Consider the following 285,863-nt stretch of genomic DNA (forward strand, 5'->3'; position numbering starts at 1 on the left):
CTGCTTCTAGCTTCTATGTATTGGGTTTGTGTCTGAGCCACCTACATTCCCTGTTCAGTTACTCTCTTCCTGGCTACCCTTGTTACAATCTGAGTTGGACAATCAGTTGCTGCTTGTGGGACACTTTCCTCCACAGCAAACACTGAGGGTGGCATGGCGGTTAGCACTGCTGCCTCACAGCACCAGGGACCTGGGTTCAATTCCCAGTTGGGTCACTGCCTGTGTGGAGTTTGCATGTTCTCCCCATGTCTGCGTGGGTTTCCTCCGAAAGACGTGTTGGTTAGGTGTGTTGGCCTTGCAAAATTCTCCCTCAGTGTACCTGAACTGGTGCCGGAGTGTGGTGAGAAGGGGATTTTCACAGTAACTTCATTATGGTGTTAATGCAAGCCAACTTGTGACACTAATAAACTAATTTAAGCTTAAATTTAAAAAAACTGAAGTCCTCCAGCTTCACTGATAGTTTTTCTCACAGTTGCTATGGAAGATCCCATCTGACAAACAGGCCCATCCCAATGTCAGCAAGTCCGGGGGCAGACTTACAGACCCCCAAACAGTGAAGTTACTGCTCACAATCCATTCTCTCTCTGAGCACTGCTCACCAGACCCCCAACTTGTGATTTACACATTCTCCCCATGTCTGCGTGGGTTTCCTCCGGGTGCACCGGTTTCCTCCCACACTCCAAAGATGTGCAGATTATGTTGACTGGCCATGCCAAATTGCCCCTTAGTGCAGGAAAATTAACAGGGTAAATATGTGGTGTTATGGGGGATAGGGCCTGGGTGGGATTGCTGTTGGTGCAGGCTCAGTGGGCCTCCTTCTACACTGTGGGGATTCTATGCTTCTATGATTTGATTTATTATTGTCCCATGTATTAGTATTATTTCCTGTATTATTTCCTGTGTATTATTATTTCCTGTGCACAAAGCATACCGTTCATAGAGAAGGAAAGCAGAGGGTGCAGAATGTGGTGTTGCAGTCATAGCTAGGGTATAGAGAAAGGGCAGCTTAATACGAGGTAGGTCCATTCGAAAGTCTGATGGCAGCAGGGAAGAGTCGGTTGGTACGTGATCTCAGACTTTTGTTTCTTTTTCCTGATGGAGGAAGGTGGAAGAGGGAATGTCCGGAGTTCGTGGAGTCCTTGATTACGCTGGCTGCTTTGCTGAGGCAGCAGGAAGTGTCGGCAGAGTCAATGGATGGGAGACTGGTTTGAGTGATGGACTGGGCTCTGTTCACAACCCTTTGTAGTTTCTTGCGGTCTTGGGCAGAGCAGGAGCCCATACCAACGTGTGATACAACCAGAAAGAATGCATAGGGTCAGATTGTAACTTTCACAAGCTCAGGGGGATGGAGTGAGCTTGGGGAAGGGTGAGATGAGGAGGGAAGTGAGGAGAATGGAGGATGGTGTTGAGGAGATTTGCCAGAATTCCTGATTCCAGGAATGAGGGATTTCAACTACACTGTTGGGTTGGAAAAGCCAGAGCTGTTCCACTTGAAGCAGAGAGTGAGGAGAAATCTAACAGAGGTGTACAAGATTATAGCAGGTTTTTATGAGGTAGATAAAGGAAATCTGTCTCATTAGCTGATGATAGAATTACCTGGGGTCAGTGATTAAATGTTTTGGGCAAAAGAAACAGTGGGACTGTGAGGAAGAATTTGTTTTGTGTAGTGACCTGGAACTAGCAGGGATGGGGGAAGCAGAGATAAGCAATGATTTCAAAAGGAAATTGGGTGGGCATTTGAGGGACTAAACTAGCAGCAACACTGGCCTAGAGTGAAGGCTTCAGGGCTGACAGGATTGCTCGACAGTAACCGGGATAGGATTTGATGGGCCAAATAGCCTCCTAATATGTCAAAATGGCTCCCCAGAACCTTCTCAAGGGCAGTTAGGGATGGGTAACAAATGCTGGCCTAGCCAGTGATGTCCACATCCTGAAGTTCTGGATGTCGGTAAATGAAGGGTTCTCGGGTGAAGGGAGGGCAATTGAAATCCACATTGGACAAAGGCAAAGCCAAACTATACAGATATCTCAGCAGTGTGGAGACCCCCAAACACACATTGGGGGTAGCTGCACTTGTGGAGACACCCTCCACACTCTCGCTGTCATCACACTCTCACCCACCCCTCCCCATGCTTTGCCACATGTATCTCAATAACTCAATTACCCTGGTTACCCTCATTCCATCACTGCTGGTCACTCATTCATAGAATTCTTACTGGAATCATAGAATCCCTACAGTCCAGAAGGAGGCCATTCGGCCCATCGAGTCTGCACCAACTCTCTGAAAAAGCATCCCAAACCCTATCTCCATAACCCCACTAATCCCCTCTAACCTACCCATCTAAGGGATAATTTAGCACGGTCAATCTACCTATCCTACACACCTTGGGACACTAAGGGGCAATTTAGCATGGCCAGTCCACCTAACCTACATATTTTGGGACAAAGGGACAATTTAGCCTGGCCAATCTACCTAACCTACACCTCTTGTGACACTAAGGGACAATTTAGCAAGGTCAATCCATCTAACCTACTCACCAAAGGGCAATTTAGCATGGCCAATCCACCTAAATTGCACATCTTTGGACTGTGAAAGGAAACCAGAGCACCCGGAGAAAACCCACACCGACACGGGGAGAACGTGCAGAATCCACACAGGCAGTGACCCAAGCCAGGAATCGAACCTAGGACCCCAGCACTGTGAGTCAGCAGTGCTAACCACTGTGCCGCCATGCCTCTCCATTCAGTGCCTACGCCCCTGTACTCTGGAGATCCCTGTTATTCCTCTGTCTAGCTGCCTCTCTGCCCTGTCTGCTTTGAGAACCTCTCATTTGGGTTGGTCTTCTATCCCCATCTCCCTTCCTTCTTCCAGCTCCGCCACCACATTTTGCCTCCGATACATTTCGGCGAACATCACTCAGAAAGAGTTATACAACACCTTTTACCACCTCGGCACTCCCTAGAGTGCTTCGCAGATCAACCCTTGAAGTGTAGCCACTGCTGAAATGCAGGAATATGCAGCAAGATCCCACAAATAGCAATGCAATCACAACTGGGTCATCTGTCCTAGCGGTGCAGATAAATATGGGCTGAGGACGTGATTCCTTTTCTTCAAATGAATGCCACGGGATCTTTTACACGGATGGACCTTACGGGGCCTCAGTCTCATCTAGATGTGCAATATTCCCCTTGGCACTGCACTGGAAACATCAGCCCAGATTACCTCAAGTAACTGGGGTGGGGCTTGAACCCACAACCTCCTGACATCGTCGAGGGTGTTACCAGCTGAGCCCACGGCCGCCCACTTAGGTTTCGGGTTGGGGGAGATCATTCTGGGAAGAGAGGGGTGCAGATCGGCCGTGATATCTCTAAACAATCAGCGCGAACATGAGCGTCCGTCCATTGGCGAAGCGTCCGTTTTATGTCGAGCCACTTTTTGACCTCCGTGCTGGCAATGCGGCCATCGGCTTGGGGCCTGGATGGTTCAGGCTGCCCGCCAACCTGTGCCTGGCCTCACATCCCGCCGCGTAGCCCTGGTGCAGCTTACCCACCGAGTTCTCCAGGCACAGTGCCGCCACGGCCGAGGTGTGGTGAGTTTGGACCAGCTTTTCCAACCGTTTGATTATCTCGTAGTCAGGGAGTGCAAGAGCGTTTACGTTCAAGCCGAGCATCCGTGACACGACCTCCCTGAAATCCAGTAGCTGAAACAATAAAACGTTGCATTAATCGCCAGTTGACCAATACACCTGTTTAAAAATCTAAGATGGGATTTTCCAGCCACGCTTGCCCCAAGACTGGAAATCCCCATCCGAGGTCTTCAGCATGGTCTGCTGAAATTTCTGTCTCGCCCGCTATGACTCCCGAATCTTTTCTTCGTTCTTTGATGGGATGTGGGCATCACTGGCAGAATTTGGCCAGAATTTGTTGCCATCCCCAATTACACTTGAACTAGGCCATTTCAGAGGGCAGCTTCAAGTCAACCACATTGCTGGAAGTCACATGTAGGCCAGACCAGGTAAGGACGGCAAATTTCCTCCCCTAAAGGGCATTAGGGATCCAGGTAGGGTGTTTTTTTTACAACAATCGATGATAGGTTCATGGTCATAAATTTATTAACAGAGTTCAAATTCCACCGTGAGCATTTGGGTGACGCAGTGGCACAGTGGTTAGCATTGCTGCCTCACAGCACCAAGGACCCAGGTTCAATTCCAACCTCGGGTGACTGTTTGAGTGCTGTTTGCATGTTCTCCCTGTGTCTGTGTGGGTTTGCCCTGGGTTCCTCCCATAGCCCAAAGGGTTAGGTTGATTGGCCATGATAAATTGACCCTAGGATCAGGGTAAATGTGTGGGGTTATGGGAATAGGGCTTGAGCGGGATCATGGTCAATACAGACTCAATGGGCCAAATGGCCTCCTTCTGTACTGTAGGGATTCTATAATTCGTTGTCCCCCGAGCATTAGTCTTCACCTCATGAATTACTAGTCCGGTGACATTATCAAAATACCACATCTCTCCAGAATAATTTTAGACCAAGTTACTGTCCAAATGATCAGGGCACACTTAAAGTGTACACCCCTTTCAAAGTGTATTCAAAGTAGCATCAGAGTCAGTTTCTTTTGAAAATGAAATGGAAATAACCAGAACAACTGCTTGTAATTATATACTGCCCAGCATTGAATCGAAGAAATTTACAACATGGAAGGAGGATATTCGGCCCATCATTTGGCAGCATGGTGGCTAGCACTGTGACCTCATAGCGCCAGGGACCAGTGACTGTCTGTGTGGAGATTGCACATTCTCCCCGTGTCTGCGTGGGTTTTCTCCAGGTGCTCCGGTTTCCTCCCACACTCCAAAGATATGTGGGTTAGGCTGACTGGCCATGCTAAATTGCCCATTAGTGTGGGGGAATTAGTAGGATAAATAGGATTATGGTGATAGGGCCTGGGTAGGATTTTGTCGGTGAAAGCTTGATAGGCCAACTGGCCTTCTTCTGCCCTGCAGACATTCTATGTCCACGGCAGCCAATGTGCTAAAATGTGTGCCATAGTAAAGCATCCCAAAATGCCTTACAGAAGTATTATCAAACAAATTTTGACACATTGACGATGAAGGAAAATATCAGGCTAAAAGACGAGTCTTAAAGAGAGAGGGAGAGAGTCAGACAGGTTCAGGGAGGAAATTTCAGAACTTATGGCCTAGATAGCTGAAGGCATGCCCATCAAGAGTGGGCAAGTGAATCGGGGATGAACGAGAGAGTAGATTTGGGGGAAAGCAAGAGATCTCGGTGGGTTGTAGGAGGTGACACGGACAGAGAGGGCGCAAGGATGGTTCTGGATACAAGGATGAGAATTGTAAAGATGAGGCACTCTCAGATCGGGAGGCAATGGAACTCAGTGAGCACACAGGGGGGAAGGGGCCTGGCCTGAGTTCTGAAATGGGCCGCAGAGTTTTATACAAGCGAAAAGCTACAGAGGGTGAAAGATTGGAGGTGGGGGGGGGGGAGTTGGTGGGCAGGTACACTCCTGCAAGAAGGTACTTTTGAAGAGGTTTGTGAATATTTACTCAGAGTCAGACTGAAGAAAGAAAGCCGACAAGAATCATTTTTGAGATACAAAATATGGGTGAAGCAACAATGAGATACCGGGAAGTTTAAGAGGGAAGATAATGAAGGCATTCAGGATAATGAAGGATTCGGGAAAGGAAACTCTTAATGAATATCCCCACTAGGTAGTGAATTGGTGACAAGACTGCACAAACTAACTAGAGAACTTCAAGTTTTAAGTGTCCAGATCACTGCCAATCTGTCCTAGTTCCCCCATGCCGACACTTTAGTTAAGAAAGTCCACCAATGCCTCTACTTTCTCAGAAGACTAACAAAATTTGGCAGGCCAGCTACGACTCTCATCAACTTTTACAGATGCACCATGGAAAGTTTCCTTTCCGGATGTATCTTGGTATTGGTTGGAGCTTGATACGGCTCCTGCTCTGGCCAAGACCACAAAAAACTACAAAGGACCATGAATGAAACCCAGTACATCACTCAAACAAGCCTCCCATCCATTGATTCTGTCTACACTTCCCACTGCCTCGGAAAAGCAGCCAACATAATTAAGGACCCTATGCATCCTGGACATTCTCTCTTCCACCATCTTCCATCGGGGAAAAAGATACAAAAGTCTGAGGACATGTACCAAGCGACTCAAGAACAGCTTCCTCGCGGCTACCATCAGACTTTTAAATAGACCTACCTCGCACTAAGTTGATCTTTCTCTAAACCCTAGCTATGATTGTAACACTACATTTTGCACTCTTTCCTTTCCTTCTCTATGTACAGTATGCTTTACTTGTGTCGTGCGCAAGAAACAATACTTTTCCCTGTATACTAATATATGTGGCAACAATAAATCCAGGGGAAGTGATGGCCTAGTGGTATTATTGCTATGCTATTAATCCAGAAATTCAGCTAATGTTCTGGCGAGCCAGGTTCAAATCCCACCATGGCAGATGGTGGAATTTGAATTCAAGAAAAAAAATCTGGAATTAAGAATCTACTGGTGACCATGAAATCATTTTTGATTGTTGGAAAAACCCATCTGGTTCACTAACGTCCTTTAGGGAAGGAAATCTGCCGTCCTTACCTGGTCTGGCCTACATGTGATTCCAGAGCCACAGCAATGTGGTTGACTCCCAACTGCCCTCCAAAGGCAACTAGGGATAGGTAATAAACACTGCCCAGCCAGCGACGCCCATGTGCCATGAATTAATTGAAAAAAACAAATCAAATGGAAGAACGAAGGGAGAAGTTAGTAGAAGTGTTACATCCAGAGGGTTAGGAAAACAAGGAACGCTTTAACGCAAGGAGAGACGGACTTATTTAAAAGTATTTAGAAAGGAATTGGATAAATACTGGGAAAGTAAAGAAAATTATAAGCTAAAGGAAAAGGAGAGTGCTATGGAGCTAAAGTGGTCAACTCCAGTTGAAGGGTTAGCAGAGGGATGGTGGGCTGAATGGTTCCTTCCAAAGCAATTCCGATGGTTCGTCTTCAGTCACCAGATCAAATCTGAAAAGTGTGGAATGATAGGTGGAATGGAAGTGAAGTCCGAGTACTATGTGTGTGCGTCAGGGACCACGATGGGAGAATCAGTGAAACTCACGGAGAACGGGCGCAAGTGGCCATTTGATGAAGTGGAATTTGCGACAATGTCCATTGGACATTCAGGGCCCACCTGCCGATAATAACAGCCGGTGAGACAAACAGGCAAGTGACCCACGTTCCTCAAAAAACTCAAACACAGGAACCTTCCCGGAAGGATTTCCCCCATTTTAATCTCGGCAGTTTCCTACCCTACCAGCGAGTCATATTTTCAGGAGTTGAAGAAAATTTCCTCGAAACTCAGAAAAGGGAACAGGGACTTTTACCACCCCGCCCGCCAAGGGAATCAGAGTGGGCGAGGGGGCAGACCAAGGAAAGGTCCATTGACCCCGGGCAGGATTTGGGACGAGGGAATCCCACTCCAGGAGTCAGAGAAATATTTAGCAATCTGTTGGACACATACAAGACAGCTGAGGCACATCAGAACTGTGGAAATGGCAACTCAGGGCATTGTGGTTTGGATAGGAATGCAGAACCTCAGATCTGGGAGAAGTATTCCAAGTATCTGGCAGGGGAATGAGGAGAGTATTAAAAACAAGTCAAAGGAAGATAAAGAAAGAGAGAAGCGTAGAGAGCAGCAAGCATCTCAAGTTTTGAACAGAACGTTTGATATTTTAGCATTTAAGGGTGTCATTCCTCCATTCCCACTCCTGTGCCTACAGTTAGGCAGCCATTGCAGCAGAGAATCATGGGATTGTTACAGTGCAGAAGGAGGCCATTTTGCTCATCTGCACTGGCTCTCCAAACAAATATAATGGGGGGAATTTTTGCGTCCGCCCACTACGGGAATCCTAACAGGCGGGAGTCCGGGAAGCGGGGGTAGTGTGAGGGGAAAGGGTTGTTCGTGCAAAGGTTCATTGACCTCGGACAGGATTTTCCAGGCGAGCATGGCCAGAAAATCCCGCTCCACCACTTGATGCCTTTCCCCTACCTTTCCCCCACCGTACCCCAGCACATTGTTTCCGTTTAAATAATCATCCAATGCCCTCTCTAACGCCTCGATTGGACCTGCCTCCACCACGCTCTCAAGGCAGTGTATTTCAGTCCCCAACAACTCCCAAGTTTCTCATCCCATCACACTTGCTCCTTTGGTAGATCATTCTAAATCTGTGCCCTGTCATCCCTGATCCTTTTACGAGTGGGAACAGCGTCTATCCCAGCCCTCCTCATGGTTTTGAACACCAAATCTCCTCTCAGCTTTCTCCCCTCAAAGGAGAACACTCCCAACCTCTCCTCGTAGCTGAAGTTTCTCATCCCTGGGTCCATTCTTATAAACTTCTCCTGCGCTCTCTCCAGTCTGTTCATGTCCTTCCTATAGTGTGACGTCCAGAACTGTAGATAATATTCCAGCTGAGGTCTAACTCGTGTTTTGTATAAGTTCAGCACAGCCTCCTTGCTCTTATACTCTGTGTCCCAATCAATAAAGCCCAGAATATTGCTTCAGCTGACCATCCCCCTCTTCACATTTCCCCAGATATTCCTTGATATCACTGGTATCCCAAAATCCACTGGTTTCTGTCTTGCACGTGCTCAGTAATTGAACCTCCGCAGCCTGCTGGGGTATGGATTTCCAAAGATTCATCTGCCGGAATTCCGAGTGAAGAAATTCCTCCTCATCCCAGCCTTCACTGGCCTTGTTTTGAGACTGTGGCCGGAATCTTACCACCATTCATGGGGATTTTCCCATCCCGCCGCAGTGAACGGAGATTTGGCTGGCCACCAGATTCTCCAACCTCGCTGCGACAGGGCACGGAGCACGAATGAGCGGTAAGATCGCGCCCCGTGGCCCCTGGTTTTAGACTCACCAGCCGGGGCTGGGGGGGGGAAACACCCTTTCTACATCTATCCTGTCACGTCCTGTCAGGATTTTATAAATCACCTTTCATTCGTGGAAACACTGGAGAATAGAAGCTTCCTCCATCGCACCTTGTAAGACAATCCCCAACCTCAGAGGGCCAGTACAGACACGAGGGGCCAAATGGCCTCCTTTGTGCTATATGAGAATAAACTAAAACAACGGAGACAAGAAAATAAGGCAAAGGGAACACAAATGAGAAGATTTTGTGGGATTACCAAAAAACTATAGAAGGGTTACTAATCCACAAGGGTCACAGAGCCCGAGGGTGGAGATTACGAAAGAGGCTCGCGCTGTGGATGATGGGGAACATGGATCAGTGAATCAGGCTTAAAAACCCCCAGGCCATTCGAGTGAAGTCCCTGAAAATAGGGAGCAGTGCTAATGGGGGAAAACATTCTGGAGACCCGGGTTCGAATCCCGCCACAGCAGATGGTGGAATTTGAATTCGATCAAATAAACACATCTGGAATTAAGAGTCTACTGATGACCAAGAAACCATTGTCAACTATCGTAAGGGGAGGAACTGAGAGATCGGAGCAGGCCAGCCATCGGGGGTTGGAGGGGGTTGGTAAACCTGTGATGGGGACTGGAGGGACTGGTCAGCAATCGGGCTGGCCGGTGACCTGGCGACCAGCCACTACACATGCATCAACCTCGGCACTGACAGATCGGCACACGCACCCACTCAGCGCTATGCTGCCAGACTCTCCAGCAGGAATAGGTCCCACCCCCCCAGATTTCCAGAGTGAATCCCACTGGGGCACACTGATGCACAGATTGTCAGGGATTCATTCTGGAAATCACGCTCACAGAAAAACAGCAGGATATACTCACATTTTCCCACACGTTGGGGACTTAGAATATTTTTGGGAGAATCCTGGCCGTAGAGTCATAGAAATACACAGCACGGAAAGAGGCCCTTCGGCCCCACTCGTCCATGCCAACCAGGTTTCCTAAACTGAACTAGTTCCCTTTGTCTCCATTCGGCTCATATCCCTCTAAACCTTTCCCATCCACGTACCCGTCAAAATGTCTAAATGTTGTCATTGTACCCGCCTCTACCACCACCTCCGGCAGCTCATTCCACACACGCACTGCCAAGTTGTCCCACAGGTCCCTTTTAAATCTTTCCCCTCTCACCTTAAAGAAATGCTCTCTAGTTTTGGACTCCCCTACCCTGGGGAAAAGAGCTTGGCTATTCGCTTTGTCTATGCGCCTCATGATTTTATAAACCTCTATAAGGTCACCCCTCATCCTGCTACGCTCTAGGGGAAGAAGTTCCATCTATCCAGCCTCTCCTTATAATTCAAACTTTCCAGTCCCAGTAACGTCCTTGTAAATCTTTTTTGCACCCTTTCCAGTTTAATAAAATCCTACCTACAGCTGGGGTGACCAGAATTGTACGCAGTACTCCAAATGGGAACAGAAAACTCAAGCCGCAGAACAAAATATTGACTGAGTCCATTTTAAGACCATTATGTTTTTTTCTAATGTGTGTGAACTCGTTTGGGGCAGACATCATGTGGGCAACATCACATTGGGTGTGAAAGTGCATTTTCCAATTAATGAGCACATTCGATTTTATCATCTCGCTACTGTGTCGGGGAGCTGATGACAATTGAAGAGCCGACATGGAACATTTCAGCCTCCACAAACATTGTGTACCTGTGAAACGTGGGAGTTGAACTTTTGCAGATACCACAGCAAAGTGCAAGGAGATTGTGAGGCCTCAGGGTGTTTGTGTGCGGTCTGCAAAATAATTGAGCTTCCTTCTCCAGGCAGACACACTGAATCATAGAATCCCTACAGTGGAGAAGAGGCCATTTGCCCCATCGAGTCTGCACCAACTCTCTGACTTAACTGGGTCCTATCTGACACCCTATCCTCGTAGTCCCACACACTTCCCATGGCCAATTGACCTAACATGCACATCTTTGGACACTAAGGGGCAATTTAGCATGGCCAATCCATTTAACCTAAACACCTTTGGACATTAAGGGGCAATTTAGTATGGCCAATCCACCTAACATGCGCATCTTTGGACACCAAGAGGAAATTTAGCATGGCCAAACCATCTAACCTACATCTTCGGACACTAAGGGGCAATTTAGCACAGCCAATCCACCTAACCTGCACATCTCTGGACACTAAGGGGCAATTTAGCATGGCCAATCCACCTAATGTGCACATCTTTGGACACCAAGAGGAAATTTAGCATGGCCAATCCATCTAACCTCCATCTTTGGACACTAAGGGGCAATTTAGCATGGCCAATCCACCTAATGTGCACATCTTTGGACACCAAGAGGAAATTTAGCATGGCCAATCCATCTAACCTATATCTTTGGACACTAAGGGGCAATTTAGCATGGCCAATCCACCTAATGTGCACATCTTTGGACACCAAGAGGAAATTTAGCATGGCCAATCCATCTAACCTCCATCTTTGGACACTAAGGGGCAATTTAGCATGGCCAATCCACCTAACCTGCACATCTTTGGACACTAAGGGGCAATTTAGCATGGCCAATTCACCTAATGTGCACATCTTTGGACACCAAGAGGAAATTTAGCATGGCCAATCCATCTAACCTCCATCTTTGGACACTAAGGGGCAATTTAGCATGGCCAATCCATCTAACCTACATCTTTGGACACTAAGGGGCAATTTAGCATGGCCAATCCACCTAACCTGCACATCTTCGGACACTAAGGGGCAATTTAGCATGGCCAATCCACCTAACCTGCATATCTTTGGACACTAGGGAGCAATTTACCATGGCCAATCCACCTAACCTGCACATCTTTGGACACTAGGGAGCAATTTACCATGGCCAATCCACCTAACCTGCACATCTTTGGACACTAGGGAGCAATTTAGCATGGCCAATCCACCTAACCTGCACATCTTTGGACACTAGGGAGCAATTTACCATGGCCAATCCACCTAACCTGCACATCTTTGGACACTAGGGAGCAATTTACCATGGCCAATCCACCTAACCTGCATATCTTTGGAGTATGGGAGGAAAATGGAGCAGAAACCCACGCAGAAACGGGGAGAACATGCAAACTCCACAGAGACAGTGTGGAGGTCGGAATCGAACCTAGGTTCCTGGTTCCGGAAGGCAGCAGTGCTAACCCACTGTGCCACCGTGCCGCCCTTCTTTAGGGTCATCAGCTCATTAACATACCGCACAGATGGAGTCACCATGAGCAACCACATTGGAATCACATCGGGGTGGCTTTTGACCCAGGAACACGAATAGTAAGGAAACTTTATAATTATGTTGAAATGTTCGGGGAATCTGTAATTTTTTTTAAACAGATGTTTAAAAAGGATTTTTAAAAGTTTGTATCACTTGAAAAGGGATTCATTATAATTTCTGGAGAATAAAAAGACACTTTTCAATATGAGCTGGTGACCCCGGACTTGGGAAGGAAGTTAAAATACAGAGGCTGCATGGCAGACAGAAAAGAAGGGGGAAGAACGGAGAGAGGGGGCAGTTAGCGAGTCGGAGAGCTGGATTTCTGACCAGTGGGGAATCTCAGTTAGGACTATTGCCACTGTTTCATTCACTTAAAAGCCCAGAATCTGCCATACCTCCGTGCGAAGGCCAAAGGCACTTCTGTTCGATCCATGTGGCCACAAATAAGGGCAGCTGAGAAAGTTCTGGAAAATTGTGTGCCATTGCATAAAAGATCGCTCAGTTTACATGGAAGCTGCTGACTAAGGAGAATCGGAGGAATCCTTGAAGGAAAGGGACTGGAATTCTGCCCAAGGAAGTTGGGCAGAACTTGTGGCCAAAATTAGTGCCATACTGGCAGAGCACACTTCCTAGGAATTCTGTGAGATCTCTCATTGTTATACTGGCTATTCCATCTGTAGTATATAATTCATACCAATTTGCCTGTTAAATTGTGTTAATTTAACTTCATGTTAAAATGAGAGTTACAAAAAAAATGAAACCTTGGCTGCGATTCTCCCATCACGATGTACAACTTTTCTGTCAGTGGGGATGGGAGGTGGTGTCTCCGGCCTTGTTACGGGATTTGCGCATGCGCCAGGAATGGATGCGCATCTCCCAGCGCTGGCAAACAGTCACCCATCAGACCACGCTGGAAACTGGCAGAAAGGTAGCTAAGTGATTTAAATCCATTTTTTAAATGTATGTTTAATATGTTTAGCAGGTCCATAATCGGGAACTTTCAGGTCCTGATAGAATCTCCCATCCCACCAGGAGTACTTCCTTCTGGCAGGGTTCAGACCGGCTCCTCACGTTCGGGGAACTCGTGGGACGCCATGTCAGAATGAAGGGGGGAGGGCAATCGGGCTCCCCCCAGGGGGCCAGGCAGCGGGAGATGGTGCCCCCTGGGCATGGCCATCCTGACAGTCATGATGTGGGAATGCCGGCGTTGGACTGGCGTAAACACAGTAAAAAGTCTGACAACACCAGGTTTTAGTCCAACCGATTTATTTGATAATATACTCACAAGCTTTCGAGGTTTCCCTCTTCGTCAGGTGAATGGAGAGTTCTGGCCTCAGACAGAGCATATAAAGCACAGACAGTTTAGAGATTACTGATTAGAATGCGAATCCTTACACCTAACCTGCTGTTCAAGACCTGAAGTGGCCGACAATGTGAGTGGAAGGAGCACTGATCACAGGTTACAGAGATGTGTATTGTCTCCAGACAGTACAGTAAGTGAGGTTTTGCAAACCCAGGCAAGTCATGGGGGTTACAGATAGTGCGACATGAACCAAACATATCATTGACGAAGACGAACATCTCGCCAGGGCTATCCCCACACCCCCACTTCTTGCCTTCAGACAACCACACAACCTCAAACAGACCATTGTTCGCAGCAAACTACCCAGCCTTCAGGAGAACAGTGACCACAATTCCACACAACCCTGCCACAGCAACCTCTGCAAGACATGCCGGATCATCGACATGGATACCATCATCACACGTGAGAATACCATCCACCAGGTACATGGTAAATACTCTTGCAACTCGGCCAACATTGTCTACCTGATACGTTGCAAGAAAGGATGTCCCGAAGCATGGTACATTGGGGAGACCATGCAGACGCTACGACAACGGATGAATGAACATCGCTCGACAATCACCAGGCAAGACTGTTCCCTTCCTGTTGGCGAACACTTCAGTGGTCACGGGCATTCAGCCTCTGACCTTCAGGTAAGCATTCTCCAAGGCGGCCTTCACGACACACGACAGCGCAGAGTCACTGAACAGAGACTGATAGCCAAGTTCCGCACACATGAGGACGGTCTCAACAGGGATCTTGGGTTCATGTCGCACTATCTGTAATCCCCGTGACTTGCCTGGGTTTGCAAAACCTCACTTACTGTACTGTCTGGAGACAATACACATCTCTTTAACCTGTGATCAGTGCTCCTTCCACTCACATTGTCAGCCACTTCAGGTCTTGAACAGCAGGTTAGGTGTAAGGATTCGCATTCTAATCAGTAATCTCTAAACTGTCTGTGCTTTATATGCTCTGTCTGAGGCCAGAACTCTCCATTCACCTGACGAAGAGGGAAACCTCGAAAGTTTGTGAGTATATTATCAAATAAATAGGTTGGACTAAAACCTGGTGTTGTCAGAATTTTTACCATCCTGACAGTGCCAGCCTGCGCCGCTGGCCCTGCCCAAGGGGCAAGGACGCCTCACCCCCACCTTGGCACTACCCATCAGGCATCAGGCAGTGCCAAGGGGGCAGGGGGTCTTTTGTGGGTGGGGCCTTGGGGCGACCAGTGGGGGGGGGGGGGGGGGAGTCCCGCTGCCACTCTGAAGACAGGGTTGGTCTGGGATGGGCAGCGATTGGGGCGAGCTGGGGGGTGGTGGTCTGTTAGATGGGCCTGCCTCTGGGAGGGGGTCTGACCCTGTTCGGGGGTGGGGGGGGGGGTGCGGTCAGCTGGGGGTAGAGGGGTCTGCCAGGGTGGGGGGATCGCCATTGCTGGGGGGTGGTGGGCTGGACATCAAGGCACTCTGAGTTGTGGGGGGGAGGGACACTGCTGGCCCGGGAATTGCTGTGGGGGGTCACAATCAGGCCGTGGGAGGTGGCTGGAGAGGCAGCACTGCGGGGGTCCCGGGCTGGCCAGCAAATGGGGAGACTGACAGACTGGGGCCACCGCGCATGCACAGAGTCCCAGAACTGTCAGGCTGTGTGACCAGGCCCTGCTCCCCACTGGGTTTTTAATGAGATTCAGGACTGGGACCTCTGCAGCGCTCGGAGTGCGGAGATTCAAGTGAGAGTTGAACTGAGAAAACAGTCGGGATCCAGAACAGTTTTCCCGCCAATTCAGCGCTTTTGGGACTATCGCGGCTCTTGTTCGGTAATTCCTTCATTTGGGGGCGTTTGGGAAATGTGGTTCATTTGGTTTGTGGGCCCCCAAAGGGATCGTAACAACATGGATAGAGTGCAACCTATAAGCCGGACAGGTGACACTGTGTTAAGGGGATAGACAGGATGTCATTGACCATTTTATAAAACTGCGCCTCCACCATGAAGTCTTGCCGGCAGGGAGTGCAACTCGAACATCCCATCCGATGATCACCGTGTGTACCCGATACACTCCCTCGCGGTGAAAAGATTTCTTCCAGGAGTCGGGCTTTGTGAAGTTGCCCTTACTGTTCCCTTCAAGCCTCCCCACCCCTCCCCACCCAACCAAGAACTAGTTAACTGCTAACTGGCAGTGAATGAAGTGATCTGAAAGTGACCCGAATGCCAAACAGAAGAACCTGTACTGAATCAGGCTACTGCTGTCTTTGAAATGCTTAAAATTAGATGTATTCAAAATTGCTGCTTGCCATTTTAACACACGATCCTGCTCCCATGCCCACGTGTCTGTCCTTGGCCTGCTGCAAAGTTCCAGTGAAACTCACCACAAACTGGAGGGACAACATCACACCTTCCGGCTGGGCACTTTACAGCTTTCCAGTCTCAATATCGAATTCAACAACTTAAAATGATGAGCTCTACCCCACCCCAACCCCTTTGTTTTCATCTTATTTAATTTTTTTACTATTCTCTACCTTTTATTTCTTTATTGTCTTTCTTCATTTTTCTTTCCCGCATACTCTTTCTCCTTACTTTATCTCCCCTTTCCTTCCTCTCACCCCCTTTTTCTCAATTTTACCTCTCTCCCACCCATCTCCCCCCCTCCCCCCACACTTTCATCTGCCGCAGTTTACCCTCTGATTTCTCTGCCGTTTGGCCATTCACACCTTCTATTCTCTCTGTGGGCTGCCATTAGCAGCCTTTCCCCTTGTTTTTGCGGCTGTGCCTCATCTTTCACTCCCACACCCTGCAGTATAAATAATCTCCCATTTTCTATGCCTTTTAGCTTTGACAAAGGATCATCTGAACTCGAAACGGCAGCTCCTTTCTCTCCTTACAGATGCTGCCAGACCTGCTGAGATTTTCCAGCATTTTTTCTTTTGTATTCAGTTGGACATTGTCCTGATTTCTAGGTACGCATCAATCCTATTTAGGGGACTAACCTCCCATGCCTGAATCCCTTCTGAAACCATTGTGAATCAGGCGCAATATAGGGGTCCTGAGCAACCTCTTAAAACAGGCCTGGTCCCAAGAATAGCTTAGATGGGGACATAGTATCTAAGCATAGAATCCGAACTAGAAATTGGTTAGCCCTGAGGCAATGGTGGTCTATTCACCCGCCACATTCCTCTAGCTATCCCTCCCCCAATTTCGTCAACCCCGGGTCACCGAGGTTCAGCCTCAGAATAGAATTTCATAGAATCCCAACAGTGCAGGACGAGGCTATTCAGCCCATCGAGGGGTCAGGATGGCCCAGTGGTCCCAGGCACTGCGTTCAGGTCGTAATCTCCTCTGGTATCGTGGGTTCAAATCCCACTCCTCACATTGATTTGGGGCAGCACGGTGGCACAGTGGTTAGCACCGCTGCCTCACAGGGCCAGGGACCCCGGGTTTGAGTCACTGTCTGTATGGAATCTGCACATTCTCCCCGTGTCTGCATGGGTTTCCTCCAGCTGCTCCGGTTCCCTCCCACACTCCAAAGGTGTGTGGGTTAGGTTGATTGGCCATACTGAATTGACCCTTAGTGTCAGAAGGATTAGCAGGGTAAATATGTGGGGTTATGGGGATAGAGCCTGGGTGGGATTGTGGTTGATGTAGACTCAATGGGCCGAATGGCCTCCTTCAGTACTGTAGGGATTCTATGATACTTAGAGTATTTAACCCAGCCCTATCCCAATAATGCTACACGTTTACTGTGGCTATTCCATCTAATCTATACATCTTGAGACACTAATTTTACCAGGGCCAATCCACCTTTCCTTGGAGTGTGGGAGGAAACTGGAGCACCCGGAGGAAGCCCATGCAGACAGGGGGGAGATTGTGCAAACTTCACACAGTCACCCAAAGCCCCGAGGCAGAAGATCTCCCACGCTACCCACCAATTCTCAAAAATGGCCTTAAAACATTCACAGTCCCTACTGCCCCTCCTGTTCCCCTTCTCACTGTGCAGGGGGGAATTGTACAAATGCTCCCTCGGGGTATGCCTGCGTGTTAGCCTGCTCCATAGTGAACTCGGGGCTAGTGTTTTGCAGCAAAACACTCCCTCTTCTGGGCAAGTGGGACAGGTGAGAAAATAGCAAGGGTACCAACTCCAGCACAGAAGAAAGGCCATTGGTAGAAGTTACATGGATGGTTCTAGAACAAGTGTGTAGTCATTCTTCAGAGTTTGGGTGCTATTGGTAAAGTATTAACTGAGCATTTTAATTTCCCTCTGTGATTATGGAATGCGTTCAGGCACACTGGATGTATACAGTCACCATGTAGACACTTTACTCATCCTCCATTAAAAACCCTGCTCTTTGCTAGGAGTGGGGACAGGGACAGGAGGAGGCCATTCACCCCCTTGGCTATTCAATTAGGTTGTGGCTGACCTATACCTCAGCTCTGTTTCTCCACCTTACCTGACGCTAGCGCAGTGGTTAGCACTGCTGCCTCACAGTGCCAGGGACCCGGGTTCGATTCCTGCTTTGGGTCACTATCTGTGCGGAGTCTGCACATTCTCCCCGTGTCTGCTTGGGTTTTCTCCAGGTGCTCCGGTTTCCTCCCACAGTCCGAAAGAAATGCTGGTCAGGTGCATTGGCCATGCTAAATTCTCCCTCAGTGTACCCGAACACCAGGGGATTTTCACAGTAACTTCATTGCAGTGTTAATGTAAGCCTACTTGTGACTAATAAACTTCACTTTATTTCTTGTTTTTCATATCTTGCAAAAATCTACCTACCTCAGCCTTGTGGCACGGTGTTTAGCACTGCTTGCTAGCAATTCTGGGGAGGAATCTTACACATACTTGATGGGCTGAGAGGGCAGTCAGGGCAAGGGTATAGCTGTCAGTAAGCCTAATTAAAACTGCGCACCCCCCCCAAACCCCCACACGATTTTCTGAGGAATGTTAAGGAGGGTTGATTTAGTGGACAAACCCGTGTTGGATTGTTGGCCTGCCCTCCCCCTGGGCACAGGCACCCTGGCAATGCCAGCTGGTAGCAGTTAACACAAAAATGCCATCTGAGCCACTTGAATGTGCTGCTCCCTGCCACACACTTCTAGCTTCTGCATGCGGAGGGTGCCACGCTGGCACAGTGGTTAGCACTGCTGCCTCACAGCGCCAGGGACCCGGGTTCAATTCTGGCCTCGGGTCAGTCAGTATGCGGAACTGCACTTTCTCCCTGTGTCTGTGTGGGTTCCCTCCCACACTCCAAAGATGTGTGGGTTAGGTTGATTGGCCATTCTAAATTGACCTTAATGTCAGGGGGATTAGTAGTGCAAATGTCTGGGGTTACTCGGGTTTGATTCCTGGCTTGGGTCACTGTTGTGCAGTTTGCACATTCTCCTCGTGTCTGCGTGGGTTTCCTCCAGGTGCTCCGGTTTCCTCCCACAATCTGAAAGATGTGCTGGTTAGGGTGCATTGGCCATGCTAAATTCTCCCTCAGTGTACCCGAACAGGCGCTGGAGTGTGACAACTCGGGGATTTTCACAGTAACTTCATTGAGGTGTTTATGTAAGCTTACTTGTGACACTAATAAATAAACTTTAAATGGTCTAGCAAGCCACTCTCAAGGGCAAATAGGGATGGGCAATAAATATTGGGCTAGCCAGGGACACCCACGTCCCGTAAATCAATTTTTATAAAGTCTCTAGTGGGGCTTCAACCTTTGCATTCAGAGGTAAGAATGGTAACACCTCTCAGTACTGCTGGGAGTGGGAGCTATTCCATTTTCCAGATATGCCCCTCTTCATCTCCATGAGTGCAGGAATGAATAACCTTACCTGTGGAAGGGTTATCTGTGGAATTCACTGCCCCAAAGTGTGGTGGATGCTGGGACAGTGAGTAAATTTAAGAAGGAGTTGGACAGATTTTTAATCAGTAATGAGTTAAAGGGCCATGAGGAGAAGGCAGGAAAACAGGGATGAGGAACATATCAGCCATGATCGAATGGCGGAGTGGACTTGATGGGCCGAATGGCCTAATTCTGCTCCTGTATCCTATGAACTGAACTACCTGTCTCTCTCTTTTGCCCACTTCCTCCAGGGTTTGTTTGAGTGTCTTCAGCTCACTGCCCACAGCCTCCAGGACGTTCCCAGCTCGATCTTTCTCCTCCTTTGCCTCGAACTCAGTGAAGTGCAGCTCCGACTTTGTGGAGTTTAACTTTGCGATCGCCGTCTCCTTCAGCTTCTCCAGCTTCTTGACGGATTTATTCAGCTCCTCGATCGTTTTACCTTGCTCCAGTGTTTTAATCTACGGACATGGTGGAGGAGGAGGAGAGTTCCATCAGTTGGAATTGAGCAGGCTTTAGAGAGAATGAAACAACAACTCAACTTGCAATGAAACGGAAGGAAGTTCGTAAATGTTCATTTGACGTCCCAGTGTGGAGGGCAATTAGCATCTCTGCATGATCAAGGTTGAGGAGGTTTAGCCCCTCAGTTAGTAATCCAGGGAGAGCTGCCAAAATTTTCCAGGCATTCTCAACAGTGGGGTCTTCCAGTGCCACCGATGTTGACCCACCCCCTTCACCACGGGTTCTCCAGCAGTGGAAGGTGGGAATATCAGGAAAACCCGTTGACAGCAGCGGGACAGGAAGATCCTGCCACCACCCAATGGCATGTCACCCCCACAAAATCCCACCATTGGCTGGTTCCAATCCCGCCATGGCAGCTTTAAACACCAATTAGGCTTTTATGAAAAACAAGTATTGGTAAGAGCGGCCATGGTATAAAAAGCCAATCGATTCGTAAATGTCCTTTAGGGTGGGAAACCTGCCATCTTTACCCTGCCTCGCTTTGTGTGAGTCGGACATGGTTAACTGCTTTCTGAAGTGGCCAAGTAAGCGTACAGTTGTATCATCACTTTCCCAGGGATGGTCAATGAATATCGGCCTTGCCAATAATAGCGCCCATGGCCCCTGACTGAAAAACAAAAAAAAACAGTCTTGTGGCACAATGGGTAGCACCCCCACCTCTGAGCCAGGAGCTCCAGGTTCGAGTCCCACCCCAAAACTTGATGGCCAAAGAAGGTATTCATAACATGGCCAAAACAGGGTGGGTATCGACCTGAAATATCTTTCCAAACACGCCAATGGCTGGCGGGGGAGAGATTCCTGGTTAGCCATGCTTAGTGGGACTGGCACCCCTCAAGCTATAAGCAACAGGGTAGTGATCCGTTCCGGGAATTACTAGCTATGGATAAAGGCTAAAGTCTGCCCTAGTGCACCATTGGGCGTGAGAAGAGAATTGGGAATCAGGGTTATTTTTTGAATTTCTCATTATCTGGGCCTACTTACACGTACATAATATTTACAAGCCAAGGAGGCGATTCACTAATCTAATGTTCCCAGTGAGGGACTGATACAATGGGTTAGTGTAAGGTGTCCACTGTGCAGCAATGATTCTGTCACTCTCTACAAGGGCAGATCAATGTACTACTCATGTTAGGATTGATAAGTTCACCTGATCACTGTGAAACCATAGGAGGCCATTAGATATGGGATCAGAATTAGGCCATTCAGCCCATCGAGGCTGATCATGGCTGATATGCTTCTCAACCCCATTCTCCAGGCTTTTCGCCATAACCTTTGATCCCCTTCCCAATCAAGAACCTATCTATCTCTGTCTTAAATACACTAGGGAGATGCGATGGCCAAGTGGTATTATCATTAGATTATTAATCCAGAAACTCAGCTCATGCTCTGGGGGCCCAGGTTCAAATCCCACCAAGGCAGATGGGGGAATTTGAATTCAATAAAAAAAATCTGGAATTAAGAATTTACTGATGATCATGAAACCATTGTCAATTGTAGGAAAAACCCATTTGGTTCACTAATGTCCTTTAGGGAAGGAAATCTGCCATCCTTACCCAGTCTGGCCTACGTGTGAGTCCAGAGCCACTGCAACGTGGTTGGCTCTCAACTACCCTCGGGCAGCTAGGGATGGGCGGTAAATGCTGGCCCAGCCAGCAATGCCCATGTCCCGTGAATGAATTTTAAAAATGGCCTGGCCTCCACAGCCTTTTATGGCAATGAATTCCACAGATTCCCCACCCTCTGGCTAAAGAAATTCCTCCTCATCTCAGTTCTACAGGGTCGTCCCTTCATTCTGAGGCTGTGCCCTCGGATCCTAGTCTCTCCTACTAATGAGAAGATCTTCCCCACGTCCACTCTACCCAAGCCTTTCAGCCTCAGTGAGGATACCCCCCATCCTTCTAAACTCCGATCGAGTACAGAGCCAGAGTCCTCGGACACTCCTCAAGTGGAGGAACTTGGTGACTAGTACAGAGCCAGTTAACATCCACCATCCACAAATACCAGCTTTTCAAGAGCAAATCATCCAACCTAACAGAGTTGAATGTTGGAAGCCCTATTCCACTGCCCCACTCCATTCACAGGATGGCCACTGGTTGTGAGGTAGTAACTCCACAGGGCAGAACATTAGAACGTGGGTCAATGGTTAAGAGGTTCTGGGCTTTTGGAGTTACCTTAAGCTCATGAGTGTCAGAGAGCTTTGCTTTCAGATCCATGCTGGAGGTTTGTGTCTTATGCAGCTCCTTCTCAAGGCGTTCCACCTTTTTCTGAAGCTTCCTCACCATTAAGTGGGCCTCGTCCCTCTCCACCGCCAGCGCCGTTTGAGTCTGTTTCTCCACATCCAGCTGAGTAATCTTTCTCCTCAGCAGGTCCATGTGCAGCTCTTTGCTAACCAACTTCTCCTTCTGGGCTTTCAGCTGGAAGAGTTAGGGAAACGAAGGAGTTAGTCTCGACAGAGGAAAGTTACTGCGGGTGCTGGAATCTGAAACAAAAACAGAAAATGCTGGAAAATCTCAGCAGGGCTGACAGCAGCTGTGTGGAGAGAATAGAGCCAATGTTTCCAGTCTGGGTGACCCTTTGTCAGAACATCAAAGAAAATCTGACAAGATTTCTACTATGAGGGGAGGGGTACGGTGGCTCTAAGTGGACAAAGGAAACATAAATGATGATGATGAAGGCTTAGAAAGAAGCTAAAAGCATCCATTAAGCGATCAGAATTTGTGAATGGCAGAACAGCGGTACACATTGTCAAAGGACTATCTGAGGAATATGGCAGGTGGCCCTGCGGGAGGGGTGGAGAAGGGGAAGGGAGGATGGAGGTTTGGAGACAGGAGAACGATATTGGGGAAGTGGAAAAATGGAAGGGTGATAAAAATGGTTGAATGAAGTGAAAAGGAGAACTGAAATGAAATAACTGGGAATGGGGTGAAGGTGGAGGAGAGAGTTCATGCTCTGAAGTTGTCAATGTTATGTCTGGAAGGTTGTAAAGTGCCCAATCGGAAGATGAGGTGCTGTTCTTCCAGTCTGCGTTGGGGTTCACTAGAACATTGCAAAAGGCCAAGGACGGGCATGTGGATAGGAGAGCAGGGTAGTGTGCTGAGTGGCAAACGACAGGAGGGTCTGGGTCCTGCTTGCCAACAGACTGCACAGCGGTCATCCAGTCTGCGTTTGGTCTCTCCGATGTACAATACACAGCACTGGGAGCAGCGAATGCAATAGACCAGATTGAAGGAGGTGCGTGTGAAGCACCTGGGACCTGGGACGGTGAGCAAGGAAGGGGGCAAAGGGGCAGGTGTTGCACCTTCTACAATTACACGGGGAGGTGCCATGGGCAGGGGGGGTGAGGTGTTGGGTGTGATGGAGGAGTGGAACAGGGCATCACAGAGAGAATGGTCCCTGCGGAATGCTGATTGGGGGAGTGAGGGGGAGATGTGTTGGGTAGTGGCATCATGTTGGAGTTGGCGGAAATGGCGGACGATGATTCTTTGTATGCAGAGGCTGGTGGGGTGAAAAATTAAGACAAGGGGGACCCTACCCTGGTTCAGTGAGGGTGGGTAGGGAGTGGGAGCAGTGGCCCAGGAGATGGATTGGACATGACCCAAAAGAACTAGTCTCTAGTTATCATCATAGAAGCCTATTCCCATAGAATCCCCACAGTACAGAAGGACATTCGGCCCATCAAGCCTACATGACAAACCCACTCTATCTCCATAACCCCATGTATTTACCTTGCTAATCCCCCTGATACTAAGGGGCAATTTAGCATGGCCAATCAACCTAACCGGCACATCTTTCCGCTGTGGAAGGAAACCCACGCAGACACTGGGAGAATGTGCAAACTCCACACAGACAGTGAGCCAAGCCAGGAATTGAACCCGGGTCCCCGGCGCTGTGAGGCAGCAGTGCTCACCACCGTGCCACCGTGCCGCCCCCAGTTCTTGACCTCACACAGATTAAAAGCGATTTGCTCTTTAAGACGTCAGCCCAAGCTCACTGGGTGCACCCTAGGCTTGGAGTCAGAAGGTTGTGGGTTCAAATCCCACTCCAGAGACTTAAGGATTTTCACAGTAACTTCACTGCAGTGTTAATGTAAGCCTACTTTTGACACTAATAATAAACAAAATAAGCACATAATCATTTCAAAAGTGCTTCATTGGCAAGCAAAGTACTTTGTGATGTTGAGGTTTCTCCTTCTTTAGGACTGAGTTTTACTGACCATCTTGTCTGCGCTGTTCCTGACACAGGGAATGTTCGATACTGAGATGAATTCCAGTCTCCAGCATCAATATCCCTCAGCTTCACCAGCCAGCACACTCATCTCCCAAAAGGAGGCTGTGGCAAAGCTTCAGGTGAAAATGAATTTACAAACCTCGCTGCGATCCAGTGTAAATAAATTCCCACCCCGAGAGCCTCCTGATTGCTACTTTTCCCACACACAGTTATAGTGAACAGATATTGCTTCAGATCTGGGTGTTAAATCAAAATCAGTTGGACATAACAGTAGCCTGCAATTTCCTGTCCTCAGTGCTGAGCTCAAGTCAAATAGGGTGATTAGATGATTAGGAATTGAGGAGATTGGACAGATATTTCCAATCTAAAATGTAAGCAATAATGGGTGTGAAAGTCAACCAAGTAAAGTTTATAGTTTAAGTTTAAAGTTTATTTATTATTGTCACGAACAGGCTTACATTAACACTGCAGTGAAGTTATTGTGAAAATCCCCTAGTCACCACACTCTGGTGCCTGTTTGGGTACACTGAGGGAGAATTTAGTACCTCTTTCAAGCTCGGAAACCAGGGCACCTGGAGGAAACCCACGCAGACACGGGGAGAAGGTGCAGTTTCCACACAGACAGTGACAAGGCCGTGAGTCAAACCCAGGTCCCTAGCACTATGAGGCAGCTGTGCCACTGTGCCGCCTCCAATAAGAACCTAACAGTGAGAACTGCTAGGTCAGAATGCTGGGAGTACAACTGGACTTGGCTGCACAAAGCACCGGCTCCGGTTCACACATGAGGGACTGGTTAAGTGCACTCCACATGATATGAATGGGGATGGTGGCCATCTGAGACTGTACACTCTCCCCTACCACAGGCTCCACACACTCACTCAATCTCCTTCTCAAACCCATTGCACCCTCCACCCTACCATAAACCCTACCTATTCAAATACTCAGACTGTAAGTTCATCGCTACTGAGGTAAAGGTGATGGGGTCAGATTTTTACCTTTGCTGCCTGGACAGTAATTTCCTGGGAAGGATTGCCTCAACCCTCGGATTTTCATCCCATTGGAATCAATACAGGGAAAATCATGGGATTCTTTGAAGAGGCCAACGTGCTGCCCACCCCCCACCCTGCCCGGATTATTACCCTAAGCGGGGAGGTGAAAATCTATCTCATAAAGGGGCAGAGAGGCTGGTGGATTTTTTACAAAGTCATTCACAGTATGTGGGTGTTGCTGGCTAGGCCATCCCCGGTTAGCCTTGGGAAGGTGGTGGTGAGCTGCCTTCCTGAATTGCTGCTGTCCGGAGGTGTTGATAACATAAGAACATAAGAACTAGGAGCAGGAGTCGGCCATCTGACCTCTCGAACCCGCTCCGCCATTCAATAAGATCATGGCTGATCGTGGACTCAGCTCCACTTACCCACCCGCTCACCATAACCCTTAGCTCCTTTACTGTTCAAAAATTTATCTATCCTTGCCTTAAAAACATTCAATGAGATAGCCTCAACTGCTTCACTGGGCAGGGAATTCCATAGATTCACAACTCTTTGGGTGAAGAAGTTCCTCCTCAACTCAGTCCTAAATCTGCTCCCCCTTATTTTGAGGCCATGCCCCCTAGTTCTAGTTTCACCTGCCAGTAGAAACAGCCTCCCTACTTCTATCTTATCTATTTCCTTTATAATCTTATATGTTTCTATATGATTTTCATCCTTCTGAATTCCAATGAGTATAGATCCAGTCTACTCAGTCTCTCCTCATAAGCCAACCCTCTCAACTCTGGAATCAACCTAGTGAATCTCCTCTGCACCCCCTCCAGTGCTAGTATATCCTTTCTCAAGTAAGGAGACCAAAACTGTACACAGTACTCCAGGTATGGCCTCACTAGCACCTTATACAGCTGTTTTTAAAATCCATCTCTAGAATGAAGGACAAAATTCCATTTTCCTACTTGCTACACCTGTAAACCCACAGTGCTGTGAGAATTCCAGGATTCTGGCCCAATGGCAGTGAAGGAATGACGAAATATTTCCCAGGATACTGAGTGACTTGGAGGGGAGCCTGTGAGTGGTGGCCATAGGTAGGCTGGATAGAGCAAGACAGTCCATGATAAAAGTGGGGAATGAAATATGAATAAAATAAATATAATACAAATAGAACAGTACAGGCCCTTCGGCCCTCGATGTTGTGCCGAGCTTCGTCCAAAGCCAAGGTCAAGCTATCCCACTCCCTATCATTTCCCATGTGAAATGTCAGCACAGTTCCAGAGGCTGCTCTCCTCATCGAGGGAGAGTGATTTTACCTGAGGGTCACCACACCTCTGGCTGGGGAGGGGGCTTACAATGTTGAGAAAACAGGATGGATTCTCTCAGCCTGGGGCGGGAATTGAAAAAAAACGCTGTTGCCGTCGCTTTGCGTCCTGAATCAGCCAGCCAACTGGGGTAACCGAGCCCCACCCTGATAAAGTACTGCGCAGTGGATTGGGTAAGGGTTCATGAGAGGTCAAAGTATGGAAGAATCATGGCTGCAGAGCCAATTGGCTGTTTCCTGTTAGAATCATAGAATCCCTACACTGCAGATGGAGGCCATTCGGCCCATCGAGTCTGCACTGGCCACAATCCCATCCAGGGCTTATCCCCATAATCCCACACATTTTTCTACCTAATCCCCCTGACACTCAGGTCAGCGGAGCTCCCTGTGGTAGGGGAGAGTGTATGTTTTCGGATGGCTACCATCCATTCACGCCAGGTGGAAGCGCATTTAACCAGTCCCTTATGTGTGACCCGGAGCTAATATTTGGCCAATCGACCAAACCCACATATCATTAAAGTTTATACATTGGGATGGCATGGTGGCACAGCGGTTAGCACTGCTGCCTCATAGCACCAGGGATCCGGGTTCGATTCCCAGCTAGGGTCACTGTCTGTGTGGAGTTTGTGTATTCTCCCCGTATCTGCGTGGGTTTCCTCCAAGTCCTCCAGTTTCCTCCCACAATCTGAAAAACATGCATTGACCTGAACAGGCACCAGAGTGTGGCGACTAGGGGAATTTCACAGTAATTTCATTGCAGTGTTAATGTAAGCCTTACTTGTGACTAATAAACTAACTTTAATTAGTGTCACAAGTAGGCTTGTATTAACACTGCAATGAAGTTACTGTGAAAATCCTTTAATTGCCACACTCTGGTGCCTGTTCGGATACACTGAGGGAAAATTTAGCACAGCCAATACATCTAACCAGCACGTCTTTTGGACTGCGGGAGGAAACTGGAGCACCGGAGGAAACCCACACAGACACGGGAAGAATGTGCAGACTCCACACAGACAGTGACCCAACCCCAGGAATCAAACCCAGATCCCTGGCACTGTGGGAAAAGCAGTGCTAACCACTGTGCCACCGTGCCACCCCTGTTCATAACATCAGTGCTTCAACATTCACTGTTGTACACAGAAATCAGATTGAATGGGCAATGCCAAGAATTGGATGTCTCAGATGATTCTACCTTTCTCTTCAGGTTGTACGTAAGAGTCTTGTTCTCAACGATGGCCTCGTTTTCCATTTTAATCAGCTGATCAGTTCGGGCAAGAATGGCCTCCAGTTGCATATCGAAACCAATCTCTGCTGTCATCCTCTCCAGCTTCATCTTCTCTGCTATGTCCCCCAAGAATTTGAGGTACTTCACGAGAAAGGAACATGTGAATTATTTTGCACGCATTCGTGGTTGCAGTCTCAAAAAAGATGGAGAAATGTTCAGTTCACATTGTCCCACATTTAGCTCTGACATGGATAAACATCACAGAGTCCCTACAGTGCAAAAGGAGGCCATTTAGTCCATTGAGCCTGCACCAACACCAATCCCAGTCAGGCCCTATCCCCACACATTTACCCTGCTAATCCCCCTGGCACCAAGGGGCGATTTAGCATAACCAATCATATTTTTGGAGAGTGGGAGGAAACCAGAGCATAGAATCCCTACGGTGCAGAAGGAGGCCATTTGGCTTATTGAGTCTGCATCGACCACAATCCCACCCAGCCCCCACAGAACTGCACCCGGAGGGGGAGAATTCCACACAGTCACCCGAGGCCGGATTCGAACCCGGGTCCCTGGCGCTGTGAGGCAGCAGTGCTACCCACTGTGCCACCGTGCCGCCCATCGTTTACATAAAACCTGGGCTCTGACCGGTACAAATGCCACTGTCACCTCTCCCAAACACCAAATCGTGACACATCCTGAAAATCCAACTACGGGACCCGACCAAAAACAATGAGTTCAAGGAATGGACACGGCAAGCAGACGCATCTCGTTTCATTCCCTGATTTTGGCAGTCCAGGGAAGTTGGTGCCCGTGTAGGAGGGGCAGCTATCCCGTGAGAAATCCATCCTGTGACCAGGGCTGAATCTCACTTACCAGTCTACTTGTGAGTGGCCTTCCCAATGCCCGCACGTTTATCTGAATTAAGAACACAACAGAGAGGAAACCGAAGGATAGCTGGAGAGCGGAGGACGTTCACATTGTACTTGGGCCTCAGTTTTAACACTGGCATTCAAAGATGCCTAACCTCAGTGGGTAAAATGTTCATGACCGAAGCAGGAGGGGGCAGGTTTAAAAAGTGCTGAATAAATTCAGTAGGTTTGGGACCGTCTGTGGAGCGAAAAGATGGAGTTAACAGGTGAAACCTTACCAAAAAAAAAATGGCAGAATTCTACCGCCCACCATGGAGTTGGAAGGGGGGCAAGGTGCGGACAACGGAAATGTCCTGTTGACCACAGGCAGAAATATCCGGTCTCCCTCAGGCAACACCGTAACATCCTGTCCAGAGTGTTGTTTCTGGTGAGAAAATCAGCAGAGGGGTGGGTGGGGTGGGGGGACGCCCTGGAGAGAGACTGCTCGCTAATGACGTGCTAATGTATTAAAATGAGCTTCCTGAGGCCCCGTGACATGTTTCTCGTCACTCCATCAAAGATCGAAACTCGGAAGCAGATCGTGCTGTCTGGGTCTCTCAGGATATTGAGCGCACGTGGTCAATCCCGCAGATGGAGAGCGTGGGCTCAAAACTGCCCCCCCAACATTTTGAGTCTGCATGTCTCTTCTACAGGACTGTACTTTGTTAACTGTGTCTCTCTCCACAGAATTTATCCAGAGTTCCACAGATCAGCTGAGTTTTATTTCCAATTTCCAGCATCCGCGGTATGTTGCTTTGATTTGAGGGAGTGTTTTATAGGACGCCCGGACTGATGAGGTGGGACAGCGAGCAAAGCGTCTGCCAAGCCAGAGAACTCTGTGGCCTCCAGTGTGCTGAAGCTTAAGGAGGAGAAAGGTGAACACTAAAGTCAGCAGCTTGGAAGGAAACCAAGAGAAATATGATAACCCCATTCCGTTCCCTCCCATATTAATGGGCCAATACTTTCCATTGAGTGTTATAAAGGAGGCAGTGGTTAGGCGCATTTTCACGGCACCAGTAATCCGGAGTCCCAGGGTAATGCCCCTGGAGGCCTGGGTTCGAATCCCACCCAGACAAATGGTGAAATTTAATTTCAATAGGAGCCTAGAATTAGAAGTCTAATGATGACCATGAAATTAGAACATAAGAACATAAGAAATAGGAGCAGGAGTAGGCCATCTAGCCCCTCGAGCCTGCCCCGCCATTCAATAAGATCATGGCTGATCTGTCGTGGCTCAGTTCCACATTCCCGCCCTCTCCCCATAACCCTTAATCCCCTCACTTATCAAAAACCCATCAACCCGCGTCTTAAAAATATTTAGCGAGGCAGCCTCCACCACTTCAACAGGCAGAGAATTCCAGAGATTCACCACCCTTTGAGTGAAGAAGTTCCTCCTCAACTCCGTTCTAAACCGCCCCCCCTTTATCTTGAGGCTGTGCCCCCTAGTCCTACTGTCCTTTCTGAGCGGGAAGAGTCTCTCCACCTCTATCCTATCCATCCCATTCATCATCTTATATGTCTCAATGAGATCTCCCCTCATTCTTCTAAACTCTAACGAGTACAAGCCTAGTTTATTCAGCCTCTCCTCACAGTTCAACCCCCTCAGCTCCGGTATCAGCCTAGTAAACCTCCTCTGCACTCCCTCCAAGGCCAAAATATCCTTGCATAAGTGTGGCGACCAAAACTGCACACAGTACTCCAACTGCAGCCTCACCAGTGCGCTATACAGCTGCAGCAAGACCTCCCTACTTTTATATTCAATCCCCCTCGCTATGAAGGCCAGCATCCCATTTGCCTTCCTGACCACCTGCTGCACCTGCAGGCTGGGTTTTTGTGACTCATGCACAAGGACCCCAAGGTCCCTCTGCACCGTCGCCTGCTGCAGTTTTTCGCCACGTAAGTAATAGTCCTTCCTACCATTATTCCTACCAAAGTGGACCACCTCGCACTTGCCAACATTAAATTCCATTTGCCATTTCCTGGCCTATTCGCCCAGCCTATCTAGATCCTTCTGCAGACTCTCCACACCCTCTGCACAATTTGCCGTTCCACCAATCTTGGTGTCATCAGCAAATTTCGACACCATACACTCGGTTCCCTCCTCCAGATCATCTATATAAATGGTAAATAGCTGAGGCCCCAGCACCGACCCCTGGGGCACTCCACTAGTCACCAACCGCCAATCCAAATAGCACCCATTGACCCCCACTCTCTGCCTCCTATTTGACAGCCAATCCCCTATCCATGCTAACACCCTACCCCCAACTCCATGCCCCCTGACCTTCTGCAATAACCTCTTGTGAGGCACCTTATCAAACACCTTCTGAAAATCAAGAAAGACCACATCCACCGGCTCTCCTCTATCCACCGCCCTAGACACATCCTCATAGAAACCATTGTCAATTATTGTGAAAACCCATTTGGTTCACCAATCAGACAATCCCTACAGTGCAGAAGGAGGCCATTTGGCCCATCGAGTCTGCACTGACCCTCTCACTTGAATATCTTACCCAAACCCTTAACCCCCGCGCCCCTCCCCCATCCTTGTAACCACACACATTTACCATGGCTAATCCATCTTGGGACACTAAGGGGCAATTTAGCATGGCCAATCCACCTAACCTGCACATCTTGGGAAACTAAGGGGTAATTTAGCACGGCCAATCCACCTAACCTGCACATCTTGAGATACTAAAGGGTAATTTAGCATTGCCAATCCACCTAACCTGCACATCTTGAGATACTAAAGGGTAATTTAGCATAGCTAATCACTCAACCTGCACATCTTGAGATACTAAAGGGTAATTTAGCATTGCCAATCCACCTAACCTGCACATCTTGGGATACTAAAGGGTAATTTAGCATAGTTAATCACTCAACCTGCACATCTTGGGACACTACGGGGCAATTTAGCATGGCCAATGCTCCTAACCTGCACATCTTGGGAAACTAAGTGACAATTTAGCATGGCCAATCCTTCTAACCTGCACATCTTGGGAAACTAAGTGGCAATTTAGCATGGCCAATCCACCTAACCTACACATCTTTGGACTGTGGGAGGAAACCAGAGCACCCAGAGGAAACCCACGCAGACACGGGGAGAATGTGCAAACTCCACACAGACAGTGACCCGAGGCCAGAATTGAACCCGGGTCCCTGGCGCTGTGAGGCAGCAGTGCTAACCCACCGTGTTGCCCTTAATGCCCCTTTAGGGAAGGAAATCTGCCATCCATTGCCAGTCTAGCTTACATGAAGACTCTGAATTGACAGCAATGTGGTTATTTCTTAAAGGCCCTCAGTTCAAAGACAATTCGGAATGGCAATAAATACTGGCTCACATTCTATAAACAGATAATTAAAAAAAGATTCATATAAAAGCAACTTGGATATTGAAACAGTGAGAAAATAAACTTGACCCAGCTGGGTGCCATACTTTCTGTTTGTCCAGGTTTAAGCTATCACAAAGCACGTCTCCAGTCAGGAGATTTCCCTCCAGGTGCTCAACTTTCTCCTGGAGTTCCAGCAGCCTCTGCTCCGCCTTCACCGAGCGCTGCAGGGCAGCTTGGTTCAGGTCCACCTGCTTCTCCAGTTGCTCCATTAGTTTGGTCGTGTTGTCTTCCAGCTGTGCCACCATCTGCCAAGGATAAGAGAAACACGCAATTAAAGCCGCAATTGGGAGTGAGCTTTGTTGTCCCGTTAGGTTGTCCTATTTAGTCTCTCTTGATAGGACAACCCTCTCTCATCCCAGGAATTAGCTTGGCGACTCTCCTCTGGACTGCCTCCAGTGGGTGGCACGGTGGCAAAGTGGGTTAGCACTGCTGTCTCACAGCACCGGGGACCAGGGTTCAATTCTGGCCTCAGGTCGCTGTCTGTGTGGAGTTTGCACGTTCTCCTTGTGTCTGCGTGGGTTTCCTCCGGGTGCTCCGGTTTCCCTCCACAGTCCAAAGATATGCAGATTAGGTTGATTGGCCATGCTAAAATTGCCCCTTAATGTTAGGGGGATTAGCAGGGTAAATAGTTGTGGTAAAGGGGATAGGCCCTGGGTGGGATTGTGGTCAGTGCAGACTTGATGGGCCAAATGGCCTCCTTCTGTACTGTAGGGATTCTATGATTACTATATCGCTTTTTAGGTAATGGGACCAAAACTATACTCAGTATTCCAGGTGATGCCTCACCAATGCCTTGTACAATTGCAACCAAATCTCCCTAATTTTAAACTCCAACCCCTTTACAGTAAAGGCCATTTGCCTTCTTAACTACTTGTTGGACCTGCTTGCTAGCTTTTTATGATTCATATATCAGAACAGCAAGTCCCTCTGTGCTTCACTCACCTGGATTCTCTCTCCATTAGATAATAATCTGCTTTTATATTCCGTCTACCAAAGTGCATGACCTCATTTCCCCATATTAAACTCCATTTGCCAGATTTTCACCTAACCTATCTGTATGCTGTTGCAGAATCACAATATCCGCATCACAATCTGCCCTTCCATCTATCTTCGTAACATCTGCACATTTGGGAACCTTACATTATGTTCCTTCCTCCCCATCATTAATGTAAATAGCGAACAACTGGAGGCCAAGAACTGATTCCTGCAGTACTCCACTAGGTACATATCTCAACTCTGGAAAGGACCCATTTATTCCAATTCTGTTTTCTATGTGACACCCAATTTTCAATCCATGCTAACACATTTCCTCCAATTCCATGGGCTTTTACTTTATGCACCAGCCCTAAATGTGGAATCTTGTCAAATGCCTTTTGGAAATCTAAATGTAGTACATCTACAGGTTCCCCTCTATCTACTATCTCTGTTGCATACTCAAAGAATTTGAGCAAATTTGTCAAATATGATTTATCTTTTGTAAAACCATGGTGACTATGTTTGATTATATTCAGCTTTCCTAACTGATTAGCTATTTCCTCTGTGATTATTGACTCCAGCAACTTGCCAATAATAGATGTTAAATTAACTGACCTATAGTTACCTGTCTTCTGCCTCTCTCCCTTTTTGAACTAGAGGGTCACATTGGGCAGAATTTTACCCACACGTCTGCCCGAGGTTCATACGATCTCGCCCGAGGACAATGGAGAATGCCGTTCTCCGAGTCTCGCCCACCCCCGGAAGTGGGGCAGGCATACGGGTAAAATTCCTACATTGGCTGCTTTCCAATCTCCTGGTACCCTAGCCAGAATTTAGCAAGTTAGAAAAATTGCAACCAATGGGTCCATTATCTCTGCAACTACTTCCATTAAAATCCTAGTCTGCAGTCCATCAGGTCCTGGCGACTTGTCCGCCTTTAGCTCCTTGGGTTTCTCTAATACTCTATCCCTTGTGATTGGGATTTTTGTAAGCTCTATCATGTCATTTGAAATCAGCCCATCTGATATCTCAGGAATATTTGCAATGTCTTCTACGGTGAAGACTGATGCACAAAATGTGTTTAGCGTGTCCGCCATTTCTTGGTTTGCTGTTATCAGTTCACGCATATCATGGGCATGTCAGCCTCATTCAGCAGGGGTCCCACATTTACCTCAGCCACGCGCTTTCCATTTGTATATCCATAAAAACTCTTAGGGCGGGATTTTATGGTCTCACTCATCCCGAACCCGTAAAATCCCACCTGAGGTGAATGGACTTTCCCATTGTCTGCCCCTCGCCCATTCCAATTCCCATTGTCTGCAGGGGGAGGGGGTAACATTCCAGCCTCACTGCTTGTTTTAACACCGTATGCAGGTTTTCCCTCAAAATTCTCCCTTCTTTTGAGCTTTTTCGTCTTTTGCTGCTGGATCCTAAAGGCTTCTCAGTCTCTGCTCTACCGCTATCCCTTCCCACTTTATATATCCTGCTTTTCAATTTAACATTATTCTTGATCTCATTTGTTAACCATTGATTTTGCCTCTTTCACATGGAATCCATCTTTTTGATTGGGATAAACCCTTGCTGAGTGTTTTGGACCAGTTTGAGTATCTGTGACTGCTCATCTACTGAGCTGTAACCTAGCTTCTTTACCTAGTTTACCTGAAACAATTCCTCCCTCATCCCATTATAACTGCCCTTATTTATGTCAAAGACACTGGTTTTAGACCTTTGGTAATCACCCTCAAACTGTATCTGGATTTCTATCATATTGTGATCACCGCCCCTTTAACCACAAGATCCCTGATTAATCCTCCTTCAAATTGAGGTATACAAGATGATAAAAGGTACGGATAAAGTAGATATGGAGCGGATGCTTCCTCTTGTGGGGACATTCTAGGCTAAGAGGTCATGGTCTTAGGACAAGGGATAGCAAATTTACAACAGAGTTGAGGAGAAACTACTTCTCCCAAAGAGTGGTGAACCTGTGGAATTCGCTACCCCAAACTGCAGTGGATGCTGGGACAGTGAGCACATTTAAGGAGGAGTTAGACAGATTTTTAATCGGTAACGGGTTGAAGGGGAGAAGGCAGGAAAATGGGGATGAGGAGCATATCAGCCATGATCGAATGGCGGAGCGGACTCAATGGGCTGAATGGCCTAACTCTGCTCCTATTTCTTATGAACTTATGACACAAAATTGAATCTAAAACTGCCCGTTCCTGAGTAGGTTCCACAACACACTATTCTAAAAGGCAATCCTTGATACAATCCACAAGTTATTCTATGCTATCCTTGCTGATTTGGTTTGTCCAATTAATATGCAGATTAAAATCTCCCATGACAATTACAGTTCCCTCTGAATGTGTCCTTGATATTTCCCCATTTAAGCTCTGACTTCTTGAGAGGTCACATTTGGGGGTCTACAGACAATTCCCATCCTTGTCTCCCTTCCCCCTGCTATTCATGCTTTCAGCATGATGGCACAGTAGTTAGTACTGCTGCCTCACAGTGCCAGGGTCCTGGGTTCAATTCCGGCCTCGGGTCACTGTCTGTGTGGAGTTTACACATTCTCCCCGTGTCTGCATGGGTTTCCTCCAGGTGTTCCAGTTTCCTCCCACAGTTCAAAGATATGCTGGTTAGGTTGATTGGCCATGCTAAATTGACTCTTAGTATCAGGGGGTTAGCAGGGTAAATATGTGATGTTACCGGAATAGGGCCTGGATGGGATTGTGTTCGGTGCAGACTCAATGGGCCAAATGGCCTCATTTTTCACTACAGGGAATCTATGATTCTATGAACGCAACCCAATTCTACATCATATAGGTAGATAAATCCCCGGGGCTTGATGAGGTATATCCCAGGACGTTGTGGGAGGCTAGGGAGGAAATTGCTGGTCCTTTAGCAGGGATATTTGAAGTCCCTGAAGATTGGAGAGTGGCAAATGTTGTGCCTTTGTTTAGAAAGGGCTGCAGAGAAAAGCCTGGGAACTACAGGCCAGTGAGTCTCACATCTGTGGTGGGTAAATTGTTGGAAGGTATTTTGAGAGACAAGATCTACAGGCATTTAAAGACACAAGGACTGATTAGGGACAGTCAGCATGGCTATGTGAGTGGAAAATCATGTCTCACAAATTTAATTGAGTTTTTTGAAGAGGTAACCAAGTAGGTAGTTGAGGGCAGTGCAGTTGATGTTGTCTGCATGGATTTTAGCAAGGCCTTTGACAAGGTACCGCATGGTAGGTTGTTGCATAAGGTTAAATCTCACGGGATCCAGGGTGAGGTATCTAAATGGATACAAAATTGGCTTCTTGACAGAAGCCAAGAGTGGTTGTAGAGGGTGGTTTTTCAAACTAGAGGCCTGTGAGCAATGGTGTGCCTCAGGGATTAGCGCCGGGTCCAGTTATTTGTCATTTATATTAATGATTTGGATGAGAATATAGGGCACATGGTTATTAAGTTTGCAGATGACATTAAGATTGGTGGCATAGTGAACAGTAAAGAAAGTTATCTCCAATCACAACGGGATCTTGATCAATTGGGCCAGTGGGCTGACGAATGGCAGATGGAGTTTAATTTAGACAAATGCGAGGTGATGCATTTTGGCAGAATGAACCAGGGCAGGACTTACTCAGTTAATGGTAAGGCGTTGGGGAAAGTTACAGAACAAAGAAATCTAGGGGTATACGTTCATTACGCCTTGGAAGTGGAGTCACAGGTGGACAGAGCGGTGAAGAAGGCATTCGGCATGCTTGGTTTCATCGATCAGAACATTGAATACAGGAGTTGGGACATCTTGTTAAAGTTGTACAAGACATTGGTAAGGCAACACTTGGAATACTGTGTGCAATTCTGGTCACCTTATTACAGAAAGGATATTATTAAGCTAGAAAGAGTGCAGAAAACATTTACTAGGATGCTACCGGGGACTTGATGGATTGAGTTATAAGGAGAGGGACTGGGACATTTTTCTTTGAAGCATAGGAGACTGAAGGGTGAGCTTATAGTGGTCTATAAAATAATGAGGGGCATAAACAAGGTAGATAGTCAATATCTTTTCCCAAAGGTAGGAGAGTCTAAAACTAGACAGCATAGGTTTAAGGTGAGAGGGGAGGGATACAAAAGTGTCCAGAGAGGCAATTTTTTCACACAGAGGGTGATGAGTGTCTGGAACAAACTGCTAAAGGTAGTAGTAGAGGCGGGTACAATTTTTCTTTTAAAAAGCATCTAAATAGTTCCATGGATACGGTGGGTATAGAGGGATTTGGGCCAAATGCGGACAATTGGAATTAGTTTTGGGGTTTTAAAAAAAAAGACGGCATGGACAAGTTGGGTCGAAGGGCCTGTAAACCTCTATGTCTGCTTTTATACCGTGACTCTGCACTGCTCTGAAGCCTTCCGTAATTAACAGCGATACCACACTTCCTTTCCCCTTCGGCCTGTTCTTTTGGAACGTTATATACACTGGAATGTTGAGTACCCAATCCAGATCATTCTGCAATCACATTTCTGTAATACACCATACTCCTCTGTTTCAATCTGCGCTGTGAACTCATCTACCTTGCTGTATATTCCTTGCACATTTAGATAAAGTACATATAGCTTCGATATTTTTGCAGTTGTTTATAACTGTGGTTTTGCTCAGTGTTGTATATTTTTGGTTATTTCTCCTGTCCCAGCCTGTCACACAATGACAATCAAGGTTTCCCCTCAGCCTAAATCACCAACAACCTGTCCTGGCATTGAACTCCCAACGTGACTGGTGAATGCGTGGATTCTCTCCCCTCCCTCTGCACTGTTCCCACCCTGATTAAAATGCCTTCTTATTGTTCCATCTTCGATGTGGAGATGCTGGCGTTGGACTGGGTTGGGCACAGTAAAAAGTCTCACGGACAAGCCTCCATATACAAAGGATCTGCTCAGATGAGGAGGAACGCAACAGAACTGTATTCATATATGCCCTATATATGCACTGCAACCCAACCCCCTACTCACCTGATGAAAGAGCAGTGCTCCAAAAGCTCATCCTACCAAATAAACTTGTTGGACATTAACCTGATGTTGTGACACTTCTTACTGTACCATCTTCAGTTCTGATGCAAGGGTTAACAGAGTGCTTAATGCTGCTACCTCACACAGCCAGGGACCCGGGTTAAATTCAGGCCTCAGGTGACTGTATAGAGTTTGCACATTCTTCCTGTGCCTGCATGGGTTTCCTCCAGATGCTCCAGTTTCCTCCCACAGTCCAAAGATGTGCAGGTTAAGTGGATTGACCATGGTAAATTGCCCCTTAGTGTCCAAAGGTGTGCAGGTTAGGGGGATTGCCCATGCCAAGTTGCTTCTTAGTGTCCAAAGATGTATAGGTTAGGTGGATTGGCTATGCTAAATTGTCCCTTAGTGTCCAGAGATATGTAGGTTGGGTGGATTGGCCATGGTAAATTACCCCTTCGTGTCAAAAGATATGTAGATTGGGTGGATTAGCCATGCTAAATTGCCCCTGAGTGTCCAAAGATGTGTCAGTTGGGTAGACTGGCCATGCTAAATTGTCCCTTCATGTCTAGAGATGTGCAGGTTGGGGATCGGCCATGCTAAATTGCCCCTGAGTGTCCAAAGATGTGTGGGTTGGGTAGATTGGCCATGCTAAATGTGACATGGGTGGTTCTGGGTAAAATGCCCTTTCAGAGGGTCAGTGCAGACTGAATGGGCCAAGCTACCTCTGTCTGCACTGCAGGGATTCCACGGTACAAATCGGAAGCATCAACCTGCCCGCTCCCCCTTCACCCAGTGAGCAAAGCCCTGGATTGCCTGCTTTCGCTTGGGGTTTGCACATTCGGCTGTGGTTCCATTGAGTTTAATCCTGCTGTGAAATACTTCAGTGGCATTTATGAGCACTTAAGCGCTGTCTGGCTGAAGAGGGGGCTAACATCCGGCTAACAGCCTACATCTGGGGCACTCCTACTTCCAGAGCGCTGAATAAATAAATCCAGCCCTCTCCCAAACATTGCGTCATTGTCACAAAATAATGCTGAGATTGTTTTTGTTTCAGTGACCATTCCCGCCCCCTCCACCGATTCGAGACAATTTATTGGCACCAGGCAATCAATAAAGATTTGCCAGGTAATAAATGTCCAGCATGGGCAAAGACAGTCAGAGATATAAAAACGCTGACTCATTTCTTCTGTTTGGCCATTTTTTGCGGTTGTTGGTACCACTGGGATGGTTTTAAGATCCCTGCCCATCGGAAGGTTTTTTTTCTGGGCGGGAGGTTTGGGATGAAGATGGACCTGGATTCCCGATCCCAGGGGACAAGGCACTGAGTTTGCAGTGTCACTCTGTCCGAGCTACGGGGAGACTCCAACTCCAAGGTTGGTAAAAAAAAGTTGGCTTGTTCCGAACACCAGAATTATAGGGAGTGGGATAGCTCGATCTTGGGATTGGACATAGCTCGGCACAACACTGAGGGCCAAAGGGCCTGTACTGTGCTGCAACGTTCTATGTTATTTCTATAAACACCGTCTCTCCAAGGCTGATCGGAGCCCGCGCTCTCATCACACACATTTGTAAAGCGTGGTGCGCCATTAAGCAATCCGTTTCAGGACCGCTCCTTTCATAGGTAAACACTGAGCTCCGCAGATTGGCTCCAGAGATTAGTAAACTCAACGCCCACCCAGAAATAAAATACAACACTACAATAACACTACTATTCATCAAACCATTCATCTCGCAGTTTCTGTCAACCACTGGGCTTGTGCAATTTGATGAGGTCCGGCCTGTTTACAAGGTCTCTGCAGACAAGAGATAACTGAAAAGAAGGCAAAGGGGAAGGAACGCATAGAGTCGTGGAGGTTTACAGCATGGAAATAGGCCCTTCGGCCCAACTTATACATGCCGCCCTTTTTCTTAACCACTAAGCTAATCCCAATTGCCCACATTTGGCCCATTTCCCTGTATACCCATCTTACCTATGTAACTGTCTAAATGCTTTTAAAAATCAAAATTGTGCCCACCTTTACTACTGCCTCTGGCAGCTTGTTCCAGACACTCACCACCCTCTGTGTGAAAAAGTTGCCCCTCTGGGCCTTTTTGTACCTCTCCCCTCTCACCTACAACCAACAATAAACCTATGCCCTCCAGTTTTATATCTAGCTGATCTGTGCCCCTCATTATTTTATAGACCTCTATAAGGTCACCCCTCAGCTCTTATACACCAGAAAAAAAAGTCCCAGTCTATCCAGCCTCTCCTTATAACTCAAACCATCAAGTCTCCTTATAACGTAAACCATGTATTTCACCCTGCTATTCCTCTGATGCCAAGGAGCAGTTTTATAAGAACATAAGAAATAGGAGCAGGAGTAGGCCATCTAGCCCTTCGAGCCTGCCCCGCCATTCAATAAGATCATGGCTGATCTGTCGTGGCTCAGTTCCACATTCCCGCCCTCTCCCCATAACCCTTAATCCCCTCTCTTATCAAAAACCCATCAACCCGCGTCTTAAAAATATTTAGCGAGGCAGCCTCCACCACTTCAACGGGCAGAGAATTCCAGAGATTCACCACCCGTTGAGTGAAGAAGTTCTTCCTCAACTCTGTTCTAAACCGCCCCCCCTTTATCTTGAGGCTGTGCCCCCTAGTCCTACTGTCCTTTCTGAGCGGGAAGAGTCTCTCCACCTCTATCCTATCCATCCCATTCATCATCTTATACGTCTCAATGAGATCTCCCCTCATTCTTCTAAACTCTAACGAGTACAAGCCTAGTTTATTCAGCCTCTCCTCATAGCTCAACCCCCTCAACTCCGGCATCAGCCTCGTAAACCTCCTCTGCACTCCCTCCAAGGCCAAAGGCCAAAATTTTGCAAGGCCAATCAACCTAACCTGCCCATCTTTGGAATGTTTGATTTTGATTTGATTTGATTTATTATTGTCACATGAATTGGGATACAATGAAAAGTATTGTTTCTTGCGCGCTATACAGGCAAAGCATACTGTTCATAGAGAAGGAAACGAGCGGGTGCAGAATATAGTCTTACAGCCATAATTAGGGTGTAGAGAAAGATCAACTTAATATTGGGTAGGTCCATTCAAAATCTGAGGGCAGCAGGGAAGAAAATGTTCTTGAGTCATTTGGTATGTGACCTCAGGCTTTTGTATCTTTTTCTCGATGGAAGAAGGTGGAAGAGAATGTGTCCGGGATACATGAAGTCTTTGATTATGCTGGCTGCTTTTCCGAGGCAGCGGGAAGTGTAGACGGAGTCAATGGATGGGAGGCTGGTTTGTGTGATGGACTGGGTTACGTTCACAATCCTTTGTAATTTCTTGCTCAGAGTAGGAGCCGTTCCAAGCTGTGATTCAGCCAGAAAGGATGCTTTCTATGGTGCCTCCATAAAGGCTGGCGAGACTCGTAGCGGACATACCAAATGTCCTAAGCTTCCTGAGAAAGTAGAGGTATTGGTGGGATTTCTTTACTGTATAGAGTGTAGGAGAAAACCGGGGCACCGGAGGAGATCCATGCAGACAGGGGGAGAACGTGCAAACTCCACACAGACAGTGGCCTTCCAGCAGCAGCACTAGGAACCTGGCTACTTGTGAAGTTCCACAGCCACATCAGGGATTAAAATCATTAAAAAAAAACTGCAAATAGTCTTGGAATATTTGTCAGTCTTTCCAAATCCTCCAGGCAGGGAGAAAAGAGCTAACAAAAGTAGATGAGCAAAGCAATTCAGAAAACAGCAACAGAGGTTGGTGAGAACTTGAGTCCCTGCACAGATATTTAATAATGTCCTTTTATCATTCAGTTTGATAACAATTTTAGGTCTAAGTTGCAGTCAGAGTTTATTGTGGAATGGGGATGTCTAGGTGTAAATCCTCATGGAGTTGTACCACCGTCTGAGTGTGATACACTAGGCAGCTGGCTGGCCAGCATTTTAAAATTTATTTATTAGTCACAAGTATGCTTACATTAACACTGCAATGAAGTTACTGTGAAAATCCCCCAGTCGCCACTCTCCAGCGCCCGTTCGGGTACACTGAGGGAGAATTTTGCATGGCTAATCCACCTAACCAGCACGTCTTTCGGAGTGTGGGAAGAAGCTGGAGCACCGGAAGGAAACCCACGCAGATACAGGGAGAATGTGCAGACTCCGCACAGACAGCGACCCAAGCCGGGAATCGAACCCGGGTCCCTGGTGCTGTGAGGCAGCAATGTTAACCAGTGTGCCACCATCCCTAGTTGCCCTTGAGAAGGGTCCAAAGATTTGGAACAGTCCAAAGATGTGTGGGTTAGGTTGACTGGCCTCATTCAATTGACTCTAGTGTAAGGGGGATTGGCAGGGTGGGATTGCGGGATTAGGGCCTGGGTAGGATTGTGATCGGTGCAGACTCAATGGGCTGAATGGCCTCCTTCTGTACTGCAAGGATTCTATGATTTCTATGATAGCTATCAGTGTGTAGACCGATGTCAGCAATCACAATGCCACCTTCCTATTTTCCCCATTCAAAAGGATGCAGGGACACTGTGTATGAGGTGTATCTGGCACTGTCCCTCAGCATAAGTTGGGGCATAGTCACCAAGTGTAAGATAAATTGGGAATCCTTCCCTCCAACATATGGGGCAGGATTTAATGTGCCCAATTCCTAACCCACAGACCACAATCAGTAAGGATAGGCAACAACACCTCCTCCACAATTAGCCTCAACACCAGTGTCCTTACTATATTTCTTATGCACTTATGACTGTGCGGCCAAATTCTCCTTCAACTCCATTTTCAAGTTTATTGGTGACACCACCGCAGTGAGTCAGATCTCAAACAATGATGAGACAGAGTACAGGAAAAAGATAGAGAACCTGGTGAACTGGACAACAGTAATCTTTCCTTCAATGTCAGTAAATGAAAGCAAAGGAGATAGTCATCGACTTCAGGAAGCATAATGGAGAACATGCTCCTGTCTACATCAATGGGGATGAAGTGGAAATGGTCAAGAGCTTCAAATTTCTCGGTGTCCAGATCACCAACAACCTGTCCCGGTCCCTCCACGCCGACACTATAGTTAAGAAAGTCCACCAACGCCTCTACTTTCTCAGGAAGAAATTTGGCATGTCAACTACAACTCTCACCAATTTTTACAGATGCACCATTGAGAGCTTCTTCCCGGATGTATCACAGCTTGGAATCACTCCTGCTTTGACCAAGGCCGCAAGGAACTACAAAGGGTCGTGGATGAAGCCCAGTCTGTCACGCAAACCATTCTCCTATCCATTGACTCTGTCTACACTTCCCACTGCCTCGGCAAAGCAGCCAGCATAATTAAATATCCCAAGCACTCTGGACATTCTTTCTTCCACCTTCTTCCATTGGAAAAAAGATACAAAAGTCTGAGGTCTCATATCAACCCATTCAAGAACAGCTTCTTCCCTGCTGCGTGGGTTTCATAGGATCATAACAACTCTATTGTGCAGAAGGAGGCCAATCAGCCCATCAATTCTGCACTGACAACAATCCCACCCAGGCCCTATCTCCATAACCCCATATTTTTGCCCAGCTAATCCCTCTAATCTACAGAGCAATTTACTAAGGGGCAATTTAGCACGGCCAATCAATCTAACCTGCACATCTTTGGACTGTGGGACGAAACAGGAGCACCCGGAGGAAACCCACGCAGATATGGGGAGAACATGCAGATTCCATACAGACAGTGACCCAAACCGGGAATCAAATCCAGGTCCCTGGAGCTGTGAGGCAGCAGCGCTAATCACTGTGCCACCGTGCTACCCTGGGTGCTTTGATTTCCTCCCACAGTCCAAAGATGTGCAAGTTAGGTGGATTGGCCGTGCTAAATTGTCCCTTAGTGTCAGGGAGATTAGCAGAATAAATACATGGGGTTACAGGGATAGAGCCTGGGTGGATTGTCATCGGTGCAGGTTTGATGGGCTGAATGGTCTCCTTCTGCACTTTAGGGATTCGAACTCTTAACTGCCCTCTGAAATGGCCGAGACAACAACTCAGTCCGAGGGCAATTAGGGATAGGCTACATTTGCTGGCGTTGCCATTGATTATTTGAAATCAGTGCAGCGTCAGTGCCAGGGAAGGTGTGATGGGATCTTTCACATTCACCGGAACAGGCAGATGGATGGGGCCTTGGTTTAACATCAGATCTAATACACCGCATTCACCTTCCTTCAGATGGCACTGATATCAGCCATGGTATGGGCCCCTAACTTCATCAGAGTGGATCACCAGCAGATTGCCTCTCCTTTCAACCTCTCACTATTTCTAGTTTGTATTTGATGGCAGTTATGCATAAATAATCTTATTTCAGTCTTTAGCATTCCTTGCATTGCGTAGCAACAATCTTATTACTGTGTGTGCACATGTGTTCCTTCTATTCTTCCCCTTTTCTCCTTCATTTTCAAATGATTCATGCTCCCTCTTTACACCCCCTGATAGCTGTCCATCTCCAGCGTCTGTGCTTATTCCAGTGCTTGCTAATGTTATTAGTGTCTCCGTGCTTTGCAGCAACACCATGTGGCAACAAAATGACTAGCAGCAGAGGCATTACTTACTCTTGAGTGGTAAAACACAAGCAGATATCATTCCCTTAAAACTACACGTGAAGATGGAAAGACAGCTTAGTCTGGATTCTCTTGGAGATTGAAGGCTGTGGACTGAGATGCCTAGGGAAGGTGGAATTAAAGTAGGTCCTCGAATGGGACAACAAGAGGGCCTCGCATTAAAATTCCATCCATTTGGGAGTGATTTCAGGAAACATCACTTCACACACTGGGGAGGGACAATCTGGAACTCTCTCCCTTACAAGGCACAGAGTTCAATATCCAAGAACAACATCAATAAGTTTTTGTTGGTCAAAGATTTCAAGGGACACGGAGCAAACTTGGTTAAATGGGATGGAGGAATAATTCTGAAATGGTCTCTTTCAGAGTTTCCCAAACTTCTCCAGCCACGTAACCCTCCCAGAGCACTGACAGAACCCCTGAGAAACATTCTCATTACTTTGAAGAATTAAATCACTAAAGCTGATTATTAAGGTGCAACAGGTGCAAACTTACAAAAACAAACTTAAACCTGTTGCTGTCTTATATACAGCCATTTATTATAAAATAAAAAAGTTCTGTTATTCAACAAATACTTCCAAGTCTTACCTTCTCTTTTGTTATTTTTAATCAGAGCATCTGCTCTTCCACTCACACACCCACCCACCCACATTCACACCCACACTCACTCACACACCCACCCACCCACATTCACACCCACACTCACTCACACACCCACCCACCCACATTCACACCCACACTCACTCACACACCCACTTATACATTCATACACACACAAACACACTCACTCACAGACACACCCACCCCCACACACACACACACACACACACACTCCAATACACCCATACACACACCCACTCACACACACCTACCCACTCATACACACTCACTCACACACACTCATACACACACACACACACTCCAATACACCCACTCGCACACCCACCCACCCACACAGTCACACACAAACTATTCACCCACTCATATACTCACATATACCCACACACACATACACACCCACTCTCTCACACACACACACACTCATACCCACTCACACACACACCCATTCACAGACCCACACACACCCCCACTCACACACACACCCACTCATACACACCCACACACATCCACAATCACATCCTCTCACACACTTACCCACTGACGCACACCCACCCATCACATTCACCCACCCACACACATCCACCCACTCACACACACACACACACACACACACTCAAATGCACACATACACCCACACACACACCTACTCTCACCTTTACCCACTCTCACCATCACACACTCTCACCCTTGCCCACTCAAACCCATGTCAACTCTTAGCCTCACGCAGTATCGCTCACCCTCACCCTTGCTAAGTTTCACCTTCACCCACTCCCTCACAGTTGCCCACCCTCACACTCGCCCACCTTCACCCTCGCCCACCCTCACACTCGCCCACCTTCACCCTCGCCCACCCTCACCCTCGCCCACCCTCACACTCGCCCACCCTCACTTCACGAAACTCCGGGACCCCTGGAGCAGTCCTGCAGAGCCCAGTTTGGGACCCCCTGATCTAACTGATTTGCTGAACAGTCTCAGCAGGGTGAATCGCCTGCTCCTATTCCTTTGTTCCCTAACCTGCCACTTCACAAATAGAACATACGAAACATTCCTGGATATACTCAGTCTTACATTAACCTCGAAACTCCTCTCACTGCTCTGCTCCTGTCCCAAATCCTGCCATTTGGATGAAAACATTCTGATAATCTCAGGGCAGCAACATGCCTCTCCGTATGGGAGAGCTGAAGAGAACTCAGGCAATAAATGCTGAGTGTCACCATTGAGTATTCAGTAATGTACAATAGGGTGACACGGTGGCACAGTGGTTAGCACTGTCGCCTCACAGCGCCAGGGACCTGGGGTCAATTCCCGGATTGGGTCACTGTCTGTGTGGAGTCTGCACATTCTCCCTGTGTCTGCATGGGTTTCCTTCGGGTGCTCTGGTTTCCTCCCACAGTCTGAAAGACGTGCTGGTTAGGTGCTAAATTCTCCCTTAGTGAACCTGAACAGGCGCCGGAGTGTGGCGACTAGGGGGTTTTCACAGTAACTTCATTGTAGTGTTAATGTCAGCCTACTTGTGAATAATAAGCTTCTCACTTGTGTGATTTCAAGAAGAAATTAGATATAGCTCTGGGGCTCAAGGGATATGGAAGGAAGGGGGGATCAGCATATTAAATTTGATGATCTGAATAGTGGAGCAGGGCCGAATGGCCTACTCCTACTTCTAGTTTTTACGTTTCTATGATAATGATGTTGGCTGAGGGTAAACATTGGCCAGAATATCAAGGAGAACCTCCTGCTTTTCTATGGCTAGTGCTGCAGTAAAAGGTTCTGGCATTTACAGGGTTAATGTGGGGCTGAGTAGAGAAACGCCCACACAATGACATGAGACCTAGACGTGGGGTCAGTATGACGTTGGCCAGGCATTTAAGCCCCAGGATGGAGATTGCACCTTGCTAGACTCTTTATTATATATTTATAAATAGTTGTAAATAGGTAGGTAATAAAAACTTGCTATTAACATACAAAAGACTACAAAGATTTCTTTAACAGGCAAGTTCTGTAAGAAATACCATCCCAAAAAGTGCCACAGGATCTTTTACTTCAACTTGAGATGTAAGACAGAGCTTTGGTTCAATATGTCACCAAAACAATGCAGCACTCCCTCAATACTGCACTGTGGAGAGTACCTCACTTCCCAATTTCCCAAAGCCTGTCCATCATCTACAAGACACAAGTCAGGAGTGTGATGGAATACTCCCCACTTGGCTGGATAACACTCAAGAAGCTCAACACCATCCAAGACAAAGCAGCCCACTTAATTGGCACCCCATCCACAAATATTCACTCTGTCCATCAATGACGCACAGTGACAGCAGTGTATACCATCTACAAGATACACTGCAGCAACTCAGCAAGACTCTCCAATAGCACTTTTCAAACCTGTAACCACTGCCACCCAGAAGGGCAAGGGCAGCAGGAAGCACCATCACCTGCAGGTTCCCCTCCAAGCCACACAACATCCTGACTTGGAAATTTATCACCATTCCTTCGTAATCGCTGGGTCCCTAGTCCCCCCCAAACGGCACTGTGGTGTACCTACACCACACAGACTACAGCAGTTCAAGAAAGTGGCTCACACACACACACACACACACACACTCGTACACACACACTCACACATTCACTCTCACACACACACTCGTACACACACACACACTCACACACACACACACACACTCACACATTCACTCACACACACACACATGCACTCACACACACACACACACACACACTCATACCCACACACACACTCATACCCACACACACACTCATACCCACACACACACACACACACGCGCACACACACTCAAACTCACATCTCACAAATTTGATTGAGTTTTTTGAAGGGGTAACCAAGAAGATAGATAAGGGTGGTGCAGTTGATGTTGTCTACATGGACTTTAGCAAGGCCTTTGACAAGGTACCACAGGGTAGGTTGTTGCATAAGGTTAAATCTCACAGAGTCCAGGGTGAGGTATCTCAATAGATACAAAATTGGCTTCTTGATAGAAGTCAGAAGATGGTTGCAGAGGGTTGTTTTTCAAACTGGAGTCCTGTGACCAGTGGTGTGCCTCAGGGATCAGTGCTGGATCCATTGTTATTTGTCATTTATGTTAATGATTTGGATGAGAATATAGGAAGCATGGTTATTAAGTTTGCAGATGACACCAAGATTGATGGCCTAGTGGATAGTGAAGAACATTAACTCCAGTTTCAATGAGATCTTGATCAGTGGGCCAGTGGGCTGACGAATGGCAGATGGAGTTTAATTTAGAGAAATCCGAGGTGATGCATTTTGTTAGATTGAACCAAGGCAGGAATTACTCAGTTAATGGTAGGGCGTTGGGGAGAGTTACAGAACAAAGAAATCTAGGGGTACATGTTCATAGCTCCTTGAAAGCAGAGTCACAGGTGGATAGAGTGGTGAAGAAGGCATTCAGCATGCTTGGTTTCATCAGTCAGAACATTGAATACAGGAGTTGGGACGTCCTGTTGAAGTTGTACAAGACATTGGTAAGGCCACACTTGGAATACTGTGTACAGTTCTGGTCACCCTATTATAGAAAGGATATTATTAAACTAGAAAGAGTGCAGAAAAGATTTACTGGGATGCTACCGGGACTTGATGGTTTGGGATTATAAGCAGAGGTTGAATAGACTGGGACCTTTTCCCTCTGGAGCGTAGGAGGCTGAGGGGTGATCTTACAGAGGTCTATAAAATAATCTAGCAGATCAGCTAGATAATCAATTTCTTTTCCCAAAGGTAAGGGAGTCTAAAACTAGAGGGCACAGATTTAAGGTGAGAGGGGAGAGATGCAAAAGTGTCCAGAGGGGCAATTTTTTGACACAGAGGGTGGTGAGTGTCTGGGACAAGCTGCCAGAGATAGTAATAGAGGCAGATACAATTTTGTCTTTTAAAAAGCATTTGGACAGTTACAATGGGTACAATGGGTTTAGAGGGATATGGACCAAATGCGGGCAATTGGGTCTAGCTTTGGGGTTTAAAAAAAAGGGCGGCATGGACAAGTTGGGCTGAAAGGTCTGCTTCCATGCTGTTAACCTCTTTGACTCTATCTATGACTCTGTGACATACACACACTCATACACACATTCACACACACACACTGACACACACACACACACTCAGACTCACACTCGCACGCTCACACACACGGACACACACACACATTCACACACACACAGACTCACACTCGCATGCTCACACACACACGGACACACACACACATTCACACACACACACACAGACTCACACTCGCACGCTCACACCCACACACACACTCATTCACACACACTCAGACTGACACACTCACACACACACTCTCACATACACACACACACACACTCATACACACATTCACACACACACACTGACACACACACACACTCAGACTCACACTCGCACGCTCACACACACGGACACACACACACACACACATTCACACACACACACTCAGACTCACACTCGCACGCTCACACCCACACACACACACACTCATTCACACACACTCAGACTGACACACTCACACACACTCTCACATACACACACACACTCATACACACATTCACACACACACACTGACACACACACACACTCAGACTCACACTCGCACGCTCACACACACACGGACACACACATTCACACACACACACTGACACACACACACACACACACACTCAGACTCACACTCGCACGCTCACACACACATGGACACACACACACACACATTCACACACACACACACTCAGACTCACACTCGCACGCTCACACCCACACACACTCATTCACACATACTCACACACTCTCACACACACACACTCAGACTGACACACTCACACACACACACTCTCACATACACACACACACTCATATACGCATGCACTCACACACACACTCACACACACTCAGACTCACACTCATTCACACACACACACACTCACATTCACACGCATTGACACACACACACTCACACACTCGCGCCCCGATCTGAATTTTGTTCACTTGGGGAATTGTGAAGTAACCCAGCAGATCCATGATCCACCCGCGATTCCTCCCCACTTTGACAGCACATTGGGGGTGGTTGTGGGGAACACTGGCTGGTCTGGTGCCTTACAGCTAAACAGCACATTCCACTGCAGGTATCTGTTCAAGCGTGACATGCAAAGTTTTCCCTTGATTTGGATCAAGGTCCGTCAGCCGAAGCAGAATCTCCCGATAATAACACCATTGTTTGGAGTTTTAATGCAATCACTCCATCAGAACGCAAACAGGAACCAATTCCTCCAGTCACATTTACAGCGTTCCAGGCATTGTACGCGAATGAGCTTTCTTAGTGTTTCTTTTGTCCTTTTATCGCCATAAACAAAAAGTGAATTGGTCACAGTAACCTCTGAAACAAGCGGGTTAGCATGAGGGGAAGGTTCATATTTAAAATCAAACAAAAAGATCTTTAGAGATTCTTTCTCACCAGAGCCAATGCTGAGAGAAAACTGTTCTGGGGTTCATGTTGCAAAGACAATATTGAGTGTAAAAATAATCCAGGAAGGATCATGCCAGAACTGAGAGGTTGGCCAGAATTTTACCCTCCCGTCTGCCACGGGAATTGGAGCGGGCGAGGCACAGACCACGGGCAGGTCTGTTCACCTCAGGTGGGATTTTATGGTTTCCGGCGAGTGAGGCCATGAAATCCCACCCGCACTCACCAAATCGGGTGAGTGCGTCAACCTGCCAAATCCTTCCAACGTGCCGATGGCTGGCGGTAAGAGTGGGCGAGACTCCCGGTCAGCCATGCTTGATATGGAGTGGCGCCCCTCAAGCTAGAGGTTCTGGCGAGAGACAAGTGACCTGTTCCAGGGATTACTAGCTATGGAAACAGGTGCCTTGGTGCACACCAGGTCCAGGAAGAGAATTGGACTTACACAGTTTTGGGATAACAAGGGCCATAAATATAAGAGCTAATCACTGATAACAAATTCAGGAGAAACTTCTTTACTTAAAAACAGCAAATGCTGGAAAATCTCAGCAGGTCTGACAGCATCTGTGGAGAGAGACCAGATCTGACGAAGGGTCATCCAGACTCGAAATGTTGGCTCTATTCTCTCTCCACAGATGCTGTCAGACCTGCTGAGATTTTCCAGCATTTTCTGCTTTTGTTTCAGATTCCGGCATCCGCAGTATTTTGCTTGAACCTCTTCAATTCTGGCTAAGTCCTGGGGACCCCTGCAAACACTGACTGACCCCCTTTCTTATGGAAAAAGGGGAAGGGTGGGGTAAGTTACCCAAATACAATCAGAGTTACGTGGACAGGAATGCTTTCATCGGGGCAGAGCTGATATTATTAATACAAAGTAGAGAAACTTGCTGATTGAGGGACAGGAATCAAATGATGGAACTCTCAAGGAAGCAGTTTTAAAACCTCTGCCTCGAATCTAAACAAATTCCAGTGGTTAATTTGGATTGTCATCAGGAGATAATAAATCCAGGATTGGCAGCACGGTGTGGCACAGTGGTTAGCACTACTGCCTCACAATGCCAGGGAACCGGGATCAATTCCTGGCTCCGGTCACTCTCTGTCTGGAGTTTGCACATTGTCCTCGTGTCTGCGTGAGTTTCCTCCAGGTGCTCCAGTTTCCTCCCACAGTCCAAAGATGTGCTGGTTAGGTGGATTGGCCATGCTAAATTGACTCTTAATGTCAGGGGGGGACTAGCTAGGGTAATAGAGGGTTATAGAGATAGGGCCTGGGTGGGATTGTGGTTGGTGCAGACTCGATGGGCCAAATGGCCTCTTTCTGCACTGGAGGGATTCTGTTCTAAGGATTATTCATGACTTTTGTTCACCCAGCACTCAAATCTTTTTAAACTCTGCAATTAATTCAGAAATATCAGGCATGCTCTATTTTGAGCCAAACTTCCAGTGGATATACTTAACAAGACAGGCACGTCTGTAACCCTGACTGAATGGTGACACCTAGTGACAGAATGCCCCCATTGCAACAAATATGGAATCAGTACTCCGTGCTATTTCCCCATTGTTTAAAGTTTATTTATTAGTATCACAAGTAGGCTTACATTAACACTGCAATGAAGTTTACTGTGAAAATCCCCCTAGTTGCTGCATAATAGTGCCTGTTTGGGTACAGTGAGGGAGAATTTAGAATGGCCAATGTATCTAACCAGCACGTCCTTCGGACTGTGGGAAGAAACGGGAGCACCCGGAGGAAACCCACACAGACACGGGGAGAATGTGCAAACTCCGCCCAGACAGTGACCCAAGACCGGAATTGAACCCGGGTCCATGGCGCTTTGAGGCAGCAGTGCTAACCACTGTGCCATCCTGAAATGTAAATAGCAGAGAGTGGTTGATTGAACTGAGGAAAATCACCACAAGACTGAAAAAAGAGAAAAAACAGCCTTTAGGCAGTGCCTTTTTAAAGTTTATTTATTAGTGTCACAAGTAGGCTTACATTAACACTGCAATGAAGTTACTGTGAAATTCCCCCAGTCACCACAGTCTGGCGTCTGTTCGGGTCAATGCACCAAACCAGCACGTCTTTCAGACTGTGGAAGAGAGACACCGCTTACCTTTCTGCTACTTTCCTCGCTGCTCGAAATTTCACAGATCCTTCCTTTGATAGCATCTTCAACAGGCTGGATGACTACATCCGCTTTGCTGAGCAGCGACGCCAGTTGATGCTTGAATGCTTCCAATTGACCATGAGTGGCCTTGGCCTCGCACACACTGGTCTGTAAGTTCCGATCCAGCTCTTTGGAACGCTGTTCCCAGCTCCCGGTCTCCAACTTCGTGGCTTCCAAGGCCCTTTGCGTTGAATCCAACCTGTCGTGTAGCATCCTGTTCTCTCTCTCCAGGTGGTGTTTAGCATTCAGTGCGTTGTCTAATTCCTGAGAGGTTGTTCAAAAAAAGAAAATCAAATATACACACAGCAACGAGAAGCTTCAAATCTCCATGGGAAACAGAGACAATCATTGGACAAGCTTTGAGGGTGTTTGAGATGTAGGGAGGAGCAGTACCAGTGGGATGGACTCCAATAACTGGAGTGTGACCAATGCCCTAATGACGAGGATCCATGGGGAAAAGGCTTTGAACTAGTAAGATAGAGTTAGGGATCCACAAGATCTCTAGAACTGGGTGGCACAGTAGCACGGTGATTAGTACTGCTGCCTCACAGCACCAGAGACCTGGGTTCAATTCCCAACTTGGGTCAGTGTCTTTGTGGAGTTTGCATGTTCTCCCCGTGTCTGCGTGAGTTTCCTCCGGGTGCTCCAGTTTCATAGAATATAGAACATCACAGCGCAGTACAGGCCCTTCGGCCCTCGATGTTGCGCCAACCAGTGGAACCAATCTAATGACCCTCTAACCTAAACTATTCCAATGTTATCCATATGCCTATCCAATGACTATTTGAATGCCCTTAAAGTTGGCGAGTCCACTACTGACACATTCTGAAAGATGTGCTGGTTAGATGCATTAGCCATGCAAAATTCCCCTTTAGTGTACCCGAACGGGCACCTGAGTGTGGCGCCCAGGGGAATTTCAGAGTAACTTTGATGCAGTGTTAATGTAAGCCTTACTTGGGACTAATAAACAAACTTTAAGAAATGAAACAAGGCTAAGTGTAAATGAAACAGGAAAGGAGAGCATTGAACAGGCTAATCTAAGACAGGACGGAAATGGCCAAGGAGCAAATAGGATTAGGGAGCAGGAGTGTAAAAAGATGGTTAAAAATAGGGGGCAACGAGAAGACAACATAACCAGAAGATTTATAAAACATTGGTTAGGCCAAATTTGGAATACTGTGTCCAATTCTGGACACCACACTATCAGAAGGATGTGGAGGTTTTGGAGAGAGTGCAGAAGATGTTTACCAGGATGGTGCCTGGTATGGAGGGCATTAACTATGAAAAGAGATTGAATAAACTGGGATTATTCCCCCTGGAAAGACAGAGGCCAAAGGGTGACCCAATAAACATACAGATAGGGTGAACTGTTGGAAGCTTTTTCTCAGGGGAGAAATGACAATTACAAGGGGGCATAGGTTCAAAATAAGGAGGGAAAAGTTCAATGAAGGTGTACGGGGGAAGCTTTTGTACACAGAGGGTTGTGGTGGCTGGAAGACACTGCCAAGTGAGGTGGTTGAGGCAGATAGGGTAGCGACATTTCAGACTTATCTGGATAGGCACATGAACAGACGGGAAAGTGATGGATATATAGGTCTAGATAAGACAATGTGATCAGCGCAGGCTTGGAGGGCCAAAGGGCTAGTTCCTGTGCTGTACTGTTCTTTGTTCTAAGATGTACATAAGAACATAAGAACATAAGAAATAGGAGCAGAAGTAGGCCCATTGAGTCTGCTCTGCCATCCAATGAGATCATGACTGATCTGACAGGATAATCCTCAACTCCACTTTCCTGCCTGATCCCCAAAACCCTCGATTTCCTTACTGATTACAAATCTGTCTCTCTCAGCCTTGAACTTACTTAAGGGCCCGGCCTCTACCCAGCCTCTGCAGTAAAGAAATCCACAGTTTCACTCCCCTCAGAGAAGAAATTCTTCCTCATCTCTAAATGGGTGACCTCTTACTCAGAGTTGATGCCCTCTGGTCCTAGATCCTCCCACAAGGGGAGCATTTACCTCACCGTCTACCCTATCGAACCCCCTGAGAATCCTATAGTCTCAATAAGGTTGCCTCTCATTCTTCTAAACTCCAATGAGTACAGGCCCAACCTACTCACTCTCTCCTCATAAGAAAATCACTCCGCACCGTGGATCAACCTAGTGAACCTTCTCTGAATTGCTTCCAATACCAATATATCTTTCCTTGATTAAGAGGACCAAAACAGCTCACAGTATTCCAGGCGTGGTCTAACTAGTGCCTTGTAAAATTTTAGCAAGACCACCCTGTGTTTATACCCCACTCCCTTTGAAATAAAAGCCAACATTCTATTAGCTTTCCCTGTTACCTGTTGAACTTGGATGCTAACTTTTTGTGATTTATGCAAAAGGGCCCCCAGATTCCTCTGTGCTGAAGCTTTCTGCAGTCTCTCTCCATTTAAATTACATTCACTCCCTTTATTCTTCCTGTCAAAGTACATAACTTTACATTTTCCTACATTATATCCCACCTTCTACGCTTTTGGCTGCTCATCTAACCTGTCTCTATCCTTCTTTAGACTCTTTGTCACCAGAACGTTCCCATCTTGCCCACTACGAATTCTGGGGGCACAGGTCCGTCGATCTCGGGCAGGATTTTCTGGTTTTGGGGTGAGCGCAGCCGGTAGATCCCTCCCTGTGTCATCCTCACCACTTGTGCCATCTGCAAACTTGGCAACCGTACATTCACTTCCCTCATCCCAGTCGCTAATGCATACTGTAAATAACTGTGGCCCCAGCACTGATCCCTGTGGCACTCCACTAGTTCCAGGGTGCGATCCTGAAAATGCCCCTCTGAGGTGGAACTTGCCCGTCCCGCTCACCACGGGAATCAGAGCGGGCGGGACAGAAAATTTGGCGGACTATGCAAAGGTCTGTTGACCTCGGGTGGGAATTTCCAATCTTGGGGGTGAGCGCAACCAGAATACCACACCCTATGTCTTTTATTAATTTGCCAGTCCTCTGTCTCTGCTAATATACCTTTCGCAACACCATGGGCTCTTATCTTATTAAACAGCAGTGCCTTATTAAATGCTTTTTTGAAATCCAAATATATTACATCTACTGGTTCCCCTTTCTTTATCCCACTCACTGCCCCCTCAAAGAATTTTAATAGATTTGTCAGGCACAATTTCCCCTTCATGAAGCCATGCTTGATTGTATTATGTATTTCTAAATTTTCTGCTATTACATCCTTTATATTGGAATCTAACATTTTCCCAACAATAAATTTTAAGTTAACTGGCCTATAATTACCTATTTTTGTCTCCCTCCCTTTTTGAATAAGAGTGTGACCTCGACAGTTTTCCAATCCTTTGGGACTTTTCTGGAATTTAATGATTCCAGGAAAATCAATACCAACACATCCACTATTTCTGTAGCTTCTTCCTTCAAAATCCTAGGAAGCAACCCATCAGGGGACGTATTGGCCTTTAGCCCCATTAGTACGCCTAGTACTGTTTCTCTAGTGATAGTTATTGTAGTCATTTCCTTCCCTACTCGATTAGTTAGTATTTCTGGAATTTTGTTAGCATCTTCTACCATGAAGACTGACGCAAAGTATTTGTTTAGCTCCTCTGCCATTTCCTGATTCTCCATTATTATTTCTCCGGTCTCATTCTCTAAGGGGCCTATGTTCACTTTGGCCTCTCTCGTCCTTTTTATAAAACTGTCTGTTTTCATACTACTTACTGATCCTCATAGTTTATCTTCTCCCTTTGTATTACTTTTTTGGTTATCTTTTGTTTTAAAACTTTGAGTACAAGAGTCAGGATATCATGTTGCAGCTTTATAAAACCTTGGTTAGGCCACAGTTAGAGAATTGCGTTCAACTGTGGCTGCCACATTACAGGAAGGATGTGGAGGCTTTGGAGAGGGTGCGGAAGAGGTTTACCAGGATGCTGCCTGGATTAGAGGGTATGAGCTATGAGGAGAGGCTGGACAAACTAGATAAAAGAAAATTAAAAGTTAAAGTTTATTTATTAGTCACAAGTAAGGCTTACATTAACACTGCAATGAAGTTACTGTGAAATTCACCACACTCCAGCACCCGTTCCGGTCAATGCATCTAACCAGCACATCCTTCAGAATGCAGATGCTGGAATCTGAAACTAAAAGAGAAAATGCTGGAAAATCTCAGCAGGTCTGGCAGCATCTGTAAGGAGAGAAAAGAGCTGATGTTTCGAGTCCAGAAGACCCTTTGACAAAGCTTTGACAAATGCTGGAGATTTTCCAGCATTTTCTCTTCTGGACAAACTAGGGTTGTTTTCTCTGGAGTGACAGAGGCTGAGGGGGGACCTGATAGAAGTCTATAAAATTATGAGAGGCATAGATAGAAGGGACAGTCAGAATCTTTTTCCCAGAACTGAAATGTCTAATACTAGGGGGACATATACTTAAGATGAGAGGGGGGCAGTTCAAAGGAGATGTAAGGGGCAAATGTTTTTACACAGAGTGGTAGGTGTCTAGAATGGGCTGCCAGGGGTGGTGGTGGAGGCAGAAATGTTTAAGCTGCTTGTAGATAAATGACTAAGATCAAAAACCCTCTGAACACCCCAGTCAACCCCTTCATTCTTACGTTTCACTCATCGACATCGTTTTCTAATTAAGGTTTAATAAATCTCTTATTATTTGGTCTGAAGAACACGTCACTGTCATCTTCTTCTTACCTTATGGATAGTGTCCAGTTCCTGCACATAGGAAGCGGCAGTTTTCTGTTCCCTTCCCAACTCAGAAACCAGTCTCATGATTGTTTCCCGGCTCGCCTTGGATTCCACGTCCTGGGCATTGACAGTCTCCTCCAGGCTCCGAACCTGGAGAGCTTTCCTGGAGTTCTCCTTGTACGCCTCGCCCACCTGAGGAAGGAAGCACATTGAGCAGCAGAAACCGGCTTCGTAACAAAATCTCACCCACGTCACTGATAAATTTAAGGAACAGTTTGGGCCGGACTCAAAAAACATGTTGACCGGAATTCTCCCACCTTGCCCGCTGCTGGGATTTTCCGGTGCAGTGAATGGGAATTTGATCGAGCGCCGGATTCTCCATTCTCCCCGGCATGGGGAAGCAGGGTGTACGAGGCCAGAGAATTCCAGCTGTTGTTTCAGAAAATGTGTGCCTGTGGATTTCAGCTGGTCGGGGTTTTGCGTCACATCTAAAAGATGCTTTACCACGCGAGCAGAAAGTTATCTGCGCTCCCTGGGAGTTAGAATCATAGAATTCCTATAGTGCAGGAGGCCATTCGGCCCATCGAGTCTGCACCGGCCACTATCCCACCCCAGCCCAACCCCCACAATCCCATGCATTTATCCTAGCTAGTCCCCCTGACACTAAGGGGCAATTTAGCATGAACAATCTACCTAACCCGCACATCTTTGGACTGTGGGATGAAACCAGAGCACCCGGAGGAAACTTGCGCAGACACAGGGAGAATGTGCAAACTTCACACAGACAGTGACCCAAGCTGGGAATCGAACCTGGGTCCCAGGTGCTGTGAGGCAGCAGTGTTAACCACTGCGCCACCATGCCACCCATTTGCTGACAGGCCTTCCCAAGCCTAACAGTAAAGGCCCCCTAACCCATGATAGCTTCTCACTGTAGTGCACATTGCAATTGTAGGATTTTTTCACTGATGCCTCCACCCATCCACCCTCTGGCTGACTGGGGAGTCTCTGCACCTAATTTTTACCACCAAAGTGGTGAGCAAGCAGCTTGTTATGCACATTTTGGTTGTTCTACATGACAACAGTGAGTGTTCAGAAGTATTTCATTAGTTGTAAATCACTTTGAGCCATCCAGTGGTCATGAAAAGCATTGCATCAACACAAGGCTTTCTTTAGTGCAGAAAAGATTTCCTAGGGTGTTACAAGGACTTGATGGTTTGAGTTATAAGGGGAGGCTGAATAGACTGAGGCTTTTTTCTCTGCAGCATAAGAAGCTGAGGGGTGATCTTATAGAGATCCATAAAATAATCTGAGGGGCATAGATCAGCTAGATAGTCAACATCTTTTCCCAAAGGTAGGGGAGTCTAAAACTAGAGGGCATAGGATTAAGGTGAGGGGGGAGAGATACAAAAGTATCCAGAAAGGTAATTTTTTCACATAGAGGGCAGTGAGTGTCTGGAATGAGCTGCCAGAGGTAGTAGTAGAGGTGGGTACAATTTTGTCTTTTAAAAAGCATTTAGACCGTTACGTATGTACGATGGGTATAGAGGGATATGGGCCAAATGCGGGCAACTGGGACTAGCTTAGTTGTTAAAAAAAAGGGCAACATGGACAAGTTGGGCCAAAGGGCCTGTTTCCATGCTGTAAACCTCTATGACTCTAACCTCCTGGACAGGATATAAAGATTGGCCCATGAGGTAGTAGTCTGGTTAACCATTATCTGGATTATTAACCCCTTTGCATTAAGCCTGATCGAGATACCTGTGAAACCAGCAAATCCAGATGAAGTTCGGTCCCTCGGGAATCGACATTCATGGCACCAGCCAACTTCTCCAAAAATTCATCCTGTTCTTTCAGTCTCCTTGTGTCTTCCTGCTTGCTCTCATTCCACTCTGTTAGATATTTCCTGACAAGCGAATATTAGACAGCACTTTGTGTTAAGGTTTGTAAATCAAGTCTTTGATTTCTTAAATTTCATGTCTAAATATATGACACTAATGTAACTGATAATTTGACTGATTACATATCATCTACATCTAGATCTCATATATACTCATATATTTTCTCTATATAATAGGCAACTGCAATATCTGTAATTCGAGTGGTTCTTAAGGGAAGGCAAAGAACAACACAGCACAGGAACAGGTTCACCAAACCTGCTCCCATTCCAAATCCTTATTTAGACCCACTATTTATTGCCCATACACGGTTACCATTCTTCTGCCTGCCTCCCATTCATGTCTCTATCATGATACGCCTTGAATGTTGCTAATGTGCCTGCTTCCACCACCTCCATTATCAGCTTGTTCCAGGCGCCCACCACCCTCTGTGTCAAAAACCTTCCCCACAAGTCCAAAGATGTGCGGATTAGATTGATTGGCCATGCCAAATTGCCCCTTAGTTTCAGGGGATTAGCAGGGTAAAATATCTGGGGTTACAGTAATAGGGCTTGGGTGGGATTGCGCAGACTCGACGGGCTGAATGGCCTCCTGCGGCAGTATAGAGAATCTATGATTCACACGTTGCCCCTAAACCTTCCCCATCTCACCTTGAAGCTGGGCCCTCTTTTAGTTGAACTTTCCACCCTAGGAAAAAGCCTCTGACTGTCCACTGTATCTATGCTTCTCATAATTTTGTAGACTTCTATCAGGTCCCCCTCAGCCTCCATCTTTCCAGGGAAAACAATAAATCAGAGAATAATATCTCACATCTTAGTCTTCTCTTGGTTTTTCACTCTTTGTCTCTCTCTCTCTCCCCTTCTAGCTCGGTCTCTCTCTTTTGTTTCTTTCTCCATCACTCTTTGTTTTTTATTCCTGACATTTTCTGCTTTCCTCTTCTATTGTTGTGTTTTTCTGTTCTTTGAGGTGTAAAGTAGTGGATGGTGTGGCAGGAAAAGGTTGCGTTTGCCAGTCATGCATTCTGGGGTTAATCCATGCCTCAGACATTCCATGCTTATCCTCGCACCATCTAACATTCCTCTCACTTGCATCACATCCCCTAACCCTTCATCTAACTGTTACCCCTTCCCATCCCATCATTCCTTCAGTTCTGGTGATTGCCCATTCATTCACCTTACTTCCTCTCCTCCTATCCCTTTTAACCACCTTCTCGAACCCAGTAGCCTCCTATCCAATTGTTGCACTGTCGCTCAGCTCACACTGAGCCATCTATGCCCCCCCAACCTCATTCCCACAACAAGTCATTCAGTCACTGTATCCCATTCCCAAACCCCTCTACCACAGCCTCTGTATCTGCTTTCTCAAAAATAAATCAATGACCTTCCCTCCGTCATAAGGCCCAAAGTGAGGATGTTCGCTGATGATTGCACAATGTTCAGCACCTTTCACAACTCCTCAGATACTGAAGCAGTCCATGTTCAAATGCAACAAGATCAGGACAATATCCAGGCTTGGGCTGACAAGTAACATTCACGCCACACAAATGCCAGGCAATGACCATCACCAATAAGAGACAACTCTAACCACCACCCCTTAATATTCAATGGTGTCACCATCACTGAATCCCCCACTATCAACATCCTTGGGGTTACCATTGACCAGAAACGCAACTGGACTCGCCACAAGAGCAGGTCAGAGGCTAGGAATACTGCAGTGAGTAACTCACCTCCTGACTCCCCAAAGCCTACCCACCATCCATGAGACACAAGTCAGGAATGTGATGGAATAATCCTTACTTGCCTGGGTGGGTGCAGCTCCAACAACACTCAAGAAGCTTGACACCATCCAGCACAAAGCAGGTCGCTTGATTGGCACCACATCTACAAACATCCACTCCCTCCACCACCTACGCTCAGTAGCAGCAGTGTGTACTATCTATAAGATGCATTGCAGCGATTCATTCTTAGACAGCACCTTCCAAACTCATGACCACTTCCACCTAGAAGGATAGGGGCAGCAGATAGAGGGGAACATCACCACCTGCAAGTTCCCCTCTAAGTCACTCACCATCCTGACTTAGAAATACTCGCTGTTCCTGCACAGTCACTGGGTCAAAATCCTGGAATTCCCTCCCTAACGGCATTGTGGGTCAGCCCACAACATGTGGACTGCAACGATTCAGGGAGGCAGCTCACCACCACCTTCCCAAGGGCAACTAGGGATGGGCAATAAATGTTGGCCAGCTAGTGATGCCCATGTCCCACTTCCGAATAAAACAAAATAGGCTGAGGAAAGATGTTGGGTGTTTCTGTCTCTCTCACTGTCTCACAGGGTGTGTGTTGCTAATGTTTACACACATATTGGCAAAGTACAACTGACATAACCAGAGGCCTTCAGTTTTCTTCTAAATTTTTATTGTGCTTTTTGTAAGAAGTGTACTGAAATTAGGATGAGGAAAGACACTTTCTCTCTGATTTAAAGGGGTTTGATTGCACAGCTCCCATCCATAATTACTCTGTACCTGTGCAAGGTGACGCAGACAGCGTGCCAATCTCGAACTGCCTGCCCATCACCATGATCAGAGCAAGCAGCCGGTGCCAGCTGTGACTGCATAAATACCCAGGGAGCTGTTAATTGTGTTTTAACGGGTTTAATGTGAAAATATCTTAAACAAGTTAAAGCTGGCCTGGACTACTTAAAGCTGGCCTGCGCCTCTTAAAGAGAATTGCATTGTAGCTAGGGCAGGTGCTGGTCTGAGTGATGGACTGGGCTACCGTTCACAAGTCTTTATAGTTTCTTACAGTCTTGGACACAGCAGGAGCTATACCAAGCTGTGGTACAACACAGAAGGAATGCCTTGTGTGTTGCACCTGTAGAAGATGGTGAGGCTTGTAGATGACATGCCAAATTTCCTTAGTCTAGAGAAAGTAGAGGTGTTGGTCCTTTGACCAAAGTCAAAAGTAGAGGCTCTTCAAGCCTGCTCCACCATTCATTATATTCATGGCAGGTCATCTAATTCAATATCCTGATCTTGATTCCCCCCATTTCCCTTTAGCCCCAAGAGCTATATCTAATTTCTTCTTGAAATCACACAACGTTTTGGCCTCAACTGCTTTCTGCGGTAGTGAATTCCACACATTCACCACCCTTCAGATGAGAAATCAAACTGAAGCCCTGTCTGCTTCCTAAGTGGGTGTAAAAGGTCGCAAGACAACAGGGGAGGTAGCCCTGGAGGTAGCCCTCCTACATGGAAAAAGACAGAATAATGGCACAACACGGGAGACGGTGGATTCCCAGGTTTTTGGACATGGTACTGGAGGCCTTGCTGGAGTAAGCTTGGAAAGCGGCACGGTGGCACAGTGGCTAGCACTACTGTTTCACAGTGCCAAGGACCTGGGTTCGATTCCTGGCTTGGGTCACTATCTGTGTAGAGTCTGCATGTTCTCCCCATGTCTGATTGGGTTTCCTTCGGATGCTCCAGTTTCCTCCCACAGTCCGAAAAGCATGCTGGTTAGGTGCATTGACCATGCTAAATTCTCCTTCTATATACCCGAACAGGTGCCGGAGTGTGGTGACTAGGGGATTTTCACAGTAACTTCATTGCAGTGTTAATGCCTACTTGTAACACTGATAAATAAGCTCTAAAAGAATAACGTCAAAGATGTGAGGTGACTGAGGAAGTGGCCTACCTGAGTTTGCTCTCTAATTCTGCATTCCTCTGTTTGAGTTCTTTGCTCTCATTTTCTAAGACCTGTACGGTTACTTCTGCCTCGGTCTTTGCAGTAAGAAATGTCCCAGACTTCTCCTCCGATTCCAGGATCCTTTCTCGCAGGCGGCCAATAAGAGATTGCTGCCTTGTGTGGTCCACCTTGTAGCTTTCAGCTTCTGCCTTTAGTTCCTGGATGTAGCCCTCTCGAGAGGCAAGTCTCATACACACGTCTGTAAGCTATCAGGAGAATCTGTCAGCGCTCTCTCACATTTCTACAGGTCTCATAACAATTAATGACCCTTATCTTTTGACAATGTTACCAAATGTCAAGTAACGATTGCCATATTACTTCAGTCAAGATCAAGTTTAAATCAGTTTGCTCTCTGCATTGCATTAGCATATGTCTAGAGAATAATTTAAAATTAATTTTGGCAGTCATACCTTCCCGATTATTACCCATCAATGCAGCAGTATAGCTTTGCACAACTTAAGGGATGAACCTGCATTTATATAGCACCTTTCACAACTGCGGAATTTTCCAAAGCGGTTTACGGCTGGTGGCACCAATGGTTAGCACTGCTGCCTCACAGCACCAAGGACCCAGGTTCGATTCCTGGCTTGGGTCACTGTCTGTGCGGAGTTTGCATGTTCTCCCCGTGTCTGCGTGGGTTTCCTCCGGGTCCTCCAGTTTCCTTCCACAGTCTAAAAAATGTGCTGGTTAGGTGCATTGGCCGCGCTAAATTCTCCCTCAATGTACCCAAACAGGTGCCAGAGTGTGGCAACTTGGGGATTTTCACAGTAACTTCAATGCGTATGAAATCCTGATGGGGCTTAACAGAGTAGATAGTGAGATGTTTTCACTAATGGGAGAGTCTCAAACAGGGCCGGACATTTAAAACTGAGGTGTCTCTTGATAGGACAACCCTTACATCCCAGAATTAACCTGGTGAATCTCCTTCCAGCCTGCTCTCCTCCTGGAAGCCCGTGTGTAACTCAATAAACAAAATGGGTCGAAATAGATTAAGACCTGTGACTTGACCTGTGGGTTGGCATGGTGGTACAGTGGTTAGGACTGCTGCCTCACAATACCCAGGGACCCGGGTTCAATTCCAGCCTCGGGTCACTGTCTGTGTGGAGTTTGCACATTCTCCCCATGTCTGCGTGGGTTTCCTCCGGGTGCTCCGGTTTCCTCCCACAGTCCGAAAGATGTGCGGGTTAGATTGGACATTTCTTCTCACAGAGGATGGTGAATGTCTGGAATTCTCTGCCTTGATATTGGAGGTTGGATCATTAGACTGGAGATGGAGATAGATCAAGGAATAGAGAGAGCTATAGGGAACTGGCACAGGAAAGGAGTTGAGGCCAGCATAGATCAGCCGTGAATGGCAGGGCAGGTTTGAGGGGCCTGATGACCCACTCCTACTTTATTTCTCGTGTTTAAAATACTTGCACTCTTCAATGTTGAACAGAAGTGTAGGAGAGAGGGCCTGAGGGGGACAGTTACGATATTAAGTGGAAGTGAAATGGTTAAACCATGATTGCACGACAAGGGGGACACAGGTATGCACTGGGGTAAGGATGGTCCAGGGCCCATAGCTCAGGAAACACTCTAGGAGAGGTTGATCAATGGGCCATGAGTTGAGGAGTGGAGGCACAAAAACCTCCAACAACATACACGAGGCAGCGAGATGCTGCAAAGAGGAACTCAATGTTTCAGACAGGTGTTGATCAGATGGGTCCAATGGCCTCCCTAACGTGTGTCTGAAGTTCTCCCAAAAATACATGAACAAGGTTCAATTCTGATGAAAGCGTCCTCAAGCAGTTAGCCTTCATTTCTCTGCCATTTCCTTTCCTATTTACATATTCTATCATTGCTGATAGAAAGATGAAGAAGAACGTAGGAACTTGGAGCAGAAGAAGAAATGTCCACGCACCTCAGTTTTAAGTGACCAGCCTTCTATCTTGTAGCGATGTCCCCCTGTTCGAGACTCTCCCACTAGTGAAAACATCTCACCATCTATCCTGTCAAACCGCCTCAGGATCTTATATGTTTGAATAAGGTCACCCCGCATTCTTCTAAACTCCAAGGAATACAGACCCAAACTATTTAGTGTCTCTTGATAGGACAACCCTTACATCCCAGGAATTAGCCTGGTGAATGTCCTTCGAGCCTGCTCTACTCCTGGGAGCGTGTGTGTAACTCAATAAACAAAACAGGTCAAAACAGGTCAAGACCTGTGACTTGACCTGTGGGTGGCATGGTGGCAGCTGGGTTAGCACTGCTTCCTCACAGCGCCCAAGGACCGGGGTTCAATTCCAGCCTCAGGTCACTGTCTGCGTGGAGTTTGCACATTCTCCCTGTGTCTGCGTGGGTTTCCTCCGGGCGCTCCGGTTTCCTCCCACAGTCTAAAGATGTGCGGGTTAGGTGGATTGGCCAGGCTAAATTACCACTAGACGTCAGGGGAACTGGCCAGGGTAAATGCATGGCATTATGGGAAAGGGGCCTGGATGGGATTGTGGTTGGTGCAGACTCGATGGGCCAAATGGCCTCCTTCTGCACTGTAGGGATTCTATGAATTGATCATTACACTTTATACTTTCCCGAACGTTAACAGAAATCTCACACCCAAACACAAGCCCCTTCCTGCCTCAGGATTCCCGATTACCTCAGCCTGGCTGCTTTTATATTTGACCTGCAATGCAGCCAGCTCACTCCGCGCTGTTTCGGATGATATCCGATAATGATTCAGCTGCTCCCGCAGGAGTGGAATTTCTGCCATTTGTTCAAAGGTTCCCTGGAAGATGGAGAAACAGACTGTGTGAACTTCACTTGCTACACACACTTCACCCTGACAGATGAACGCCGAATGTCACTAAACACCTACCTATTTTGAGCTCGCTGTAATTTACATGGTGGTTGGCACTGCTGCTTCACAGCACCAGGGACCCAGGTTCAATTCCTGGCTCTTGTCTGTGCAGAGTTTGCACATTCTCCCCGTGTCTGTGTGGGTTTCCTCCAGGTGCCCCGGTTTCCTCCCACACTGCAAAGGTGTGCAGGTTAGGTTGATTGACCATGCTAAATTGCCCTTTAGTGTCAAGGGGATTAGCAGGGTAAATATGTGGGGTTACAGGAATAGGGCCTGGGTGGGATTGTGGAGAGTGCAGACTCAATGGGCCGAATGGCCTCCTTCTTCGCTATAGGGATTTTATGATTCTATTTGCAGCCTGGACAGGTTGGACAGTGGAGGGGTGGAAAGTGGGTGCTGGTGAGTCGGAGCTGGGTGTTTTTCATGAACATGTGGAAAGCACGTTCTAATAGGTACCCTAAGAATGATTATTATTAGCGTTGGCAGACAAACGGGGTTGGAGGTGTCCCTATCACATTTCACTGTGAGCTATATAATGCAAGAATAAACTCACACAAACATGCTAGGAAATAGGCGTAGGGCAGAATTTCCCCATGCCGCCTGCCGCGGGAATCATAGCGGGCAGGACAGAAAATTTAGTGGGCCATTTCAAGGTCCAGCTGGCCATTTAAGGGTCTGTTGGTCTCAGGTGGGCCTTGGGCGCACGTGGTTGGAAATCCCACCCATAGTTTTTGGGAATTTATATTTGCATGTGTGTGTTTTGAGCATAACTTTAAGCTCAATATATTCCTGTAGCTCTGTCTTAAGGAGATTTGAGTTTTAGCCTCACATTTAAATGGTGTTTGCATTTTAATGAGGTTTTATGACCCTTAAGTAGAGAAAAACTGTATGTTGTTACCCAGGGGCAAAAGCAGTTTCAGTTGATGATTCTGTTGCTCTGAGAGACAGAGAGCAGTTTAAGTCTCTCTCCAACTGGTTGCTAAAGAAAGTAAGTCTAAGAATCTTTGATGAGTTGGAATAGAATCCCTATAGTGCAGAAAGAAGCCATTCGGCCCATCGAGTCTGCACTGACAACAATCCTACCCAAGCCCTATCCCTGTAACCCCTACATATTTACCCTGCTAATTCCCCTGACACTAAGGGGCAATTTAACATGGCCAATCAACCAAACCTGCATATCTTTGGACTGTGAGGGGAAACCGGAGCACCCAAAGGAAACCCATGTAGACAGGGGAGAGCGTGCAGATCCCACACAGATAGACACCTGAGACCGGAATTGAACCCTGGTCTCTGGAGTTGCAAAGCAGCAGTGCTAACCATTCTGCCACCATGCTCGAAAGTTAAAGTAACAGTTAACTTCAAGTGAGTCCTGGGTCTCAGAGGCGATACCAAGTTGACAGCAGTCTACTGGGAGAGGGAACTACAAGGAGCAGGTCCGAATGGAAGACACTTAAGTTTAGGAACAAGAATAGGAATCTCAAACAGATCCTGTTCTAGAAGGTGAAACTAGAATGCATGTGTCAACCCGGGGAGAGAAACATCAGATGGAGAGGTTGAAAACCTGGAGGCTGATCCTTGGTGAAGACATCCAGGGAAAGTGTCATTTGGGACAAGATTCCAAAGTGAGGTCTTCGAGAGCAGAAATTGGAAACCTTTGTGTGAAAGGTGAAGATCCAATGAGACTAATTGGCCCACGGTGTGACGAACATCTGGGGAGGAATGGATGGGAAATCCTTAGAAGTTGTTTGGGTGGCATCTGCCACTTGGTATCAGAGTGTGGGGTGTCTGACCACAGGTCATCTATTGGTTTACATGGACTGCATACTTATTGTGAACGTTAGAGTTTAAGAGAAATTTTGTAACTTTACCCTTACAAATCTGTATACATCTGTACAGGTATAGCTGGGGTGAAGGAGTAGTGTTTTATAGTTCATCTTCCCTTGCTTAATAAATGTTTTATTCTTTGTTAAGAGTACATCAGCAGTTGTTGTCACTCTATTCAGTAACCACCCACTCCGTTTCAAAATTAAAAATGAAAGTTGGGATCTACAAGCTGGTTGCACCCTGGCATTTGACTTGTCCAATGATAATATCAGCTGCAATCATAACAGACATTGAATAGTCTTCTAATATCGTCAATTGCAACTTTCAACCCAAACACTCACCTTTTGAGTTTCTAACCTGTTCCAATTCCTGCAGCGAGAGAAGAATAAAGCATACATGAATACACAATAATTATTGGCTGCAGTGCCTGAATACCAAACTCATGTCAACATTACAGATTAAAATGAACACAGAACTATTTCTTTCTAAAATAGGTCTTTAAAAGCAAATGAGTAGAAGTATATCAGTTGGAAATGCTATGAAATCTTGAAGATACTATCTAAAAAAAAAGAACATACCATGCATAGAATCCCTACAACGCAGAAGGAGGCTATTTGGCCCATCGAGTATGCACCAACCACAGTCCCACCCCGTAATCTCATTTACCCTGCTTATCCCCCTGACACTAAGGGACAACTTAACACGGCCAATCCACCTACCCCACACACCTTTGGACTGCGGGAGGGAAACAGAACACCAGGGGGAAACCCACGCAGACACGGGGAGAATGTACAAACTCCACACAGACAGTGACCCAAGCCGGGAATCGAACCCGGGGTCCCTGGTGCTGTGAGGCAGCAGTGCTAACCATTGTGCCACCAGGCCACTCGTTAATCTGAATTTTATGAACATCCAGACAAATTAGGGGCAGAAGGAGGACATTCAGCCCCTCAGACCAGAGCCTACCATACATATGACCATGCATACAAACCAGGATTAGAAGTAGGCCATCCAGCCCCTCAAGCTTGCAATCCCATTCATTAAGATCGTAGCTGTTACATTTGGTATTTCGGGTTATACATTCCCATCCGGCCCCCCGATAACCTTTAATTCCGTTGCCTTGCCAGAATCTATCTATCTCCACCTTAAAAATATTCAATGACCCTGCACTTCCCCCTGGAGCCCTGCCCCTTAGGGGAAGGGAAACGGCTACATGAGATACGGTGGCATAATGTCAACGTTACAGTCCCGTCTTGAAAGTTTTATTTCTTTGGCCCTAAGGCTGTTACAAATGTTGTTTCCGGCCTTGTCATTCTCTCAGTTTACAATCCATCTCTCGTGTTGACACAGCCTTATCCCTCCTATTCAGCAGTTCCATTTGGCAACCTCATGAAACCTGACTCAAAGGTGCAAATATAAGACACTCTGGCTGCAAGTTGTGAATACCAGAGTTGCACATTAGAATCCCTAAAGTGCAGAAGGAGGCCATTGGGCCCATCAAGTCGGCACTGACAACAATCCAACCCAGGCCCTGTTCCCGTAACCCCACATATTTACCCCACTAATCCCTCTGACCCATGCATCCCGGGGCACTAAGGGTCAATTTAGCACATAACTCGCACATCTTTGGACCGTGGGAGGAAACCAAAGCACCTGGAGGAAACCCACGCAGACACGGGGAGACCGTGCAAATTCCACACAGACAGTGACCCAAGTAAGAATTGAACCCAGGTCCCTGGCACTGTGAGGCTGCAATGCTAATGCCACTGTACTGACTTTGTGCATGCTTTTCCAACCATCTGTAAGGCAGAGCTGATAAATGCACCGGTGATAACAAAGACATGGCAACATAAAGAAGGTGCTTACTTCTTGAACAGGTCAAAGACCAACTCCACCTTTTCAAGGAAAACTAAGGCTTGGGTGATAAATGTAAGCCATGTTCATATTCTAACAATGAGGATTTTTTTTTAAATTCCAGAATCCTTTCTATGAAACAGAAAACAACATTACGCATCACACAATCCCTGAGTAAACATCCCAGTGTTAGTTCTCCTTTGACCAACCTTAGCATACTATTGCGTATTAGGTCAGCCCTCACAACTGATTCAGAATACCAGTACCCAATCCTGCCTCCTTGGTGTAACTTCACAGAATTCTACAGTGCAGAAGGAGACCATTTGGCCCATTGAACCTGCAGCAACAACAATCCCACCTATACTCTATCCATGTAACCCCCACCTTGCTATTCCCTGACACTAAGGGACAATTTAGCACGGCCAATCAACCTAACTCTCACATCTTCGGAGGAAACCCGAGCACCCAGAAGAAACCCACGGGGAGAACGTACAATTTCCACACAAGTTTATTCATGTCACAAGTAGGTTTACATTAACACTGCAATGAAGTTACTGTGAAAATCCCCCTAGTCACCACACTCTGGCGCCTGTTCAGGTACACTAAAGGAGAATTTAGCCTGGCCAATGCACCTCACCAGCACGGCTTTCAGACTGTGGGAGGAAAGTGGAATACCTGGAGGAAACCCACACAGATACAGGGACAAAGTGCAAACTCCACACAGACAGTGACTGGAATTGAACCTGGGTCCCAGGCACTGGGAGGCAGCAGCACTAACCACTGTGCCACGTGCCACTTGAGTGCAAGTTGACAGCTTGTCCTCCATCTCCTTCCCTGCTCATGGGCTAGTCAATCGAGCTACCCTCTCCCTCTGGGACACAGGCCCTGTGAATGAACACTTGCTGCGTACACATGAATTCCATTATCCCAATTTCTCAATGGTGAATGTCCACCAGATTTACCCACAGGAGGGTAGTTGCAGCTACTGCTCTCTCCAATGATGAAGGGGCACAGCTTCAACAGTCAGTCCCAAAAGCCCTTTAGCATTCCAGTCCCCTCTTCAACACAGAGGCTGCCAGAGTCTTCATCCCAACCACACGATATATGAACCTAACCATCTCCCAACTCCACACCTAACCATGACAAAATGCACCCAAAATCACAAGAGAAGCATTTCCAGATATGTTGCACACTAATATTAAATTCAGATTTGAGGACACGCATGGTGGCACAGTGGTTAGCATGTTGCCTCATGGCACCAGGGACCTGGGTTCGATTCCTGGTTCGTAAGGTATAGGAGCAGAATTAGGCCATTCGGTCCCTCGAGTCTGTTCCGCCATTCGATCATGGCTGATATGCTCCTTATCCCCATTTTCCTGCCTTCTCCACACCCTTACCCCAGTGGGGGACTCCCTGCCTCTGTCAAAGAAGCTCCGGGTTCAAGTTCCACCCCAGGAATTGACGGCCAAAGAAGGTGCATTCATAACCAGGTCAAACAGGTTGAGTGTCAACCTGTAAAATCCTTCCAAACATGCCAAAGACTGGCGGTAAGAGCGGGAGAGACTCCTGGTCAGCCATGCTTGATGTGGAGTGGCGTCCCCTCAAACTAGAAGCCCTGGTGACAAACTAGTGACCTGTTCTGGGAATAACTAGCTCTGGAAACAGCTGAAATTTTGCCTTAGTGCACCATGAGGTGCGGGAAGAGAAAAAGGGAGTGTTCTAACCCTCAGATCACAAGATTACCCATTCAACAATAAGAGTAAGCTCCTATTCAGAGGGTATTTCAGGGGCAATTAGGAAAATGACCCATGATGTTGAATTCAATGGTGCAGACCTGATGTTTGTAACAACTCCACTGTGACTTTTTTTTTGTTATCTGCTGTAGTTTTTATTTCTTTAAACCGATATTAATATGGATAAGTATTCCTCTGGATTGTTACACCATCAATCCCAGGTACTGATCTAACACATCATACCCAAGATTTACCACAGTTCCCTAAGGCGGGGTATCAAACTGGGTGCACTACATAAAATTATTCACTTCAAAAATATATTTTATATATACCACCGAGAAAAAAAATACCAAATATTTAATCTGACACTCGAAAGCCAACTAATGAGCAAATAAAAACTGCGCAACACATACATCTCCCTGAAGTATACAGCTTTTAACAGGCCTATAATCAATTGCATTGTGTTAAACGTTGCGACTGGGCCATTTCCGCCTATCAATCAAAGGGTTTAATCCTAGAATCTCTGCAGTGCAGAAGGAGGCCATTCTGGCTATCGAGCCTGCACTGACAATAATCTCACCCAGGCCCTGTCCTCACATATTTAGCCTGCTAAGCCCTCTGACGCTAAGGGACAATCTAACATGGCCAATCCACCTAACTTGCACATCTTTGGACTGTGGAAGGAAACCCACACAGGCATGGGGAGAATATGCAAACTCCACACAGACAGTGATCCGAAACTAGAATTGAACCTGGATCCCAGGCACTGTGAGGTGGCTGTGCCAACCACTGTGCCACCGCAGCACTCCTAAGTTCGAGCTCCACCCCGGACCTCAGTATAACACTCAGGGGGTGCTGCATTTCAGATATTATGTTAAGCCGAGATCCAACCTGACACTTCAGGCGGATGGAAAAGACCCAGTGACAAGACCTGAATAAGAGGAGGGAGCTTGTGCTCAATTCCTCTTACTAAAAGCGGATTAACTGGCCATTCATTTCGCTGCTTGTGGCACTTTGCTTTGTGCAGTTGGTTGCTGTTTACCGACATAGCAACAGGCAGGGCTCTGCAAGAGTAAATATAACAACAACAACCTGCATTTCTATAGCTCCACATTCCTGTGAAAGGCTTTGAAATATGTGCTGGAATTTTACCGACACGCCTGCCCGGAATTGCCCCGCAGAATGGCATTTTCTGTTGGCCTCGCCCACCCCCTGAATCAAGGAGTGCGGACTGGAATTCTCCATCGGCCTTGGGTGGGATTTTACGAGGGGGCTCATGCAACACTGGCATTTTGAAAGTCAAAATATGATCTCCTCGCTGCAGTTCTGGCGTCACATGACCTTGAAATAACGCCTGCAAAATATATTTCTGAATCATTTTCTCATCTGTAACAATCACGGGCTGCATTTTACAGAGGGGGGAAATCATCTGGCACAGTAGCACAGTGGTTAGCACTGCTGCTTCACAGCTCCAGGGACCTGAGTTCGATTCCTGGCTCGGGTCACTGACTGTGTGGAGTCTGCACGTTCTCCTTGTGTCTGCGTGGGTTTCCTCCGGGTGCTCCGGTTTCCTCCCACGGTCCAAAGATGCGCAGGTTGGGTTGATTGGCCATGCTAAAATTGTCCCTTATGTCCTGAGATGCGTAGGTTAGAGGGATTTGCGGGCAAAATATTTAGGGAAATGGGGCTAGGGCCTGGGTGGGATTGTGGCCAGTGCAGGCTCGATGGGACGAATGGCCTCTTTCTGCACTGTAGGATTCTATGATTCTTAAAAAGAAATTAAACCAACACGCCATAACGCAGCCCGCTCTGCTACCATAACTCACTGAGAGCAGGACTTTCACTCCTTACTGGGAGGGGGTCTGGCCCTCAGGCACTGCTGGCCAATCTGATTGGTCAGCAGTCCCAGCAGGGCCAGAGCTCAGTAATGGCCGCCACTGGGAACGGACCAGGATGGAGAACTGGCTGCTACAGAAAAGAAAGTCTCAGGCTTTTAGGACAAGGAGGGACCCAGTAGCCCAGGGAAGGGGGTTAGGGGATGATAGAATCCCTATAGTGCAGGAGGAGGCCATTTGGCCCATTGAGCCTGCACTGACCATAATCCCATCCAGGTCCTATTCCCGTAACCCCATATATTCACCCGGCTAATTCTCCTGACACTAGGTTGGGAGTTGCACTTTTGGAGGGCAGGCGATGAGGAAGGGAGGAGGGGTGGGGTGGCATCTTTGGGAGGGAATGTTGCCCCCGGTGCACACTGGCTATCCCAATGCACACTGGGCACCCCCAATTCACTGTGGTTACCCCAATGCGCATTGGGTGTCCCAATGCACACTGGGTGCTTCCAACGCACACTGGGTACCCCAATTCATACTGGGTACCTCAATGCACATTGGATGGCCCCAATGCACACTGGCTACCCCCTGCATGAAGTGCCCCCTTCCCTCCATGGTTCCTATCTGTTGTTTCTCGTCCAGGCCATTAAAAGCTGTCGACCCACTCCCGCCCATGCCAAATGGAGAATGGAATAGATTTGCTAACAAGCCTAACTGACCATTAATTATTCATTTCAATGTGATGGTGGTGGGGAGTGGGGAGGTGGGGGGGAGTGGGGGGGGGATGTTGGTGGGGGGGGTGGGGTGGCTGCTGATTGCAGCACCCGATCACAGTCTATTCGCTGGGTCAGCTCCAGGCTGGGCAGGAAGGCAGTGGGCTAGCAATACTATATATGAGATATATGACATACCCTTCCTCACGATTCGCCCCTCCCCATCTCCAACCTCCCTTTCACCTCCAGCGATTTTTGATCACCTACTGCCTCCCAAATCCGTGCCCATCTTTCCGGGAATTCCGATGTTTGAGTCGCTCCCATCAGGCACAGCTCTGAAATGGCTCTAAGGAAATGGACAAATGGCACCTTATGTGACAGTGTCAAACTATCTCTTCTCATCCGCCTCAGCCTGTCTCCACCCCGGGACACAGTTGGGCACATCATCCTGCTTCAGTGTCCCTCCAATGTTGCCCAGCTGGCTGGGACTGCACTCGCTTACATCCATTCTTATCTATGCAAAAGTCACCAGGCAATCATCTATAAAACTCCTCTTCCCCTTCCTGCACTGTCACCTCTGCTTTCTGCCCAAGGATCTATTGTAGGCCTCTTCCTGTTTCTTATTCTTTTTGTTTAGTGTTGATGAAGCCATTCGGCCCATTGAGTCTGCACCAGCTCTCCAAAAATATCTTATCCAGGCCCTTCCCCCCATCCTACCCCTGTAACCCCACACATTTTATGGCTAATCTCCCCAACCTACATGTCCTGGGATACTTACGGGGAATTTAGCATGACCCAATACACCTAACCGGTACATCTTCGGAGTGTGGGAGGGAACTGAAGCACCCAGAGGAAACCCATGCAGACACAGTGAGAATGTGCAGTCTCCACACAGACAGTAACCCGAGGCCAGAATTGAACCCTGGCGCTGTGAGGCAGCAGTGCTAACCATTGCACCACCGTGACGCCCATATCTACATGCTGCTCCTCGATGACATCATTTGCAAACACAGCATCGATTTCCACATGTTCACGAAAAACCCTCAGCTCCAACTCACAAGCACTCACTTTCCACCCCACCACTGTCTGCAACTTGTCCAGGCTGCAAAGAGAATCATAAAATCCCTACAGTGCAGAAGGAGGCTGTTTGAGTCTATACTGACCACAATCCCACCCAGGCCCTATTCCCGTAGCCCCACACATTTACCCTAGCTAATCCTCTGACATCAAGGTCAATTAAGCATGGCCAGTCTACCTAACCTGCACATCTTTGGACAGTGGGAGGAAATCGGAGCATCTGGAGAAAACCCATGCAGACACAGGGAGAATGTGCAGACTCCGCAGAGACCGGAATTGAATCAGGGTCCCTGGCGCTGTGAGGCAGCAATGCTAACCACCGTGCCGCTGTGCCACCAATGTCTGTATTAGATGCGGAGGAATTTCCTCAACTAAATATTGGGGAGACTGAAATCTTTCCTCTCTGCTGCAAACTCTGTTCCCTTGCCACTGAATCCAACCCACACTCTCTGAGGCTGAACCAGACTGTCTGCAACCCCAGTGTCATATCAGATTTTGAGATCGGCCCCCAATCACATAGCCGCACCATCACTAAGAAGTTAAAAGTTTATTTATTAATGTCACAAGTCGGCTTACATTAACACCGCAATGAAGTTACTGTGAAAATCCCCTAGTCACCACACTCCAGCACCTTTTCGGGTACACTGAGGGAGAATTTAGTATGACCAACACACCTAACCAGCATTTCTTTCGGAGGGAGGGAGGAAACCGGAACACCTGGAGGAAACCCACACAGACATGGGAAGAATGTGCAGACTCCATACAGACATAAAACCACCTCTTCCCACTTCCATAATAACACCCAGCTCAGTCCTTGCCTTAACCTATCTGTACTGAAACCCTCATTCACATCCTTGTCACTTCTAGACTTTATTACTGCACAATCCTGGCTGGCTTCCCACAATCTACCCTCTGTAAATCTGACACCATCTAAAACTCTGCTATCCATTACCTCCCCCACAGGGTGGCATGGTGGCACAGTGGTTAGCACCGCAGCCTCACATGCCAGGGATCCTGGTTCAATTCCAGCCTTGGGTCTGTGTGAAGTTTGCTCTTTCGCCCTGTGTGGACGTGGGTTTCTCCCACATCCCAAACATGTGCGGTTTAGGTTGATTGGCCATGTTAAATTGATCCTAGTGTCAGGGGGATTAGCTGGTAAATGTGTGGCATTATAGGAATAGGGCCTGACTAGGATTGTGTTCAGTACAGATTCAATGGGCCAAATGGCCTCCTGCAGTACTGTAGGGGTTCTATGATTTTATATACAGTAAGTCCTTTGCGCCTGTGACCTATTTTACAGCCTGGTTAAGAAATGCCTTAATTTTAGAATTCTATCCTCATCGCTCTATGGTCTTGTCCTTCCCCGCCAGGGTAATCTCTTCTGGCCCTGAACCCTCTGAGACATTTTTCTTCCTCCAAATCTGATTTCTTCTCAGTGGCAACTTTTTTATTCTTTCACAAGACATGGACATTGCTGGCTAGACCAGCATTTCATTGCCCTTCCCTAATTTCCCTTGAGAAGGTGGTGGTGAGGTGTCTTCTTGAGCCGCTGCAGTCCATGAGAGGGAGGTGCACCTACTACTGTTAGGGTGGGAGTTCCAGGACACTGACCCAGCAAAGGAGAAGGAACTGTCAATATATTTCCATGTCATGATGATGTATGGTTTGGAAGGGAACATACAGGTGGTGGTTTTTCCACGTAGTCCTTGTCACTGGAGTGGAGGTCGCATGTTTGGAAAGTGCCTTTAACTGAAAAGATACTGGGCGCTGGAAATCCCTCCTTGAATCCCTATGTCTCTCTCTCTCTCTACCTCTCCTCCCCCTTTAGGATGCTCTTTAAAACCTCATTGACTATGTTTTTAGTCACCTGCCCTAATATTTCCTTATAGATCCAGGCTGGAATTCTTCTGCTCCGCTCACCACAGGAATCGGAGCAGGCGAGGGATGGACAATGGGAAGGTCCGTTGACCTTGAGCGGGATTTTACAGTTTCGGGATGAGAGTGGCCATAAAATCCACCCTCTGTGTCATATTTTGTTTGATAAACTCCTTGAAACGTCTTGAAGCATGTTAGGAGTTAAAGATGTTGTATAAATACAGGTGATTGCTGCTACTTCTTTTACTTCACACACACACACACACACACACACACACATACACACACAGACTCTTAACATGTCTCTCATGGGTTCTTACCTTCCAGCCGTCAGGGTGGCAATTAATTCTTCCTTCTCAGCTATTTGCCGTTTCATTGTATTAAGTTGCTCTTGAAGCTGGAAGATTAATCTGGTAGTTATAAAGATAGACTGGTGTCCCTGTCACAGTTTAGTAACAAACTCCTGTATCGTGACTATAAAACTTAGCTGTAGCCCAAGGTTGGATCACGATAGCCATGAGTGTAAAAGCGAACTAGTTTTTTTTGTTGGTGTCACAAGTCGGCTTACATTGACACTGCAGTGAAGTTATTGTGAAAATCCCCTAGTCGCCACACTCCGGTACCTGTTCAGGTACACCGAGGGAGGATTTAGCATGGCCAATCCACCTAACCAATCTTTTGCATTGTGGGAGGAAACTAGAGCACCTGGAGGAAACCCACGCAGTACAGGGAGAGCATGCAGACTCCACAGAGAGAGTGACCCAAACCAGGAAATGAACCTGGGTCCCTGGCACTGTGAGACAGCAGTGCTAACCACTGTACCACCTATAGGGTGGCCACAGCATCTATCCCCTATTCCTGTAACCCCAGGTATTTACCCTGTTAATCCCCCTGACACTAAGGAACAATTTAGCATGGCCAATGCACCTAACCAGCACATCATTTGGACTGTGGGAGAAGACTAGAGCACCCAGAGGAAACCCACACAGACACAGGGAGAACATGCAAACTCCGCATAGACAGTGATCCAAGCTGGGAATCAAACCCGGGTCCCTGGCACTGTGAGGCGGCAGTGCTAATCACTGTGCCACAGTGTCACCCTAAGTTTGATTTGTGAGCAATAATAACTGTTCTACTAACCACAATGTGAGGAATGGTCTCACTCAACTTGAAAGAGACTGGGATATCCTGATTCGCCTGCAATAGCACCAGAATATTTCTTGTTCATATTGAAATTAAAATAAGAGCTTGTAATGATATGGTAGCTTGGGGGCAGAGACAAGTGCTCATTAAGTAGTTTGCAGCTTATTAAAGCATAATTACCTTAAATATTTAATTCCCTCTAAATATTGTGTGATGCATCTTTCACTTGTCAAGTTTATTTTACAAGGAACATTATTCCTCCCACCAATTCAGTGATGAGGATCCTCCTTTTAAATCAAGCAGACTATTCAATTAGTGCGTTCCACAACTGCATATATTTAAACTGTTGGGGATTAATCTGCCCAGTCAGGTGAACTGGTTAATGTGCCAGAAACAACAGCACACATCACAAACACATCCAGCTAGATTAAGCATTAAGACTCATTCTAACACCAAGCCAAAATATGTTCTCCTGAAAACTATCCCCCATACACAGCGAGTAAATCATACCACACTTTCTTGAACTATTATTTAATGCAGTTATTGTTTCAGTTCATGCCAATGGTATGTGGTGAGAGTAGGGGAGGTTCACGGTGAGCCACGTGATGGGAAGGAATTTGGAGCCCCTACCATGACCATCCATATCTGCAGACTATAACATGCATGCAACAAGTGTATGTTTCCACAGCAACTCAGACTCCCTGAGTGAGCAGCAACCTAACATCACCTTATTCTTTTGTCTGCTACAGCATATCCAAGTCAATATATTGCCTCCAGTTTAACACATTCACATTTTATTTCAGTTCCTTACTTGTAATCATGTTGAGTGGCACAGTGGGTTAACACTGCTGCCTCACAGTGCCAGGGACCTGGGCTCGATTCCTGGCTTGGCTCACTATCTGTGCAGAGGTTACCCCCGTCTCTGTGCAGGTTTCCTCCGGACGCTCCGGTTTCATCCCACAGTTTGAAAGACGTGCTGGTCAGGTGGATTGGCCGTGATAAATTCTTCCTCAGTGTACCCGAACAGGCGCCGGAGTGTGGCAGCTGTGGGATTTTCACAGTAACTTCATTGCAGTGTTAATGCAAGCCTTGGAATAGTGTAAGTTAGATGGGCTTTAGATTGGTTTCACAGGTCGGCGCAACATCAGGGGCCGAAGGGCCTGTACTGCGCTGTAATGTTCTATTCTATTCTATTTGTGACACTAATAAATAAACTTAACTGAATGCTTTCTGAAGTCCATGTAACATTTCTAGGTACTCTGGTATCTACTATGCTTATTACTTCTTCAAAATCTGTAAACCAGGTTTGTTACACATGATTTAACCTTTACAAATCCATGTTGACTTTTTCTGATCAGTTTGTCCAAGTCCTCAATATGTTCCTAAGAACAGTAATTTCCCCGTGATTGGCAAATGCCCGAGTTTATCTCTCCACCCTTCTTAAATAATAGGCTGAAGTTGACGGTTTTCCAATCCAAGCAAAGGTTCCTGAATGAGAAAACTTTGGAAGACCCTGAGTAATGCATCACCAATTTTCTCCCATGTCGGTGGCACAGTGGTTAGCACTGCTGCCTCACATCTCCAGGGACCTGGGTTCAATTCTAGCCTCGGGTCACTGTCTGTGCGGAGCCTGCACATTCTTCCTGTGTCTGCCTGGGTTTCCTCCGGGTGCTCCATTTTCCCGCCACAGTCCAAAGATATGCAAGTTAGGTGGATTGGCCATGCTAAATTGACCCTAGTGTCAGGGTAAATGTGTGGGGATACAGGAATAGAGCCTGGGTGGATTGTGGTCAGTACATACTAGATGGGCTGAATGGCCTCCTTCTGTACTGTCAGGGTTCTGTGATTCTATTACACCAGGGTAGGAGGGATATAGAACAGGCCATCAATTCACCTTCACAATTTTTAGATCTATCCCTTAGTGTCTCAATGTCCCCTTTGACTAGAACAATCACAAACCTTTAGGATTGACATCCTATGATATTAAGCTTAGATATTATGAATTTTTCATCTTATTTTTCTATAAATCTCTTCCCCTATCTCATGTCCACCATGTCAATCTGCAATATACCATTCCGCACCACCCCCTTCCGCGCACGCGCGCGCGCACACACACACACACACACACACACACACACACGGAAGTGGTAGCATAGTGGTATTGTATCCAGGATGGGATTTGGGGATCACGGTTCAAATCCCACCATAGCTGATGGTGAAACTTGAATTTGATATAAAGTCTAACGATGTTAACTGTTGTAAAAACCCATCTGCTTCATTAATGCTCTTTAGCAGAAGGGAAATCCTCCTTCCTCCCCTTGTTCTGACCTCCATATGACTCCAGTTTTACAGCAACATGGTTAACTCTTAAATAGAAGGCAATTAGGGATGGGCAATAAATGCTGGCCCAGCCAGTGATGCCCACATCGTCATAGAATCATAGAATCCCACAGTGCAGAAGGAGGCCATTCAGCCCATTGAGTGTGCACTGACTACAATTCCACCCAGGCCCTAACCCTGATAGCCCCGTGCATTTACCCTAGCTAGTCCCCCTGACACTAAGAGGCAATATAGCATGGCCAATCCACCTAACCCGCCCATCTTTGAATTATGGGAGAAACCGGACCACCCAGAGGAAACCCACGCAGACACAGGGAGAATGTGCAATCTCCACATAGACAGTGACCCGAGCCAGGAATCAAATCTGGGTACCTGGCACCCCATGTGAATGATTTTTTAATAATAGTTCCCTCTTACTCCTTAACACGGGTTCAAACAAGTCCAGCATCAATGGTGAAATAGACCTGAAATATTAACTCTGTTTCTCTCTCCACACATGCTGTCAGACTTGCTGTTTTAGTTCAGATTACCAGCAATATTTTGCTTTTGCAAGGAGATTTAGCTCTGATCTGTTCTGAATGTGCTGTGGAGGCTCTGATTAAAATATATGCTCTTTTGTCCAAGAAATTTGAATTATTACCCTTTTTATACTATCTTTCCAGTATCCAACGGTATTCCCAGGTCTCCCTTATCCTAAAACTGCTCCCAATATCCCAGGAGTCTCAAACGTTCCACCTACAGAGCAACTCTCCAAGCAGATGCTTAACTCCCCATATTCCCGACTTTGCAATGACCTATACATGGCACTGAGGGTCAACCTCATGGACTCTATCACTCAACCCTGCTCTTTTACACTATTTCCTCATTGCTAAAATGTTCCCAGTTCTCTTCCTTCCTAAGCCAGTGGTTCCAACAGATACTATGTGAGACTTCTGGAGTCTGTTACACCATATTGACTCATCGCTATTTAATTGCAAGGTTTCTTTGCACTGAAGATATCCACGTTCCATGGATGGGGAGGTGATGGCCTAGTGGTTTTACCACTAGACAATTAATGCAGAAACACAGCTAATGTTTTGGGCATTTGGGTTCAAATCCCACCATGGCAAATGGTGGAATTTGAATTCCATTTTTTAAAAATCTGGAATTAAGAATCTACAGTTGTCAATTGTCAGAAAAACCAATTCGATTCACTAATGTCCTTTAGGGAAGGAAATCTGCCATGCGACTCCAGAACAACAGCAATGTGATAGACTCTCAACTACCCTCTGAAAATGGCCTAGCAAGGCATTCAGTTCAAGGGCAACCAGGGATGGGCAATAAATGCTGGCCAGCCAACAACGCCCATCTCCCATGAATGAATGAAAAGAAAATGCCACTGACAAGGCCAGCATACGTTACCCATGCCTGAAAACGTAGTGGTAAACCTTTTCAAGCTGTTAATACGATGACTTGGTTGGGTAACTTTAGACAGCGCAGTTCACAGTCAACCAGGCATGAGTGGGGCTGAAGTCACACATAGATCAGACCAGGCAAAGGCGCGGTTACCTTAGCTACACTCAAATACCTATTTAATTGGCTACAAAACACTTTTGGTAAGGAGTTGTCCTCAACCGAGTGTTAGGAGACTGGCACATTCCAAGTCCAGGATTTGAATATAGGGATAGGGATGTTTTGCTGAAATTGTATAGGGCATTGGTGAGGCCACGCCTGGAACACTGTGTACAATTTTGGTGTCCTTATCTGAGGAAGGATGTCCTTGCTATAGAAGGAGTACAGGGAAGGTTTACCAGGCTGATTCCTGGGATGGCAGATCTCTCATATGAGGACAGACTAAGTCAGTTAGGATTATATTCACTGGAATTTAGAAGAGTGAGAAGGGATCTCATAGAAACTTATAAAATACTAACAGGGTTAGACAGAGTAGATTCAAAAAGAATGTTCCCATTGGCACTGTCTACACTTCCCACTGCCTTGGCAAAGAAGCCAGCATAATCAAGGACCCCACACATCCTGAACATACTGTTCCACCTTCTTCCATCGGGAAAAAAATATAAAAGTCTGAGATCACATACCAACCAACTCAAAAACAGCTTCTTCCCTACTGTCATCAGACTTTTGAATGGACATCTACCTCACATTGAGTTGGTCTTTCTCTACACCCTAGTTATGACTGTAACACTACATTCTGCACTCTCTCCTTTCTTTTTCTACGTATATGCTCTGTCTGTATAGCACGCAAGAAGCAATACTTTTATACTAATATATCTGACAATATTAAACCAGATAACAACCGGGGAAATCCAGAACTAGGGGTCATAGCTTGAGGATAAGGGGTAAACATTTTAGAACTGAGGAGAGGAGAAATTACTTCACCCAGAGGGTGGTGAATGTGTGGAATGGTATGCATTGTCTGTATAGTAACAATAGATAAGGGGGGAAGTAACAATGCTTTTCACCGTATAGTAATACATGTGACAATAATAAATCAAATCAAATCAAAAGGAATTCACCACCACAGAAAGTAGTTGAGGCTAAAACGTTGTGTGCTTTCAAGAAGAAATTAGATATAGTTCTTGGGGCTAAAGGGATCAAGGGATAGGAGGGAAATCGGGATCAGGATATTGAATTTGATGATCAGCCATGATCATAATGAATGGCGGAGCAGGCTTGATGGGCTGAATGGCCTACTCCTGATTCTGGTTCCTATGTTTATCCACTGCAGGGTAACTGCTGCAATGGGGGAGATCACTCTCTGAGGCCTTTCAGCCATAGTACAGCAGAGACCTGGAAAATTCTTGGGACCCCTCCTGCTGCATACCTGACATTGGATGCACTTTGTGAAAATCAAGAATATTGAAATTGAGCCATCTCAGAGAGGAACAGGCTCTGCATTAAGGGAAACTGAATTCTACTGTACTTTCTGTAGTTTTTTAATTTGAAGTATTTTGCCCCCAGGCTGTACAGGAAATGTATATGGCAAATAATTAAGAGGATTACAACTCTACAGAGGCACCAAGGAGTGAAACATATTGTATGGAGACACATTGAATTTTATGACACTTTTGGTCATTTTCAAGCCAAAATACTTTGTAATGTACTTTAACAGACTGTATATTTTTGAGGGGAAAAAACACTTGGACGTCCTGAGGGTATGAAAGGGGCAAATCAATGTCAGTTCTCTTCCTGCCTACTCAAGTGGATGTCAAGATCCTGTGGCACCACCCTTCATCCTATCCTGCCTGCACTGGCTATCAAGCACTAATCTATTCCAATCCCATTTCCCAGTACTTGGCCTGTAGCCTTACATGGTGTGGCATTTCAAGTGCTTGTCTAAATGTTTCTTAAATATTGTAAAGGTTCCCGCCTCCATCACTCTTTCAGGCAATGAGATGCAGATTCCAGATGTGATCTGACAAACCAGTCTGCACCGACCACAATCCCACCCAGGCCCTACCCCCATATCCCCACATATTAACACCCACTAATCCCTCTAACCTAAGGATCTTAGGACACTAAGGAGCAATTTTACCATGGCCAATCAACCTAACCCGCACATCTTTGGACTGTGGGAAGAAACCTGGAGGAAACCCACACAGACACGAGGAGAACGGGCTGGGGTCGTTTTCCTTAGAGCAGAGAGGGTAGACGGGGGACCTGATTGAGCTGTACAAGATTATGAAGAAAGGAAGAAATGTCTCCTCTTAGTAGAGAGGTCAATAACCAGAACCGTGATCCCCAAATCCCACCCTAGATTACTAGTCCAGTGACAATACCACTATGCTACCACTTCCATGTGTGTGTGTGCGTGTGTGTGTGGGTTCTGACCTCAAGTTCTGTGGATCGAGGGATATCGGGTGTGGTGAGAGGGAGGGGGGGAGTCCCGATATTGAATTCGATGATGGGCCATGTTCAGAATAAATGAGGGTGCCATTTATATAAATCCGGGGGGGGGGGACAGCTAGGGTAAATACATGGGATTACAAAGATAAGACCTGGTGGGATTGTGGTCGGTGCAGACTCGATGGGCTGAATGTCCTCCTTCATGCACTGTAGGGATTCTATGATCCAATAGGATGTAACTCCACACGGATAGTGATCCAAACTGGGAATCGAACCGGGGTCCCTGGCACTGTGAGGTCGCAGCGCCAACCACTGTGCCAACCCAGATGAGTCACCAATAGTGGGATCTGAACTTGAGTTTTATGATCAAGGGGGAGGGGGGGGATCAGGACATTGAATTTGATGATTGGCCATAATCAAAATAAATAGTGGAGTAAGATATTCAGTGAGATATCCACAAGTTCCACTGGGTCTGATTGTCACACCAGTTGCCCCCTGTATTTTAAAAAGTTGCGTTTTATAAGTGTGTTGGTGACCCAGATATAAAGTCACTCTCTCCTCCTCTCCCTCCCTCTGCAATGCCAAGTTACAGCCCCAGACAGGGTTTGAATGGAGCTGCCTTCGCTCACTCACCTCGGACACTCGGTGGCCGGCGGCTGGGGCGCTGCCCCTGCCCAGCGAGCGCAGCGCCCGGTTACTGTTCACATCGATCAGCTCCGGGACCGGGCATCCCGGCTCCGTCCCTCTGAGGTTGGACATTGAGGCCAGTAACACTGGGAAAGTTTCCACTGCCGGTGCCAACCCCAGGCCAGCTCCGCTGTTAGCATCGTTTCCCTGAGCAACAGCTGGCAACAGCCACAGGAGGAGGTGCAAAGGACATGATGGACATGCAGAGTGACCATTCGCACACATCGGGCTGGGAGGAGGTGCTTTACATTACATGGGGCAGTTTTACTCGGAGCTGGTGCACTTGTCCACCACCTTGGTCCCCTCTGACACTTAGCCAGTTCCCTGGGATCTGCCAGGGAAAAGAATTAATCATAGAATCCCTACAGTGCAGAAGGAGGCCATTCGGCCCAGCAAGATTGCACTAACCACAGTCCCACCCAGCCCCTTTCCCCATAACCCCATGCATTTACCCTAGCTAGTCCTCCTGATCCTCAGGGGCAATTTAGCAAGGCCAAACCACACACACCCTTGGACTGTGGGAAGAAATCAGAGTGCCCAGAGGAAAACCCACGCAGACACGGGGAGAACATGCAGACTCCACACAGATAGCCACCCAACCGGGAATCGAACCCGGGTCCCTGACACTGTGAGTCCGCAGTGCCAACCACTGTGCCACTGTGCTGTCCAAATTGTCCTTGACAGAGTGTTGCAGGCTAGCACATTCCAAGATCCAGGTCTACGTGCTGAGGGATACTCTCAAGCTTGGGGCAACCATCGCTAAAGCACAATGGGGGAACACCACTGTGTAAGTCCTTACAGCCATTGTACACCGAGCGACTAGCAATCATAGAATCCCTATCGTGTAGAAGGAGACCATTTGGTCCATCAAGTCTGCACCAACTCTTACCCAGGCTTACCCTGCAACCCCACGCATTTACCCTGCTAATTTCCCTAACCCATACACCTTGGGTCATTAAGGGGTAATTTAGCATGGCCAATCAACCTAACCGGCATAACTTTAGAGTGTGGGAGGAATCTGGAGCACCCGGAAGAAACCCATGGAGCTACAGGGAGAACAGGCAAACTCCACACAGACAGTCACCCAAGGCCAGAATTGAACCCAGTGCTAACCACTGTGCCACCGTGCCACTCCTAATCGGTTAAAACATCTCAGGCTACGTGCTTAATCCTAACTGTATGGGTGGCACAGTGATTAGCACTGCTGCCTCACAGCGCCAGGGACTCTGGTTCAATTCTGGCCTAGGGTGACTGTCTGTGTGGAGTTTGCACATTCTCCCTGCGTCTGCGAAGGTTTCCTCCGGGTGTTCCAGTTTCCTCCCACAGTCCAAAGATATGCAGGTTAGGTGGATTGGCCATGCTAAATTGCCCCTTAGTGTCCAAAGATGTGTAGATTAGGGGGATTAGCCATGGTAAATATGTGGGTTTATGGGGATAGGGCAGTGGCTTTGGTCTGGGTGGAATGTTCTGTCAGAGAGTCCCTGCAGGCTCACTGGGCTGAATGGCCTCCTTCTGCACTGAAGGGTTTCTGTGATTCTAACAGTGTATAACTATTGAAGCACCTCAAACTGCAATATGACCAGTGTATATAGTCTGTAAGGAATTGTACTCCCTGTAGTGTAAATATTGAAATATATGAAATGATTTCATTACAGAGTTGAAGTTCCTCAGAATGCATCTTCCCCTTTGGAGAAAATGTGAATATATTGCACTTTCCTGTTAAAACAATTTGAAATGTTTTTGCCATCTTTCTTTCAGAGATTTTATGAATAAAGTATATTATTGCAAATAACAAGTTTTGCAGGCACACAGTGGTCTGGAACTCCCGGGAGTTGTAATGAGCCAGACGGGAAGCCTTATCTGCAATGCGTTTGAAAATGTCAATGATGAACGGGTTCATGAGGCCTTGGAGATGTCAGTGTCAGGATGAACCTCCTTCATTACTGTGTAGAGACAGGATTCTAGCGCTGAGAACACAAATCTTTCCTTTGGTCGAAGAGGCTTTGTAAGTATTCTTAGCCACATATTCCACAGTATAGACAAAAAGACAATGCTGGAAATGCTATTGGCCTAATGAGACTTTGTAAATAGAATTCCAATAGCAATTTCGTGTATGAAAGAGCAGAATATTAATTCTTTATCATTCTGCTAAATTTTGATCAGTAGAATCTGCTCATTTATGCAAGTTGAGGCTATAGATAATTTCCATACAGTTTGAATTGGAGTTCCAATAAAGATTGACATAATTTTTGGTGTAATCCTGTTTTACCATTTGGAGCTTGTCTTGAAACAATGTAAGTAGTATATCAAATGCTTTTTGCTGAAAACTTAACCTTGCAGAAGTTTTAAAGAGCTTTGGCTTTGCTGCAGGTTTGTTTTGATCTGAAAGGGAGCATTACATTGAAGGAGTCAATTATCCTTGTGTTTTGTGTGAAAGAAGTAATTGAAATGGTTAAAAGGTAAATTGATGAGAATATCGAAGGGAAGTGATCTCATCATGCGAGGTGGATTCTTGCATTTCAATCCTTGTTCACACTTTAAGGGTGTTTCAGAAGTATTCCTTCCTTGAATAGGGTTACAAATTTAAAATATCAGAGAGCTGAGGTTAACATATTGACTTCATAAAACAGTTTTTCAGGATTAGAATAACTTGTAAATGACATCTGTGAATCAACTTCAGGTTTGTAATACATATAAGTATTTTCTTGCAGCTCTAAGTATTGTCCGATATTAAATATTAATCTGTAGTTGAACTTGTTCTCACTGCTGCTGAATTGTACTTAATGCATGAATATGTTTATCATTTTTGCAATTTTATACAAACCAGGCACTTTTAGTGAAAAGATCAGCTTGAGCGGAACCAAAATCTTTTTACATTTTTAATCTTTTTGTCTTTCTTTGATACTTTCTCCATCCAACCAAATAAAAACTTAAGCCCTTGGTAGCAATTATAGTTGATGGTATTTCTTATAGACTAGTAAGAAAAGGAAAAGAGACCAGTTCTCAACAGCAGTTGCTTTTTGTGAAACCAAGGAAAACACTTGATTATGGGACTATTTCACTCAGTTAAGTGGTATTAGAACAAATAAATCCAATTCTTTCATTCAAGTTTCCACATTTCATTTTAATACCAGCTATTTCCCAGTGCGTTTTATACTTCTGTCTTAAAGAACAAACAAGACGAGCTCACAAGTACCTTGATGTGAAAAATTGAGAGTACCGGCTCACCTGTATGCTCAACACAATCCTTACCCATCTTCACTGGCACCTGTGTTCATGGAAATGACTAAGATCTTCAGCATGGCTTTTAAATTCATCCACAAACATACCCTCCATGGTTTCTTCAACTATATATGTATGCATACTTCCAACACTGGCTTCTCATATCTTAGCATTCATCACTCTCCCTGCTTTCAAAAGCCAGTCAGAAGTCTTCCTTCCGTTCTTCTCTTTCCTAACACTTTTCTCCCTTCTGCTTCATATCAACTACTTTGTAAAGTGCTTTGAAACATCTCTCTAAATGGAACTATAGAAATGTAACTGGTACAAAAACAGAAGTGTCATCCAAACTCGAAATGGCTCTATTCTCTCTCCACAGATGCTGTCAGACCTGCTAACATTTTCTGCTTTCGTTTCAGATTCCAGCTTCCGCAGTATTTTGTTTTTATCAAAAGTTAACTGGTCATTGCTTAAGTAATTTTCATCCTGTCTTTAAACTTTGCTGTTTAACGGCTCTTTATTCACTGTAAAGTATAATTTTTTTATTAATTTACTGGGGTGTGGGTGTCACCAGTCAGTCCAGCATTTATTGCCTATTTAAAGTTGGCAGATTTCCATCTTTTGGGGACATCAGTGAACCAAATGGGATTTTTGCAACAATTCAGTGGTTTGATGGTCTACTAGGGCTAGCTTTCTATTTCCGACTTTATTTGTTTAATTGAATATATGTCCTGCAGCTGCCAGAGTGGGATTTAAACTCAAATTTCCAGATTGTTAGTCTAGGCATCTGGATTATTAGCCCAGTAACATAACCATTCAGGGGTGCCACGGTCGCACAGTGGTTAGCACTGCTGCTTCACGGCTCCAGGGACCTGCGTTCGATTCCCAGCTCGGGTCACTGACTGTGTGGAGTCTGCACATTCTCCTTGTGTCTGCGTGGGTTTCCTCCGGGTGCTTCGGTTTCCTCCCACAGTCCAAAGATGTGCGGGTTAGGTTGATTGGCCATGCTAAAAAAATTGCTCCTTAGTGTCTTGGGATGTGTAAGTTAGAGGAATTAGCGGGTAAACGTGTATGGATAGGGCCTGGGTGGGATTGTGGTCGGTACAGACTTGATGGGCTGAAGGGCCTGTTTCTGCACTGTAGGGTTCTAGGTTCTAGGAGATACTCTCCTTCCTGGATTCCCTTCTCCTCTTGCCACCTGCACCGATGCTTTCTTAACGATTGTTTTTGAAAACTTCTTGACATTTCCTCATTTCTAGTCCTCAGCCGTGGTGCTGTTTCACTTCAGACACGGAATCTGAGTTGGGAGGGAATTCCTGGCTATCTGAAATCAATATTGCAAATAGATAGGAGTCCATTTGGCCTGTCGAGTATGTGCCAGCTCTTTTAGGGGAATGCAAAGACAGTTAACTTGGTCGGTATCTGTAAAAATCCTTGTTCAAATTCAGAGGGTTAGCAACAATACGCTTGGGAGTTTGCTCTGTGCAAGTTAGCTGCTGCATCACAACAATGATTGCATTTCAAAAGTACTTCTTTGTTTGCATGTCCTGAGGTTGTGAATTTAAATACTTAAATATCTAAATACAAGTCTCTCTTTCAACCACTGTAGTTGCACACTGACATCCCTATTCCTATACTGAAATCCTCACACTAATGTTTCCAGAGATTATTGATTTGGGAAACCTGGTTCTGGGTGGGCTGACCCCTGGGTCTCTGGCATGTTTGAGGTCTCTGTCGCTCTGTTGATGTGTTAATGTAGGGCAGTAGTCTGTTGTGCAGGGTGCTACCTGTTTTTCTTTGATTCGTTTGGGATCTTTGTTTCTTTCTTCTGTTGGTTGTGTTCCTTTAGTTCATAGAATCCATGGAATTCATAGAGTCCCTGCAGTACAGAAGGAGATCATTCAGCCCTTCGAGTCTGTGCTGGCAATAATTCCACCAGGCCCTATTCCCATTAACCCTAGCTAATCCCCCTGACATTAACGTCAATTTAGCGTGGCCAATCAACCAAACCCACACATCTTTGGACTGTGGGAGGAAACCCACGCAGACACAGGGAGGACATGCAAACTCCACACAGACAGTGACTGGAGGTCGGAATTGAACCTGGGTCCCTGGTGCTGTGAGGTAGTAGTGCTAACCATCCATGCCATCTGTAGAGCCTAACCTCAATATGTGGCCCTGGAGTGCTTGCAGCTGGTCCCTGGGTGTAGGGAGTGGAGAGAGAATGGAGATGTGTTGCTGACCTCACTGTGGATTGACCATAGCCACATTGCAAGATGGAGCGTGGCAACTATTTGCGAGCCATGTATGGTATCTGTATGGATAGCAATGTATCTCGGGTACCTGTGACATTAATAAATCAAATCACTTGTTCATTCAATGTGATCTGATATTCACCTGAATTCCAGGATGCCATCAGCAGATCTTTAAGTTGGGCACTTCTGACAACTAGAATCAGGTGGATGTGCAAGGTCAGGAACCAGAGCAGAACTGACTATCCTGTTACCCTGTGTTGCTCACCTGTGTTTCAATCCTTTTCCAGGCTCAGCTACTCTGTCCACAGGCATACAGTAATTGAACCCACAGCTAACTCATCCCTATTCCCAATGCTGAGTATACGTCAGCCATACCTCAGTAAGCCAGCCTGTCGTTTGTGAGTCGAGACTTGAGAATATGATCCACTGTGATTATTTTGTTTATTCATTTGTGGGACATGGGCATCGCTGGCTGGCCAGCAGTTATTGCCCATCCCTAGTTGCCCTTGGAGAGCAGTTGAGAGTCAACCACGTTCCTGTGGCTCTGGGGTCACATGTAGGCCAGACCAGGTAAGGATTGCAGATTTCCCTAAAGGACATCAGTGAGCCAGTTGGGTTTTTTCTGACAATCAACAATGGTTTCATTGTAATCAGTAGATTCCTAATGCCAGATATTTTTTATTGAATTCAATTTCCACCATCTGCAGGGGTGGGATTCGAACTCAGGTCCCCAGAACATTAACTGAGTTTCTTGATTAATAGTCTAGTGATAATACCACTCAGCCATCGCCTCCCCATAAGATAGGTGCTATCTTTTGAATGAGACGTTAAACTGATTTGATTTGGTTTGATTTTTTATTATTACATGTATTGGGATACAGTGGAAGTATTGTTTTGTGCACGCTATACAGCATATCATTCATCAAGTATATCAGGGAAAGGGAAAGGATAGGGTGCAGAATATAGTGTTGCAGTTACAGATAGAGTGTAGAGAAAGATCAGCTTACTATGTGATAGGACCATTCAAAAATCTGTGGCAGCAGGGAAGAAATTGCACCTGGTCTCTCAGGTATACATAAAATAACCAAAGCTCTATTGCAAGTAGGGTTGTGGAATTCTCCTACTGTCTGACCAAAAATTATCCCCGATGCTTCAACAGAAGATTTGGCGACTACCATAAGCTTATTCATAATCTCCTGTACACAAATTCACTGCCATGTTTCTGACTTTACCATCGAGAACAACAGCTTAGCGTCATGGCAACGGAAGGCACAGCCACCAATGCTGGAACAGTTAAAATAAAGGACCCTCAGGAGGCCAGAATTGGAGGAGTGCCAATATCTTGGAAGGTTTATGCTGCTGGAGAGAATTTCAGACATTAGGGAGGGTCAAAGTTGTAGGGCGTGTGAGACGGGGGGGTGTGAAAACGACGATGAGAGTTTTAAAATCGAGATACTGCCTAATTGGCAAAGAACGCAAAGCAGTGAGCTCAAAGATGATCACTTGGGTCCTTGTCTGAGCAGAGTCTGCATGTTCTCCTCGTGTCTGCGTGGGTTTCCTCCGGGTGCTCCAGTTTCGTCTCACAGACCGAAAGACATGCTGGTTAGGGTGCATTGGCCATGCTAAATTCTCCCTCAGTGTACCCAAACAGGCACTGGAGTGTGGCGACTAGGGGGTTTTCATAGTAACTGCACTGCAACGTTAACGTAAACCTACTTGTGACTGATTAATAAATAAATAAACTTTTCCGATCTTCTGTTCTTATGTGTGAATGGAACTTGGCGTGAGTGAGGACCTGAGTGACAGGACTTTTGATGATCTCAAGTTTACAGAGAATAATATGTGCAAGGCTGGCCAATATGCATTGAAATAGCCAAGTCTTTGATTTGATTTATTATTGTCAGATGAACAGAGAGTTGGGATAAATGGGTCATTTGCAGAAAGACAAACTGTAACTAGAAGGAAGTCACAAGAATCAGAACTGGATCCTCAACTGATTTGATTTGATTTATTATTGTCATTTGTATTAACATCCAGTGAAATATATTGTTTCTTGTGCACTATACAGACAAAACATACCATTCATAGAGAAGGAAATGAGACAGTGCAGAATGTAGTGTTACAGTTATAGCTAGAGTGTAGAGAAAGATCAACTTAATGCGAGGTAAGTCCATTCAAAAGTCTGACGGTCGTAGGGAAGAAGCTGTTCTTGAGTTGGTCGGTACGCAACCTCAGACTTCTATATCTTTTTCCCGAAGAAAGAAGGTGGATGAGAGAATGTCCAGGGTGTGTGGGGTCCTTTATTTTGCTGCTGCCTTGTCACATGTATCGGGATACAGTGAAAAGTGTTTCTTTATGTGCACTATACAGACAAAACATACCATTCACAGAGTGCACAAGGGAGAAGGAAAGGAGAGGAAACAAAAGGCACGGATGAGAGTTTCAGCAGCAGATGAACTATGGTAGGGGTGGTAGTGGGCAATGCTACAGAGATGATAGTAGGCTGTCTTAGTGGTGGCATGGAAATTTGGTGGAAAGCTTATCCGAGGGTCAAATATGACACCAAGGCTGTGCACAATCTGTTTCAGTCTCAGGCAGTTACCAAACAGGGGGATGGAGTTAGTGGCTAGGACTTAGAATCATATAATCCTACAATGCAGAAGGAGACCATTCGGCCCATTGAGTCTGCACCAACCACAATCCCACCCAGGATCTATCTACATATATTTACCTTAGTTAGTCCCCCTGACACTAAGGGGCAATTTAGCCTGGCCAATCCACCTAACCCACACATCTTTGGACTGTGAGAGGTAACTGGAGCGCCTGGAGAAAACCCACGCAGACATGGGGAGAATGGGCAGCCTCGGTACAGACAGTGACCCAAGTCAGGAATCGAACCCATGTCGCTGGCACTGTGAGGCAGCAGTGCTAACCACTGTGCCACCGTGCGGTTGTAGCAGAGATCAAAAACAATGGCAACAGTCTTCACAATATTTAGTTGGAAGCAATTTCTGCTTATCTGCTACAGGATAACAATTTAGAGGCAGTGGAGAAGTTCAAGAGAGTTAGTGGGGAGATAGAGCTGGATACAGCCTCTTTATAAATGCAAATTCTTTCTTATAAGATGGCCCAAATGCTACTTGGTAGATTCCTGAACATTTAATTTAATTATCTTCCCAATTGCATCATGAATGAGGAAGATTAGGAAGGATTAAGAATCTAATTAATAGTTTCCTGTTGGAAGCTGGATTCATTACATTACCTTGGAATAGAGTACCTTCTCTATTCTTTTGGGTACATTGGTAAACAGTGTACCCAAGAATAGAGAAGGTAATGTATTCCAAAGGTTTTATATTCAACGAGATAGTGCATATATATCTTGCTGATCTGCTTAACATGGGGGTTGGTCTACAGAATTAATCCTTTTCTATACATTTAATACTATGAACAGAGTTTGATTGTGTGCATGATAGTGGATGTGAAATTTTATAACACAACACACAAAGCCCTCAAGAAATTGTAAACTCGTGATTGCTCAGTTTGGAAAATGAGTAAAAAAGAAACACCATAAGTAAACCGACAAACAAAAATCAAAGGAAACTTAATGCATTAAATTAGTATGTACCCACCAATGAAACATTCCAACAGACCTTGGTCGTGTTCTGTAACCCTGACTGAATGGCGATGATGCTATCTAATGGCAGAATGCCCCAGTTGCCTCATGGAATCAGTACTTCATCTATTTCCCCATTGTTTAAAATGTATTCATTAGTGTCATAAGTAGGCTTACATTAACACAGCAATGAAGTTACTGTGAAAACCCCCTAGTCGCCATACTCTGGCGCCTGTTCGGGTACACCGAGGGAGAATTTACCATGGACTATATAAATTACGTACATCGTCAGATTGGGAAACATATCAAATAGCAGTGAGGAAGAAGCTGGAAAAGTGCTACTAAGAAACTACAAAGGGTTTATGAAATAAATCAAACTTTTATGAACCATCAGCAGAAATTACTAATAAGCATGTAAAAATTAATTAATCAAATCAATAGGGTGGCATGGTGGCACAGTGTTAGCACAGCTGCCTCACAGCGCCAGGGACCCGACTTTGATTCCTGGCTTAGGTGACTGTCTGTGTGGAGTTTGTACCTTTCCCTTGTGTCCGCGTGGGTCTCTGGATGCTCTGGTTTCCTCCCAACAGTTGCTGGATTTCGACTTGGTGAGATCGTAAGCTATATAAAGCTTGGAGACCCCTTGTTAAAAAGTTACACCAAAAGGTCTCACAAAGGTGCGTACCAGAACAGAACCTTGGGTCGCCACAAAAGAATTGAAAACATAATTATGCCTTTCAATTATTTAATAGCAAAGTGAAAAATACGAATTAATTTCAAATGAATGCATTTACTGGTTACATGTTTATCATTTGGCTGGCTTGCTCTCTCTCATAGATTATAATAGAGTATACCCTGGAAACATAAGAGTTCATCCTCGGTTAAGATACCCCATTGACCTACATCTTTGAGTTTCGTGACTTTTGTTGTTTCAACTGTGGATGTCGGCTCTGCAACACTCACAGTAGCATCACTTCCAGTGTTTTCCTCAGCTGAGATTCCAGACTGTGTTGCCTCAGTAGCAGGGTCACTAGGCTGTGATTCTTTTGGACTTTGCTGATCACCTTGGGTTTGTGGATCCTTATCTGTTTCTGGAGTACTTTAGGTAATTTTTTGAGTTGCTCTTCAAGCTGCTGCTTTCTTTTTCTTTTCTGGTATCCACTCTTAAAATGTTCTCTTCATGGTAAACCTTTTGAAATTTTGTGAGGCCCCTGCGGATTGTGGGGCCCTAAGCTGTAGCTTGTTTATCTTATGCCTAAATCCAGCACTGCCTCCCACAGTCCAGAGATTTGTGGGTTAGGTTGATTGACCATGCTAAACCGTTGCTAATGTCAGGGGGATTAGCAGCTTAAATATGTGGGGTTACGGGAATTGGCCCTGGGTGGGATTGTTGTCAGTGCAGACTCAATGGGCCGAATGACTTCCTTCTGCACTTAGAGATTCTATGATTATCCCATGATCAATTGCAATCCCTTGGAAAATTTGTAACACTTGAAGTATCTCCTATCCCATAGCAATGATGTGCCATAAGGACCCCCAGTCCCAGATCTACTACGGTGCACAAATATGTCTTTCGTGTCCTGACCCTTAAATCACCTGTTTCAATCTGAGCAATCAACAAGGCAGAGCATCAAAAATGCAACAGCAAACACTAATAATAGCAAACATAGTGTTCAATTCTGGTTGCCACACTACCCGAAGGATGTGGAGGCTTTGGAGAGGGTACAGAAAAGATTTACCAGGATGTTGCCCGGTATGGAGGGCATTAGCTATAAGAAGTTGGAGAAACTGGGTTTGTTCTCACTGGAATGACGAAGGTTGAGGGGCGACCTGATAGAAGTCTACAAGATTATGAGGGGCACGGACAGTGTGGATAGTCAGAAGTTTTTTTCCCAGTTTGGAATTCAACTACTAGGGGGGTATAGATTTAAGGTGCGAGGGGCAAGATTTAAAGGAGATGTACGAGGCATGTTTTTTACACAAAGGCTGCTGGGTGCGTGGGTTTCCTCCGGGTGCTCTGCTTGTCTCCTATAGTCCAAAGATCTGTAGGTTAGGTGGATTGGTCAAGGTAAATTGTCCCTTGGTGTCAGGGGGATTAGCAGGGTAAATATGTGGGGTTACAGGGATAGGGCCTGGGTGGATGGTGCCGACTTGAAGGCCAAAATAGCCTCCTTCTGCACTTTCATGATTCTATGATTCTAAGTGAACTAAAAGGGAACACAATATTCTAGGTGTGGTCTCACCAGGGCCCTGTACAGCTGCAGTAATACATCCTTGCTTCTGTACTCAAGTTCTTTCGCAATGAAGGCTAACATACCATTTGCCTACCTAACTGGTTGCTGTGCCTGCATGCTTGCTTTTGATGACTGGTATACTAGGATATCCAAGTCCCTTTATACATCAACATTTCCCAATCCATCACCATTTAAGTAATACTCTGCCATTATGTTTCTCCGTTCTAATTGGATAACTTCACATTTATCCACATTATATTGCATCTGGTGTGTATTTATTCACACACTCAACTTATCTACATCATCTTGAAGCTTTTTTAATATCCTCCTCCGTAATCACATTCCCACCAAGTTTGGTGTCATTAGCAAACTCGGAAATATTACATTTTGTTTCACATCCAAATCATTGAAGTATATTGTGAATAGCTGGGACCCAAGCGTTGATCCCTGCAGGACTTCACTAGTCACCGCCTACCACTTTGAAAGAATCCATTTATTCCTACTGTCTGTTTCCTGTTTGCTAACCAATTCTCAATCCATGTCAGTTTGTTACCCTCAATCCTGTGCACTTTAGATTTTGCACACTAACCTCTTATGTGGAACTTTATCAAAAGCTTTCCGAAAATTCAAATACATCCATAAAATCCTGACACTGCAGAAGGAGATCATTCAGCCCATCAGGTCTGCACCAACTCTTCAAAAGAGCATTTTACCCAGGCCCAACCCCTGCCCTATCCCTGCAACCTCATACATTTATCATGTTTATTGCCCCTAACTTGCACATCTTTGGAAACTAAGAGGCAATTTAGCATGGCCAATCTACCTAACTCCCACATCTTTGGAGAATGGGAGAAACCGGAGCACCCAGAGGAAACCCATGCAGCCACGGGGAGAATATGCAAACTCCAAACAGTTACCCATTGCCAAAATTGAACCTGAGTCCCTGGCACAGAGCCACAGTGCTAACCACTGGGCCACCCTTATCAATTCTGGAAATTATGTCCTCAAAAAACCCCAGTGGGTTTGTCAAACATGATTGCCCTTTCATAAATCCATGCTGATTTTGTCTAATCCCATTGATAGTTTCTAAGTGTCCTGTTATTATAACCTTTATAATACTCTCTGGCATGGTGGCACACAATGCCCATCAAGAAACAGGAGAATGCAGGCATGCTGGGATGAACAGTGGGAACTGTTTGAGGAACTAGGGTAGCACAGTGGTTAGCACTGCTGCTTCACAACACCAGGAACCTGGGTTCGATTCCTGGCCTGGGTCAGTGTGTGTGGAGTTTGCACATTCTCCCCATGTCTGCGTGGGTTTCCTCCCACAATCCCAGCCTTGTTGGGATTGTTGTCAGTGCAGGCTCGATGGGCCAAATGGCCTCCATCTGCACTGTTGAGAATTCTATGAAAGTCACCTGGGGGAAAGCAGCCAGCGCCACTGGAATGCATGGTAATCAGGGGCCCTGTGTGTCCCAGTGCCTCGAACATCACATACACATTCATAGATGCTTATTGACCCTCCAATCACAGTCATGTTTCTGAGTCATGTTTGCTGCTGATAGGCTCACTGTTGAGCCTGTCAATGGCAGGAGAATAGCAGACTGGAGGAGGAGTTCCCTGCAGAAATCTTCGAACTCACTGACCCATCTTACTGAAATTTCAGCATCAGATGACAATGAAGAGCTCCGCAGGCTGCAATGCAGACAAACCTGGTGTAGGGTTTTGGTTTCCATACCTAAAAAAGATTCTATTTCCTTTGGAAGCGGTTCAAATAAGCTCCACTGGACAATAGCAGAGTAGACACGATGGGCCATATGACCTAACCCTGCTGCTGTTTCTTGTTCTTAAGTTCTAATAACAGCAAATAAAGTTTATTACTTAGTGTCACAAGTAGGCTTGCATTAACATTGCAATGAAGTTACTGTGAAAATCCCCGAGTCGCCACACTCTGGTGCCTGCTCGGTTACTCGGAGGGAGAATTTAGCCTAACCAGCATTTCTTTTGGAGTGTGGGAGGAAATCGGAGAACACAGCGGAAACCCACGCAGACACGGTGAGAACATGCAGACTCCACACAGACAGTGACCCAAGCCAGGAATTGAACCCAGGTCCCTGGTGCTGTGAAGCAGCAGTGCTAACCACTGTGTCAACGTGCTGCACAGGGAGGGGCAGGAGGATAAATTGGTCTAAAATAAAAGGGAAGAGGCCAGAGAGTGAACAAAGAGAAAACATTATAGGAGAGAAATATTTCACCAGAAACCAGATTCAAAGTAACATCAGGAAAGCTGAAATCCATGCCACAGGGACTGCTGGATCCTTGCAAACAGCTTTCTTTCAGATCAATGGCAAGTGCTGTCACTGCTGCTGTACACAAAATCCAGGCGAATAATCTGACTGCTTGGCAAACCAACAGGATAGTCTCGAAGGGATTTATATTGAAGAATCAAGTTTAGCCTCTATGTCCTAGCACTTGAGAGCAGTGAGCAAAAGGCTGGCAGTATTGGAAGACAGTTAGAAAACTATAGACAATTTATGTATTAAAATATGAACACTTGAAAGATACAATTCAGGGAAAGCGGCATAAAACATAAAAGGGAAACTTTCCTTTGGAAAGAATGTTAATGTATTGACTATAGTTGAGCCTCAGCTGATGTCAGAATCTGTCTGCGATACTTTGAATCGCAGCAGTACAAGCTGGGTAGTTCAAGGCAGACAGCATACAAAAAGACCAGCAGGCTGAGTTTTGCAACAATGAGGCTGGGATGAGATTGAAGGCCATCCATGAAAATCAGTCATGGATGTTTCATTTATTTTTATTTTATTTTTTATTATTTTTATTTATTAATTAAATTTATTGAAATATACAGTCAATTGTTTTAACAGTGAAATATGGAAATTATTCAGTGTTTTGCATGTATTATGTTAATGGAAACAAGTCTGCCCTAGTTTTTTTTTTAACATCAGTATCCTACTGCAATGTCCAGGAGGGAAGAACAAGAGTAATTCCATCTCATTAGTCAGCAAATAGCTTTACAGTATTAAGATCTGTGAGAGCACGTATCTTGCGGTACTGCTAAGATCTCAGTTTATCTTGTGTCACCATGTGATGGATTGTCGTGTTCAATTTGCTGTGTTACATGGAAACATAGAAGATAGGAGCAGGTGGAGGCCATTTGGCCCTTTGAGCCTAGTCCATCATTATGATCATGGCTGATCATCCAACTCAATAATTTAATCTTGCTTTCTCCCCATAATCTTTGGTTGTCCCAAGTGCTATTTCCAGTCCCCTCTTGAATCCATTCAATGTATTGGCATCAATTACTTCCTGTGTTAATGAATTCCACAAGCTCACCACTCTTTGGGTGAAGAAATGTCCCCTCTATCCTAAATGGTCTACCCTGAATCCTCAGATTGTGATCCCTGGTTCTGGATTCCTCACCATCAGGAATATCCTTCCTGCATCTACTCTGTCTAGTTCTGTTAGAACGTTATAAGTCTGTATGAGATCCCTCCCTTATTCGACTGAACTCCAGCGAAAACAATCCTAATCAATCTCACCTTATACATCAGCCCACCACCCCCAGAATCAGCCTGGTAAACCTCCGCTGCACTCCCTCGAGAGCAAGACCATCCTTCCTCAGAAGAGGAGACCAAAACTGCACATAACACTTAGGTGTGGCCTCATCAAGGCCCTGTATAATTGTTACTGTGAACCACTGCTGTTTAAATAGCCTTGCGGATGATTTAACACATGATTCATAAGCCAAACGATTTTCAGACCTTCAATACACCATAAGCAGTGTCGCAGAAAGTGGTTTTACTATGAATCCATCTAGTGGGTAACTCGCGTGATTAGATTAGGCAGCCATTTTACACGCTGCCTGATTTTACTTTCCACTGAACTGAGAGTGTAAAATGAGTAGCTGATTTGATCATACTGTTTCTCAGAGGTTAAAACAACTCCATAGTCTGGTACAATTGTGTTCTTCATCCTAAAAGGTTATATGTTAAAACAGGTATACATGGTGATACACCTTTTGCAGTCATTTATCAGTTCACGTAGGAAAGAAGCCAATATACATTTCACTCTAATTCTATTTGAATACTTACTTGTTGATCACCCCAGTATCTGCTAAATGTTTACAAAAATGCTTGAAATAAAAGCATATGTCATGTCACCTCCAGCAATCATTTTAATTTTGAATGAACACATATTTCACAAGGAACTGATATTAAAATGATTTGTCGTTAATCATATATTAGTGACACTAGAGTAGCACTTCAGTTTTACATAAAGACATTTTGTTTTCTGCAGATTACGTCCAGGTAGATTCTGCTATTTTCATAAAACATTCCTGAAATAAAGCCCCCTTCACTCCCGCCTGCCTCAAAAATCTAAATTATAAAATTCTTAGACCATAACATTCTTAAGATCAGTATGTGTTCTGTAAACAATAAAGAAGCAAGCTGACTGTTACAGAGCAGCCCAATGATCAACGAGACAGACTGGCTGATACACTGTGCAGGTAGCTTTGTAAGCATTATTTTTGGTGAGAGTTACTGAACTGAATCACGGCATATCGTCCACTGATCATCCATTCTGCATCAGAGGCTGCCAGCTGTTCACCTTGTTCAGGCTTTAAGCCAACCTGAATGTCAGCTTTCAGTGTTCTCAAGCTACAAAGTGGTGCTGGTTGAAATCCACGTAGGGCGGTGTCAAAGGAAACAGTATGGCTCCACTTTCTGTCCCCTGTTAGTTTCCTATAGTTCAGGTCTCCCTTGAAAAAGATCAAATTTGACTTCTGCAATTCAGCATACAGGTCATGTGCAACCAGAGGCATGTCACAAAACTCGTGAGGGAGGGTCCAGAAAGGATGATCGTGATAAACCCAAATACCTCGCTTCATATTATTTTCCCACATCACACCGCATCTGGACAAATGCGCATGATTGGCTGCCTGCATCTGCTTCAGTGTCCAATCAAAATCTTCCTTGGTTGTATCCGAAACGAACCAAGGCATGCTTTTGCCATGAAAATGAATCACGTTGGCCAGTTGTGAGGTAATGAGAAAATCCGCCAGTATCAGGTCTGTCACCAGCTCAAATCCTGAATTGTCAAGGACAATATCTATTCGGGAGCATGTTGTTTTTGAGGTTTTGTTTCGCTTGCTGTTAATGAGGAGTTCCCAAACAATTTCAGCATCATCTACCAGGATGTAGGGCTTCAGAGATTCCAGAGACATTAGTGGATTGAGCTTTTGAGAGTTGTCCTGGCCGCCAGAAATGGAAAGGTCACATCTGTTTCCCCACAGTGCAACCTAGATTTAAAAAATAACATTATAAGCTACCAATATTTGCTTCTCACAGCACAGGGAGTTAAAACGTTGACGAAGTGTCCACAATAACTGCAGAAACATTATTTCGCACATTAAGAATATACTTCCTTCTGACGAAGATGACAAGACACAGGAATGACAGTGAAAATATTCACTTTGAAGTGATCCTTGATTTAATACTGTGCAACTCAATAAAGTAAAAAGTCTGACAACACCAGGTTTTAGTCCAACCTATTTATTTGATAATATACTCACAAGCTTTCGGGGTTAGTCCCTTCGTCAGGTGAATGGAGAGTTCTGGCCTCAGACAGAGCATATAAAGCACAGACAGTTTAGAGATTACTGATTAGAATGCGAATCCTTACACCTAACCTGCTGTTCAAGACCTGAAGTGGCTGATAATGTGAGTGGAAGGAGCACTATCAGCCACATTATCAGCCACTTCAGGTCTTGAACAGCAGGTTAGGTGTAAGGATTCGCATTCTAATCAGTAATCTCTAAACTGTCTGTGCTTTATATGCTATGTCTGAGGCCAGAACTCTCCATTCACCTGACGAAGGGACTAACCCCGAAAGCTTGTGAGTATATTATCAAATAAATAGGTTGGACTAAAACCTGGTGTTGTCAGACTTTTTACTGTGTTTACGCCAGTCCAACGCTGGCATACCCACATCATGACAACTCAATAAAAGCAGGTGACAGTGAATCATAGAATCCTACAGCACAGAAGGATGCCATTCGGCCCATCAAGTATGCACCGACCACAACCCCACCCAGGCCCTATCCTCATAGCCCCATACATTTACCCTAGCTAGTCCCCCTGACACTGAGGGGCAATTTAGCATGGCCAATCCATCTAACCTGCACATCTCTGGACTGTGGGTGGAAACTGGAGCATGACCTAAAATTTGTATTCATTTAAAAAAAATTGAATACTGCAGTGAGAAAATGTTAAGGAAAATCAATTTTTAATAGGGCATGTTTATTGCCATGATGCCTCAGAAATATGAAAATAGTGATTTGTAATCAGAAGCATCACAAATGGACATTCCACTTGGCCCACATCTTTTCAAAAAATGGTTGATATCATAAATGGACTTAGAACACCTTAAAAGATCACTTGTTAAAATTTAAAGTTTATTTATTAGTGTCACAAGCAGGCTTACATTAACACCGCAATGAAGTTACTGTGAAAATCTCCTATTCACCACACTACAGCACCTGTTTGGATACACTGAGGGAGAATTTAGCATAGCCAATGCACCTAACCAGCACGTCATTCAGACCGTGGGAGGAAATTGGAGCACCCGGAGGAAACTCACGCAGACGCGGGGAGAATGTGCAGGCTCCACATAGACAGTGACCCAAACTCAGAATCGAACCAGGCTCGTGGAGCTGTGAGGCAACAGTGCTAACCACTGTGCCACCATAGCGCCCTTTTGAAATTTTTCCCTCTTCCCTACCATTCCTAATTGACAGAAGAACCATGGAAAGGTGTTCAAACTGTATTTGGTGAGTTATATATGGTTGAAAGCTCCTTGAGACCCAAGTATATTATTAGTCATTGGTGCATTTTTTAAAATTTATTGGTCTATTTGAACTTTCTGGGCCTGGGGAATTTGCAAAGTGATGCGTTCAGTACTGTCCAATAAATCCCAATTCAGAACACCGATAATCTGTTTGGAACAGCAACTGAGATATACATAAATTAATAAGACATCGAGTTAAATATCAAGGCTATGTTGAATGCAATATTGCAATCCACGAAGACAGACTGCCTCAGGGTATTTCATTAATTTGATAACTACCTGCCCAGCTTTGAATTTTGTTTGTAATAATCTGTTATTTATGCAGCTTCTTTTCCAAAAATACTTCTTTATTGTGAATGTAATTTTTAAAAATTTATTCATGGGGCATGGGTATCACTGGCTGGGCCGGCATTTGTTGCTCATCCCTAGTTGCCTTTGAACTGAATGGCTTGCTTGGACATTTCAGAGGGCAGTTGAGAATCAACCACATTGCTGTGGCTCTGGAATCACATGTAGGCCAGACCAGGTAAGGATGGCAGATTTCCTTTCCTAAAGGACATTAGTGACCAGATGTGACAAATAAATGTATATTTTTTAAGTTGTATTTTTATTTATATGTCTTCTTGTGTTAAGGAGAGTAGAGTGATTTCAGTTTCATGTTGGTGGGGTTTATGAGTTTTGGTGTCTTGGGTGTTTTTTTCCCAAAATCATGAAACCTCAAACCCTTTTTTACCAATCTCTTTAACTTCTAACTCATAACCCCACCAACATGAAACTGAAAACACTCTACTCTCCTTAACATAAGAAGACATACAAATAAAAATACGACTTAAAAAATATTCATTGGTTGTCACACCTTATTCACTAATATCCTTTAGGGAAGGAAATCTGCTGTCCTCACCTGATCTGGCCTACACGTGACTCCACAATAATTCACCAGAAGAAACCACTGGCAACTCTTCCAGTCTCAAGTGAAAAGCCTGTTGGTGAGGGTGGTGATGAGTAAATCTTCACTGGGTTATGTGTCTGTAAAGGAATTGTGATGATACTGTGCCTTCAAGGAATGTATTTGTCATGTTCCTATGTAAGATATGTTTTAGCAGATTTTGTGTATTTCTGATACAGTTTTGTCTGTATCCAGCAGTCCAGTATTGTTATTGTAGCAGCATAATTGCTCCTAATTGCTAGAATGTTTGTTTTAATCTGGTCTGGTGCTTTTACTGGTTCCCCAGGGGTAGGACTTGATTAGGTTGATTGATAGGTAAGGTCACATGACTGGTGGGGCTAGGCATACATACAGAATTCAAGCTTCGTTGCTACTTTGAGTTGTTGTTGAACAATTGAAGAACAGTGCCTCTCTTTTTCCCTCTCTGAAGGGGGAGATTGGAATCTGATAGGAATTAACTTTCTTTCTCTGCTCTCTGGAAGCTGCAGATAGATGTATCCCTCTCCGACTCTGAAGACTGGGAACTGCCAGAGACTAGGTTCACGTCTCTGAAGTTCTGCTGTTTTGAGGATATATCCTTCTCTGGGAACTGCTATCTGGATCTCTGTTCATAAGTGTTATAAGGCTGGAAATCTAGCACTACATGAGCATACTAGTTTTTTATGTTAACTAATTCTGAAGAAGGATGTATGTCCATGTGGATATTGCTTTAAATTGGAACTATAGAGATTGTTGGTTGTTAAGAATTATGCTTTGTCATGTTTAAGTATTTTAATTGGTAAAAGTTATGCAAATTCATTTCAATAAATTCTAACTATGTTCTTAAACAAAATTTGTTCTGATTCTTATGTTCTTATGAAACACCTTATGCTCACCCAAATGCCAAAATTAAAAGTAAAAGTTGGGGTCAAGGTTAACTTCATAATATACCTTGGAGTTTCTGGTCTGGCCCCTAACAGATTAGTGTGATTTGAATCATTTTCTTGTGGCATGGACATCTTTCTGCTTTTTGTCTGGTGTAATATAGTTAACATTTCTTGTTTCATAAATGTTTTATTCTTTATGTTAAAAGTTCATCAGCAGTCTCCATTAGTTCAGTAACATTCCACCATGGTTTCGAAAAAAAGTTAGCATTAATCAAGCCAGGTTTCACTCTAGAATCTGACTTGTCCAGTGTTATCAGCTGGGATTGTAAGAAATGAAAAGTAAAGCATCTCCTGCTGATCTTCCAGATTGTTTCTCAAATTACAAAATATAAATTTCAGTGGTGTTGATAATTTATCCACGGTTAACTGTTTTGAACAAGTGGGAGTTAGCATTTTTCTGGGAATTTCAAATTTGAAATTCAGCTGGAGACATCAGTAAGACAAAAAATTGGCTGAGGGTTAATCTGCACCCATTATATGAGTGGCTGTAACTGTGGCATAAAACGCAACACTTTTTAAAATTTCAAATAATACTAAAAATGCATCAGATCGTAAAGCATTTATCACGCTGCATCTTAGTGTATCCTGCCCTTTTCACCTCTTCTATCTGTATGTAGCATCTTTGGCAGATGCCTTGAACACAGGGGTAGGAAAAGTCTGACTGATCCCTAATAACTAAGCAGCCAATAATAGATTAATAGTGACAAGATTGTTACAAAGCATAGAAATGACGGCAAATGGATGTATACAGATACATGCAATCATATAAAAATGCATCTATAATAGAATCATACAACCCTACAGTACAGGAGACCATTCAGCCCATCAAGTCTGTACCAACCACAATCCCACCAAGGCCCTATTCCTGCTGATTTTCCATATTCTTTCTGAAATTACAAAAGATAAATTTCAGTGGTGTTGATAAATAATTTATTCACGGTTAACTGTTTTGAAATGGCGGAGGTGATAGTGGATGCCTTGGTGGTTACTTTCCAGACGTCGCTGGATTCCGGGGAAGTGCCAGAAGATTGGAAAGCGGCTAATGTTAAGCCGTTGTTTAAGAAGGGTGCCAGGCAAAAGGCGGGGAATTATAGGCCGGTTAGTTTAACGTCTGTTGTGGGTAAAATGTTAGAATCCGTCATCAAGGAGGAAATAGCGAGGCATCTTGAGGGGAATTGCTTGATAGAGCAGACGCAGCACGGTTTTGTTAAGGGGAAGTCGTGTCTGACAAATTTACTGGAGTTCTATGAGGATGTGTCTAGGGCGGTGGATAGAGGAGAGCTGGTGGATGTGGCCTTTCTTGATTTTCAGAAGGCGTTTGACAAGTTACCTCACAAGAGGTTATTGCAGAAGGTCAGGGCACATGGAGTTGGGGGTAGGGTGTTAGCGTGGATAGAGGACTGGTTGTCAAATAGGAGGCAGAGAGTGGGGGTCAATGGGTGCTATTCGGATTGGCGGTTGGTGACTAGTGGAGTGCCTCAGGGGTCGGTCCTGGGGCCTCAGCTATTTACCATTTATATAGATGATCTGGAGGAGGGAACCGAGTGTATGGTGTCGAAATTTGCTGATGACACCAAGATTGGTGGAAAGGCAAATTGCGCGGAGGGTGTGGAGAGTCTGCAGAAGGATCTAGATAGGCTGGGCGAATGGGCCAGGAACTGGCAAATGGAATTTAATGTTGGCAAGTGCGAGGTGGTCCACTTTGGTAGGAATAATGGTAGGAAGGATTATTACTTACATGGAGAAAAACTGCAGCAGGCGACGGTGCAGAGGGACCTCGGGGTCCTTGTGCATGAGTTGCAAAAACCCAGCTTGCAGGTGCAGCAGGTGGTCAGGAAGGCGAATGGGATGCTGGCCTTCATAGCGAGGGAGATTGAATATAAAAGTAGGGAGGTCTTGCTGCAGCTGCATAGGGCATTGGTGAGGCTGCAGCTGGAGTACTGTGCTAAATATTTTTAAGACGCGGGTTGATGGGTTTTTGATAAGAGAGGGGATTAAGGGTTATGGGGAGAGGGCGGGAATGTGGAACTGAGCCACGACAGATCAGCCATGATCTTATTGAATGGCAGGGCAGGCTCGAAGGGCCAGATGGCCTACTCCTGCTCCTATTTCTTATGTTCTTATGAACAACTGGGAGTTAGCATTTTTCTGGGAATTTTGAATTATCTAACAATAATCTAATAAACAATATGTGTACTTACCTTGCTAATCCCCCTGACACTAGGTTCAATTTAGCATAGCCTATCAACCTAACCCACACATCTTTGGACTGTGGGAGGAAACTGGAGCACCCGGAGGAAGCCCACGCAGACATGGAGAGAAAGTGTAAACTCTACACAGACAGTGACCCAGGATGAATTGAACCTGGAACCCTGGCACTGTGAGGCAGCAGTACTAATCACTGTGCCACCATGCTGCCCCTTCACCTCAAGAAAATTATATGAATGACTACAAGGATACAAAGATGAGAAATCTGGTGGTTGCTGTCAGTTATCTACAATATTAATCATAACTTTACAAACACTCATATCGTGGCACAATTGCTTTTTAGGATTTATTTTGTGACTTTCTCTTTGGTGTTGGTGAGATTTTGTTTATGTGAACTGTGCATCAAAATGAACCCCGGAAGCTGACTCTAGCAAGCATCTTGTACTTTGAAGCTATCTTGTTGATACTGAATGAAAATAAGAAAATACTCAAGTATCTTTCTTTCCTAATGCTTAAAAAACTTCACCTTACAGACTTTGTGTGGCACTGAGCAACAATGCAAGGGTCTGTAGATCCAAGTGAATCACAGATCAATTATTGCATTGTACAATCTGATATTAGCACTCCACCTTCAACCTTAGTAATAACTAGATAAATACAAATATGTACACGACTCATTTATTTAAGGCCTACCTGCATGAGCAGCAGAAATTCAGCTTTGAGTTGAGTATCCTCAAAACATTTTATTTTCTTTTTCATTTCTAGAAAGTAGGTGCAGATAACAATGATAGCCTGTTGCGATGTGAAGAAACTTTGGGTCTTTGCTTCATTAAATACATCAAAATCACACATGGGAGGACTGCAACACAGTGAACATAAAAGTAAATTAATTTACAGACTTTACAGTTTGAAGTCCAACATTTCCTTGATCTTTAACATCATTGATTCTTGCTGATCTCTTGTGGGATTGTTCAAACAAAAATAAAAGCTTATATTTATTTACACACATTATTAACATAGAGAAACTTCCCAAGGTGCTACACAATCAGACAGATATGGCACCTATTACATCCTCAAGATATTGCAAAGATCTTCACAACCAAGAAAACACGGAGACACAAGCGTTTGCAAATGCCACAGAACTGTTACATTGGTTTTGATGTGGAGATGCCGGCATTGGACTGGGGTGGGCAGTGTTGTAGGTAAAATAATACCTCTGAGACTGTTAGTGAGTCAAAATACAGTGATTTTTATTTCAAAACTCTAGCATTTATTCCAGAGTTTTGGGGGAAACTGGTTCCAACCACGACTACCAGACCTCTCATAGAACACAAACACAAGTGGGCATTTATACATTATGAGGTCCAGCAGCAATCACGATTCAAAGTTCCAATTCCGGCCAGACCTTCAGGTCTTCCTTCCTTGGTCGTGATTCAGTCCCAGATTGTCCTGCAGTCATGACACAGTCTTCGATCTGATCACGATTCAAAACCCTTCCGCAGCAGTACCGGCATCCCTGTCTTTGAAGTTACTTGTGCGATTGTGGCTGCCCCAGCAGGCCTCTTCCTATTAAAAGCCGGTATCGCGATCTGCCATCAGCAGCTGTCAAAAGCCAGTATCGTGAACTATCATCTGTGTAACGATGTCCAACTAACACAAATAGATCAGATTTGCAAAGTCTACAAAATAATAGCCGCATTAAACCATCTGCCTTTGTAAAAACGAGAGTTAAAGCATGTAACACATGAACAAATAACTTATATTACTCCCAGGAGCAGTATAAGCTTGAGAAGATCAGTCATGATGAAGGGTTGTTTGTGACATATTCTAGGTACAAAATCCATTAATCCTTTCCCTACTTCAGGCAGATTTTCACAGTAACTTCACTGCAGTGTTGATGTAAGCCTACTTGTGACACTAATAAATAGAAAAATCAGTAAGAAGTCTCATAACATCAAGTTAAAGTCATAGAGGTTTGTAGCATGTAAACAGGCCCTTCGGCCCAACTTGTCCATGCCACCCCTGGAGCACTGCTCCTTCATCAGGTGAGTGCCATACTAGAGTTTCACTCACCTGATGAAGGAGCAGCACTCCGAAAGCTCGTGGTTTCAAATAAACACGTTGGACTTTAACCTAGTGTTGTGAGACTTCTTACTGTGCATTAAGAGAACAGGGCATGACTTCAGAAGGATAAAGATCAGTCAATTGAGTAGATTGATGGCAGATGAAATTTAATGAATAGAAAGAAAAGGTGATATGTTTAGGGAAGAAGAGTTTGTACAAACTCAATGGGAAAACTTTACAAACAGAGCAACTTAGGATTTCAGATACACAAATCTTTAAAAATGGGAGAACAAGGTAATAAAAACATTCAAAAGTGTTGCAAAGACACCATACGAATGCAATTTCCATCTTCAGATCTTTATATTCTAGACATGATGGGCAAAATTTTCCCATCCTGCCTGCCACGGGAATCGTAGTGGGCAAAACACAGACTATGCAAAGGTCCATTGACCGCGGGTAGGATTTCCCAGCCTTGGGGCGAGTGTGGCCAGAAAGTCCTACCCAATTTTTTCAAATGAAAAGTTATGTAAGTTTTTAAAACTTTTAAATTTATTTTTCAACAAATTGCTTCACTCACTTGAGCTGTAGTGACTCATGAATGCGACGGTACATGTAACACTCCATGTACAGCCAGGCTGATTTAAACCAGCTGGGGCTTTCACCTGGATCCAGTTTAGCCTGTTGGTGTTCCAGGTATTCATTCCACAGGTCAGCATCAGGTAATCCATCTGTAAGAGGTAGTGCTGGCTTGTCAGTTTGCAGCTCATTCCGTAACTTAGACATAAGGAAGATGGCTCTTTTTTCTGCCTCCACACCTTCCTAGAAAAACACACAGCATTATCTGAGATACATTCAGGCAAAACACATTCAGACAAAATCATCACAAATTAGCATGTTATTCTTTGAGAAATACAATACAAAATAAAACTAACATTTTTATATGGTCATTTTAAAACAAGTTATAGTTTAACTATTTCTTGCAAAACCTGATCATTCCACCCAAACGAGCAGAGAAATGATGATAGCATATTAATCCCACTGCTTTAGATAACATATAGCCAAGTAATCACACTGCACAATAGTTTTAAAGTTTATTTATCGTTGTTACAAGTAGGCTTACATTAACACTGCAATGAAATTACCGTGAAAATCCCCTCGTCACCACACTCTGGTGCCCGTTCTGGTACACTGAGGGAGAATTTAGCATGACCAATTCACTTAACCACCATGTCTTTCAGACTGTGGGAGGAAACCAGAGCACTCAGAGGGAACCCATGCAGGCATGGGGAGAACATGCAGACTCCACACCAAAGTGACCCAAGCCAGGAATCCAATCCGGGTTTCTGATGCTGTGAGGGAGCAGTGCTAACCACTATGCCACCATGCCACACCCATAGGAAAACAGCATTTCACCCATTAGGTTTGTACTAGTTGTGTTCCAACAAGCTTCATTCAATATTCTCTTTTAAACCAATTTTTTTAAACTTTAACTGCTACATCAATGCTTATTTATTATTCCCATTGGGATGACTGCTATGTTTTATGGGCTGCAGAGGGAGCCAGAGGTTATGGGAGGCAGACAAAAAAGTGGGGCTAAGATCACTATCAGATCAGTGATGATCTCAATGAATGACAGAGCAGGCTCAAGGAGTTGAAAGGCCTACTCCTTCTATTTCTCATGATCTTGCGATCAGAGATTTCCTGATATTAGAGGAGAACAAGGAACAGATCTCTAACTAAATTCCATTATTCAAGTTAGATTTTCACTATAGTTCAGTGCTAACACTTTTAATGGGAGTTAGAAAGTTCAAGCCCCAGTCTGACAATTGAGTGAAAAAATGTAGATTGACCTCTAATACTGCACTGTCATAGGATATCTTGCAAATGAGATATTAAAGTGAGGGCCAGTCTACTTGTTCAGATGGATGTTAAGGATGCCAAGGTCTTTTTGAAGAATTGCAGAGCATCTTGGCCAACATTCGTAAGAACATAAAATTGGACTGTCAAATCCATTCTGCCATTCAATTAGAGAATGGCTTATCTTCACCATGATTCCATTTAACTACATTCTCTCCTTATCCCTACTTGACAAAAATCTAACAATTTCAGTCTTGAAAATTTCAGTTAGCCAAGCACACACAACCATGAGGGGAATCAAGTTCCAGATTTCACTCCACTTTGTGTGAAAACACGCACCCTGATTTCACTCCTAAATGCCAGCTATAATGTTGAGATTATGACCACTTGGTCAGGATTCCTTCAACATGGGAAAAGCTTTCTGTGTATCGGCTCCAACAAGTCCTTTAATAATTTCAAACACCTTGCTAAGTTCAACCCTAATCCTTCTGAACACCAAGGAATATAAAACAAGTTTATGCAATCTGTCCACTTAATTTAGCATTTTAAATTTACATCATGTTTGGTATCAAAGGACCGAATGTACGGTCGGCAAATTTGCTGATGACAGAGATAAGTGGGAAATTAAGTTGGCACTGTAAAGTCTACAAAATCATTTAGACAGGTTAAGTGAGTGGGCAAAAATTTGGCAAGTGGAGTATAATGTGAGAAAATGTGAACTTGTCCACCTGGCATAAAAATAAAAAAAAGCAGTCCATTGTTTAAATAGAGACTGCAGAACTCTTGGTGCAGAGGGATCTGGGTACATGGACCACAAAATGCTAGTATGCAGGTACAGCTAGTGGTTAGGAAAGCAAATGGAATGTTGCCATTTATTGCAAGGGGAATTGAGAATAAAGGTAAGGAAACCAAGAGAAAATGCTGGAAAATTTCAGCAGGTCTGGCAGCATCTGTAAGGAGAGAAAAGAGCTGACACTTTGAGTCCAGATGACCCTTTGTCAAAGCTAAAAGGCATAGAAAGTGGGAGATATTTATACTGTGGGGTGAGGGAATGAAGGATGAGCCACCAAAATGAGGGGACAGGCTGCTAATGGCAGCTCATAGAGAGAATAGAAGGTGTGAATGGACAAACAGCAGAGAAGCTGAAATCAGAGGGCAAGCTGTGACAGATGAAGATATAGGAGAAGGTGAAGATGGGTGGGACAGAGGTAAAATTGAGAAGGGGGGAGAAAAGTTAAGAAAAGGGGGAGAAAATACAGAAAAACGTGGGAAGGAGAAGAATAAAGGAAGGCAATAAAGAAATAAAAGGTAGAGAACAGTTAAAAACTAAATAAGATGAAAACAAAGGGGTCGAGATAGGGTAGAGCTAATCATCTGAACTTGTTGAACTCAATGTGCCGAGCCGGAATATGAGATGATGTTCCTCCAGTTTACAGTGAGCTTCACTGGAACATTGCAGCAGGCCAAGGACAACCATGTAGGCATGGTAGCAGGATCATGTGTTAAAATGGCAAGCAACGGGGAGGTCAGGGTTCTGAATGCGTGCAGACTGAAGGTGCTCAGCAAAGCTATCACTCAGTCTACATTTGGCCTCTCTGATATAGAGGAGACCACATTGGGAGCAGCAACTGCAATAGACCAAAAGAGGTGCAAGTGAAATGCTGCTTAACCTGGAACGAACGTTACAAATGTTGCTACAACTGTATAGAACTTTAGTGAGAGAGCATCTGGAGTACTGTGTAAAGTTTAGAGTCATCGTACTGGTCTCCTTACTTAAGGAAAGATAAAACTGCATTACAAGCAGTTCAGACAAGTTTCACTCAACTGATTCCCAGAATGAAGAGGTAATTTTATGACGAAAGGTTGAACAGGTTCGGCTTCTATCTGTTGAATTTAAAAGAATGAGGGGTGATCGTATTGAAACAAAGAAGATCCTGAGGGGGCTTGACACAGTGGCTGCCGAGAGGATTTTCCCTTCTTCGGGAAGTCTAGAATTAGGCAGCACAGTGGAAACTGGGTAGTTGAATATATTCAAGGCTGAGTTAGATTTTTGATCAATAGTGGACTTAATGGGAATGGGGAACAGACAAGAAAGGGGAGTTGAGGTCAGAATCAGATCAGCCATGATCTTATTGAGTAGTGGAGCAGGCTGGATGAGCCAAATGGCCCACTGCTGCTCCAAATTCTTGTGTATTCATTCTGTCCCCCTTCCAAAGCCAATATTCGTAAAATTATATTTCAACCCACCTGTCCATATTTCTGAAGAAAGTTCTCCATATTCCGATGCACTGTGTCAATAGCCTTAGTCAGGATTTGTGGAAGTCGATCTTTCACAGTGAAGTATGCAAATGACCTGGAAAGAGAAATGAATGTCAGCCAGGATACACAGCTACAGAATGCAAGAATCTAGCATAATTTTTTTCATTTTGTATAATCTTAGGATCACACAGAAGTATTTCCTGCAATTTTAACATAACTGACAGATCTCTCAAATGACTGATGTTATTTTACTGGCAAATGCAGTGGACTTCTGTGATGGGAAAGTGCAGCAAAGAACAAAATCTATAGTATATTCCATACCATCATCCCAACTGAAACATGCTGCTGTTCAATATAATGTGCAATGGCATGTGCATGTAATTGCAAAATTGAAAGCATTAAACAAATTCTGATTTTGCACATTTCTGCTCTGATATATGTGGACCTGTGTTCAAGTTCAGCCCGTTACAGAGTGGTGAAATTTTTCTCTGCCAGAAGGTTATGTGGGTTCTTTACAAAATAAATTTGACCAATTTCACAAAATTGCCTGATTCAGCAACAATAGAGGACACACTCAGAGATGCCCAGGATGATGAAGTAGACATATGAGGTAGACAGCATTAAACTGAGGTCCCATCTGGCTCAGGCGGATGCAAAAGTTCCCACACTATCCAAAAGTGCAAGGGGGGGACCGGATCAATCAACATGACTGAAACAGGTCATTATCACATTGTTGTTTTTGGGACCTTGCTGAGCACGTATTGATTGTTTTCCAACATAGTGACTACATTTCAAAAAGTTGGCTAGAAAGTGCTCAGAGGAGTTAAGTAAATTTAAGTATTTTACATAAATTTAAGTATTCCTTACAGCGATTATAGATACACGGCTGTTGCTAGTGATCGGACATCCATTTGAATTCCAGGACAACAGCCTGAGCAAATAGCAGAAATGTTTCAAGCTATGGGCCTGAAAAGATATAGGTTGGAATTATCTGGTCTTGTGCATCTCGCCACTGCTGCAAGCGAGAACACAGATTTTTGGCGCTCAGCCAAAACTCCATTCACTTCAGCTGGACCAGAGAGTCCCAGCCGCAGGCAAGGTCAGAGAATTCCAGCCATAATTGCCACAGAGCTGAGTGAAATGCTCAATGAAACCCGCTCACATTGGAATGTCCGCATCTCTAAGATAATGTTATTCATGCCTCAGATTTAGAAGGTTGCTCCATTTCAGAATTTGAGCATAGGCTAGGTTGAAACATTGATGTAGAACTAAGGAAGTCCTCCATAGTTGCTGGTGCCTGTCTTTGAGCGGAGATGCTAAACTAAAACCCCAATTCAGTTAGATATAAATGATCCCATGGCATCGCTGGATTAATGCGGATATGCCGGCGTTGGACTGGGGTAAACACAGTAAAGCGTCTAACAACACCAGGTTTAAGTCCAACTGATTTATTTGATTGTAAATTCACTAGCTTTCGAGTTACCCTCTTCGTCAGGTGAACTTTCGTCAGCTTTCGTGTTACCCTCTTCACCTGACAAAGAGGGTAACTCGAAAGCTAGTGAATTTACTATCAAATAAATCAGTTGGACTTAAACCTGGTGTTGTCAGACCTTTTACTATCGCTGGAATAACACAAACCTCTCACACCCTGGGAAACATTTCTCTCTCAATCAACACCAAAACTGGATTAATTGCTTCTTGCATCTCACAGGGATTGCAAGATATCTCTCTGTGCCTACATAACAATTACTGCACTTTGACCATAATTTATTACATTGATTTTGAAAACATAAATGTCAATTAAGTACTAACTTTAACAGTTATAAAATCTCGCAAGTAAAAAACAAAATCAGACTGAGTTAATTAGCTTGAGCATTCTGTTCTGCGTACTGACAAAGAAATCTATGCTGGAGATTTTGCTAGCTCTAGACTTGACTATTCCAATGCACTCTTGGCTGGCCTCCCATTTTCTACCTACAGTAAACTTCAAAGTTCTGCTGCCATGTCCTAACTTGCACCAAATCCTGTTCATTTATCATTCCTATTCTTGATGTACTTTGCTCCCCAGTTACAAAAATCTGGATTCTTGAATTAAAATCCCTCAATGACTTTGTCCCTCCCTATCTGTGCAATACTCTAAAGTCCTACAGCCTTCCAGAGATACCTGTGCTTCTCCAATTCTGGCCTCCTGAGCATCCCTGATTCTAATTGTTCCACCATTGGTGTCTCTGCTTTCACATGGCAAGGCCTTAGCACTCTGGAATTCCCTCCTTCAACCTCTGCATTGCTTTTTCTTCCTTTGGAATGATCATTGTAGAATCCCTACAGTACAGAACGCAGCCATACAGCCCGTCAAGTCTGTACCGACCATAATTCCTCCTTCTGTACTGTAGGGGTTCCATGATTCTATGAACCCTTTTGAAATCATGGGTTTTCAAATCTTACAATTTTTTAACATTCATCATTAATATATCAATAAGACGTAAAGATTCCAAGGGCAAAAGATTAAGTACTAAAAATTAGGGCTGCATTTCCACATAGTCAATGGGTGGAAAATATATCCTTGATGCCCAAGTGTTTTTGTTTGTAAAATGATGTCAATGCATTTCTGAAATCATAGAATCCCTACAGTGCGGAAAGAGACCATTCAGCCCACTGAGTCTGCACTGGCTGACAGAGTACCTTATCCAGGACTTTCCCCCCACTCTATCCTCGTTGCCCCACACACTTAACATGGCTAATCCATCTAACCTACACATCTTGAGTCACTAAAGGGCAACTTACCATGGCTAATCCACCTAACCTCCACATCTTTGGACTGTGGGAGCAAACCAGAGCACCTGGGGGAAATCCATACAGACACGGGGAGAATGTGCAAATCCCACACAGACCAAGGCCAGAATCGAACCCAGGTCCCTGGTGCTGCGAGGCAGCAATGCTGACCACTGTGCCGTGCTGAGGTTTCAAAACGTCAAGAGGCTGCTAAAAAAAGTGCCAGTTTTTTTGTCTTCCTAACATCAATTCTAAAAGAGTAATTATTCAAAATACAGTCTCAGGTAAGGGTTGCCAATAAACAGTCGCATTTGTAATGTGGCCAGTCTGGAAAATGACAGGATGCAATGTGCTGACTAAACTCCATTTTGCTGCAGACAGATGGTTGGATCTACAGTGTGGGAACATAACCCCAGAGAGTAAAACAGTCGAAAGGTCATCCATTTCCTCAATAAATAAATGCAGCAAGCCAGGTCAGCGCTACCACACTATTATGGTGAAAACATTCCAACAATTCCACCTGCAAATCTGTTTTCCTTCAAAAATAATTGTTTCTCTGTCTTTATTCTTTTTCTTTTTTCAGATTATTTTAAAGGAGCAAGCTGCCTTGAAGTGGTCAGCAGCAAAATCAATGCTTGCAATTTTAATGAGATGCCAAAAGTGGCAATTTATTTTTTAATAACATAAGAACCAAAATCAGCATTCGGTATCATACAGTAGCTACTATGTCAAGGTTATCTGAACAAAATGAACCTTAAGAGTACATTCCCATCCACCTACTACATGGTCTCATAACCGAAAGATCATGTGGTACAAGATATAATCACTTTTGAGTGGCCCATTGATCCAGAGATGAGTTCAGTTCATCTATTAGTGTCACAATTAGGCTTACATTAACACTGTAACCAAGTTACTGTGGAATTCCCCAAGTCACCACACTCCGGCCCCTGTTCGGGTACACGGATGGAGAATTTAGCATGGCCGATGCACCTAATCAGCATGTCTTTCGGACTGTTGGGGAAAACTGGAGTACGCAGAGAAAACACACGCAGACAAGGGGAGAACATGCCGACTCCACACAGATAGCAACCCAAGTTGCCACGGTTCCGCCCAACAGTGAAAGGTGGGAACAATGGAATGTTGCATATTATCAATGCTAATAATGAAACTAAGACTTCTACACATTAAAGCAACTTAGATGAAGTTATGCAGTATGATCAGACGTAACTACAATAAAGACAGTGTCAAATGATTTGACATTGGAATAACCAGGTAAGTTAAAGATCTTCTATAAGCTAATGCTACCTCTAGCTCTTAATGAATACTAGCAGTTAGCGTTGTGTCTGAATTACTGTATAAAAAGGGACAAGTCTCAGAAGACACTGGCTGGGAGTATTTCAAGGCCAGAGAAGCGTGTGTCAAGTTTCATTGCCAGGATTTTGTGCAGACGTTTATATTTTTAGAACCTCATCATTTTCCCTGGAAAGGTGAATTGCAGAAATAATGATATCACAGCTGAGCAGTTTCAAATAAAAACCATGGGTGAATCTGATGTGGGGAGGGGGGGGGGGGGGAGCACACAATCAGGTGAGATGGTGGCAGATTGGGACACTGCTATATTCCTGCCCCACCCCATTAAAATCCATGATACCTTCTGCCTTGCCACCAACTGAGGCACTGTGACACCCCTATCCTGCAAAACCCCCTCTGCCATCACTTAAATCCGGTCCGGGTCACTCTGTGATCCTGGGATGTGATTTCAGCAGCAAGCACCACTCCCCTGGTGGCGCTGCTGGCAGCTCTGAGTGGGCCTTCTCATCCTTGGCTCCTGATCTCAAGGAAGGCCTGCCAGTGGTCTCTTAATTGCCTGACTGGCTCATAATTCAGTGGGCCTTCCCCAAAGGCGGCAACACTGGTCCCTCACAGGCTCTCCAGTTGATGGCTGAAGCGCCCCATCTTTTCCATTAAACGACACAAAGACCCACCCACCCAGAGCTGCGCTGCCAGCAGCGCCACCAGGGGAGCTGGTGCCTGTTGCTGAAATCACATCCACCAGAGTCCCAGGATCGCAGAGTGACCCAGGCAGGATTTAAGTGATGGCAGGAATCTTGCAGGAAAGGGTTATAGAAGGGTCAGTAGCAAGAGCTTACAGCCCCATCTCCCACTTCTCAATGCTGGGTCCCTCAGTCCTGCCACGTATGCTTTTGAACAAGGAACCTTCCTGCAGCACTCATTCAGTGCATTTTTGCAATACTCCAGGAATTGTGTCCAAGAAATCTTTCACTCATTCCTTTCACAAATGCATAACACATTCTGCAATGAAAGCCTTCCTGCATTATGAAAATATAGTGCCTAAGTACTGTCTTTTCTAGCTCCCCACCAAATGCCTCCATCTTCCTTTAGAGAAAATCCTTTATCACTATTATAGATTTTCAGTAGTAAAATTAATTGCCTAGCCATATCTGAATAACAGATAAGGAATTTCCATGCTGCAATTAGTTTTCAAAAGGATATTGCGTTAAATAGAATTTATTTTTTAATTCAACATCTGTACACCTTCAACTTTAAAAATCATTTAATCCAAGCATATTACTTTGGAGTTGAAAGGCAAGCACATTGTTCCAGTCAAGATGGGATGAGACTTTGAGATGAGTGTTCTCATGCACTCAGCAATACCATTGCCTCCAAGTGTTTTGGGGAAATAGTTTGGCTCTTTTATTACAGATGGTCATTGCCTAGTACTGGTGTGACACAAATATTACTTGCCACTTTCTCAGCCTAAGCCTAGATGTTGCCCACATCTTACTGATTACCACATTGGCCTGTTCCATGCAGAGGAATTGCAAACATAGTTGAGCACAGTGTAATCATCAGGAGACAGACTCATTTCTAACCTTACAATGGAGGGAATGTCATTGTTGGAGCAGATGAAGATAGCTTGGCCCTGAATGTAGCCTTGACCAACACCTGCAGTGATGACCTGAAGCTTTGATGTTTGGCTTCCAATTACCACACCCATCTTCCTTTCTGCTTTGTATGAATCCAGCCAGAGAGTTTTCCTGCTGAACTTCAGTTTTATGGGGGGCTTCTCAATACTACATTTGGTCAAATGCTGCCTTGACATTAGATGAAGTAACAGTGTGACCCAGATGCAAACCATTTTTGGATAAAGGCTGTAATGTAGTCTGGAGTTGAGTGGTCCAGATGGATCACAAACAGGGCATCAGCAAGCAGTTTATTAGTGAAAAATGTGCCACTTGATAACACTGCTGTTGATTCCTTTCTCCGCATTGTTTGTTTATGAGGTGGAAATTGACCCAGTTGGATTTGTCCTTCTTGCAATAGGAACGTGTGAACAATTTTTCACATTATTGGTTCGATGTTAGTGTTATAGCCTAGTTAGGGGTATGACTAGTTGTAGAACACAGGTCTTCAGCGTTACAGCTGGAATGTCATAAGTCCATAATCTTAGCTGTATCCAGTACACAGTTTCTGTCACATGAATTGAATAAAAGACAGGTATGTGATCGTGGGGACCTGTGGAGAAGGCAGAAATGATTCATCCATACAACAAAGTGAATCTAGATGGTTGCAAATGCTTTAGCCTCATTTTTGCACTTAAGTGCTGCATTGTATCATCACGAAGGACAGCGATGTTAATGACTCTCCTTGCCATGTCAACATTTTTAACCAAGACTGAGGCAGGACGACAAGAGTTTGATCTGGTCTATTGGTCATGTTTTGCTATCCGTGGCAATATCTACCACTGTTTAGCAAGCACAAAACACAATGTTACAGCTGCACTAGTCTGGGATATTTTTAGATACATCTAGTGTTACTCTCCACACATGTTCACATATAGGTTCTACACATCTCATTGAACTAGGGTTGTATATAATTTTGCTTCTGCCCCACAGCACTGCATGGATTTCCTGTTTTGAGCTGCTGGATCTTGACTTAGTGTATCCCATGCAGCACAGTGATAGCACCATTTGACACAATGGAAGATCTCTTTGTGATGTTACATAGAATAAATTAACATACTGTAAAGAACTTCCTAAGGTCATGAGGCACTATCTTAATGAAAATCTTTTTTCTACATTGAAATCTGAACAAGCAGGGGAAATATAGATTGTACCAGATTGCACAAAGTAAATTTGCCCCTCACCTAAGGTGGGGTGATCCTCAGGTTAAATCACCACCAGTCCGTCCTCCTCTTCAAAACGGGAGAGCAGCCAGCTCACGGACACCACACCTACTTTCTTTCACCTTCTTCGATTGGGGAAAAGATCAAAAATCTGAGGTCATGCACCAACTGACTCAAGAACAGCTTCTTCCCTGCTGCCATGAGAATCTTGAATAGGGGGCGAGGGGTGACTTGAAGTTTAATTATACTTTATTTATTAAGTCACAAGTAAGGCTTCCATTAATGCTGTAATTATGTTACTGTGAAATTCCCCTAGTCGCCACATTCAGGTCAATGCACCTAACTAACATGTCTCTCAGAATGTGGGAGGAAGCCCAGTAAGAAGTCTCACAACACCAGGTCAAAGTCCAACAGGTTTATTTGGTACCGAATAAACATGTTGGACTTTAACCTGGTATTGTGAGATTCTTACGGTGCTTACTCCAGTCCAACACCAGCATCTCCACATGAGGAGGAAACCCATGCAGACATGGGGAGAACGTGCAAACTCCACACAGATAATGACCAGAGTCAGGAATCAAGCCTAGGTCTCTGGTGCTGTGAAGCAGCAGTGCTAACCACTGTGCTGATCCATACCTTATACGTATATAAAACGATGGAACAAAACTTCACAAACTCATGCCCCATAGGACCACATCGGAGGATTTCTCCTCCTCAATCGCCAGCCTCTCTGTAGACAATCAGTAGATTTGAATGGAAATCCTAGTAAAGACTATAGCAATACGATTCATAAAAACCCTATAGTGCAGAAGGAGGACATTCAGCCCATCGAGCCTGCATCGACAACAATTCCACCCAAGCCCTATGAGGAACGGGGGGGGGGGGGGGAATCGGCGCGCGGTACAGTCGGTCCTTCCTAACTACAGACCCGGTGTATTTGGCCGAAAGCGAGTCCGGTACCTCCACCTGCGGCTTCGCCAAGCCCGGCCTCGCCGCCATCTTGTCGCACAGCCTCGCCAACGGGCGGGGGCGGGGCTCAGGCAGGAAGTGACAACACCCAATTGACTGGGGGGCGGGGGGGTCCAACGGTCGGTGCGCGAGCGGGGGAGGGGCGATTCGCCAGGGAACGTCTGAGGATTGTTACTCGGGGGCCTGTGAGGAAGAGTGCGGCCACGGAGGTGCGTCAAGGAGCAAAAAAAATGCCGTGTAGTCATCGCCAGAGGAACGTTTATTTATTTGGGAGGAGAGAAGCTGTGTGCAAGCGCGCATGCGCTTAGCCGGGGAACCGTGGCAGAGCCTGCTGACCTCTCACCAGTGCGCACGCGCGGCTGTTCACAGCCTACGCACAGCGCACGCGCGGTTGCTCACCGCCCACACTGCGAGCGAGCGGCTGTTTGCCTTTCACCCACTGCGCACGCGCTGTTGGTGACTCTCCTAAGCATTGAGTGAAGTGATTTGCAATGGCTTAAAATGATAGAATCCGTGCTGTGCAGAAAGAGGACATTCGGTCAGTTGAGCCTGCACAGATAACGGTCCTACTCGGACCTTATCCCCGTTAACCCAACTCTGTATTAATTTGCTCTGTTAACCTCCCTGACACTAAGAGGCTGTTTCACATAGCTAGTCGACCTACCTTGTGCATTTTGAGACTGTGGGTGGAAACCAGAGCACTCAGAGGAAACCCATGCAGACACGGGGAGAATGTGCAAACTCTGCGCATTTACCCGAAGCTAGAATGGGTGGTACTATGAGGCAGCAGTGCCAACCACTGTGCCAACATGCCACCCATGGATCTTAAGTTTATGAAATGTGTTATGTCAATGCATTTTTTATACCAATAGCTGACAAACACGTAGGTCTATTAATGTGAAAGCTGGGCAGAATGCTGTGAGTAAACATAAGTATGAATCATAGAATCCCAACATTGCAGAAGGAGGCCATTTGGCCCATTGAGCCTGTATCAACTACAATCCCACCCAGGCCCTTTCTCTGTAACCCCATGTATTTAACCTGTTAGCCCCCCTGACACTGACAGACAATTCAGCATGGCCAGTCCACCTAAGTATGTGGGAATCTTTTTCCAAAATTTTAATCTAAAGTTGACTTTGTTTAGAACCAATCCCAAATCCAATGAATATTGGTTGGGTGGTTAACAGTGAGGTTGAGTGTCTTGGGTGACAGGAAGATGTATATGAGATGGTCAAATAGGCAGTTAAGTGACAGACGGAATTTAATCCTGAAAAGTGTGAGGTGATACACTTTGGAAGGAGTAATTTGACAAGGAAATGTATGATGAAAGGTCTGAAGTTCTGAAGAACAAAGGGACCATGGTGTGTTTGTCCATAGATCTCTGAAGGTGGAAAGGCAGGTTAACAAGATGATGAAAAAGGTATATGGCACACTCGCCTTTAACAATTGGGGTAGAGATTACAAAAGCAGAGAGATCAGAGGGGCGGCACGGTAGCACAGTGGTTAGCACTGCTGCTTCACAGCTGCAGGGATCTGGATTCGATTCCTGGCTTGGGTCACTGTCTGTGTGGAGTTTGTACATTCTCCTCATGTCTGCATGGGCTTCCTCTGGGTGTTCGGGTTTCCTCCTACAGTGCGGGTTAGGTTGATTGGTAGTGCTAAAATTGCCCCTTAGTGTCCTGAGATGTGTAGGGTAGAGGGATGAGTGGATAAAATATATAGGGACAAGGGGTAGGCTCTGGATGGGTTTGTGGTCAGTACAGTCTCGATGGGCCGAATGGCCTCTTTCTGTACTGTAGGGATTCTATGATTTCTATTGTGATGGAATTGTGTAGAACTTTGGTGAGGCCACAGCTGGAATACTGTGTGCAGTTCTGGTCACATTATGGAAAGGATGTGAATGCATTGGAGGGAGTGCAGAGGAGATTCAGTAGGATGTTGCCTGGGATGGAACATTTTAAGTTATAAAGAGAGGTTTGATAGGGTGAGGTTGTTTTCTCTAGAACAGAGAAGACTGAGGGGTGACCTGATTGAGATGTTCAAGATTATGAGGCGCGTGGACACGGTGGATAGTGAGCAGTTCTTCCCCTTTGTTGAAGGGTCAGTTAAGAGGGGACACAAGTTAAAAGTGAGGGATGGGAGGTTTAGGGGGGATTTGAGGAAAAAGTTTTCTACTCATGGAGTTGGGGGTAGGGTGTTAGCGTGGATAGAGGATTGGTTGTCAAATAGGAGGCAGAGAGTGGGGGTCAACGGGTGCTATTCGGATTGGCGGATGGTGACTAGTGGAGTGCCCCAGGGGTCGGTGCTGGGGCCTCAGCTTTTTACCATTTATATAGATGATCTGGAGGAGGGAACCGCATGTAGAGTGTCGAAATTTGCTGATGACACCAAGATTGGGGGAACGGCAAATTGTGCGGAGGGTGTGGAGAGTCTGCAGAAGGATCTAGATAGGCTGGGCGAATGGGCCAGGAAATGGCAAATGGAATTTAATGTTGGCAAGTGTGAGGTGGTCCACTTTGGTAGGAATAATGGTAGGAAGGACTATTACTTACGGGGCAAAAAACTGCAGCAGGCGACGGTGCAGAGGGACCTCGGGGTCCTTGTGCATGAGTCGCAAAAACCCAGCTTGCAGGTGCAGCAGGTGGTCAGGAAGGTGAATGGGATGCTGGCCTTCATAGCGAGGGGGATTGAATATAAAAGTAGGGAGGTCTTGCTGCAGCTGTATAGAACATTGGTTAGGCCGCAGCTGGAGTACTGTGTGCAGTTTTGGGCGCCGCACCTGCACAAAGATATTTTGGCCTTGGAGGGAGTGCAGAGGAGGTTTACTAGGCTGATACCGGAGTTGAGGGGGTTGAGCTATGAGGAGAGGCTGAATAAACTAGGCTTGTACTCGTTAGAGTTTAGAAGAATGAGGGGAGATCTCATTGAGACGTACAAGATGTTGAATGGGATGGATAGGATAGAGGTGGAGAGACTCTTCCCGCTCAAAAAAGACAGTAGGACTAGGGGGCACAGCCTCAAGATAAAAGGAGGGCGGTTTAGAACGGAGTTGAGGAGGAACTTCTTCACTCAAAGGGTGGTGAATCTCTGGAATTCTCTGCCCGATGAAGTGGTGGAGGCTGCCTCACTAAATATTTTTAAGACGCGGGTTGATGGGTTTTTGATAGGAGAGGGGATTAAGGGTTATGGGGAGAGGGCGGGAAAGTGGAACTAAGCAGTGACAGATCAGCCATGATCTTATTGAATGGCGGGGCAGGCTTGAAGGGCTGGATGGCCTACTCCTGCTCCTATTTCTTATGTTCTTATGTTCTTATGTACTCAGAGGGTAGTGATGGCCTGGAATACACTGTCTGGGAGGGTGGTGGAGGCAGGATGCCTCACATCCTTTAAAAAGTACCTGTATGAGTACTTGGCTTGTCATAATATTCAAAGGAATGGGCCAAGTGCTGGCGAGTGGGATTAGGTGGCAGATCAGGGTCTCTCATGTGTTGGTGTGGACTCGATGGGCCGAAGGGCCTCTTCTGCACAGTTGGATTCTGTGATTCTGAGTCTGTGATTTATCTGGCAGACTTTTGCTGCACCCTGTCTAAGTCAGCTTGGTAAGGAGATCAAAACTGTACCACTTCACAAGCCCCATATAATGGCAGCAAAACTTTCTGACTTTTATACTCCAACCCCTTTTTTACTCCAACCAGTAAAAAAGGTTTACTAGTTAACCTTTAACCAGTAAAGGTTAAAATACCATTTGCCCTTTGAATTGCTTACTGTAGTTGCTCAAGGACACCCACATCCTTCTGAAATACCAACCTTTTTTAGACCTGGTGTTTTGGAACAATATAAGGCTAATGAGTAATAAAGGATCCTGTGGAGCGGGATTAGAATATGCTGGAATTTCATGTTTATGAGTGATATGGTTAATTTTGAAGCCAGTGTCAACATGTAAACAAGGCCAATTATGGATAGATGAGGATGAGTTCCTTAAAATAGATTAGGAAATTAGATTTTAAAATATGACAGTAGATAAACAAGGGCAAACATTTAATAATATAATTCTCAATGGATATCCGTTTGCTTGAGATGTAAGAAGTTCACTGAGTGATCCGAACACTAGAGAAGTTGCAGATAGTGTTAGATTAAAAGAAAAGGCTTAGAGTATTGTCAAAAAGAGTTGAATCATAGAATCCCTACAGTGCAGAAGGAGGCCATTTGGCCCTTCAAACCTGCACTAACAACAATTTCTCCTAAACCCTATCCCTGTAACCTCATGTATTTACCCTTCTAGTACCCCTGATACTAAGGGGCCATTTTAGCATGGCCAATCCACCTAACCTGCACTATCTTTGGACTCTGGGAGGAAAGCTGAGTACCCGGAGGAAAACCACACAGACAGTCACCCGTATTGAACCTGTGTCCCTGGCACTGTGAGGCAGCAGTGCTAACTACTGTGTTGCTGTGCTGCTCTGTCACCTGAGGATTAGAAAGGTTTCGAAAATTAGCAAAGGATGACCAAGACCTTGCTAAACTAGCAAGACACGTTAAAAAAAATTTTAAAAACCATTTGTGAATGTAAAAAAGAGATTTGTGAAATATGGGTCCCATATAGACTGAGCCAAGGCAAGTGTTATTGAGTGTATTTTGATGGAATTAGCATGGTCAGTACTTCTGAGGAGTCAGGACTCTTGATCTGCCAAGAGATGCTGAGGATGTGCCTGAGACAGTGAAGGTGGAAACCGTTCAGGCTTTTCTCTGCAGCCAAGGATGCAGAATCATAGTTTGGTGTTCTCAGTCAAATTACTGTTGTTCCACAATCTCTTATTCAGCTTGAAATTAAAAATTACAGCCTTTGCAATGTGTATGTTGATATCAATATCATTTGACAGATGGATTGGTGATTCTGGAGCTTTGATATATGAAGCTAGCAACAACCTCCACCATCACATTGTCAATGCTGATAGATAATGCTATGGCAACATCCTAGACCATGAAATTTGTCCACCTGATGCTGTTGGTCAAACTAAACTCTTACATTGAAAACCAATTTAAGATTTTCAGCAGAACAGTTAATTGTAACCGTGCTGTATTCTCCCCGGCAATGCCTCCACCAAACCATTGTCTCGTGCAGTATAAGTTGTTGTTCCCCTGTACTGTTGGTAATTTTTTGTGAGCTGACCTGATGAGTCCAAGATGAAAAGCTTTGATAGTCTGTCTCATTTTTAGCAATATTCATAAATGCATGTTGTTGGCCTTTGTTAATGACCTCAATGCATCTCTGCTAATCTCTTCCATGTCTCTTAATCCAAATTTCCTCTTTGTCCAGTTGTATGCACACTTCATGTGCTCCTCCAGAACCAAGCCATTACTTCTATTTCCTTCACCCACTCTCTCCTTTTACTATCACTTGGTCATTGCTACCTTTAATTTTTCCTTCCTCAGTAACTTTATGCCTCCGTCAATCTAAACCAATATCAGAGGGGGCACATTAGCATTCTGAGGACCTATGGGCTAGGACTTCTTTTAACTTTATGTGAGCATATTATTTTACAAATCCAATTTTTAAAAGTAATTTAAGTCTTTTTTATGCATAGCCCAAAACTTCTTAAAACATGACATTATGTGAAATATTAGAACATAACATCTTAAATTTCTGGGGCGCTTCTCATTCTCTATAATCAGTGGGACAGAATACTGTGTCTCTTACATGACTAGTCAGTATTACTCTCGCCCAGGGTTTTTCAAAGTAATGGTTGTGACCCATGCGTGAATTGCAGAGATTTTGAAAATGTGCCACTGGATATCCTGTTTAAAAAAAAAGTGGGACGTTTCTTGGTCCTTTTCAAAAGGGAAGCAAGATGTGCTGTGGTTCTGTTTGAACATTGTGAGGTGTGTTCAAAACATCACGACATGTTCTGTGATCCAGTTCAATGCATTACAACGTGTTCTGTAATCCTGTTCATCGCAAGATGTGTTCAAAATACCATAAAGATGTTCAGTGATCCTGTCCAAAAGAAAAGCAGGATGTTCTGTTTATAGAGCGCATTTTATAGAAGATGGTATGACAAGGAGGATCTCTTTATTTAGACAATGACAGGGCCAGCATGAAGAGAAAAAGCATAGTATTGCCTGATAAAATGCACATAACTTGAATTGTATGAAAGGGAAAGGTAAGATGGTGATTTTTAAATGTACAGTAAATCCCATTTAGATTGTGACTCAGATGCTGCATGTTGCCTGGCCAGTGGGTCATGAAGAGTGGCCATTTGGTAAAAAGGGGTCCCCAAAAAAGTAGTTTGAAAACCACTGCTCTAGTCAATTGATAAGAGGTGAATTTAAAATGAGAGCCTAGATTCACTTTGCTGTTGTTATGGTTTGGGCACCTAACTGTCTATGCTTTTCTTTCCTTTTGACAGGGATTATGCATTTGTTCTTAATGCTCCTTCCAATGGCCTTCCAAGAACTGAGGAAACTCACTACCAATAGCTCCAATCTTTGGAATTAAGTCTATAGTTACCTGGTAGGTATAGACTACCATTTTCTGTAATACAATATAAAACTTTATATTTAGCTAGTTTTAAGGAACAAAAGTTAGACTAAGAAAATAATTCTATTTCAATGGAAAAGGTCGAGTATTTAGCACCTATTAAATAAGGAATGCTAGTACCAGTATTTCGTGATAGAACAGTACTTCCAGCTTCTGTCCCACTTTCCTTATCCTTTTCCCCTAATTTTCTGTTAATCCTTTAACTTTACATGACAGTGGTGTCAAAATATTATTCTGAGAATGCTAGAGTTCAAAAGCAAAGTGAGGGAGTGAGGCCCAAGAATTTGAAAGCAACATCAAAGGGGAGATGTCCAAGAGTTCGAAAGAAGCGTGAAAGGGGAGAGGCTGGAAATTTGAAAGAAGCGGGAGAAGGGAGATGTCCAAGAGTTTGAAAGCAGCGTGAGAGGGGAAAGGCCGGGATTTGAAAACAGCTGAGTCTTTTAGCTAACTGCGTTGTGTAAGAAAGAATGAAATGTGATGACACAAGGAAACAAGTGAGTGATTAGTTGGTAAGTATTTTGCTTTTTTACTCATTTACCTTTCAAAGCATAGATAATTTATTGTAAGGTTTTATTAGTAAAGTTTACTAGCTGTTGTAAAGCTTATTGAAAGTCGTAGGGCTTATTAATTATGCTCTGATGAAGGGTCATCCAGACTTGAAATAATGGCTCAATTCTCTATCCACAGTTGCTGTCAGACCTGCTGAGATTTTTCCAGCACTTCCTGTTTTTGTCCATTAATTAAGAAAAAAAATACTTAACTAAGATGACAGTGCAGGTGATATGTTGCAACTGCAAGATGGGAGTTCCTGGATGTCAGTGTGATCAAGGGCAAACATGTCAGTGGCAAGTGTCTGCGGCTGCAGAGTAATTGGGCTGGAGGCCAAGTTGCAGGCGTTGCAATGCATCAGGGAATGAAAGGTTACTGAGATGCTTTATTCCATGAGGCAGACACACCTTTTAGGATAAGGATTGCTAGTTTGATCAGTGGTCAGACACAGGAGGTGTGGCTGCAAATGAGGCAGATATGAGGACGTAGAAGTGGAGGAGCATCAGCCTTTGTGGTTGTCTAACAGGTCCAATGTGCTTGCAACCTTGTATGCGTGAAAGTGAGGCTGCAAAGTAGATGAACAAATTGACTATGGCACCATGGTACAGAAAATCAATCAAGCAGGGGTGGGGGAGAATAGGAATGTAGTATTAGCAGGAATAATATAAGTCAGGGGAATAGACACAGTTGTCGGCAGCCAAGAGTTCAGGTGTCTGCCTGGTGCCAGCATTGAGGACATCTGCTCTAGGTTGTAAAGGGAATTACAGTGGGAGGGGAGGATTCAGTGGGTCCATGTGGGCACCAACAACATAGGTGGAACTGGGAAAGAGGTTCTGCTGAGGGAGTATGAACAGCTAGGGACTAAATTAAAATGCAACACCTCAAAGGTAATAATCTCTGGATGATTACATGAGCCATGAGCAAATTAGTGTAAGCAAATCAGATTAGAAAGTTAAATGTGTGGCTGAAAGATTGATGTGAGAGAAATGGGCTTCAATTCATGGGGCACCGACATCAGTACTAGGGAAAGTGGCAGCTCCTGTTGGGACAGTCTTCACCTGAATTATGCTGGGGCGAGTGTTCTTGCGAGTCATGTAACTAGGATGGTAGGGAGGGCTTTAAACTAAATATGGGGGCCAAGGGATCAAATTTGGGAAGACTTGATAAATAGAGAAGACAAGGCAAAAAACCAAGGTAGCAATAAGGGAAATGGTGAAGGAACAAACAACATGGCAGGAAGGGACTGAATATACAAAGAATGTACCAGAAGTAAGGCTAAAGCTTGCAAAAAAATGAAAAAAACAGAATTAAATGCTTGATCTGAATGCACATGGCATTTGTCACAAAGTGCCCAAATAGAAATAAATATATATGATTTGATAGCCATTACAGAGACATGATTACAAGATGTCAAAGATGAGGACCTGAGTATTCCAAAGTATACGAAGGACATGAAGATAGGAAAAGGTGGTGGAGTTGCTCTGTTAATAAGGAATGATATTGATACAGTAGAGAGAGATTACTTAGCTCTGGAGATCAGGTTATAGAATCAGTTTAGGTAGTAATGATAAATAGTAACCGTAAGATTACAATTGTGGAAATAGTTTACAGGCCCCCTAACAGTAACCACACTGTAGGACAGGGTATACAGAAGTAAATAATGGGTGTTTGTGTAAAAGTTACAATGTTAATCATGAGTAATTTTAGTCTACATATAGATTGGATGAATCAGATTGGCAAAGGCAGTCTGGTAATGAAGGAGTGTTTTCAGGACGGTGTCTTAGAGCAAGATGTTCTAGAATCAACCAGACAGCAGGTTACACGCAATCTGGTAAAGTGCAATGGAACAGAATTAATGAATGATCTTGTAGTAAAGGTGCCCCTAGGTAGCAGTGATCACAATATGATTGAATTTCACATTTAATTTGAGGGAGAGAAGAGTAGACCTAAGATTAGTGTTTTAAACTTGAGGCGGAGATGCCGGCGTTGGACTGGGTGGGCAAAGTAAGAAATCTCACAACACCAGGTTAAAGTCTAACAGGTTTATTTGGAATCACGAGCTTTTGAAGTGCTGCTCCTTCATCAGGTGAGTGGAGGTTAGTTCACAAACATGGCATATAAAGGCAAAGACACAATTGCAAGATAATTACAGATTAGAATGAGAGTCTTTACAAGTAATCAAGTCTTTTCAGGCATGAATAGTGTGCATGCAGAGAGGGATAATCATAGGTTAAAGAGGTGTGAATTGTCTCAAGACAGGACAGTTAGCAGGATTTTGCAAACCCATTGCAGTATGGTGGGGATTACAAGTAATGTGACATGAACCCAAGATCTCGGTTGAGGCTGTCCTCATGCATACAGAACTTGGCTATCAGTTTCTGCTTGGCAATTCAGCGTTGTCGTGTGTATTGAAGGCCACCTTGGAGAACATTTACCCTAAGATCGGAGGCTGAATGCCCTTGCCCGCTGAAGTGCTCCGGGACTGGAAGGGAACATTTCTGCCTGGCAATTGTGCGGTGTCCGTTCATACGTTGTCATAGTGCCTGCATGGTCTCGCCGATGTACCACATCTCAGGACATCCTTTCCTGCAGCATATGAGGTAGACAACGTTGGCCGAGTTGAATGAATATGTACTGTGTTCGGGGTGGGTGGTATTTTCATGTGTGATGGTGGTGTCCATGTCAATGATCCAGCACGTCTTGCAGAGGTTGCCGTGGCAGGGTTGTGTGGTGTTGTGGTTGCTGTTTTCCTGAAGGCTGGGTAGTTTGCTGCAAACAATGGTCTATTTGAGGTGTGCGGTTGTTTGAATCCATTATTAAGGAGGTTATAGCGTGACACTTAGAAGCTCTCAGTGCAATCAACAGTGTCAACATGGTGTTATGAAAGGGAAATCATTTTGATTCATCTTGAAGGGAATTGCTTGATAGAGCAGACACAGCACGGTTTCATTAAAGGGAAGTCGTGTCTGACAAATTTACTGGAGTTCTATGAGGATATGTCTAGGGCAGTGGATAGAGGAGAGCCGGTGGATGTGGTCTTTCTGGATTTTCAGAAGGCGTTTGACAAAGTACCTCACAAGAGGTTATTGCAGAAGGTCGAGGAACATGGAGTTGGGGGTAGGGTGTTAGCGTGGATAGAGGATTGGTTGTCAAATAGGAGGCAGAGAGTGGGGGTCAACGGGTGCTATTCGGATTGGCGGATGGTGACTAGTGGAGTGCCCCAGGGGTCGGTGCTGGGGCCTCAGCTTTTTACCATTTATATAGATGATCTGGAGGAGGGAACCAAGTGTAGGGTGTCGAAATTTGCTGATGACACCAAGATTGGGGGAACGGCAAATTGTGCAGAGGGTGTGGAGAGTCTGCAGAAGGATCTAGATAGGCTGGGCGAATGGGCCAGGAAATGGCAAATGGAATTTAATGTTGGCAAGTGTGAGGTGGTCCACTTTGGTAGGAATAATGGTAGGAAGGACTATTACTTACGTGGCAAAAAACTGCAGCAGGCGACGGTGCAGAGGGACCTCGGGGTCCTTGTGCATGAGTTGCAAAAACCCAGCTTGCAGGTGCAGCAGGTGGTCAGGAAGGCGAATGGGATGCTGGCCTTCATAGCGAGGGGGATTGAATATAAAAGTAGGGAGGTCTTGCTGCGGCTGTATAGGGCATTGGTTAGGCCGCAGCTGGAGTACTGTGTGCAGTTTTGGGCGCCGCACCTGCGCAAAGATATTTTGGCCTTGGAGGGAGTGCAGAGGAGGTTTACTAGGCTGATACCGGAGTTGAGGGGGTTGAGCTATGAGGAGAGGCTGAATAAACTAGGCTTGTACTCGTTAGAGTTTAGAAGAATGAGGGGAGATCTCATTGAGACATATAAGATGATGAATGGGATGGATAGGATAGAGGTGGAAAGACTCTTCCCGCTCAAAAAAGACAGTAGGACTAGGGGGCACAGCCTCAAGATAAAGGGGGGGCGGTTTAGAACGGAGTTGAGGAGGAACTTCTTCACTCAAAGGGTGGTGAATCTCTGGAATTCTCTGCCCATTGAAGTGGTGGAGGCTGCCTCGCTAAATATTTTTAAGACGCGGGTTGATGGGTTTTTGATAAGAGAGGGTATTAAGGGTTATGGGGAGAGGGCGGGAAAGTGGAACTGAGCCACGACAGATCAGCCATGATCTTATTGAATGGTGGGGCAGGCTCGAAGGGCTAGATGGTCTACTCCTACTCCTATTTCTTATGTTCTTATGTATTGGAGTTATTTGATGAAGGAACAAACAACGTGAATAAAATGGAATCTACGGCTGTGTTGTACTTCGATTTTCAAAAGTCATTTGCTCAGGTGCTATGTCATAGTCACTATAAAAAAAAAATCTTGTGGTATAGGAGGAAACATTTTGACATGGACAAAGGATTGGTCAGCTAATAGGAAACAGCAGGCATAAATAAGTTATTTTGAGGAGGATATGACGAATGAAGTGCCACTGGAATCATTGTTGAGGTTTCAACTCTTCACGATTTATATCAATAATTTGGATAATGGAATCGAATGTATAGTAGCTAAATTTGCTGATGACAAAGAACAAAGAACAAAAACAGCCCGGGAAACAGGCCCTTTGGCCCAACGAGCCCGTGCCGCCATTTTAACATTACCAGTCCCGCCCTCCACCCATGACCCTTATCTGTTGTTTATGGCATTCCACATTGAGGGAAACTAATTTAGGGACAATTTATTACCTCCAGTCAGCCTAATAGCACATCTTTGGGGTGTGGGAGGAAACCGGAGCACCCGGAGAAAACCCACGCAAGCACGGGGAGAATGCGCAAACTCCCACAGACACTGGCCCAAATCCATGTGTGCGCACAGCAAACAGTGATAGTCCCTGAGCTGTCGTGTTGCCCAGCATCTGGTCCAGTTTAAGCACACACTAACGACATGAAGCACTAGGCCATTCTCGAATACAGGTAGGAAATTAAGTTGTGAAGAGGACTTAAGGGAACTGCAGAGGGTTACAAATAGGTTAAGTGGGTGAGCAAACATTTGGCGGATAGAGTCTGATGTGGAAAAATGTCCACTTTGGCAGAAAGAATAGAAAAGAGATTGCAGAGTTCTGTAGTACAAAGGGATTTGGGTATCCTTTACTTGAATCACAAAAAATTAGTTTGCAGATACAGCAAGTAATTAGGAAGGCAAATAGAGCCTTAGAGGTTTACAGCATGGAAACAGGACCTTCGGCCTAACTTGTCCATGCCACCATTTTTTTTAAACCCCCAAAGCTAATCCCAATTGCCCGCATTTGGCCCATATCCCCCTATACCCATCGTACTTTGTAACTATCTAAATGCTTTTTAAAAGATATAATTGTACCTGCCTCTACTACTACCTCTGGCAACTTGTTCCAGACATTCACCACCCTCTGCATAGTGGTGTTTATTGCAAAGGTAATCGAATATTAAAATTGTGGTATTTGGCTACAGTTGTATAGGGTGTTAGTGAGACCACATCAGGAGAGCTGTACAGTTTTGGTCTCCTTATTTAAGAAAGGATAAATACATTCAAAGTAGTTCTAAGAAAATTAACTCAACTGATATCTGGGATGGAGGCGTTTTCTTTTGAAGAACAGGTTTGGACAGGTTGAACCTTTATGCATTTGTGTTTCAAAGAATGAAAAGTGATCCTATTGAAACATACAAAGTCGTGATTGACAGGGTGGACGCTGAAAGGAGGTTTTCCCTGTGGATGAGACTATTAGAGGACATAATTTAAAAATATGGGGTCTCCCATTTAAGACATAGCTAAAGAGAATTTTTTTCTCTGAGACTCGCAAGTCTTTGGAACTGTCTTCCCCAAGAGTGTTGGAGGCTGGGTCATTAAATATTTTTAAGTCAAAGGTATAGATTCTTGACTAACAAGGTTTTCAGGGGATAGGCAGGACTGTTGGGTTGAGACCACAATCAGATCTTATTGAATAATGGAACAAGCTTGAAAGGCTGAATGGCCTACTCCTGCTCTGAATCTATATGTTTGTACGTATGTTACCAATTTCAGCGGCACTGTTGTGTAGGAAAGTATCTTGTTAAGCAATCCAGATGCTCACTCGCTAGCTCAAACACTGTCACGATTATGATGCCCCAGTAAGAGCTGACCTGTTTTACACTGCAGAAATATTTTACATCTGAGAAAGGCTATTGGCTTTCAGTTATCATGGGGAAATAGTGAGAACCCTATAAAATCATGATAATGTTTGGATTTATTTTGTTGGCATAAACTATTGTACTAAGAAAAAGGATTGTATTTACAATATCGGGATTTTATTTACAATACTGGGATTTTGTTTTGCATTACCTGCAAAAAGCTAACGATCCAAATCATGGTTAGATACACAATGATATCATGACAGAGAAAGGCAGACAGCTAATCATCCTTTGAGGTTATATTTAAATGTAATGATTACTCAGCAATTCAGAGGAATTTTTTGATTTGCATCAGTAACAAATGTCTATATAATTTGTGACATGTCTCCTACTTTGAAGAGAATTTTACTTTTAAGCACAGATTAATGATGAAAGTTTATGGGAGAGAGGTGATAAGAAACAGTATAACTAGTTCCATTGTGACGAATACAAGTTCTCCAAAATAATCTATATTTTTCTCCCTTTAGATTGACTGCCCATTAGTCATGGCTGTTAGATTGCTCTTGGAACAATCTCCATACTTGTTGAGAAGAACTTTCTGTTTGAGATCCCCTCTGGGAATTATTCAGCTGCCTGGGAATAGGCTCCACAGCTTTTATCAGCGAAATGCCCTGGGTAGCCCATGGAAACAGCAATATCAAAAATCATCCGACTATCAGCTGACATCATGCTGCCTAAAATGGAAAGGGACAGTTTGTATGCGAACAGTGCATCACCAATTCCTGCACAATACACAGTCTGCAAATGTAAGGAAACTGTTTTATTCCACTGCAACAGGCAGCAATAAAATGATTCCACAACAGAAAGTACTGTCAGCCAAAAGACCTCTTAAAGGGCCTCGGACCAAACAGCCATCAAGGACCAACCAGCCAGCACTTGCTGATCTACAGGTAAACAAAATATGTCATGTTTTCTTGTTAACAGACAGCTCCTTAGATCTTAGCATTTACATTATTCATAAAGGTAAAACCCCAATAACCCAATAGCTATTATCATTCATGTGTAAAAGCACTAAGCTTGATTTGTGGTAACAGATACCAACTGATATGTGTTTGGTGAGTTCACCAGTTCTTGGCTGAGCCACAAGATGGAGCATTCCTGTATAATGGCTAGATTTCAATTTGGAGAATGGATAAAGAGCTATGAGCCAGTACTGCTTTGCAAACAGCACTTGCTGTTCAGATGGTGAGTAATCATGCAGTTTGGTTGTCCCTTAGTACAGAGAGGCTCATGGTCCGGACTCTTTTGCTCTTGTAAAACTGAAGAAGGAACTGTGATGATAAGTGACAGGATTTAGGGACCTAAAGGCGGGGGTAAATCATAGAATTGTAGAAACCCTAGAGTACAGAAAGAGGCCATTTGACCCATCTGCACCAACCACAATCCCACCCAGGCCCAACCCCCATATCCCTACATATTTACCCACTAGTCCCTCTAACCTACGCAAAAATATGAACAAACTAATCAGTGAGAGATGGTGGTGAATTTCAGCTTACAAAAGCATGCTGGGGCTAGGGTAAAAAATATTGATCTTTGAACACGAGCAATAACCTGGCTCCGACACATCCACTTCTGGGTTTAACAAACTTTGATGTCAGCAGAAAACTGCTTGGGAATTTTCTAATTGAATAGGGTGTGTTTATTGCAATTAACTCCCTTATAACACAGTAAAGAGGCCTTTTCAAATTGTTTTGAGTTTGGTTGCAAATGTTATTTCAGCAGCCTTTATTTTCCAGAGCTTGGAAAACTGATCAAGGAAACATAGGCAAGTCTGACCAGCAGTTCAGGTGGATACTTAATCCCAGTTGAATCAAATCTCAATTATTGTAGCTGCTGTCTCAGTTCCTCTAGCAAAGGTTTGGCAAAGAGTTAGGCTTGTGAAGATTTTGAATTGGTAACATCAGGATGGAAAATGCCTTGGATGTACTTGATGTACATCAAAAGTATAAGACCATTACTGCCTATTGGCAGCAATGATGTGCTGTGGAGGGATCAGTACCTGCACAAGGGAGGGGCCCAGGTCATAGGAGGTGCCACCCCATGTCACAGGGTTTACAGAGGCTCAGCTTTCTTGACCTCTTGAAGATTCTGCAGGCTGACGTTGTCGCATCAAGTGAATAACAGACTTCTTCAGCCTTGTACAGAAAGATCAGCTCCCTGGTGGCCATGCACTGAGAAGCTGTGAAGTCCACCTCAGCCATCTCCAACCACAATTTTAGAACATCAGAAGTTGGAGTCGGTGATTCAGTCCTTGAACCTATTCTACTGATCATTCACTTCAACTCCACTTGCCTGCATAATCCTCATATCCTTTAATTCCCTTAGTCCCAACTTCTGTCAGAATATCAAATGACTGAGCAACCAAACCTTTATGGAGTAGAAAATTCCAAAATCACAACGCTTTGAGTGAAGATATGTCTCATAATCTCAGTCCAAAGTGACTGATCTCTGTTTCTGAGCCTGTGACCCCTTGTCATAGAATCCTCAGCCTGAGGAAACATCCTCCCAACATCTACCCTGTCAAATTGTTTAAGAATTTTATATTTTATTTAGATCAAATCTCATCCTGCTAAATTATAGGCCTGGGATTATATGCTTGGACTGCTCAATCTCTACATAGAAACCTTCTTGGTAACAGCAACAGGTTTCTTAATTCATTGCTGGGGATAAGCAAGACCCACCTCTTTCTAAATGCAGCGAACAACAATTCCAGTGAGGCATCTTTAAATCAAAGTGCTGCTTTTGCTCAATGTGTGTTTCCATTTGAAACATCTCCGATTTTAATTTGTGCACTGACCCATTAAATGCAGTTAAAACTACACTATGATTGCACATAGCACATTCATTGTGCAACTTGGAAGTTGAAAAACACAGAAAGCAAAATTAATTGGCACAATTGAATCAAAACTGCAAATTCCAACCCATTTTGTTGACTCCTGGGTTTTTCCCATGCAATTAGGCAAGTTAGGTGGATTGGCCTTGCTGAATTGTCCCTTACTGTCCCAAGATGTGTCGATTAGAGGGATTAATGGGGTAAATACTTGGAGTTATGAGGATTGGGCCTGGGTAAGATGCTCCATTAGAGCATCGGTGCAGACTCAATGGGCTAAATCCCTGCACTGTAGGGATTCTAATGTATGATCTAATGATGTGGAGATGCCGGCATTGGACTGAGATGAGCACAGTAAGAAGCCTCACAACACCAAGTTAAAGTCCAGCTGGTTTATTTGGGATCCAGGGTGAGGTATTTAAATGGATACAAAATTGACTTCTTGACAGAAGCCAGAGGATGGTTTTAGAGAGTTGTTTTTCAAACTGGAGGCTTGTAACCAGAAGTGTGCCTCAGGGATCAGTGCCAGGTCCACAGTTATTTGTCATTTATATTAATGATTTGGATGACAATATAGGAGGTATGGTTAGTAATTTTGCAGATGACACTAAGATTGGTGGCATAGTGGACTGTGATGAAAGTTATCTCCGATCACAACGGGATCTTGATCAATTGGGCCAGTGGGCTGACGAATGGCAGATGGAGTTTAATTTAGGCAAATGCGAGGTGATGCATTTTAGTAGACTGAACCAGGGCAGGACTTACTCAGTTAATGGTAGGGCACTGGGGAGAGTTACAGAACAAAGAAATCTAGGGGTATATGTTCATAGCTCCTTGAAAGTGGAGTCACAGGTGAACAGAGTGGTGAAAAAGGCATTCGGCGGAGTTAGAATGTCTTGTTGAAGTTGCAGAAGACATTGGTAAGGCCACACTTGGGATACTGTTTGCAATTCTGGTCACTATTATAGAAAGAGTGCAGAAAAGATTTACTAGGATGCTACTGGGACTTGATGGTTGGAGTTATAAGGAGAGGCTGGATAGACTGGGACTTTTTCTCTCGAGCGTAGGAGGCTGAGGGATGGTCTATAAAATAGTGAGGGGCACCGATCAGCTAGATTGTTAATATCCTTTCCCAAAGGTAGGGGAATCTAAAACTAGAGGGCATAGGTTTAAGGTGAGAAGGGAGAGATACAAAAGTGTCCAGAGGGGCAGTTTTTTCACACAGAGGGTGGTGAGTGTCTGGAACAAACTGCCAGAGGTAGTAGTAGAGACAGGTACAATTTTGTCTTTTAAAAAGCATTTAAATAGTTACATGGGTATGATGGGTATTGAAGGATATGGGCCAAATGCGGGCAATTAGGTTTAGCTTAGGGAATTTAAAAAAATGGGCAGCATGGACAAGTTGGGCCGAAGGGCCTGATTCCACGCTGTAAACCTTTATGACTCTGAAAAGGCGGCACGGTAGCACAGTGGTTAGCATTGCTATTTCACAGCTCCAGGGACCTGGGTTCAATTCCTGGCTCGGGTTACTGTCTGTGTGGAGTTTGCACATTCTCCTTGTGTCTGCATGGGTTTTCTCCGGGTGCTCCGGTTTCCTCTCATAGTCCAAAGATGTGCGGGTTAGGATGATTGACCAAGCTAAAATTGCCCTTAGTGTCCTGAGATGTGAAGATTAGTGGGTAAATATGAAGGGATATGGGGGTGGTTCCTGGGTGGGATTGTGGTCAGTGCAGACTCGATGGGCCGAATGGCCTCTCTCTGTACTGTAGGGATTCTAAAATAAAAAAAGCTTTCAGAAAGCCTAAACAGGAAAATGTCTAATTTTCTAAACAGAAAGACCACACCATAGTTGTTGAGTTGATCAATGATGGATAAATCAGTGCAGCTGGTGTTCTGAATTGTGGCCCAGGTACAGACAATGGCCTTCACTGAGGTGGAAAAAAGCATACAGGCTGATCTGCAGTAAAGATCTAGGCCTTGTTCAGGTGAAAAGGGCTTGCATATCAAGTCCCAGATTACGTTAAAAAATACATCTCATCAGATAGGTCTAACCAGAAGCACTTTTTAGTCACACAAATTCCTCTCCTGCATACACCAGCAAGCTCTGTCTCTCATTACAATTCATTGTGGAATCTATTTTTCTCTTTTTTGAGCTCTGTGTTCACCAATTGAGAATTGCTACATCAGGTTACTTTTCCACTTGTGAACTTGATTCTGAATCATTCAGTATAAATATTGCATTAATGTGGACTTTTAACTTCCTGTAGGAATTCCCATAAACTGGGGGGACAATTCTTCCAGCTGGCTGCAGGCTTTAGCAATGCACCAGACCAGGAGACTCATGCGGAGACCATTTAGTGGACTTCCCGCTGGGCGCCACGTCCTCCGAGTCTCCGGCCAGAAATCAGCGCAGCGCTGAATAAATCTTGGAAATGAGGATTAGTATCTAATTAACGGGCCCAGGACTGAAGTCTCTGGGCCCGCTAGCCTCGGCCCTCCCCCCATAACCCAAACCAGGAATGCTTCATCTAAGCAGGGTTTACAATAGCTCCCCACTTGCGGGGAGCTGTTGGCCAGATCTCTCTGGAGTGAAGGGGAGGTCATCAAGGTCCCCCCCAGGAGGTCACGGGTGAGGGGTGTTGCCCTCTCGGCATTGCCACCTTTGATGTGGAGATGCCGGCATTGGACTGGGACAAGCACAGTGAGAAGTCTCACAACACAGGTTAAAGTCCAACAGGTTTATTTGGTAGCACAAGGTTTTGGAGCATCACTGCTCCTTCAGACCTGAAAAAGGAATGACGCTCCGAAAGCTTGTGCTACCAAATAAACCTGTTGGACTTTAACCTGGTGTTGTAAGACTTCTTACATTGCCAGCTTGTGCCAGCCTGGCCCCTGGCACTACCCAAAGGGCAAGGTGACAATGCCCGGGTTGGGGGGGGGGGCGTTGGTGTTAAAAGGCAGGGCCAGAAGTAATGGTGGCGGGGTCTCTGGTGAGGGGATCAGTGGAAGTGAGGGTGTCCCACTGTTACTCTGTACTCGGCAGTGACAGACGGAGGGAGGCCAGCACAACTGGGGCTGGCTATCTCGGGGGCGGGGTGGGTGGTTGTCAGTATTGGGGGGCGGGGATTTGTCAATGCTGCTAATGTTGGGGGGGGAGATCGGGAGTGCTGGGGGGTGTGGGCATTGAGGCTGGCCCCAGACACATCTGAGATGACAGCTACCAGGCCACAGGAGGGTCGGAGGGGCAGCAATGTGGGGGCACAGGGCTGGCCAGTGTTCGAGCTGGACAGCGATTGGGAGGCCAGCAGTGCACTGCACATGCACCGATCTGTCAGTGCGGAGTGGCCCATTCAGCACTATGCTGCCGCATTTCCAGTGGGAATAGGCCCCGCTTATTAATGATATTCATGCTAGGGCACTCTGCAGTGCACAGAATGTGGAAGATTCATTTTGAAAATCCCACTGAAAAAAACCAACAGGATTTATTCCAGTTTTTATGCGAATTCGACCACTTTGAATTTTTTTGGGCGAATCTTACCCAGAGCTTTGGATCATTATCAGGAACAATGAGTTATTCATAATATTAAGTGGTACGGGTAGTTAAAGTAAAGTTTATTTATTAGTCATAAGTAAGGTTTACATTAACACTGCAATGAAGTTACTTTGAAATTCCCCTAGTCGCCACACTCCAGTGTCTGTTCGGGTCAATGCACCTAACCAGTACGTCTTTCAGACTGTGGGAGGAAACCGGAGCGCCCAGAGGAAGCCCATGCAGACACAAGGAGAATGTGCTGACTCCACACAGACAGTGACCCAAACAGTAATCAAACCCGGGTGCCTGGTGCTAGGAGGCAGCAGTGCTAACCACTGTGCCACCATGTTGCCTCAATGGTATTCTCCTCCAAATCACAGTGAAATTGCTCACCGTCAGTGAATAGGCCAAGTTAACCAACGTATGGAATCTGTGGAAGAGCTTTATTTGAATTGATCCATTTGTATTCTGTTTGAGGTGAAGTATACACTTTACCAAGTCACCTGCTAATTGAATGTCAGTTGAGTGCTTAGTCCTCTTTTGAGATTTTTTGTATTTTATCAGTTACACCAGCTGATCTGTAATTCAAATCGCTGTATGACCCAGCATTACACTATTTTGATGCATGGAACATTGCAGATATAGCACAGTATATTATATGATGGTTGATCATCTCTGCATTTGACAGAGAAAAATCTTTCTGTAACTTTGTGAGTAGACAATCATGTCTCACAAATTTGAGTTTTTTGACAGGGTAAGCAAGAAGGTAGATGGGGGCAGTGCAGTTGAAGTTGTCTGCATGGACTTTAGCAAGGCCTTTGACAACGTACCTCATGGTAGGTTGTTGCATAAGGTTAAATCTCACAGGATCCAGATTGAAATAGCCAAATGGATACAAAATTGGCTTGATGACAGAAGACAGAGGGTGGTTGTAGAGGGTTGTTTTTTTAAACTGGAGGCCTGTGACTCGGGAATCAGTGCTGGGTCCACTATTATTTGTCATTTATATTAATGTTTTGGATAAGAATTTAATAGGCATGGTTAGTAAGTTTGCAGATGATACTAAGATTGGTGGCATAGTGGACAGTGAAGAAGGTTATCTAGAATTGTGACGGAATCTTGCTCAATTCTTCAGTGAGCTGATGAATGACAGATGGAGTTTAATTTAGATAAATGCAAGATGATGATGATTTTGGTCGACTGAACCAGGGCAGGACTCACTCAATTAATGGTAGGGCATTGGGGAGAGTTATAGAACAAAGTGATCTAGATGTATAGGTTCATAGCTCCTTGAAAGTAGAGTCACAGGTGGACAGAGTAGTGAAGAAGGCATTCAGCATGCTTGGTTTCATTGGTCAGAACATTGAATACAGGAGTTGGAATGTCTTGTTGAAGTTGTACAAGACATTGATAAGGGCATACTTGGAATACTGTGTACAGTTCTGGTCACCCTATTATAGAAAGGATGTTATTAAACTAGAAAGAGTGCAGAAGAGATTTACCAGGATGCTACCGGAACATGATGGTTTGTGTTATAAGGAGAGGCTGAATAGACTGGAGCTTTTTCCTCTGGAGCATAGGGGGCTTAGGAGTAATTTTATAGAGGGCTATAGAATAATGAGGGGCATAGATCAGCTAGATAGTCAATATATTGCCCCAAAGGTAGGGGAGTCTAAAACGAGAGGGCATAGGTTTAAGGTGAGAGGGGAGAGATGCAAAAGGGTCCAGAGGGACAATTTTTTCACACAAGGTGGTGAGTGTCTGGAATGAGCTGCCAGAGGTGGTAGTAGAGGCAGGTACAATTCTGCCTTTTAAAAAAACATTTAGACATTTACATGGCTATGGAGGGATATGAGCTAAATGCGGGCAATTAGTTTAGGGGTTAAAAAAAAGGGCAAATTTGGTGGTAGGATCTATTTCCATTCTGTAAACCTCGATGACCTCTTATTATCTTTATGACCTTATGGTCTTATGACCTATAATTATCTTTCTGCTTTCTTTGTATTGCTATTTGTCTGTCTCTCATGTGCATACTTCCATTCACATTTTCACTATCTCCCTCTAAAGTAAAAAAAATCTTGGAAATTGTTACTTAAAATTTGATCTAAGCTTGTTTCAAAACATTTTGTCAAATCAAAGCCACACATTCTTATAGCCTGAGGAAAAAGAGACACTTCCAGTTGGACTGCATAGTGCACTCATGCATGTTGGGAGATTTCTACACACTACACATGCTGAAACTGGCATACTGAGAATTGCAGGCACTTATATAATTGGTGTTCCTTCAGTTGATAGAGTGGTGTGTCTGGCAAAAGTATCTGTTGCACGTTCTGAATTTTGAGGGGCTAAGGCTTTGTAAAAATATTAATGAAGGTATGTAAGAAAATGTTATAATTAAGCTTACGATACAAAAAAAATCAGCTAGTATTTGTTATAATAGAAACTTTATGTTGAGCATTTCATATTTTCATTGCTGAACAAGAAGAATATTTTGAGCAATTTTGATTCTGATTGTTTAGTCAGGTACTTTTAAAACTCGGGTGTTATAAGAACATAAGAAATAGGAGCAGGAGTAGGCCATCTAGCCCTTCGAGCCTGCCCCGCCATTCAATAAGATCATGGCTGATCTGTCGTGGCTCAGTTCCACATTCCCGCCCTCTCCCCATAACCCTTAATCCCCTCTCTTATCAAAACCCATCAACCCGCGTCTTAAAAATATTTAGCGAGGTAGCCTCCACCACTTCAACAGGCAGAGAATTCCAAAGATTCACCACCCTTTGAGTGAAGAAGTTCCTCCTCAACTCCGTTCTAAACCGTCCCCCCTTTATCTTGAGGCTGTGCCCCCTCGTCCTACTATCCTTTCTGAGCGGGAAGAGTCTCTCCACCTCTATCCTATCCATTCCATTCATCATCTTATACGTCTCAATGAGATCTCCCCTCATTCTTCTAAACTCCAACGAGTTCAAGCCCAATTTATTCAGCCTCTCCTCATAGCTCAACCCCCTCAACTCCGGCATCAGCCTAGTAAACCTCCTCTGCACTCCCTCCAAGGCCAAAATATCCTTGCGTAAGTACGGCGCCCAAAACTGCACGCAGTACTCCAGCTGCGGCCTCACCAATGCCCTATACAGCCGCAGCAAAACCTCCCTACTTTTATATTCAATCCCCCTCACTATGAAGGCCAGCATCCCATTTGCCTTCCTGACCACCTGCTGCACCTGCAAGCTGGGTTTTTGCGACTCATGCACAAGGACCCCAAGGTCCCTCTGCACCGTCGCCTGCTGCAGTTTTTCGCCACGTAAGTAATAACCCTTCCTACCATTATTCCTACCAAAGTGGACCACCTCGCACTTGCCAACATTAAATTCCATTTGCCAGTTCCTGGCCCATTCGCCCAGCCTATCTAGATCCTTCTGCAGACTCTCCACACCCTCCGCACAATTTGCCGTTCCACCAATCTTGGTGTCATCAGCAAATTTCGACACCCTACACTCGGTTCCCTCCTCCAGAACATCTGTATAAATGGTAAATAGCTGAGGCCCCAGCACCGACCCCTGGGGCACTCCACTAGTCACCATCCGCCAATCCGAATAGCACCCATTGACCCCCACTCTCTGCCTCCTATTTGACAACCAATCCTCTATCCACGCTAACACCCTACCCCCAACTCCATGTCCCCTGACCTTCTGCAATAACCTCTTGTGAGGTACCTTGTCAAAAGCCTTCTGAAAATCCAGAAAGACCACATCCACCGGCTCTCCTCTATCCACCGCCCTAGACACATCCTCATAGAACTCCAGTAAATTTGTCAGGCACGACTTCCCTTTAACAAAACCGTGCTGCGTCTGCTCTATCAAGCAATTCCTCTCAAGATGCCTCGCTATTTCCTCCTTGATGACGGATTCTAACATTTTACCTACAACAGACGTTAAACTAACCGGCCTATAATTCCCTGCCTTTTGCCTGGCACCCTTCTTAAACAACGGCGTAACATTAGCCGTTTTCCAATCTTCCGGCACTTCCCCGGAATCCAGCGACGTCTGGAAAATAACCACCAAGGCATCCACTATCACCTCCGCCATTTCTTTCAGAACCCTCGGATGTATTCCATCCGGTCCTGGGGACTTGTCCACAATCAGCCCCTCCAGTCTGTCGAGCACCGCCTCTCTAGTAACAGTAATGTCATTAAGACCCTCCAGTCCTACCACCTTTCCATCTCTAACACCTGGTTATCCAATTTAATCAAGATATTATGGAATCCATGAGAGAACTTTGGTTGAATTAATATATTCTGTAAATTACTAAGAGAATGTACTTCAGGAATTTAAAGACTGCTTAACACCCCAAAAGTTGATGTCCTTCTGAATTCATAAAATCTTACAGCACAGATGGAAAAATTTGGCCCCACATGCTTGTCTTGGATCTTTTGAGAGAGTTATCCAGTTAATTCTATTACTCTTTTCTCACAGCCAGCAAATTTCTCCCCCTTCAGTATTTATGTAATTCTCTTGAAAATTACTACTGAAACTGCTTCCACCATTCTTTCAGGCAGTGCATTCCAGATCATTACAATTCACTGCATTTAAAAACAAAACTCTTCATGTCATCTTTGGCTCTTTTGTCAGTTACATTAAGTTTGTGTCTTCTGGTTACCCATCCTTCCAAAGTTAAACTTTATTAATCACAAGTTGGCTTACATTAACATTGCAGTGAAGTTACTGTGAAAATCCCCTAGTCGCCACATTCTGGCACCTGTTCGGGTACACTGAGGGAGAATTTAGCATGGCCAGTCCACCTAACGTGCACATCTTTCAGACTGTGGAAGGAAACCAGAGCACCCAGGAAACCCACGCAGAAACAGGGAGAATGTTCAAACTCCACACAAGCAATGACCCAAGTCAGGAATCGAACCCGGGTCCCTGGTGCTGTGAGGCAACAGTGCAAACCACTGTGCCACCGTGCCGCCCCCTTGTGCAAGTGGAACAGGTTCTCCTTATACTATCCCAAGACGTCATGATTTCAAATGTCCTTGCTAAATTTCCTCTAACTTTCTCTGCTCTAAAGAAACAGTCTCTGCTTATCTGAAGTCCCTCATTTTAAATTGCAGTCACATATAAAGTTGCTGATTGCAACTTAATTTAAAAATTAGCTCAAAAATTATGAGATTTGTATTTCCCCAACATTTTAAAAGACCCCACTTTCCTTAAAAATTGTTCTTTGTAAATAGTTATTCAGTGAGGATCAACATTTAAGAATATTTGTTGAACAAACGCTGAGAGATGTAGAGCTTTAAACAAGAATTTTGTTTGGAGCAGTAATGGAAATCATTTTAGCAAAATGTCTGCTGTATGTAGGATGGTTACAGATTGCAAATCAAGTCTATCCAATTATTTCTTCACTGACATTAAGCAACATATATTCAATTAAAACTTCAGGAAAAGAAGTCAAGTATCAATTAGTTTGTCTATTTTTAACTGGATTCTCTTCTGTCTATCAACCGAGAGGGTCCAATATAAAATTGAAATTTAGGACATTTCAGTGCCTTTAATGAGGCACTAAATTAGTAATGTCCCTCACAATGATCAGAGAAGATGGTTGATGTCATTAAAAATTGAGAGTTGAAGATGTTGAAGCTAAGAAATGTTGTTGAGTTAATGCATTTGGGATAGATGTGGGTGCATTGTTGGAGGATGTAAGGGGAACAGGGCTGAGGAAGGAGGTTTGTTACAGATGGTAACACTGGATGCTAAAAGTTAAACGTGATTTCATTCCCATTAATGTGAATGCAAAAAGTGCTATTACTCAATTATAGCTTTCTGTTATAGAATTATTGAAAGGATCATAGGGACTATAAAGTGTTATCAATATAACTTGATACACAAAGTTGTAGGAATTCCTCTTGAATTGTGCTAACTTCAACTCTCTCTTTATTCACAAGTTCAAAGGCGGAATTAAATTATTTTTGTTTGTTTGTGGGATATGGGCATCATTGGAAAGTCAGCATTTATTGCCCATTACTAATTATCCTCAAGAAGATGGTGGTGAATTGCCTTCTTGAACTGATGCAGTCCTTGAGGTGTAGGTTCACGCACAGTACTAATGGGGAGAAAGTTCCAGGATTTTGATCCAATGACTGTGAAAGAACAGCGATATATTTCTAAGTCAGGTCATTTTGGGACTTAGGGCAACATGCAGATGGTTGTGTTTCCTGTGCCTGCTGCCCTTGTCATTCTACATGGCAGAGATTGCAGAATTGAAAATGAATTGCTGCAATGCATTTTGTAGATTGCGCACACTGCTACCATTTTGGAGCAGTGGTGGAGGTGAATAGAATGTCAGTCAAACAGCTGTTTCATGCTAGGTGTTGTCACAATAAGAAGTCTCACAACACCGGGTTAAAGTCCACCAGGACTTTAACAGGTAACCAAGTGTTTACAGGTGCAGACAATGCGAGCGGTTGTCTGCACCAGTAAAGACTTGATTACCTATTAACACTCACATTCCAACCATTATCTTATAATTGATTTTGCGTCTATATATGCCCTGTTTGTGAACCAAATCCTGCATTCACCTGATGAAGGGGCAGCACTCCAAAAGCTTGTGCCACCAAATAAACCTGTTGGACTTTAACCTGGTGTTGTGAGATTTCTTACTGTGCTGACCCCAGTCCAACGCCAGCATCTCCCCATCATACTAGATGTTGTCATGTTTTTTGAGTGCTGTTGGAGCATCCCTCAATCTAGTTAAGTGATTGCCATCTTGTTCCTTGTAGATGAAAGACAGGGGAGTCAGGAGGTAAATTACTCGCCACAGAATAATCAGTCTCTGACATGTTCCTGTATCGACAATATTTATGTGGCTCGTCCAATTAAGTATTTGGTCAGTGGTGACCTCCAGGATGGTAATGTGGTGAATTTGGTGATGATGTGGATATGCCGGCGTTGGACTGGGGTAAACACAGTAAAAAGTCTGACAACACCAGGTTTCAGTCCAACCGATTTATTTGATAGTATAGCTTTTGGGTTAGCCCTTTCATCAGGTGAATGCAGAGTTCTGGCCTCAGACAGAGCATATAAAGCACAGACAGTTTACAGATTACTGATTAGAATGCAAATCTTTACACCTAATCCGCTGTTCAAGTCTTAAAGTGGCTAACAATGTGAGTGGAAGGAGCACCTTTCACAGGTTAAAGAGATGTGTATTGTCTCCAGACAGTACAATAAATGAGGTTTTGCAAACCCAGGCAAGTCACGGGGGTTACAGATAGTGCGACATGAACCCAAGATCCCTGTTGAGACCGTCCTCGTGTGCGGAACTTGGCTATCAGTCTCTGCTCAGCGACTCTGCGCTGTCGTGTGTTGTGAAGGCTGCCTTGGAGAATGCTTACCTGAAGGTCAGAGGCTGAGTGCCCATGACCACTGAAGTGTTCACCAACAGGAAGGGAACAGTCTTGCCTGGTGATTGTCGAGCGATGTTCATTCATCCATTGTCGTAGCGTCTGCATGGTCTCCCCAATGTACCATACTTCGGGACATCCTTTCTTGCAACGTATCAGGTAGACAATGTTGGCCAAGTTGCAAGAGTATTTACCGTGTACCTGGTGGATGGTATTCTCACATGTGATGATGGTATCCATGTCGATGATCCGGCATGTCTTGCAGAGGTTGCTGTGGCAGGGTTGTGTGGTATTGTGGTCACTGTTCTCCTGAAGGCTGGGTAGTTACAACCATGCAACCTCAAACAGACCATTGTTCGCAGCAAACTACCCAGCCTTCAGGAGAACAGTGACCACAGTACCACACAACCCTGCCACAGCAACCTCTGCAGGACATGCCGGATCATCATGGATACCATCATCACATGTGAGAATACCATCCACCAGGTACACGGTAAATACTCTTGCAACTCGGCCAACATTGTCTACCTGATACGTTGCAAGAAAGGATAAGAACATAAGAACATAAGAAATAGGAGCAGGAGTAGGCCATCTGGCCCTTCGAGCCTGCCCCGCCATTCAATAAGATCATGGCTGATCTGTCGTGGCTCAGTTCCACATTCCCGCCCTCTCCCCATAACCCTTAATCTCCTCTCTTATCAAAAACCCATCAACCCGCGTCTTAAAAATATTTAGCGAGGTAGCCTCCACCACTTCAACGGGCAGAGAATTCCAGAGATTCACCACCCTTTGAGTGAAGAAGTTCCTCCTCAACTCCGTTCTAAACCGCCCCCCTTTTATCTTGAGGCTGTGCCCCCTAGTCCTACTGTCCTTTCTGAGTGGGAAGAGTCTCTCCACCTCTATCCTATCCATCCCATTCATCATCATCTACGTCTCAATGAGATCTCCCCTCATTCTACTAACTCTAACGAGTACAAGCCTAGTTTATTCAGCCTCTCCTCATAGCTCAACCCCCTCAACTCCGGTATCAGCCTAGTAAACCTCCTCTGCACTCCCTCCAAGGCCAAAATATCCTTGCGTAAGTACGGCGCCCAAAACTGCACACAGTACTCCAGCTGCGGCCTCACCAATGCCCTATACAGCTGCAGCAAGACCTCCCTACTTTTACATTCAATCCCCCTCGCTATGAAGGCCAGCATCCCATTCGTCTTCCTGACTACCTGCTGCACCTGCAAGCTGGGTTTTTGCGACTCATGAGCAAGGACCCCGAGGTCCCTCTGCACCGTCGCCTGCTGCAGTTTTTCGCCACGTAAGTAATAGTCCTTCCTACCATTATTCCTACCAAAGTGGACCACCTCGCACTTGCCAACATTAAATTCCATTTGCCATTTCCTGGCCCATTCGCCCAGCCTATCTAGATCCTTCTTTAGACTCTCCACACCCTCCGCACAATTTGCCGTTCCACCATTCTAACAACAGTGCACAGAGCGCTATCAATCAGCAGTGTACTTTCGGGAGTGCCAGAGGAACTGACACACCCAGTTAAATACAAGGAAAAGATTCTCTGATTAGCCCATCACATTGACTCCTTTACCAGAGAGTTCATACTCTCTTTGGATGTCCCAAAGCACGGTATGTTGGGGAGACCATGCAGACGCTACGACAACGGATGAATGAACATCGCTCGATAATCACCAGGCAAGACTGTTCCCTTCCTGTTGGCAAACACTTCAGTGGTCATGGGCATTCAGCCTCTGACCTTTGGGTAAGCATTCTCCAAGGCGGCCTTCACGACACACGACAGCGCAGCTTCGCTGAGCAGAGACTGATAGCCAAGTTCCGCACACATGAGGACGGTCTCAACAGGGATCTTGGGTTCATGTCGCACTATCTGTAATCCCCGTGACATGCCTGGGTTTGTAAAACTTCACTTACTGTACTGTCTGGAGACAATACACATCTCTTTAACCTGTGAAAGGTGCTCCTTCCACTCACATTGTTAGCCACTTTAAGACTTGAACAGCGGATTAGGTGTAAAGATTCGCATTCTAATCGGTAATCTGTAAACTGTCTGCTTTATATGCTCTGTCTGAGGCCAGAACTCTGCATTCACCTGACGAAGGGGCTAACCCGAAAGCTATACTATCAAATAAATCGGTTGGACTGAAACCTGGTGTTGTCAGACTTCTTACTGGATTTGGTGATGCCAATACTGTTGTTTGTCAATTGTTTATTCAACTGTTGGGGAGTAGCTGCTTATTGTTAGAGCAGTTTCAAACTGTAGTTGTTGGGTTTGGAGGAGCATTCTTCTAATGAATGTCTCTAAAAGGAAAACAGAATTCTGTAAAGAGCAGATGTCAGTTTTATTCCTTTCAATCTGACTATCTGAATTAGAAGTGAAGGTATTTAATTCTCTGTTGTTGGAAATGACCACTGCCTGACATGGACCTTTTTTGCCATTTAATCAGCCCAAGTCTGAATGTTATTCAGGTCTTATTGTAAGGGAGCATGGACTACCATGTTATCTGGGGAGTTATAAATGGAACTGAATACTGCAATCATCATCAAGCACCCCTATTTACCAACATTAGAGAGTCATAGAGCTTTACAGCATGGAAACAGGCCGTTCGGCTCAACTTGTCCATGCCGCTTTTTTTTGAAAACCCCTACACTAATCCCAATTGCCCACATTTGGCCCATATCCCTCTATACCCATCGTACCCATGTAATGATGGAAGAAGCATCATTAATAAGGCAGCTGAGTATGGTTAGCCCTAGGCACTGCACAATGGAACTCCTGCAGTGATGGCTTAGGGATGCGATGATTGACCTCCAACAATCAAAACCATATTCCTTTATTAGGTATGATTTCGGCCAGTGGAGAGTTTTCCCCCGATTACGATTAACTTCATTTAGTTAGGGCTCTTTAGTATGTTAAATGCTACCTTTGTATCAATTGCTTTCACCCTTCTTTCAATTCTTGAGTTCAGACCTTTTGTCCATAGAACCCATAATCCCTACAGTGCAGAAGGAGACCATTCGGTCCATTGGGTATGCACGAAATCTCTGAAGGAGCATCTTACTGAGGCCCATCCCCACCCAATCCCCGTAACCACTGGCATTTACCATGGCTAATCCACCTAACCTACACATTTTTTGGGCACTAAGGGGCAATTTAGCATGGTCCATGCACCTAAGCTGCACATCTTTGGATTGTAGAAGAAAACTGGAGCACCTGGAGGAAACCCACGCAGACATGAGGAGAATGTGCTCCACACATCAGTCATCCAAGGCCAGAATGTGTTTGGACCAAGACAATAATGAGTGAAATCTGGAACAGAGAGTGGTCCTGGCAGAAACCAAACTGGCCATCATGAACAGACTATTGATGAATGACTGTTGCTTGATAATGTTGTTGATGACACCTGTCATCACCTTGCTGATGGTTGAGAGTAGACTGATGGGACGATCATTGGTTGGATTGGAGAACTTGTCGTTCTTTCATGGACATGACATTGGGCAGTTTTCCACATTGTTGAATAGTCTCCAGTGTTGTGGCTGTTATTGAAGGACTAATGTTCAGCCAGCTTGTTTTCCAGGCCAAAGCCTTTTCAGTATCCAGTATGCTCAGCTGTTTCTTGATATCATATGGAATGATTCTAATTGACTGAAGACTGACATACACAATGAGGGGGGGTGGGGGGTGGGGGCTGGGGGTGGGGGCCTCTGGAGGAGTTCAATATGGATGATCCTATCAATGGAGGAAATGGGGTTTCAGATGCTTGTTTTTTGCAGTGACATTCTAGGATCTGCCCTCATTGAGGATAAGGATGTTCGTAGAGCCACCTCCTCTCATTAGTTGTTTAATTGTCCACCACAATTTATGATTGGATGTGGTTTGCTGGCTATTGGTTCTCTTAGCTGTATCTATAGTATGCTGCTTCCACTATTTGGCATTAGTGGCTAAACCTGTTGCTCTATCTGACAGATCTGCCTTGCCTTTAGGCTCTCAATTAAAACTTCAAGCGTAGTTTGTGGGCTTGCTGAAGGATTTTTTTCTTCATCATATTGCTACACGTTATAACTTTTAAAAGAAAATGCTTTATGGCATTTTCATCTCCCACACTAACCACCAATTGTTGTTTTTCTACTGCTGTTAAAAAGGAACATTGGATCATGGTCATTCTGTTTTCAATCGGAGACCATTTGGAAATGGATGGAGAAAACTAAAATTCGTACAGTGAATAACAAACTTGCCTCAATTAGTTTAGACTGAAGTACGTTCAAACTTAAAAGGTCAAAGTTAATTTGCCACCTCCTATATGCCACAGCATTTTATTCTATTCCCCTACCTTGGCACTACGTTATTCTCATAGCTGTACTATACACTTCCTTCACCACAGGATGGACAAAACCAGTATTCGTGATCTCAGATAAGGCATCTATCAAGTGCCCTTTGGAGATCATGTGCAGAGAATGGCATTAGTTGAAACTCCCTAGTTATGCTTATTATTTTACTTCCTCAGGGCAGTTTGTCCTCTAGACTTATCTGGAATTAAAAGTCTAATGATGGCCATAAAATCATTGCCGATTGTTGTAAAAACCCATTTGGTTTGCATATGGTCTTTAGAGAAGGAAATCTGTCGTCCTTACCCAGCCTGGCCTACGTGTGATACAGATCCACAGCAATGTGGTTGACTCTTAATTATCCTCTGAAATGGCCTTGTAAGCTACTCAGCTCAAGGGTAATTAGGATTGGGCAGCAAATCTGGCCCAGTCAGCGATGCCCACCTCTCTCATGAATAAATAAAGAAGACACCCAGCTAAAAATCAAACAACTACTCAAGTGACTGTGGGACAAAGTGCCTGATGAAATCGTGGACTGCTTTCATTGCAGATGATCTAAGTGTAAAAAAAAATGCTAGTTTAATTTGATGCAGCTTTGCTTCCTTAAAGTAACGTTTATTTATTAGTCACAAGTAAGGCTTACATTAATGCTGCATTGAAGTTATTGTGAAATTCCCCTAGTTGCCACACTCCGGCGCCTGTTCAGGTCAGTGTACCTAACCAGCATGTCTTTCGAACTGTGGGAGGAAACCGGAGCACCCAGAGGAAACCCACGCAGACACAGGAAAAAGGTGCAAACTCCACACAGTGACCCGAGGCTGGGAATTGAACCCGGGTCCCTGGCACTGAGGCAGTATTGTTAACCACTGTGCCACCGTGACTAAAGGAAAAAATATCATGATTAATTTACTGATTTAATAAACAAGGGAAATTGTAAGCTTTTCTTGCAAAAACTTTTTAAGTGACAGATGTAGGTATCAGTTTGTGCAGATTGAAATATTGAGAAAGATTAGCAGTATATTTATGAGCCACTGATTCTGCAAGTCCGTGAACATCTGGATTATAGCCACTGAAATAATAGTTATTTTATAAGCTTGTGACAGACTCTTTAAGATAAAACAATGGGGAGTCCCCACACTAATAGAAAACCACTAAAGTAGATTTATGATGCTTGAATGTTAACAGATGTAACTCTTGAAATAGCATTTGAAGTCCTCACGTTTGTTATAATAGAAGCTAAACTATAAAATCTTTACAACTGACGAACTTAAACAACACCAGATATCACACTTGTTCTTTGATAAACATATTTAAATGTTTAAAGCCTTAAATACATTTGTGTAGATCACTTTTTAAATACTTCCACGGTTGAATTAAATGCTTACTACTTGGATTTTACCTCAACTTATATTTTTGTATAGAACTTTTGTCCAACTGTTTCACAGTTGCCATGGAAATTTTATACACACACAGAACTATTACTCAGCATTTCCTCTGTCTCATACTAAGCTGTTTTTTTCAGATCTAAACATTTAGCCCTTAATAACTTCGTAAATATGAGGAATTTTATACTATTTCAGTCTATTTTCCAAGGTATTAATACAAGTAATAATGAAAGAACATTGAGGTACAGGGAGGTAAAAGAAGAGCCATTTGGTGCAGAGTAACTAGTTTCTGCTCTGCTAACATAGCATGGTTTTGATATGCCCAAAGGTGGCTCGGTATTGGTGGTGGAAATTAAGTAATGGTGATGCTGTTACGGACTGGGGAGGTTGTTGGAGCTTTTCTGATTTCAAATGCTCATTTACTGACACTTATATGATACAAGTATTCATCCACCCAAGATTAAATTTTTCCACACCCTGCAGTAGGACTGTAAGAAATACTGCATTATTGGAAACATTGTGAATGGAAGTGAACACTGATATCATCAACAAGCAGCCAATTCTTGATCTTATGATGTAGGGAAGTTCATTGAAGAAATAGCTGAAGACAGCTGGGGCTAGGATTTTGCCCTAGTGAACGCCACCACTCATGTCCTGGAGCTACAATGCTGATAACCATCCTCCTGCATGTCAATTGCTGCTCAAGCTCCTGGAGACTTTTCCACTGGCCTTGAATTTTGCTAGGACCTCTATATGCCACAAAGTTGAATGATGCTTTGGTGTAAGGACAGTTACTGTTTCTGAGCCTAAACATGGACAATACAGCTGAACCCAAAAATAGGAGTGAGAGTGACTGCCTTTGACATCAAGGTAGCATTTGACTGAGTGTGGCATCAAGGAACCCTAGTAAAATGGAAACTCTCCACCAGCTGGTCATACCTCACACAAAGAAAGATGGATCTGGTGGTTGGAGGTCAATTATCTCAGCCCCAGGGCATCACTGCAGGAGTTTTTCACAGTAGTGACCTAGGCCCAACCATCTTCAGCTGCTTCACCCACTGTCCACCTTAAGGTCGGAAGTGGAGATGATTGTTGTTGATTGCACAATACTCAGCACCATTCACAGCTCTTCAGATATTAAAGTAGTCCATATCCATATGTAGTAAGACGTGGACAAGATTCAGGCTTGGGATGCCAAGTGGCAGGTAACATTCACAGCACGCAAATGCAAGACAATGACCATCTCCAATAAGGGAGAATCTAGCAATCTCCCCTTGACATTCCATGGCATCCACATCACCTTCCCCATCAATATCCTGGGCGGATGGTTACTTTTGACCAGAAATTGAATTGGACCAACCAAAGCAAGCCAGAAGCTGGGAATTCTGTGAGTAACTAACCTCCTGACTCCCCAGAGCCTGTCCACTATCATTAAGACACAAGCCAGGAGTATGATGGCATAGCTTCCTCTTGCCTTGATGAGTGCAACTCCTACAACACTCAAACAAATATGACACTATCCAAGACAAAGCAGTTCACTTCATTGGCATCCCATCCACCACATTCGCTCCTTCCACCACTGACGCACAGTGGCAGCACTGCAGCAACTCACCAAGGCCCTTTCGACAACATCTTCTAAATCCATTATCCATACCACCTAGAAAGACAAGGACAGCAGTAGTAGGGGAACCCCCACCATTTGCAAGTTCCCTTCCAAGCTACACAACATCCTGGCTTGGAGCTATATTGCCATTTCTTCACTCGTTAGTTCAAACTCCTGGAACTCCATTCCTAACAGCAGTCTAGATATACCTACACCAGATGAAGTGCAACAGTTCAAGAATGTAGCCCACCACAACCTTCTAACTGCAATTAAGGATGGACAATCAATTTTGATTGTCCAGTGATGCCTGCATCCGATGAGCAAATAAAAAAGACTCAAGCTTTTTTATTTGCTCATTAGATGCAAAGATTAGGAGTTGAATGCTTTCTGTGGAACCCAAATTGAACACCAGTGTGTAATTGACACTTGAGAATACTATTCCATACCTCATTTTCCACTAGCTGAAAGGATTAGCTGAATCATTTAGCAAGAGAGATAATAGGAACACGATTCAACAAAGTAGTATCATGAGTACCTTTGCAAAGCTCATACAAGTGCCGTGTTTTTAAAAATTTTCTTCTTAATAAGGGCGCTGCAGTGATTTTTTTCAAGGTAACTGGAGTCCATGTCAATCACATTAACCTCATTTCTTCATCAGAAATGATCAGATAATGATTAAGAATGAGCCCAAAGACTTCTATCCCCACTAGCCCTGGATTCCAGCTAATTACTGGAGGAAGATCCAAAAGCAAGAAAGGAATGAGCAAAAGGCAAAACAGCGAGAGAGGGAAAAAAACAAGTGAAGGAAAGAGAAAGGGATAGATGCGAGTGAAGAAGCAGAAGGATATATCATTGAAAGAGACATAAATAACACTGAGAAGAAATAGCAACTGGTCCAACCAGTCTGTCTCAGATAGTTGATGAAGAACAGGAACACTAGTAATAGACCCAAAAGGATGTTGAAAAACTGGTGAAAATGGACAGACACATGGGAGATGAAATTTTAATGCTGAGAAATATCAAGTGATGCATTTTCATTGGAAGAATAAGAAGAGGCAGTATAAACTAAATGGTACAATTTTAAAGGGATTGCATATACAAAAAGCCCTGGGTGCATATGTACACTTGTCATGCCAATGTGATTTTAAACGAGGCTGTTAACACAAATGAGATCTATGGCTTTATAAACAGAGATAGCATAGAATACAAAAGCAAGCATGTTATGCCAAACCGTTTTATAAGTTACCGGTTAGACCCTATAGATGGAGTATTGTGTTCACTTTTAAGCACTGCAGTTTAGGAAGCCTGCCACCCAAGAAATGCAGAGGAGATTTACTAGAATGATTCCAGGGATATAGGATTTGAAAGCTCTTCGTAAGTGGCAAAAAGTTAACAGAAGATTTAATAAGTATCTAAAAATCATGAAGGATTTGATATAGTTAAAATAAAGGACAAACTGAATCTGGTAGCTGAAGGGCTGATAACCAGAGAATGAATTTCAGGCCATTGGCAAAAGAATCAGAGACGTTTTTTATTCAGGGACTTGCCACGATCGAGAATGTGCACTGCTTGAAAGGTTGGTGGAAGTAGATTCAATAATGACTTTCAAAAGAAAATTGGATAAATACTTGAAGGGCAAATATTCGCTTCCCCAAAAGACATTTGTACATCTAAATTACTGGAGTCTCCTCTCACTTGCTTTTTTTGCATTTGGGGGGTCAGAGGCCAATTTCCAAGAGTTTTTTTTTCCTAAATTAGCCTGTGGTTATTTTTCTCTGTTACTTTGCTTACCCCAGGAGATTGTGAGACTGCAGTGGGAGGAGGAGGAATTGTTTGTAACAGCCTCTGGTGAAACAGCCCTTTTTCATTTACTCATATTTATGTGTGCAGATGAATTTTTGTATGGATTTCAGGAACGCCAGAGAATTACAAGTGGGTATAACTTGCCTTACATGTAGAAAGATAAAACGTATTCGAAGTTACTCCCCACAATTTATTTTTGCCACGCAAGTTTTCTGCAGTTTTCAACCAAGTCCTGCAGCAATAAAAGCAAAATCTTGTTCCATTGTGTGGTTGCTTTGGACCCATTCTTTTGCGAATGAACCACAGATCTCTGTAATGGGGGACAGACTGTTTGCTAGTAGAATTAAAGTTTATTTATTCGTGTCACAAGTAAGGCTTACATTAACACTACAATGAAATTACTGTAAAAATCCACAGTCGCCACACAATGTGGCACCTGTTTAGGTGCACTGAGGGAGAATTTGGCATGACCAGTGCACCTAACCAGCACATTTTTGGACTTTGGGAGTAAACCGGAGCGCTGGAGGAAACCCACACAGACACGAGGAGAACGTGCAAATTCCACACTGGCAGTGACCCAAGCCGGGAATCGAACCTAGGTCCCTGGCACTGTGAGGCAGCAGTGCTAACCATTGTGCCACAAAGCTGAGTTGATTTGGAATTTGATTACATCATAGGATAAATTTTCAAATGGTCTTGGCTAGTATCTATGAGGCAATTCACTCAATATTATTACTATTTGGACATTTTTTTCTAAAACCAGTCTGTCTTTCGGGAGGTCGATTATGAAGGAAGACTTTATTCAAAAGATTAAATAGTGTAAAGAACTGAGCTAATATCATTGATAGCTGGACAATAACTGAATGCGGAGAACAATTGCATGCCTTGCATAGCATATGTACTGAAGTAGGGTTTTTCTCATTCTTCGAATATAAGTCATTCTTCACATTCCAAGCTTACATTATCCACAGCCATTGTTTCTCTTTCTGACCTGGAATACACCAGAAAATGCTATGATAGACTCAGTTCATACAATATTTCTATTATTTTCTTGAGTTCTAAGATTTGTAACCCCTGAGAACAGCCTTATACTGGATGGGGAAATAGGAGGAATCATAATATGCTCATATTTACTGCACTAAAAGTGTAAAAGATGTTATGTTTCCCTTCTCTCCTAACATGCCTGAAAATGACTAGGCTAAATCTTTGAAATACCGAACATTCGCTGTGTTCCAAAGAGGAGCTGTACACTGAAAAAATGTCGTTTCCCCTCTTGTAACAATAATTTTTATTTTTCATCACTTTGGTACTACAATGCATTCATGTATCAACCATTTCCTTTGCCACATTGCGCTCTCCAGCACTTAACAATGTTGCCACGCTAGTGGGGTGTTGTGGTTACAAACCTCACAACATGAGATTTTGCTGCTTAACAACGCACTATGATCAGATTTTGGAATTGTACTATTCAGCATTTCAAGTAACCATGATCATTGGTCAATTCCTGATTTTTTTGGTGGCGTAATTGTAAAGCAACACCCTCATCCCTATTGATGAATGGAATTCCAGTTCACATATTTTGAAACAAATTTGTGCATGTGTATTTAGTGATTAACTCTATTGTTTCAATACATGATAACTCACAAAATAAACTGACCAAGGAAGTAAAGCATGCTTTGTCTGGCACATTTTTTGCAAATAACCTTTTACTCACGGTGGTTAGCACTGATGCCTCACAGCGTCAGGGACCTGGGTTCAATTCCAGCCTTGCGTGACTGTTAGAGTTAGCACATTCTCTCCATGTCTGCATGGGTTTCCTCTGGGCAATCCGTTTTCCTTCCACAGTCCAAAAATGTGAAGGGAGGGTGGTATAGCCATGCTAAATTGCCCCTTAGACTCCAAAGGTGTGCAGGTTAGGTCGATTAGCAGGATTTTGGAGATAGAGCGAGGGGCAAGTTTGGGTAAGATGCTCTTTCAGAGGAGTCTTGCAGATTTGATGGGCCAAATGGCCTCTTTCTGCAGTATAAGAACTCTACGGATTCATGATGCTGATAAGCTTATTATTGATTTTGCTCAGATAATATTGGAATAAATTATCTATGTGGATGGAAAATGTTATCTTAAATAAATTATATTCAAGTTGTAATGTACCTCAGAATAAATGAGTACAGTCAGGTTCTGGTATAGTGATGGTGCTTTACTGCAATTGCCCCTTATGTTTAGTCTCATTGATCCATCTAACTGAAGTCCATCCTTTGTTTGTTGGGGCCAATAGAAATTTCTCCTAAAGTTAAAGTTTATTTATTAGTCATGAGTAGGCTTATATTAACACTGCAATGAAGTTATTGTGAAAATCCCCTGGTCGCCACAGTCTGGCACCTCTTCAGGTACACTGAGGGAGAATTTAGCATGGCCAGTGCACCAAACCAGCACGTCTTTCAGACTGTGGCAGAAAACCAGAGCACCTGGAAGAAACCCAACAGGCACGGGGAGAATGTGCAGACTCCACACAGACAGTGACCCAAGCTGGGAATCAAACCCAGGTCCCTGGCACTGTGAGGCAGCAGTGCTAACCACTGTGCCATCGTGCTGCCCACTTTTTACTGTCTCACGATGCCTCTGTGAATTCCCCCCTTCTTCCTGTTTGTTTCATTCTATTTGTCTCTCTCATCATTTGTATTTTTCTTCCTGCTAATTTTCACAATTGTTTTGGTACAAAACGTTTCTCCTAGTGTCTCCCTAAATTCAAGAAGTCACAATAGCCTTAATAAGAATATTAGGTATTTAATTGATACAAAGAGGCTTCAGTGATATAATATTTGTAATTGTGTTTACCAGACATATTTACAAAATCATCTTTGACATGTAAGTAACTTTGTTTCATGGATTATTTATGTTATAACATATTAATTGTTTTGCTCTATTTCTAGTGGTGTTTTGCAGTACTGGATTTAAGATCATCTGCATTTTGTTTATCCTTTCCTCTCAAAATTTTGCCCCTTTTTTGCAATTAATGGCATCAAAGGTTTTTTTCCCTTCCCTTTACTTCTCACAATGGATTTGCAACTCGTGCTGTAGCTGTAATTTGCCCCAGGATGTTTTTAGCCTGCAGTCGGACAGGTGATCACTGCCATATTCAGGGCTGGCTAATTCTATCTGTTTTGCCTGAGGTTGACATCCAAATGCTGGATGAATTCCCATCAGGCTTGTGCAGACGTTAGTTTCCCTTGGTGATGCAACAAAGAAAATAATCCCAAACAAAGGTATAGAACCACAAATTTTAATTATGGTATTCAGTATAAAACATGTTCAGAATTTTTACCTATCTATTTTTGAAATATTATTTTCTTTCCTGACCATATCTTGTTTAAAGACAGTGTGAAAAATCCAGGGAATTTTCCAATCAGGCAGTTGTGAGTAGAGTATTTAATCTGTTTCACAATCTAGAGGAGAAAACATTTGAGATAAGTCAGAGATGGGAAATTATTTAGCCCAATAGGGGATCAGCCTTTTCTACCTTCATTTTTAGCTGTAATTCTTTCAGCAAGAGCAGCAAAGACATTAACTGCTCATGTTCCTTAAAATGGCTCCCAAAAGGTCATTATTCCCTGTGGAGCTCTACCTCGGCACAGTTGATTCTTTGAAGAGAGAACAAGGATGCAATTCTGAGGAAAATCTGGAATTTAAAAAAAGTTAAAATTGTCATCAGGTAGAAAATTATCAACAATTATGAGTTTTTGCAGAAAATATTCACCTTCATCCACTCTTATTTTTGCAAATATACACAAGGCCATGCCCTAATTTTATAGAGTCATAGGAGTGGTACAGAGGAAGGAAACTAGCAGCTATTGAAACAAATGCAGTTTTTTATGTGACGTGGAGTAGAACTACAATAGTCATACAACAAAAAAAAAATTATCTGTACTTTGTTGGACTATGCATATTATAAAACTGTTTGATCTCTTTGTGTCTGTTTGGATAGGATCTGATGAAGTGTACAGCCTTTGCAACAGCAGATGAGTACCATCTAGAGAACCTTTGCCATGATCTGGTGTCAAGTGGTTACCATGAAGTAACAGACCTGCCAAGAGGTAAGACTAGCCATTGCACTCTGCATCTCAGAGAGATTTTTAACTCTGCTGTAACCATAAACTATAACTCCCCACATGAGAGATTTCACTACACTTTATGGATGTGGCTTTATAAGGCTTAAAGGAAATGTATGTCGAGTGTAGTCATGGCCCAGAGTTTGCTGAAGCAAGACGATTTGCAGTAAAGGCATCTGCACCTTTTCTTGCCTATCTGCTGCAAATAATTTTGTGCTGCAAATAATTTTGTACTGCAAACTTTTGGAAGTATGGGCAAAACGACAGCTCAGTGACTATCACTGTTTGCTGTGCAGACACATGGATTTGGGCCAGTGTCTGTGGGAGTTTGCGCATTCTCCCCATGCTTGCATGGGTTTTCTCCAGGTGCTCTGGTTTCCTCCCACACCCCAAAGATGTGCTATTAGGCTGATTGGCAGTAATAAATTGTCCCTAAATTAGTTTCCCTCAATGTGGATGGCCATAAAACAATAGATAAGGGTCATGGGTAGAGGGGGGGACTGGTAGTGTTAAAATGGTGGCGCGGGCTCGTTGGGCCAAAGGGCCTGTTTCCCGGGCTGTTTTTTGTTCTTTGTTCTTTATAATAGTGCAGGCTGCTGGACTTCTGGGCTCTTGGGGAATGATGACCAGTAGTCTATCTCTATTTTTTTATTCATTCTAAGATGTGGGCTTTGCTGACTGGCCAGCAATTGCCCTTGAGAAGGTGGTGATGTACTACCTTCTTCAACCACTGCAATCCATGTGGTGTCAACACATCCATAGAGCTGTTAGTTAGAAAGTTCTAGAATTTTGAGCCTATGACAATAAAGGAATGGCAATATAGTTCCAAGTCCTGGTGGTGAGTGGCTTGGGGCGGGAGCCTCCAGATTGTGATGTCCCCATCATTCTGCCAGTCTTTTCCTTCTCGGTGGTAAAGGTTTTTGGTTTGGAAGGAGCTTCTCAGGAGCCTTGGTGAGTTGCTGCACAGCATCTTATAAATGGTATACACTGCTCTGATGTGTGTTCATGGTGGAGGCAAGTGAATGTTTGCAGATCGGGTGCCATTCAAGTCAGTTACATTGTACTGGATGGTGTCAAGCTTCTTTGACTTGATTTATTATTGTCATGTTTATTAGTATACAAGGAAAAGGGTTGTTTCTTGCACTACACAGACAAAGCCTACAATTCATAGAATACATAGGGGTGAAGGAAAGGAAAAGATGCAAAATATAGTATTACAGTCATAGCTAGGGTGCATAGAAAGATCAGTTTAACATAAGGTGGCTCCATTCAAACACCTGATAGCAGCAGAGAAGAAACTGTTTTTGAGTTGAGTGTTATTGGAACTGCACTTATCCAGGCAAGGGGAGAGTGATGACAGTTAAGGATCAAGAAAGAAACAAAGGGATGATGGAAAAGAAAATATGAATTTGGGGGGGGAAATTCTAACCCCCAAGAATGGGTGGGATTTAATTTTTTTAATTCTTAGAGCTGAGCATCCTGGCTTCAGCATGCACACTTTCTGTCTTAATGAAGATGCATTTTGGTGCTGATGTGAAATCTACACAGGAAGTTTTGGACTTCATTATTGCAGGTGAGTGTGTACCTACTGACACTATTAACAATTTTAAAAGACATTAGTGAGGTATTTTAAAATTGTTTTTAACTTTGGCCCAAATTTAGCTTGTGCAGCATAGGTTTCCCAGAGCAGGAAAACGGATGAGTTTGAGCAGAAGTTCAGGTGGGCATTTTAAACTTATCATTGCCCCATCTATGTAAAAGCTCACTTATTGCAGCTGGTATCTCAGTTTCCTCTGGAAAATGATTGGCAGAGCGTACCGGTGAGACTGGAGCTTTTTCCAATCTTGGAGGATTTCAAAAAATCAAGCACATGATTGGAGTTGTATTGAAATGGCTTGACAGCACATCAGAGGAGGAAAACTATCACAATCTACATCATCAACAATGATGTGTTATAATGGGATCAGAAAGTGTAGAAGAAGGAGGTGCGCAGGGGAAAATGTGAGGTGGCAGGAGGCACTATCCACACCACAAGGTTTACAGGTCAGTTGGCAGCAGACATCTGCACCCTTCAAGAGGGATAGAAGATCCTGTTGGACCTAACATCTCTAGCAATAGTAACAGAGATCACCACTCTCAGGTTGTGACTTGCTGAACCTTCCAGGGTGCTAACAATGATAATATCCAACATATCTTAATTGGCTGCATAAAAATGCATAAGGCAGGACATAGATTGTTTTCTAGGGCCATAAAATTATGTAAAATATCCACTATGATGGCAATAGCCAGATTGAACACACATTCAGAATAGGGTCTCTGGCTCCCTTTTGAAAGTCTTGATTATATTGGCTCCATCACAATCTCAGGTAGCACATTACACTATTGTTCCTCTTTCCAGCCACCTTAACTCAGTGTCCTTTGGTTATTGACCCTATTCCGCAATGTGATCTGTTTTTCTCTATTTACTCTGCATGGATCCCTTATGATTTTTATTCAATTCTCCTCACAATGTTCTCTTATCTAAGGAGAACGTTTCCAATCTCTCATCTTAATTGAAGCCCTCGTGCCTGGAATCATTCTCATAAATCTTTTCTGTGTAGTTTGTGCACTTGTGGTTATCCCTGATATGAGAATTGTTCTGGTGCTCCCATAAGGAACAGGATGCGTAATCCATGGGGTAGAGGTGCCTGGATATTGTCTTCATTAGACTAACTAACAGAAACAAGCTGAAGACTTGGATTAAAAATAAACTCACCAACTATTCGCTAATTGCAAGAAAAGTTTGTGGAGGTTTCTTCAGTTTTCTGGGTGTTAATAATGTTGAAGTCCAGCAGTCCAGACCTTTACAATTCAGGGTGCGTACTTAAGAGCTGGTTTGTAGGAGAAAAGGGGTATTTCTTGCAAACCTGACTGTGAGGATTCCCATCAGTGAGGTGCAGGAACTCTACAACAAGACTCTCATGGTAACCAGCAAGTCTTGGGAAGTTTAAGATCCACCTCAGCTACCTAGAGAGGTCTGGGGATGCCCTTCAATGCTTACCAGTGAGATGTCATGATAGCTGGTGATTTTCTGCATCTTACAGAAGTTAACATTGCTAATTAGCTTTTTAGCTACTTCCAGCCAGGCTTTATTCTTGAGAATAGCAAGTTTCTTCCTTCTATTGCTGGGGAAGGACATCTCTGTGTTCCTGACTATACCCACCAGTGATTCTAGCTATTTGTCACTGAACTAGCTGCTGCCCTTGCTCCAGGTCCACTATCCTCCCAGAACACTTCCAACATCCATTTGTGCACTGTCCCCTTAAATAAAGCTGAATTGAAGTCATGTGGGTTCATATTAGAACCACTGCACAATTTGAAGACACGGAGCTTTGAATTCTAAATTACATTTTGCAGTTGAGGTGAGATTTCTGATTCTGATCTGATCTGGTTATTTGACTTTTGTATTTCCCCCATGCAAATCTACCCCCCCTTTGCCCATTGCACAATAGCCACCTTCAAATTAATATTGTCCAACAATGACATTTTTAAAAATCTGTGGAAAGGTTAATGGCAGACTCCATTTCTGATGGAGCAAACGGAAGGGATGCACAAGTGATCCAGTGATTTGTGGCAATAGGCAACTGAAGAAGTATCACTTTCTCACTAGAAATTCATGGATTTTTTCACACACTAATAACAGCTGTTATTTAAATGAGATTTAAATATACTAATCTGGTTTACGTCCATGCTGAGTGGGAACCAGATTACCTCAGGACACGGGAAGAATCCCAAAGGAAGTTGTTTCCAGTGCTGAGCATGCTATGGTCCCTCTCCGCGAATCTCCAGCCCCAGTATGAGTGTGCAGGGCTGGAGAATTGCCCCCTTTGAATATATATATTGTACATATTTTTCAAAAATTGCTTTCTGTCTCCTTCACTTGCTTTTCTCCTCTTTCTTTCAGGGCTCAGGTTCAGTGATAGACATGATTCGATCCTCTTTAGACACTGAACTTGACATCTTGTGTGGAAAAGTACCGTCATCACAGTAAATTCCATCATTCCAACCCTTGCTCACCTAAAAAGGAAAGTGAGCAATGGGGTACTTCTATGTGCAAAGAATAATAAATTTAACGTTTAGTTCATGTAATGCAACATTGCAGCTCGTGCTGCATAAACATCAGCAATTCACCAAAACCAATCTTAATGGTCATGGTACTGGATAAATGATGATCGCATATTACTCAATTTACTCAAGTAGTCCAAGTGGCAATTAATGAGCGAGTAATGCTTGTACAATTAGGATGAATTTGAATGTTCATTGATCCTGGAAATCAAACATTATACAAATCTTCTGTAATGTCCATTTCTTATTCGCCACCCATTCTTGGGCTTTAATAATAACAGAAGTCACAGTGCTTTCATTTTCTGTTGTTTCTTTTTCAGCATAAAGTATGCTACAGATTGAACTCTATCACCCGTCTCTTTGTTTTGCATTACTGTAGTATTAAATCCTTTACAAACCTCTTTTCTAATTTCTCAATGTTTTTCCCCAGATGCCTCAAATGTCTTGGTAATTGGAACTGATATGTTGGCCAAACCTAATGATTATGGACTAATTTTCTTATTCAGGTTGGTTTGCATTACATCTCTGCACCTATTACATTCCTGTGTGATGTTTCGGTTGGCTCCAGTGCACTTCGGTGTGTTTTTTGTTCTCTTGATTCAATGATATGAATTTTATACTAATGCAACTGATCACATTTTTGTTAAATTGACCCCCATTAAACAGTTGCAGCTTATGCAAAGGATTTTTGCAATCATTTTCCATTATTCTAACCGTTGAAACTGTTTTGTTAAACTCCAACTTTACTGAAGTAATGATAAATGAAAAAAAATGCATTTGGATTGATTTTTATATACTGAGATTTTAGATACCCTAGACATGAATAAATAGATGATTGCATCTAGATAAGATGCAACATTATCATTTGATTTTGCATTTTTGTAATACCACATAGTATTTATAACTATTCAGCCCAGTAAGTCCAGCAAGTATTTATGATCCTCCTGAGTGTTCACCTACCCTACTTCATCTAATGGTGCGGCACAGTGGTTAGCCTCAGTGCCAGGGACCTGGGTCCAATTCCCGACTTGAGTCACTGTCTGTGCAGAGTCTGCACGTTCTCCCTGTGTCTGTGTGGGTTTCACTCTGGGTGCTCCGCTTTCCTCCCACATTCCGAAAGATATGCTTGTCAGGTGGATTGGCTATGCTAAATTCTCCCTCAGTGTACCCAAACAAGTGCCAGAGTTTGTTGACTAGGGGATTTTCATAGTACCTTCATTGTAGTGTTAATGCAAGCCTACTTGTTACTAACAAATAAGCTTTAACTTTTTAATCCCATCAATAAATCTTTCTATTCCTTTTGCCCTGATTTGTTTATTGTTCTGTCTCTTAAATGCATCTTTGCCAATCATCTCAACCAGTCCCTGTGGTACCTAGGTCCATATCCCAAACAATCGTTCTAGTAATGAAGTTTTTCCAGAATTCCTTATTGGATTTATTAGAGATTATTTTACACTTAATGGATCCTAATTCTGATTTTAGCTGAAAGTGGATCCACCTTTCTCCAAGACTACCCTATCAAACCAGTTTAATATCTGAAAGACCTCTCACAGCCACCTTGCAACCTTCTGTTTTTCAGAGAAGAGTAACCCAGGCTATTCAATTTTTCCTCATGGATATGACTTTTCAGTTCTGTATCATTTGTTTTCTCCACAGCATTCTGAGGCTTGGTGAATGATTCTGCCTCATCATGAATTTTCAATTATTTGACAATCCAGCTCATCCTCCCCTCTTCCCCCCCCCCCCCCCCCCCCCTAGTTCTCTCATCTTAATCATTAGTATATATACTGTGAATAGCTGGGGTCCCAGCACTGATCCCTGTAGTACCCCATTAGTCACTGTCTGCCAATCGGAAAAAGACCCATTTATTCCTACTTTGTTTTCTGTCTGCCAGCCAGTTTTCTGTCCATCTTAATACACTACCCCCAATATCATGTGCTTTAGTTTTACACACTAATCTCTTACGTTGGACTTTGTTGAAAGCTTTCTGAAAGTCTAAATACGTTGGCTTCCCACCATCAACTTTACTAGTTACATCCTCAAAAATTCCAGTAGATTTGTCAAGCATGATTTCCCTTTCGTAAATCCATGCTGACTCTGTCCAATTCTACCACTGTTTTCCAAGAGCTCTGCTATTAAATCTTTTACAATAGACTCTAGAATTTTCGTCACTACTGATGTCAGGCTGACTAGTCTATAATTCTCTTGTTTTCTCTCTACCTCCTTTTTAAATAGTGGGGTTACATTAGCTAGCCTCCAATCTGTAGGAACTGTTCTAGAGTCTCTTGAATCTTGGAAAATGACTAATGCATTCACTATTGCTAGGGCCACTTTCTTAAGTACTCTGGGGATTAATCAGCCTTCAATCCCATCAATTTTCCCAACACTGTTTCCTTACGAGTACTGATTTCCTTCAGTTTCTCCCTCTCACTAAACGCTGTATTCCCCAACATTTCTGGTATGTTACTTGTGTCCTCCATTGTGAAGTGAGAATCAAAGTATGTATTTAGTTGGTCAGCCATTTATTTGTTACCCATTATAAATTCCTTTGTTTCGAATTATAAGGGACCTACATTCATCTTCACCAAGCTTTCTCACTTCAGATACCTATAGAAATTTTTACAGTCAGTTTTTATGTTCCCTGCAAGCTTAATCTTGTGCTCTGTTTCTTCCCTTCTTAATCAATTTTTTTGTCCTTCCATGCCAAATTCTAAACTGCTCCCAATCCTCAGGTCTTCTTTTTGTTTTGGCTAACTTATGGGCCTCTTCCTTGGATCTATTACTATCTCTAATTTTCTTTAAGTCCTGGTTTGGTCACCTTTCCCAATTTACTTTTGCACTAAGCAGGGATAAACAATTATTGCAATTCCCCCATGCACTCTTTGAATGTTTGCCATTGTCTATCCATCCCTTTAAGAAATGTTTCCCAATCCATCATAGTCACCTTGCATCTCATATCTTTGTAGTTTCCCTCATTAAGATTCAGAACCCTCATCACAAAATCAACTATGTCACTCTCCATCTTGATCAAGAATTCTGTCATATTGTGAACCTGAGGCTTACACAATGCTCTCTGGATACATACAGTCAAACTCAACCACATATCTGGGAGTTAGATCATTGACCTGTGTGGAATCCTACTGCAGCACGGTCTATGTTATAAGATCTAATGCCCAAAGTCTGGTGCACTTACAATCTTCATATTTGAGTGCAGAATGTTAATGTTGTTGAGTTAGGCACACCCACATTTTTAAGTCTTTGTATCTTACCATTGTATCCTGGATAAGCAACTCCTGTCCAACAAAAGTGGGTATTTTATTTATTTCCAATTAATTATTTTGTTAATTACCGAGTGTCACACATCTGATTCCTGGCAATAATGGTGCTTGGGGAGGGAAGAATGCATCTGCTTTCCCTGGCGAGCTGATGAGGGAAGTCTTTGTCTGATTCCTGCCAATACAGAGCTGTCAGTTTTCATTACTGTCTTGGGAAGATCATACAACAGCAAGTGAGAACAGATATTTTGGCTTTGTGAACCTCCAAACTTTAAGATCTCAAAAAAAAGCTAATCTATAACGAAACTTTTATGTCTACTTCTGGCTTTTTTATTGTTGAAAGGACAAAATATATTCATAGTCGTCTGTGCTTACATGCACATGCAGATTTGACACGGAACAAGTAAAATTTCAGTGGCTGAGCAAAACCATTGAGGATCTCTCTCCAGTGCAAGAACTCTATGCCTCTGGAATTAATTTATCAAATTTCCTCATTCACATCTCCTCCGTCACCTGTTACAAATTCTGTTTAATACAAGTCTTTGTGCACTAAGCTTTCTGTAGGACAGAGGTCAGCAATCTCGTTACGCTTCTGCTCCCCAAGCTCCACTGGCATCCTGTGCCCCAATGCCTCAAGGCCCGCATCCTCTCAATCTCTTTCATTTACTGTGCAGTCCCACCCCATCTTTCCTAAGAAACCTTCTCTAGCCCAGTGTTCCAACTTGCGCATTCTTGCTCTGAGCCAGGCTTATCTGCTCCATCATTTCATTGCTACTTTACAAAACCACTCCAGTTTGTTATCACTGCAACTCATTTTAACAACCCACCTCTTGACCATGCATTCAGTTACCTGGCTTTAATATTTCTTATCTCATTGGTCAATTGCTATGCCTTTTGGTAACATGAGATATTCCCCAACATTAACAGTTTTATAAAATACAAATTGGTGACCAATACATGTTTTGCCATATAATGAGCCCACCTCACTGGTCTTAGAATGCTTCAGTGCACTGGGATTGTGTTAATGCCCTAAATATTAAACTTAATCATAAAGTAGTAGATCTGTCCTGTCAGGTTTCTGCTGGTCTGCTCCTGATTATGGGTTCTCTGGGTTGATCTTCACTGCGGTATTCTTAATTTATTTTTTAAACTGATATATCTATCATCTATTGCTTGCCCACTTAGGCTTTACAAGGACATATGTATTAATATATTGTTAGTCTCCTTTAAGCTGCAGTTCAGATTGAATTGCCATTCTGCTGAACACAAGTCATCATAGAATCCCTACAGTGCAGAAGGAAGCCATTCAGCCTGTCAAGCCTGCACTGATAATGATCTCACCGAGGTCCTATAACCCTACGTATTTACCCTGCTTATCCCCCTGACACTAAGGTTAATTTAGCATGACCAATCATCCTTAGTTCAATACCGTTCTGCATGGCAATCTTATAGCATCTATATGACATATCCTTAAAATGTTGTGAACTACAGTCTAGCTGCAGTAGTGTGGGAAGGGTACATCATTTTGAGTAATAAAGAGCCTTTTTTGAAAAGTGCTTTGCTTCTAGCAATTGTCTCAGTTAGGTGGGTTAATCATTGCAGAAGACATTAGTCAGGAGGCACGGTAGGTGGTGTGGACGGAAGGAGGAAGTTGTAAAAGTGACATGAACCAAGTGAGTGAAGACAACTATAATGGATCAGAATTTGATGTAGGGAAGTGTGAGGTCATTTATTTTGGATCTGTGAAAGATGAATTAGTATGTTTTCTAAATAGAGAGAGAAACAAAAAGTGCGGCAGTAATTCTTCAGTTGTGCAAGTCTTGATCAGACCTCATCTGGCATACTACATTCAAACCTCTGCAGAGACATTGCAAGGGTTGCAGTGCAAACTGGGTTAAAAGGATTAAATCATAAGAACAGGTAGCATAAACCCCAGTTACACTTCCTTGAATTTAAAGGATTAAGGGATAAAGGATAATTTAATTATGGTATTTAAAATGTTTAAGGGATTTGATAGAATAGATATAAGGAAACTCTTTCCTCTGGAGAAGAAACCCAGAATGAGAGAACATAATAAAATTAGTACAAAGCCTTTCAGGAGTGAAATCAAAAAGCACTTTTTTACACACATGGTGTTAGGAGCCTGGAACTCTTTTCCACAGATGTCAGTTGGACATCAATTGAAATTTTCAAGACTGGGATATTTTTGAAATGCAAAAGATTTGGGCCGGGATTTTTTAGCTCCGCCGTGGCAGGACCCATCTCGGTGGGTGCCAAATCTCCATTGATTTTTTGTGGGATCAGATGATCCCAGCAGTGGGTGGAGCTAGAAAATCCTACCCGTGGTTTCATGATGAATATTTTAATTCACTAACAGAACTTACTTCACCAAACACTACATTTGGTAGTGAACTTATCATTTGAGGTATTAAACGTATCACTAACTGTTAATAGTTTGAGAAAAATGAATTGGCTTTTGCATTTTTTATCTGTGATCCAGTCATGGGTTTCTTAAGGCTGTGAAATTATATTCTATCCAGTCTATTATCTGGCTGTTAAAAGATAACAGATGGTCCTCTCCATGACCTTCTGCAACACTAACAATCTTTATTTCTTGCACACACACAGGGAGGGCTCTGTTGTCTTTTGGAATGTGGAAGATAAAGCGGTAAGTTGAATCACACTGCATGTATCTAGGGTATAGTTTAGTTTACCTATGCCCTTTTTAAATGAATGTTTACCTCAACCTTCATTTTTATCTGTGCTGGTATGGAGCATTCTTCATCATGTAAACCAGTGGCACCTGCTTCCCACTGGTGGCACACACTTCTCATTCCGGCAACATATGCGGCCTCAGTCTAAGAGGTATTCTGTCGACTGGGGTACCTTGCCGTTCTGATTGTGCCAGTTCGTGGGAATAACTGCCCATTTTCATCACATCATTCTGCAAAACTGGGGACTTGCTGCTCACTGATATCACGCAGTGAATCCTTTTAAAACACACCAGTAATCAACAATAGCTTCTTGTCTCTTTCTATCAGCGTTATTCAGTGTTCCCTATTCAAAACATGGGTATGTTATTCCATTAATACTGCAGTGGAAATTAATTTATTTACAAGGTTTTTAATTAATTTATGTCTATATTTCACAATAAAATGTCGTCTTCATCCAGAAAAGACTTCGAAGTAAATAAAGCTAAAAGGAGAGGCTTAACAAAACATTTTGAAAATAGATTAAAATATTAAAATTCTCTCTGTCCTGTCACCAGGTATATGTATAAGGTAGAAATGAACTCATTTATGAATTGAATGACAAAAGAATTGATCCAATGCATTTCTGATCTAAACTCCAAACAGGCCTATACTTTCAGATTACATCATTTTAAGGAGACAATAAATCATTGGGTTAATATTAGTATTAAAATCAATGTAAAAATCTCAGTTCCACTGTGTTATTCAGATTGAAGTTTGTATTTCATTGTGTTTTGTTTTTGTAAGCTGGTACATTTTTATGAAATTAATCCTCTGCCTTTAGATGAAACGTGTTATGCAAATCTTGGAGCCACATGAGATCCAGCCGTATGAAGTCGCTTTGGTTCATTGGGAAAATGAGGAAGTTAACTATCGCATTGCAGAGTAAGGGCAGTCAATTGTCTTACTTGATTAGAATGTTTTGAATGTTTGGTGAAAACCCAAAAGCCTAGAAAGGAAATGCTTCTTCTGTAAAACCGTCTTAATGAGTTGCATAATATAATTTAGCCAGCATGCAAGTTCATCTACACATACATTAAAGTTCAGATGATCTGACCTTGATGGTAAACCCTCCCCATAACAAGTGTGAGAAGTTGATAAGGGGAACCAAACAATGTAAAACTGAGATCAGGGTAGTAGTGCCCTGAAAATCATAGTACTGCACTTACAGCCCATTTCTATCTGCCGCTATTTTGCTCAGATATTTAACAAGGGCCCAGACGAGAGCCTCATTAAAGTGTTTAAATGTACCCTATGATGTCAGTAGTGCTCCAACATATTTTTTGTGAAGAAAGTATGGAAGCACTGAATCCATCCAGTGCCACTGCTCTAACATGTGATCTTTCTCACAAGGTGCCAATTTCTAAACTGGTCCTTGGGAAGGATGGAGCGAATGCTGGTGCTTCTTCAGGATGGTTGTCCTCCTCCCAGTCCTATCTTGCAGAGTTCAGGTGTTCACATGGATGAAGGGAGAAGAGCAGCACAGTGGTTAGCACTGCTGCCCTACAGCGCTGTGAACGATTGTGGCTTGCACTACCAAATAAACCTTTTGGACGTTAACCTGGTCTTGTGAGACTTCTTACTGGGCTTACTCCAGTCCAACGCCGGCATCACCACATCATGCCTCACAGCGGCAGGGACCCGAGTTCAGTTCTCGGCTTGGGTCACTGTCTGTGCAGAGTCTGCATATTCTCCCAGTGAGATGCATGGGTTTCTTCCCACATACCGAAAGACATGCTGGTTTGGTGCATTGACATGCTAAGTTCTTCCTTAGTGTATCCGACCAGACACCAGAGTGTGGTGACTAGGAGATTTTCACAATAACTTCACTGTAACTTAACAATAGTGTTAATGTAAGTCTACTTGTGCCAGTAATAAATAAATTTTAAAAGGGCAAAGGTCATCAGGACATGGAATTCCTAGGCAGCAGTAAGGTAATTGGACTTGCTTGAGAATGCAAGCAATAGGCAGATGCCTTGCAGATCATAACTCCAGCCTCGCTGTCATCAATAGACCTTGCTCTGCTTGCTGCAGAGATTTCCACATCTTATTCCTCCATCTGGCTGTCAAACTATATATACAGTCTTTACATTATTCCTTATAGAAATTGATCCTTCCTCTGATACAATCCACTCCCAGTTACTATGGGGGAAAGTTTTATAATCTCTCTTGCAGTGTGTTTGGAAGTAGAAAAGGAATTTAATCAGGCTGGAGGGTGGCTTGTGAGCACACCACCACCTTCCTGCCTCTAGGCAGGTCTGTTGCCACACAGGAAGCATGATAAACAAACCTGTGCTGGCAACTTGTGGTCTCTCATGAGGGGAGGCTTCCCTCTTTCAAAGGCACACAGCACCCAGCATTGGGAAGTGGGTGGGACTACTGAGAGCTATCCCCATCCTTGCTGCCAAACTCCTGAGAGACATCTAATTCCAGCAAGCCTTCCTGATGGAGACCACATGAGTCTCCCTGACTGTCCTGCCAGCGGGCAAGCTACCCCCAACACCTCCATAAAATCTCCTCCAGTGAGCCATATTCTATTGCAGAAACAAAGGGAACAAGTTAGTATCTGGTTGTTAAAATTGGTTTGCAAACATGTAGACATCATATCATGCAGCATTTATTGTGCATGCTGAGACACAAGACGTGAGCAGGCTGAGGAGATGGTCATTTTGTAAGAAGTGGCTTCAATGTGAAATGTGAAAGCAGTTAGCAAAATACTGGTTGGAGTGAGATTAGTACAGTGCCCTGTTGTGATTGGTGAAAGAAGCAGGGGAGCAAAGTGCTTTGCCCATAATTAATGCAGAGAAGTGGAGAAAGGAGAACATAATTCACAGCCTTGCTTTAGCTCAATAAAATATTTGTGGCATTGAGCCCAAGTCTTTGGATGTGATATTGTTTGCCATCTCGCAACAACATCTTGCAACATCTGCTTAGGCACCCTCATACCATCAAGGGGAATAGTGCCTTCACCTCTTCCACAAGCAATACTGAAAGTGCTTTTCTCTGCAACATCTTATCCCCTAAGTGCCTTTTATGTAGTAGTTCAGATTTGCACAAAGATAAGTGATTCTCTGCTCTAACTTGCACTCTAAGTAGGCACTGAACACGTGGAAATCTCACCCTCCAAATAGGCTGGGTGCCCATCACCACTGGAAACCTGTAGGCAGCCCTGCAATGTGTTTGTCAGACATATGGCATTGGGAGCATGGCCCAGTCACCCACTCAAAAACTGCACCCTGGCACTAACTCTCAGCTGTTCCATTGGGAGGATTCCGCTTATCCGTCACAGAACGGGAAGTCTTGGAGATTTGGCACCTGTTAAAAAGGACATCCCAATCTCTGGATTCCCAGTGTTACCAGCTTTTGCCAGCCCCTCCCCACCAGCCTGGCAAAATGGGCTATGCCTCCATTTTAGTTTGCACAGAATGTGGTAAGAAAAGCCGGGTGTGCTGCATACCAATTTTCCCGCCTCAGCCAACTTCTTCTCAGGAGAGAAAATTCTGCCCTCTATCTATTGCAGCATATAACATCTCAATTATGTCATTTGATATCAGCAAGTACCAATATGACACTGTTCTGAAACAACTGAAACTGAAGTCCTTAATATCAGCATCAAAATATTTTTGTGCCATTTTAAACATATTCAGTCCCAAGCACCAATTGGAAGGCATCATCACTGTTATCAGTTATGATTCAACGTTAGTAATGAGTTGTATAGGGCATTGGTGAGGCCGCAGCTGGAGTACTGTGTGCAATTTTGGTTGCCGCACTTACGCAAGGATATTTTGGCCTTGGAGGGAGTGCAGAGGAGGTTTACTAGGCTGATGCCGGAGTTGAGGGGGTTGAGCTATGAGGAGAGGCTGAATAAACTAGGTTTATACTCGTTAGAGTTTAGAAGAATGAGGGGAGATCTCATTGAGATGTATAAGATGATGAATGGGATGGATAGGATAGAGGTGGAGAGACTCTTCCCGCTCAGAAAGGACAGTAGGACTAGGGGGCACAGCCTCAAGATAAAGGGGGGGGGGGGGCGGTTTAGAACAGACTTGAGGAGGAACTTCTTCACTCAAAGGGTGGTGAATCTCTGGAATTCTCTGCCCGTTGAAGTGGTGGAGGCTGCCTCGCTAAATATTTTTAAGACGCGGGTTGATGGGTTTTTGATAAGCGCGGGGATTAAGGGTTATGGGGAGAGGGCGGGAATGTGGAACTGAGCCACGACAGATCAGCCATGATCTTATTGAATGGCGGGGCAGGCTCGAAGGACTAGATGGCCTACTCCTGCTCCTATTTCTTATGTTCTTATGTCCATTACTGGCTCTGTATTGCAAGACTATAAACTCTCCTTACTTTTATCTGTATTTGTTATATGTTATTTCAGTTTTGATGTCTGCTGCTGCATAAACCATGAATCTGTTTTCAGCATGATAGTGTAAAGTTATTGGATAGAATTTTCTTGGCCCTGTAGTAGTGGGCTTGGAGGCGAGAGAACAGGAAAATGGGGGAGAACTATGTTGGGGCAGCTCCCTGATGCATTCCCACTGCTGGGGATCTTACCCAGGGACAGCCTCAGAAGCAGATCAGCTGCCAGTTTCTTGGAGATGGGCAGCCAATTAACATAGCTAAGACTCCAATTAGGGGGGATTTTGCAGCCCTGCCAGCATTTTGCCAGTGGCAGAGTAGCCTTTTGTTGCATATGGAGGCTGCCAGCTCAGTAGAGGTGGAAGTTCCATGCTCCGTAGGTGGGGCCGCAAGCAGAAAATGCCACATTCAGCCCAGAACAATCGATTCAGAAGGGTTCCCCCTCCACTCTGGGGGCCTGATGCTTCGCCCATCTGAATTTTTAACTTATGTAGGTCTTCAACGTGCCTCAGCAAGGCCCAACTCTCCTAGCAGGCCTGTTGAAGTTTCGGAGCTGCCAGCCTTTTGATTGGACCAGCATCTGGGCGTGGCCTGCTGTGCCTTAATGGCTGTTGTATGCTGGCTCCGACATCCATCATTATGAAATACCTTGAAAGGTTAGTCATGGCATGAATCAATTCCAGTCTCTCAGATTGCCTGGATCCACTACAGTTCACCTATCGCCGCAGCAGGTCCACAGCAGATGCCATCTTCCTGGCCCTGCTGGAACACCTGGATACCTATGTCAGACTCTGATTGACTACAACTCAGTCTTCAACACCATTATTCCTACAAAACTCATCTCCAAACTCCATGATCTGGGATTTGGCTCCACCCTGTGTGACTGGATCCTAGACTTCCTAACCCACAGATCACAATCAGTAAGGATAGGCAATAACACCTCTTCCACAATCATCCTCAATCCCAGTGCCCTGCAAGGCTGTGTCCTCAGTCCTTTACTATATTTTCTATACACGTACGACTGTGTGGCCAAATTCCCCTCCAGCTTGATTTTCAAGTTTGCTGATGACACCACCATAGTGGGTTGGATCTCAAACAATGACGAGAAGGACTATAGGAAAGAGATAGAGCGTCTGGTGAACTGATGCGACGACAATAATCCCTCCCTCAATGTCAACAAATCAAAGGAGATGGTCATCAACTTCAGGAAGTATAGTGGAGAACGTGCCCCTGTCTGCTTCAATAGGGACAAGGTGGAACTCGTCGAGAACTTCAAATTTTCTAGGTGTCCAGATCATCAATAATCTGTCCTAATTCTCCATGCCAATGCTATAGTTAAGAAAGCCTCTACTTACGAGGCCAAGGATTTGGCATGTCCACTACGACTCTCCAACTTTTACAGACGCACGATACAAAGCATTCCTTCTGGTTGTATCACAGCTTGGTATGGGTCCTGCTCCATCAAAGTCTGCAAAAAAACTACAAAGCCCAGTCCATCACACAAACCAGGCTCTCATACATTGACTCTTTCTATACTTCCCTCTGTCTCGGAAAAGCAGCCAGCATAATTAAGGACCCCTTGCACGCCAGACATATTCTCTTCATCTTCTTCCATCAGGAAAAAGATACAAAAGTCTGAGGACATGTACCAACTGGCTCAAGAACAGCTTCTTCCCTGCTGCCATCAGACATTTGAATGGACCCATCTCCTATTAAATTGATCTACACCTTAGCTATGACTGTAACACTACCTACTGCACTCTTCTTTCCTTCCCTATGTATGGTATGCTTTTTCTGTATAGCACGCAAAAATCAATACTTTTCACTGTATGCTAATACATGTGACAGTAATAAATCAAATCAAATTTTAAACAAGAGAGCAAGGGCAGTTGTGGCTAATTAGGAAACTGCCTCCGGGAAGACTGCGATGCCAGTCTTGCTGCTGGCAAGTGTGGGCTCCAGACTAATGATAAGGCCCTGAAGTCTCCAGGAAAATCCAGTCCATTATTTTAAACTTATCAGAAACGTTACTGTGAGTACTAAAATTGACTTCCTTTATGCATAGGAGCATGGAAAGCTGCAGGAGGATGATTGGGTGCTTAACGTTTCCTGAGTTGTGCATTGTGTGAATTTTTATGATTTCCTGCAGCAGCTACTCTGCGGACCACAGCACAAGATCTATGAATAGACCATATCTGATTATTTTCAAATCCTGTTATAAACAAAAGCATTTTTTATGAATGCAGCCTGGATATCCTGAATTTTATGGCCATGCCTGGCTCTAAGTGATATCAGGAATATGTCATCGCAGGATATTACTAATGATTATCAGACAAGTAATGCAAACAGTTAAACCCTTTTTGAAGAAATACAGTATTTGTACTGAATTCTCTGGGCAAGGTTTTCGCACCACAGGGTGACACAAATTAAGTCAGTGATACAGATGGCATAGCCATCCATGAGTAGTCTTTCATTCCCTTGGGTCAAAATTAAACTACTGACTATTTTACTGGAGCAGCATGATGCAATTTCCACCTTAGACCCAGGAGCTTTTTTTTGCGGCTTTTGTCACCATTTTTGGATTTACATTTCTGGTCTGCGAGTAGATTTGCAGACCAAGTTACTTGAGATATTCTTTATTTGAAAGGACCTCTGTGGGGAGTAGCTGGACGACCTGCTGGAGTTTTAATTTTTCACACAGTCAGACAAGCTAGCCTAATCCCAAGTGAGCAGTCAGCCTTCTAGTCCACAGGTTGGAATAAAAACTTTTATTAGTCAAAGTTGCAGTCACTTTGCACAGCAACCGGCTTCCCTCCTCTCTTTTCCCTGCAGTTCCACCCCTTCCCCATCAAGGACATGGATTTAAGTCATTGTGGCATCAACCCACCTTATCCTCCCAATAATAACTCCATCCACCAACTTTCCATCTCATAACATGAGCCCACTGGAGGTTAGAGACTGCCACTGTTGGATATATTACTGATAAAAGAACATCATGGATGCTTGGATTAAAGACGCAAGCCTTTATAATTCCAATGATGATTTTCCACGTTCTGTGTCTTGTACATTTTGATTATTTAGGATGACTTTCTAAATGTGCAGGAATCAATGGAACAATATTTTTGCTGCTTAGTTCACAGTTAGTCCACTTAAATGCTTATTAGAGCTGGAATTCTAGGAGAACTAAAAAAATCTTCTGGGCAAGCCAGCTTCTGGGATTACTGTCACATCTGCTACAGAGCAGAAGTACATAAACCAGGCAAAGCAAAAGCATCTGTGAAATTGAGGAAAACACAGGAGAGTGTAATCTCTCCAATCAAAGAAACTCAACGAGATTCTGCTGGAAAATAATACCTTGTATTGTAATGCAGCAAACATACTTTGCTGCTTTTAGATATATATTATATCATGCAAAAATCCATACCGTTCAACAAACAATTAACAAAGAACTCACAACGAAAACCTTCACTGTATGTCATGTTCTTTTATAAACAATTCTGGGATTAATCACCCTACTGCAGATAATGCGGAAATAGAATTTTTAAACAAGTCTGAACAGTACATTTTCTGTATGTTATGTCCAGTAGCTGTTGTTAATGCAGCAGTACTGGCAGCAACTCTTGTGACTGCACAAATTTAACTGATTCCCAAGCAGATATGAATGTTGTAATGTGTGCAAGTAAACTAAGGCTTTATTTTGGGCATTTGCGAATGGAATTGAGAATAGATTTATTATTACTGCAACGTACAGTTTCCAGTGCCTTCGCCTCACCTGTTTGCATCCTAATAGTATTGGGAAACCCCTTTATAGAGAAGTCCCCAATTATCAAAGGGGCATTTCTGTGATCATTCAGCAGTTCCAGAATCTATCCTACACCCAATATGTATTTTAATTTAAGGACAACACAATAATGGTTCATTTCATCATTTATACTTTTGTTTGAATCAATTTATGGTCCCTTATTTGTGTATGCGAAGATCAGTTTAGGCAAATTGCTAGGATTTGGCAAGAGTTTGCAAGAAAAGCAAGAATATGGTGTCATCTCTACCACATTGTTTATTTTCAACAGAGGGCATTCAAAGCTCCATCGAGGACAAATTTTGTTGAACTCTGACCTGGAACCAGATGAATCTATTTTGGAGAAGTTTGCATTTTCAAATGCACTTTCCCTGTCAGGTGAACAACAGAAAGATGTGGATGATCTCTGATCCTATTCATTATTCTCATTACATCCTGGAGATTATTGTGAATAAAGTAATCAGGTTTCAATATAATCACTGATATCCCTGAGTGTACAATATTCAATCCATTGTCAAGTCGATATGCTATTGAACCATCTGTATCAATTATGTTGTTCAGATGTACTGTTTTGTATTGTCCTCCCCAAGATTTTGCCATTTTGTAAAATGAAAGTTATTTTATGTTATATGCATATTTTGTTTTTAAAAAAAAGTTTACGTAGTGAGACATTCTAGCCCATTTACAGAGTAGCTAGATCCTTTACACTTTGGCTTAAATCTACCAGGCCTGCCCGCTGTGGGAATCATCGTGGGCGGGACAGTAAATATGATGGATAAGCCAAAGGTCCGTTTGGGCAGAAATTTCCAGACTGAGAAATCCCATCTTTTTGTCTCAATAGCCAACTGTAGCTAACTGTGGGTTGATAATTCTGCTGCTTTTAGTAGGCTGAAAATGGAGATTGGGAGTATGTGTTTGGTTCCCTTCTCCAAAAAGATAGCAATGAATCACTCACATTGAATTACAATCTAACAGCTTTGTTGTCAGTTTCTGAGGCTAGATCACAAGTTTCCATATTTGTTGACACAAAAACAGAAAATACTGGAAAATCTCTTGCATCATGCAGCATTTGTGGGGAGAGAATAGAGGCAGCATTTCAAGCCTGGATGACCCTTCATCAGAGTTCTTATGGAAGTTAAAATACTCAGATTGAAGTTTCATAGCTTGGGAGCTAAATTGTGCGGAAGCTAAGCTGTCCAAATTAAAGTTTCATGCCTTCTCTGTAACAGGTAGTGAAAATATTTGTCAGCGTGCAAACCTTCAAAGGAGTCAGTGTCTGCTATTTCAGCATGAAAAGGCTAATCTTCACCTGCGTAGGCCCCATAACATTCTGCATTCAGGCCTCCACCAGAGGGTGAGCAAGACCAGATTTTTCCATAACAAATAACAACGGCAAGATATGGGGATATGCTATGCAAATGAAGGATTAGCAGAAATCAATTTTTTATCGAATCAGAAAAGGGCAAAAAGCCAGGATTTAATTGGTAAATATCTATTCAAATGAAGGATTTTAAAAAATTGCTTGTTTCTAATTTGCTGTAATTGTAACTGCTAAGTTGTTTTTCTGTAATGTCAGAACCACTTGCAGAACAGCTGCAAGTGGGGGGGGGTTTCTCCTTGTGCACAAGTTATTAAAGGCCTTGCTTTGGATGCATGTGTCTAGTGCTGTTTGTACTCGAGTTGACTAAGAGTGCCTAAAGTTGCTGGTACCCAGGATCTCTAACACTCTCTCTCCACAGATGCTGTCAGACTTGCTAAGTCTTTCCAGCATTTTCTGTTTTTGTTTCCGATTCCAGCATCTCAGTATTTTGTCTTTATGCATATTTGTTGAATTGGGTAATACCAAAATGGTATTACCATTTTGCAGTGTTAAAGGCACATCTGCCTTCTTTAACAGTAGAATACTGCATTGCATTGTGCATGATAAGATATGACGCTGATGCTGGTACAGAATAGCTATAAAATCCAATTTAGCATTAGCCATTCAATATGACGTCTACTGACAGAGTAGTTTCATCTGCAAATTGCTGAAATCTTTGGTGCTTTTGGAAGTTTATAACAACTTCATTTTATCTTGATTGCAGTGAAACTAGCCATCTGGGAGGTGTCATTAGATAATTTTGTCGAGTCCATTCAGTCCATTCCTGAGGTGAGTAACATAACATTTTTCTACTTCAGATTGATAAACAGACTGCATGTCAAACCTGGGACCTGAACATGCACAGTAAATAATATTGAGGTATTATCTGAGTCCTTGCCCATCTCCAATAAAATAATTGTGTTAACCCAATACAGATGTCAGAAAGGCTGAACATTAGGTTGATACCTGAAGTTGAAAATATTTTGAGGAAATTTGGGTGGAGTTGAAATCTTAACAACTGAAATCATAAAATCCCGACAATGCAGAAGGAAACCATCCAAGCCATCCAGTCTGCACCAACAGCTATCCCATCCAGGCCCTTTTCCTGTAACCCCAAGCTTATACCCTACTAATCCCCCGACACTAAGGGTCAGTTTAGCATGGCCAATCCACCAGACCTGCACATCTTTGGACTGTGGGAGGAAACCGAAGCACCCGGAGGAAACACATGCAGATATGGGGGAGAACGTACAAACTCCACACTGACAGTGACCCGAGGTCAGAATTGAACTTGGATCTCTGGTGCTGTGAGGCACCAGTGTTAACAACTGAAATGCTTGCAAACATCGATTAGCTACCAAGGTTTCCATCTTGATTTGCTGGCATTAACTGGAACTTACGAAAATTGACTCCAATTTTATATCTCACTTGTAAAAAAAAATGATTTTTTTGTGGTAATTCACAGCCTCCTTAATAATTCAGTGGGACAGCGCATTGTCATGTAATTCAGAGAGCAGGAGGTTCCCAGGTTGAATTCTTGGTCTATACTATGTTAGCTGGTCTCAAAAGAATAGAAGGTGGGAGTGTTACAATTGGCCTTGGCGTGTAGATGGCTGATAAGGACAGAATGACAGCATTGTAAATGTACCTACAACAAGTTGACTGCAATGGTTCAAGAAGGCAGTTCAGCACCATCTTCTCATTGGCAATTAGGGATGAACAACAAATAACAGCAACCCTCACAATCCATGAAAGAATATAAAAAATATGGATTTGTTTTGTGCGTTGAGTGAAATTAAGAAGATTCTGTCAGAGCAGAGAACACCATGAGTCAGCTCAGCAAAGACGGGAACCTATAGTTGAAGCAACACACACCAGCTGTGAGTGATCATAAATAGGCAGTGCAAAGAGGAAAGAAATATGGATGGTGAGGGAATGAGTTAGTGAAGAAGACTTCACATATTTAGGTGCATAGGGAGAGTGGGGATATTTTGATGTGCTGAATGAGCAAAGCATCATACAGCATGAGGATAGAGCAGAACTTCATTCAGCATTTAAATCCTATCAAACGCCAGCTCTAGAGATCACTTATGAGTTTGGCACATGTATCACACAAAAGAAATCTTAAATACATAAAAATTAATGTCTTTCAACAAAATCACCATCCGATTCATCATAAGAACATAAGAAATAGGAGCAGGAGTAGGCCATCTAGCCCTTCGAGCCTGCCCCGCCATTCAATAAGATCATGGCTGATCTGTTGTGGCTCAGTTCCACTTTCCCGCCCTCTCCCCATAACCCTTAATCCCCTCTCTTATCAAGAACCCATCAACCCGCTTCTTAAAAATATTTAGCGAGGCAGCCTCCACCACTTCAACGGGCAGAGAATTCCAGAGATTCACCACCCTTTGAGTGAAGAAGTTCCTCCTCAACTCCGTTCTAAACCGCCTCCCCTTTATCTTGAGGCTGTGCCCCCTAGTCCTACTGTCTTTTTTGAGCGGGAAGAGTCTCTCCACCTCTATCCTATCCATCCCATTCATCATCTTATACGTCTCAATGAGATCTCCCCTCATTCTTCTAAACTCTAACGAGTACAAGCCTAGTTTATTCAGCCTCTCCTCATAGCTCAATCCCCTCAACTCCGGTATCAGCCTAATAAACCTCCTCTGCACTCCCTCCAGGGCCAAAATATCCTTGCGCAGGTGCGGCGCCCAAAACTGCATACAGTACTCCAGCTGCGGCCTCACCAATGCCCTATACAGCTGCAGCAAGACCTCCCTACTTTTATATTCAATCCCCCTCGCTATGAAGGCCAGCATCCCATTCGCCTTCCTGACCACCTGCTGCACCTGCAAGCTGGGTTTTTGCGACTCATGCACAAGGACCCCAAGGTCCCTCTGCACCGTCGCCTGCTGCAGTTTTTCGCCACGTAAGTAATAGTCCTTCCTACCATTCTTCCTACCAAAGTGGACCACCTCACACTTGCCAACATTAAATTCCATTTGCCATTTCCTGGCCCATTCGCCCAGCCTATCTAGATCCTTCTGCAGACTCTCCACACCCTCCGCACAATTTGCCTTTCCCCCAATCTTGGTGTCATCAGCAAATTTCGACACCCTGCACTCGGTTCCCTCCTCCAGTTCATCTATATAAATGGTAAATAGCTGAGGCCCCAGCACCGACCCCTGGGGCACCCCACTAGTCACCAACCGCCAATCCGAATAGCACCCATTGACCCCCACTCTCTGCCTCCTATTTGACAACCAATCCTCTATCCACGCTAACACCCTACCCCCAACTCCATGTCCCCTGACCTTCTGCAATAACCTTCTGCGTAAATTTAAATAAGCATGTAAACCCATGATCTTAAACTGAGAAGGGTCGTTTTCCTGAAAATTAGAAACAATCCATTACCCTTGTTAAATTCTGTCTGGTTCATCTCTGGCACTTTTCCATTAGCGTATGGAAGTCAGATCAAATCACTTGGGGTTATAGGAAAGGGATTAGTCTGAGAGACATCTTGCCTCAGCTCCAAACTTCTTGCACAGTGGGATGACCGCACTCTCTACATCTAAATCTAACCCCTGGGTGCCATCCAATAAGTTCAGTCACAGTTAAAAATAACTCAATTTCACCCAACATGCCAAATCAGCATGGATTTAACTTTAACTCAGATTTTATTACTGATATATATGTTATGTATAAACTTGATTCTTTCTGAAAGTCAGATTTATACCATCAAATGCTCACATAGCTTCACAGCATTTTGCCTTTTACTCCACTCTATTCAGATGCTGAAAGCAGGAAAACAAGTGAAACTTTCACGATCTGAAGTCATGCAGAAAATTGGTGAACTGTTTGCTTTGAGGTAAACGATGTAAAGCAGAAATTTCTAGTTTGTTTCAGAAATGTAAATGTATTATATACCATTTTTTATATCCAAGTCATTTTGTAGTAACTCAAAGATCATTAAGACTACACTAAATGCTCTACAGAGAGGTATTGTGGTGCAGTGGTAATACCTCTACTTTTGGGCTGCAAGTTCTGGGTTCCAGTCTCGCTTCAGGATATGCTGGCCATGGGACGTGCTTTATAACATGGCCAGATAGGTTGATTGTCAGCCTGTAAATCCTTCCAATAGGCTTTACCACAAACAGGAAGAGTGGGAGAGTTTCCTAATCAGCTGCACTACAGAAGGCAGCAGCAAACCACAAACACGTAATCTTGGACCAATCCAACGGAAGTCCATGGTCGCCAATGCCCTCTTAGGGAATGGTACCTGAATGTGAAGGACGAAATGTTCTGCAGCTAATAACCTGACTTATCCACAGAAACATTTAGTGGCTACATTCATGTGACATCCCCAAACATAATTGTCCCACATAAGTCCCTCAATGGCTTTAAGATGCCAAGGCCCCTATTTCCTCCTTTTAAGATGCTGCTTAAAATCTACTTCTTTGGCAATGCTTCATTAGCTAGTGAGCTTAACTCTGATGTATCTTGGCATTTACTATCAAGACTGTTTCCAGAGCAACGTTATAGGAAAGTAAACTGATGAAAGAAATCCATTAGGTAGGCCTTTAAAACAAATTACCTTTTAAACATCTACAGAGATAACTACAAAAAAGACATTCTGTTATCATGAAGAATGTTTTCAGAAGCTTGACAAGATTAATTTTCTTTTAGGATGATGGGAATCCAAAATAGGGTACACTCTGTATGACAACTGCCTGAAATCCATATACCAAACATAAGTACGAATGGTAGGATTGATTGCGTATTTGTTAGGTTAAAAGGTACAATATTGGGTCAATTTTTGAATTAACTTTTTCATAATGGAGAAGTATTCTTATATGACATTTTTCTTGGCTAGGTTCTTAATCAATAAGGGGATCAAAGGCTATGGGAAGAAGGCAGGAAAATGGGGATGAGAGTCATATTAGATATGATTGAATGTTGGAGGGGACTTGATGGACCGAATGGCCTAATTCTGTTTCTATATCTTATGGTCTTATAGACACATATTTTCTACATATTCTTTTTGCATATAAAACCTTTCTGAATTGTTTCATAAATGTTAACATAAGGAATCAGTGGCTCACACAGCTCTAACCTGCCTGGTGTTATCCTAATTTTGTTCTCTTTCAGACACCGTATAAATTTGAGTTCAGATCTCCTGATGACCCCTGATTTTTACTGGGACAGAGAGAACCTGGAACAGCTGTATGATAAAACTTGCCAATTTCTGAATATTAACCGACGTGTAAAGGTGTGTGTTCTGAGAAATGGTAGCAAGCTATAATCTACCCCGTATAGAAAGAATAGAAACAACTCTGTGCTGGCAGTGGGGAAGCTACTCAAGTAGATTTTGATGAAAGGAGATGTGTAAATTTCTCCACAGGTTTTCCAAAATTGTATCTTTTATTCTCAGCACTAGTCATTCAAAAGTTCCAATACACAAAAATAACAGATTTGAAAGTGTTCCATTTTATAAATGTAATATTGATAGATATCAGCATATGATGTTCGTGTACCTGCAGAAAGAAATTACACAGAAATCACAATGTACAGCAGAGGAAATGTAGTCTCCGAGGAGTGGTTGATCAAGGTCCAAGGAGGTTGAATTTGCCATTTAAGCTATATTGTGGCCTTTGTCATTAGAGAAGGGTTAGGCCATCATATTCATATTATTTAGTGCTTGCATCTCTGTGGACATGATTGTAAAAGAGCTCAACCCCAGATGAATATATTAACAAACTTTGGATTTCAGCTCAGGGTTTTACTAAATAAAATGAGGAATTCCTACTGCAATCTCATTTAAGGATTGCAATAAATATGAGTATTAAACAAAATTTCACATTGTACCTGGGAAAAATACAAATTTGCTACACACCAGAATATTCTATTTGCTGTCAACTTTGCTTTCCACTTATTTTCAGAGGATGAACTGCAACCAAAAGCAGGTACAAAACAACAGTTTAAAGCTTGACTTAGAATTCCAGCTTTCATTTTCATATTCAAAAACTTAATATTTTACCTTCAATATTGTACCGCTTTTAAAACTCAACCTGTTGCATTGGATTGTGAACCTCTTTTTGATTTTTAAACCATTTTCTTTTTAACAGAGAATCTACAGGCCAAAAAGTCAGAATAAGCCAAAGTTTATGCTGGTTTTTCTAGTTCTTTCTAAAGAACCTGCTTTGGAAGAACTTCTAGGTCTGTCTGTACCATACATAATTGGAAAGATGGTAAAGGCCTCTTGGATAATAATCACAAGTCCTTTGCTATCTTGAATGATCATAAACATCTTGTCATTCACTGACATCTTCCACCATGTTTTCAAGGGCAATTATGAATTGGTCACACATTCTGACATGACAGTTTTAAAAAAAACTCAAGGAATATCTCAGATAACTCAGGTTATCTCCTAGACAATTTCAGGACTGGAAAAACAGCCTGTCAACTGTTGGAAGTGACCCAGGAAAAAAAAGTGCTTGACAAAACCCCAAAACCATCTTAACAACTTTTTCAAGTACTAGCACAGCTACACACATCCCAGAAAATGCAGGTAGTAAGTTTGAAATGGTCGGTCCAGTGATTCAGGGTGTACAATTCGGTAAGAGAAAGTGGTGGTACTAGAGAAAAAGCAAGAACATTCTATGCTGTGAGATAACATGGAATTGGGCAGTGGTGACATGCAGTAGTTGCTTTTCAATGGAAATAATCTGAAACTGCTGAGTGAGGTGTGTATTTGATAGATGTGTGGGCAGCATATTGGCTGATGATGCAGATGATCCTATGCAAGCCTGAAGAGATAAGTTGACAGCAGTGATGATCTTCATTGCCAGTGAAATGTTGAACTCCAGTTGATCCCGCTACAGGTGATGTGGAGATGCTGGCATTGAACTGGGGTGGGCACAGTAAGAAGTCTCACAACACCAGGCTAAAGTCCAACAGGTTTATTTGTTGTCACGAGCTTTCAAAGCACTGCTACTTCATCAGGTAAAAAAGGAGCATCACCCGAGGAAGGAGCAGTGCTCTGAAAGCTTGTGATTCCAAATAAACATGTTGAACTTTAACCTTATTCTTCTACAGATGATACAGCTCTGCACAATCTGAAGCCTGCGGGATCACTTGTGCTCAGTCATTGCTAGGTAGATTGCCAGGTCTTCAAATATAATTTGTGGCATAATGAAGTTTAGCCCTGATCCTCTGTACCATCTATGACATTAAAAAATCTGACTACTTTATTCATAGCACCATTATGTGTTTTTGCCAGGAGTTAAAGGGAAACTACACTACCGCTATTCACTATCTAAAACTAGCAGTGATGTTTCAGACACTATTTTTCTTGACCGAGAATTTCCATCCTGTGTTTGGAATCCTGTCCCGTCAAACCAGGAACTAAACACAGACTTGTCTATCATATGCATGGCTGAGAAGCAGATGAAAACTTCCCTAACTATGTCAACTGATTGCTTTAACCCTGACTTCAGAAGAGCACCTTTACTGCAGCATTATTTTTACTTCTCACACCAGTCATCCTTGTCACCTCTGAATGAGATTGCCAAGTTAAGCTCAGATCTGTATGACAGAATCATCATCTTAAAAAGGTGATGCCAGGTCAGTTCCTTTCAGTCAGCAAACAGAAGAGGCTTTCATTCGTATATTTGTGCTGGATTTAAACCCTGAAGGCAGAGGTGAAAGGACAGACTGCTGAACCTTTGTGCCAATCATCCCACAAAGCTGGCATTCCTATTTGTATTCAACATTGCAGTGTCAGGGCACCAGTACTGAATGCCTAGGAGCAATTACAGTGGAATAACCTGGTTGAAGGGGTTGGAATCATGTCATAAACTACAAGGGTGATACCATTTACCATCATTTGAATCCCAAATCGCACCATGCTCAATATTTAACACTGTATGAGTTTTAATTGTGAGGGTATTTTATTTTCTTGGAAGCCCATGTTTATGCAAATAATGATGTGGAGATGCTGGTGTTGGACTGGGATAAGCACAGTAAGAAGTCTCACAGCACCAGGTTAAAGTCTAACAGGTTTATTTGGTAGCACAAGCTCTCAGAGTGGTGCTGCTTCATCACATGAACCCAAGATCCCAGTTGAGGCTGTTCATATCACACTACCTGTAACTCCCACCACTTGCCTGGGCTTGCAAAATCTCACTAATTGTCCTGGGCTTGCAAAATCTCACTAATTGTCCTGGCTGGACATAATGCACTTCTCTCTAACCTGTGCTCAACCCTCTTTCCACTCATATTGTCTGTACCTTTAAGACTTGATTACCTGTAAAGATTCGCATTCCAACCATTAACTTGTAAACTGAGTTTGTGTCTTTATGTGCCCTGTTTGTGAACACAACTCCTCACTCACCTGAAGAAGGAGCAACACTCCAAAAGCTTGTGCTACCAAATAAACTTTTTGGACTTTAACCTGGTGTTGTGAGACTTCTTACTGTATACATAATGCCAGTCATATAGGATGGCAAGTACAGTATTAATTTACCCTTTGTTATTGATGTATGATAGTGATTTTGCTGTATAATTGTTACATAATTTACTAGTTTAGTAGAGAATAAACTTCCATTTTAGAATCAAAATGACAAAGTGGGGATGCAAGAGCTGAACAGGGCTGTGAAAATGTAATGTTAATTGAGACAAAAATAAAATTCCTGGATAATGGAAATCTGAGATAAAAATAGAAAATGCTGGAAATACTCAGCAGGCCAGGAAGCTTCAATGGAGAGAAAAACAATTCATCTTTTCAGAGTGGTGGTTTTACATCAGAGCTGGAAAAAGTATGAGATTTAACAGTTTTTAAGCAAGCATAGAGCCAGGGAAAGAAAGTGATAGTGAGTCAAGGGGGCCAAGGGAAGAAAAATCTGTGATTGGGTGGAGGACAGGAGTAACTGAATGAAAACAGGGTTGGTGTTGCAAAGTAGTGGGGCAAGCAAAGAAACAAATAATGGGTCCAGAGGAGGTATGAAGAACCAGCTGCTGACTAAGAAAATGAAACAGTGGTTGTAATCAAAGAGTGTTGAGCTCAAAGCTGATGCTGGATGATCATGAATTGTAAGTGAAGCACAAACTTGTGTTGAGCTTCATTAGAACGACGACTGAAGGGCATGGAAAAGTAAAGTGGCATTTGTGCCACTTTAAAATTAATGTGTTAAAATGTGCCACTGAAAATTAAAGTGGCACTCCAAAGATATGCAGGTTAAGTTGATTGGCCATGGTAAATTGATCCTTAGTATCAGCGGATTAGCAGGGTAAATATGTGGGGTTATGTAAATAGGGCCTGGGTGGGATTGTGGTTGATGCAGACTCGATGAGCCGAAAGGCCTCCATCTACACTGTAGGGATTCTATGATTTTGGTCTCAGCACACAGAGCACTGTAAACACCAGGTATTGTATCTTAAGTTGGAAGAAATAGAAGTCAGTTGTAATTTCACCTGGAACAAATGTTTAGGGCTCTGGTTGAAGGAAATAAAAAGGCAGATGTTACATCTCCTGAACTTATATGGGAAGGTGAGGGAGAAAAGCAGGCATTGGGAGTGATTTGAGAGTGGGCCGTGGTGTTCTAGAGGGAAGAACAGGTTTTTCCTGCCTTCCATATACATTTTCCCTGGCTTACACTTACTTCAAAACTACTAAATTCCTAACTTCTTACATTTCTGATGAAAGGCCATTGACCAAAAACTTTAACTCTGTTTCTTTCCCCACAGACTTGTTGAATATTAGTTAAATGAACTGAAGGAGGTGTTTAAAGACTTGACCACAGAATTAATCAATAGACATTGGGCGGGATTCTCTGGCCTTCCCGTGTTGCCTTTCTCTCAGTGCCGTTGACCAGCAGTGGATCTTCTGGTCCTGCCTCTATCAATGGGATTGCCCATTGAATCCACCCCACACCACTGGGAAACCCGCAGCGAGAGTATGCTGTCAGCAGGACCAGAAGATCCCGCTGGTGTGAGCAGCCAGAATGTTCCAGCCATTCTTTATCAATTTTGCAAATCATGAATTTTTAAAACCAAATGTAATTTTGAGAAGTAAATAGAGATTACTTAGTTTTGTACCAAATAGTTTATGGAATCATTCAGTTGCTTAGAATTCTATTTATAAAGTGATAATACTAATAACATAGAAAAGAGATCAGGCACTGCTCCAAATATAAAACTGAGTAATCATATAGAGTACCTTTCTTAGTGATACCAGGCTAGAAACCGTGAAGATCCAAAGATACATGGGGCCCATGTGCATAGGTGATTAAAATGTCGTAAACAGGTAAAAAAAAATTAAGGCTAATGAAATGCTAGTCTTTATATCTATAGAACTAGACCGTGGCAATCAGGTCAAGCACTGGAGATTAAATTGGCTAAAGGTGACCTATAGAAAGCTTTTTTATACAGTGAATGGCTATGAGTTGGAATGTACTGTCTGATATGGTAATGGAGTTAGATTAAATTGTGGCTTTCAAAAGAGAATTGAGTAAGTATCTGAAAGAAAGAAAAATAGCAAAGGGAAAGACAAGCGAGTGGGACTAGCTAAATCCCTCTTGATGGCCAGCAAGGGCTCAACAAGCCACATGTCATCCTCCTATTCTGTAACCATTCTACCATTTTATAAAGTCATGCTACAGCTGTGCAAAGTCCTGTTGAAACCTTACCTGGAGTTTTCAGCAGATCTGGACACAATACCCAGGAATTATATCTTGACCTTGGAAGAAGTAGCTTATAATTACCAGAATGATACTGAGGGTAAATTACAAACACAAGGGTTGTACAGAGATGGAAAGAAAGTATGATTTCTGATTGAGGAATCTAGGATGAGGGAAAATCATAAAAAAGTTAGAACTAGACCTTTTGGGAGTGAAGTCAAGAAACAATTGTTTTTCTAAAGATTTAAGTTTATTCATTAGTGTCACAAGTAGGTTTACGTTAACTCTGCAATTAAGTTATTGTGAAAATCCCCTAGTTGCCACACTCCAGTGCCTGTTCAGGTACACTGAGGGAGAATTTAGCATGGCCAATCCACCTAATCTGCACATCTTTGGACTATGGGAGGAAACTGGAGCACCCTGCAGAAACCCACACAGACACAGGGAGACTATGCAGACTCCGCATAGACAGTGACTCAAGCCGGGAATTGAATCCGGATCCCTGCACGGTGAGGCAACAGTGCTAACCACTGTGCCACTGTATTTGGAATTTACTTCTACAATTGGAAATTGATGTTAGATCAATAGTTAATTTCAAATCTGTAATTGTTAATTTTTTTATATTCATGAAATGTGGGCATCAATGATAAGGCCAGTATTTACTGCACTTCCCTAATTGCCCTTAACTGAGCAGCTTGCTTAGCCATTTCATAGGGCAGTAAAGAGTTAACTACGTCATTGTGGACCTGGACTCATATATATTATATATAATATGTCAGGGTAAGAACAGCAGGTCTCCTCCCCTAAAGGATATTAGTGGATCAGATGGGCTTTTACAATAATGTGGTAGTTTCAAGGTTACCATTACTAATACTGACCTTTTATACAAAATGTGTTTAGGAATAGAACTTTAGTTTGCCAGCTGCCATGGTGTGGTTGTTTGCTTCTGCATTATTAGTCCAGGAACATTATCATAAGAACATAAGAACATAAGAAATAGGAGCAGGAGTAGGCCATCTAGCCCCTCGAGCCTGCCCCGCCATTCAATAAGATCATGGCTGATCTGTCGTGGCTCAGTTCCACTTTCCCGCCCTCTCCCCATAACCCTTAATCCCCTCTCTTATCAAAAACCCATCAACCCGCTTCTTAAAAATATTTAGCGAGGCAGCCTCCACCACTTCAACGGGCAGAGAATTCCAGAGATTCACCACCCTTTGAGTGAAGAAGTTCCTCCTCAACTCCGTTCTAAACCGCCTCCCCTTTATCTTGAGGCTGTGCCCCCTAGTCCTACTGTCTTTTTTGAGCGGGAAGAGTCTCTCCACCTCTATCCTATCCATCCCATTCATCATCTTATACGTCTCAATGAGATCTCCCCTCATTCTTCTAAACTCTAACGAGTACAAGCCTAGTTTATTCAGCCTCTCCTCATAGCTCAATCCCCTCAACTCCGGTATCAGCCTAGTAAACCTCCTCTGCACTCCCTCCAGGGCCAAAATATCCTTGCGCAGGTGCGGCGCCCAAAACTGCACACAGTACTCCAGCTGCGGCCTCACCAATGCCCTATACAGCTGCAGCAAGACCTCCCTACTTTTATATTCAATCCCCCTCGCTATGAAGGCCAGCATCCCATTCGCCTTCCTGACCACCTGCTGCACCTGCAAGCTGGGTTTTTGCGATTCATGCACAAGGACCCCGAGGTCCCTCTGCACCGTCGCCTGCTGCAGTTTTTCGCCACGTAAGTAATAGTCCTTCCTACCATTCTTCCTACCAAAGTGGACCACCTCACACTTGCCAACATTAAATTCCATTTGCCATTTCCTGGCCCATTCGCCCAGCCTATCTAGATCCTTCTGCAGACTCTCCACACCCTCCGCACAATTTGCCGTTCCCCCAATCTTGGTGTCATCAGCAAATTTCGACACCCTGCACTCGGTTCCCTCCTCCAGATCATCTATATAAATGGTAAATAGCTGAGGCCCCAGCACCGACCCCTGGGGCACCCCACTAGTCACCATCCGCCAATCCGAATAGCACCCATTGACCCCCACTCTCTGCCTCCTATTTGACAACCAATCCTCTATCCACGCTAACACCCTACCCCCAACTCCATGTCCCCTCCATGTTATCATTCCACTAAATTAACCAAAGATATTAAGGAATATGGAGGAAAGATATGTAAGTAAAGTTAGATCTCAGATTAGCCAGAATCACACTGAATGGTGGAACAAACTCAAGAGTTTGTTGTTCTTACGTTCATAATTTGGATTGTGCAAGGACACCTTGATATTGAGTCACTAAAGTACTAAAATTTGCTAGATGTGATTTCTTTGTATTTTCACATAATAAGCAGAGTATTAATTTCACTTAATAAGGAGAGTATTAAATTAAACGCTGATGCATTCAGAGTGGCTAAAAGTAGTGGGCGATTAGAAGATTGGGAAAGATTTAAAAATCAACAAAGAATGACTAAGAAGTTGATAAAGAAAGGAAAGATAGACTGTGAAGCTAAAGTAGCACTAAATATAAAAAAGGACAGTAAGAGTTTTTACAAATATATAAAGAAGAGGAGACTGGCTAGAGTGAATGTTGGACCCTTAGAGGATGAGAGGGGGGATTTAGTGGTGGGAGATGAGGAAATGGCTGAGGCCTTAAATAAGTTTTTTGCCTCAGTCTTCACGGAGGAGGACACAAATAGTTTGCCGGATATTAAAGATAGAAGGATGGTAGGAGTTGAGGGCCTGAATGTGATTGCTGTCACTAGAGAGGTAGTGCTTGATAGACTAATGGGATTGAAGGTGGACAAGTCCCCAGGACCGGATGGAATGCATCCCAGGGTTCTGAAGGAAATGGCAGAGGTGATAGTGGATGCTTTAGTAATTATTTACCAAAATTTGCTGGATTCCGGGGAAGTGCCGGAAGATTGGAACACGGCTAATGTTACCCCGCTGTTTTAAAAAAGGTAGTAGACAAAAGACTGGGAATTATAGGCTGGTTAGTTTAACGTCTGTAGTTGGAGAAATGCTTGAATCCATCAAAGAAGAAATAGCGAGGCACCTAGAAAAAAGAATGGTTTGATAGAGCAGACGCAGCACGGATTTGTTAAGGGGAAGTCATGTTTGACGAATTTATTGGATTTCTATGAGGATATGACTAGTGCGGTAGACGGGGAAACCAGTGGATGTGGTGTTTTTAGATTTTCAAAAGGCATTTGATAAGGTGCCTCATAAAAGGCTGATACAGAAGGTTAGGGTGCACAGAGTTGGGAGTAAGGTGTTAGCGTGGGTAGAAGATTGGTTGTCTAATAGGAACATAAGAAATAGGAGCAGGAGTAGGCCATCTAGCCCTTCGAGCCTGCCCCGCCATTCAGTAAGATCATGGCTGATCTGTCGTGGCTCAGTTCCACATTCCCGCCCTCTCCCCATAACCATTAATCCCCTCTCTTATCAAAAACCCATCAAGCCGCGTCTTAAAAATATTTAGCGAGGTAGCCTCCACCACTTCAACGGGCAGAGAATTCCAGAGATTCACCACCCTTTGAGTGAAGAAGTTCTTCCTCAACTCCGTTCTAAACCGCCCCCCCCTTTATCTTGAGGCTGTGCCCCCTAGTCCTACTGTCCTTTCTGAGCAGGAAGAGTCTCTCCACCTCTATCCTATCCATCCCATTCATCATCTTATACGTCTCAATGAGATCTCCCCTCATTCTTCTAAACTCTAACGAGTACAAGCCTAGTTTATTCAGCAGACAGTTGGTATCAATGGGTGCTATTCTGATTGGCGGTTGGTGACTAGTGGAGTGCCGCAGGGATCGGTGCTGGGGCCTCAGCTATTTACCATTTATATAGATGATCTGGAGGAGGGGGCTGAGTGTAGGGTGACGAAATTTGCTGATGACACGAAGATGAGTGGTAAAGCAAATTGCATGGAGGGTGTGGAAAGTCTGCAGAGGGATCTGGATAGGCTGAGCGAGTGGGCGAGGACCTGGCAGATGGAGTATAATGTTAGCAAGTGTGAGGTTATCCACTTTGGCAGAAATAATAGTAGGAGGGATTATTATTTAAAGGGTGAAAAGCTGCAGCATGCTGTGGTGCAGAGGGACCTGGGGGTCCTTGTGCATGAGTCGCAAAAACCCAGTCTGCAGGTGCAGCAGGTGATCAAGAAGGCGAATGGAATGCTAGCCTTTATAGCGAGGGGGATGGAATATAAAAGTAGAGAGGTCTTGCTAACTGTACAGGGTACTGGTGAGGCCGCAGCTGGAGTACTGTGTGCAGTTTTGGTCGCCGCACTTGTGCAAGGATATTTTGGCCTTGGAGGGAATGCAGAGGAGGTTCACTAGGCTGATACCAGAGATGAGGGGGTTGGACTATGAAGAAAGACTAAATAGACTGGATCTGTACTCGTTGGAGTTTAGAAGGATGAGGGAGGATCTTATAGAGACATATAAGATAATGAAAGGGATGGATAGGGTAGAGGTAGAGAGGTTCTTCCCACTTAGAAAGGATAGCAGGACTAGAGGGCACAGCCTCAAGATGGAGAGGTGGGGGGGGCTGCTGCAGTTTAGACCAGAGTTGAGGAGGAACTTCTTCACTCAAAGGGTGGTGAATCTCTGAAATTCTCTGCCCGTTGAAGTGGTGGAGGCTACCTCGCTAATTATATTTAAGTCACAGGTAGATAGGTTTTTGACAGAGAAGGGAATTAAGGGTTATGGGGAATGACAGAGAAGGGAATTAAGGGTTATGGGGAGAGAGCGGGAAAGTGGAATTGATCCACTTCAGATCAGCCATGATCTTATTGAATGGCGGGGCAGGCTCGAAGGCTAGATGGCCTACTCCTGATCCTATTTCTTATGTTCTTATAAAAAAGAGTACGGTCATTTTTTTCAGTGAAGTGCTTCCAATGTTCCATATAATACGTAATCAAGAATGGTTAATTTTACAAGTCTGTACATTGACACAAAAACAAATTGGAAATGCAGTCAATGAGTTCAGAATGGGTAATTCAAGATGCTTCTGATTTTTCAGTGATTAATTTTAATGACAACAACAAAGACATGCTGACTTCAATGCACACTTATGCAGTCTATACTCTAGCAGAGCTGGGAACTCCCTTTGCAAAATGTCCTATGTGTTTATCTCCATGAGAGTGTGTACATATGCAACAGTATAAGAACATAAGAAATAGGAGCAGGAGTAGGCCATCTAGCCCTTCGAGCCTGCCCCGCCATTCAATAAGATCATGGCTGATCTGTCGTGGCTCAGTTCCACTTTCCCGCCTTCTCCCCATAACCCTTAATCCCCTTGCCTATCAAAAACCTATCTACCCACGTCTTAAATATATTTAGCGAGGCAGCCTCCACCACTTCAACGGGCAGAGAATTCCAGAGATTCACCACCCTTTGAGTGAAGAAGTTTCTCCTCAACTCCGTTCTAAACTGCCCCCTGCTTATCTATACAAAATGAGTTACAGAAGCAAGCTGTATGAAATGGTGCCTGACTCGTATATTTTGCATATATACTGTGCTGAATTAGTATTATAGTGAACCTTGAATAGATGAATATGCCATTCAGAATGCAAATTTTTTGAACCCTACAGGTGATTAATGAAAAGTTGCAGCATTGTACAGAACTAACAGACTTGATGCGAAACCATCTAAGTGAGAAACATGGACTACGCCTTGAATGGATGATTGTGATCCTCATTTCCATTGAGGTAGATCGTGCAGCTGCTCAGAACAGCCTTGTTATCCCATTGTTCAGGATATGGAATATAGTCTCTTCCAGATTTTCTCACAGCAGCAAAATATCTAAACAATCTAAAAATTAACTATTAGAGTACCTACACCACTATCTATAACTCTTATATTGACAGTTTCTGTTCTATTTTGCACTTGTTAGATAAGGGTTACTTTGAAAAGTGAATGACTTTCAACCTTGGGTCCCTGCATAACACCAATCATTCCCATGTTGACTATAACACAAGCCAAACAGAGCTTTTTTTTTCCCACTCTGGCCCTACAATGAGCCTTTGCACCAAAATGAAGAGTACTCTGTAATGTACCAGTGTGAATTTTTCTGCTTCCCACACCAGCTGTTCTCCAGACCTCGCCAAGTAAAGCGTTTCAGTCATGCCAAATTCAAAGCAGACCTACAAATAGTTTGAGATGGGCCAAACCCATTCCACATAATCCCATAACAGTCAAATGTGACTTCACTACAATTAATGTTCAGCATTAGAAGGACCAGCAAGTGAGAGGGGTTTTCATTCCATCAGTCTGAGTTAAATTTTAAACCTGATGAAAGAGTGTTTAAAATAACCGATTCACATTTTTTCATAATTCTTACTGGAATACTTTGCAAAGTTTATTTATTTGTGTCACAAGTAGGCTACATTAACACTGCAATGAAGTTACTGTGAAAATCCCCTCGTCACGGGTACACTGAGGGAGAATTTAGCATGGCCAATGCACCTAACCAGCACATTTTTCAAACTGTGGGAGGAAACCAGAGCACCCAGATGAAACCCACACAGACATGGGGAGAACGTGCAAACTCCACGTCGACAGTGACCCAAGCCGGGAATCAAACCCAGGTCTCTGGCAACAGTGCTTGCCACTGTGCTGCCCTAATTGTGTATCTATTGTGTATATTCAGGTTACAAACTTAGCAACAATGATACTTTATGCTAAAAAGCATAATCTTCCCTTTGTGCAACAGTCATCTCACTCATCTGGATTAGAGATTATGGAATTTGGCGAGGGAAGTCAGCGAGCTCTCGATTTTCTACCCATTAAAATTAATGACTCTATCTTTTTCTTGAAAGAAACATTTTAACCTATGAGTACGCGTTTTAAATCTTACCTCAGTTATATTACATTCCACAATTAAGCATTTCAGCGTCATGCCGTGGAACAGTTTATATTTAAGAAGAAACATAAGGGGTGATTCACAATCCCAGCAGGGATTGTTCACAGGGTAGAGAATTGGAGGCTACAATGTTCTTTATGACCCCGATCTCATTGAGCATGAATTCGTCACAGAGAGTGGAAAAATGAGGGATCGCTGCTATAATTTAGTAGGGATATCTTAATCTCTGGAATTTGTTGAACCAAGGACAAGAGGAAATTTGTATTTTTCCACTGTACTTTGCAGAATGTTATGGAGTGGGCCATTTTGGATTGCAGTGCTGTTTTTCTAGTTCTGTGCATTCCTATGTTTCTACTTTATCAATTTGATAGTTTGATTGAGTTGAGGGTCAAAATGCTCATTTTAATACAATTTGTTCATATTGGTATGTATACACAGCAAAATAAGTCAATCTCTTTTAAATGGTAGTCAATTAGTTTACATAATTTCAGTAATACTTAAAAGTAATCAAAACAATTTAATCGAGAAGCAGCGAGACAGAAATAAATTCTAGCTGCTACACTAGAGGTCAGATTAATGCATAACAATATCATTTACAAGAGAAATTATCCAAGCTTTCATACCTGTAATTAGCTGCAACGAGCAAGTGAAAGGTTTGAGTATTTTCAATCAAGAATTAGTATAAAATATTACTTACGCCCATTGGCAATAAACTTACCAATTTATTTTGCTTTGGAGTCCATTATGCAGTTTCTAGTGTCCCTCAAGAGATTTATAGATGTTTCTGGTAAAGTGATGTAATCATTGAAATTAAATGTAAGTACTGAAGAAAAAAGGATCAAACAAATTGTAGCTTTATGGTTACTTTCAACTTTCAATGGGTGGCACTGCTGCCTCACAGCACCAGGGACCCAGGTTCGATTCCCAGCTTGGGTCATGTTTGTGTGGAGTTTGCATGTTCTCCACCCTCTGCGTGGGTTTCCTCTGGGTGCTCTGGTTTCCTCCCACAGTCTGATAGACATGCTGGTTATGTGCATTGGCCATGCTAAATTCTCCCTCAGTGTACCCAAACAAGCACTGGAGTGTGGCAACTGAGGGATTTTTCACAGTAACTTTATTGCAGTATTAATATAAGTCTATTTGTGACTAATAAATAAACTTTACTTTAACTTCAAATTTTCAATTGACACTTAAGTTTTTTAATCAAAGAATAGGAGTAAACCATTTGATCCATCAAACCTATACCACAATTTTGTCAAGCATGGCAATTATTTATCTTCTAAACCTCAATTGACCACCTTTCTCCATTGGGGAATCAAGTATTCCCACAGCAATATGGCTTGGAGATAAAGGTACAAAGTATAGCTCAGATTCTCTGATACGCAGTCTCTTTAAATGTGTTTCTCCACTGGATACACAGGACTGCTCAATTTATTCCCATAGCTATGCATTTGCTTCTTCATATGTAAAAAAATGGTCTTTTAAACATCCAACTTGATTTTCTTGTACGACCTGATTCAGAATCGCAGCCCTTTCTGGTCTTAAGAAACAGTTTTTAAAAATTCAGACTACGAAGGTTGTGCAGAGGAGAAACAAAAGGCAGTCCCTAGTGTTGAGGAAGAATCAGAAAAATTGTATAACAGTGACCTCGCTTCTAATGTGCCTCATTGCTTGTAAAGTATTTTGGAAGATCATGAGAATGTGAAAGATGCTATTTAAATACAAGTTCTTATCAGCCTTGCATTAAGGCAATAGAGAGAAAATATAAAGCTGTTTGAAATATTAAAAAGTAGAAGTGAATTCCAAACTATGGTAAGATCAGAAGGCAAATGCTAATGAAGATAAATTTAACAATGACATTGCAAGGTTCTTCACACAAATTATGCAAGGCACATAGGCTGATCTTCTAGATAGCATAGTGGGAGCAGAAATTTTAGAATTATTTTAAAAATGCTGGTAACTCTGATAGGGAGGACAGTCAGAACTAAGATAGGCCAACTGGCTTTTCTTTTCCATTAACTACCTTTGAGAAAAATTGCACAAGCAATGTGAGTTACAGGGTGTAACATTTTGCAATTGTCAAGCCAGTGAATTGATCTACTTTTTTTTCCTTTCCAATACAGGTTTTATTTGAACTTGCACGTGTTATTTTTTAAATCACATTGGAGTTAGCTGGAAGACAATGACCAACAATCGTATCTTCAGGTGGGGCATAAGGAATATCCTCCAAAAAAGTTTAAGTACCACCTGATGTCCAGATCATTGGGGAAATTTTGCGCCATTCACTTCCTATCCAAACTATTCTGTTTATTCACAGAAACACATTGCATCCATAATTTGATTTGATTTATTATTGATTGCCCCTCTCAATTACTTATGTATTTAGTGTTGCTTTTTACAGAATATATATGTATAATGGAAAATAAGCAAAACTACTAGAATCGTTAGTTTATTTTAAACACTTGGGAGCCAAGACTGAATAAATTTGAATTGGTAGCAATTTCTTACAGATAATGTTTGAGACGAGTATGTAATGGAACAAGGACGCTTTTCAGGTGTGTGGTGCCTGTATAACTGGGTAACTAATATTTCCTAGTGCATTCATTGGGCTAAGTGGGTACATCACATGGGCTGTTACTTTAGAAGTTGGGAATTTAATACTAGTCATTACAACACCACTGCTGACATAGGTGTCTCTTGCATCATTTAACAAATACTTGAATGCTGTTCAGACCATTACTTAAGAAAATCATTAGGAAGCAAATTTAAATCAACTTTAATTATTTATTGGAACAGAAAAATATACTTTTTATAATATGACTTAAAATAATTTAAAAGAGAGAAAATATATTTTTCACACCTTCTTCAGCAAGAGACATGTAACAAACTAAGTACATTATATGAAATTTGCTCATTTGTTAATATGAAATACTTCCCACATTAGTTTTACTGTCAAAACTAATATTTCACGTTTAGTTGTCAGAGTTATTTGCTTGAAGAGATTCTGCAATAGTTTTCTCCCCATGTGGAAGACTCTACAGACATCTTGTTAACTTTGATACCTCATGACCAATGAGTATAATTTGAGTCGATACCTGCAAGTCACTGTCCACAAAACTGCCTGAGGGGCTGGAACATCCTTCATAAGAGGCTTAATACTTTCTTATATCAAATAGCAGGACTATTACAGGATAACTGAAATCTACTGTCTACTCTTAATTTGAACTACTGGATTATTCAGTTTTTGTCAAGCAAAGCAAATGTCTTGGAATTACAGAAATGGATGATTTATTACACAATATCCCTGTACACAATTAATTGCAGATAATAATAGAAATAAATACATAACATTAGCCATTCTTGTATGTGGAGAGTTGCTTTTTAACCTTGTATGAGCATCAGTGCTATTGTCAGTAGCTACTTCAGTGATGCTGAAAAGTTTACCCAAAACCATCAAAAAACCACTACAATTCACTCACTACAGCGGCAACCGAATCATTGATTTTGCTCTACTTCTTGGAACTTCTTTGCAAGAAAATCTTCTGTGTTGCAGCTATCAGTGTACATTGCCCAATTGTTTGGATAATGAATCAAAGAGATAGCACTGTGCTCATCAAGATATTGGGTTGGTAATTAACATTTAAACATCACATTTCATTCTTTACTTCTAATTGTTTCCTAAAGTATTCCATTGTTGTCAATTACTTTCCAAAAAGGTGTAGAAAGCTCAATTGTGCTGTGATCTGTAAGGATCTGTAGTGTAATATGTTAATACAATTATTCCAGAACTGGCATAAATTGACTTGCTTGTGATCTCTTCAAAATTTACAAGATTTAGTAAACTGTCATTAAAAATAATAGATTCTGCAGGCACATTGAAATCTGCTATTGCCAATTTCAGCAATTCTTCTGAACATTAGGTTGAAAATAATTTGCTGGGTACCAGTCAGTATCAGAATTCGTTGAAACAAAAACAGAAAATGGTGGAAAATCTCAGCAGGTCTGACAGTATCTGTGGGGAGAGAATAGAGCTAATGTTTCAACCCTTCGTCAGAGCTGAAAGCCGTGATGAAGCTCTGAGAAAAGGTCATCTAGATTCAAAACGTTGGCTCCATTCTCTTCCCACAGATGCTGTCAGACCTTCTGAGATTTTTCCAGCATTTTCTGTTTTTGTTTCAGATTCCATCTGCAGTATTTTGCTTTTATCTCAGAATTGATTGAACACTGCTATAGTCATTTTCAACAACCTTTCTGAACATCAGGTTGAACATAATTTGCTTTTTACCAGTCAGTGTCAAAATGGATGTCTTTGAATGTTTAGTCACTGTTAGACAATCTGCCATTTGGCTTTCATAATCATCGGTTTGTTGGGTCCCTATGACCTGAAAAGAAATCCAAAACTTTTTTCTTTTGCCATTTTAAAAAAAGTGACTTAACTGCTGAACCAAAGAAATATGGCTGCTACAAGTCACATGACAATAGAATTGGCCCTTTGTTCTGGAAGCTACCACCAAGAGTTGCAAGGACAAAGGAATTCAGCTCGCAGTCTGCGAAATCTCACATTTTATTGTACTGACCCCTAGTGATTAACAAAAGCAGGGAAATGCAGATGAACTGGCTTCCCAATCTGAACTGTCACAAAAGAAAAGCTTGAAACTCATTATACCAAAAGAGCTGCTAATAGCCACCTTCTCTTCTACAGGGAACAATGGGATTCTGGCCAGCAGCACAGAACAGATTGTTTGGCTGCAATTAACCATTAATGGGTCATGTAACAGGACCCCAGCCTCTGGCCTTTTGGACTGTTTTAACATTACAGCTTTGGGCCCACAGATGGATTGCTGTTTTAACATCACCTGAGAAGAACTTCAATAGCCTGGCTGAGCAAGGAGTCAGTTACCATCTCTCAATTCCACAAAGGTTAAGCCTGCTTGATTTTAAAAGTCTCTAATCAATGCTTGCCAAGCGGTCTAAGCACAGAAAGCCCATCACACTGCAGCATCGTTTGTTTAAAGGATTTTCATATTGTCATCTCCAATCAGAAACTCATCGGGATTGAACTCTGCCAGGAAGGAAACAACCTTGAACTGTGCTTTCTCGGACTCTGGAAATCACGTGAACGAATATTCATTGCTGCAGTTCTTGTACTGTTATGATCCATAATTGTAAACCATTTGTTTCTATATCCCCTTATTGTATGTGTGTGTATGGAGTAGAGTGGGGAGAACTGATGAATACTCCTCCCCAGGTTTTAAATGTGAAATAAACTAACCTTCTGAGTTAATTATAGTGTGAATTTGCAGCAAGTTATTACAAGTGTTTGGGAACCAAAAGAGAAAATGCTGGAAAATCTCAGCAGGTCTGGCAGCATCTGTAAGGGGAGAAAAGAGCTGACATTTCAACTCAAAGCTGGGTTTTTATCAAGTGTTTGGGAAAACATGCCACAAGATTATTTTAAAAATAATTTTAAATACCTCTGCTTTAGTTGATGATAGGAAAGAAATACAGTTTGTCTATCTTCTGTGCAAAACAAGTATATGGTCCCTTGGGTCTATAGATTGCTCTTTAGTCAAAGATTGCAATCTTGCTACGATTGAAATTCAAATAGAAGTTTATACAACTTATTGTCTGCATCAACTGTTGCTAATGGATCTTTGTATTGAAGAAGCAGTTAAATATTCTGACTTGTGGGAACTTTCAAATTATTGAAATAAGATTAAAGTTGAATATGAAATAATTTAAGTTTTATTGCTTTGAATATTTTGAAAATTGTCTTTGGAAATCAGTCTGAAATTTAGGATTATGTTGTGATTTATTGAATATTGCACATTAGCTTCTCGCACATTGAATCTTTAAGTAAAGTCCATTACTGTCACAAGTAGGCTTACATTAACACTGCAATGAAGTTACTGTGAAAAATCTCCTAGTCGTCACACTCCGGCATTTGTTCAGGTATACTGAGGGAGAATTTAGCATAGACAATGCATCTAACCAGAACATCTTTCTGTCCTCACTCCCTCACAGTCCAGTTACAGCCCAAAGAAATGGAAAGTTAATATTAAGCTCATCAGGATGGAATTCTTCTGGTTTTTACCAGCTTATATCTCTCTAGTTTTTAATGAGTAGCCTTGTTCGACCAAGTTTCTCCATCATATTCTGGATATCCTGTCTTGCCTATGGTACTAACAGAGAAAAGGGAGTTGGTTCCTTGTGACTAGCAAGTGATGACTTGTCAGCTTTGTTCATGGAAGAAAGTAGGGTAAATGTATCTTACATCGTCAATTGAACTGAAATTAGCATCTAACCTAAATATGAGGTAGAAACAACTTTTAGCCTCCAGAAATTCTGGCTTTCATACTTTTTTAGTCCATATCACCTGTCAGACTTATTTCTTTCTACACAAATCTAATGAACAAAATTGTAATTTTGATGTGAGAAAGGACATCGTTTCAGGTATTGCACCCTACTGTAACTCCAGTCAGTCTACATTCAGACCAAAGGTCGCCAGTTAGGTCGATTGGCTGTGCTAAGTTAGTGTCAGGAGGACTAGCTAGGGCAAAAGCATGGGGTTATGGGGCCTGGGTGGGATTTCATTTGGTGCAGACTTGATGGGCCGAATGGCCTCCCTCTGCACTGTAGGAATTGTATGATGCTTTACCCTTGAGGCTAACTCATCCTGCATTATCTGAAAATGGGAAGAATGGAAGTCATTTAATGTACATGCCACTTCTTGACATTGGCCATTATCACCTGTTTGTTCTGCAATACTAAAGATAGCAACTGAGTTGAAAGTAATCAACATGCTACTCTTCGTCAGCTGTTGCTAATGGACCTTTGTTTTGAAGAAGCAGCTAAATATGCTGACTTGTGGGAACTTTCAAATTATTGAAATAAGATTAACGTTGAAGACTAAATAATTGAAGTTTTCTTGCTCTGAACGTTTTGAAAACTGTCTTTGGAAATCAGTCATGAAATTTAGGATTATGCCATGATTTATTAAATATTGCACATTTCCTTCTTGCACATTAAACCTTTAAGTAAAGTTTATTTATTTATTAGTAGGCTTGCATTAACACTGCAATGCAGTTACTGTGAAAGTCCCCTCCAGTGCCTGTTCGGGCACACTGAGGGGAAAATTTAGCATAGCCAATGTACCTAACTAGCGCATCTTTCAGACTGTGGGAGGAAACCCACGCAGACACAGTGGGAACATGCAGACTTCACACAGACAGTGACCCAAGATGGGAAAATGAACCAAGGTCCCTGGCACTGTGCCTTTAAAATACCATATATTTCCGATCTTGAATTGTTTCAACTGAATATAAAATACAATACATTGTATATCTATACTGTTACATATCATTTTACACATAGCAACTTTCACATTTCTTTTCCTTCAGGTGAACTTTTTGGAATTACTCAGTCTTACGGTCACCTTGGACGACTTTGATGGTGAACTAAATTGTGACTACACTTCTAAAATCTTTCATTGGCTGTAACACAGTTTGGAATATCCTAAGGTCAGGAAAGGCACTCTAAATGCAAATTTATTATTTAAATATGTTAATTATCTGTGAATTTGATTTATGGGCAGCACAACTCCAGCTTGAGTTGTATGGTAACAACAACTAACATTTACATTGTCATGTATCAAATTACAGATCCAATAGGGGTACAAAGAGCAGGAGAGAGAGGGAGGTAGCTGAAGGTATTGTTGAAAAGTTGGGTTTTCAGAAGGCTTTTGATGTTGAGGAGGGAGTTAACAATAGGGAGGAGTTTAAGGAGGGAGTTCCAAAGTGTGGGGCATGGATTACTGATGGCCCTTCTACCAATAGAATGGAGATAGGGAAACATAGAAACTAGAAGTAGGAGTAGGCCATTCAGCCCTTTGAGTCTGCTCCACTATTCATTTTGATTATGGCTGATCATCAAATTCAATATCCTGATCCTCCATTCCTCCCATATCCCTTGATCCCTTTAGCCCCAAGAGCTATATCTAATTTCTTCTTGAAATCATACAATGTTTTGGCCTCAACTACATTCAGTAGTGAACAGGAGCTTAGGACAGAGTTCAAAAAAATGCAGATAACATCAGCAATGTAGGGCTGGAGGATGTTGCAGGAGTAGGTAGGGAGGAGTCTACTGACAGATGGACCATGACTACACAAAGAGCACAGAGCCAGTGGAGATAAAAACGATGATGGAAGAGCTTTGGCCTTTGCTGTAGAGTAAAGCTCCTGAGGCCAGAAAGGAAGGCATTAGAAAAGAGAAATCTGAAGGTTGCAAAAGCATTTTTGAGGATTTTTGTGGTGGTTGAAATAGGGTAGAGACAGATGGGTGAGATTTGAAGCTTGATTCAGGGTCATTCTAGACCCTGAATTTGCACACAATCATATTGAGCTTGAGCAGGGGGTCAGAAAGAAGAGGGAACCAGGCAAGACCATGAGGTTTCTAGTGTAGTTGCACAGATATATTAGAAAGTGGCCAGAATTTTGCGCCTGTATTCACCATGGGTGGAAATGGTGACTTGGATGCAAAATCTCACAAATCAGAAAACTGGAATCTCATCAGTGAGATTTAATTTCCAGATTCTTCACGCCCCTACTGCCAGTTGACATAACAAAGTTCTCAACCCTCATTTAAATAAATTAGACTGTCATTAAAGGGCTTCTCTGCTGAATGTTCCCCCCACATTGGGATCTCCCCACATTGAGGTCTACAACAGTTTTGAAAAATGGGAACCAGGCAGATGGATGGAACTCGCCAAGAGTGCACAGGTAAGTATAGCCCTTGGAGAAAGAGGGACATGACTGGGCAGTACTTTGGTACTGCCCCTAGCACTTATCACTCTAGGGGGCAGTGCCAAGGGGAGGCCAACTGGGGAGCTCCATTGAGGAGTTTTATATTGGAGATCACAGCACCCTTTAAAAAGGGCACTCCAAACTCTGGATTCCTAGTATTGCCTGCTTTTCTTGGGCCTGTTCTTCCAGTGTAATAGCATGGGCCACATCAGCAGATTTGTTTTGCACAGTGTGGTGAGAGGAATCAGCGTGCTTCATGCCGGTTTCCTCGTCACTACAAAAAAGGGAAAATTCTACCCAGTATCTTGTCAATGATGTGCAGGAGGTAGCTCTAATACTCATGATTTGATATCAGATAACATGCAATGATCATGGAATGAAAGATGGCAGTGAAAGATGAAGCTGAATGTCATTGATATGCGTTTGAAAACTGATCCTCTGTTTACAAATAAAGACAGATTGATCCAGACCAGAAGGGTGACAATTTTATATCAGTGCTGAAGAATTGCGACAATTGCACTCTTCCTTATTAACTCCAGCCTGAGTCCAATGCTGTTTTTAAAATCGGGGTAAATGCACAGAGAAGTGAATAAGAGACCAAGAGCGTCTCCCTGTTCTGATTTGGTAGAATCCAGTGACTTGGACATCAATGCAAATAATCTTGAAATAATCACTATAGACCCGCAGGATATCTGGTTTAAAGAATCATCTAGTGTCCAGATGCCAGGTAATAAGAGTAAATATTCAGAAGTCTGTTCAGTCAACACTACAAAAGCAGCCATGCAGCGGTGTGTGACCAGCCCCGAGCTGCTAAAATCAGCAACTCCAGCCACCTGCTCTCTGGAACACTAACTGCTTCCTCTCATTTCTGTAATCTCTCAACAAAAACAAAAAAAAAGCAAGATTGAAGCAAAGAGTTCAATTTCTAAAGTTTCCTCAGGGATTCTGCCTGTTGTCCACTAAAACCTTGGTGGAGAAATGGGAACTTTGCCAGATTTGGAATTGATAATTGAAAGAACTACAGCGCCATAATCAATCACAGAATGTGTAACAACTCCAATGCTTTTTGCATCTGTGTTCCCACTGACAGGAGTCCATTACACAGTTAGTGTATCACAGATGAATGTTCACATGGCTGGTCTGAAAATCATAGGCTCTAGCCTCATGGAGACACTTTTCCCTGATTTTAATATCCCAGCAACAAATGGGAAGAACCATTGCTTCACTGCTGTCATTGTTGCCTTGAGATCTGCTCCTAAATAAGGAGGGCTTTGGCTAGAGTATGCACTAATGAAGCTACGTCATTTCCACATGCAATTCATCCAAGTCTTTCCTGTAAATGTGTCAGAAGTAGGCAAGACCAGGGTGTAAGACAGACAAGAACATAAGAACATAAGAAATAGGAGCAGGAGTAGGCCAACTAGCCCTTCGAGCCTGCCCCGCCATTCAATAAGATCATGGCTGATCTGTCGTGGCTCAGTTCCACATTCCCGCCCTCTCCCCATAACCCAAAGGCTTTGGAAATCTGAAGTACAAAGGGGCCTGGGAGTCCTGGTTCAAGATTCTCTTAAGGTTAGCATGCAGGTTCAGTTGGCAGTTAGGAAGGCAAATTCAATGTTAGCATTCATTTCTAGAGGGCTAGAATACAAGAGCAGGGTTGCACTGCTGAGGCTGTATAAGGCTCTAGTCGGACCCCATTTGGAATATTGTGAACAGTTTTGAGCCCCATACCTGAGGAAGGATGTGCTGGCCTTGGACATTGTCCAGAGGAGGTTCACAAGAATGTTCCCAGGAATGAAGGGTTTCTCATATGAGAAGCAGCTGAGGAGTCTGTGCCTATATTCGATGGAGTTTAAAAGGATGAGGGGGGATGTAATTGAAACTTACAGAATACTGAAAGGCCTACATAGAGTGGACATGGAGAGGATGTTTCTATTAGTGGGAGAGACTAGAATTCCAGGGCACAACCTCAGAGTGAAGGGATGGTCCTTTAAAACAGATGAGGAGGAATTTCTTCAGCCAGAGGTTTTGAATCTGAAACTTGTCACAGAGGGCTATGGAGGCCAGGCCATTGAGTGTCTTTAAGATAGAGATAGATAGATTATTTATTAATAAGGGGATCAAGGGTTAGGAGAGAAGGCAGGAGAATGGGGATGAGAATTATAGAAGCCATGATTGAATGGCTGAGTGGACTCAATGGGCCAAAAGGCCTAATTCTGCTCCTATTTCTTATGGTCTTATATAATAGATGCAGCTGTATACATTTAGTTTGCAGAATTGCCCTAATTCCAATAAGGACCTCACAATGCACACTCAAACATGTTCATGAGTTTGACCAAGCTTTTTCAGTCAATTCCAAAATAATAAATCCTTAACTAATTATTGCAAACGTGAGCAATAAAGGTTACCACTAAAATATGTACCCAGTGTCATGACAGATAGGCATGCCATGTGCAAACGTTCGAAAATGTTTACAAAAATTTTCCACAGAAAGGATTTGGGGGGGAAAATGTTATATTTAAATAAGTTTTAAAGCAAAGTCTATTCATATAAGATTTTTGAAATTCACTGAGGTGAAAGATAGTTAATAGGTTTAGAAGTTGTTTCCTCAAAAGTTAGAAACAATCTGCAACTTGTTCTTTTGCCTCACGCCTATTGTGTTGAGAATTGTCTGGTCTTAAGTATTCATCAGAGGATTCTCTCTTGAATCGTGAACTGCAGGAGGTTAATGAAAAAACAGGGGTAAGATTTTCATCTAGAAAGCTGCAATACAGGTAGTATTGAGGAAGCAGGGGGGCTGCAGAAGGACTTGCACAGGTTAGGAGAGTGGGCAAAGAAGTGGCAGATGGAATACAATGTGGAAAAGTGTGAGGTTACGCACTTTGGAAGGAGAAATGGAGGCATTAATGGGGAAATGCTTAGGAATCAGAAGCACAAAGGAACTTAGGAGTCTTTGTTCAAGATTCTCTTAAGGTTAACGTGCAGGTTCAGTCGGCAGTTAGGAAGGCAGATGCAATGTTAGCATTCATGTCAAGAGGGCTGGAATACAAGAGCAGGGATATACTTCTGAGGCGGTATAAGGGTCTGGTCAGACCCCATTTGGAGTATTGTGAGCAGTTTTGGGATCCGTATTTAAGGAAAGATGTGCTGACCTTGGAAAAGGTCCAGAGGAGGTTCACAAGAATGATCCCTGGAACAAAGAGCTTGTCGTATGAGGAACAGTTGAGAACTCTGGATCTGTACTCGTTGGAATTTAGAAGCATGAGGGAGGACCTTATTGAAACTTACAGGATACTACGAGATTTGGATAGAGTGGATGTAGAGAGGATGTTTCCACTAGTAGGAAAAGCTAGAACCAAGGGCACAACCTCAGGCTAAAGGGATGATCCTTTAAAACAGAGACAAGGAGGATTTTTTTCAGCCAGAGAGTGGTGAATCTGTGGAACTCTGCCGCAGAAGGCTGTGGAGGCCAGGTCATTGAGTGTATTTAAGACAGAGATAGATAGGTTATTGATTAATAAGGGGACCAGAGATTATGGGGAAAAGGCAGGAGAATGGGAATGAGAAAAGTATCAGCTCTGATTGAATGGCAGAGCAGACTTGATGGGCCAAGTGGCCTAATTCCGTTCCTGTGTCTTATGGTCTGAAGAACAACCTTTTGCCACTCTGATGTTAGGAAGCAGGATGGTAGAAGTACTTTGTTTAAACGAAGCAAATGGCTTGTAAGTGTAAGTGTATTTTGTATTACTGTGCAAATACTATGAACGGTTGATTGACACCTTTAAAAAGTTGTAAACTGAGCCTTTTGTTCAAAGGATCTTTTCAAACTCTCTGCTTATTCAGTTTCAGAATTATTTCAAAGATTTGTCAGATTTGCCAGTGGCTTATTGGTTCTGTACGTGGTGGATACCGGAAGTGTGAGCTGATGTGTGTAACCAATGTTCCACTAAGTAGGCGGGTAGTCAAGCTTTGACATTCAATTGCATCACCAAGGCTGACTCTCCCACACGCAACATCCTGAGGTGACCATTGACCAAAAACTAAATTAGGCTAGCCATATAAATACTGCTAATAGCAGGTGAGAGGCCAGGAATTCTGCAGCGGATAACTCACTAACTCATCAGATTGGCTCACCAAATCCCATCAACAAGGTACACATCAGGAGTGTGATGGAATGGTCTACATTTGCCTGGATGGGTGCAGCTCCAACAACGCTGAAGAAACTCAACAGCATTCAGGACAAGCAGCCTGTTTGATTGGCACCCTATCCACAACTTTCCTCCCTCTTCCAACGATGCACAATGGCAGCAGTGTATACATACCATCTACAAGATGCACTGCAACAATTCAGCAAAGATCCTCAGGCCACACCTTCTAAACCTGGGACCACTACCATCTAGAAGGAGAAGGGGAGCCGTTGCATGGGAACACCACCACTTGGAAGTTCCACTCCAAGCCATACTTGCAAATATACCACTGGTCCTTCACTGTGGCTGGATCAAAATCCTGGAACCCCCTCGCTGACAGCACTGTGGGTGTACTTACACCACGTGGACTGCAGATGTTCAAGAAGGCAGCTCACCACCATCTTCTCAATGGAAGTTAGGGATGGGCCATAAATATTGGCCAACCAGCAATGCTCACATCCCATGAACGAATTTTTAAAAATCTTCGCCACGCACATACCTCTGTTACAGCCTTGGGTAAGCTTCCAGAGGTGGTGGGCTGATTCCACCCCTTGCTCCTGGTATGAAATCAAGCCCTAATCACCCCCCAATGCTGGTATGCCCCCCACCTGTCCCATGGGCATTGCCACCCACTCCCCTCACCACCCCCCCCCCCAGCTGATCAATCACATCAGTGGAGTTCCCCCCCTTCACCCCCCTCTGCAGAGTTCCCTCCCTCCCCAATCACCCTCCCCTGTGGAATGGACCTTCCCTCCCCTCCCTTGTTATCAACTCCACGCCACTCAGGCTCTTCCCCCCCTCAGGCCCCAATCCTTGGCACACCCCATCACAGTTATGGTGTCAGGTGGGCAGTGCCAGGGCCAGTTACAGGGTGCCCAACATGCACTGCCAGGGTGTCAGTTGGCAGTGATAGGGTGCCAAGCAGACACTAGTAGGCTGGCAGTGCCCCATGGGTATTGCCCGGCCATGCTCCCGACCACCTGGGGCCTCCGATCCCCTCAATGAGGCCATCACATCTGGTTCGTGATGGAGACTAGCTGTCATTCTCGTTGATGAGAAGCTCGATCTGTGAGCAGGTAGGTTCAAGTAAGCCAGGACAATAGCATCCAGGAGTCACTAATGACATGCAAATGATGTCATTAATATTGAAAGGCACAAAGCCAATTTTGCTGGCAAATCAGAACCAGTACGATCGGGGATGTGAGAAACTAGTTGCATTTCTCACTTTTCCCACCTCTCAGCCGATCGTACCACCTCACCTCACTGAAAGTTGGGCAGAATAAGATCATAAGATCTCACCAATATTTCTATTGTAATAACACTATAGTATACACTCAGATTCTCCTGTGCATGCTTTCTGATACAACTGCTTCATCTCTGCATCTCCCTGTTGTAATTCTGCCAACTTTCCTGAACTAAAGATATCTGCTTCATCCTCCGCCTGTTCTTGTTCTTTGTCAACCACCTGGTCAAAGATTGTTTCTGAAAACTGAACCTCAACCTCCTTATCTTTATTCCTTGATTTCTCCTTCTCCTGCCTCAACCTGTAGCTTTGCGATCTTAGTTGTTTGATTTTCCACTGGCTTTTTAACTAAAGTGGGTATCACTTCCACGTGTGATCCTGCTATATCATTACCAAGGATAAACCGTACCACTCTAAAAGGTAATTTCTCTATTATTCCTACCATCACCACTACTTTGTACCAGACTCGCCAACCTTATCTTATATAGTAAAACACTACTCTCTTCACCTTTAATTCCACATATCATCACCTTTTCTGGTAATACTCCTTCCAAACTACATATCTCCTCATCTCTCACCAGAAAGTTTCTCAAATATTCTATTTCCCTTCATCTACTCTTTATCTACTCCTTCTTGTACACATGAGTAAATCTTACCCACACAAATAAGTCTTTAAAAAGACCTGACACTTGCTTATTAACAAACCCCTGAACAGGCTGCACATGAAATCAGTAATTATCGTGCTGTCCCAAAATCTGAGCTGCATTCCCTCCAGGCATACCGACTGCCTGCAGCTTAAAGCTGAATTTTTAAACATGTTCCTCAAACACAAAATAATTATTTCCATATCAATTGCAGTACCATCATCACAGTAGACACACTGATGATATGGGCAGTCTTGGGCATTCCACACGCTCCTGTAGTTAGAGTCCTGATATCTGCAGGAAAATCAAACCTGCTGAGCAGACAGCACTGCTGAGATTGCAGAGAAGCCAGCACAGGAAGAGAAAGGCTGGAAGCATTAGAAAATACAACTTGCTGAAGAGTTTGTAAATGAGAATTTATAAGAATAGTCCCTGGAATTGCATTGAATACGTAGCTGAAAGACAAATCATTGGCTCCACCATATTTTTGTTGGTATCTATACTCCATGTGAGTTATCTCCTATTCACCTCAATTCAGCCTTTCAGCATATCTTTTTATTCCCCTATCTCTCGGGTAATTGTATAGTTTGCTGTCAAAAACATATGAGTTATTTGCCTTAACCACTTCCTCTAACAACATGTTTCACATTCTAACCATTTTCTGAGTAAAGAAATTTCTTTGTATTTCCCTTTTACATTTATCAATCATAGAATTCCTACAGTACAGAAGGAGGCCATTTGGCCTATCGAGTCTGCACCGACCACAATCCCACGAAGGCCTTATCCCCATAACCCTATGAATTTACCCTACTTAGTCTCCCCTACATTAAGGGGCAATTTAGAATGGCCAAACCACCTAACCCACACATCTTTGGACTTTGGGAGGAAACCAGAGTACCTGGAGGAAACCCACACAGACATGGGGAGAATGTGCAAACTACACCCAAGCCAGGAATTGAGCCTGGGTCTCTGGCGCTATGAAGCAGCAGTGCTAACCATCATACCACCATGCCTTATGTTGTATTTATGCCCCTAGTTTGGGATTCTCCCACAAGGTGAACCATCCACGGTGGCACCGTAGCACAGTGGTTAGCATTGCTGCCTCACAATGCCAGGGACTCGGGTTCAATTCCCGGCTTAGGTCACTGTCTGTGCAGAGTTTGCACATTCTGCCTGTGTCTATGAGGGGTTCCTCCAGGTGCTCGGGTTTCCTCCCACAGTCCAAAGATGAGCGGGTTAGGTGGATTGGCCATGCTAAATTGCCCCTTAGTGTCAAGGGGATGAGCTAAGGTGAATAAGGGTTATGGGGATAGGGCCTGTGGGTGGGATTATGGGTGGTGCAGACACTATGGGCTGAATGGCCTCCTTCTGCACTGTAGGATTCTATGATCCTTTTTACATCTACACTGTCCAATCCGCAAATGATTTTCAAGACTTTGATGAGTTTATCTCTAAGTCATAGAGTCACAGAGGTTTACAGCATGGAAGCAGGCCCTTTGGCCCAACTTGTCCATGCCACCCCTTTGTTTAACCCCTAAGCTAGTCCTAATTGCCTGCATTTGGCCCATATCCCTCTATTCTCATCTTAACCATGTAACTGCCTAAACAATTTTTAAAAGACATATTTGTACCTGCCCCAACTACTACCTCTGGCAGTTTGTTCCAGACACTTACCATCCTCTGTGAAAAAAATTGCCCCTCTGGATCCTTTTTGTATCTCTCCCCTTTTACTTTAACCCTATGTCCTTTAATTGGACTCCCCTATCTTTGGGAAAAGATATTGAGTATCCAGCTGATTTATGCCCCTCATTATTCTATAGACTTCTATAAGACCACCACTAAGCCTCCTACATCCCAGAGGAAAAAGTCCCAGTTTATCCAGCCTCTCCTTATAACTCAAACCATAAAGTCCTGGTAGCATCCTAGTAAGTCTTTTCTGCACTCTTTCTAGTTTAATAATATCCTTTCTATAATAAGGTGACCAGAACTGTACACAGTATTCCAAGTGTCTTGTACAACTTCGACAAGACGTCCCAATTCTTGTATTCAGTGTTCTGACCAATGAAACCAAACATGTCGATTGCCTTCTTCTTTACTCTGTCCACCTGTGACTCCACTTTCAAGAAGCTATGAACCTGTATCTCTAGATCTCTTTGTTCTATAACTCTCCCTAACACCTTACCATTAACTGAGTAAATCCTGCCCTGGTTCAATCTACCAAAATGCATCACCTCACATTTATCTAAATTAAACCCATCTGACATTCGTCATCCCACTGGCCCAATTGATCGAGATCGCATTGTAATCCTAGGTAGTCTTCTTCACTGTCTACTATGCCACCAATCTTGGTGTCATCTGCAAACTTACTAACCATGCCTACTAAATTCTCATCCAAATCATTAATATAAATGACAAACAACAGTGGACCCAGCACCTATCCCTGAGGCACATTGCTGGTCACAGGCCTCCAATTTGAAAAACAATCCTCTACAACCACTCTCTTTTGTCATCAAGCCAATTTTGTATCCATTTGGCTACCTCACCCTGGATCCCATGAGATTTAACCTTATGCTACAACCTACCATGTGGTATCTTGTCAAAGACATTGCTAAAATCCATGCAGACAACATCAACTGCACTGCCCTGTTTACTTCCTTCATTAGCTCTTCAAAAAACTCAATCAAATTTGTGAGACATGATTTTCCATTCACAAAACCATGCTGACTGAACCTAATTAGTCCTTGCGTCTCTAAATGCCTGTAGATCCTCTCTCTCAAAATACATTCCAACAACTTACCCACCACAGATGTGGGGCTCATCAGCCTGTAGTTCCTAGTCTTTTCCCTGCAGCCCTTTTTAAACAAAGGCACAACATTTGCCACCCTACAATCTTCAGGCGCCTCACCTGTGACTATCGATGATTCAAATATCTCTGCTAGGGGACCCACAATTTCCTTGCTCGCCTGGGATGCACTTCATCAGGTTCCAGGGATTAAACATCTTGATGAACTTTAAGACTTCCAGCACCCCCTTCTTTGTTATATGTAGACTCCTCAAAACATCACTATTTATTTCTCCAAGTTCCTTAATTTCCATGCTTTCCTCAACAGTGAATACTGATGAGAAATATTCATTTAAGATTTCCCCCATCTCTTGTGGATCCACAGATAGATGACCTCGTTGATCCTAATCAAGAAGAAGAAGGAGGCACATGACATGCATAGGCACTGGCAGAGTTAAGAGAGAAATCAGGAGGGCAAAAATGGGACATGAGATTGTTTTGGCAGATAAGCAAAAGGAGAATCCAAAGAGCTTCTACAAATACATAAAGGGCAAAAGAGTAATTAAGGAGACAGTACAACCTTTAAGAGGTCCTACTTGCTTTCCCTGCTTGACAGGTGTTTCCCTACTATTTGAAAGATATTTACCTGTTTAGCAAGTCACTCATCTTCAGATCTACTTCACTACTCCCAGCCTTCTCCATTGCATGCAGCAGCTCCACTGTCCATTTCTGCTCAGGACTAGTAGTAGAAGGCACACCACCACCAATAGCAGCAGCAGGACTATTCTCCCCAACCACGTGCCCCTCCACAAATCAGGTGGTTTGAACACCGAGATACAGTTAGAAGGAGATAAGAGCCCCTCCCCCATTCCCCAAGGGTCTGGAAGCAGAGAGGATCAGCCCTCTCACCATGTCTGAGCGCCATGACTTGGGAGTCTCAAGTCTCATAGCAATTTATTATTGGCATCTATATCCGTCCTGGAACAAGACTCCCTTCCCAGTGAAGCAAGAGGCATACAGTGCCATTGGCCAACAAGGTGCCTGTCACAGGAAAATTAATCCCACCATCTCTCTGGGGCCTCTGCCTGTCAGGACTTTGTACATACGAATCAGGAGCAGAAGTAGGCCACTCAGCCTCTCAAATCTGATCAATAAGATCATGGCTGATCTAATATTAATCTCAATTCCACATTCCTGCAATCATTCGTGCCATCCCTTGATAACCTTTCATCCACTTGCTTATCTATCTACTTCTATCTTAAAGATATTCAAAGACTGTGCCTCAACCACCTTTTGAGGGAGTGAGCTCCAAAGACTCACAACCTTCTGAGAAAAAGAAAATTTCCTAATCTCTGTCTTAAAATAGGTAATACATTTTTAAATAGCGACCCCTAGTTCAAAATTCTTCCACATGAGAAAACTTCTTTTCCACCTTCATCTTGTCAAGTCTCCTCAGAATTGTACATTTTTCTAATCAAGATGCCTCTTACTCTTCTAAACTCCAGTACATACAAGCTTAGCCTGTCTGGTAAGCCTGAAGACATCCCACCCATTCCAATCACTAATCCAGTAAACTGTCTCTAAATTGCATCCAACACATTTACATCATTCCTAAAATAAGTAGACAATACTATAAACAGGACTTCTGATGTAGCCCCATCAATACCTCTGTACAACAGAAGCATGACATCTCTACTCTTATATTCAATTCAGTTCCCTTCACAATAAGTGATAGCTTTCTTGTGATTCATGCATTAGGACAGCCCAATTTCTCTGCATCTCAGAGCTCTGCAATCTCTTGACCATTAAAATAATATGCTTTTTTAAAATCATCCTGCCAAAATTGACAACTTCATATTTTCCCACTTTATTCTTTGTCAGATTTTTGTACACTCACCTAACTTATCTATACCCTTTTATACTCCTTATATCCTATTCACAATTTACTTTCCTAGATATCGTTGTGTCATCAGCACATTTAGCAACCATACCATATGTCCCTTCATCCAAATCATTTATATAAATTGTAAAGAGTTGAAGCCCCAGCACTGATTCCTGTGACATATCAGTCGTCACATCCTGCCAACCAGAAAAAGGCCCATTTATTCCTATACTCTGTTTCCTGTTAGCTAGTCAATATTTCAATAGTTAGCTATCTTTAATAGCATCTTCCACAGCATCTTTAGTAATAGCATCTAAAGTTTTCCCTAATGGAGATGTTAAGCTAACTGGCCTATAGTTTCCTGACTTTTGTCTCTCCCTTTTTGAATAAGGGCATTACGTTCACTATTTTCCAGTTTAAAGGAACCTTTTTGCAGCATTGTACATTTCTTCTTTCAATTTGATGCTATCCTCATGGAATATCAATCTTCTAAGGTCTTTCCTTTTAAATGGATTATATCTCTCTTGAAGCAATGATATTTCCTTAAATGTCTGTCACTGTTTTTCTTTCAACTTACCTATTCATCTATTTATCCATTCCACTTTAGCTAACTTTGCCTTCATACCTGTGTAATTGCCCCCAACACTATGGTGCCATGGTTAGTTTGTTCATCCGCACTACAGTCCCTGCTGTTAAAGGTTAAACCTGTTGGACGATTGCAAGGACTGGGCTCTGCACTGCTACTTCTGGATCCTCATACTTGCACCACTCACAGTTACACCCTCCTCTCCCTGAACATGGATCAAATCTGAAGTCCCTAATCTAAGGGATGTGACAGCCCCCTGGAACAAAGTGAGCAGGTAAATCTATCCCTCCCTGTGTTCAATCCTAGGCTTTAGAAAGGACAGTAAGGCTTCAGAGAGGATGCAAATGAAATTCATCTGAATGTTACCATTCTTGTCTACTTACACCACAAGACACTTGTTCCATTTTTGTCAGCCAGATTCCAGAATCTGTTTTTTATGTATTACATCAGGTTTACAGCACAGAAACAAGCCTTTCTGCCCAACAGGTCTACACCAGTGTTTATGATCCACATGGATGAAGGACTTCAGTTCATATTGAAACATCAGAGAAGCTAGATTCTTCTCAACGCAGAGAAGATTAAGAGGAAATTTAAAAGAGGTTTTCAAAATTATGATGGGTAAGTAAGGAATAACCATTCATGATGGAAATCTATTGGGAATACAATATAGATGTAACCTAAATGTTGCATTTTTCTTAAATGCTGTTGCCAAATTTCCAACATTCACCAGTGTTGACTCCTCATTAGGGTATTTTTCCACCTGTATCCTCTAGTATTTTGCTGGTGACTATACATTTATGAGACTTGACACTGAATATTTAATCTCAGATGGAACATCAGTCTTTATTATGTCCCTCACCTGTAGTCCACTTGGAGCTTCACTAGTGTTCACTGGTGGTATTCAGAAGCCAGAACCATGACCAATATTTCCCTCCCTAATCAAGGATAAAATAAGGACCCCTACTGTCCAGTAGTTTGAGGCTAACTCATCATTCCCTATATTGCTATGATTAGCCATTTCAACAAAGTCTGGGAACTGAACCTGGAACCTTTCCAGAATGTATATCTAATTTTTAAAAATTCCTATGGTGTACATTTTCTCCTTCTGCGGTCCACAATTGTGATGCTCACATTCTTGGCTTTGCACAACGCCCCTACTTCCATCCCCTGCCAGAACCACACAGTGGAAGTTCTCAGTCATCTCCCAATTCTGGGCTGAAATACCCAGAGTTAGCAGCAATGCTTGGAAAACCAAATTTGCCAGCTGCTAAGTTGGCACAAATGATGATCAAATGAGAGAAATACAGATCATTGTGCTATTTCTGTTTTCTAACAGAACAATATATCACATGAGAAGGATTATGACCATTCAACCCTCATCATATGAATAATAATGATCTGTTTTTTATATTGATGTAGTTGTGTTTTTTAGTAACAACATTTAAAAGTTTATTTATTAGTGTCACAAGTATGCTTATGTTAACACTGCAATGAAGTTACTGTGAAAATCCCCCAGTCGCCGCACCTGTTCGGGTACACTGAGGGAGAAATTAGCATGGCCGATGCATCTAACCAGCAAGTCTTTCAGACTGTGGGAGGAAACCGGAGCAATTGGAAGAAACCCACATAGACACGGGGAGAATGTGCAGACTCCGCAAAGTCAGTGACCCAACCCGGGGCTCTGGTGCTGTGAGGCAGCAGTGCTAACTTTTAGGAATGGGTTAACAGACCTCCCAATTAAGTCCTAATTTGATATCAACTATTCAATAGAAGTTACTGATATATAAAGGGGCTACAGGTACACTAGGTGTTGATGGAGAATTGTATTCGGAGTTGGATCAAAGAAATAAAGGTAGTTTAAGAAGAAGCAGAACTTGTGCCTCCTTTACTGAACTGTAGCCTAGAGGCTCAAACACTAACCACTGTCCAAGAAGAGTATTAAAAGCTGAAAATTGTGAAACTTAAATGACAAAAGAAAATTGGTGGAAATGTACAAGACTGAGCACCCAAAAAGGGTTCTGGTAGGGATTTTTTGTCAAAACTAGTTCACGGTGGACCATAGTATTTCCAGTTTAGCAAGAACGTCAATCTGTTTCACTGAGCTACATTCCATGTATAAAGATGAGGTCATTGCCTCGGGAGAGTGTCAAAAACATTCCTCGTTTATGGAGTTTGTCGACTTACACCACAAGACACTTGTTTTTTCAGCCAGATTTCAAAATCTATTTTTTATGTATTACATCAGATTTACAATATAGAATCAAGCCTTTCTGCCCAACAGGCCTACACCAGTGTTTATGCTCCCCATGAATATCCTCAAATTCTACTTCATCCATCCTATCAACAAATCTTTCGATTTTTGTCCCTCATGTTCCTATCTAGCTTCATCTTAAGTACATCTGTCTTGTTCACTTTAACTATGTGGTGGCAAGTTCTAAACATTCTCTGGATGAATAAAGTTTTCCTAAATTCACAATTGGATTTATTATTGATTACCTTATTTATAAAATTTATTTATTAGACATAAGTAAGGCTTACGTTAACACTGCAATGAAATTCCCCTAGTCACCACAGTCTGACGCCTGTTCGGGTCAATGCATCTAACTAGCGCGTCTTTTCGAATGTAGGAGGAAACTCACACAGACACGGGGAGAATGTGCAGACTCCACACAGACAGTGACCCAAACCGGGAATCAAACCTGGGTCCCTGGCACTCTAAAGCAGCAATGCTAACCACTGTGGTGCTATGCCACTCTTTACTTATGATCTCCAGCTTGGGCTCCTCCACAAACTTCTTCACTGCATCTACTCTATTTAACTTCTTCGTAATCTTAATAATCTCCAACAGGTCACCCTCGGCCATTTTTTCCCTGTTCAGTCTTTCCTCATTGTTATAATCTCTCGGTTCTAGTATCATACTGTGAATTGTTTCTGTAAATATTTTACAGCTTGAAATGAGAGAATAGAAGATCCTAATAACATTGGAACCTGAATTTCTGAAAGGAGCTGCTGGTGAGAGAAGCTCTCCATCTGCAATGCAAATATACCCTAACATGTTTGCTAGGTGGAATAGACAAAAGAGTATATTTTCTGATTGAATTGAAAACCAATGAACAAAATTGTACAATCCCTAACTATGAGGTCCACCTCCATTGTGACCAGCTTTTTAGCACTACAGTTGCTTTTTAAGTCCAAAATGGCACCCATCGCCTACGCACACTCTTCCAGTGCTGGCCATGGCAGATGCCATTTTGGTGAGAGCGTTAACAAAAACTTCATAGATCAACAAAAATCCTATTTGATATGATCTAGCAGATAGTAATTGACATGCAAACCAAATCCCAAAGGGAAACTTGGGAAGCTTATCCTATTACAACATTTCTTTTTGTATGTTGACCATGAGAAGATATACATATTAATGTCTGAAGCCACAAATTCCAGCAACACTTTGAGGATTTTAAATATTAAATTAAAACATTTATTAACAAAATTTTTAAAAACTTAAACATACATGATTACATTTATACAGTTAAAATTTTCTTAGAAAACATTCCACTAAAGCTTTCTCACTTGGTTAGACTCACAAATAAATAACCCTTTAGGCCATAATCCCTTATAGATATTTAATCTACAAATATTCCAGTAATAATATCACAAGGCAAACCCATTGCTGCTAGAGGGAAGGTATGTCTCAGGTTTTCTCTCTCTCGCTCTCTCACTTTGCTATGGAAATTCAGGAAACTTAGAAAAGTCCATGTTTTTTCAGAAAAACGTGTCTCTTTGCAACAGGGAGGTGATGGCCTAGTGGTACTACAGAAACATAGAAACTAGAAATGGGAGTAGAACATTCGGTTCTTTGAGCCTGCTCCGCCATTCATTTTGATCAGGCTGATCATCACATTCAATATCCTGATCCCCCCTTCCCCCCAAATCCCTTCATCCCTTTAGCCCCAGGAGCTATATCTAATTTCTTCTTGAAATCAGATAATGTTTTGGCCTCAACTACATTCTATAGTAATGAATTCTACACATGCATCACCCTCTGAATGAAGAAATTTCTCCTCATTTCAGTTCTAAAAGGCCCTTATCCTCAAACTCTGACCCCTAATTCTGGACTCCCCCATCATTGGGAACATTCTTTCTGAATCTTCCATGATTAGAATTTTACAAGTTTCTATGAGATCCCCTCTCACTTTTCTAAACTCCAGTGAATATTATCCTAACCAACTTAGTCTCTTCTCATGTGACAGACCTGCCATCCCAGGAATCAGCCTAGTAAACCTTCACAGTACTCTCTCTATAGCAAGGACATCCTTCCTCAGATAAGGACACTAAAATTGCACACAGTACTCCAGGTGTGGCCTCACCAATACCCTATATAATTGTAGCAAAACATCCTTATCACTATACTCAAATCCTCTCATTATGAAAGCCAACATAACATTTGCCTTCTTTACTGCCTGCTGTACCTGTGCACATACTTTCAGAGGTTAATGCATGAGGCCTCCAAGGCCTGGTTGAATATCCACCGCTCTCAATTTACACCCATTCAAGTAATAACCTGTCTTCCTATTACTGATACCAAAGTGGATAACCTCACATTTATCCACATTATACTGCACCTGCCATGCACATGACAACACACTCAGCCTGTCCAAATCACACTGAAGCACCTCCACCACATCCTCCCCACAGCTCACCCTCCCACCCTATTTTTATCATCTCTACTCACATTGTCTGCACCTGTAAAGACTTGATTACGTGTTGAGACTCGCATTCCAACCATTATCTTGTAATTGAGTCTGTGCCTATATATGTCCTGTTTGTGAACACAATTATCCACTCACCTGAAAGCTCAAAGATTGTGCTACCAAATAAATCTGTTGGACTTTAACCTGGTGTTGTGAGACTTCTTACTGTGCCCACGCCAGTCCAACACCGTCATCTTCACATCATGGACTCATCTCAACAGAGTATCAGTTATGAGTTTGACTCAGCTATGGCAACTAATTGGGACACTCAGGTCAGATCCCCCACTGACTCCTGGACAGATCCAAATGCTTAAAAATTGAGGGAAACTATGACCTACAGAGCCACTGGTATTTAGTGTCCTCCCACACAGTTTGATGCAAGTTCTGCCCCAATCATGTGATTTAATGAAGTTTCAGTTTCCCTTGAGAGATGAAGCCTCCTACAGCAGTGGACTATAGACATGTTGCGTTTTTGGATTGCTGTCTGTACCACTCTGACAGCAGGACAGTGGCATCCTCTGCGGGCCCGTCCTCCTTGCTCTCCCTTCTGGCCCTTGTTCCTGTGCCTGTCCTCCCAAAGGTCTCTCCTTGTGATGCTGCCTGCAGGCATCTGGCCTCTTCACCCTTCTGTTCTTTCTTCTCCGTAAGAGTACACAATCTCCATGGCAATGAACTGAAAGCTGCAATGGACAAAAATGCTGCAACAGAGTTACCAAAACAACAGAGTCCTCAGAACAAGATTAACAGTGCAAATACCTCTCAAGAAACTGGAGGAAAAGGTTTCAAATCCCAACAGTAACACTACAGCAAACTCTAACCTGAACTCTTAACAATTCATACAGCCAGTGCTCCTGCCCCCTTTCATCCTGCCCTTGGATGAGGAAAATGAAAAAATGGGATGGCCCCCAGCCGTGTTGCCTGTGCACCAACCTGACGCAAGGGGAACTTGGAATTACAGTCAGTTGGACAAGTAACCCCTTTAACTGGCTGCTTAATTATCAGCAGATGTGCAGCCGACTCCTGCTCACACCTGCTGACCAAAGCATCGCATGAGTGCACGATGACGTGAGCTTGACATCTTATGTGATGTCACATGTTTTCCAGTTGGGTGTGTGTCTGCCGAGCAATGAAACATTCTGGCCCTGGAGTTTCTGCAATACTTTCTGTTCATATTTCAGTGCTCCAGCACTTGCAGTACTTTATTTTAGTACGTCAGTCATCTTTACCTCACACAGATGGTCCTCAATGAAACCTGCCACCTCCTGCAACCACAATGATAGTTTCAGAACATGGTGGTTAGTCCTGACGCCTCACAGTGCCAGGGACTCAGGTTCGATTCCCAGCTTGGGTCACTGTCTGTGTGGAGTCTGCACATTCTCCCCGTGTCTGCATGGGTTTCCTCCGGGTGCTCCGGTTTTCTCCCACAGTCCAAAGATGTGCACCTTAGGCACATTGGCCATGCTAAATTCTCCCTCAGTGTACCTGAACAGACACCGGACTGTGGTGACTAGGGGATTTTCACAGTAACTTCATTGCATTGTTAATGTGACTCATAAGTAAACTATTTTTTCAGAGTAGGGGCGAGAACGTGCATTGTCAGTGACTGAGAATGTGGCCACGGACACGGCCTTTGATGCATTGGAATCCTTCCAAGCTGGAGCAGATAAAACTTACATTTCCCAGTTCATCTTCCACTGTTACATAAGGGAGGTCACTGAAGTTCTGTATTCTTGTTCTCTCTTGCCAGAGAGGAACAGGCAGAGCAAGCATTCAGCTTTGCAAGGATTTCACACCTCCTCACAGCATAGAGTGCTGTTGATCATATGGTGTTTTGTGGGTGCTGCATGTCAACACTGAGGTCATTAGAAACCAGATGAAAAGGTCTGAAATCTCAACAGTAATCCTGCAGCAAACTTTCATTTGAATTCATAGAGTCACAGGTCAACAGTCATGGTATGGTACCTTATTCTGCCACATTCTGCTGTACCATCCGCACTTGGGCCACCATGACAAGTCAGAGGGTGGTTACTGGGAGAATACTACATGGCTTATAGCTCTCGCATGCACACCCCGCACAGGTGGGCCATATGCAGATAGTAAAATCATATTGTCACAACAAAGTGTGATCGACCAGACAAGTAGGAATAAAAACAATGTTTCCACTGCCAGGACTGCTCCGGAGGAACCATGCAGTATTGAGCAGAGCAGGTCACAGGATTCATGGTGATCTACTGCATCCTCCACAACTTAAGACCAAAATACATAAGAAAAGAAGTAGGCCATCCGGCCCATTGAATCTGCTCCTCCATTCAATGAGATCATGACTGATTTGGGTGGTACAGTGGTTGGCACTGCTGTCTGACAATGCCAGGGACCGGCTTGGTTCACTGTCCATATGGAGTTTGCACGTTCTTCCCATGTCTGCGTGCATTTTCTCTGCATGCTCTAGTTTCCTCCCTCAGTCTGAAAGGTGTGCTGGTTAGATGCATTGACCTGAACAGGCACCAGAGTGTGGTGACTAGAGGAATTTCACAGTAACTTCATTGCAATATTAATGTAAGCCTTACTTGTGACTAATAAATAAACTTTATTGATATAATCCTCAACACCTCTTTCCTGCTTTGCCCCTGCGACCCTTGATGCCCTTACTGATTAAATCTGTCTATCTCAGCCTTGAACATATTCAATGACTCATCCTCCACAGCTCTCTGCAGTAAAGAATTCCAGATTCCCTCTGAGAGAAGAAATTCCTCCTCATCTCTGTTTTAAACGGGCAACCCCTTGTTCTGAGATTGGGCTCTCTGGCCATAAAGTCTCTCACAAGAGGAACACCCTCTCAGCATCTACCATCTCAAGCCCCCTCAGAATGTTATATGCCTCAATAAGGTCACCTCTCATTCTCCTAAATTCCAATGAGTACAGACCTAAATAACTCAACCTGTCCTCATAACAAATTCCCTCCTCACCCATGGTCTAATGAACCTTCTGCCTCCAATGCCAGTATATCTTAGATAAGGGGACCAAAACTGTTCATAGTATTCCAGGTGCCTTGTTAAGTTTTTGCAAGACTTCACTACATTTATACTCTATTCCCTTTGAAATAAAGGCCAGCATTGCATTTGCCTTCCCAACCACCTGTGGAACCTGCATGCTACATTTTTGTGATCTGTGCATAAGGACCCCAAGGTCCTCTGTGCTGCAGTTCACTGCAATCTTTCTCCATTTATTCTATGACTACCATTCTATTTAAATAATACTCAGCGCCTTTATTCTTCTCACCAAAGTGAATAACTTCACATTTTCCCATATTATATTCCATCTGCCAAGTTTTCACCCAAACTTGTCTATATCCTTCGGTAGACCCTTTGTTTCATCCTCATCACTTGCCTTCTCACCGATTTTGTGTCATTTGCAAACTTGGCAATAGTACATTCACTTCCCTAGTCCAAATCATTAATATATATTGTAAATAATTGTGTTCCCTCTGTGGCACTGCATTAGTTACAGATTGTCACCTTGAAAATGTACCTCTTATTCCAACTCTCTGTCTTTTATCAGTTAACTAATCCCCTATCCATGCTAACATATTACCCCCAACACCATGGGCCCTATTTTGTTAATGGTGGCCATAATGTGGAGATGCCGGTATGGACAAGATAAGAGGTCACACGACATCAGGTTATAGTCCAACCGGTTTATTTGAAATCTCAAGCTTTCGAAGTACTGGTCTGCTATCAGATGAAGTGACTTCACCTGATGAAGAAATAGCACTCTCACAAACTTGTGATTTCAAATAAACCTGTTGGATTATAACCTGGCGTCCTGTGACCACTTATTTTGTTAAGTAATCTTTGTGCAGTACCTTATTGTATGTTCTTTGGAAATCCAAGTATATTACATCTACTGGTTTCCCTTTATTTATCCTGCTGTGATGGATTATATTCTACATTTCTAAATGCTCTGATATTACATCCTGCTCATTATCATCTCAAAAAATTCTAATAGATTTGTCGGGCATGATTTCCCCTTCATGAAGCCATACTGACTCTGAGGATTATATTCTGCATTTCTAAATGCTCTGATAGTACATCTTTTATAATGGACACTTAACATTTTCCCAAAGACAGAAGTTAAGCTAACTAGCCTATAGTTATTTGTTCTTTTGCCTCCCTATTTTGAATAAAGGTGTTAGTTACAACGGCAGTTTTCCAATCCTCTGGAACTTCTCCAGAATTTAAGGGTTCTTGGAAGATTACTACGAGTGCATCTACTATCTCTGTAGCTGCTTCCTTTAAGATCTGGGAATGTAATTTATCAGATCCAGGGGGTCTATTGGCCTTTAGCTCCACTAGTTCCCCAAATACTTTTTTCACCAGTGATAGTTACTGTATTTATTTCCTCCCTTCTTTGATTTAGTATTTTTGGAATGTTATTCGTGTCTTCAACTATGAAGATTGATGCAAAGTATTTATTTAGCTCCTCTACTATTCCCTGGTTCCCTATTATTATTTCTTCAGACTCATTCTCTAAGGGGTCTATGTTCACTTTGGCCTCTCTGTTCCTTTTTCTGTATTTAAGGAAGCTCTTTCTGTCCATTTTTATATTGTTTGCTAGTTTATCCTAAAAAGTTTATCTTTTTCCTCTTTATTTATCTTTTGGTCATCTTTTTTGTTTTATAAAACTTTCCCAATCCTCTGGTTTACTACTAATTTTTGTCACATTATACGTTTTATTATGTTTAATACTACTGTTAACTTCCATGATTAACCAGGATTGATTTATCCCTTTCTTAGAATCCTTCTTCCTCACTGGAATATATCTTTGTTGTTAGTTATGAATTAATTTAGAAACATTGCTGATCAACTTTCTTTCCTGCTGCACTCCAGCACTTTGCCCTCATTCCGGTTGAATTACCCTATTTAACTGTGGCACAGTTGTCTCTGATTCAAGTTTCTCACTCTCAAGCTGAATGCTAAATTGAAGTTGTGGTCACTCCTCCTTAGGGGTTCTTTTACTCTGAGACTGTTTATTAAACCTGCCTTATAACACACTGTCAAGTCTAGGGAAGCGAAAGGAAGACAGCCCAAGAAACACATGGAGGTGGTATACAGAAAAGGAGATGGGAGCTGAGGACTGTACATGACAATAACTGGAGAGCTTGGCCCAAAATAAGATTGGAAGAAGAGAATTTGTACATGTCCTGTGCTCCATCAGGAAATGAAAATGATAACAAGAAGATGAAGAAACCAAAATAACCTGATCCCTGGTTGGATTCACAATGTTTTGTTCTAGGAAACTATCCTGAATACACTCTATGAATTCTTCTCACGACTACCCTCATTATATCCTGATTCTCCATCCTACAATATGCTTACTGTTGAGAGCCTATGGACTACTCCTACCAGTGACTTCTTCCCCTTGTTATTTCTTGCCTCCATATAGATTCAACACCTTCTGACCCAAGATCATTTCTTGTTATCGTATTTATTCCATCTCATACTAGTAAAGTTACCCCATCGTCCTTTCCTTCCTGCCTGTTCTTACAAAATGTCACAGACCCCTGAATATTTAGTTCCTGTTTTGGTCTCCTTACCATGTCTCTGTAATGGCTATAAGATCTAATCCATTAACCTTAATTCATGCTGTTTATTCATTTATTTTGTTCTGAATGCTATGTGCATCTAAGTAGAGCCATTAATTTTGTTTTGTTACTCTTTTTGACCCTATTCGTTTTTTTTAATGTTTATACACTCTGTCCCTTCCTACTATACTGTGTGTATCATTACATGATCAGCTGCCTTGTAATACTGTCATATCCTTTTGCTTTGTAAGCCTACATATTCCCTCGACAGAACCAGCCCCCTTCCCCCCCCTACCTGTTTACTTTAAAGCCTTTTCTATTTCCCTAGTTATGTGGTTTGCAAGAATACTGATCCCAGCACGGTGCAGATATTGGCCATCCCAACAGTACAGCTTCCACTTTGCCCAGTACTGATGCCAGTGACACAATTTGAAACCGCTTCTCCCACACCAGTCTTTAAGCCACTCTAATTTCATGTCTCTCTAATTTCATGTACTCTATGTCAGTTTGCATGCGGTTCGGGTAATAATCCAGGGAGTATAACCTTGGAGGTTCTGTTGTTTATTTTAGTGCCAAGCTTCTCAAACTGTCAATGCAGAACCTCTTGCCTCATTCTACTTATGTCATTGGTACCTACATGGACCACAACAATAGGATCTTCCCACTGCAAGTTCCTCTCGAATGATAAAGAAGCAACGATGAGACCTGCACCCATAGAAAACATGACGGCCACTCAAGTCATTGCAACACAATACTTCAGCAACACAGCCTTCGGGACTCCCGATACTGGCTACAAAGAACAGTGTATGTTCCCCTAAGTATTCTGTCCCCAACTACAACTACATTTTTCTTTTCTCCTCCCACTTGAATGACTCCCTGTACTGCGGTGCTATGGTGAGTTTGCTCAGCCTCCCAATAGCCCCCGTTCTCATCCACACAGGGAGCAAGAATCTCAAATTTGTTGAATGGTGGGAGGAGAGGCTGAGGCTCCAGCAGTGCTACCTTGTAGATCCCTCCGCCTGCCTCACTCGTAGTAACACCCTCCTGTCCCTGATCACTGTCTGAATTCAAGGTAACTAATCTAAGGGGTGTGACTGCCTCCTGAAACATAGCATCCAGTATCTCTCCCCTTCCCTGGTGCTTTCCCTGAAGCTCAGCTTCCAGCTCATTGACATGAGCCAAAGTTCCTCATGTCACCAACATCTACTACAGATGTGGTAGCTATTAACGACAACGAGGAGCACCAGCTCCCACATGCTGCAGTTACGCATCAGCTGGCCTTGCATCCCTCTTTTATTTAATTAGATTTTCAACTTGTTTTTAATTTTACTACTAATCCTTAGTTTTCGCACTAACTTTCTTTTTCCCTCCCTGCCTTCAATCTCAAAGCAAGACTGAAGAAGTAAAAGAGAGAATTACTTGCCTACCAATCACTTACCTATGATATTACACGGGCACGTTCACTCAGTGTTATAGGACTGCTGCAACTTATCTCCCAGCTATCCGGCCTTAGTCTGCTCCTGTCCCCACTGACCTGTGGAAGTAGTAAGGGAAACAAGACACAGCAATACCTCCCTTCCCCACTATATCTAAACTCCCACACTTATCAAAACTCCAGATTTCCACTCTCTGCAGCTAGCACTCTCCATTGTGATGGCAAGTTTGCTGCCAACTGTCTGGTGACTAGCTAAAGAGGAAGAGGTACAGGAGGAGGTGGAAGAACAGGCCTAAGTATAGGAGGAGGAGAGAGAGGAGGAAAACATCCCCTTTCTGCCTGGGCAACTGCATTTGACTTGTCTGTAGTACCAGTGAATGCAACATCAACTCCCCTTGCACAAACAGTTCCTTTCCTCTTTTACTGACCATCACAAAGCCGTCTTGGCCAAAATACTAAAATAAAAACCACCATGAAACAAACTCCAATCAAATGTGTATCATATTACACACAAAAGTCAACTAATCATCTTTACAGCCCATCTTCTTTGTGCACTTTTGCTTTGTCATACTGCTGCTATGTAGGACTTGCCCAGTTGGCACAGCATAGCTGGTACAAGTTGCTTGATTTTCAGCAGAGGAGATATAGCCTTGGAGGAGAAATTTGAGCAACTCTGGGCTTAGACTGCACCATGTCAGCATAGCAGCAGCAGTCTGGGCTGACTGGTGGACAAGCATCAGCAAGGGCAGCAGTAGTGGGAAGACAGCTGGTTTCTTCCTATGACAGAACAACAAAACAATGAACCGCAGTGTCACAGCTATTCGCCTGTGGTGGCACCTCAGCAATCCTAGCAATGTGTTGGAGGACAATTTGCTAGACTGCTGTGAAATCCTGCAAGCCCCTTTCAACTTTGGTATTCACAGCTAGAATGGCAACTCTCTGAGCCGACATGGCAGCAAGATAAGTTTGCATAGCCCTGTTGAACCTTGTCTGCCGCTGCCAAATGTTGGGTGACTTTTGTTTGCATTACAGTGGAAGGCGAGACATCAGATGCTGTGTCATAAATGGGTTTGCAAGTGTTCTTGTGTATTTGCCACCACTTCCTCACTGGAGACAATCGACTCCCATGGTCTGTGCAAAAACTTTGTGCCTCTGTGCTGTTTGTTATTGACCACATGATTTCTGGCAGACCTCCTAATGCAGTAAGAATTTAAGCATGCATACCCATCAGCCTTCTTCTGGCAAGTCCTCGTTTGGCTCCTCTGCAACATAAATTATGTACAACCTCTGTTTCTGGTGAGCTGGCATCTGTGCTGCCGTTGCTTTAGTTGCAGGTTAACTCATGCCTGATTTTAATATGGCGGACTCCTGCTCCACAATGAGGTATTTTAAATAAACTGACCATTTTGGTGGCAGCACTTCATGCTAAACCACACGTGTAGTTGGTTTTCTTGAATGTAGCCTGAATGAGGGAAATATGTCATATAACATATTTCTTGTCCCATGCAACAGCGTGCAGAAGTTATGCCCTGTGCAACTGTGTCATCCAGCATTGTTGATGGGGTGGAACAATGGAAATTAGACTTCCAGAAATTATATTGTCAGCATTCACTGCTGTGCCAGAAGTTCACATTGATTATTCAAATACTGGTCACTTCAATGCAACAGCTATTTCTGGCACTGATTTTGCAGGCAGTGCAAGATTTGTCTAAAAAATCTTTCGCTGCTTGTATACATTTCTGCATTTATTCAATTTTTGCAAGCTGTCACATGCTATCAAATTGATTTTCCAAGGTCTCTTTAGTAGAGAATTGTAGGCCAAAGTAAAACTGGTTCTATGAAACTGATGACTAGCTATACACTTAACAGCATAAACACCAGCATCAGCTATCAGATCTGGAGGAGGCACCTGAATCCTAATTCAATAGTTTTGGTATTTAGGCATGTTTTGGATATGGTTAGGTCTCCTATGCAAAGCAGCTCCTTCACTATCTAGAGCTTGTTTCTGGCTCTGACCTGATACATTTGGAGCTTCCTAATTGTTCTTCTTGGAACAGGACATAATGACAAGAAACACATTTGTGTGCAATAGCTGGGAGACTCCAAGGAGACGCTGAGTGCAAGAGAGACCAGAAAAGGTCAAAAAGATGGGAACACCAACAGGACCATTCTCATTTTTTTGTTTCATTTTCTACCTGGAAGCCATAGCAGGGGACTTTTGTGGATGTTCTCAGCAATCAGAAGTAGAGGTAGGTTGGCAATTGTAGCAGGAGGAAATAGAGGCCGGCAAGATTCAGGGCAAAGGAAAGCTGCAAATAAGAGGAGGGATGGCTGATGGCTTTCTTGAGAGGTTGGAGATGTTCTCCTATGTCTCCTGGCCTACTAGGAATGCTGGAAAAAGGCCTTGTGGAGCTGCCTGCTCCCAACTGCCTGTCACTGTGGGTTTCCCAGATCCTGGGAAATCTGGGCCGCATCATTGCAATTGGAAACCTCAATATCCACCACTGTAAAGAAAGTAGAAGGCAAGTGTGCCACTTTGGAGATGTGTTCCTCACATTTAAGTCTTCCTTATTCCACCACCTCTCAAATGTCTCCTGCCTGGCCTGGGAGGGTTAGCATTGAGACCAATATGTCAATTTACCCAAGGAGTCTACAATATTAAGACTACACAATGAGTCTCACACTAAACTGGAGATAGCTTACTTGTCTTCTAAATTTTCCTTTGAATATTGCTGAAGAGAGACTTGTGTTGCCGAGGCTTTTTATCTTGCAATCATCAGGACAAATGCAAGAATGCCAAATTTCAAATGATCACAACAGTGTACACTATGGGAGAAATATTTACTGATTGGTTGGCAAGTCAACTCTGATTGGCCAAAGTGTTGCCCTGGAGTAAGCAGATGGAAACTATAGGCTTCCCAAGCTCCCAGCTAATTTTGTAATAATTTCAAGGTTTGAACATATTCCTTTTGTTTGCAGGAATGGGGCGTTGTGTATGGATATATGTTGTTGCTTCTAGCAGGTATAAATGAGCCACATTACAAGTTTGATTATCTTAAATTGGTTGTCAGCGTAACTACTAGTGGACTCAGGATTATTCAAAAATGCTGCCCAATTGTAGAATTGCATCTGACAGTAGATGTTTTGTTTCGGGTTTTGCAAGCAAGAGCTGCTTGAGTATAGAATTTATTCTGCCTATTGCATTAGCCAATTGTTGAAATGTATGGCTTACGTACCTCACATCATTTAAAATTAACATAACATTGCTCAATTGTGTCATTGACAGCACCTCTTTTTCCTACCACTGGAAGATATCCCTCATGTCACCTTTCTTTTGCAGCAGCATAAAATGGCTTGCTTAACCTGTTGTTCAAAATTTTGCTGCCGTACTTTGCCTTTCCAGGTTAATTTGAAGTTCAAATGCGTCGCTCTTTGGTCCGTTTGTGAATTTGCGCTACATTAAACAAACAATGATCTGATCGGGATAGCGATTGTCCTGCACTCTATTTCTGCATCAAGATTCCAAGATGAGCAAATGGCTCAGGCCATTATTACAAGATTGCTGATCAGGCCAATCTTATAGTGTGTAGAGCTATACAATTCCAACATGTAAATTGACCGATGGAATAGGTTTACGTTAGACAGTAGTGGAGAACTTATTAGCAGATTTCTCAACTAGCATGTTGAGGAGAGGGAGCACATTAGACTGCTGCTCGTAGAATCATTCAGCACAGAAGGAGGCTAAAAAGTAAAGTTTATTTATTAGTCACAAGTAATATTGCAATGAAGTTACTATGAAACTCCCCTAGTGGCCACAGTCCGGCGCCTGTTTGGGATCAATGCACCTAACCACTCTTTCAGAACGTGGGAAGAAACCCGGAGAATCCAGAGGAAGCCCACACAGATATAGGGAGAATGTGCAGACTCCACACAGCAAGTGACTCAAGCTGGGAATTGAACCTGGGTCCCTGCTGCTAACCACAGTGCCTTCGTGCCACCCCATTTGGCCTATCATGTCAGTACCAGCTTTTTGAAAGAGCTATTCAATTAATCTCACTGAGAAAGTTACGATTGAATCTGCTCCCACGACCCTTTCAAGCAGCTCACAACTCAATTCCCCACTGGATTTTTTTGTTAGTCACCAAAGTCTGAACCCTTTGGTTATCAACTTTGCTGCCGGTAGCAATGGTTTCTCCCCATCAACTTTATCAAAGCCTTCATAATTTTAACATCTGTATTCAACTTCCCTTTAGCTTTCTCTTCTCTGAGGAGGACAATCCCAGTGATTAGTGTCATTGCATCCTCATTCATCTCCTTGGCATGAGCAGCATGACTACAGCGTGGCTCTAGAATGAATAGACAGCCAATCAATGTTACTGCCAGTGCCTAGTACGAAAACAATCTAGCTACAATTTTATGAACTGCAGATCTATTGAAAGGGATCTGGCCAGGGATCATCTCAAGGGCAAGGAATGAAGTGGCAGGTTTCAAAGGCAGTATTTCATTATGTTTACAAATGGGGCATATTTTAGAAAACAGATCAGGAAATCTGGCAGATTGTTACGAAGGTTGTGCTCTGTGTAACTCGAGTGCCAACACAGGGCAGTCAGGACTCAGAAGAGCAGCTTGCCATGTCGAATGCCAGCTATGACTGTTTGAAATATTTTTGCTGACCCCATTCAGAATAATTTCCCTTAATTGTTTCTCCTTTGGGGATCTGAGTTATCTTTCCCGGAGCATTGTGAGATGTTGGGTGCAATCTTTCCAGCATGCTGCGCTGGTCAACTGGCGAAGTGAACCGGGAAGATAGCACACAAGGCTTTCGCACCTGGCACCCAGGCACTGCCCACTGGGCACCCTGGCACTTCACACCAGGCATCATAATTGTGCCAAGGTAGTGCCAAGGGATTGGGGCCTGGTGTGGTGGGGCAATGATAGGGAGGACAGAGGGGGGAGACAAGGGGGGAGCTCCACAGGGTTGGGGGGAAGCTCTGTAGGGGTGGTGATTGACAGGAGGGGAACTTTGCTGACAGGTGGGTGATCGACAGGGGGATGGAGGGGATCTCTGCAGACAGCGCAGTGATCAGCAAGTGGGGGGCTTCTTGCAGGCGGGGATGTGATCGGCAGGGCTGTATCTCTGTAAACAATGGAGTGATCAGCAGGGAGGAGGAACCAGCACAGGGAGCAATAGATCGAGGGGTGGCACGATGTCCGTGGGGTGGTTGGGAGGGGGCAACAGGAGGTTTCCCCGTTCATTGGCAGATTGGTGTGCCTGCACACTGGTGCCCTAAGTGCTCTGCAGTCACTGGTGAACTTAAGTTCCGCCTCCGCCCCCCAGGTGTGCACTGCGTGCTGTAAGATTGCAACCCTCAGCTTACCGAAAAACAGTGCCATTCTCTCCTGTTCCCTCGCTTGTTTGCCACTGAGATTGGACCCGTTGATTCTCTTTCAGACTTATTGTTAGGGAACAGTAGGTGGGTCACATGTCTAATTTAGAGACCAATTTAATTGTTCAGTGCTTTATCTTTCCTTCATGTAGAGCGGTTATGAAGCCTAACTGAAGGTTATGAGAAATTTCAAGCACCAGACATGCTCATTAAACTTTGTTTTCATAAACATTGGTCATTATGTTAAAAGTGCTCTATAAATACAAGTCATTGTTCAGATCTCAAGGCCAGCCATCTGGGCAAGCAGTGGGAGCTTGCAATCAAAGACAAACAGGAGATTGACGATGTTGAAAAGCAGTCACTGAATCTCACACTTGCAAATGCCAACTCAGATAACAGCACTAAACATTCCTTAAAGAGGGTTCTGCAAAGTGATGAGTCATTGTGCATAAGTAGCCTATAGTCAGGAAACAGAGACAGAACATAAGAACATAAGAACATAAGAAATAGGAGCAGGAGTAGGCCATCTGGCCCTTCGAGCCTGCCCCGCCATTCAATAAGATCATGGCTGATCTGTCGTGGCTGATCTGTCGTGGCTCAGTTCCACTTTCCCGCCCTCTCCCCATAACCCTTAATCCCCTCTCTTATCAAAAACCCATCAACCCGCTTCTTAAAAATATTTAGCGAGGCAGCCTCCACCACTTCAACGGGCAGAGAATTCCAGAGATTCACCACCCTTTGAGTGAAGAAGTTCCTCCTCAACTCCGTTCTGAACCGCCCCCCCTTTATCTTGAGGCTGTGCCCCCTAGTCCTACTGTCTTTTTTGAGCGGGAAGAGTCTTTCCACCTCTATCCTATCCATCCCATTCATCATCTTATACGTCTCAATGAGATCTCCCCTCATTCTTCTAAACTCTAACGAGTACAAGCCTAGTTTATTCAGCCTCTCCTCATAGCTCAACCCCCTCAACTCCGGTATCAGCCTAGTAAACCTCCTCTGCACTCCCTCCAAGGCCAAAATATCCTTGCGCAGGTGCGGCGCCCAAAACTGCACACAGTACTCCAGCTGCGGCCTCACCAATGCCCTATACAGCTGCAGCAAGACCTCCCTACTTTTATATTCAATCCCCCTCGCTATGAAGGCCAGCATCCCATTCGCCTTCCTGACCACCTGCTGCACCTGCAGGCTGGGTTTTTGCGACTCATGCACAAGGACCCCGAGGTCCCTCTGCACCGTCGCCTGCTGCAGTTTTTCGCCACGTAAGTAATAGTCCTTCCTACCATTCTTCCTACCAAAGTGGACCACCTCACACTTGCCAACATTAAATTCCATTTGCCATTTCCTGGCCCATTCGCCCAGCCTATCTAGATCCTTCTGCAGCATCCGAGGGTTCTGAAAGAAATGGCGGAGGTGATAGTGGATGCCTTGGTGGTTATTTTCCAGACGTCGCTGGATTCCGGGGAAGTGCCGGAGGATTGGAAAACGGCTAATGTTACGCCGTTGTTTAAGAAGGGTGCCAGGCAAAAGGCGGGGAATTACAGGCCGGTTAGTTTAACGTCTGTGGTAGGTAAAATGTTAGAATCCGTCATTAAGGAGGAAATTGCGAGGCATCTTGAAGGGAATTGCTTGATAGGGCAGACGCAACACGGTTTCATTAAAGGGAAGTCGTGTCTGACAAATTTACTGGAGTTCTATGAGGATGTGTCTAGGGCGGTGGATAGAGGAGAGCCGGTGGATGTGGTCTTTCTGGATTTTCAGAAGGCGTTTGATAAGGTACCTCACAAGAGGTTACTGCAGAAGGTCAGAGGACATGGAGTTGGGGGTAGGGTGTTAGCGTGGATAGAGGATTGGTTGTCAAATAGGAGGCAGAGAGTGGGGGTCAATGGGTGCTATTCGGATTGGCGGTTGGTGACTAGTGGGGTGCCCCAGGGGTCGGTGCTGGGGCCTCAGCTATTTACCATTTATATAGATGATCTGGAGGAGGGAACCGAGTGTAGGGTGTCGAAATTTGCTGATGACACCAAGATTGGGGGAAAGGCAAATTGTGCGGACAGGGTTTTGCACGTTCCACTTTAAGAAGTCTCACAACACCAGGTTAAAGCCCAACAAGTTTATTTGGCAGCACACGCTTTCGGAGTCTTGCTTCTTCATAGTCTTCATCAGGTTCCACTTTGCCAGAGGGTTCAGTCACACATGAACTCAAAGGAGGACTTTAGTAGGGCGATATACAGAAAAGGGCTGATGGCATGCGCAATGAAAAGCTTGTTGCATTGGTGAGCCTACCAGAAAAGCTGCTGTCACTTGTCAAGGAGCATGGAAGGGTCTGGCACCAACCTTGCATCGAGCTTTGCAAAGAGCCTGGAGCCTATCCCTTCCAATGTGGAAGTGATAGCCAATGCCATGAACTCTTGCAGATCCAACCATGATGGTCAATGTCTCAGCTTATACTGTAGCAGAAGCCCATCCCCATTTGTCCTTCAGAAGGTGGTGTTGAGTTGACTTCTTGAACTGCTGCAGTCCATGAATTGTAGGTACATGGACAGTGCAGTTAAGGAGAGAATACCAGAATTTTGACCCAGCAACAGTGAAGGAACTGTGATATATTTCCAAGTCAGAATGGTGAGTGACTTGAAGGGGCACCTCCAGGTGGTGGTATTTCCAGGAATCTGATGCCTTGTACTTCTAGATGCCAGTGGTCATGGGTTTGGAAGGTGCTTGCTAAGGGAACCTTGGTGAGTTCCCCCAGTGCATCTTGCATATGGTGCACACTGCTGTCAATGTTTGTCGGTGCTGGAGCAATTGATTTTTTTTTCTGGAAGGGGTAGTAAACAAATGGGCTGCTTTGCCCTGGATGGTATTGAGCTTCTTGAGTGTTGTTGGAGCTGCACCCATCCAGGCAAGGGGAGAGTATTCCTCCACACTCCTGGCTTTGTGCTTTTAGATTATGGACAGACTTTGTAGTGTCAGGAAATAAGTTACTTGCCACAGGATTCCTGGGAATGAGGAGGTGTAATTTTCTCGTCACACCTGCCACAGGAATCATAGTGGGTGGTGAGGGGGGGCAGACCATTGCAAAGGTCTGTTGACCTCCGGCAGGATTTTCCAATTTTGAGGCGAGTGCGGCTGAAAAATCCCACCCCTGGTCTTTGACTTGCTCTCGTAGACATAGTGGCCAGAATTTTACCAGCCCACCCACCTTGGGAATTGGAGCAGGCAAGGGGCAGGCCATGGAAAGATCCATTGACCTCGGGTGGGATTTTACGGTTTTGGGATGAGCGAGCCTGGTACATCCCATCCAGTATTTGTATAACTAGTCGGGTTCAGTTTCTGGTCAGTGATAACCCCCAGTATGTTTAAAGTGGGGCATTCAGCATTAGTTATACCATTGAATGTCATGGAATGGAAAGGGAAGATGGTTTGATCTTCCTCACTTGCTGGAGATGGTCATTGCCTGGCACTTGTGTGACACAAATATTACTTGCCAGTTGACAGCCCTGAATATTGTCCAGGTCTTACTGATTTAGACATGGACTTGTTCAATATCTGAGGAGTCACAAATGGTGCTGAACATTGTGTAGTTATCAGCGAGCATTCCCAGTTCTGACCTTATGATGAAAGGCAGGTCATTGATGAAGCAGCTGACCCTGAGGAACTCCTGCAGTGATGTCCCGCAGCTGAGATATTTGAATTCCAGCCACTACAAATATATTTCTTTGTGCTAGGTATGGTTTTTAAGGGTGAGAATTGCTCAAGGTCGTACTGCAAGGTCAGTGCAGTCTCCCGTAGTCAGTAGCTGTCAACCAGCCATGCTGCAGCCACTGGGGCAGCACCTAATATAAACAGTCAGAAAACGGGAATTTACCTACATGACATGCTGAGCATAGTCACACAATAACAGCGCATTCAGGAAATGAAACACTGGGGGCGATCTTTCCATTGCACCCCACTGGCCAATGGGTAGGGTGAGACACCATGGAGCCGAGAAATCAGGTTCACGCCCAATTTCTCACCTCTCGCAATCTTACTGGCACCAGATATAAAGGGCGAGAGGCTAATTATAAAATTTAAATAGATGTAAAAGCTTATTTCAATAGAATCAGTAAGCCCAGGATGCAATCATCTGGGCTCACTTGCCTCTGTGGTCTTGCTGGGAGATGTTCCTCCGGCAAGGATCCCATATCCTCCCTATCAATGGTGACCAGACGTGATGGCCCTGCCAGTAGAACCGGAGGTCATTGAGGCTCCCACCTGGGAGGTCAGGGATAGATGAGGGGGTGCATCTTGGACAGTGCCAGCCTGGGACTCCAGCAGTGCCACTCCCTCCACCACTCAGTAGCAGAGTGTGTACTATTTACGAGATGCACTGCAACAATTCACCAACAATCCTAAAACAACACCATCCAAACTCACAACCGCTTCCATCTAGAAGAACAAGGGCAGCAGATACATGGGAACACCACCACCTACAAGTTCCCCTCCAAGCCACTCACCATCCTGACGTGGAAATATATTGCTGTTCCTTCTCAGTAGCTGGGTAAAAATCCTGAAATTCCCTCCCTACAACATTGTAGGTCAACCCACAGCACATGGACTGCAGCGATTCAAGAAGGCAGCTGACCACCACCAACTAGGGATGGGCAATAAATGCTGCTCACCAACAATGTCCATGTCCCATGAATTAATTTTAAAAATGCAACATAAATGCTGCATTGATTCCGAAACAGCACATGGAGCACTAATATTATGAACATTAAGAAGCCAATTTTTTTGTGGCCAATCTCTTTTAGCACAGCCCCAACTTCAAAATGGCCTCTACCACTGCATGCAAAGATATCAGTATCACTCTTTTGATCTTGCCTGAAGCTTACCTAGACGGTTGTGGCTATTTAAGGTCAATCATCTCAGTTCTAGGACATCACCACAAAAGTTCCTCAGGGTAATGTCCTAGGTCCAACCTTCTTCAATTGCTTCATCAACAACCTTTCTTTCATCATAAGGTCAGAAATGGGGATGTTTGCTGAAGATTGCAAAATGTTTAACACCATTCCCGACTCCTCAGATACTGAAGGAGTCCATGTTCAAATGCAGCACGATCTGAACAACATTCAGGCTTGGGCTGACAAGTGGCAAGTAACATGGACACAACAGAGTGCCGGACAATGACTATAACAGGAGGAAATCAAATTATTGCCTCTTGACATTTAATGGCATTACTGTCGATGAATTCCCCAGTATTGACATCCTGAGGTTACCGTTGACTAGAAACTGAACTGGGCTAGCCATATCAATACTGTGATTACAAGAAAAGCTCTGAGGCTAGGAATCCTGCAGCAAGTAATTCACTCTTGACTTCACAAGAAGCAAGGTGGGAAAGCCTCTGTAGTTCTCAATAAGACCATACATAGTAGGTGGGGATAAGCCCGGCAATATTACTTGAAAAACCTATAAAGGGAGGCCATTCTGAGGGACTCGGTCTGCTGGTTTGACTTTTAGCTCATGATCTGGTTTGAAACTACTCAATATGAATTGAGTCATATTTGACATCGGACTGTATTTTACTGCAGAAGGTTCCATCTGTGAATAAATCTGTTCCGCAATTCAGACAAATACACAGGCTTTTGGCCTCCAACACTCAGAGAAGCAACATGGCTGTGGAGTGGAAATCCAGTGCATAAATCCAGAGTCCACAGCACAATATTGATGGGTTGCCAACCCTCCAGGGTTGCCCTGGTATTTTCAGGAATTGAAGGGGAATCTTTCATGACACAACTGGCAGCAGAAAATCAAAGGGGCATTTTTTAAAAATTCATTCAACACCCAAGCACCCAACGTTTATTAGTTATAAAACTGTTGGAATTGGCAAGAAAAGGTTGTTTGACTGCATCATGAATCATCCAGTTGGGTCATGAAATCTGTTCACTTTCTAGTGAACTAGAAATGTTTGAATAACCAATGTAGAGAACTTGGAGGCAGGGCAAGTGAAAGGAGGAAATCAAGTTTGATTTGATTTGTTATTATTACATTAATTGGTATTGTTTCTTGCACGCTATACAGACAAAGTATACTATTGATATAGAAGAAAAGGCGAGAGTGCAGAATATAGTGTTACAGTCATATTTAAGTTGTAAAGAAAGACCAACTTAGTGTGAAGTAGGTCCATTCAAAAGTCTGACGACAGCAGGGAAGAAGCTGTTCTTGAGCCATACGTGACCTCAGAGCTTTGTATTATTTTCCCAACGGAAGAATGTGGAAAAGAGTATATCTAGGATATGTGGGGTTCTTGATTCTGCTGGCTGCCTTTCGAAAGCAGCGGTAGGTGTAGACAATGTCAGTGGATGGGAGACTGGTTTGTGTGATGGACTGGGCTTCATTCACAACCCTTTGTAGCTTCTTGCGGTCATGGTCAGAGCAGGAGCTGTACCAAACTGTGATACATCCGGAAAGAATGCTTTCTATGGTGCATCTGTAAAAGTTGGTGCGAGTCGTAGCGGACATGCCAAATTTCCTTTGTGATGAAATCTCCAAGATTACATCCAGCCAGAGTTGGCAACCCTAAGGCTATCCAAGATCATTTTGTGCTGCAGGTCCCAATTTGGATCATATAGTGAGAGAAGGATGGCTTCCTAGTTCTGTGTTTTCTGTATTCAACGGGAAGATTTTACATTTCATTGTAGAACAAATATACTGACACTTCATTCACAAAAGTAAATTTCATAAATGTGCAGAAATGAATGTGAAGAGGCTTGCATCATATTATAATATTATTGGGACCAAATCTGCATATTTAACGTAGGATCTGCAGGTTTTCTAAACAGCAGGTTAAAATCAAATACTAGGAAGACAGCAGAATCACAGAGGTTGGGGTAAATCACTAACTTTATTTTAACTGCTGTCTCCCCTCCCCCAGCTTGGTTATTGCCAAGTGGAGCACTGGGTGGAATTCTCCCAAAAACTTTCTAAGTGTCATAACGGCAAGAATAATGGAGTTATCCGTGTGATCTCTCCGGCACTCTCCACATCCCAATCCTCCCACACAGAGAGTTGGAAGTTTCACGCCAGTACTAGGGGAGGTGGGCTTAAATATGTCAGTGAGCCTGGCCCCTGAGTGCTTGGGTGTCATTTTGCAAGGACGGCCCAATCTCATTGTGCACTAGGGGACACCCTCCCACACCTCGCAAACATCGGAATCTCCCCATCAGCCTCATCCACTTCCTGCTCAACACAGGTCACTGGCATCAGTGCCCTCCTGGTGGGTCCCCCATCATGATCATCATGATTCCTGATACCCCCCCCCCCCCCCCCCATCATGACCGCCTTCCCGATCCACCCTTGCATAACCCTCGCTTCAGACCCTCCCCCTCATAGCCCTTCCATCATGGCCTCCACTCAGGCTCCACCTCCTCAGCACTGTCCTGGCACACTGGCTGTACCCAACTAGCTGCATCAGGCTGTCCTGTGGCCACTGCCTGGAACTGCCATTGTGCCAAGTGGGCACTGCCTGTCTATGGCCCAAACCTCCCAGGAGTTTCAGTGGCCTCAGAGCCCTCGCATGACCATCACATTAGGTCTCTGCTTGTGGAGACCAGTAGCGATTCTCACCTTTATCCCGCCACAGTGAATTCCACGTGCTGAGATTTGAAGGTTCTCTACACATTTAAATGCTACTTTATAAATGCAATTTGGACTTGCGCCCTTTCTGACCATGATCTGGTTTGCGCTTTCAGGAAGGGGCCGGGAAATTGGCAAACTGTTTGATGCCGGGTCGGAAACGGATTTTTACGCCCACACGCTATTCTCCGGATCTGGCACGATCTACGAATGGAGAATCTCTCCCAGTAACTTTGAGGCTTTTGAAATCATGGAGCCTTCTTCTGTTTCTGAGCACTCTACCTTTGTGGCTTGTCTGGCTGTGTGTGCAAGCTGCCCCATGTGATAGACATTCTTGAAAGGTGGCAGGAAAAGGTTGCTCACCGACAATTTGGGCCCAGCACTGTTTCTTACTTCCACACTGCTCACCCAGCCTACTGCTGCAACATTTAGTCAGAACTGGCCTTTTAGAGGCTACACTAATAAAGCCTAGCACAGCTTTCCCCTTTTAGACAACATTTGGCTTCCACTTTCTGGTGTTGAAAGTGGAAGTTTCCTCTCAATGTGATATGGATCCACAACTTTGCAACATGGTGAGAGTTAAAGATTCCACATGTCATTGTTAGCTGTGGCTCAGTAGTTGCACTCTTGTCTCAGAGTCAGGAGGCCATGGGTTCAAATTCCGATCTAATTTGAGAACATAATGCATGTCAACTGTGTGGGAATGCTGGCTTTCAGAGGAGATGTAAATCCGAGGCTTCATCTGACGTCTTTAATGGTTAAAAAAGATCCTCAGGCATTATTTTGCAGAAGAACTGGGAAGTTGTCCCCAACGTCCTGGGCAACATTTATCCCTCAGCCAATATCACTAAGATGCATTGTTTTCCACAGAATCCATAGAATCCCCACAGTGCAGAAGGAGGCCATTTAGCCCATTGAGTCTGCACTGACCACAATCCCACCCAGGCGCTCTTCCCGTAACACTACAGGTTTACCCTGCTAATCCCCCTGACAGTAGGATCAATTTAGCATGGCCAATCAACCTAACCTGCACAACTTTGGACTGTGGGAGGAAACCAGAGCACCCAGAGAAAATCCACACAGGCACAAGGAGAACATGCAAACTCCACTTTTTCAGAATTGAACCCAGGTCCCTGGTGCTGTGAGGCAGCAGTGCTAACCACTGTGCCGCTCCACTTATTTCATTGCTGTTTATGGGAAGTTGTGTGAAAATTAGCTATTGTGTTTCCAGAGTTACAAGGGTGATTCACGGGAGGCCCCAGCTCATGGCCAAACAAAATGGAGAAGGCTCATTCAGGAAGTCACCAAACAGATTGAGAGATTTCGAGCAAGTATAGAGTCAAAGTCAAGGCATTGTCAAGAGCACAAAATCTTCCAAACAACCTGTCCTTGAAGCACCACCTGCCCCACATGCGGCAGAGTCTGCAGATCACACAATGGACTTAATCAGCCATCTCAGAATCCATCAAACCAGGCTGGAAGCAAGTCACCCTTGATCCCAAGGGACTGCCTAAAAGGAGGAGATAAGAGACAAGGGAGACTACACTCTAAAAAGTACTTAATTGGGATGTTGAAAGTTTATGAAAAGTGCTATATAAATGTAAATTCTTTGACCAAAATTATCTGGCTCTTACTGCTGGCGTAATATTCTGTGCCAGTGGTGATTCCTGCAGTGCGTTTTCCATCGGCAGAAGGTGCAAGGCACGCAAAACTCCATAGACATTGATGGAGCCAGAAGATCTCAATGCTGGTCAATGGCAGCTGCCTTAAACACTGGAAATTATGCCGCCAGGGCCAGAAAATCACGCCCTTTCTTCTTTCCATTTACCTTACGGGAATTTTATGGGAATGCATACTGTTTGCCTCCCTTGGAGGCTGTTCTGCAGTAAAATACACTGCAGGTAGCCTTAACAAGGTCAATCTTCCTCCTCTCAGCAGGAGAAAGTCCCACCCTCGAGAGATACCAACCAGTCTGAATGGATGGGAGCTCTAGTAAACACAAACTCAAGAGTGGGCATTGTTGGGACGACAAGGAAGCCCACGAAGTAGTTTAGTGCAGAAGGAGGCCATTTGACACATCAAATCTGCACCAACCACAATCCCACCCAGGTGCTATTCCTGTAACATCACATATTTACTCTGCTAATCCCCCTGACACTAGGATCAATTTAGCACAGCCAATCAACCTAACCTGCAGATCTTTGGACTGTGGGAGGAAACCGGAGCACCCGGAGGAAACCCATGTAGACGCAGGGAGAACGTGCAAACTCCATGCAGACAGTGACCTAGCACAGCGGGATGAGAGAATCTCACTGTCGGGCCATGTGCAGGATTCACACTTGCGTTCCCGCCATGAGCGCATCTCCCAGCGCCAGATTTCCAGCGCTGTCGGATCTGTGCTGGAAACTGGATCTTTTGGGTGGGGAGGGATCCGGCAATCTTGTGGGGGAGAGTGGTGTTTGGAGGCCAAATATGGAAGCAAAAACCACTGTGCATGATCTTACTAAATTCATCCTCAGTGTACCCGAACAGGTGCCGGAGTGTGGCAACTAGGGGATTTTTACAGTAACTTCATTGTACTGTTAACATAAGCCTACTTGTGACACTAATAAATAAACTTAAACTTACGTGGGCTGTGCCGAGTTACTAAGTCGGGGCTGGACTGGAAGGCAGCCAGCTGACATATTTTACACGAACCCCCCACCCTTGCCCCTGGTGCTGCAAACATGCCCAGTAAGGGACCATAAAACCCATCTCTGCAGTTCTAGAAAATTGCATTTCCTATATGTTTGAATTTATTTCCTGAAATTTATGCTGTTAGTGTGCAATTGGTTTAAATAAATGCAATTATAGTTCAGACACAAGCAACAAACACTGAATGCAAATTGCCTTTGAAATGAATATAGGACAAACAGGCCAGTAAAAATAATAACTGAGGGGAACATAGAAACACACCAGCCAGAGCAGAGAGTCTTCTCATTTATTTTATAGAGGGTGGATCAAGGCAGGATTTTAGAATGTCGTTACAATATCCCATGGCAAACATGCGAGTCATTGCATCACGCACAACTGTCATCAAACAAATCTGACCTTTACCATAGGATGTGATTGATGTAGATACGTTTAGGGAAGTTTTAATAAGTACAATATTTGAAGGAAAAGTAGTTACAGGGCTATGGGAAAGAGCGGTGAGTCTAATTTTGGATTATTTTAGCAAAGCAATGGCACAAACACATGGGGGCGATTCTCCCACTCCGCTGCGCTAATCTTCTAGCACAATGTGGCGGGGGAGAGAGAATCTCACTGTCGGACCATGTACAGGATTCGTGCTTGTGTTCCCACTATGAGCGCATCTCCTAGCGCCAGATTTCCAGCGCTGTCAGATCCGGACCAGAAACTGGAAGAAAGACCCGGTAAGTAATTTTAATCTTATTTAAATATATGTTGAATGCAATTAGTGGGCCTGGGACTGAATTCTCCGGGGGGTGGGGTGTGGAATGGGCCGTGGAGGAGTTGGAAGAGAGGCAGGGGAGGGAGATGGCTACGATTGAGTTGGCCAGCAATCGGGAGGCTGTCAGTTAAACCCACTGGTTTCAGCCTCCCAGGCTGCAATCTAATGAGATTCACGCTGGTGGCCTCTGCATTGCACAATGTGGGAGATTCTAGTGTGAACTCCCATTGAAAAAAGCAGTGTGGATTACTCCAATTTTCCTGCAAATCCAACACTTAGAATCATTTTGGGAGAATTCCAGACAATGGTCTGAATGATCTTCTATGCTGTAAATGTAAATGCATCTGCCCCTTCAAAGATTATTTAGTGGCTTCCAACCTTTAGAAACCAGCATATTGCATTTCCAAAATACATTTGCTTTTAATTCTTAAGAGTAAAACCAAACAGATTTAACAACCTGTTTTCTTAACCTCTGCAATAATAACAACTTAAATGATGAAAGCTGATAACTGTTAGGCATGGTACATTGACTGATACCTGTGATTACATCTGCAGGGTAGAACAAACATGTTGTTTTGAAAAGACAAGGATGCCCTAGCTAAAATGGAATAGTCACAGTTTTTCATTGTAAATCCTGACACATATCAATTTTCCACTTATTCTTAAAGACTGAAGAATAGGATAAGACAAAGCCTTTAGAAAACTCAGTTCACTATTTTCTGTACCTGAATGTTTTTTTGTATGTCATTAAACATTACGTGTTAACTGTGGCAATGGTTTGTGCTTGGGAAACGAAGGGAGGATCCATGTGGAGTGGAATCTGGTGTCAGAAATTCCCCCAATTGTTGTATCCAGGCCACGAATATGGCTTGTCTTCAAAAGCATATGGCATGCAATGGAAAATCACACCCGATACAAAAGCAGATCTCCATTCAACTCATTCTTTCTTGCACTAAATATACATTACTCATAATTCTTGTTTTTGAGGCAGATATCTAGCAGATGAAGGTCTTTAATGGAAGCCAAAACTGTATATCATTTAAAGGAAGAACTTGCCTATATATATATATACAATATATATACAATTTATCACTTCCTTATGAATTCCCAAAACAGTTCAGTTGTAACAAGTATTTTTGAAGTACAAACACTGTTGGTAAGTGGTAAATGTAGGCCATCAATTTGTGCATAACAAGACTCCATTTTTAGAAAACTACTGAGCGTAATAATTAATATGTTATTGTTTGTCATGCCCTGTAAAGAGATGTCAAATTCATTTTTAAAACCTTTACTTAATGTGGAACCTTTAGGAAGTAACCTTTTTAAAATGGGAAATATGAGCTACTAAAGAAAGCTGCCAAAGGGCATCTGACGTGACCTGTGAATTCAAAAATTGCCACCCAGACAAAAGGATACATTCCAGACTAAGAGGTGTCAACTACCAATATACTGAAATTATCCAAAATACATTCCTGAATTAAATGGGTCTTCCTCAAACAAAGACGGGATGGTGATTGTCTCAATCCTCCCCCCTCATGATGAATGTCTTCAAACAATAAATCAGGTTGCAGCTTTGCAACTTCAGGTCATATTTGGAAAAAGGAGCTGCGAGATGCAGAGTGATAGGGTTGCCACGTTGTGATTCCTTTTTTAATATTGAAGTGTTGTCTGCCAAGACACAGCAGTAAACAGTAAAATCGCCACAGCCCCAGATGACCATAAGCTGCTGTCCTCTTGGTGGGGGGAGAGCTAACTGGTGGTGATTTAACCTGAGAATCACCACACCACAGACAAAGCTGAGAAGGCAGGCCTTCACAGCAGTGATGTGGAGATGCCGGCGTTGGACTGGGGTAGGCACAGTAAGAAGTCTCACAACACCAGGTTAAAGTCCAACTGGTTTATTTGGTCGCACAAGCCACAAGCTTTTGAAGCACTGCTCCTCCATCAGGTAAGTGAAGAGCTGTGTTCACAAACAGGGCATATATAGACAGAAACTCAATTTACAAGATAATGGTTGGAATGCAAGTCTTTACAGGTAATCAAGTCTTAAAGATACAGACAATGTGAGTGGAGAGAGAGGATTAAGCACAGGTTAAAGAGATATGTATTGTCTCCAGCCAGGCCAGTTAGTGAGATTTTGCAAGCCCAGGCAAATCATGGGGGTTACAGATAGTACCAATCCTCAGGACATCCTTTCCTGCAGTGTATCAGGTAGACAACGTTGGCCAAGTTGCAAGAGTATGTACCATGTACCTGGTGGATGGTATTCTCACGTGAACTGATGGCATCCGTGTCGATGATCCGGCACGTCTTGCAGAGGTTGCTGTGGCAGAGTCGTGTGGTGTCATGTTCACTGTTCTCCTAAAGGCTGGCAGTTTGCTGCAGACATTAGTCTGTTTGAGGTTGTGTGGTTGTTTGAAGGCAAGAAGTTGGGGTGTGGGAATGGCCTAGACAAGATGTTCGTCTTCATCGATGACATGTTGAAGACCCTGGAAAAGATGTTGTAGCTTCTCCACTCCAGGGAAGTACTGGATGACGAAGGGTACTGTGTCAGCCATGTTTCGTGTTTGTCTTCTGAGGAGGTTGGTGCGGTTTTTCACTGTGGCGCACTGGAAGTCGCTGTGGCAGTGCTCCAAAAGCTTTGTGCCTTGTGCTACCAAATAAACCTGTTGGACTTTAACCTGGTGTTGTGCTTCACAGCAGTAGCAGAAAAGGAAGTAACATCTATGCCTTAAGAACCAGAGATTGTTAACAAAGAACAGCACAGCACAGGAAACAGGCCCTTCGGCCCTACAAGCCCCTGCCGCCCATTTTAACACACTCAGTGAGTACCTTATTCGAGTCTTACGTCGCTCATCGTAATAAAGGGGGTGGAAATTTAGGGAATTATATGTATGCCAGATTAAGGGAGATCCAATTAAGGGACAATTTATTGATGCCAATCAGCCTAAAAAGCACGTTTTTGGGATGTGGGAGGAAACCGGAGTACCTGGAGGAAACCCACACAAGTACGGGGAGAATGTGCAAACTCCCACAGACATTGACCCAAGCCAGAGATCCGACCCGGGTCTCTGTAACTTAACATCCAAGGTCTCCAAGCGACTCAAGAACAGCTTCTTTTCTGCTGCTGTCAGACTTTTGAATGGACTTACCTTGCATTAAGTTGATCTTTCTTTATACTCCAGCTATGACTGTAACACTACAGTCTGCGCTCTCTCGTTTCCTTCTCTACGAATTGCATGCTTTGTCTGCACAGTGAGCAAGAAACAATACTTTTCACTGTATGTTAATACATGTGAAATAATAAATCAAATCAAATCAAAAGTTCCTTACCGGGTCCACCAGTCCAGCAAACTGACCTCTTGGTACAAGCAACTAACTTTACTACCTATAGAAAGTTAATCTCTTCAAGAGAATCCTGAAAACCACTTTAGGATGTGACTCCAGATTTATCTAAACTACACTTCAGGAGTGAAGACATCTTTTCCATCAGACCTGCAAGGTGTGTTTTCCAGAACAGGACAATCATGTGAATTATAATTTATTTCTTTGGTTTATAACTTGTAAATGTTCACTATTCTCTTTAATTGTACATTCTTCGATTGGGTTTCTGTGACTGTGTGAGTGAGTGCAATAGTATTGAATTTTGCATGAAAGCATGAATAAATAATCCTCTTTATTTAAATGAATAAAAAGCTTGCGGCTCGTTCTTCAAATTGTACCTACAGTCTGGGGTTGAGAAAACGTCTCACATCTTCCTCTGAAACACTTACAGATTATGGATAGTAGAAAAGAGGACAAGGATTGCAGTAATTCTGTCTCACCCTGTCTGTATTTGATGATGGTGATTGAGGGAGGAACATTGGCCAAGACATCAGATGGACTCCCTGCTTTTCTCTAAATGGTGCCATAAAATCTTTTGCATCAATGTAAACAAACTGAAAGGGCTTCAGTTAAATACCTGGCATAAGACAAGCCCTCACACTGTTGTGATGGTGTGGGGTATAGGTTCCTTAGGACTTGGGTTGGAGATGTGGTGGTTAAGAGCAAGAAATAGGTCAGGAGGTGGAGCAATGAGGTCTGCACCACACAGGGTATGCAATGGTGCTCCTCTGCTGGAAGAGACAAGGCTGTAATAGTTGGGCTGTTGAAAAATAAGTGGATGACATCATCATCTAGAATTCTAGCTGCTCCTGTCTAATCCAGTAACCTAGACACCAGAATACCCGGGTCCATGTTAATGGAAGGGCACATGTGGAACCCACAATGAACGCCAGGTCTATCTTAGTCTGAAATATTTCCAGGCAACACAAATTAATTCTTCCTCCTTAAGTAGGAGACCAATCCATCACGCAAACCAGCCTCCCATCCATTGACTCTGTCTAAACTTCCTGCTGCCTTGGCAAAGTAACCAGCATAATTAAGGACCCACGCACCCCGGACATTCTCTCTTCCACCTTCTTCCTTCAGGAAAAAGATACAAGAGTCTGAGATCACGTAACAATCAACTCAAGAACAGCTTCTTCCCTGCTGCTGTCAGATTTTTGAATGGACTTACCTTGCATCAAGTTAATCTTTGTTTACACCCCAGCCATGACTGTAACACTACATTCTGCACTCTCTCGTTTCCTTCTCTATGAGTGGTACATTTTGTCTGTATAGCACACAAGAAACAATATTTTTCACTGTATGTTAATACATGTGACAATAATAAATTAAATCAAATCAAACCACTTTCTACAATTTGGTGAATTTTCAACTGTTCAACTGTACAAGCTTCTTACCTGTCTTGTATTGCCACACCCTGTCTAGTGATTTCTCAAGGTGAGCCTCATTTTGGTGAGGTTATCTGCCCAATTTATTTACATTTGATTACCTCTGCTGGCTCACCTGCAGATCTAACAAATACAATCCCTCAAGACTTCAATGAAGAGATGAGCTTTCTAGGTCCAGTGATGCCTAAAAGACAAATACAGGCCACGACACTATCAGAACTTCACTGCATCTTTTCAATTAGCGCCATGGAGTCTTTTAAACCAAGAATTGGGATCTTGGTTTAATGTCAAAAGTCACTACCTCTGATAGTGCTGCACTCCCTCTTTACTGCACTGAAGCATCAGCCTAGGTTATGTATCAAATCTCCAGAATAGGACTTAGACCCATGACGTCCTGACTAAGAAACAGGAGTTCTATTGCCAAGCCACGGATAACATTCATATAAAATGCTCTCACAGTTACAGATTTCTCACTAGATATACTTACAAACTAATAAACAAAACATATCTTTATTCTTAATGCTTTGCTCCCTCGGGATAAAGAACAGGTTTTCAATTTCTGTCTTTCAGAGGATATGGAGTTTAGTTACTCTCCACCTAGGTCAGTGGTCCTACATGGATTCCAGTTGTAGCAGAGTTTATTATGGGCCAGACAAGTATTAGGTGTTGTTTCTCAGAGCTTATATTTGAGTTCAATTTATTAAGCTATATCCAGATCACACTCTATAATTGCCTTCTTAATCATCTAGCTCAACACCTCTTTAGTTGTGACTTTTCATCATTGTACATTAACAGAAAGATGTTTTAGATTTGATTTCCACCTTTATAAGTAGTGGCATATTTTCTTAAGTCCTCAGTTTTGGTATGATCCCGTTTCTATTACTAACTACACAACTAACTTCAGTAAGCAAGACAAGATTACAGGGTCCCCCACCAAGGGGTCATGTCTCCTATCTGTTCACTTTGTCTTTGACAAAAGATGCACATTCCTCTGTCTGGGTTCTTAGGATTGTTAATATTTCAACCATTACGAATTTGAAAGGAAAGGTACAGGATCCTTTGCTTTTTAAATTCATTAGGGATATGGGCATCTATTGCCCATTCCTATTTCCCATTCCTATCACCACCTTCAGAAGGTGGTGATGAGCTGCCTTCTTGAACTGCTGTAATCCTTGAGGTCTGGGTACACTCAGAGCACTGTTACCTTTAAGCAGGGAATTCCAGTATTTTGAGTCCGCGACAGTGAAGGAATGATGATATATTTTCAAGTTGGGATGGTGAGTGGCTTGGAGGGAAATCTCCAGATGGTGGTGTTCCCAGGCATCTGCTGTAAGATGGTAGTGGTGGTGGGTTTGGAAGGTGTTGCCTAAGGAACTTTGGTGAATTCCTGCAATGCATCTTGTGGATGGTACACACAATGCCACTGTTCACAGGTGATGGAGGGATGGAATATTTGTGGAAGGGATAGCAATCAAGTGGGCTTCTTTGCCCTGGATGATGTGGAGCTTTTTGAGTGTTGTTGGAGCTGCACTCATCCAGGCAAGTAGGGTGTACCCTATCACACTCCTGAATTGTGCTTTTGATGGTGGGGCATCAGCAGGTGAGATACTCATGCAGGATTCCTAGCCTTTGTCTAACTCTGATAGCCACAATATTTATTTGGTTAGTCCAGTTCAATTTCTAGTCTATGGTAACCCTTAAGATATTGATACTGGGGAATTCACAAATGGTAATGCCATTGAATGTAATGGACAATGGTTAGACGGTCATTGCCTGGCACTTGTGTGCTGTGAGAGTTACTTGCCACTTGTCAGTGCAAACCTAGATATTGTCCAAGTCTTGCTGCATTTGGACATAGAATCATCATAGAATCCCAATAGTGCAAAAGGAGGCCATTCAGCCCATTGAGTCTGCAGACTCGCTGACAGAACAACCCACCCTAATTCTGTAAGCCCATATATTTACCCCACTAATCCCCCTAACCCACACATCTTGGGACACTAGGAGCAAATTATCATGGCTAATACACCTAACTTGTGCATTTTCTGGACAATGGGAGGAAGCCGGAGCACCTGGAGGAAACCCATGCAGACACAGAGAGAACATGCAAACTCCACACACTCATTCACCCAAGGCCAGAATTGAACCTGGGTTCCTGGTGCTGTGAGTCAGCAGTGCTAATCACTCCACCACCATGCTGGCCTGAACTGCTTCAGTACTTGAGCATTCGCGAATGGTGCTGAACATTGTACAGTCACCTGCGAACATCTCCACTTCTGACTTTATAATGAAAGGGGGGTCATTGATGAAGCAGCGAAAGATGCTTGGGCTTTGGACACTACCCTGGAGAATCTCTGCAGTGATGCCCCATACCTGCCAGGTATGACTCTAACCAGCAGAAAGCTTTCCCCTGATTACCACTGACTCCAATTTTGCTAGGACTCCTAGATGCCATACTCAGTCAAATGCTATCACTCTGGAATTTAGCTTTTTTGTGCATGTTTGAACTGAGGCTGCGATTAGGTCAGGAGCTGAGTGACCCTGATGAAACCCAAACTGGACATCCATGAGCAGGTTATTGCTGAGGAAGCACCACTTGATAGTACTGTTGATAACCCCTTCTATCACTTTACTGATGGCCAACAGTAAACTAATTGGTCAAGTTGGATTTGTCCTCTTATGTACATGACATACCTGTGCAATCTTCCACATTTCCAGACAGATGCCAATGTTGTAGTACTGGAACAGCTTGGCTAGGGGTGCAGCAAGATCTGGATGTCTTCAGTACTATTGCTGGAATATAACCAGGGCCCATAACCTTAGCAGTATCCACTGCCTCCAACTGTTTCTTGATATCACATGGAGTGAATTGGATTGGCTGAAGACTGACTCCGAAGGAGGCCAAAATGGATCATCTACTTTGCACTTCTGGCTGAAGATATTTGCAAATACTTCAGTCTTACCTTTTGCATAGATGTGCTGGGCTCCTCCATCATTGAGGATGGGGATATTTGTGGATCCTCCTTCTCAAGTGATTTATTTAATTGTCCATCACCATTCATGAATGGATATAGCAGGACTGCAGAACTTAGATCTGATCCATTGATTGTGGAATCACTTTACTCCATTACATGCTGCCTATGCTGTTGGGCACACAAGTAGTCCTGTTTTGTAGCTTCACCAGGCTGACGCCTCATTTCCGGGTATACCTGGTGTTGCTCCTGGTATTCTCTCTTGCACTCTTCATTGAAGCAGGGTTGATCCCCTGGCTTGGTGGTAATGGTAGAATGGGAGATCTGCCAGGCCATGAGGTTGCAGATTGTGGTTGTGTACAATTCTGCTGCTGCTGATGGCTTACAGTGCCTCATGGATGCCCTGTCTTGAGTTGCCATATCTGTTTAGAATCTAGCACTATGGCAGTGCCGTGGAACTTCGTCTCCATAAGGACTGTGTGATGGTCACTCCTACCAATACTATCATGGACAGTTGCATCTGCAGCAGGCAGGTTGGTGAGAATGAGATCAAATAGGTTTTTCCCTCTTGTTGGTTCCCTCATTTTCTGCTGTGATCCCAATCTAGCAGCTATGTCCTTTAAGACCCAACCAGCTCGGTCTCTAGTGGTACAACAGAGTCAGACGTGGTGATGGACTTTGAGTCCCCCATCCAGAGTACATTCTGCATGCTTGCCACCATAAGTGCTTTCTCCAAGTAGCGTTTAATATGGAAAATACTGATTCATCACTGAGGGGGGATGTATGTGGCAATGAACAAGAGGTTTTCTTGTCCATGTTTGACCTGGTGTTATCAGATTTTATTGGATCCAGAGTCAATGTTAAGGACTTCCAGGGCAACTCCCTCCCAACTATATACCACTGTGTCACTGTTAGCTCTGCTGGCCACGTCCTGCCAATGACACAGGACATACTCAAGAATGTTGATGGTGGTGCCTGAGACATTATCAATAAGGTATGATTCCAATAATATGAATACATCAAGCAGTTGCTTAACTAGTCTGAGACAGCTCTCCCCATTTGGCACAAGCACCCAGATGTTAGTAAGGAGGATTTTGCGGATGGACAGGGCTGGGTATGCTGTTGTTGTTTCCAGCGCCTAGGTTGATGCCAGTGGTCAGTCTGGTTTCATTCCTTCGTGTTTTCTTGGTAGAGGTAGAATACAAAAGTGGCCATTTCATTGGACATTTAGAGTCAATCACATTGCTGTGGGTCTGGAGTTACATGTAGGCCAGAATAAATAAAAGATGGCAGGTCTCCTTCCCTAAAGGACGTAGGTGAACCAAATGATTGTTATGAAAATCGACAATGGTTTCATGGTCATCATCAGCCTTTTAATTCAAGATGCTTTATTGAGTTTAAATTCCACCATCTGCCGAGGAGTGTTAAATTAAAAGCGGAGGAATTTAGAGTAGCTAAGAGCAGTGGGCGAGAAGAGGATTGGGAAAGGTTTAAATGTCAACAAAGATTGACAAAGAAGTTGATAAAGGAGGGTAGGAGAAGCTATGAGGCTGGGCTAGCACTTAATATAAAAAAGGATAGCAAGAGTTTTTATAAATATATAAAAAGGAAGAGGCTGGCTAGGGTGAACGTTGGTCCTTTAGAGGATGAGAAAGGGGAGCTAGTGGTAGGGGATGGGGATATGGCTAAGGTATTGAATAACTTTTTTGTTTCTGTCTTCACGGAGGAGGACATGAATAATTTGCCGGGTGTTAGCGATGGAAAGGTGGTAGGACTGGAGGGTCTTAATGACATTACTGTTACTAGAGAGGTGGTGCGCGACAGACTGGAGGGGCTGATTGTGGACAAGTCCCCAGGACCGGATGGAATGCATCCGAGGGTTCTGAAAGAAATGGCGGAGGTTATAGTGGATGCCTTGGTGGTTATTTTCCAGACGTCGCTGGATTCCGGGGAAGTGCCGGAAGATTGGAAAACGGCTAATGTTACGCCGTTGTTTAAGAAGGGTGCCAGGCAAAAGGCGGGGAATTATAGGCCGGTTAGTTTAACGTCTGTGGTAGGTAAAATGTTAGAATCCGTCATTAAGGAGGAAATTGCGAGGCATCTTGAAGGGAATTGCTTGATAGGGCGGACGCAACACGGTTTCATTAAAGGGAAGTCGTGTCTGACAAATTTACTGGAGTTCTATGAGGATGTGTCTAGGGCAGTGGATAGAGGAGAGCCGGTGGATGTGGTCTTTCTGGATTTTCAGAAGGCGTTTGACAAGGTACCTCACAAGAGGTTATTGCAGAAGGTCAGGGGACATGGAGTTGGGGGTAGGGTGTTAGCGTGGATAGAGGATTGGTTGTCAAATAGGAGGCAGAGAGTGGGGGTCAATGGGTGCTATTCGGATTGGCGGTTGGTGACTAGTGGGGTGCCCCAGGGGTCGGTGCTGGGGCCTCAGCTATTTACCATTTATATAGATGATCTGGAGGAGGGAACCGAGTGCAGGGTGTCGAAATTTGCTGATGACACCAAGATTGGGGGAAAGGCAAATTGTGCGGAGGGTGTGGAGAGTCTGCAGAAGGATCTAGATAGGCTGGGCGAATGGGCCAGGAAATGGCAAATGGAATTTAATGTTGGCAAGTGTGAGGTGGTCCACTTTGGTAGGAAGAATTGGTCGGAAGGACTATTACTTACGTGGCGAAAAACTGCAGCAGGCGACGGTGCAGAGGGACCTCGGGGTCCTTGTGCATGAGTCGCAAAAACCCAGCTTGCAGGTGCAGCAGGTGGTCAGGAAGGCGAATGGGATGCTGGCCTTCATAGCGAGGGGGATTGAATATAAAAGTAGGGAGGTCTTGCTGCAGCTGTATAGGGCATTGGTGAGGCCGCAGCTGGAGTACTGTGTGCAGTTTTGGGCGCCGCACCTGCGCAAGGATATTTTGGCCCTGGAGGGAGTGCAGAGGAGGTTTACTAGGCTGATACCGGAGTTGAGGGGATTGAGCTATGAGGAGAGGCTGAATAAACTAGGCTTGTACTCGTTAGAGTTTAGAAGAATGAGGGGAGATCTCATTGAGACGTATAAGATGATGAATGAGATGGATAGGATAGAGGTGGAGAGACTCTTCCCGCTCAAAAAAGACAGTAGGACTAGGGGGCACAGCCTCAAGATAAAGGGGAGGCGGTTTAGAACGGAGTTGAGGAGGAACTTCTTCACTCAAAGGGTGGTGAATCTCTGGAATTCTCTGCCCGTTGAAGTGGTGGAGGCTGCCTCGCTAAATATTTTTAAGAAGCGGGTTGATGGGTTCTTGATAAGAGAGGGGATTAAGGGTTATGGGGAGAGGGCGGGAAAGTGGAACTGAGCCACAACAGATCAGCCATGATCTTATTGAATGGCGGGGCAGGCTCGAAGGGCTAGATGGCCTACTCCTGCTCCTATTTCTTATGTTCTTATGTTCTTATGTCCTCAGAGCACTACAGTGTGTCTCTGGATTATTAGTCCATTGATAATATCACTGCATCACCATCTCCTCCAGTTCTAGTAGACTAGCAGTCTCTGTTAGCCTGGCCTGGCTTAGGAAATGTAGATGGCTTTCGTACAATTCCCTTTGAACTTGCTTTCTGCAGCCCATTAGAATATCTTCAGGGATAACAAGACGTCAGCTTATTTTATTGAAAGTCACAACTAGGCATGGCTGCGATCATTTTAAAGTCTTTGTCCAGTTTAAATTTTAGCCATGAGGATATTCTTTTCCAACATTTTCTTTGCTGTGGTGCCAAATTTGCCTGATTACACACCTCAGTGTGTTTTTCTACATTAATGGAGCTATATAATTGCAAGTTGTTGTTGATTAGATTAAAAATTAGAGTACTAGTTGCCAGGCTGTCAAAATGGTAAGGAAATTATCTTGTAATGCAATGTGGTAGGTGCAAGCTTTGTCCAGTTGAAGCATTTTCCCTCAGGAATGCATTTACTTGATATTCAAGTTGATAACACCAACTCTTTGGAGTGGGGTCTGAATCCACAACCTTCAGACTCAGATAGGAGAGGGGATTAAGGGTTATGGGGAGAGGGCGGGAAAGTGGAACTGAGCCACGACAGATCAGCCATGATCTTATTGAATGGCGGGGTAGGCTCGAAGGGCTGGATGGCCTACTCCTGCTCCTATTTCTTATGTTCTTATGTTCTTATGTGAGAGTTGTTCCACTGAGCCAAGGCTGACCCCAGAAATAAACCAAGACTCATGAAATGGAGGATGTGCCAGCGTAAAGATACTACTATACAAATAAACGGACAATGCATCACAATATATACTCTCCCTAACACATCCGAAACCAAGTCATTTCCTGGCAGAGGCAAAAAACAACAGATAAATACTCAGGCCAAGTTGGGAAATTCCTCTCCTATTGCCTTAGGTGACCAAAACTAGTCCAGGAGACAACTGATAATTCTATATATGAGAGAGAAAAATGGGTCAAGGCCCATCCTGTTATACAGAAGATTCCAGATGGAAACAATTACTACAGTGAATAGCTTTTGGATATTGGCAGTAGTGAGATCAGCTTCCATCTGCTCTTACCTCAACTTGGCAGTAAAATTAAACAAAAAAACAAGCGGAAGGATAAATAAGCAGCAATACTGCTGACCTATGCCCTTGTTAGCTGGTTCACAGTGCCCACATTTGGGGAAAAGAACATATTCGTTTGTTATATCTGAATCGTTGTACAAAAAAAAAGCAGCTTGGCATGGCTTATACTGCACATTGGGGGAAGCTGCCCGTAGTGTCACCCTTCCCTCAGCACTTTTGCTTCTCGTAATACCTTGGGAAATTGCCTTGAAATGTTTTTCCTTGTCAAAGGCGCTTTATGAATGTAAATTGTTGTTGTCACTTGCTCCACAGTGAGCTGCAAGGGGAATCAATGAACAGAAACAACTTTGACTCCATCGTAATGTCCCCCTTTACTGCAAGCACTGAACTATATTCCCCCTTTGCACATTCTTTCTGGTTGGCTCCCAAACTGGCTTTGTGTCAGTGGCAAATTTGGTATGAATCCAGCACAATGATTTCTTGTTCTGAGTAAGCTGCTGATTTCACTAGGGTTTCCAGAGCATGCTCATTTTCTTCATGGCTGTATCTCTTGCACGCACAAAGCTTAAGTGTGGTTTTATTGTATTCGCACTATCCTTCATTTAATATAGGAAGTCTTCTGGAGTGCTGTTTTCAATGTAGCTCTCCATTGTAGTACAATACATTAATCATGATGCTGAAATCTTGCACATCTCTTCCTGGGATTTCCAGCTCTTAGCAGGTGCAATCTTGGAGGTTTCATCACATGACCTCCAACCTACCACTGCCCAACCACAGCCAATTGGTCACTCAACTTATCCATTGTCATGGTATGATACCCTGCCAAGCCAATTGGAAAACAACCAGATTTCACTATCCGATTGTCAGTAACAGAGCCTTCCCTGTCATTTAAAAAAAAACATGAATGTTTTATTTTAATGCCTTTATGACTTTTACCCTGGAGGTTAATCTGCAACTTCTGGAGACTGCAGGACAATCCTGGAGGCTGGTTAACACACCCTCTCGCACACTGAAAATGTTTGCTAGGTACCATTTGGCAATCATCTGTGCCAGATAAGCTCTGAAGGTCAAGCATTTAGAGCTCTCAAAGTGGGCACAGAACAAAATCATTGAATTCTTTGATTCAGACTACACGCGAGTAGATGATGCCCAACACTGAGATTGTGTTTTGAGAATATTGAACTTCTGCTATAGATGAGATATGCCATTCTCTCAGTACAATTTGTTTGGAAAGGACATTTTGGACACAGCATACTTGCATAGATTCTTAGTACAGGATCATTAATATTTAAATTGATCAGTCCACTGATTTCAGTTATGGCCTTTCTGCTCCAGATTGCCCAGTAGTTATTCCAGCTCATTCCAAATATGAAAGGAAGTCTTTTCTGCACTGACATTACTGATTCCATGATGTGGAGATGCAGATGTTGGACTGGTGTAAACACAGTAAGAAGTCTCACAACACCAGGTTAAAGTCCAACAGGTAGCAAAGCCACTCTGCACTGTCATGTGTCGTGAAGATCAGAGGCCGAATGCCCGTGACCGCTGAAGTGTTCCCCAAAAGGGAACTTCTCATCTCATGTCAGAACACCATTCAGCAGGTACACAGTACATACTCTTGCAACTCGGCAACATTGTCTACCTGAGTCGCTGCAAGAAAGGGTGTCCCGAGGCATGGTACAGTGGGGAGACCATGCAGACGCTATGACAACAGATGAATGAACACTGCTCGACAATCACCAGGCAGAAGTGTTCTCTTCCTGTTGGGGAACACTTCAGCGGTCATAGGCATTCAGCCTCTGATCTTCGGGTAAGCGTTCTCCAAGGAGGCCTTCACAACACACAACAGCGCAGAGTCGCTGAGCACAGACTGATAGCCAAGTTCCGCATACATGAGGATGGCCTCAACCAGGATCTTGGGTTCATATCGCACTATCTGTCACCCCCATGACTTGCCTGGACTTGCAAAATCTCACTAACTGTCCTGTCTGGAGACAATACAAATCTCTTTAACCTGTGCTTAACGCTTTCTCCACTCACGTTGTCTGTACCTTTAAGACTTGATTACCTGTAAAGACTCGCATTCCAATCATTATTTTGTAAATTGAGTTTGTGTCTTTATATGCCCTGTTTGTGAATAGTACTCCCATGCACCTGACGAAGGGGCAGCAAGCGCTCCGAAAGTTAGTGGCTTTGCTACCAAATAAACCTGTTGGACTTTAAGCTGGTGTTGTGATACTTCTTACTAATTCCATCCCTGGATCAGTGTGCAGATGGACCCAGAAATCTCTGAGCCACGGCTGGGAAGGGGTCAGCAATCAACCAGTCCAATGCAGAGTTAGGTTGTACTGATGTGTGGTGACAAAGGGATTACTTCTATGTTATACCACATAGTACACTACTTATTATATAGGAATAGGAGTAGGTCATTAACCCCTTGAGCCTATTCTGTCATTCAGTTAAATCTGGCCTGACCTCTATCTTGTCTTGTCTTGACTGCCTTGTCAAGAACAGCTTCTTCCCTGTTGCCATCAGATTTTTGAATGGACCTTCCTTGCATTAAGTTGATCTTTCTCTACAGCTTAGCTATGACTGTAATACTACATTCTGCACTGTCTTGTTTCCTTCTCTATGAATGGTATGCTTTGCCTGTGGCACACAAGAAATAATACTTTTCACTGTATGCTAATATGTGACAATAATAAGTCAAATTAAATCAAATCAATTGAGCTAGCATTTACCGTTTTTTGTGAGAGAGAATTCCACACTTCTACCATCCTTTGATCAAATATATTCATGTAATAATAGCTTAGCATGTAACACACAGTACAGAACTGTTATAATGTATTTCACAATAATGTGACGACAGAAAAATTCTGCATGGATGCCACCGAAGAGCTAAGCATGTAAACAATTAAGCAAAGACATCAAATTAATACTAAGATTTCTATAAATTACAAAAATTCCTGTTATGATCAATCAAGGAGTGTGAAAGAAAGAGAAAGTCCTGATACATGTCCTTACCAGTCTTAACAGAAATTCGGGGCTCAAGTCTACAATTGAACCCACAGACAATAAAAGTAATTTGAAGTGGGAACTAAATTAATCTATAGACATAAACTTAAAAAACCCCAATCCAGGCTTTCTTGTGTACAATGCTGCAATATTAACCACGTCCATATTTGATGCCAGTTCCTTCATAGACCAGGTCAGGAAGGTGGTTTAACTCCATCAAGGAGTTAAAAGTGTAGCTAAGAAGTTGCAGTTAGAGTTTCATCCAAAAGACAGGAAATTTGACATGTTAAAACTAATGAGCAGAGAATTGGACTGCGAATCTAGAGAAGTTTCAGCAGACAGCCTAGCTCTTGCAAAGTTACAGCTAGAACAGAAATAGCGAGAGCTAGAATTGCAGACAGAGAGAGCGAGAAAGAGACAGAGAAAAGAAAGAGATAAGGGGACTGTGAAGAAGAAAAAAACTGAAAGGTTGGGAGAGCAAGCTTTCCAAAGAGAACAAGAGAGGGAGTTAAGAATTTGTGCACTGTGTAGGGAGATAGAAGCAGGCAAGAGGGTAATCTCCCTGAAAAGTCAAGGAAAGTCCAGAGTGACTGTAAAGACTGGAGAGGATCAGCAGGGATCAGTGGGAAGTAGGGAATGGAGAAAGGTTCTTTCTGAGCTCCCACAGGGGACAATTGAACCTGTAATACTTGAAGTGACTAACAAGGAGCCACATAAATTTGAAAAGGCCATAGCCAGGCCAGCAGAAGAGTCAAACAGAGTCAAGGTAAACGCCGAAGAAATTAAAAGGGCTGGAACCTGGCCAGAACAAGTTAAAGAGGCCCATAAAGGTTAAAAAAGGATGAAAGAAGCCAGCCATCTGGTTGGCAGGCGTCTTCTCAGATTTAGATGTGGACCAAGGAAGTTCCCTTGACCAAGGAAGAATGAGGCTGATGCTCCATTTAGTTGAAGAGGCACAAAGAAGAACAGCAATAGCTGAACATCCACTTGTATGCAATAGCGTTTCAGGGGACATGGAACAGGTTTGGGGAAAGCTCATTCACAAAATAGAAAGAAAGGGAACAAATCCCAAAGCAAACAATACTTGTGATGACCACAAGGGGAATATCAGTGAAATCCATTCAGTTACCTGGTAAGCTGGTAAGTAAAATAAACAAGACCATGTTTGAAACCTCAACCAACCAAGCAGTGTTGATAGAACATTCGTGAGAAGCGAATTGCCAGACACCAATCCAGAATTCTTATGGGAGGCAAAAATTAAATTTCAACCCACTAACTTTCTAAAAATCAAATGTGTACAAGTATCTGGGTTTGAGCTATTAAAGGAAGGCACGGTGGTAAGTGGTTAGCACTGCTGCCTCACAGTGCCAGGGACCTGGATTCAATTCCGGCCTCAGGTCACTGTCTGTGTGGAGTCTGCATATTCTCCCAGTGTCTGCATGGGTTTCCTCCTGGTGCTCCAGTTTCCTCCCACACTCCAAAGATGTGCAGGTTAGGTTGATTCGCTGTGCTAAAATACCCTTTCATTTCAAGAGGATTAGGAGGGTAAATAAGCAGGGTCACAGGAATAAGGGCTGGGTGGGATTGTTGTTGATGCAGGCTCGATGGGCCAAATGGCCTACTTCTGCAGTGTAGATTCTATGATTCTATCAAAAGAAGTGGACAGCAGGCAGTTAAAACTGATCAGAGCAGACCAGGCAAGCGTTCAAGAAAATTTGCATATTAAGAGCCACCTTGCTAAGCAGCCTGAAGGCGGAACCAATTGGAGGGACAGAATACCCCTACCCCCATAGGTAACCAAGAGCAACTTGACTGTTGCCAATAAACTGAGAGCTAACAGCCATGTGAAAGGGCAAATCCCTCTCGCTGATACATAGCAAAGTTCCAGCAGGGAATAAATAGGCACAGGGTTTCTGACAAAATTATCTGTCTTGCATACCACCAAGAGAATAAAGCAAATTCACAACACTGACACAAGACTGATCCTTTCCAGTTAAGATAGATTTTGTTTCTAACCATCACCTGAAAGAAAGGAACAATGTGACAACATGCTATCCAAAGTTTAATTCAGTATGGAATTATATGGGTACCAAAATCACAGTAGAGCATAATGGATGCAATTAGATTAAAAGTATGAATGGGTTTACTTTTAATTTTATTAATATTTGGATGAATGTAATGAAACACTAATTGAAATTTGCATTTCGTTCCTTGCGAGGTGGAGGTATCACAATTATGGGACATATGCATGTTAATCTTTAATTTCATCAGCTGGTCAAATTTATATCGAATTGTTTTAAAAGGACATTGAAACAGGAAGACAGACATTGACTTAAGGTGGCTGGTATTTCAAGTTGGCCCATTCTGGAAGCTTCCAATGTAATTAAGGTTTGCAAGACAACCTCCCATGGAATTTCATACCTGCTGACATCAAGAACGACTTCAAATGGTGAACTGAAACGATAATAGACTTCACCATTTGCATTTCTATGAAACCAACTTTCAAGCAGAGACAGAAATTCCACTGGGACAATGGCTACAGTGAAGGCGCTGTTACTATCTCATCATGATGGAGGATGGATCATCCAAGAGTTCATGGCTGGGACGTCACAGAATCTAATCACCTCGGCAATAAAAGAACAGCCAAGGTCTGTCCAGACAGGAGCTGATCAATTACCTTCTGAAATTACAATGGGGAGAGAGGTCATGTGACCAAAATATCTATTTTAAAATTTATTTTAGAACAACCGCAAAGTTGCTAAAATTAGGAGTCTGGAAGAAATCCAACAAGGGAATAGCAAAACCAACTTTCTTTCTCCTATCTCTCAACTTCATGATCCTATCTCCGTTAAAGTTTCAAGTCCATCACAGAGATAGAGAATTTTCACACGAAAGGGGCAAAATCATAAAAGGTGCATATGGTTTCAGAGGAGAGGTGCAAAAATCATCAACTTCTGGAAAAGACGGAATAAATTTAAAAAAGAGAATGTTTCCAGAAGGTTAAGTTTACATCAGCTTTAACTCCATTGGAATTTCAGGATCACTGTGGAAAAATTCTGTCTCAGCTACGAAACCAACAAATTACTGATGAACAGTGAACTCTCTATTTTTGCCCTTTTATCAATAAATTTTCATTTGGCCAAAATAACCTCCAACTGTATACCTTGGGTGGCCATGATGTGGAGATGCCAGTGTTGGACTGGAGTAAACACAATAAGAAGTCTCACCACACCAGGTTAAAGTCCAACAGGTTTATTTGGTAGCACAAGCTACAAGCTTTTGGAGCACTGCCACAGCGACTTCCAACGAGCCACAGTGAAAAACCACATGAACCGCACTGCTCCTTCATCAGGTGGGGAGATCCACTCACCTGAGGAAGGAGCAGCACTCCGAAAGCTAGTGGCGTTTGCTACCAGATAAACCTGTTGGACTTACCTTGGAGTTGTGAGACTTCTCATTGTGTTTACCTTGGGTGGCACAGTGGTTAGCACTGCTGCTTCAGAGCACCAGGGACCCAGGGTTTGATTTCCAGCTTGGGTCACTGTGCGGAGTCTGGATGTTCTCCCCGTATCTATGTGGGTTTCCTCCATGAGCTCCAGTTTCTTCCCACAGCCCAAAAGAAATGGAATAAGATAGAGAATCTGGTGAACTAGTGATGCAACAATAATCTCTCCCTCAATGTCAACAAAACAAAAGGAGATTGTCATAGACTTCAGGAAGCGTAAAGGAGAACATGCGCCTGTGTACATCAATGGGGATGATGTAGAAAAGGTCAAGAGCTTCAAGTTTTTAGTTGTTCAGATCACCAACAACCTGTCCTGGTCCCCTCATGCTGACACTATAGTTTAGAAAACCCACCAATGCCTCTATTTTCTCAAAAAACTAAGGAAATGTGGCATGTCAGCTACGAGTCTCACCAACATTTACAGAGCAGCATTGAAGGCATTCTTTCTGGTTGTATCACAGCTTGGTATGGCTCCTGCTCTGCCCAAGATCACAAGAAACTACAGAAGGTTGTGAATGTAGCCCAATCCATCACACAAACCTGCCTCCCATCCACTGACTCTGTCTACACTTCCTGCTGTCTCAGCAATTAAGGACCCCACGCACCCTGGACATTCTCTCTTCCACCTTCTTCCTTTGGGAAAAAGATACAAAAGTCTGAGGTCACGTATCAACCAGCTCAAGAACAGTTTCTTCCCTGCTGCTGTCAGACTTTTGAATGAACTTACCTTGCATTAAGTTGATCTTTCTCTATACCCTAGCAATGACTGTAACACTGCATTCTGCACTCTCTTGTTTCCTTCTCTATGGATGGTATGTTTTGTCTGTAGACAAAACATACCATCCATAGAGAAGGAAACAAGAGAGTGGGTTTTTAGCTCAATAAAAACCAACCCCATTGTTTGAAATTCAAGAAAGCCTGTCAGACTAGTTACTTTGCAATCAGCACATAAATGATTAAGCACAGATTTTGAGATGGTACCTTCATAAAATCATAGTGCAGAAGGAGGCCATTCAGCTCATCGAGCTTCCACCAGTAACAATCCCACCCAAGCCCTATCCTCGCAACCCCACCTATTTCTCCTGCTAATCTCCCTGATACTGAGGGGCAACTTAGCACGGCCATCTAACCTGCACATCTTTGGACTCTGAGAGGAAACCGGAGCACCCGGAGGAAACCCACGTAGACTCCACACAGACAGTGACCCAAGCGGGAAATCGAACCTGGGTCCCTGCGCTGTGAAGCAGCAGCGCAAACCACTGTGCCACCGTGCTGCCCTATGAGTTCACATATAACTCTTCACCCTCTTCAGTTACAAGAACCCCATGTTGCAATCCAATTGCAGATTGAGACAAAAAGGTCAAGTCCTAACATGTATCCTCACAAGTCATAACATATGTAACAACAATTTGAACTTATACAATACCCTTTAAGTTTCAGACATCTCAAGACACTTCAGCTGAGTGTTTTCAGACAAAGTTTGATATTGGGATTCACAAAAAGACGTCAGAACGGGTGACCAAAAGCTTAGTCAAAGAGGTAGATTTTAAGGAGAATCTTTAAGGAGTAGAGAGAGGTATCGAGACAGAATTTTAAAAGGGAATTCTAGAAATTAGGACCTAGGCAGTTAAAGGTATAGTAGCCAACTGTGAAGTGAAGGAAACCAGGATTATTTTTATGTGTTCTTGGTATGTTGGCACTGCTGGCAAGGCCAGCATTTATTGCCTGATTGGTGGGTAATTGACCAAATTGGATTTGTCCTGCGCTTTGTGGACAGGGCATACCTGGGCAATTTTCCACATTGCTGGGCAGATACTTGTGGTCTAGCTTGGCTAAGGGTGCAACTATCTCTGGGGCACATGTGCTATTGCTGGGATGTTGTCAGGGCCCATAACCTTTGTGCAAAAGGCTACAATTGGAGGAGACAGAAATCTTGGTGGATTGTAGGACTGGAATTTAGTAATGCCAGGAAGAGGGGAGACCACGGAGCAATTTGAACATGAGAGTGATCATGTTGAAATCAAAATTTGTCCAAAATAGGCTAGCAAGCACATGGATGATGCTTGAGCATAATTTGGTTTGAGATAAGAGACGGACAGCAGAGTATTTGATGAGCTCAGGTTTGTGGTGCTTTGTAGGTGGGAAATCAGTCAGGATACAATTGGGCTAGCAGAGTCTGGAGGTAACAATGGTTGGGATAAGAGTTTCAACAGCAAACGGGCTGAGACAGGGTGGAAATGGATGGATGTTACAGAGGTGGAAGTGGGCAGTCCTGGCAAAGAAGAAAATATGTGAGGGGATTAAGTTGACGTAACCCATGCCTATTGATTGCAATGGAGGCAGTAGGCCAACTTGGTGCTGCCTGCTGTTTTAAGTGATCTCAGTACCCAGCTAGCTGTCAGTCTGTTGAACAGGGGGCCATATTGTGAGCATCTAACACCAGTTAAAGTTGCTCTGCTCTACTTAAAGGGGAGGGGTATTGTGAGAGGAGCAGGTATTGACAGCCGTGCAGGAAGTGAATCTGATCTGCAGAATATTGAAAATGGTTTGAAGGGGAGAGAGGAAGCTCGAACGTTTTTGAACAATGCATTGAAGACTTTGGTTGAGAAGGTAGAAATTGGGAGCTATGACCTATGTCCAAAAGGGGGCAGGAAGCTCTCCAGTCACACGGTCAGAAGGCAGTGGGAGTAGAGAGTTGTGGAAGTCAATGACAGGAGTCAAGCCTCTGCCCGGATGCAGAGCTGCACAAAATTCACAGAAATGTGCATGATAAGCGAGGGGATTAAGGGTTATGGGGAGAGGGCGGGAATGTGGAACTGAGCCACGACAGATCAGCTATGATCTTATTGAATGGCGGGGCAGGCTCAAAGGGCTAGATGGCCTACTCCTGCTCCTATTTCTTATGTTCTTATATTCAATCAACTGCGCCTCTAATCACGGACACTCCTCAACTCATCTCAACTACCGATATTCTCTGTCAAATCAGCATTCACACCTGATATTTGTAAGCTCCACCACATCCTCACACACTTAACTCTGGTGCAAGGCTCACGTCCACATTTCACAGCTCACTCACACGGCCAGATATTCAAACATGGCAGCCAGATTTCCAAAACAGTTTAAAATGTCCCTCTGTCACATTTCCCTCTGCTCCTGTCTGATTATTGTTTAACTGATTAGCTGGTCACAATGCTGTCCCTCATAATGACAATGTTGTGCAGCATGCAGTAGACTAAAATGACTCTTGACGGCCAATCCACCCACTGTAGGGCTTCCTCAGAGCAGTCCAATCAGCAAAAGCCAGGATTCTGGGAATTGGTGTACATGATTCTCTGTCTATAGTCATACACCAGCTAGATGTTCAGGGAATGGAATTCCTTTTAGTTCCAATATAGGCAGAGTTGTGATTTTTGTTTTTGTTTATATCCAATCAAAGTCCAATTCAAAGTCTCAGCAAGTGAGACTTTCCAGATCCAAGCTGACAAGACAGGCTTCCCAATTCCTGTCTTGGTCTTGATCAACATGACCCAAGCTGATTGGAGCAGGCATTGCACCTTTTCCAAGGCATGATCTCACAGGCAAAATTGTGATGCTGTACTTGCAAAAGGATATGTGTGCAGTTAATGACACCATGTCCCAAGGGAAAGCCTGAAAATCTAATGAAACTGTGTGTTTGCTCCATATGCTTCTCCTTGGCAAGACAGCATAAAACAAAGTTATCTCTCATTGAATAGATGGCCTCAGTGACCTCTGCTATGCAACGAATGCGACAGCAAACTGAAAAGTGTAGCAAATATTTCCAGCTCCAGCTTGGTAGGAGTGAGATATGGAAAAAGTTAACTTCCACATTTACCTTCACAGCCCCTGCCCTGCTTTGAGGTTCCTGTAGTGCTTGTAGAAGGTGACATATTTCCATGAGGATAACTGTACTAAAACACAGACCTTGCACACATTCTTCTTCACTGAGATTTATGTAGGAGAATTGTACAATTACCACACAGAGCAGATATAACCACCAGCTGAGAGTCCTTCACTATTCTTCACCCTCCCTCTTTCAGTAGTTTGCCTTGCTCTGTATAACCTCTGTTCTTTCTCCTAGCTATGCTGTGTTCCAAGCTACTGGTGCACCCATGCCTTAGAGCAATTGGTTTCCACAGAGGCCTTGAAGTCAGCAATAAGTAACTGTCACACATCTTCCTGTAGATTTTGGAAATTATAAACAACAATGGAAAGCACCAAACTCCTGTAGAATTGAAGCAATAGCCAGAAGGAATCAACCAACAACTAACGTGTAAGCAATTGGTGATCCATATAGATAGCGCTGGTGGGTGGTTGGGGGGGTGCGGGGAGGTTCCTGCTGCTGAACACATGCAAGGTTAAGATAGGGTATTACCTGGAGCACTGAACTCCATAAAAGCACCACTCATGCCAAATCAGCATGTATCTGTCAATATCAGCCAGCGCTGCAGCTGATCACTGCACACACATAAACACCCTCATCAGTATAGTGCAACTCATCTCAAAAGTGTAATAGGTTATAATCCAGGATCTTAATACTATATAGCATAACTGTGCACCAAGAATCTAAGAGGGTTACATAATATACACAGTATTATTAAATAATCCTAGAACATAGAATGTTACAGCGCAGTACAGGCCCTTCAGCCCTTGATGTTGCGCCAACCAGTGGAACCAATCTAATCACCCTCTGACCTAAACTATTCCAATATTATCCATATGCCTATCCAATGACCATTTGAATGCCCTTAAAGTTGGCGAGTCCATAACTGCTGCAGGCAGGGCATTCTACGCCCTTACTACCCTCTGAGTAAAGAACCTACCTCTGACATCTGTCGCATATTTATCACCCCTCAATTTAAAGCTATGTCCCCTCGTGTTAGCCATCACCATCCGAGGAAAATCCTGGAACATTATACTACACACAGCATATTATATCATCCAGAGTCATGAGAGCATGTATTATTACACTGTATTACATAATACAGTGGAGTTATACTGCAACAGTAGAGCAGTGGAAATCCCAGAAACATATTGAACATCTGGCCAACCAGGAAAGGAATAGTTTTGCTCCATAAGCTGTACAATGCTGGCATTGACAGCATCTCCCATGGAGAAGCTCCATCAATCCATGCAATGTTAAGGAACAACCTTAACACCAACTTCTGTCCACTTTTTTTTATTCATTCATGGGACATGATGTGGAGATTCTGGTATTGGACTGGGGTGGTCACAGTGAGAACATAAGAACTAGGAGCAGGAGTAGGCCATCTGGCTCCTCAAGCCCGCTCTGCCATTCAGTAAGATCATGGCTGATCTTTTCGTGGACTCAGCTCCACTTACCTGCCCGCTCACCTTAACCCTTAATTCCTTTACTGTTCAAACATTTATCTATCCTTGCCTTAAAGACATTCAATGAGGTAGCCTCAATTGCTTCACTGGGCAGGGAATTCGAGATTCGCAACCCTTCGTGTGACAAGGTTCCTTCTCAACTCAGTCTTAAATCTGCTTCCCCTTATTTTGAGGTTATGCCCCCTAGTTCTAGTTTCACCCGCCTACTTCTGTCTTATCTATTACGTTCATAATCTTGTATCTTTCTATAAGATCTCCCCTCATTCTTCTGAATTCCAATAAATATAGCCCCAGTCTCTCCTCATAAGCCAACGCTCTCAACTCTGGAATCAACCTAGTGAATCTCCTCTGCACCTCCTCCAGTGCCAGTATATCCTTTCTCAAGTAAGGAGACCAAAACTGTACACTTACTCCAGGTGTGGCCTCACCAGCATATTATACATCTGCAACATAATCTCACTGTTTTTAAACTCCATCCCTCCAGCAATGAAGGAAAAAATTCCATTTGCCTTCTTAATTACCAACTCCTTGAGATTCCTGCACAAGGACACCCAGGTCCCTCTGCACAGCAGCATGCTGCAATATTTTACCATTTAAATAATAGTCCATTTTGCTGTTATTCCTACCAAAATGATGACCTCATATTTACCAACATTGTACTCCATCTGCCAGACCCTCGCCCACTCACTTAGATTATCAGTATCCCTTTGCAGACTTTCAGCGAACTCTGCACACTTTGCTCCACCTATCTTAATGTCATGTGTGAATTTTGACACACTACACTTGGTCCCCAACTCAAAATCATCTATATAAATCATAAACAATTGTGGTCCCAACACTGATCCCTGAATCACACCACTAGTCACTGATCGCCAACCAGAAAAACACCCACTTACCCCCACTTGTTGCTTTCTGTTAGTTAACCAATCCTCTATGCATGCTAATACATTACCTGTAACACTGTGCACCTTTATCTTTTGTAGCAGTATTTGGTGCAACACCTTGTCAAATGCCTTCTGGAAATCCAAATACACCACATCCACAAGTTCCCCATTGTCTACTGCACAAGTAATATTCTCAAAGAATTCCACCAAATTAGTCAAACATGACCTGCCCTTCATGAACCCATGCTGCATCTTACCAATGGTACAATTTATATCCAGATGTCTCGCTATTTCTTCCTTGATGATAGATTTCAAGCATTTTCCCTACTGGTAGCACGAGTCACTCAACTGATGAAGAGGCAGCACTCCGAAAGCTCATGCTACTAAATAAACCGATTGGACTTGAACCTGATGTTGAGAGATTTCTTACTCGTGGGACATGGGCGTAGCTGGTTGGCCAGCATTTATTGCCCATCCCTAGTTGCCTGAGGACAGTTGAGAGTCATCACAGTGCTGTGGCTCTGGAGTCACATGTAGGCCAGACCAGTTAGGCACAGCAAGTTTCCTTCCTGAAAGACACTAGTGAACCTGGTGGGATTTTCCGACAGTCAACAAGTTTCATGGTCATCAGTAGATTCTTAATTCCAGATTTTTTTTATTGAATTGAAATTTCATCATCTGCTGTGGCAGGATTTGAATCCGGGTCCCCTGAACATCAGCTGTGTCTCTGGATTGATAACCTAAAGTAAAGTTTATTTATTAGTCACAAGTAAGGCTTACATTAACACTGCAGTGAAGTTGCTGTGAAATTCCCCTAGTTCTCCCACACAGAGACGGGGAGAATGTGCAAACTCCACACAGACAGAGACCCAAGCTGGGAGTTGAACCCCACTCCCTCGCCCTGTGAAGCAGCAGTGCTAACACTGCGCCACCAGTAGCGATAATACCACTGGGCTATCGCCTCCCCTTTTGTCATCCAACAGTCAGTCTCGCTTGGCATGGGCTGTCATAGTTGTCATTTGCCGAATGAAGGTTCCTTAGAACTCCATCTACACACAGCTGCACATCAGGAGTGCGGACTGAGAACTGTGCCAAGCATATTTTGGTTAGATAAATAAGGTGGCATTGTGCAGATCCAGTGCCACGAAGCAAAGGTACAGCCATACTGCTTTTCTGAAGAGACAGTAATAGGGGAGGTGAGAATTGTTTTTACACACCAAATCATTATGCTTGTAGTCAGTTGTAAATAACTTAAACCTTGCTGAATGGGGACACACCCTTCTAATATTTGCCTTAAAAATTGTTGGTGCAGATTCAGTTTTCAAAAGGGAATCAGATTTATGCTAAAAGAACTCTTTACAGGGTGTGGGGAAGCAGGGGGAGGGGCCTAATTGGATAGTTGTGTCAAAGAACTGACATTATGACATGATGATATTATGATAAACATTGCTGAAAAAAAGAGTTATGTTGCTGAGGTTAATGCAAGAGTGCCAATTTTTAAAAGATCACAACAATTTTACAATTGTGTGGGCGGCACGGTGGCAAGCACTGCTGCCTCAAAGCACTAGGGACCCGGGTTCAATTCCCAGCTTGGGTCACTGTCTGGGTGGATTTTGCACGTGTCTGCAAGGTTTTCCTCTGGATGCTCCACTTCATCCCACAGTCTGAAAGACGTGCTGGTTAGGGGCATTGACCCTAACAGGCACCGGAGTATGGCAACTTACTAGTGACACTAATAAATAAACTTTATCTTTACAATTTATACCTTAGGAGAAAAGTGGTGCTCATTGGTTGGCAAGTCAATTCTGAATGGCTGAGGTGTTGCCATGGAGAAAGCAATAGAAAACTATATGTTCATCATGCTTATGTATAATTCAAAAAAGGTCTGTACATATTCCTTTTGTTTGCAGAAAGCACATCCCTGTGTATAACTGCATGTCACATCTAGCGGGCATGAATTAACTATGTTATCAACTTAACTGATTATCTTAAATTGGTTTTAGGGTAGCTATGGGCACACTCAGGATTGTTCAACAAATGTTGCCCAATCACAGAATTACAACTAACAGTAGATGCTTTGTTTTGGGTTTTGCATGTGTCGGCTGATTGAATATTGTCTGTATTCTGCCTATTATATGTATTAATTCAGCCAGTCACTGGGACAGATAGCCTATTACAAAGCAATCGCACGGTTTCGAGCCGGCCGCCGAGCATTGCCTTGCATTCTTGTGTATCTAATCCATCTCTTTAGAATGCAGAATAAAAGGAACACGGCACTTTGCTGCCTCAATATCCCACTAGCACTGAACTTCATACACAACATTGCTTACAGTTGTCCCTTTCTTTCTCCATAGCAACACCTCAGCCAGTCAACACTCCTTTTCTCCTGTGGTAGTATGAATTGTGTGACCATCTGAAATTTGCAATTGTTGCATTTGTCCTGATGAGTGAAAGATAAAAAGCTTTGGCAACATGTCTCTCTCTTTCCAGCAATATTCAAGTTCTGTACCATCAAGTGAATGTTTGAATGATATAATGGTCTGAACAGGAGAGCCAACCAAACTATGAGAAGCTTATGTTGAAGCAAAATCATAATATATTATCTGTGTCAGTTAAACAGCATTATACCCTGCTGTGCCCACTGGTCACAAAGAAAACTGCACCAGGTAATTAGCAACACGCCCAGAGCAAGTATCACTGTGACTTGGTAGATCTAAAAATAGGGGTGGAAAATAACTCCTTCAGGGAGCTCTATTTTAATCAGGCCACTAAAAGTGATGTTGGTTTATGCCAAATACCACCAAGTGCTCTCTTTTAGATGGCTGCCACTAACAAAATACAATTGAAACCCCAAATTTATAATACAATTATAACTGGCCTACTACTAAGCATCAGATCACACTCTAATAAATCTCTTGCAGAGCCGACTGGCAATAGAAGTTTACAAGTGAACACTGTTTGCTTGTAATCATTTGCCACTAGAGGCCCTTGAACCAGAGAAAGCAGGCAGAGAGAGAGTTCCTGATGATCTGGTGCATTCTGGACCTTCACGCTTAGAGAAGCTTTTTACCGATGCAGGAGGGGACCTACTGAGGGTTCCTACCACCTGCTTGCCTTGTGTACAACTTGGCCAACTGTAAGCATCATAAGCAAGAAATGAAGCCAGAAATCCAGGAGCAGCCCCTTTGAATATTGGGAAATAATGCTGCAATGTTGGACAGCTGCCTCTGTATAATGAACAAAATCTTTAGTTCTTTGCAAGGCAAGTCAGCTGCAAGGGATCAACACAAGTATGGGTGCACTAATAAAATACAACTGAACCCACAACTTGTCATAAAATCATAACTGGACAATTGCTGGGCAATAGAAAATTAACAATGTCAACTGGAGATTAGTGAATTACACTGCGCCAGTACAGGAGGTTGGTAAATCACATTGTGCCAGTACAGGAGGTTGGTAAATCGCACTGTGCCAGTACAGGAAGTTGATAAATCACACTGTACCAGTACAGAGGTGAGTAAGTCACATTGTCCCAATACAGGAGGTTGGTACATCGCAGAGTACAAGTACAGGAGGTTGCTAAATCACACTGTACCAGTACAGGAGATTAGTAAATCACACAGTACCAATACGAGAGTTTGGTAAATCACACTGTACCACTACAGGAGGTTGCTAAATCACACTCTACCAGTACAGCAGATTGGTAAATCACACTGTACAAGAACAGGAGGTTGGTAAATCACACTGTACCACTACAGGAGGTTCGTACATCACACTGTACCACTACAGGAGATTGCTAAATCACACTGTGCCAGTACAGGAGGTTGCTAAATCACACTGTAATAGTACAGGAGGTTGCTAATTCACACTGTACCAATACAAGAGGTTGATAAATCACACTGAGCCAGTACAGGAGGTGGGCAAATCACACTGTACCAGTACAGGAGGTTGCTAAATCACACTGTACCAGTACAGGAGATTAGTAAATCACACAGTACCAATACAAGAGTTTGGTAAATCACGCTGTACCACTACAGAAGGTTGGTAAATCACACTATGCCAGCACAGGATGTTAATAAATCACATTGTGCCAGTACAGGAGGTGCATAAATTGCACTGTGCCAGTACAGAATGTTGATAAATCACACATACCGGTACAGGAGGTTGATAAATCACATGGTGCCAGTATAGGAAGTTGGTAAATCACACTGTGCCAGTACAGGAGGTGGGTAAATCACACTGTGCCAATACAAGAGGTTGGTAAATCATACTGTACTAGTACAGGAGATTAATAAATCACAATTTACCCGTACAGAATGTTGCTAAATCACACTGTGCCAATACAGTAGGTTGGTGAATCACACTGTGCCGGTACAGGGGGTTGATAAATCACAGTGTGCCAGTACAGGAGTTAATAAATCACACTGAAGCAGTACAGAAGATTGATAAATCACACTGTGCCCGTACAGAATGTTGATAAATCACACTGTGCCAGTACAGAATGTTGATAAATCACACTGTGCCAGTACAAGAGGTGGGTAAATCACACTGCGCCAGTACAGGGGGTTGGTAAATCACACTGCGCCAGTACAGGGGGTTGGTAAATCACACTGCGCCAGTACAGGAGGTGGGTAAATCATACTCCGCCAGTACAGGGGGTTGGTAAATCACAATGTGCCAGTACAGGGGGTGGGTAAATCACAATGTGCCAGTACAGGAGGTGGGTAAATCACACTGTGCCAGTACAGGAGGTGGGTAAATCACACTGCGCCAGTACAGGGGGTTGGTAAATCACACTGTGCCAGTACAGGAGGTGGGTAAATCACACTGTGCCAGTACAAGAGGTGGGTAAATCACACTGCGCCAGTACAGGGGGTTGGTAAATCACACTGTGCCAGTACAGGAGGTGGGTAAATCATACTGCGCCAGTACAGGGGATTGGTAAATCACAATGTGCCAGTACAGGAGGTGGGTAAATCACACTGCGCCAGCACTGGAGGTGGGTAAATCACACTGTGCCAGTACAGGGGGTTGGTAAATCACACTGTGCCAGTACAGGAGGTGGGTAAATCACACTGTGCCAGTACAGGAGGTGGGTAAATCACACTGCGCCGGTACAGGGGGTTGGTAAATTACACTGTGTCAGTACAGGAGGTGGGTAAATCACACTGTGCCAGTACAGGGGGTTGGTAAATCACACTGTGCCGGTACAGGGGATTGGTAAATCACAATGTGCCGGTACAGGAGGTGGGTAAATCACACTGTGCCAGTATAAGAGGTGGGTAAATCACACTGTGCCGGTACAGGGGATTGGTAAATCACAATGTGCCGGTACAGGAGGTGGGTAAATCACACTGTGCCAGTAGAGGAGGTGGGTAAATCACACTGTGCCAGTACAGGAGGTGGGTAAATCATACTGCGCCAGTACAGGGGATTGGTAAATCACAATGTGCCGGTACAGGAGGTGGGTAAATCACACTGCGCCAGTACAGGAGGTGGGTAAATCACACTGTGCCAGTAGAGGAGGTGGGTAAATCATACTGCGCCAGTACAGGAGGTGGGTAAATCACACTGTGCCAGTACAGGAGGTGGGTAAATCACACTGTGCCAGTACAGGAGGTGGGTAAATCATACTGTGCCAGTACAGGAGGTGGGTAAATCACACTGTGCCAGTAGAGGAGGTGGGTAAATCACACTGTGCCAGTAGAGGAGGTGGGTAAATCACACTGTGCCAGTAGAGGAGGTGGGTAAATCACACTGTGCCAGTAGAGGAGGTGGGTAAATCACACTGTGCCAGTAGAGGAGGTGGGTAAATCACACTGTGCCAGTAGAGGAGGTGGGTAAATCACACTGTGCCAGTACAGGAGGTGGGTAAATCATACTGTGCCAGTACAGGAGGTGGGTAAATCACACTGTGCCAGTACAGGAGGTGGGTAAATCATACTGCGCCAGTACAGGGGATTGGTAAATCACAATGTGCCGGTACAGGAGGTGGGTAAATCACACTGTGCCAGTAGAGGAGGTGGGTAAATCACACTGTGCCAGTAGAGGAGGTGGGTAAATCATACTGCGCCAGTACAGGAGGTGGGTAAATCACACTGTGCCAGTAGAGGAGGTGGGTAAATCATACTGCGCCAGTACAGGAGGTGGGTAAATCACACTGTGCCAGTACAGGAGGTGGGTAAATCATACTGCGCCAGTACAGGAGGTGGGTAAATCACACTGTGCCAGTACAGGAGGTGGGTAAATCACACTGCGCTGGTACAGGAGGTGGGTAAATCACACTGTGCCAGTACAGGAGGTGGGTAAATCACACTGTGCCAGTACAGGAGGTGGGTAAATCATACTGCGCCAGTACAGGAGGTGGGTAAATCACACTGTGCCAGTACAGGAGGTGGGTAAATCACACTGTGCCAGTACAGGGGGTTGGTAAATCACACTGTGCCAGTACAGGAGGTGGGTAAATCACACTGTGCCAGTACAGGAGGTGGGTAAATCACACTGTGCCGGTACAGGAGGTGGGTAAATCATACTGCGCCGGTACAGGAGGTGGGTAAATCACACTGTGCCGGTACAGGAGGTGGGTAAATCACACTGTGCCAGTACAGGAGGTGGGTAAATCATACTGTGCCAGTACAGGAGGTGGGTAAATCACACTGTGCCAGTACAGGAGGTGGGTAAATCACACTGTGCCAGTACAGGAGGTGGGTAAATCATACTGTGCCAGTACAGGAGGTGGGTAAATCACACTGTGCCAGTACAGGAGGTGGGTAAATCATACTGCGCCAGTACAGGGGATTGGTAAATCACAATGTGCCGGTACAGGAGGTGGGTAAATCACACTGTGCCAGTAGAGGAGGTGGGTAAATCATACTGCGCCAGTACAGGAGGTGGGTAAATCACACTGTGCCAGTACAGGAGGTGGGTAAATCACACTGTGCCAGTACAGGAGGTGGGTAAATCATACTGTGCCAGTACAGGAGGTGGGTAAATCACACTGTGCCAGTACAGGAGGTGGGTAAATCACACTGTGCCGGTACAGGAGGTGGGTAAATCACACTGTGCCAGTACAGGAGGTGGGTAAATCATACTGCGCCAGTACAGGAGGTGGGTAAATCACACTGTGCCAGTACAGGAGGTGGGTAAATCATACTGCGCCAGTACAGGAGGTGGGTAAATCACACTGTGCCAGTACAGGAGGTGGGTAAATCACACTGTGCCAGTACAGGAGGTGGGTAAATCATACTGCGCCAGTACAGGAGGTGGGTAAATCACACTGTGCCAGTACAGGAGGTGGGTAAATCACACTGTGCCAGTACAGGGGGTTGGTAAATCACACTGTGCCAGTACAGGAGGTGGGTAAATCACACTGTGCCAGTACAGGAGGTGGGTAAATCACACTGTGCCGGTACAGGAGGTGGGTAAATCATACTGCGCCGGTACAGGAGGTGGGTAAATCACACTGTGCCGGTACAGGAGGTGGGTAAATCACACTGTGCCAGTACAGGAGGTGGGTAAATCATACTGCGCCAGTACAGGAGGTGGGTAAATCATACTGTGCCAGTACAGGAGGTGGGTAAATCATACTGCGCCAGTACAGGGGATTGGTAAATCATACTGCGCCGGTACAGGAGGTGGGTAAATCACACTGTGCCGGTACAGGAGGTGGGTAAATCACACTGTGCCAGTACAGGAGGTGGGTAAATCATACTGCGCCAGTACAGGAGGTGGGTAAATAACACTGTGCCAGTACAGGGGGTTGGTAAATCACACTGTGCCAGTACAGGAGGTGGGTAAATCACACTGTGCCAGTACAGGAGGTGGGTAAATCACACTGTGCCGGTACAGGAGGTGGGTAAATCATACTGCGCCGGTACAGGAGGTGGGTAAATCACACTGTGCCAGTACAGGAGGTGGGTAAATCACACTGCGCCAGTACAGGAGGTGGGTAAATCATACTGCGCCAGTACAGGAGGTGGGTAAATCATACTGTGCCAGTACAGGAGGTGGGTAAATCATACTGCGCCAGTACAGGGGATTGGTAAATCATACTGCGCCAGTACAGGAGGTGGGTAAATCACACTGTGCCAGTACAGGGGGTTGGTAAATCACACTGTGCCAGTACAGGAGGTGGGTAAATCACACTGTGCCAGTACAGGGGATTGGTAAATCATACTGCGCCAGTACAGGAGGTGGGTAAATCACACTGTGCCAGTACAGGGGGTTGGTAAATCACACTGTGCCAGTACAGGAGGTGGGTAAATCACACTGTGCCAGTACAGGAGGTGGGTAAATCATACTGTGCCAGTACAGGAGGTGGGTAAATCATACTGCGCCAGTACAGGAGGTGGGTAAATCATACTGCGCCGGTACAGGAGGTTGGTAAATCACACTGTGCCAGTACAGGAGGTGGGTAAATCACACTGTGCCAGTACAGGAGGTGGGTAAATCATACTGCGCCAGTACAGGAGGTGGGTAAATCATACTGCGCCGGTACAGGAGGTTGGTAAATCACACTGTGCCAGTACAGGAGGTGGGTAAATCACACTGTGCCGGTACAGGAGGTGGGTAAATCACACTGTGCCAGTACAGGAGGTGGGTAAATCATACTGCGCCAGTACAGGAGGTGGGTAAATCACACTGTGCCGGTACAGGAGGTGGGTAAATCACACTGTGCCAGTACAGGAGGTGGGTAAATCACACTGCGCCAGTACAGGGGGTTGGTAAATCACACTGCGCCAGTACAGGAGGTGGGTAAATCACACTGTGCCAGTACAGGAGGTGGGTAAATCACACTGTGCCAGTACAGGGGATTGGTAAATCATACTGCGCCAGTACAGGGGATTGGTAAATCACACTGTGCCAGTACAGGAGATTGGTAAATCACACTATGCCAGTACAGGGGATTGGTAAATCATACTGCGCCAGTACAGGAGGTGGGTAAATCACACTGTGCCAGTACAGGGGATTGGTAAATTACACTGTGCCAGTACAGGAGGTGGGTAAATCACACTGCGCCAGTACACGGGGTTGGTAAATCATACTGCGCCAGTACAGGAGGTGGGTAAATCACACTGTGCCAGTACAGGGGATTGGTAAATTACACTGCGCCAGTACAGGAGGTGGGTAAATCACACTGTGCCAGTACAAGAGGTGGGTAAATCACACTGCACCAGTACAGGAGGTGGGTAAATCACACTGCACCAGTACAGGAGGTGGGTAAATCACACTGTGTCAGTACAGGGGGTTGGTAAATCACACTGTGCCAGTACAGGAGGTGGGTAAATCACACTGTGCCAGTACAAGAGGTGGGTAAATCACACTGTGCCAGTACAAGAGGTGGGTAAATCACACTGCGCCAGTACAGGGGGTTGGTAAATCACACTGCGCCAGTACAGGGGGTTGGTAAATTACACTGCGCCAGTACAGGGGGTTGGTAAATTACACTGCGCCAGTACAGGGGGTTGGTAAATCACACTGTGCCAGTACAAGAGGTGGGTAAATCACACTGCGCCAGTACAGGGGGTTGGTAAATCACACTGTGCCAGTACAAGAGGTGGGTAAATCACACTGCGCCAGTACAGGGGGTTGGTAAATCACACTGTGTCAGTACAGGAGGTGGGTAAATCACACTGTGCCAGTACAGGGGGTTGGTAAATCACACTGTGTCAGTACAAGAGGTGGGTAAATCACACTGTGTCAGTACAGGAGGTGGGTAAATCATACTGCGCCAGTACAAGAGGTGGGTAAATCACACTGTGCCAGTACAAGAGGTGGGTAAATCACACTGTGCCAGTACAAGAGGTGGGTAAATTACACTGCGCCAGTACAGGAGGTGGGTAAATCACACTGCGCCAGTACAGGAGGTGGGTAAATCACACTGTGCCAGTACAGGAGGTGGGTAAATTACACTGCGCCAGTACAGGAGGTGGGTAAATTACACTGCGCCAGTACAGGAGGTGGGTAAATTACACTGCACCAGTACAAGAGGTGGGTAAATCACACTGTGCCAGTACAGGAGGTGGGTAAATTACACTGCACCAGTACAAGAGGTGGGTAAATCACACTGTGCCAGTACAAGAGGTGGGTAAATCACACTGCGCCAGTACAGGAGGTGGGTAAATCACACTGTGCCAGTACAGGAGGTGGGTAAATCACACTGTGCCAGTACAAGAGGTGGGTAAATCACACTGCGCCAGTACAGGAGGTGGGTAAATCACACTGTGCCAGTACAGGAGGTGGGTAAATCACACTGCGCCAGTACAAGAGGTGGGTAAATCACACTGCGCCAGTACAGGAGGTGGGTAAATCACACTGCGCCAGTACAAGAGGTGGGTAAATTACACTGCGCCAGTACAGGAGGTGGGTAAATTACACTGCGCCAGTACAGGAGGTGGGTAAATTACACTGCACCAGTACAGGAGGTGGGTAAATTACACTGCGCCAGTACAGGAGGTGGGTAAATCACACTGTGTCAGTACAGGAGGTGGGTAAATTACACTGTGCCAGTACAGGAGGTGGGTAAATCACACTGTGCCAGTACAGGGGTTGATAAATCACACCGTGCCAGTACAGGGGATTGATAAATCTCATTGTGACAACGCAGGGAGTTGGAAAATCACACTGTGCATACTCCTGCCTGCCTGCCATGGAGTTGCAATCTCACACTTGTATAGATTGCACTTGTAATCTCTGAGATTTGTCTTTATTTCACTAAAGACAGACTTATCCCAGCATTCCTAGTGGCAGTGAAAGGCCCCTATTAAAACTGCAGGATGTACAGTTTTAATAGAAGGCTTTCAGTTACAGTTATGAATGCTGGGAAAGCACTCTCTCATGCATTGGAAAGACTTTTATATCCTGCAGCCTTAGATCTGAAAAGAAAATAAAACAGAGAAACATGGAGACATATAATACAATATTGACAAGGGAAAAGACAGATAAGGGAAAGGGACATGCCTCCTGTTGCAATCTTAATGAAAGTTGTAGTTTACGTAACTTTCTGTTGTACTGCTAATTACTTTGGGCATACAGTTTGTATTATAAAAATCTTATTGCTTACATTTGCCATGTTAGCAGTTCAGTCAGATTGTACCTCTCAGCAGCATCCCTCCCAAAAAAAATTAAGTAGGCTGTGTGACTGCTAATTCAGTCCAATATACTGTGCCAATACTGCAGTACCTCGAGAAATATAATGCTTGTAGGTAAAGATGTAGTTCTGCCCTGTTATACCGCACTGTCCAGATTTTTGAATTCATGCACAGGTCAAAAGCACTGGGACTGAGAAAACGTGTGGGCTGAGAAAGAAAGGGCACGTGGGTGAGCCAGCCACATGCCATTGCACGGTGCAGCCCAGTGCCTTAATTCATTTATAAATGATTAAGAGTTACAGTAGTGAATTATCCTCAACAATTGCCCTGCCAGATTAAGTTAGGCGCTTCATCAGCACAGCTCCAGGATCTCTCTGGTGCCTGCGTGCTCTCAAACTGCAGGTCAAAGGCATCTTGAAAAAAGCAGACATTTTGTGCATAGTCCCTTAATGACATCAGCAATGAGATAAGAGGGTTATGGTCAGCACACTCAATTCCTGCAGCCACTGAAGAGCAGATTCTCCACAAAATGTCTCCTCCTAGCTAGCTGCCTCTAAGCAGCATTTTGAAAGCCCAGCGCCTAGAAACGGAAAAGGGGGGGGGGGGGCTGCTAAAGCACACAGAGTGCGAGGAAGATGTGTTTTTGATAAACAATTAACCATGCCCTTAATTTAAATGAAGGGAACCAGCACACGAATGAATAAAAAAAGAGGAAGCGGCCCCCTCTCTGAACGAACAAAAAAATGTGATCCTACAGCGGAGGACTCCATGTTAATCCGTTCGGGGAAACCCTACTTCGCTGCAATTAAAAAGAAGCAGCAGTGAATGGAGCGGGTGAAATCCTGCAACTCTGACCCGAATTATCTGCATAAATTAATGGGGGGGGGGAATAAAATGTTTCAAACCGATCCCTGCCGTGTTAAACAGCACGCTCGCTGCAACCTAAGCAGTCGGTTTCTGCCTGACCCCCCCATTCATTTTCCCCCTGCCTCGCTTAAAATGTAATCGCCTCGCAACCATATTTGGACATGGTGCTACCAAAATGACCTTGGATTGTTGCTGCGGACCTTTCGGAGTGGGGGAGGATGTATTGCAAATATATATAAAAGAATGATAATGTACTAAAAGGGGGCAGAACTCTGGAGCAAGTCAACTTTCCTTCCCTTCCCTCCCGTCTGAGCAAACAATAGAAAGTTTTGATGAAAAGTTTTTTTTAAATTGTTACATTTGTTTAATGCCAAGAGCGCAGCAATAACGTGGCTCTGCGTCCACGTTGTGCTATTTATTTGTTTTTGACCGGAGTGATTGCTGTTGGACGCGCATTTAATTAACACGTATTAAAATTTTAAAACGGGGGGGGGGGGGGGGGAAAGGAGATTTGCATTAGTTGTGGAAAGAAGACGGCGCGATGTGCACTCAATTGTTTTAACCGGGGTGATCTCTGTTGGACGCATTGAATTAGAAGTTATATTAAAATTTTAAAAAAGAGGGGGTGGGTTACATTAACAGCGGAAAGAAGACGATGCAATGCCCACATTGCGTATTTATTTATCATTTGTTTTAACCGGGTAATTCCCCGGTAGGTGGTTAAATTAAGTTAGAAGTTATGTTAACATTAAGAGGGAATGAGTTAAGAGGGAATAAAATGTTGCATTTTACACTAGTTTATGGGAGGACGATGCTATGTCCATGTGCATTTGTTTATTAAACCGGGTGATTCCCGGTGGACACTAATATTTAATTAAAGCTATAAATTTAAAAGGGGGTCGCATTAGTTGTAGAAATATGATGTTATGCCCACGATACGTACAGTTATTTGTTTAAAGCGGGTGATTCCCGGTAGACACATGTTTCATTATAAGTTATGTTGAAATTGAATGGGGGGGGGGAAGCTGCATTAGTTACGGGAAGCCGGGTGCTTTGTTTGCACTGTGTTTGTTGGGGAGGGGGGGGGTACAGAATGGTCCCGGTTGAGCGGGATGTCTGTCAAGTTGGGGGGGGGGGTGGTGGTCTGGCTCCGCCGAGGCCGCTCGGCCCGCGCCCCCGCGGCTATCCCGCCCTGCCGCCCTCGCGCCGCCTCAGCGCCCCGGGAGCTCTCAGCCCACCCCGGTCATGTGACCGGCGAACGTAACGGAACGTGCAGCAACCGTTTGGCAGTTTGGAGGGAGGGAGGCGGCGGGAGGAGCGGAGCCTCGGCCGGTCGGTGCGGGAGATAGCCCAGCGGCAGGCGGACAGAGAGACCGGGGCAGGAGGGGAAAGCGGACAGAGAGGGGGCGGACTGACTACTATTAACCGGAGCCGCACCGAACTGCAGGCAGGTCGGTACCGGGAGTCGGAGGCGGGTGGGGGGGGAGGGGGAACCGGCGAGGGGTTGTAGGGGGTGGTGTCCGGGTCCCAGCTTCCTCACACCGGCCGCCAGGCCCGGGCCTCGGCCCCGGGGAACGCTGCGGCGGGGAGTGTCCGAGCGAGTCGGCGGCGAATCCCGGCCGCTCTCCGACCTCCCCTCAAGCCCGAGCCCGGTCTCTTCTTTTGTCCCGCCCGGCCCGCCATGTCCTCCCTTCCCCACCCCCTCCCTGCCTGGAGGTGCGGAAGTGGCGGCCTCCTGATCACTCACTCATCCGGTCACACGGCACTGCGAGAGAGAGAGACAGCGCCACTGACACAGCGGTCCGCGCGCCCGCCATCCCAACCCCAAGACCGGCCCCGGCCCGCCACTGT

The 285,863-nt window shown here is 43.9% G+C and overlaps 4 protein-coding genes across 8 annotated transcripts in view; 2 read left to right on the forward strand and 2 right to left on the reverse strand.

The window, feature by feature from the left end:
- Nucleotides 1-3,134: 3,134 nt before the first annotated feature.
- ccdc170 (coiled-coil domain containing 170) lies at nt 3,135-84,970 on the reverse strand. Its single transcript, XM_080199742.1, has 13 exons — nt 84,790-84,970; nt 77,151-77,227; nt 68,088-68,115; nt 65,722-65,850; nt 63,036-63,292; nt 59,210-59,354; nt 57,458-57,643; nt 52,702-53,019; nt 31,990-32,190; nt 27,616-27,789; nt 22,067-22,309; nt 19,598-19,834; nt 3,135-3,701 (listed from the first exon to the last, which is right to left on the reverse strand). Exons 1-13 carry the CDS (start codon nt 84,913-84,915, stop codon nt 3,420-3,422), a joined length of 2,403 nt encoding a protein of 800 aa, XP_080055868.1. The 5' UTR covers nt 84,916-84,970; the 3' UTR covers nt 3,135-3,419.
- Nucleotides 84,971-100,341: 15,371 nt separating this feature from the next.
- dcph1 (damage control phosphatase 1) lies at nt 100,342-121,239 on the reverse strand. 2 transcript variants are annotated; one of them, XM_080200100.1, is made up of 5 exons: nt 121,171-121,239; nt 113,280-113,385; nt 109,753-109,994; nt 107,805-107,970; nt 100,342-101,484 (listed from the first exon to the last, which is right to left on the reverse strand). In XM_080200100.1, exons 2-5 carry the CDS (start codon nt 113,307-113,309, stop codon nt 100,708-100,710), a joined length of 1,215 nt encoding a protein of 404 aa, XP_080056226.1. In that variant the 5' UTR covers nt 113,310-113,385; nt 121,171-121,239; the 3' UTR covers nt 100,342-100,707. The 2 variants fall into 2 exon arrangements, with proteins under 2 accessions (XP_080056226.1, XP_080056225.1); XM_080200099.1 differs by having other exon boundaries at nt 121,139-121,231.
- A 57-nt stretch (nt 121,240-121,296) lies between these two features.
- Nucleotides 121,297-206,131, forward strand: rmnd1 (required for meiotic nuclear division 1 homolog). 4 transcript variants are annotated; one of them, XM_080200103.1, is made up of 14 exons: nt 121,297-121,388; nt 127,587-127,690; nt 134,914-135,336; nt 161,325-161,433; nt 165,983-166,058; nt 171,456-171,495; nt 172,362-172,462; nt 180,007-180,113; nt 181,820-181,884; nt 184,887-184,963; nt 186,244-186,364; nt 197,361-197,477; nt 200,755-200,836; nt 206,032-206,131. In XM_080200103.1, the coding sequence occupies exons 3-13, from the start codon at nt 134,932-134,934 to the stop codon at nt 200,785-200,787; spliced, it is 1,251 nt and encodes a 416-aa protein (XP_080056229.1). In that variant the 5' UTR covers nt 121,297-121,388; nt 127,587-127,690; nt 134,914-134,931; the 3' UTR covers nt 200,788-200,836; nt 206,032-206,131. The 4 variants fall into 4 exon arrangements, with proteins under 4 accessions (XP_080056229.1, XP_080056228.1, XP_080056227.1 ...); XM_080200102.1 differs by lacking the exon at nt 206,032-206,131 and adding an exon at nt 203,334-203,915; XM_080200101.1 differs by lacking the exon at nt 206,032-206,131 and having other exon boundaries at nt 200,755-203,915.
- A 79,125-nt stretch (nt 206,132-285,256) lies between these two features.
- The window catches only part of zbtb2b (zinc finger and BTB domain containing 2b), a 23,641-nt gene continuing 23,034 nt past the window's right edge, over nt 285,257-285,863 (forward strand). Inside the window, exon 1 of the mRNA XM_080200105.1 lies at nt 285,257-285,463. The gene's annotated coding sequence lies outside the window, so the exon portion shown is untranslated. The remainder of the gene's footprint in view (nt 285,464-285,863) is intronic.

This window comes from Carcharhinus amblyrhynchos, chromosome 12 (genome assembly GCF_965287045.1).
Source record: "Carcharhinus amblyrhynchos chromosome 12, sCarAmb.v2.hapA, whole genome shotgun sequence".
NCBI lineage: Eukaryota > Metazoa > Chordata > Chondrichthyes > Carcharhiniformes > Carcharhinidae > Carcharhinus > Carcharhinus amblyrhynchos.

Excerpts from the sequence above, each read along its gene's own strand:
- dcph1 (XM_080200099.1), bottom strand. The coding sequence starts at position 121,209 with ATGGCGGCGAGGCCGGGCTTGGCGAAGCCGCAGGTGGAGGTACCGGAC. Across the intron at positions 113,386-121,138 it reads CTTTCGGCCAAATACACCGG|GTCATTTGCATACTTCACTG; the intron begins GTCTGTAGTTAG and ends TTCTCTTTCCAG. Across the intron at positions 107,971-109,752 it reads CATGAGTCACTACAGCTCAA|TCCTCCCATGTGTGATTTTG; the intron begins GTGAGTGAAGCA and ends ACTGTGTTGCAG.
- rmnd1 (XM_080200103.1), top strand. The coding sequence starts at position 134,932 with ATGGCTGTTAGATTGCTCTTGGAACAATCTCCATACTTGTTGAGAAGA. Across the intron at positions 135,337-161,324 it reads CAGCACTTGCTGATCTACAG|GATCTGATGAAGTGTACAGC; the intron begins GTAAACAAAATA and ends CTGTTTGGATAG. Across the intron at positions 172,463-180,006 it reads GTTAACTATCGCATTGCAGA|AGGGCATTCAAAGCTCCATC; the intron begins GTAAGGGCAGTC and ends TATTTTCAACAG.
- ccdc170 (XM_080199742.1), bottom strand. The coding sequence starts at position 84,915 with ATGTCCAACCTCAGAGGGACGGAGCCGGGATGCCCGGTCCCGGAGCTG. Across the intron at positions 32,191-52,701 it reads GCGAGGAAAGTAGCAGAAAG|ATGGTGGCACAGCTGGAAGA; the intron begins GTAAGCGGTGTC and ends TATCCTTGGCAG. Across the intron at positions 3,702-19,597 it reads TGGGCAAAAGAGAGAGACAG|CTACTGGATTTCAGGGAGGT; the intron begins GTAGTTCAGTTC and ends TTATTGTTTCAG.